We start from the raw sequence: 213,596 nt of genomic DNA on the forward strand, positions 1-213,596 counted from the left end.
TGAGTGTGTGTGTGTGTGTTACTGGGATGCTCACTGACATCTCCCAAAAAACCCATGGACCCCACCACATAGTAAACATACATAATAAAACCTGCCCTGAGTATGCTCATTTATACACATGTTATCTAAACAGTGAAGCAAATAATTTGCGGAATTGTTTGACATAATTTTCAACAATTAGTCATTTGGAAAGCCCATAAGCCTAGTGAGTCATTATGCATTTGGGATGTCACTGAGGAATTGTGTGTTTAAATGAGTGCTCATGAAATATTAATGTCACACTCACATTCATAACTAAGACATTGTTTCATTTATTCTCTCTCTGAAGTCTTCCCGATGAAGACATTGTTTCAGTTATTCTCTCTCTGAAGTCTTCCCGATGTTTGATCTGGTTGTCTGTCAGTGTGCTAAAGTGTTTTGAAGTCTTGTCACATCATTCAGAAGATCAAAGTGTAACTGTGTTTTTAACCACGCCTTTATCTGCATCTTATAATGGTTTACTTTCTTTTCTCTCCTAAACCCCAAAAATTAAAATGGTATCGACATTTACTCAATCACCAAATGACTTTCTATCTCCCATGAGACTGTTTACATGTTCATACAATGAGAGTGAAGTGTGATCATGTCAAACTCTACTCATATTCTTCATTCTATATTTTCTGAAACCATAATAGCTTTGTGTGAGAAACTAAAAATAATTTTTTAAAAGCCTTGGTCACCATTAATGTTCATCATATTGTTCATCGTATAGAATAGCTGCTTTATAGCTGCTTGGCTATAAATAACTTTTCTGTGTCCCACAGAAGAAAGTGAGTTGGTTTCAAACATTTTTTTTAGGGGGGGCACCCTGACATCTTTTAAGCCCTGTTGTACGTCAGATAAATTGGCACTACCCATACATCTCATGTTCTTTATTCTATATGTTCTGAAACCATAATAGCTTTGTGTGAGAAACTAAAAACATTTTTATAAACTTTGGTCACCATTAATGTTCATCGTATAGAATAGAGCTGTTTGGCTATAAATAACTTTTTTGTGTCCTACAGAAGAAAGTGAGTTGGTTTCAAAAAAATCTTTTTAGGGGGGTACCCTTACATCTTTTAAGGCCTGTTGTACATCAGATTAATTGGCACTAGCCACAAATAAACCCTCATGTTTTCCCACTCTCTTTGTTTTTCCCACTTTCTCAAACCTCTCCTCAACCTCCATCAGTCTTTCTCCATGTCTTTCTTTCACGTTCATGTGGTAGTCTAGAGGTATGCTGGCAGTGGGCCCGTGTGATTATGAGTGGTATGTTTGTATGATAAGAAGTATGATGACAGGAGACCTTTACCGAAATATGAAACTGATGGTGCTGATTCGCTGGTAGACAGGTCCTTGCAAGCTATATGCAGACTGAACAGAAAAAAAATTATAGCTTTCCTGTTAACCACATGAGTTACTTAAATTAGTCTATATCATTTGAGGTATGTGTGTTTAAGCATTTAAAGGAAGCTGTTATGACTATGGGTGTGGATGGGTGTGTGTGAACACATTACTGAAATGTTGGTATAGCAACACACATCCTGTGCAAGAAAGGGGGAATTTATCATTTAACGCACGTGCCATCTGCACAACATAAAAGGAAGGAAGAAAACTCTTTAAAAAGTATTGTGGTGGTATGGGACAGTGGCGGTACCACTAAAATCAAGCTTTATTTATAGCAAATTATGGTATGACCTGATCAGCATCATAAAGTTTGTGTTTACATGGAAATCTCATCATACTGCACAATGTAAATATAGTTTTACCATAGTATTATACCACATATGTACAATATCATTGTCTTAAAGTTAACACCATACTATTATAACTGTACAATGTATGGCGTTTTTAACTCTAGTATGGCGTTTATATTTTTGTTAGCCAATAGTGGGTGGACCAGAGTTAAAAAAAATCAGTTTTGAGAATACTTTGAATTAGCTTTCATTTTTATAGTTCATGTTAATTTTGGTTGATTTTAGTCATTTTTAGCAACTTTGTTTTTGTTATTTTATTATTTTATATTTTTATATAAGTTTAATTTATTTTAGTTCAGCTTTTATTTATTTAAATTTAATTATTTTAGTGCCTCATAACTTATTTGGCAACATTTTTAATTTTGTTAGTACTTAATTTTTAATTTTATTTTAATATAGTTTTAGTTTTAGTAAATTATTAACTATAATAACCTTTGGGTGCACCCAAACTATTTTTTAAATCGATACAGCCAAAAAATGTAGAGACACTTTGCAGATGTTTACTTAAAGGTATAGTTCATAGTTCACACAAAACCAATGCATGTCATTCCTGCTGTTGTTAAATTACTAACAACATAGATTCTTTGGGTTAACTTTTCTTTTAAAACCAACAAATACAGCATAGATAGTTGTTTGTAATTTAAGAAAATCACATTTATGGAAAAGGTCCCGTTATCTTTTAGGAAAAATGAAAAATCTATGATATGGTTTAGAAAAATATAATATCTGAGGTTGACCAAACGAGTACTTGTATCATTTTTTACACAATTTTTAAACATTGAAAACTTCTCCCACAGACCATTCAAGCATCAAGTGTTTGTCATCTCATTGAATGCCGGCAATTTGAACACATTTCATTTTCAATGTGTGTCCGCTTTTAGTATTAAGATTTTGTGATTTCTCTCCGAGACTCTTTGTGCATGTGAATTCTAACAGATCTGCTCTACAGTAGCTTTCACTTCTGTTGAATATTTCCCACTCTTGTTGTCGTGTGTATTTGCGGTCTATACTGTTTGTTATGCTAATGTTAGCAGCAGTTCTCCACTCTCCGCCAAAGTCGGTGGTAACTGTGAGTATGTTGTCGGATAACAAAAGGCCCAGGTGCTGTACAGCAGGAAGTGTCAATGCACTCATCAGAGGTGAGGAGACGGGTGTTGTTAAGAAATTTAACATGTTGTTAAGGACATGTCCAAGCAGTCCTTTTATCTAAACTGACACCTAGTTAGGCCTGTGAGGCCGATATGATGCGCGGGCATGTTTATTGCCAGATTAAAGGGGATTAGGATCTTTTATACATATTTTTAGTATTTGTTTATCTACTTAGGCAACATGATCTGCAATTGAGCTTTTCTCAAATGAAGGACCTTGAAATAGTATTTTTTTGCAAGAAATCAATGTGTTTTATTGTCACAGCATTATACAAACAATAAGAAACATACAGAAAAACAAGAATTAGGGGGAAATGTAATATAAATTGCTAAACAAAGGATAAAATGTGACACGTGACAAAGAGAAACTCTGGCATGAGGCTTGAGATTTTCTGAAAGTGTTTTTCTCTCGCCACTTATATCACAGTGAGTTTTGTTGTGTTGTGCTGGTTCTTCTTTTGTTGTGGCAGGACAAAATAACTGTTTCTGTCTCTCTCTATACACCTTTTCACACAGAGATCCTGGAAAATGCACAGAAATTGAGTTCTTTAATATGTCTCGGGGTCGTTAGATTTTGTTCATTCACACTGCCTGTGATTTTCTGGAATCTGTGCGTGCGTTCACTTACATCCCGTTAAGATCCCCGAAAGACACGTGACACGATCTTGACATGTCAGAAAAGAAAGCGGTAGTGTTGACTACAACAGCGTAAGTGTTCAAATGTTGTTGAACAACATGCCAGTTGATCGGACGTTAGATCTTGATATGCAAACTTTGTATATCGAAGTGCCTTCTGGTTTTTAAACCCCCCACTCAAACAGTCGCATGATAGCTACGTCATTGTAATGACGCGTACACCCCTTACGGCATTGCTCCTGCTGTCGGTCACACAGGGGGCTTTCCGGGACTGATCCCATTAATGTTACTTGGTCCCCTTTCCAAAATCATTTTACAGATCTATCCGGGATGCGTTTGCATTCACACAGAAGGCAGTCTGGCACTTTTTGGCAATTTTTACCGGGATCAGCGGGCTGTGTGAATGGTGTCTCTCTCTCTCTCTCTCTCTCTCTCGTTGTCCTTCTGGTTCAGGGGGATACAGTTGACATAGCAGACACCTGACACAAAGAATCCACATCAGGAGAGGACAGGTTGCTGGAGATGAGCAGGGAGGTGTCCCTCACACAGGGGTAACAACAGATCTGGTTAGGGGAAGGGGGAATAGTGGGGCATAATAGAACCTCCCCACAGGGGTCCAATCATTGATCCTTAGGAGGCGTACAAAGTGATGACAGGTACTTGATACATTATCAAGCGATGCAGTATAAAATGTAAAATGAATGGTACAAGAATTCTGTGTGGAAAGGATTTGGCAACCTTAACATTAAATGCACAGTTTAATTCAGATACACTGCTACACAGATGCATGCAGATGTACGGGTGCCACTGTCTAAACCTAATGCTGAACCTAAAATGCTGCATTGTGTCATACAAAAAAATTGGACATGGTACAGAGGTCTTACTAAAGATGCCTTAGGTTTACATTTAACCCGCTCCACACCACTATGGCTGACTTTTGCTATCCAGCAGAGGCCAGTGAAAAGCACATGCTCACACGAGCTCAAACCTTTTCATTGTAATCCACGGAGAGGGCTCCTCTCTGTCTGATAGGCTTCTCTGAGGGGATCAAATCTTTTCACAAAAGATACAATTAAGTATCGAGCAATAGTCCATAATCACGTTGGTGTTGGGTTATTTCAACCTGCTTAGAGGAACAGTTCACCCTTAAGTTGTTCCAAATCTGTATACATTTACTTGTTGCGATGAAGACAGAGAAAGATATTTGGAAGAATGCTTGTAACCAAACAGGTCTTGGCCACCATTGAATATCATTGTAGCGCAAAAAGGCTTTAGAAATTTCTTAGTTCTTTGTTTGAAGATATTCTGATGAATGTAGGCCAACAAACATTTCTGGGGCACTTTTGAGTTCCTTAGTCATTTTTCCTACTATGATAGTCAACGGTGTTCAAGAACTGTTTGGTTACAAGCATTTTTCCAAATACCTTTTGATTGTGTTCATCTGAACAAGGAAATTTATACAGATTTGGAGCAACTCAAGGGGGTCAATGATGACAGTTTTCATGAGTTCATTTTTGGGTGACCTATCCCTTTAAGGAGTAACCACAGTCACACCGAGATACAAATAATTAAACTAATTTAAACAAATAATTAGACAAACTGTTTATAAACTGTTAATAAAGTTCAGGTATGCAATCCCAACTAACCACATTATTGTTTCCTCAATTTGTGTATCAAAACAACAACCAGCATTTACATATTGCACAATTTATGTTTGATCCGTTGTATCTTTGCACATTCGCAATTAGCATTAGGATCATCCAAACTGTTCTTTTACACATGCAGATGCTGTTGTTATTGTCATTTTCTTCGTTGATAAGGGATCACTCTCAAAACAAATGTTTTGTCAGGCTACTCAAGCACTTTTCCCATAAAACTTCCTAGGATTCTCTCGAGATCTTCTGATAGCTCCATTCTTCCACGTTGTTTACCTCACTCACAACAGCGTTAGCATCTCAACAGCCATTGGAAATTCTTTAACCTGCTTCTTTTCCCCCTCCACTTTGACAAAGGATGAGAGATTGTTTTTTTCTCATTGAAATGTAAACACTCAAACATTTTTACTGTATTTGCATTTGCATTTTTGTCTGCATGTCAACACACCGCAGCGGAACAAGGATTTGAGGAGAGAAAACTGAGGAGGGTGGGGGTGCTCTTGTTGGTGTCTGAATCACAATGGCCCACAAAACACACACACACACGCACTGAGGAATGTGCCCAAGGCTTGTACAGTATTGTGTCCTGGAAGCTCAGCAGGACAGTACCACACTCACAAGCGTAAAATAGATTGGGCTCACTTTGCCAGCTTACAACATCTGAGAGTGCTGGGATGTTTACTTCCTTGTTTGGTGGGCACATAACGTTGGCGTACGCTTTGTGGTATGCTCTTGTGTGTTTAAGAAAGTGGCCACTGATTTAAAGGAACAGTTTGTCCCAAAAATAAACATTCTGTCATCATTTTGTAAACACAGATAGAAGAACATGAAATGGTTGGGGTCTGGAGCTTTAAGGCTTCAAAAAGGACATGAAGTAAAAAGTCCATAAAAAAACAGGAATGTTCTGTAATCGGTAAAAATATTGGTAACACTTTATTTTACGGTGCTCTTGTTACATATGTTACATGTATTTACTATAAATTATGCATAATTACATGTAACTTAACCAAACCTAACCCTATAGCAAGCACATGTAGTTCATTTTTATTACTCTTAAATGTATAATTTCAATGCAACATGGGCACTGTAAAATAAAGTGTAACCAAAATCAAATTTTTCCTTCAAAATTATTGTCTATTTCTGTAATTTTATAGTTTTTGACCACATTTAAAAAATAAACTGTAAAAAGGGCTAAAAAACGTAAATTTTCTGGCAGCTGGGGCACCAGAAATAAACTGTAAAATTATATTTTCTTTACACCCGGTCTTTTTCTTGTAAATTTGTGGTCTACAGTAACATTTCAGGGTTTTTGACATTTAAGTGGAAAATCCTGTGTACTGTGTGCCATACAGTTTTTTTTTAAGTGTACCATAAAGCTTTGTTGTGAATTTGTTCTTCACACAAGCTATCATATGCCTTCAGAAACCTTGGAATACAGCAATTTTATGGGGTACTTTAATGATTAAACATTTATTGTTGCCAAAGCTGCATATGAAAAGTGAACAAAAGTCTATACATTTTTGCAGATATATTGTAGGTAACATCTTTTAGGAGCTACTTATATAATCTGTACTGTACATACATAAAAGCATGGGTTAGTTCGCCCAGACTCACTCTCTTAGTTGTTCCAAACCTGTATACATTACTTTGTTTGAACACAGAGAAAGATATTTGGAGGAATGCTTGTAACGAAACAGTTCTTGGCCAACATTGACTACCGTTGTAGGAAAAATGAAAATGGTAATCAAAAGTGCCTCAGAACTTTTTGCTGTCTACATTCTTCAAAATTTCTTTTTTTGTGTTCAACAAAACAAACATATTATATGTTTTCCTACTATGGTAGTCAAAGGTGGTTGATTGGTTATAAACATTATTCCAAACATTTTCTCTGTGTTCCTCAGAACACAGAAATCCATGTTGATTTGGAACAACTCGAAGGGTAAGTGAATGATGACAGAATTTTTATTTTGGGGTGAAAATAAATTATACTTTCATGTCAGAAAAGACACTCCTGCATTTTCATTAAACACACATGCCAGTTATATCTAATATTTGTAGCAATACTGTATATTTCTTATTTTTGTATCCAAAAACTACAAGACGATTTATGTCACTTCATTATTGTTTTAACACATTAGTCGGCAACATGCACCCTCAACATCCTTCAGATAAGATACATTTGCTTCATCACAATGATCTCTTGAATGTACAATGCATTAATGCAGACGCAAAGACATTTTTATACAGGTTTGACTTCATTGGTGTTAAAAGAGAGGTTAATTCAAATTCTGTCCTCTTGTAATTTGAAACCTTTGTGACTTTCTTTCTTCTGCAGAACACATTAAAAAGATATTTTGAAAAATGTTGGTAACAGAAGAGCACCGCCCCCCATTCACTTCTATTGTAACCAATGCAAGTGAATGGGGTAGCGTTAACAGCATTCTTCAAAATGTCTACTTTTGTGTTCTGCATAAGAAAGAAAGTCGTACAGGTTGGAAATTACAAGAGGGTGAGTAAATGATGACAGAATTTTCATTTTGCAGGTGACCCACGCCTTTAAGGTAAAACACACATGGATTCTCAAAACAAAGATATTGACAAAAATGCTTTCTTCCTGTAGTTAGCTGAGTGTTTTATTAGCAACATAAGATTGCAGGTTCGATCCAAGGGAGTGCACATACTTAAAAAATGTATCGCTTGAATCAACTAGTTGCTTAAAATGCGTAAGTTAAATGGCAAACACAAAACAGCAGATATTGAAAACCCTGTTTTCCTCGCTGTTGCTTCCTCAAGGTGTGAGCAAGGATGTTGGATCATTGACGAAGAATGTTTTAAATATTGCTGTGGTTAAACATAAAGTAACATTGTTTTGCCAATTTAAGGAACAAAATACATGATATGCCTCAATTGTTTTCACTCTGACTGCTCTGTTTTGAGAAATTGAGGGGAATGGTCAAAGGTTATCTGTGTGACACACATTAAGATATGATCAGAGACAGTCGGTTGCGGCTACACATTCACGCACGTATACTTCTGGGTCAACAAAGCTATTTATATTGACGTGCTTGACAGCATTTGCAATATTGCCACAGCATAAACACTACCAGTCAAAACAGACAATATCGTAAATGAACATACATGGAATGAAGAAGAATCTAAAAAATATATGATATAAACAAAATCTATACAAAAGTCACTGACTACTGTATGACACGCTGATCTGTGTATCTCTATTTTCCTCTACTGGAATGACTTCATATTTTGTCAGGTGGACAAGTCTTTCTTTCTTTTCTCATTGCTTCAAAATGGCAATATTGGAAAACAAACGCTCAGTATCGAGACTCATATTTGCGTGATGGTCTCTGTCAGACACCCTTGTCATTTAGTTCAGCCCTGAGGAGTCGATCGTCTAGTCTTCTTTTACTGCTCCTGCTGCCGGGAGCCGAAAAGAGAGCGAAAAGGTTGAGACCAGCCAAGAACCTTTAATTGTGGAGGTTTGCAGGTTTCAGGCCTAAATAGATGTGAGAGAAATATGAGAGCCATAAACTGGGGAATGGGTTGAGTGGGCTGTAATGATGGACTGATGTTGAGTACAAGCAGGAAAAAAGCTGAGAGGTATTATAAGCATAGGACGAGTATCAGGACAAATATATTTCATAGAAAAGCTTTCAAAGACAGTCTGTGGCTTGTGAATTATACACATGAGAACGAGACTTTTTGTACCAGTCCTGAGAGTTTGTGTTCTTTATTGTGTTCTGTTGACCGTGTTTTTGTGACTTTAAGTGACAGTTCACACAAAATGATAATTCTGTCATCATTTACTCCCCCTCTTGTCATTTCAAACATGTTTGACCTTATTTTTTCTACAAAACACAAAAGAAGATATTTTGAAGAATGTTGTTAGCTGGCCCCCATTCATTTGTCTACAGACAATAGAAGTGAACAGTACTTACCAACATTTCATCAAGATATCTTCTTTTGTGTTCTGCGGAAGATAGAAAGTCATACATGTTTGAAATGACAAGGGGGGAGTAAACGATGACAGAAGTTACATTTTTGGGTGAACTGTTGCTTTAATCAGTTGAGGACAAATATGTACAGCAAAGTTTTCACTGGGGACTTTTGAATGTCCTCATTTGTAACCCTGGACAACAAAACCAGTCTTATGGGTCAATTTTTCGAAATGACATTTGTACATAATCTGAAAGCTGAATAATTAAGCTTCCTATTGATGTATGAGTTGTGATAGGAAAATATATGGCGGAGATACAGACGATCTGAGGGTGCTAAAAAATAAAAAAAATCACCTTTAAAGTTGTCCATCAGAGGTGCTGTATCAGACCATCCACTCACAAAAATAACGTTTTTAAGTATTTAGGGTAGGAAATTTACAAAATATCTTCATTGAACATGATCTTTACTTAATATCCTAATGATTTTGGGCATAAAGGAAAAAATTCAATTTTGACCCATAGAATGTGTTTTTTGCCTTTTACTAAAAAAGTTCCCGTGCTACTTAAGCCTGTTTTGTGATCCAGGGTCACATTTGTAAAAATAAAAACAACAACATGAAGAATCTTATCATATATTAAAGATATTGTGTGGATTTGAGTTAGTCTTAAGTAACTATAATTTAGTCTATACTATTAGCACACGTATGCATGCGTGAGTGTGTGCGTAATTACACGTCTGTGATATTATTGAGTTATGTTTGCGTATCACATGTTTTCATCTGTACATGTGGATGTATGTTTGACCACATCAGCATAACACTCATTACTGTCTGCTGTGTGCATGAGAGGGTGTCTGGAAGAAGTCAATTTTTCAGACATGAAAGAGACGGTGCAGACACTGTTAGGACTCAGGAGGCCTCCCCTTACTGCGGGACACAAATCAGCCTCAGCACATTATGTTAAAACCGCACAAAAAGAGATGTTAGCTGAAATGCCTGCTGTGGTCATGCATATTTATGATTCATTTGTCACCGTCGGATGTAGGCTTTCCAAGGACAGACATCCTTTGGTGTGTCCTTTTTGCTAATGTAAACGGACTGAAAAGTTAAAAAGTGCAGTGCACTCGGCCACCTCTGGAACATTGTGGTTCACTGTTGAGCTGTGAACACGTTGAGGACGGGATGAACTTTTTCAAAATATATATCTTTAGTATGAAAGAAAAGAGAAATTATTAGGGGGAAATATAATACAATTTTAAGATGTGTATTTGTGATTCGTTTGGAATAATTAGTTGATACAGAATGACGTCTAACTTGTATCATGAAAAAAAATAAGGTGCTTAAAAGGTTCTTCACAGCGATGCCATAGAGGAACCATCGTTTGGTTCCACAAAGAACCTTTCAAAGGTTCTTTCAAGAACCATCTCTTTCTTGCCTTTTTATAATCTGAAGATCCTATTTTTGTGTGTAACAGAATGGTTCTTCGGATGTTAAAGGTTCTTTATGAAACCATCTAGAAACAGGCTTCCATATTCCAAAACCCACCTGAGCTGTATTCTCCAGCAAGGTTAAAATCACAACCATGTTTCAAATCTTAGTCTCAATTTCCACAGGATTGGCTGTAATGAAAGAAAGAGTATTACAGCTACACAAGAAGACCTAACGGTACACTGAAGGTCTCCATTAGTCAATCTGTCTTCTCCGTTTTGCGTAATTGCAGGGCACATCCTTGCCTCCCCCCCTTGGTATTTGTGTTTACTTCTGAGTTACTGAGTCAAATTAAACCCCACTGAGTGTGCTTTCCCAGATCTGTCTCAGCCTGTGTCATTTGCATTTGTCAAGCCTTCCAAGATGTATTGCATCCAACATTTTTTCTTTAACAGTTTAGTCTTCGCATGGGTGACTGATGCTGGAGACAGTTAGATCAGTGATGATGGGCTTTAATGTTTGATGAATTACAAATGATATTAGAAAAGATTTATTGTGGAACAGAAAAGGGACTACGTGCCAAGGATCGAAAAGAGAGGGAGTGGTGCAGATGGTAAAGAGGTGCAGTTCTAGGTGGTCTGTTCAGGGGAAATTCGTTTTTGAAGAGGAGAAATTCTTTATGGCTGTGGTTAGAAGGTACAATCCCTGTTGCGAACTAGGGACATGAGGGTGATGATGTGTATGTGGCAACCTGGGGCTAATTGTCACAAGGTCAACAGGTCTTTTGGGGCATCTTGTCACAAAAGGTCAACAGAGAGTCACAGCTGGGGCACAATCAGTTTGATGCAATTAAGTGATTTTAGTGCAAATGTCAGCGTAATTTTGTTGTAAAAAAATGATATTTTTTGGAGGACTGTCAAGCACATAATCATTGCTATCATTATTTTTAATTGGATTGCACAAAGTCAAAGAGTTTATTAAACTAATCTGAATCACTTACCAATTTCTTTTTTATTTATTCACAGTACTGATACGGTTTCTTTCCAGGGCAGTGTTGTATACCCCAATGATGTTGCGTGTGACGTCTTGATGAGCGATCCATTATTTGAACACTTTGTACTCTTTTGTCCAAGGAAAGACCGATTTCAGAACTCAAATATTGAGAAGCTTGTGTAGGAAGGGGGTTGTCAGACGCAGAAGAGACTCACAGACTTTAGGGATGACTCAGGATTCCGTTTATGTAAGAATTCAGACCAGACAACATCATCTACTGCAGTCACGCTCAATGACTTCTACACATGTGGACCAGACAGACAGTTCTGCAGACAGACGTTCCATTACAATTAAAACAAAGCACACACTGTCCATTCACACACTGTGGACAGGTTTAATAACATGCCACCATCTTTAAGACACACAAATAAATATACTACATGTTTATTGTGAATTTTGTCTGCTGAGAACACATGATAAACTGATTTGTGCATCCTATTCCATGTTATTAATGTTGTTAAAATATGGCATTTGCTCAGCAAAATAATGCAAATTTACAGTGTATTATTTAATTAAAAAAATGGTTCTGAAATGAATATTTTCAGTGCTATGTTGAATGGAAGCATTCTTCAATTAAAACTCTGAGCCATGAACCAAAACTAGTTGAGAAATATTATCATATCAACTCAAAACAAACGAATACAGTTTATGAATGAAGCAGGTAGACATACAGACACATACAACATTTTTGTGCCATCCAGACTTTACTCAATAAATCGTAGCCGTCTCATATTTGAAAAGGCTACTTTAACAATTATTCGCAAACCCTCTTCTATTCAACACAAGGGTGGCACTGACGTCCGTCCACTGCTTGAGGTTTGTGTGTGAGTGTGACTGTCTGGATTCCCAAGGTCATTCTCTGAAAGCAGTTTGCACGTGTATGACGGCGGAAGTGCGGTACGTGTAGGTGTTTAGCAGAAAAGTGCACAGCCCCTGATTCTGAATCACTCCTCCACACACACACACACACACGACTCTGCGATAACGTCATTTGACTTGAGCTGACTGTATTGCAAACATCATCACTAGCATCTTAACAAGGTTGTAATTTCCAAGGGCTTAATGAGGTCATTGTAAATAGAAAATGCAATTGTCTAAAAAGATGTGGTTTTGTATGAATAATCTTCCTGACCTTGTAGCCCAGTTTATGTCATCTTTCTGAAAGTGATAGTTCACACAAAAATTCTGTGATCATTTGCACACCCTCTTGTCATTTCAAACCCTTATGACTTTCTTTCTTCCGCAGAACACAAAAGAAGGTATTTTGAAGAACGTTGGTAACCACACAGCACTGGGATCCATTCACTTCTATTGTATGGACACAAAACCAGTGCAAGTGAATGGCTGCGAGTTAACAACATTCTACAAAATATCTTCTTTTCTGTTGTGAGGTAAAAAAAAGTCATAGGGGTTGATCAGACAGAATGCACTTTCATGTTCGAAAACGTGAGACGCGCCACGCTGCTCTTTTGGTTGATTTCTTTAAAAGAGCAGCGCGCAGCGGTTTTCTTATGTTGCTAGGTGACCACCGAAACATCTGTCCTGTCAGTCAAGGATTATAGCGCATGCTATATATTATTATCAGAAACTTTAAAAAGGTACAAGCAGAGGGTGCATGCTCTGTCCCACGTCAGCCAACACAAGTTTCTCCTTTTAATATTATTATTGCAGTCTCCGGTCGTTTCAAACAATTGTAAAAGTTCTGTCACCACAACGGAAGGCCATGACACAACGTCGAGAGACCGACTGAATGGGAACACTCCCTACCAACTGAATACAATCAAAAGAGGCTCGTGTAACAACAAAATGCGTTCTGTCTGATCGGCCCCATACAGGTTTGAAATGACAAGAGTAAGTAAATAATGACTTTTTAGAAATAATTTTTATTTTAAGTTGAACCATTTTTGAAGATCAGGGTTTTGGGTGAACGTCGAGGTCGACCCATTACACCCCTGCTATCACTATCAGATGCCAAAATGCATGTTTCTCTATTCAAAAGTGCCATTCAGAAGCATTGGACACACAATACTTTATTATGGTGATAAAATACATTTTTGAAAGCCTCTACATGAATAAAAGGGCTGCCAGAATGCCATTTTCGTGCAGAGAAATTAGTCCGATGGCATTCATGGCTCAGGTGACTAGCTCAAAAAACACGTGCCGAGAACTAAGACAGCACTTTGAGACGGGAGCCAAAACAGTTCAAATATTTCCGAAGGGTCAGCCAAGCATTTTCCATTAAGATTAAAAAGAATTCCAGCAGACCTCTATAACCTGTATCCTTTGAAATGTATTACACAGTCAACTGACAATGATTTACAGAAAGAAGTGAACAGGGAGGAAACACGGAGAAATAGAGAATGAAACAGGGAGACTGCACTGTAAAATTGAGTCACTGTCTTTCAAAGCATGGTGTTCCCATAAACCAATTTATCTCGGATGAGGAAAGTGTGTGCGAGAACCGGAAATGGTCGAGCGGACGTCACTCAGATGTTAAAGCTGCTGCTGTTACCTCCACCTCACATTCATTACAAAACCAGCTCTGTGCTCCATCAAAATTTGCTTTATCTATTCAATTGCACATGAGTCATAACTAAAGCATTGAATCTTCCTGTCACTGGATTGAACATCCACCAAGATGAAAAAGACCAACATAAAGGAAAACAATACAACAAACAAGGAAGGGATTCTCCTGTACTGTGAGAGAAAGTGCAGAGATCTCTTGATTGAAATCAATCAAATTCAACATAATAGCAAAAATTGGCTGGTGTAGAAGCAGGAAAATATAGACAGAGAACGGGAATGAGAAGATTGAGGTCAATCCATACAGTAATAAGTGGGTTATGAAAACATGCATTAGATGAGCACAGAATATGAAATCAGTAGGAGAGGGAGATGAATGGAATATGAATGAATTATTTAAAAGATAGGGACAAATAACCAAGGAATTTTAAAATTATCTTTATGATGTGAATGTGACATAAAATGAAGGTATTAAATGTATATTTGGGAGAAGCACACACATCTTATCCTTTCGTCGTTACAGATATTAAACAATTTTTTCTTTGGCCATCCCTTCTTTTCCCAAGTAAAGTGTCCTCGGCAAGACCCCCTATACACTCTTAAAAATAAAGGTGCTTTAAAGGTTCTTCACAAGGATGCCATAGAAGAACCATTTTTGGTTCCACAAAGAACCATTCAGACAAAGGTTCTTTAAAGAACTATCCCTTGCTTACTTTTTATTATCTGAAAAACCTTTTTTTCACCACAAGAACCTTTTGTGAAACTGAAAGGTTCTTCAGATGTTAAAGGCTCTTTATGGAACCAAAAGGTTCTTCCATGGCCTCGAATGCATGCCAAAACACAATTGGATTGGACTCTTAAAATTTTTTCATGGTTCATGTTTTGACAGGTAAAAGTAGGTCACAGGCGAGTATAAAAAGATGAGTATGTAAATGAAATAATAGATTAAGTAAAAAAAGTACATTTTAATTGTTATGCATTTCGGGAGACACTTTTATCCAAAGCAACTTAGTTCATTCAAGAGATTCACAGTTGTTTATTAGTATATGGGTTCAATAGAAATTAAATTCACAATTTTTTAATTTAACTGTACAGTATATTACTAATAAGTTCTTATACAAGCATAACATTATACTGTACTATACTATAACTATATACTGGTTATTGTTGGTTTCTAGTTTTGGTTTACAGAAGCTCTGAGCACTTGTACAAACTACAAGAATAAACATTAAAAGAATAGTTCACCAAATAACACAATTTTTGTCATCATTTATTCACCCTCATGTTGTTTGAAAGCAGTATATGACTATTTTCTTAAGGAACACAAAAATAAATATGTTCAGAAATGTCTGGTTTGTGTCCATATGTATGACAGTGTTGTTGGTTACATTTTTTTTAATATATTAGATTTTTGGGTGAACTATAAATACAAGCAGTTTAAATATTTATTTACATAATGTGCCAATTAAAATTGGTTAAAATCAATCCAATTAATGTTGGTTTATATACTATAATGATAATTATTAAATATTTTTATTTGTAGGTCAGGTCACTGAAACAAAAAAACCTGAAGTAAAAGTGCAGCATGGACGATAACACACAGACCCAGAATTATATTGACATTTACACAACACGACAATGCTACACATTGGACCTCACACTGGAAAACATCCACCAGCTTTATTTTTAACTCTGAAATTGCTGAGGGACCAGCACAGAACCTGTCTCTACCATTTCCTCTATCAACACACACACTGGAATGGTCAGGGTGAACTCCTGTGCCCTTGTACACAGTGCACCCTTTGTTAAATTGTTACTATGGCAACCATCTATGACTCTCAGGTGACTAAATCTTAAGCTGTTCGTATTTGCTTACGATCTGTATTTGATAGGAGATTGTGTGATGTGCACAGATAGAAACCGATGTCTGTATATATGAATACATTAGAATACTGCAAGTGTTCATCTTGTTGCATAAAGCAAACAAGAGCACATGATCTCTTGTACATCCTCCAGTCATAATGCTCACTGCATTAGACCAATGGTTAAAGTCTCAGTGGAATAAAAAAATCACAATGTCTATTATTTCTTGAAATATTGCAGCGTTTATTGTAAACAGTTTATCAATGTGGGTCATTCTCTATTAAAAATTGTGTGCCTCATAATATTTATTTAAAATCTGAAAATGCACTTCCGTCCTGTAGTGACTATCCATCTAAAATGACGTAGGTTAGACGGCTTGGGCGGAGCAACCGTTAACTCCTCCCCTTTTACTGTCAGTCCGCGGCCAGTCCATTTCAAAATCCTACAGCTTTTTTATACATTCAATCAAATCGCAGAGAAAGATGAAAGCCACGGCCACTATTTTTCTCAATCAAAATTCAAATTCACTGTGAAATGAATCAAAATAGGGAAGTAAAAACGATCGCAACTTCACAGGAACTATATTGGATGTCATGAGGTTATAAATTCCCAGAAACACAAAATGACACAGCAGGGCACATGTAGATGAATCCCAGGTCGGGAACATTTTGTCTTCTAACTGATTTACACACACCTCGTCACAAATCACATCTCTGTCTCTCTCTCAGTCTTGCTCTCTCTCTCTCTCTCTCTCTCTCGATCTCAATTAAAGCTATTAAATGGAGAATATATTGAAAGTCAATTTAAAAACTGAAATTATTGACGAGCTTCAAGAACTTAACCTTTACTACTGAAGAGTATTGTCTTTATAATTTCAAGTATTCACAATTTGAACTCCCCTGAAGCAATATACAAAACAAACAATTTTAAAACAATCCTAAATTACATCTGCAAACTAATAATCTCTTCATGTGTCGAACAGTTGTCTCAGACTAGACAGAGCCGTACTGTCATCGGAAGCTTTTAAACATCATGGCATCAAGTAGGCTATAGGTCTGACTGTGCATCACTTGCCGGATTAATGTGCTAGTATGCATCTGTTCAGGCTTTTCAGACGCAGTCAGAGATTGTACAAACACATACAGTATACATACAAAAAAGGTTGTTTAAAGGGATAGATCAGCTCAAAACTCAAATTTGCAGTTTATTCTCTCAACCTCCGGCCATCTGTGATGTAGGTGACATTTTTCTTGAGTAGAGTTTTTGGCTGAACTATCCCGTTAAGATGAACATGTGAATACATATATGATTCTTACATCATATAGATATATTTTCTTCTGTGGAACACAAAAGAAGATATTTAGAGAAATGTCTTGGTGTTTCTTTGTGAATATATAATGCATGTCAATGGGGGGCAAAATATCTTCTTTTGTGTTCTACAGACGAAAACCATTCAGGTTTGGAATGACGGGAGAATGACTAAATGAAGAATTTAAATGTTTGCGTGAACTATCCCTTTAAAGCATAATCATCGGCATAAGGGATACGGGATAAAGAAAAATCTCTTTTAGTTTCGTCTAAGCATTTGTTTAAAAAAATCACAGCCAATAAGTCTTCATTGTTAGCGAATTAGGCTACTCTTTCAAATATTTTCCTGAGAAAATAAACAGTTTAGTCTTTTAGTTCTGTTAAACAAGACTTTTCTGTGTGTGCTAGACAGACATTTCCATTAGTGGTTGGTTTGATTCTTTAAACACCTGTAGACCACCCTGCAGGAATTTCACACTCTGAAATGTTTTTGTTGTCCTTCACGAATAAGGTCAGCTAACGCAACACCAAAAGCCAGTATGTCTGAACATCAAAATGCAAAGGCACTTATTCAGTTCCTGCAAATAGACATATTTGTCATGCCCAAGTTGTTTTCACTGCGCAACACAACAATTGTACTACACTGCTTGTTGGAGACCTACATCTACCGCAAATTTCAGGCACAGTAGCTGTGAACGAATTTTCTTCAAATTACTTCAGTTTTGTGACAGTTGTATACCGTTGTAAACAGTAGACCAAACTGCAGGAGAATACGTAAGTCTAAGCACTCAATGTCCTTTGCCGAACCCCAAACTGTTCATGACTAACTGTGGTTTCCCTTTCAGTCTGCTCCCTTGAACAATCAGCGTCTGTGAGAAGGTACAGAACGTAAAATCGAAACCACATGTCCAACATACACAGAGTCTGTAAGCATCTGTCTGTGATTGACATGCAGGTTACCTTCTGCATGTGCGTTTTTCATTCTGGTAGTGTAATGCTTGAGACACTTGAAAGGAAACTATTTAAAGTTTGCTTTCTTATTTAAGACTGCAATAATTCCCTTTTTTCAGCTACTTAGATTTAGATTTTCTTCTTAACGTTTAATTTGGTTTGATCTTGGTCACATGGACCCTCATGGGACCAACCGTATGCTTAATAGAATAAAATCTATATGTTTGGAAAGGAAATGTGGTTCGGCTCCAACAGACCAGCATGAAAGAACGAAACACAACATGTCAGCAAGAGGAGGTGACGTGCATGCATACTTCTGACTGAGATCCGTTCAGTTAGATACATTTTTATTCAGAATCATACAAGCTCTTTGCTCCATAACACCAGAAGGTCCAACCAAATCTAACTCACCTGATTTATCATGGCAGTGATCACATCCACGTCTAGCATAAGAGATGAATGTTTTAGCATTTATAAAACATTACACTTTGAGGAAGTGCCCCTGCTGAAGAATCACCCACAGCGAGAGTTTATTTATACAGTATGATGGGAGAAAGACCATACTGCTGCACAACTCGGATATAAACATACTTGATGTGATGTAGCTCGGTGAGGGGGTTTATATTTTCACTGCTCTGTGTTATACAAATACTTCTTGTTGTTTCCCTTCATCTGAAAATTATACAAGGGGGCTAAAGCCCCTTTCACTGGAACAATTCTCTCTGACAAAACCATGCTGCTCCACCCGACCACGACCTATCCTGTCCGATCCTGAACCAAACTTCACATCTGGGTCACATCAAAGCGACTGAACATGGAACTGGAAGACAGCCGGCTGGCACTATGTCTATAAACAATCACAGTGTTCCTCAGCTCTTAGCCACAACATCTACCTCATCACTGTTAGACAAGGGTTTTCACAGCACAGGCCAAATATTGAGGACAATTTTATAATGTGGTTGTTTGTTCGTTTTCAATATAGTGTCCAAAGCTTCATGATTAGTTGTATAAAGAACTGGCGATTATATCAGAGGGAAGAAGAGCAGAGTGGGCAAAACAATAATTATGAGCTATGTTTACAAAATTGTTTGAAATCACTGTTCATTTCAATCTAGTTTTACTCAACACACAAGGGCACAGTGTCTTCAGACTTCTTAATGGTTTACCTGTCTAACAAAAGCAATTCATTAAAAGTGAGAGGCTGCCAATCACACAGCATGATAGTTTAGTCTGGAACATTCTGTAACACAGGCCAACACTTAACTCTCTGTGGCAAGAGGAAACCGACCCTTCTGACTTTTTTTATTAAAGAAGCCTTTTCTGACAGAAGATTCATTTTAGAGTGCTCATCGTGATGTTAATGTTTGGGTGCTCTGCCACTTCTGCGCAAATTCTGTGGGTTCTCTCTTTGAGTCATTCTGAAAAATCATTTAACATTTCCACCGCCATAGCGTTTGAGATTTAATTTACACTTCCTGCTGTCTGTTTTAATGTCACAATGAAATTATGTATAATGCTGGAAACTGAAAGGAAGTCATTAATCAGCACTGCACTCGCTTAAATGGCACTTCTTCATGGCATTAAATAACAAAACCAGTGCGTCATTCTGATAAGCAGCTCAGAGCATGCTTTCTAGCATTGCATGTCAGAGCTTACTCTAGTTAATCTACCATAGCTGAATTCAATCTATTTTATAAATGCATTTAACATCAGACTATTAAATGTGAAAACATTTGCGATCAAGAAATGCATTTCGTTGTTTCTACACTTCTATGTGTCAATGATGAGTTTTAAAGAACTGCCAGCCCATTTTTGTAGGTTTGACAAAAATATTCACCGGTTTAGTCTAGCATCCGTATTATTGCGTGTTTTATGTGGCACTGGCCGGAAGAACTTTCCAAAGCAAAAAGAGGGCACATTCAGAAAGGTACAGGCCTATATGGTCATGTGTCAAGAAGGTTTGTAAAGGAGCTTCCATGTGCGCAAACGTGACCAATGGGCCTCGTTCCAGTTGTACCGTTGAGGTATGAGTTCTTCAGATGTCCTCATTTACAGCCTTTTATTTGCAACTGTGATTCAAGTCAAGTTATAAATACTGTTGGATCACATCACAAAAATGGGTCACCTCTGTTCTGATAGGATTATGAACATGAAAAAACAAATGCTGTATTTATTAAGTATATTATGAAAGGTAGGTGTATTCAATTTCTAAAGGGAGAACAGTCCTATTTTTTATTTAAAAACGTAGTACATTTTCCAAAGCCAAAATAGGCAAATTTCACCAGCTTCACAAGTTAATTTTTTAATTGAGATATATTTATGCCATTTCGCTGTATTTCTGAAACCTTGCATCTCTACATTTCATGATTTTTATTTTTGGCAAGAAGTCATTATCAGTCACCCTTTATGTTCGTCACTTGGTCCTACAAATATCAAACCACTGAATAGTATTAAAAAGCTGACAACGTTTTTAATCATTTAATTTTTTTTTTATTAATTTTCAAAAAAAACAGCAAATTTGGACATCCAACGTTTCAGAAGGACAGTGACGACTTCTGTATTAAAAAAAAATCTGTAACCGGTTGGGTCAGCCAAATTTGGATCTCATAGCAAAATCTGTTGACTCATCCATACACACAATGTCACAATTTGGTTTAATGAAAACATAATGACACCGACCATTGCCAGTTCTGCCTTCATCACTACTTGAAATTCAAAGTTAATTTTATATGCAGCTTGATTAATAGTGACTCAATTTATTTGCATTTTACACTTCATCTCTAATCTTGATGACACCAAAGATATACTATTGAACATTAACCTCTGACCATGTAAACTACATTTCGGTTTATATTCTATTAAAATCCCAGAAAGCTGCAGGCTTCTCCACTGATAAATCTAATCAGCCCCTATCATGGCAAACACTGATGAACAAATAATATTCATTGCCTGAAGTAACTTCATTCTTTAAAAGGACTATCACCTCTGACTGTTGTGTTCCAAACAAACAACTACCAAATGTAGGGTCAATTTTTTATTGGTAACAGACAATACACATCATAAATATGATTTAAAATAAAATATTCAACTTATTTTAGAGGGTAACCAAACCTGGAAAAAGCAATTACATCTTGTTGCTGAAACCATGTTCACTAAATGCACGCGTCCCAGAAGTAAGGCCATCAGTAGTAGCTGTTAAAAAACATTCAGGCCAGGTCAATCATTTTGAAAAACGAGCATAGCCTGCATACATTTCTATTCATTTTTTATTGTGTGTGTCTTGCGACAGGATCCAGGCACAGAGAAATTACCTCTGACCCAGGTTTTAGCAAGGGGTCACTATACCCCCCTGTTATAGCCACTAGAGACACTGACAGCCTCCAGTGGGCAAGCATAGGAGGGAATCTCACTGGGAAAGACACTAAACATCTTAAATTATCAACCACTCACCTATAAATTTGACTTGAGTCCTAGTTCTTTCTTAACCTGCACAAAAAAAGACAAATGAGATTAAAGGATATAAAAATGTGAAAAATTAACATGGCTAAATAAAAATGTGTCTCCCGACAGGATCCGAAGCAAGGAATAGTATGCCTGTACTTCAGGTTTTTGAGAGAATTCATCTAACCCCCGTGTTACTCATCTAAGACATAACAGGTCTAACATGGGCGACAAGGGGTCATATGACAAAATTTGAAACCAACTTAATACCACTTACAAGTTAATTGGTTAGAGAATGATTCTACAGCATGAGTGACTCATGAACCACATACATGCGAGTCTAGACTGAAAATAAATAAAATAAAAATATCTTTACCTTTTACTACTTTAAAGGATTAGAGTTTGCAGTCATCCACCAAGGCATCCAAATCACTCAAAGTACATGTCCCGATGGTAAACGCATCAATAGAATCTGTTTAAAAAAAGGGAAGATCTCATTTAGGCAAGGTTACAAGTGATTAAAGTGAGCATAGCCTGAAGAGGTTTCCATCTATATTTCATTCTGTATGTGTGTGTCTTGCGACAGGATCCAGGCGCAGAGAAATTACCTCTGACCCAGGTTTTAGCAAGGGGTCACTATACCCCCCTGTCATGGCCACTAGAGACACTGACAGCCTCCAGTGGGCAAAGCATAGGAGGGATCTTAAATGATCAACAACTCACCTGAACAAGTTACTGCAGTCCTCACTTTTTGTTTACCTGCACAAAAGAATAGACGGGTGAGATTTATGGATCAAAAAATTCCCAACTTAAAACGATTAAATGTGTCTCCCGACAGGATCCGAAGCAAGGAATAGTATGCCTGTACTTCAGGTTTTTGAGAGAATTCATCTAACCCCCGTGTTACTCATCTAAGACATAGCAGGTCCAACATGGGCGATAAGGGGACATCAGACAATATTAGAAACTAACTAAATACCACTTACAAGTTAAATGGTTAGAAAATGATTTTACAGCATGAGTGACTGATGAAGCACATGCGAGTCTAGACTAAAAAAAAAAAAAATTACCTTTTCACAACTTGAAAGTATTACATTTTGCACGGTCATCTGCCAAGGCATCCCGATTACAGAATGTACATGTCCCAATGGTAAACCTGTCAAAATAAAAAAGGAGATCTCATGGAGGCAAGGTTACACAAAATGAACATTGCCTGCATAGGCTTCCATCCATATTTCATTCTGTATATGTGTATCTTGCGACAGGATCCAGGCACAGAGAAATTACCTCTGACCCAGGTTTTAGCAAGGGTCACTATACCCCCCTGTTATAGCCACTAGAGACACTGACAGCCTCCAGTGGGCAAGCATAGGAGGGAATCTCACTGAGATTAGCTGTGATTGAGGACGACAATAAATATCTTAAATTACCAACCACTCACCTAAACAAATGACTGCAGTCCTCAGTTTCACTGCCAGTTGTTACCTGCAAAAGAGGAAAAACAGATGAGAGGACTTTACCGATTACCTTAACAATGTTAAATGATTACAAAGAAAATTATTTCTCCTGACAGGGTCCGAAGCAAGGAATAGTAAGCCAGTACTTCCGGTTTTCGAGATCATTTTACTACCCCCACCATTTTACTCAACGAAGACAGTTTTAAATGGGTGATAAAGGGGCTATTAAAAAATATAAGACTCTTGAAAATCACTTACAAGGTGATGGTCTGAGGATGACTAGACTACAGTTTGACTATGACCTCAAGTCATTAACCACGTGGGAGTCTAAATGTAAACGTAAAAAGATTAATCACACCTACACTTTAAAGCATTTATTACAACTTTTCACAAGGTCGAAGTTTCTTTCTGTGAGGATCTAACAAAAACGATTCACCTTATTTTAAGTTTCAGAGAATGCACATGGTTCTGATATAAACTCATTTAAAATATATATATTAGGTTTCTTACCTTCGTAATAAGGACATTATAGTAAGTGATTCGATTTAGATTAGCCAGGGGGTTCAGATGACCAACCTAAACCAATACAAACAGAAAAGTTTTAAAACATCATACAGGCCGCAGCCTCAACACGTGCAGAAAAGATGGCAAGTTATACAAAGGCCTTTAATTTACACACTACAGCATAAAACACAATTACAGTAACTACAATTATGTTTGATTATGATATAATAATCCAAAGGCAATACCACTTTTTTGACGAGTAAATTACAACTTTTCTGCACTTTCTTGGCATTTAGAGAAATTGTAAACGCTCAATAAACTAGACAGGATATTTACTAAATAGCGTGCAAATATGTACAACATGCTAATTATTACAACCATAACTTAGATATGAAAGTAATTAAATAAACGTGGAAATGTTCTCACTCACCTAAACTCATGCTGATACCGTTCATGCTATCCGCTACAATGCAAGAAAGGGAAGAGAATGAACTGAACACGTGTGCTCGGTAAAAGGAATTCTGGGAAATTTAAAGAGGCAGGTTCCTGCGGTGAAATGAATGAATGACTGATAAAATACCGTGCGAATAATTTCAATAAATAATTAATGTTTTATTTAGTTTACAGACTGCGTTGAAGCTACATCTTATTTTCAGGCAATGCTCGGGAATTTCAGTGATTATTTACAGGGACACATTTTAAATGAACGTGTTTCAATTTCTATTGGTGAGTCGAGCTGTCAATCAACCTGAAAAGCGTTTCGTGTCGTAGGCACCAATCGCACCAATCCCGGCTCAGTGGGCGGGGTTTGACCGCTAATCCAGGATGTAAGTGTGTCGTATAGTACGTTAAACTGGCAAAGATGTTTACAATAAATACATTCGGCATTTTATTTTCAGTTACAGTGACAATGAGCGAAAAGACTAGATGAAAGCCGTAGACGTTTATATCTCGTTTTGATTGCACTGTGCACGAGCATTGGGGATTGAATGGTCATTGATTGCTGTCCTCGGTGGGGATTGCAGCTTGGCCTGTCAGACTTCTCCTATTACAAGCATGTTTATTTCATAAAGATGACAACGAGAGGCACCTCATAAACTAAATGACTGTCAGAAATATCGCCTCCATTTGTAATATGGTGAGTATAAGTCTGAGTAGCGTGCTGGTTAGCTCTTACGTAACGATGATGATGATGATGATGTTGATGTTGATGGTACGATGGGTTCATTTACAGTCAGGTGCATGACCTCATTTATAAGATGCTGTATCTATGAGTCATCTCTATATAATAATACATCTGCAATTACTAGAGTATTTACATGCTAGGCTAAAAAACTGAGCCAACAAAAATGTGCTGTATTAAATGGAGAGACTAGCAATATTAGTGATGCCCCCTTGATGTTCATATCTTGGTTGTAACCTTTGTATGTGGAATCTAAGATGTTACATTTATAAAGGGAAATTTTACAAAGTGGTACAAAGAACTGTGTTTTAAAGGCCTCTTGAGTCTTGATCAGAAATGTTAGTGAGGTGCCTTCTAAAAAGTCAAGATGGTATTGTATATTCCCAAGTATTCTTGAAAAAGCAAGTTTTGGGCTGCTTAAACACAACCACTGTGATCACAGCATAGTACAGTTTAGAAGAAAAAAGAAATCTTAATATATACACATTTCACACTTTTCCGAAATTGTGCATAATCCAGAAAAAAAGGTTTTAACACTTATGTTGGCTAATGACGTAATATCCGTTTGAAGGTTTTGAAATGGCTAATATAAGCATAAGGAGTTCTGCTTGAAGATTTTAGGAATATTTCAATCAATGTCTAAAATCTTAAATCATTATTAATTGTTGACCCCTCAGGTGGTGTGTCAGCACGGACTAGATGTGGTCAGGAATATGTTTAGTGAATTATTGCCGGCATGAGTGGGTTAAGGGCTTAACGTTTGACCGCTGTTTAGTACAAGTTATATAACCAGTGGATAGATAGGGTTCATTTGTTAATATGTGTGTTTTTGAGCCACATTCTGTAGTGGCTCATTGACCACGGGTTCAAGACAAGCTGATGAAATCTGCTCTTTTAAGTCTTACATGTACGGTCATGCTTAAATGACTGCAATAAGTGTGTATTTGGTGTGCACAATTGCAAACCTGCATTAGGCTTTACCTTTACTCTTTTTGAAGAACATGGATCTATGTTCTGCACTTCTGGTTGGGAACATTTGTTCATTATCTGGGCTTCTGTATAACAGCATTCGTCTTTTTCATGTCCTTTTTTGAGAACACGCATCTATTACCTGTGTTTCAGCTTGAGAACATATTCCATATAATTGGGATTCAAGAAATGCATCAGTCTTGCAACTACTGTCCGTCCACTTTCTCTGTGTTTAGTCTTTAGTTCTGTCTGAAATTCATATAGATGATTGAATGTTACTCTGAAGTGTATGTTTGTACTTATGTGAATGCCCATTTAACTGCTCCGGCAGATTTCTAAGCAAAAAATAATTGTCTTTGTGGACAAAGAGAAAATGACCCCTATTTAAAGTCAAACATTACCAAAAGTATCTTGACATTGTTTTGACAACATAATTCCATGCCGTTTTTCAAGTCCTTTGACCTCAGAGCATCTGATAGCTCTCATGAAGGAAAGTGGACCATTACATACCTGTTGTTCATTTTTATGGCCTAAATGTTCAGGTTAAGTCCATCGCACACAAAGCAGTATTTATATTGCAATGGGCAGTACAGGTCTATTAGTGCCAGATATAAAGGATACTGTGGATTCATATTTCCATGAGATAAAAAGCATGCTGTCTTACCTGGGTCAGTAACACTAGACTAGACTTCACAATGCACTGATGCTGATTGCGACTATTTCTGTCTTTCAACTGTCAGTCAAGGTTTTGACTCCTCTGGTTTGCGTCTTTGATCTCCATCTCGCATCTGAAATGATGTAATTGTGGCCTGCTTTTTGTTCATTCTTCAAAGATACTCAAGGTCTTAGGTTCAGATGTAATAGTCAGACATTTACTGGCATTTTACAGTTCCATGACATTCTGGATTGATTTACGTTTTAAAAAGAGAAACATTTCATTAGATGACCTTTTACTTTTTCCTACTATAGACGGTTTCAAAGCAACAACATAAACAAACAAACATTACTGTGTGCATGTACACTTAACCAAACTTAACTTGTGGTGCACATCCGCAAAAAAAGAGTCCCTGTAGATTATTTCTGAAAACAAGCTAAACAATAAAATTAGATAGCAGGTAAAAAGTATGTCAAGTATTATTTTGGGTTACTAGTAGAAGAACCATTACTTGGCTATGCTTAAATGCGACTAAGTTACACAACCTATTCAACAAATTGTTTATTTAATCAAATTGACAAAAATAATTCAACAAATTTAATACAATTATTATGGAATAAAATATGAAAATAATATGATGTTGATATAAATTGGGGAAATTATAAATGGTTATATAATTATATTTTAAGCCACTAGCTAGACCGATCAACAAACACAGATCGTAAGTTAACTTCGGGCCTGCCTTGCGCTTGCATCTGACGAAACCGGCTTTAGGCGCACGATAATTCGTCGCAATGCAACTAAATACTATTAAAAACGATCTGGCTGCGATATGCAGTGTGTCGTTTTTATGCGTAGCTTCTCCGTGTAACACGGCTCTGGGATCAGTATGAGATGCTAGTCGATCTTAAAGCAGTGCGAGTTTGAGTCGTTTACAATGTGCATTTGAAAAAGCAATACCTGTCAAACATGATCATTATAAATATATTTTATTATCATTAAAATACCTGATGAGGCTTGAGTAACAGTGATATAAAGATGTCGATAGTCATTCCTAGATTCTAGAACATGTTATGGTCTTCTTCTGTAGTGCGTATTTGGAGATTCCGCACGAGAGCGGCTTTCAGGTGCAGCAGCATTTTCCCCTACGTCACTCAAAAGCTGTGCATAAATCACGTGATATTTATCATCGGTTTATCGCGACAGCCCTACCATCTATATAAAACTTAACAGCATGTTAGCCGTGTTTATCGTATGTCAAGCACTTCAATAAATTGTGGATAATGTACATCCAGCTGGTTGTTATCACAGAATATACTCGGGGCGGGTCGATCAGGACCTGACATGAAGCAGACTTTTACACGAGTCAGAATAAAGTATTTCATTGACTCGTGTAATAAAATCAGTTGGTTTTCATAGACTGGCATATTTTTAATGTTAAGACTATCAACTAGGATTCAGTAAAATATAAACAGATGGTTCAAAATAATCGTAACAATTTCATTCTCTGAGCAATTTTATGTCACGTCCATAACGCTGGAATTGCCAAGCTGTGTTTGTGCTGGGGCTGTCACGATTATCAAATAATTGTTATAATGGCGATTAATTGTCTATTTTAAGGATTTGACAATATAACTATTAATAACATATATTTTATCCAATGAAGGAAAGATATATTTAAGAACTGTGAAAATTGTGTAAATGAATAATATTATTTACTATAGATTGACCTTAACAGAGAAGACTGTATTGAGCACAAAAATATGAGGGTCTTGCAGTGTAGATTCAACAAGTCTGGAAACTAAAATTAACCAAAACATACAAAGCTAACACAACTCAAAATGATGGAAAAATGTCATTTGAATATAACAGTGGGTGCAGATCAAGGTCAGTGGATGTAAAATGCACTTATTGCAATTATTCACAATAATTGCGGTTGACATAACAGCGATAACGTCAAATTATTGCGATGAGACGATTATTTAATAATTGTGACAGCCCTAATGTGTGTGCAATACGTCTCAAAGGTGAAGTATGGTAATCAGTATTTTATGTAAAATGGCGAAGAATAACTACTCTCTATCTGTCTTTTTCTCTTCACAGGGCACCAATGCCTCTGCTCTGGAGAAAGACATTGGTCCAGAGCAGTTTCCCATTAATGAACACTACTTTGGATTGGTCAATGTAAGTCCATATCATATCGTACCATATCAATTCTTTACTCTTATTGGATGGATGTGCCCATTTTATAATCATTTGTTTTTTATTACTACAAGGAGCCCTTTATTGATACTAACATAATAAACAGATGACGGTTCACGTCTTGTCTTTCCACATTGTTGTGGGAACTAAGTTGTTTATTTATAGTCCTCTGCCAAAATACATTAGCATTTCATTTTTGCTGGAGGGCAGGTCAGCTTGACTAAGCAGATTGTATTGCTGAATCCATTACCTGCAGATGATATGAATAATGAATAGTGTCCTGTTTAGTTTTGCCAGAGGAGCAACCATCACATGCGTAAAACAGAAGCTTAAAATTCACTGAATTGTCTGGAGATTCACAGAAATTAGGTCACGATTATTAATATTTTTATTGCAACTTGTTTTGAGTCGAAGGAGAAATATGCTGAGTGTAATAAGAATTGCAAGAGGGAATCTCACATCACAAAGCAATAAGTTATTTTATGAGTGTTTGTGCTTGGTGTTGGAATGGTGCACTGTGTACATGTGTCAGTCCATCTTTGTGCCATAGTTGTTACTTTTTGAAGATGAAAACATTTATTCTTCTATTAAATCGTGACTGATGAACAGCTGTGCCTAATAAAAAGAGATATTTTCATCTCTCAAATGCAATAAAGCTCCAAAGTCAAAACCAGTGTCAGGATAAATGCTCAGAAAAAGGCCTTTGAAACCAAAACAATGTCCCACTGTCAAGACAACAGCAAGTGCTTTTGTTGTGGCCTGCGTGGGTCACGTTTTTAAAAAGCATTTGATCCCACCATTATTTGATTTCAGCCCTTTGATTTCCTTTTAGCGCTGAGGAGTAAGTCTCTTTGATATTCCTGTACTTCCACATTTGGTCGGGATCTCTGCGTTGGTTTCACCCACGCTCGCTTCTTCACTGGCATGCCTCAAGCATGCGATGTTCCCGATTTTTATCTCTCAATTTCATAAATCAATTTTAATAGCGTCTTTTCCAAGTATCTTATGTTGGTTTACAACTGATCCGCTTAACGGTAAATCTCTCTCCCTTTCTGCAGTTTGGAAACACGTGTTACTGTAACTCAGTGTTGCAGGCCCTGTATTTCTGCCGGCCGTTCAGGGAGAATGTGTTGGCGTATAAAGTCCAGCAGAAGAAGAAGGAAAACCTTCTCACGTGTCTGGCAGACCTCTTCCATAGCATCGCCACGCAGAAGAAAAAGGTTGGGGTGATCCCTCCTAAGAAGTTCATCTCACGTCTGCGGAAGGAAAACGGTGAGGGTACTTGGGGTTCAACTGGTCAGCACTGGCCAGCTAAAGTAGTTTTTTACAGTTAAACGATAGAAACCACACAATTATGCGGGCAATAAAATAAATGTTTTTTTATTGCAAATGTTCTGCGTTTTAAGGGGATAGTTCTTTATAATAAATAATAAAAATAACATTAATAATATTGGGACAAAAATAAATTAATATAGTTTAGCGTCATCAATATTCTACCAAATATTTTTTTTAATATTGACTGAAGTGTTGGTTTAGAATTACAAGTAAATGATAACAAACTTTTAACTTTTGAGTGAACCATCCCTGGAATATTGGGGAATGACATTTTCCATGTTTTGTTGGCTGAACGATTGATACTCTGTTACACAGGAGTAAAACAATATTGAGTTTGTACACGTCAAATGAAAAAATGGCCATTTGTTTCCAACTAACTTGTCAGTCAACACAAAACTGCTAGACTGTCCTCAGCTAAGCTCTGAATGTTACACATATGTGCTGAAAACCTGTGGATAATGTCAAGTCTGTTCTTCATGTATGTAATTGAGCAACTTCATGAAGGCAAAAGTTGATTGATAGTAAAGATTTTATCATGCTAGCATGAGCTCATAGTAATCTGTATGGAATATGTGAAAATGAGACAGTTATCCTCTGTGTCATATGCTGAATGAGAAGCAGGTGTAAGAGATCAGGTGTGTGTGCGTGCTTGTGTGAGGGAGGGATCATATGTAGTATAAAAGGGGATTTGTTTCTCTGTCTCATTCCTGCAATGAATTAACAATACAGACCTCTATAAGAGAGACTTCACTTCATCCCACACTCACACACAACCGAATGTATGATCACACATGCTGTGTGTGACTACAGTTCCAAATAAAATACCTCTAGTAAACAACATTTTCTTCTTTACTTGTCATGATTATGACTCGTATATTCTGCAGAGTCACAAATATAATGGCTTCGGTATCATGTGAGTAGCTAATATTGCACTCTCCCTACAGACCTGTTTGATAACTACATGCAACAGGACGCCCATGAGTTCCTGAACTACCTGCTGAATACGGTGGCTGACATCCTGCAAGAAGAGAAGAAACAGGAGAAACAGAACGGACGGCTGAAGAACAATGGCACTGCCATCTCTGCGGAAACCGAGCCAGAACCGAACAAGGCCGAGCCCACCTGGGTTTACGATATCTTCCAGGGCACGCTGACCAATGAGACACGCTGTCTTAACTGTGAGACGGTATGTGTGTTGTGTTTAATAGCATTTACCTCAAACTCACAGTAAATATCAATTTTGTTGATATATTTCATTTATTCAATATTAGCACTTAAAAATTAAATGATATATTATTTGTTTTAATGAACGCCGTTTATTTCTTATGGTCTTTTTTATTTGACACTGAACCGATCACTTAAAGCCACAATATGCAATAATTTTGTTATGAAATATCCAAAAATCACTTAAACAGTGTGGTATATTTTATGCAGTTGTGTACTTGCCTATCCCAAATGTTCTCAAGAGTGTGCAAATCCAGAGGAATTCCCATTTTAAATAATGGCCGTCCCTTGTCTATCTTGTATTTGTCGCATATCAGTGCCTTGATATCCGCTGCTACGTACTACCCTCAGTTTCAGGTTTTAGAAACTATGGCAACACGCAAACGCGGAAGCAGTTATACATCATCTGTGACGCAGCATCTGTTGTTCTGTTATTATGGATCACAATTACTCTTTGGTGAGAAAAGGAAACCCCAAAATGCGTAAACGTAGTTTACTAGTTTACTAAACGATGACTGTTTTAAACACGTAAAACTGTGTAGCATTACGTTACCAAATCAATTTAGCATTACATTCCACGTTTCTTGCAAGCAAATTCATTACGATGACGTAAAATTAAATTCATTCATTACCTCGTCCATGAGCATGATGGGCGATCTCCATACGCCTCTGGATGGTGAAAACGACATGTCTCGTAATTCCACTCTCCTACACAACGTCATTTAGCTTTGCCTTTTGTTGTTGTTTCGAACGTGCACTATCTAGTGGTCCAAATGTACAGATTGTGGCTTTAAAGGGGCAGTCTACCCCGAAATGATTTTTTTTTATCATTTACTCACCCTCGTGGCATTCCAAACCCGTATAAGGAAGAACACAAAAGAAGATAAACAACATTGGACCCCATTTACTTCCATTGTATGGACACAAAATCACTGATGCATTTCTCAAAACATCTTCTTTTGTGTTCTCCAGAAGAGAGATTTATATACATGTTTTGACCCACATGAGGGTGAATAATTCATTTTCATTTTATGTAAGGTGAACGATCCCATTTAGGTGCAGGCAAGAACAAGGGGGGGGGGGTTGATGAGTTAATGTTTAATGTTTGAACTAACATCTAATAGTTATTTAACAAATTTCCATATAGATTAGCTGAGAAAGAAGCTGAACTAAATCCAAAAAAACATAATCAAACTTATTGAAAGACACAATCATATTTCACACAAGAGGACTTTGGTTTATCCGTAATAACAAGAAGATTGCTTACAGCAGGGGACAAATTTGTTGCAAAGGATTTGATGAGTTACGATTTTTCATTTGTTCATAAAAGCACACAGAACGGTCTTATAAAACCGCATTTAGCCAATCATCTTCCACCTGAGGAAAGAAACCACTGTATCATTTGCCCCACTTTTCAGTTATCTGTTGATTAACCTACTTTTTTCTACATGAACACACAGTCGCTCCCTGCGGTCAGCTACTTGAGTGCTAACACACGCATTACACTCACATGTCCTCACTCACATCTTTGTGTCATTTACTGTAAAAGCCCCGCCAGGACAGAGAAAGTCAGGTCAACAGAGTGCAACCCGTGTCCGTAAGAAGGGGGTCATCTAGACGCCTGATAAACATCTCTGAAGAAATGAGTTCCCGGTAACTCTGACCTTAGAAGACTGACTCTTTAACTAGAATTGCAGGTCTGAAGAGGTTTGAGAACGAGGTGAAGGGTTTGCTGTTTGCACGTCTTACAGGATCTGTCCCGAAATGACCTACGCAGGTTTTCTCGTCTGCATGTGAAAAGCTTGTGAACTCGCATCCCCTTACTTTTTTTTATAGGTCAGTAGCAAAGACGAAGACTTCTTGGATTTGTCTGTAGATGTTGAGCAGAACACTTCAATAACACACTGTCTCAGGTACACACATACGTACACAAACCATACTCCACATTATTAGTCCTTCAGATATGTTTTGTGTGTTTAATATAGTCATTGTGTTTTTGTCTGATGGCTTTTATAGGGACTTCAGTAATACAGAGACCCTGTGCAGTGAGTATAAATACTACTGTGAGATGTGCTGTAGCAAACAAGAGGCACAGAAACGGTCAGTATGAGCAGATCTGTGTTTCATATGCTGTGATACTGCGTAGTTGTATCTAAAATGTAAACTAAAATTTAAGGGGACGCTTCACCCGAAGAATATTCTGTCATCAGTTATTCAAATACTCTATATGACTCTTTTATCTGTGAAAGACAAAAGAAGATATTTTGAGAAATGTCTCGGTGGTTTTGTGTCCATTCAATGGAGTCCCAAATTGTTTAGTTACCAACATTTTTCAGAATAACATCTTCTGTGTTCTTGCATAGGAAAATAAGTACACACAGATTAGGATTTTTTGTATCCCTTCAAGCAAAAACTGAATGTAATTATACATATACGGTTACACATCCATGTGGCAGTGAACATGTGCTTAAGTGTTTTCTTTGACCTGTGTGCTCGTGTGTGTTGCAGCATGCGTGTAAAGAAGCTTCCTATGATTTTGGCGCTACATTTAAAGCGGTTTAAGTACATGGAGCAGCTGCATCGCTACACTAAACTGAGCTATCGGGTGGTGTTTCCGCTGGAGCTCCGCCTCTTCAACACCTCCGTAGATGCCGTCAACCTCGACCGCATGTACGACCTCGTCGCTGTGGTGGTCCACTGTGGCAGGTATGAGAACTTTCAAAGTACAGCATGCCTTGAGGTGCATGTGTTTTATAAATATAAAGTTAAGTGTAAAAGCAGCTTCAGTCTCAACACACTGTGGAGGGATCGATGAATACTACGATCAGGGTTGACAGCTTTTTGTAAAAACTACCTGCGCAATGGCCAATCAAGCTCGCCCAAAAAATAGCTCAAACGCCACAACTCAAAAATCTCCACACTTATACATAAAATATATATTTTACAATCACTGTTATGCACTAGACACTTCAGTCAATGAAAATAATTGTATAGCAATAATCATTGTCATAATATATTTACAAGATATAAGAATACAATTATTTTACCTTGAGATTTACAGCTGATGAACAAAATCCTATAGGAAATGTGCCATCCTTCTTAGAACTATTTGAATGAACTTTTCACTGATTTATTGTCCAATTCAGATTTATTATTTTATTAATTATTTATTATTAATTCAATATACATTTGATGGGGTAAAAACACATTTGGGTTAACTACATTTATAAATATGTCACATTTCAACCAGTAGAATAAGAAAATAAGGCGGAATCGGTTTAAAAGTAACCCGCGGAGGTTGCAACCCTGACTACGGTGTGAATTAATAAGCCTGAGAACACTATGGGAAATAATTATGTTCTTTTTAAAAATAACAATGAATGATATTTTATTTTAACTGCTATACTGAGATTTTTATTTCTGAGCCTGTTAGGAATTAACAAAGATTGGATCATGAAGTTAAACATTGGAATCTATAATATATAAATTTTTTAATTAACATTTGATTTCCATGAAGGAATATTGTTGCTGTGCTTTCAAAACCTTGTATGTCCAGGTTTGATGTTTTTCAGGTAATGTAAAAAAATCTCTTTATTTATTTATTACATACAAAGTAGTTTTTAATTCTTAATTTTGTTAGATGTTTGCAAAACCCAGTGACAAACAAAGGATGACTAATAATAATGATTTATGGCAAAATACAATTCATAAAATATGAAGATGCAAGGTTTCAGAAGGACAGCGGCGAAATATTTCATAACATGTAAAATATAGAATGTTATCTTTAAAAACTAATCTGGCATTTAATGAATGCTGACACTTTTACAGCTCCTGACATTTTGTGACAATGTCTGTATGTGTTTGTAATAGTGGGCCGAACAGAGGGCATTACATCACCATTGTCAAGAGTCATGGCTTCTGGTTGCTGTTTGATGATGACATCGTGGAGGTATGCACCTTAACGTTAGACACGGTCTTAACTGTCCTGCACACAGACAAAATAGTTTCCCTCATCATTTCTTATTCTACCCATCCTAGAAAATTGATGCACAGGCGATAGAAGAGTTCTACGGTTTGACCTCTGACATCTCCAAGAACTCTGAGTCAGGATACATCCTGTTCTATCAATCCAGAGAATGAAGGAACCAAGCGGGAAATCGATTAAAGGAGGAAACGAGAGCATCAAAAGGAAAGGGGCACACATGACAAATTCCTTTCTCATATCCCTTCTCCTTTACTCATTTCACACTCAGGGTCTCCAGTTTATACTGGGTGCCAAAGGCCCTCTGTAATTTGCCAATATGACAATTCCTAGAATTCCCCTTTCCTGTTGCATTCTGGGAAATATACATCTTTGAATCTGACCCCAAGTCAGTCACCTGCATCTGGAAGGCACTTTATAAACAAAAAGAACAATAACACAAAAGTAACACGTAACCACAATATTTAACTACAGTACTCGTCGAAACTTGAAGGAATTAAACGCTACAACAGGAGCAAGGCAAAAGCACTCCTAACAGACTTGGTACAAGAATCACTATTTCAGATCATTCAGTGCCCAGGAAAGTGCCTGTCATCCTGGGTACATGTAACAAAGGAAGATGGTTTATTTCTGGATCCCTTGCTTTGGGCTAGCGATCAGAGACCCGGTTTAGAATCACCATGTTTCTGTACTGTGACGCACACCCTTCGGTTTTCTTAATCCGTGACAGTCTTACAAAGATTCTGAAACACCTTCAGTAGCTGATGCATCTTTATCAGCCTATGGGCTGCATGCACTGTGTGCTTGGTTTGGATTGAAGTATGTTGTGGGAATTGTTGACTGGGAGCGTGTTATGTGATTGAATGTTTAGCGAGTTTATTTGTTTTGCAGAGATTCAAAAGTATGTGTGTGTGAGCGTTTGGACAGTAAACGCAGAATGCTGCTCTCCAATGACTTCACAAAGAAATAGACCGTGCAACCAATTAGAGAGTTTGAAGTGACTGAAGTTGTTTGCCTCACATCTTTTCAAAGAAGAGTCCTATTGATGGCTTGTTCTCTTCCGGTAACAATGAAAAAGCACATTGTTGTCCAAATGCTGCTTCTCTCTCCTACAGGCTTTCATTCTTTCGTTCTTATCTAACACTGTTGTTATCTAACTTCCATTGTAGGTAATGGCCTTACATTGAAGTGTGCTTTAGGAACCCCGCAGTTGGCTTTGGTTGAGGTTTTCTGGTTGAGTCTAGCTCTGTTCTTGTCTTGTGTGCAGAAATCTGCCAATAGCCAAACTGGCTTCCCAGCCTGCTTCTATTGGGTTTAGTTTCAGATGATGTCATTTAGTTGACAACTTCAGTTCAAGTTCATGATCCTTGATAAATAAGAGTACAGTAGAATTAAATTATTATTTTTGTTGAAACCTAGTGTATGTACATTTTTGTGTTGGGTGGCCAGATGTCTGTTCAAATAATTTAATAGAAACAAGGTTCGCTTTTATTTTCACATTACTAATATATTGTACGCATCTCTTTAAAGGAATAGTTCACCCCAAAACAAAACTTTTTAAGTTTAAACTATATTTAAATGCCATATTGTTATCTTAAAAGGTGGTCAAAATAGTCCATCATCTCTCAATCCTTAATAAAATGATGATAAATGAAAATTCTGGCTTCATTAACTTATTCATAAACTTTAAAAAAGTGTTTGTTTTGTTAAACACAAAGAACGATATTTTCAAAAATGTGTAAAGGCTGTATCATTTCTGGGGCACCATTGACTACTATAGTAGCAGTCAATAGTTCCCTAGGACCATTTTGTTATAAATATTCTTCCAAATGTCTTTCTTTGTTTAATCAGAACAGTGACATTTACACAGAATTTTCATTTTTGGGTGAACTATCCCTTTAAAGAAATCCACATAACTCTACTTGGTTAATAAATGTCTTCTGATACGTTTGTAAGAGAAAATAAGGAACGTTTTGTTTAGCGAAATTACAAAATGCAAACAAATATTTCGGCAGGTTTTTCGATCACTGGTCAAGAGCTGGGAGAACCAATGAGATTTAAAGTTACAGTATCAATGTGCTTTGTATTACTATAAAAAAAATTAAGTAAAGAGATTCATTTATATCTGGGATGAAATGAGGGTGAGTAAACAACTATTCTTTGGGGGGGTGAACTATTCTTTCACCTGACATCAGATTTTCTCATTCCTTTATTAGGAGAGACTTGAAATGGAAGAGCAGGAGGCGTGACATTATCGTAATGCAGACAGTAAACCACAGCTTTGGATTTCATCACAGGATACGCTTAAACATGACCGTTGAGATAAGAACGCCCCCAATTATTTAAACATTCTGATAGGGATGGCATTTATTTGAAAGGGCTTTTACCATTTAAGAGTATTTTATTGTCAGGAGGAACTATGAAGAATTTGATGCGGCCTGACAAGAAGGGAAAAGCTCTTTAAGGTGCAATGCAGGGAAACAATGAACATTCCGCACTATGATGGTCTAATTTTAATTGTATTCATTTTTTTTAATACACTAGCAACCAATTTGTATTTGTAGGTATATGTTTGAGGAATTGGAGATATGTACCATTTTTATCTCTAAGAAATAAAACGGTTTACCAGAAACAATCTGTTCACGATACATTCAGCATTCAGATATTTCAGCAGAGTCAAATAAGAGACTGGTTAACCATTTGATGATGAACGGGCATCTGTAGAGCTCATTTTAGATCTGTAGTACCAATGACTTCACACTCATCAAGCACATTATTTATTATATAAAATGTGTAACTTTGTTACTAAACTACTACTTGCAATATAGTGTATGAACACAATGTAAGACTGACTATGCAGTGTAAAAGTTATTGTCCTGAAGCTAAACAGATGCTGACTAAGTTTGGGTGGTAGTTCTTTCATTTGCATTGTTTTGCTTCTTTTTAAAGTGGCCGCGTAGAGGAAGTTTGTGGTTGTGTTTGTGTGTTTTATTGGTTCTACGACCACATTTCAATCCCCTTGCTCATATTTTTGTGAAGTTCTGTTGATATGCAAGTTATCAAAATTAATAATAATATGCCAAAATAATAGTAAACGTCACACTCTCTCCTTCAAACCGGATCACAAAAGAGAGAAATAGTTTTAGTGTACTTATGTGTCATGAAATTGGACATATTTGTTAGGAGGGAATTATATTTTTGAAAAGGTCGATTATTATATATAGAGTAAAGCACCTATTTGCATGGGGAGAAATGAAGAATCATCATGCTTTCATTCGGGTCCATTATGGCGACCTGGGTCGTTTGAAGTTAGTTCTGTAAAGTAGCTTATGAATTCAATGGTTTGTGCTCGCATATGAAATGAGAAGTACTGTAACTGCTTAATACTGTGGATTGAATCCCCACACACATTCATGAACATCTCGAGACGTCGTTTGGAATCTTAACACCGGTATTACAATGACCTTGTATGCAAAACACACCTGTCTGTTTTGTCCCCTTTTAATGTGACTCTTTTTTTAGGTCCAGAAAAGAGATGAAAAATGTATGTGTGTCTAAGTGAGATATACCAGGACTCGAACTCTAATGGAAAGTGTGATAACTGTAAGTGCACTTTATCATAGCAGAACCAAAAAAGGTTTCTCGTAGGAACTGAAATCCTGAGATTCTTTTGGTTTATTTCCTCTCCTTAATAAATAAAATGCAACTTTACCAGCTGTGGCTCATCGGTGCTTTATATTCATTTGTTTGTCCTCTGTGTTCTTTTTAATGATTGTTCTGCTCTTTGTCGAAGCTACGCGTGTTATTATTACCTTTCTCCTCTCTGGCTAACAAGATAAATTGTGGGCATTTTTTTCAAAGACACAAAGGACCTCAGGCAGAGAAATAGAGAGAGAGAGTGAAAAGAGGAAAGAAGCGACTCCTCAAGAGATTAGAATGACGAGAAATAAAGAACCAGATTTACGGGAAGCTCCTTTATGGACCTGAAATGCTTATGCATCAATAGAAACTAGCGTTTCGTAGGCTGTAGCTAGGGAGATGTGTGACTTCCTCTGTATGTTTGACGTCTTCACACTAAAACAGAAGAACTGCACCTGCAACAGTCGGACTTCGAGGCTGTCGTGTTCTTTTAGAAAATCAATGGCTTTTGTTTGTATGTGTGTGAGATCGTAACTAATGTGTGCTCATGTATGCATCACAGTATGTGCGTCACAATCTGATCACCTTAAGGGGCTGTGTGCGCGTGGGTGTGCTTGCAGACAACTCGCTGGTTCTTTTATAATCTGCTTTCCCACTAAACTACTTCCTGTCGTGTTTAGAACAGAACCTGGTCAAAAACAGAAATCCTTATTTATACATTTGTGTGATGTAAGGATGTTCACCATCATCCATCTATGCTTTTGGATTGCCTGCCTCCGTCCACATGAGGAAGACACAACAGCAACACTATATTTTAGAAATCATCTGGATTGATGACTTTGCACACGCTCAGTGAAGTTAAATAACGGAAGTGTGACGGCCATTTTAACACTACCAAAATGTAACTTGTATGGTTAAATACAAAGTAGACTTAACCTTTTTTGTATCGTTTTGTATAATGAAAGTACTCATCAGCTGATCTATAGATTTAAAAGGATAGTCCACTCAAAAACTGACAAAAATTCTGTCATCATTTACTCGCCCTCCAGTTGTTCCAACCAGTATAAATTACTTGTTATGTAAAACATGACTTTCAACATGTTTTAAGACCTCCGGGAGATTTCCAGGCCTCCTCATCGACATCATGGTTATGGTTGTTGTCGAGGTCCAGAAAAGTACTAAAGACATTGTTAAATTGGTCCATCCACTCATAGTGGCTCAATGAATTTTTTTTGAAGCGATGACAATACTTTATGTGTGAAAAACCAACCAAAACAATTATTTTAATCAATAAATTCTCCTTAGGCCTATCATTCTATGGTGCGCGTTCACGTTGGGCAAAAAGGTGCGAATCTTCCTCAGTATCGAAATCATCAGACATTTTGCGAAGATCATCTTATATACAGTGTGCATCTGCTTGTAAACACAGAGTTGCCAGAGTTGTCAGTGCGCCAGTGTCTGCACCCACCGAATGCGCATTCGTAAAATATAACAACATTTATATTTTGAGATGCACTTTCCTTTTAGGACAACACATTTTCACTACATTATAATGGCCCGGTTTTACAAACAAGGCTTGAGGCTAATCCCAGACTAAAATTTTTGTGTGACCTGTGAAATATCTTAATATTAATGAAATGTTATCATCTTGCACTGTTCTCTGCTTTTGATTTGCTTGTATTGGGTCTCAGATGATCTTATTCCTATCATTTATTTGCATTCATAATGACTCTTTCCAGGAACTCATAAAAACAGATTCAGATTCCTATGTGTTTTTTGTGATTGCCCACATTAATAAGATTGCATAGCCTTGTATAACTCCATTCCTTTGCTGGCCGTACATCACAAATGGTTGCATTGATTTGTTTTAAAACAGATTTAAGTCCGCAGACAAAACCCCAAAGACCATTATTGAACAACTATTAAAAGGCTAAAAAAAATCCAGAAGCAAGCCAAACTGTTTCTCAGAAAATAAACATTATGTAATTGCTTCTCAGCAGGAAGCATCTTTAACCGGAAAGCACATTTTTAACATCTGTGAGAATGCCGGCTGAGTCTCTGATGTCTCTCCAATTGTGTGTTATTTGATGAGTAATGTGATGCAGAACAATGCATCAATTTCATCTTGGTAATCACTATTATACCTCATTTTACAAACCTTGAAATTTAAAATCTAAGGCAATAAAAGACTAACTACCAGAAGTGAATTAATAGTGCTATGCATAGTTAAAATAAATAAATAAAAAGGAATAAGCTTAATGTTTCTAGACATTGATTTTAGAGACTGAGTTTCATCATTCATGATGTTTTCCAACATTCTTGTCCAGCTCTTGCCTGGAACTTGTAGACTGTTACATACAGTAGGACGCAGATATGAATCAGAACAGGTTTTTATTGGCCAGTTAGGAGGAATGTGAGGAATTGAGTTGGCACTTGGTGACACTGGAAATATTTCACTAAATAATACATAGAAGAAGTATAAGAAAGAAGAACATAATCAATTTCTAAATATAAATACATTTAAAATATATAGAGATACAGTGTAAGAGTTCTTAAAGTACAACTTATGCTTGATGAAAGGTAATGGGTGATGGAGGAGGTGATGGACAGTTTTTGCAATAGATTTTGTTGAGATTTTGAGTGTGTGTGTGAGAGAGAGAGAGAGAAAGAGAGTTATTTGATCTGAGAGATGATCTGAGTTTTGCTCGAGTACAAATGTTAGAAATGTGTATGTGCACCATTGCTACTTAAGTTACATCCATTATTATAGGGCTTTATAAATCAGATACTAAGGAATATGACTTTTCTTTTTAAACACACATGTTAGATCTAAAATATGATCTCAAATGTTGTCTCAAATAGCCTATTGCGTAAGCTATTTCATATCAATTTTTTTGTATATATACATAAATGCCTGTGTGTGTTATTGCTGTGATGTGTCTAATGTATTTTGATGTTTTGTTGATGTTTAGATGTTTTGCCTATTCGTTTTCTCTCTTTCTTGTTCTCTGCTATCCTCAGTGGGGACGTCCTGCGATCTTTTCTCTCATAGGCAGTAGAAGTGCCATAGTTGCAGCGTCAAGTTGAATCACCACACACATGAATCAGCACAAACAACAGAAAGCCAGGAATGTCATATAATCATCAATGCAAATTTATAATAACGCTTATAAGCAATTAATACTCTAATCTGAACCGTGTGCCAAGCTAAGCATTCAATTAACATTATTGGCATATGTGTTCCTACTTCCCAGAAGCACACAAAAAAGGAATTGGCCACGAAACTTTGCAAAGTGCATTTTTCTGAGGGCTCTGGGGTCCTGAGTATATCAACGCTGCCTAACAACTCTTGAGGGTTACAGAATGCTGGACCTGATTTATAAGGATCCATTTCCACTTTTCATTTCTACTCATTCTACTGGATTTATCTGCTGCTTTTGACATTGTTAACCACCACATCCTCCTGTCGACCATCAAGGGTAAGAGCGTCTCTGGAATGGTGCTACAATGGTTCAAGTCTTACCTCTCAGGTAGGTCATTCAGAGTATCCTGGAGAGGTGAGCTCTCTGAATCACAACATCTCAATACACGGTTCCATCAGGGCTCAGTGCTTGGACCGCTGCTCTTTTCCTCACATGACATGCTTAGGTTCTGCCAATCGGAAACATGGCTTTTTCCTATCACTGCTATGCGAATGATACACAGCTCCACTTGGCATTTCAGACTGCCGATCCAACTGTTTCTGCACTCATTTAACCATGCCTGAGAGACATTTCATTCTTTATGAAGGACCACCTTGCAAAAACAGAACTGCTTGTAATCCCGCTGACTCAAAGGCTCGTCAACCATCGTGCCTTCAGAACGGCCAGATACCTTGGAGTGGTAATCGATGATCAGCTAAACTTCACGGATCATGTGACCAGCACCACTCGGTAATGCAAATTCAACCTCTACAACATTAAACATTTAAGGAAAATTAGACCCTTCTTGTCTGAGCATGCTATGCAAGTCCTAGTCCAGGCTCTTGTCCTGTCTAGACTGTACTGTTGCAATTACTGCCTGGACTCCCAGCTTACACAACCAAACCTCTACAGATGATCCGGAATGGAGCTGCAAGAGTGGTCTTCAATGAACCGAAGCACACCTTACTCCTCTCTTCATTAAGTAACATTGGCTCCCTATAGTCGCTCGCATCAAATTTAAAGCTCAGCTCCTGGCCTACTAGACCACTACTGGTCTTCACTCACTCATACAGATCTATGTACCCACCGGATCCTTACGCTCTGCAAATAATAAATAAATCTCAAGTACCTTCTCTGGATCTGTTTTTTACATTAGTGGAATTATCTACCCGCTGCCACAAGATCCGCAGATTCTGTGGGGATCTTTAAGAATCGGCTGAAATCACATCTCTTCTGTCAACATGTGACCGATTAGTTCTGACTTCTGTTTCTTTTCTAATCCTTTGCTTTGTATACTGTAGGCTATATGAGACCAGTTTTTACGGCACTTATGCTTTTTGTTGTCCATATGTTGTTCCAAATGCTTCTATTGTTTACTTCATTTGTAAGTCGCTTTGGATAAAAGCATCTGCTAAATGACTAAATGTAAATGTCATGTAGTTCATTTATGTGTTCATGCAATGAATCTTAAACACTTAAACCTGGGCCCATGCTCCTAAAAGTAATTTTTATGAACCGAAGATTATATTTTTTTCCTCAATAAAAAAACACAGAAATGAACATAATATAAAGAGACTTGCCAGTAAAATATGTCGTATCATCATTATGATTTCTCATATAGAGAGGTAGGCTAAATTAAAGTATAGATCTCTGGATAGAAACAAAGCCATGTGCTAGGATATCATCACTCTTACATATCTTTATTAGGCTTTTTACACAGTTTTATAACAGATTTCCCGGCAGCAATCAAACTATTCAACGCTACGTAGAGAATCAATTAACACCTTGAAAATGACATTTTTTCTATTTCTACGAACATGCCTTATATTTTACAGTAGCTTATACAGTATACAGGTGTCAACCCTACTGTAGTTATATTTCTAGTGCAGACACTGTTTAATTCCTAATGTCTAATAAAATACTGTTTATGATATTTGTCTTGTATTTCTGTTGTCCCTTTGTAAGCACAGAAATGTCCAGTCCTCCTCTATACAGTATTTATATTTTATCTAAATTTTTTTGAGCATGAAAACACCTCAAAGGTTTTGCATCTGTGAGAGCAGGTATGTGACACTAATAAGCTGCCGTGTGTCTGAACATCTAATGAACAGAAATTTCTCGTCTGCTATAATGAAACTGTGGGCACCAGGGCTGCAGAATTTTATCTTTATTACTCAGGACAAGAAAAAGCAGGACCTATCGGAGACACTTTGTTTGACTGACGCTTAAAAGCATGACCGGGTTTAAAAGGCCAGATCACAAATAGGGGTGGGACTTATCTTTTTGATACATAGATTAAGTTAGATGCATCTCCAAAAATGAGAATAAACATTTGTGAAACTGCTACAAAGAAAACAGTTTCAGATTATATATAGATATATTTAAAGCTTTGGCTGTGATGTTCAAACAATTGAAGCTTTGCTTCGAGATTTAATTTTTGTTTGTTCATTTGACTTTGACATACACTCTCAAAAACAGGTAGGTGAGCCTTCAAAGTGCCTTTTGCACCATTTCGTACCTCATAATGTATACATATCCGCAGACAAATGGTACACATTTGGATCTATTTAAATGATACCGACCCAGTCACAGCTGTTGCGCTTTTTTTCCAGAAAACGTTGTTTACTGCTTGTTGCAGGTTTGGCCGAGTTGAGTGTTATATAAATATGTCCCCTAACCGAAGGCACACGGAAGACACATTAGGGATTGAACCTACGTAATATTAGCCTATTCATATTAGTATATTCATATAATTCTATGTAGTATGTAGTTGTCAGCCATATACATATAAATGCATCCTAGTACTTTAATAAATGTGATACAGCAGTTCTACCTGTGGCCCATCAGCTGGTGTTTCTGATATGTCGTCATGCTTAGAAACTGAGTCAAATAAGTGATCACTTATGATTTGTTATTAACATATTTAGTTATTAGTCATGTGTTCAAGGTCAGTGAATCATTGCAGAACACATTCCCGTCAAATACACCTCTACACTGCACAAGGGCTTTTTTGAGGCGGTGTGCTGATCTTGTAACACACTCATTGCTGGATTCATATCGCTTATCTTCCTGCCTATTATGGAATGCAGTGCTCCATCAGGCAGGTTTCAGTCCTGACTCATGCCTATTTCTGTGCCACTCTCACATATACAAACATAACCCAGGTCTCTGCAGTTATGTTGGAAGCAAGGTTATATATACCTCATCAGCTCATAGTGGCTGGCCAGAAATTCCTCTGAACTTCCTCTGAACACACAATGTTAAGAATGTTTACTTCACATTTCCGATTGTCTTTACTCATCGAAGTGACACTTGGTTTCTGTTGAGGACGCGCCATCTAGTGGATAAACTATGTACTTAAAGGGACAGTTCATCCTAAGGTTGCTCTAAACCTGTATAAATTTGTGTTCTACTGAACGCAGAGGAAGATATTTGGAAGAAGGTCAGTACGGAACAGATCTCATCCCCCATTGACTACCATAGTAGGAAAAATTGCTTTATAAATTTAATTGTTCTGTTGAACACAAAAGAAGATATTTTGAAGAATGTAAATAAACTTACAGTTTTGACCACCATTGTTATTTTCCTTTTTATTTATACAGATATGGAACAACTCGAGGGTGAGTGAATGATGACAGAATTTTTATTTTTGAGTGAAAGCAGAGGCAGATGGAGGGGAAAACATACGCAGATGCACTTAAATTCATTAAACAGCAGCATAAGGACAACAGAAAAGAGCACTGTCTAAAATAATATTATTTTATAGTTATTTACTCATTATTTTACTTTTTATACATAAACTATGAACTATTACTAGAGATGGACGAATTTCATCAAACTGATTTGAATGCTAATGGATGTACTTGGCCTCTTTTCGTACCTGAGGACGATGCCCTTTCTGACCGCCGGCTTACCCGCTCTCCTCTGCTGGAATCCGTGTGTTGTCTTTGGTTGATATTAATTAATTCCTTTCGACAAATAAAATATCCTAAACTTGAAGCCTGAAAACTAATCTGCATGCACATGGGACTGTTTAACATGGTGCTGTAAATTGACTTGCACCCTAATGTGGTTGCTAATGTCGCTAATGTGATATAATCACCTCAGAGGTCACGATCGATGGTTTTATTTTTTAACTTAACTAATATTTGTATGTTTTGTTACACTTATTGATTAAATACGCTATTTCTAATTTAAAAAAAATATTTCTCGAAATGATATTGTGACCCTGGGCTCTTGTCATTGCGACCCCTACTTTGGGAACCCCTGAACTACAGAATAGTTTTTATCCAGAGCTCACGTATTTACTAAAGATACATTGTGGTGGTTTTCATAACTTAATGGGAATGTTAGCAAATGTTCTTAAAACATACCAGCCCTGGAGTTTCAGACTCAAAATATATATCACCTGGAATGATATTCACATGGTTATTTTGAAAGAAGAAAAGTCTAGATGACAGAGTAGTACAAAACTGAAGGAATATAGTGTCCCAGACGCAGCGAAACAGAGAGACTTTTGGCAGAATCATCCATTATTTCATCTTGAGTCACAGGAAATGGATGTGACCCCAAAGCAGGTCAAAGAAATACACAGAGGCCCATAAAAGTGCACTTGTTATTAAGGAAAGAATTTATTCATTGCTGGCACTGTCACTTTTAACTGTGTGTGTGTGTGTGTGTGTGTGTGTGTGTGTGTGTGTGTGTGTGTGTGTGTGTGTGTGTGTGTGTGCCTGTGTGTGTGTGCATGTGTGTGTGTGTGTGGAACATAAAACTCCAATGTGAAGTCTTTCCTGTGATACTTGATATTTAACAAAAACATGCACAGATTGCATGAATTGGTTTTAACTGCTTCATAATTGCTAGAATCAGGGCTGGTGGGTTGTCATAGCAACACCGGATCCTTGCAGGTGTTTTGTGTTGTTCTGAACTCTGGTTCTGTCTTTCTTTACACTGAGCCAGAGACAACAGGACTCAATCATGAGTGTGTTTTTGTGGCACAGAGCCTGCTGGCGCACTGAAGCCCAAGGTCATCATCTGATCTGGGATCAGATCCAGTCCAATTAACTTTAAAAGCCCCTGACAGACATAACATGATGCGTTCATTTAACTGGAATGCAAAAATACTTTGACACATCCGCAACATTACTGTGTGCATCTTGAAACAAAAAAATTGTACTGATATATCTTTAGATATTTCAGTGTAAATTGTCCGGGAAACCGCCCCTGTATGTTCATTATATTCATAGAAAAAAATATTCTGTGGGCCATGAAAGCTAGGTGAAAATTATCAAAAATGTTTGGGCTGGCTGCAACTTTATAAAAAAAAGGGAAAGAGTTAATAGAGACGCTCATATATCAGCCACTAATGTTTATCAGCTTGTTTTGATCCAATACAAACCATTAACAAATCGACTATAGGATAAAAAAGGCTGTAATAACAAACTATTGCAATTTTATAGTTTATACTTTACTGCAGAACAGCAGCCAATCGTTTTCTGAAGTATGTATACCTAATATAGAAAGCAAGAGCCCTTTAATAAAAAATAGTAAAATTTGTAATTAATAATATATTTAATGTTCTATAATAAGATGTTAATTTTAAGATAAAGCGGAACAAAAATAACCTCTGAAAGTTATTTAGATGTGCCTCTCTTATAATGTTGGCCTGTTAAATGTTAAATGAGGGAGATGCACCCAGACAAGATAAAATGACAAATACTTAAAATCTCATTTGCTATTTAAAAAAATTATAATGAGACGAGAGCAAATATCTACCTACATGCATTTAAACACCAATTGCCTCACCTTTAAGTGAAACAAACATATGGTCATATGCACTAATGTGCACCCACGTGTTCCCTCAACAGGCTATTAATCCTGGTGACATGCGCACACACAGTCTACAGCTATAAAAACACAGGCAGCATGTCCTCCTGTGTCTGCATTTGCAGTCGTTTTTGTGTTTTGAAATTCTTATAAACAGAAGAATTTTATGAATTTCCATCTTGATTTCTAGTGAAGCCAACCCAAATACTGCCCAAACCCGATGCTAAACACATCATCCTTCAACCTTAACAGGTCCTAAATAAACACAGACATACCGATACCCTCATACATTATTATTGATTACTTATGAGGGAATATGTATTTTGGGAATCTGGATATTTGATATCTGGTTTCACAGATCACATAGCTATTTTTGTTGTTTTTATATAAAAATAAAGCATGTTGAACTCAAAAACAGTTCTCCGTCCAGATGTATCTATCGTACTTTGGGTTCCCTGTCAAAGACCATCCTGATTTAGACAAACCCTTTGAGCCCTGACCTTGACCACTGACCAAGAGCTCCTAGTGTGGAGACCTTCAGCGGAAGCTCTGCTAACAGAAACATTCGTCTTTTGTTAAAGCCATTTGCAGTCTTCCTTTGGGGGGCGCTGGACCCCCTGAGCATCCCACAAATGATCTTTATCACTGGCCCACATCTAACAGCCTCCACTTTTTGAGTTATATTCCCAGCAATGGAGCTCTCGTGCATTGTTTGTCACATGAGTAACTTTGAAGCAGCAGTGCCTTATTCAGCTCCTAAGTGAGCCAAAAACAATCCCGCTCTGAGGTTGTAAGGGCGCACAAGACTGTACTTAAAGCCTCGAAACATTCATTAAGGTGTCACAGCAGGCCTCCGTTGAAAATACATTTCTTTCATTTCATCTAAAGCTATATTTTGAGCTAGGACTGTATATTTTTTCCAGAACCTTATTTAGGTATATGATCTGGTACTCGTGGTTGTACGTGCAGGTGAGGCATGTGAATTGACAATGATTTAAGACTAGTGTTAATGATCTTATTTATATGAAAAGCATGAAAACGGATCTTGGTTGAGCATTTTTTCTCATCTTGCTGATATTGCAGATGGTACAGAGATCAAAAGTTCATGTTAATGAGCTTTCGTTTAGTTTTAGTGTAGAAATACACATGTGTCACACACTTCAGACAACCTCTTGAACCTCTGAAATTAGTTTAACAGGGGTTTACGGGTGGGGGGGAAGCGAGGGAACGTTTCAGGGGATTTGGGAAAACACAAGGATTATGTATAACTCTGTTATGACTGCAGATGTCAGGTGATGTTTGTGTTGTGTTTGAGGGACATTAGCTATTCCTTATGTCATCCTTGTGGCTAACATAGTGACTTTATGTTGTTAAGACCTGTTGTATTGTGTATCCTTATTAAATGGCGTCACAGGACACAGTGCGGTTTGTAAAAGAACATGACAGCATGTATTATTGTTGGAGTGCACACTACATTCTAAAGAGGTTTTAATCTCTGACGAGCCATTTTTCAGACATGGATTACATCTAATCCTAACAATTTTTCCATTGAAAATAAATGTTAGACCATAGCCATGTTTGGAAAGTAGGCATTAGTTTTGACCTAATTTTTTACTGGCTCGTGAGTGTTGTCATGAATGCCAATATGTTACCATCACTTCAGCTCTTTCAGATGTAGACCAATTACCATTGAGGAATAGATTTTATAAATTGAATATAAATAAAAATACCCTTTCTGTGTACTTCACACACGTTTCCGGTTTCTGTATTGTCTGGTGCATCAGTTTTGTTCTGTTATTGAATGTGACGGGAATAACAGCCGAAATGTGGTTTAGACTAATACATCCGCTTGCTATTCATCAGTAGTTAACTAGGTTGAATAGTGGTGAATAAAAGAACGCCGGTGGATATCCGGTTGCACTCTATAAAGATCTTGTTTGTACTCCAGAGGTGACAGCTCAGGTTTTCTTGTGTCAGGTAATACATACAACATAAGAATTGGCTTTTCCTATTTAGATTTTAAAAGCCAATGGTTGGAGTTATGCTGCCGTCAGGAGGCGGCTCCAGGTACTGCAACTCTTTTCTGCGGCCTAGGCAAAATAAACGAAGAGGAAACATTTAATGTTCCTCAAACAGCCCGCTCATGCTCCGATGTGGACGTGAATAACCTCACAGATGAGCTCCCAGTCTTTCTGTAAGGGAATGCCTTTAGTTTCATTCTGCTCCGAAAAATCATGTCTGAATGTATTAAAGTGAACTTTACTAACTGAACTGAAGTGAACTGAACTAGTTTTGGGAAAGAGCAGAAATACTTGTCTGATCCTGTTTGCTAGACTAGCTAGTTAAGCATTCTTTACCTTCAATGTGCATTTTAAGCTACTTGAAACATCTGTTAATTAAATATAAAATATTTAATATAAAAGTTTGTTTTTTTAAACACTGCTGTCAAGATTAGATAAACGTTGAGACTTTTTTTATCATTTGATTCCTCAATTGGTAATATCCTTGTCATCATGTAATTGAAAAGGCTAATTTACAGCTTTCAGACAAGTTCCATCAATCTGATATATTGAAAAGGCCTACTTGTCTTACTTCTTAATGATTTCCTTTCCTATTTCACTCCGACTCTCCCCCTTTCTCATGACCTACGTCTTTGTTGTGGTCAATAAAAACTGAAAGCTCGTAATCTCTAACCAATAACAACCAAAACCGAAACAAATTAAATCATTCTCACGGATGGTGGGAAAATAGTGTCGAGACTGAAACAAACCTCAACCCCTTAAATTAGCAGAACAACATGCACTTTATCCGTGGTACCCAAATTTAAGAGATGTTTGTCGTGAGTTCATTAAGCTTTCAAGTGCTCAGAACTATCATTTGTTTAACATGTTTAACCAATATCTGTGTGGTTTGCTGTGACTATTGTATGAGCTACCATTAAGATCAGATGATTCTTTCATGTGGATGACCAAAGTAAAACCAAATACATATAAATAAAAAGACCTTCTGCAAAAGACTCGCTAACCATCACTCTTTTGTGCTGTTGTATAGCTGAATTGTCATGTGGTTTCAGTATGATATTTGCACAAATATGTTCCCTCAGTGTAGCACTTCAGATACAGTACGTAATGTACGTAATGTACTTAATTTTTATACATTTATTTTGAATTGTACTTCAATGAACTTGAATGAGCTCATTGACTGAAAAGCCATTTTGCTTTAGAATGACAAAAACATTTTAAAGGGAGACTTTACTTTATGTTTACATTGGAGACTGAAGACATACTGTACAAATATTTATCAAAGATAAAGCATTTAAGCATGTTTTTCCGTAGTCAGGTAAGTGCAACTTTCAAACTTGTCACATTCATAATGGTCCAAATTTCTCATAAACTGGTACATGCAGAGCAATCCTTTCTCCATTAGTTGTGCATTTAATCAAGGAAAATCCTGCAAAGTATGTCACCTCTCAGAAATGGTGTCCTTTTTGTCACATTCATAATGCGCGTTTATTTTCCTTTTCTAAAAAAGAAAACACACGCATAGACCGATTTATAGTTTCTATAAAAAAACATAAACAGATGGTTCAATATTGGTAATAAATACTGTCTCTGACAGTTTCTGTTTCAAGTTTTGTCTGAAAATGTCACATCCACAATGCTGGATTTTTTAATAAATGCTTTCGCAGCTGGGTCTTTAAAATCTTGTTGCTATAACTCTGTCAGTGGCTTCTGACTGCGGTCGTATAACTTAGTAAATTGATTTGAATGTGATGGAGTTTGTTATGTCTGCACCTTTACTCCCTCGCCACATTCACTACCTCTTCTCGTTCCTTGTCTTATATTTGCTTATCTTCATTCCATCCAAGTTATTACCACCTGCTGTGATTGTGTAGCCCATTAGCCAAAACCAAATCTTTTAACCGAATCTCTTCTATGCTGCTTTTACTCCCATTCCCTGTGTTCATGTGTAAGTGCTGTTTGACATCAAGTTGGGGTGTTTTTACAAAGCCTGCTTTCCGTGCAAAAATCAAATTAGCCTGTTCAGTAAAATCTCTTGAGTGCTGTAAGCAGAGAGACTCACCTATACTCACCCTCCTCACACCTCTGTTTTCTCCATCAGCAGAATTGTCCAGATGTTTCTTATAAGGGTAATGGTGTGGGTCCAACACTAACTGATATCAAATGCAACAGGTTGTGTTTGATGCCTGAGGATGGCAGAATATAACATCATGAGATGCATATCATTTCTGATTTCAACTTAATATCCTCTTTTTCCAAATTAATGTTACAACTTATTCAATTTCTTTATAAAGAGACAATGTTTCGACAATGTTCAATGTTTTATTTTCTACATAAAAGAGGTCCAAGAATCAGAAGTTCAACCAAGTGAAACAACTTCTGTGTTTTTGGTGCAGTTTGTGTGTTCATTGCAGAGAATGTGTAGCCTTCTCACTGAACCACATGAGGTCCGGTCGCTATATTTTTTTTCATCTGTGTTACGACACATTACCACTATACTATTTACTATTTTTGCAAACAACAGGTTTGGAAGAAAAACAGTCCCTTCCACAGTGACCTGAACTGCAAAATTGAGCAAAATTTTTACATAAAAAAGATTTACTTTTGTTTTTCTCAAGATCTAAATATTTATATGAATACATCTATTATTTATTTAGTTATTCTTTTAACTTTTTTTGCAAAGATTTACACATTTTTCAAAGCCAAGCCATTTAGCTCAACCGCATCCACCTCTTTTAAGCTGCCATGAGGTGTGACAAATAGAAAGAAGAAACATTCCTATAAAAGTCTCGGCTGAGTGACAAAGTATTTTTTCCTAGTTACGGCCCTTTTTCCAGTTTATAGAAACCATGCAAGAGCTTCAAAGCATTTGAACTCATAGGCAACTGAACAGGGGCATTTCCAGTGGGATAAAGCTGACCATATGAACGCTACATTCCTGTGAAAACTAGCAGATGTGACATGAGATGCTTTACTAAAAAAGTGTGACCGAAGAGCTCTTTGAGACATTGACCTTTACAGAGAGGAAGAAGGAGAATGATGATGAGTGTTAATCGCCATCGCAGTGGAGAAGTTAGACCTTGAGTTAGACCTTGACCATGCTGGACCGGACCCTTGTCGTGTCACGGTTAATTGGGATTTTGCTTGCTGGAACTCACATAATTCTGTCAGTTTAGGCATCTTAGATGATATTTTATATAAATGCAATCTTGAGAGCAGCAGAAGAAATGAGAACAAAATGCATTCTGTTTCTATACAGATGCTGTCAGCTCTCCTGTTGGTTATAAAATCTAGCCAAGCGGTCTCTAGAATTTGGCACCAGATGGATTTAATAAGCGTAGAAGGAGCTGGAGAGACTTTGTTCTGTAAAAGTGTCTTTGTGTTTAAGTATGTGCCTAGACATTCAAAATTAAAAATCAGCTTTTTATAACATCTGTTCTTTTATGTTGTAAGTGTGAAAAGGAAATGTGTTTTTTTGTGGTTCTACAAATCTTATCAAAGTTATTCAATAACACGTATTCAACACACCAACCATAATAGTTTATGACTAAGATCACAGTCATTTAACTGGATTTTACAGCTACCAAAGCTGTAAGTATAATATTGGTTTACACTACATACTTTAATCATTCTGGTACACATTAAAAGAAAAAAAGCAACTCTTTTTATGGCTTGTTATCTACATTTTTTGTTGTTGCCACAATTGTCAATTATCGTGGCAATAGTTTGTTCCTTAAATTTACAGAACTTTGAGCTGCATAAAAATGTTTGATGCAACCAGTCTCTATACATTTTTGATTTGGAGAGGTCTGATTTTTTACAGTAATCTTAGACCTGTTTCTAAAGAAGAAGTATTTCCAGACCCACACATTTTTTGTTCGTTCTTCAGCTGACTTTCTATGACACAATTACTGATTTAAATCAGGAAAAAAATAAAAATAAAACATTTGATTTCTACTTTCCATCATCTCAGACATCCTTATTGACCAGTGTAATGTGCTCTTGTCCTATTTTTGTTTCCCGACATCATTCTAACCTCGTCCCTCTCCCCCTTCATGGTTCTTAATCACATTTGATTTATAAAATGAGGCGCAGTCCCCCGTAACCCTGTCTGTGTGTGCAGTGATATATAGATGTGTTAATACTGGACTTTGGGGTTCATCCCAGTTTTCTCCCATCTGGAGAGTCCCAAAAACCCAATGACACAGAGAGATTGAGGGAGTGTGAGATAAAGAGAAATGGAGGAAGTTTGGTAATGCTCATAAAAGTTTTTGGGGCTAAATAAAACACTGGAGGATTTCAAGATGTGCTCACAAAGGACAGAAAGTAATATTAAAATTAAAGAGGATTTAGAGTTAAACAATGCCCAGAATATACACAACGTTTATCAATGACATCATATAATACTTCCTACAGGCCATAGAGTTCTCATCACCGGGTTGAAGCGTTTTTGTTCAAAGCTAGAAGAAAGAATGTGTGTGTGGAGGGGTGTCTAAAAAGGTAAAATGTTTTGGTTGTGGAGAGCACTTTGAAGGCAGGAAATGTGCCTCAAGTGGCCATTAGTTGTGTTTATGGGAGCTGACTGCAGAACTTTAAGGCTTTGATGGTCTGAATGCTGCAATTGGCCTCAGGAATTGGTTTGTCACAATTTGACTTCAAAATTTCAGCCTCTCAGGTTCAGACTTGGTCCATGTTACATCGTAGGTAACGGTTTTACTGATACCTATACTGGTACACGGTTAAACACAATAATACAATAATTTATTCCCCTCAGAAAGCAATGAGTTACAGGCCCCTGTAGAGCTCTCCACCAGTGAACAAGCAGGAGGTCTCTGCGGTTACTTTCTCTAGGCTGTCAAACCACACCACAACTGAGAGAACATTCCTCTGGAAATATATCAGACTTTGATGAATTGTCCAGATCTGATCGGACCGACACATCTGAGATGACCTACAGCCAACCACACAAGCCTTCCAATCCATCCCCTGTTAAAGCGATTCACGCCATGCTTAGCAGACAACGTTTGGGTGTGTAAATACAAGGCTGCTGTTTCCATCACTGAAATCCAAAACGTGCATCCAAGAAGGATTTTTCTATGGACCCCCAGGGAAAATGGCAGATGTGAATCGAAATAAGGGACAGTTTGGATGAAGATAGGTGACACAGGTTGAATGTGATAACCTCACCCAAAGAGAATGCAAGGAAAATAATTTCTTTAACAAAACACATGTATTGTGGCATTTAACTGTTAAAAATGTTTAACCTTTCCAGAATAAACTGTGATTTGGAGCAACAGACACATTTCCCTATGAACCATTTTTGGGTTTGTGTCAGGGGACATATTTGGTTTCATACTTCTTGTAGAATTATTTAGCCAAAAAACATGATACAGTACATGGCCTCCAAAAAAACCTGGCCAAGCTAAACAACATAACTTAAAAGCAATTCCTGCATGTATTATGGTGCAAAGTCCTAGTTGATGTAATTACTTTTACAGCAATAAGTTAAAAGGACTCCACATAATTCACTTGTAAGAGTGATGAATCTGGCCATGCTTCAAGATGTAAGCATCAATCCGAGGATGAACACAAGGGTTTGAGATTAATTAAGACCTCAGCTTTTTTGATCTTAACATACTGAGTTCAAAACCTTTTTTGCTACTTCAACGCAAAGTAAAAATAGCCTCCATTATGTGGATGCTTTCCAATAAACTCCTGTAATCAGAGTTTGAAACACAATTGTTTCTGTATAGTTCAAATGGTTGAGCATTGCATTAGCACTAGGGTCCTGGCGACACATGCACAATACATTCTTGTAGGTCTTTACCTTAAAATGCTCTGTGATTAGAATAAAAGTGCATGCATTGTAAACACTGTAAAAAGTTTTTTGATTTTTTTATACAGTAAACAATTTTCAAATGACAGAAAAAGACTGCAAACATACAAGAAAAACTCAATTTTATGGGAAAAGCTTTCTTCTTTTCGGGATTTTTCATAAAGTCTATATTTTTAATATGATAAAGTAAAACATTAAATTTCAGAAAAAGACCAGAAATTGGCAGGAAAAACATGACATTTTAAAGAAAAGAAAAGTTATTTTACGGTATGTTTCTGGTGCCCCAGCTGCCTGAAATTTTATTTTGATTTGATAATGATCTATATTGCAAATAGAGCAAGCAGAGTTATTCTTAGCTTTTACATCACAAAGTACGGTTTGTCTTCTGACACTAAATTTAGTGACTCCAAACAAGTTATTTCTGCAGATCGTTTTTTTAATTATTATTTTTATCATCTCCATAATCCTCTAAACTCATGTTTTGCTTATTAAGTTGACATCAGGTCCTCTTGTAAACTTATATAAATTAAAACTTTTATAAAAGTATTAAAAAGTGGTCATACAATAATTTTGTAAAATAAAAGAGCATGAGGATTCACTTGTGTCCGCAGTAAACATTTGTTCTGTGCCCTTTCATTCACCCAGATATCCTAATGAAGCTTTTGTCCATCCATCCTTATTTATTCTCTAAAGTCTTTCTGTGAGCAAAAGCCCTGGAAATTATTTCGCTCACTGAACACTTCTGCTCATTAGCATGTGTAAATGCTGATGTTAATTAGCAGTTGTGATCACTGTTTCCAGACTCATGTTGGCATCACCATCAGGCTTTAATGAACTTGGGGCATCATGATGAAAGTTGTCCTGCCTCCTGAACATATTCAGATGCACTACTCTGAAAGACTGCACTTTAAACATAATTTATACAATTGTCTTTGTTTATTTCTGTTGTCTTTCCTTTAACATCTCATACGTTTCTCTTATTGTCTGAATGTAAATAAACATTTATCTGTAGCTGACTGGCAGACCTTGAACGTGGCAAGTCAATAAGAAAACTGAAAATTTAATTTCCTTCATTAATCATAATAATAAAGTTAAAACTTTCTGCTGTCAAACTGTTTGTGAAATACTTCATATCCCATCGGTGAAAACATGCTGTCATTGCTGTTCTTGTATTTTAGTTAGTTTTATCGTCATTAGAAACACAAATGACAGAAATTAGTCACTTTTATCGCACACACGGTAAATGTTTAAAAAGATTTAAGTTCAATGTAACAAAATTAAATCTGGAGTAGTAAATTAAACTTCACAATGCAAAAAAGCATCATAAAATGGGCAGTTCCAGCGTTATGGACGTGACATTTTGCATTATGGACGTGACATAAAAACGCTCAAGGGAATTTGTTACGAATATATTGAACCATCTGTTTATATTTTACTGAACCCTTGTTGATAGAGTCTTAACATAATAAAATGCCAGTCTATGAACAAATTTTCTATTTTAAAAAATGGAAATAAACATGCGGTATGGATTTGACCAAAAAAGGATGCGTTTTTTGGGAGACGATAAACTTTGTAGGATTTCTATTATATAAAATGCACAATCCTGAAGCAATAGAATGGAGAAGGGATGGGATAAAGGGGGATGCCTCTTTAAAGCACATAAAATTGTTACTTTATTTTCGATTTGTGAGGAATATGTAGCGCTTTGGACGGACAATCCTGAAAATGACAATTACCTGACTATGAAAAATCATGCAATAAAATAAAACAAATGCTTTACAAATTTGAAAAGAGATCTCACATAGGCATTTGAACCACCATATATTAATATCTGTGCTGTTACCAGTAAAAAATACATTTTTCCGAGGTTAGGTGGACATTTTCACGGAATTGCCCAAATGGCCTGTGTAACGCAAAATTGTTTTTTTTCACTGAGCTTTTGTTGTAAAACCTTGTTTACTCGAAAATGCACGTTTGGCTTTATTAAACCCGATCTTCTCTCAGATCTAGATCAAGTCGAGAAACCCGTCAGAGGAAGGTTCAGGTCAGACAGAAACTGTGCTCAAAATAACTCCTGCTTGAGGTATTTCCAGGACATGGAAGCAAAATACAGCATGTGTTTATTTCAGGAACATTATAAGTAGCCCTTGAGGATGTGTTTATCCTGCAAGTGACTGTATTACCGGTCCTTGCTTTATAATTTGCCAGTATGACTTGGCCTTGAAGTCATTCGGCTATTACTCTGCTCATCATTTTCTCTTCCTGGCTCACCGCATGAAAGCAGGAGATTATCCAACACCATAGCAACTATATAATACTGCGTTCAGTTGGAGTCTGAAACGGATGTCTCTTGACCAGCATTGTCTCCGTGGTGAATGTGTGTGTGACTGAGAATTTTCTCCTCTATGCATGTGTCTTCCTAACAATTTATCTTATTTAAGGGTTTCACCATAAAATCATTCTTGTTTGTCTTTGTTCCTCTAACTAGCTTTATATATGGTATAAATATATAATATTTGTGATTAAAAATGATAGTTGGATATTTTAGACCTTACTATACAGATTATATATTTGTCTCCTCCTTTCCTGAAGTCTTTTCACACAAATTGATTCTGCACCAAAAGAAAGTGCACAAATTTATTAAGGTTTTAAAGTATTCCCGTGTTTGGACAAAGAGATTTCAGTTGTTGTTTTTTTGGCTGGATGTTTAAACAAACAATTAATAGTGTTTTGGGGTAGTTTACAAAGTTAAAAGTTTGGGTTTTAAGTAAACAATTTTCTCTTTAAAAACTGTGAAAACATATTCAGTTATGTACATTAATGTACATAAAGTAATAGTAAAAAGTAATAGAATACTTTTAAGTGCCTTTTTTGGACCATCTTTAGATGGGAAGTGAGTGCCCCCTGGCGGTGAAACAAATTGTTTACAGACGGTTTTTCTCACAGTTTTTAATTTTTTCACAGACAAAATCATATGTTAATAAAGTAATTTTTTTGACAAAGCCATTGATTTTTAGTAACAGATTCAGGAGTGTAGACTGAGCACCTTTAAACCATACTGAAAAATTGAGGTTTTGTATAGACTGTGTTACCCATTGCAGATAGATACACAGTTTAGTATGGAGTAAACTTTTTTAGCACCACTATTAAGAACAAAAAGGGCTGATGGCTTTCTGAAAAACATCAATGAATACAATACACAAACACTTCACACTGGGAAAATATACTCCAAGTGATGAAGATTCTATTTCAGTGTCTATATTTTAATAGTTGTTATAACTTTTAATGAAATAAAAATACTAAGATATAATGATTAAGAAGATTCAATCACTTGACCCACAGCACTGATATTCAGAGTAATAACAGAAATACAGATTTGAATACAAATCAGTCACTTGTTTCATTTCTGCGGCATATCCGAATGACAAAAGTGCTGATATGCAGGCAACATAATTTCTCTTTAAACACTATTTCTATTATAGAGGAAATATCCAAATCAAGTGTCTAAATATATGAAAACATAAAGAATTTAATACAAAAACAAACAGAAAGTATAGCACCTTAAATGATTTGTTCAATAATCACACAGACGAACAGAGCACCTTAACAAGTCATTTTTGTAATCTTTTTGATCTTGTAACCAGTGTGAAGAGTGTTGAGGTCAGGTGTTAGAGTTTACAGTCGACTACTAGAGAGACGTCCAGGGGAGGGACTGCGACTATGACTGGCCATCTGACAGACAGAGAGAGAGAGAGAGAGAGAGAGAGACGGACAGGTCACACAGTTAGAATTTATTTTTTTATATAAAATAATATAAAGGCACACTCCATGAACAGAGTTTAAACTATTGCTTTTTTGTTAAGTGAAAGGAAATTCAACTTCATAACCAATTTTAACCAACTAAAGGTGGTAAGACTAAACATGCATTTTAATTTCTATACATTTCAACATTTTAAGTCCAGTAGGGCTACATTTCTGAATACATTTATTTCTATTTATTTTTACTTTTCAGACAATTTAGGAGGGGTTGAGTACAGACATCAAATATGTTTAAAGTTATTTTACATGCTATGTCTATTGTAGGGTTTCTAATATGTAATTGTTCCAAAAAAACTTGGGATTGGTACCCAACCTAACATAAAGTGCAACATATTTATGAAACATGCCAAAAAGATTTTCACATAAAATGTAATTTGAGAAGAAGTCACACTAACCCTCAGACTCAATGAGGAAGCATGTGCAAGAGAGGTATGAAAAAACTTAACACTTAAACTAAGAAACATAGATATGATTGATTATATACAGTACAGTATATATGGTGAATTGAAGAGTTTTCAGTCATCACAGAAACTCACAAATGTGCGTGTGGGGCTTCCTGAGCGAGATTGGGAGCGAACAGGACTGGAGCTACGACTCCTGCTTCTCCACTAGATAAAAACACAATGATCCTCATTGATCCATCTGTTTAAATTCTTGATTTACTACCAAAAGAATAGGTTAAAGGGATACTTCACTCAAAACTGAAAATTATTTCAACATTTTTCACCATCGATTTGTTCCAAGTCTGTATAAATGTCTTTGTTCTGATGAACACAGAGAAAGATATTTGGAAGAATGCTTACAAACAGACAGATTTTACCCCCCATTGCCTTTCCATATTAAGAAAAAATAAAATGGTGTAGTCAAAAGTTCCCCAGAAATGTTTGTTTTCCTACATTCTTCAAAATGTCTTCTTTTGTGTTCAACAGAACAAACATTATCAAGTAACATTTCCCCACCATGGGAGTCAAATCGGGGCAAGATCTGTTTGTTTAAAAGTATTTTTCTCCAAATATCTTTCTCTGTGTTCATCAGAACAAAGACATTTATACAGATTTCAAAGGTATAAGTAAATGATAACAGAATTTTCATTTTTGAGTGAAGTATCCCTTCCTCCACAGAAAATTCCTTTTAAGAATAGGCCTATAGTTTATTCACATCTGAGTATTTTTTGATTGATTTTCTCTGAATGTCTTTGACATACCAGCGCTCCTCTTTTGGTGACTGCCTCTCCTTTTAGTATGACAGTATCTCCCTCCACCAGCGCCGGCCACACGTGATATGCCACCAGAGGAGCTGTGAACTCTGAATCAAAACTGCGTCTGTACCTGAGAAGAAGAGAGAGTGTGTGTCTGCAAAAGCCACAAGTTTCATTTTGTGCATCTCAGTTTGTTTTGATCTTGAAAAAGTATCAGTATAAACACACATCTTGTTTTAATTAGTGTTGAGTAAGTAACGTGTATGGGTTTGATTTTTTTGAGCTCTACTGACTTCACATCGCTGTAGAGTTCTCCGTCTGAGCTGAAGGCCAGATCCAGTGGTGGATCCAGAGTCTGCATGGCGAAAGCTATTCGGCACGCTTCCCTGATAAAGCTGCTGATCAGAACAAAGTCGACCTCCGGAGGGAAGGAGATACGAGGGTTTACGTTCATCGCGTTTATGATGTCCTGAATAGATGGAAATTGAATAATTGATTACTTTCAGATGAAGAAATTAAAGAAATCAACACAGAATGTTTCTAAAGAAAACGGTCTAGGACACCATAGAACCCGATTATGTTGACAAACACATTTGTTATGAGGATTGTTTCAGTCTGGAACTGCTGAACATACATTAACGCTGGTTTGCACGTCATACAGGTCCAGATTTCTCACAATGTAATCCACCACTGCATCCTCTAGACTCTCATGACCAATGTGTGTGGAGGAAAGTGTCTTCTTCACACGTATCTTGAACTGCCGATAGGCCAGTTTAGCAGCCTGGAAAGATTCCTTCGGACAATACAAATAACTCAATGATTACTCAAAAATTATTATAAATTTTATTGTTTTTTGACCTGAACTATTGTTACTTTCATACACTAACAGTTGTAAGTCATGATGGGTGGTAATAAATAACCAAAGGTCTTCTCACCACAACAGCAATGAAAATGATCCCTTGGACTGTGTCCAGGTCGTCAATGTATCTGCGCAGGAGACTCTGGGACTCCAGCCTCTCAGTGGCATACAGGTCTGAGAAACGAGAGACCAGCCGGGCGTGACGTGAGGAGCTGGTGAGCTGGGCACGTGTGGGAGACTCGCCCCTCACAGGGCTGACCGAGCGACTCCGGCGAGGAAGAGGACTAGGTGAACGGCTCCTGATCAGTCTGAAAGTGAGGTTTACTCACCATGCCAATCCAAACTTGTGTAAATATTTTTTAAGCGTGATTAAACATACCTGTCCTGCAGAACAGATTTCTCCGCTGTGAGGAAAGAGACCTCATCTTTTAGGATTCTGACCTGCCTCTCGTGGTCATCCAGAACATCCAACTTTCTCTTATATGAAGAAACCTGGTCTTGAGCCGCTCGCAATCTAACACAAACCAGTATTTCCATAACTTATGAAAATTTTAAATAATGAAAAACATTTCCTCTACAATTCACAAATATCATGAAGACCCCAGCTAACAAAATATACTCGTAACATTTCTATCATGTTCCACTAACGTTGCAAAAACAACAACTTTATATTAATGCTTTTATAACATTTTAAAATCATTTAGAAATTACAAATAACAAAATTATCTTTTAATGTTACTGATAACTTTTTTGAAAACATTGAGAGAAATTTAAGAGACAACTTTTAGAGAATGTTGGCAAAAGTTGTGAGAAGGTTATTTTCACATCAAATGCTCATTACGAAATTTGCACAAGTAAATTACATAAAGTCAATGCAAGGACGCGAACAGATGGGAACTCGCGCCAGGCGATGCGATTCAGGCGATGCGATTGCATAATGCTGTGTTCACACTAAACACGAACAATCACTTTCCTCTCTTAATGTGAGTGTTGTAAACTGGTGAGATGGTGGTCTAGTGGGTTAAACCACTGAACTGGTAAATGAAAGGTTGCTGGTTCAATCCCAGCAGCCACCACCAGTGTGTCCTTGAGCAAGACACTTTACTCCATGTTGCTCCAGGGGGATTGTCCGTGTAATAAGTGCACTGTAAGACGCTTTGGATAAAAGCGTCTGCCAAATGACTAAATGTAAATTTAAATGTAAACTGACTCAATGAGCTCTTTGCGTGAATTTCTCGCTCGAGTTGACATTCTTCAGCTTGCGTGGATGACGCGAGTAGTGCTACCTGATCCGCTTCATTCGAGTCGCCTTGAGCAAGTTCGCAACTATTCGCGACTTTGTATGTAATTTACCCACGCAAATCACATAATTCCATTTGGTGTGAACACAACATAAACCCAAGTGAACACTCAACATTGTGAAAAATCATGAATTATTAAAAAAAGTTTTTTACTAACGCTGCCTTTAGATGTAGTATTTCATCCTCTGTGGCCAAAAGTGTGGTTGCTGATTTATTCTTTGTAGAATCCAGTTCAATCTGAATGTCAGCCAGTCTGAAATCAAATAATTGCACAGAAAATTCTTTCTGATTTATTTATATGGTGTATGAAATAGTTGAACACTGACTTTAAGAGCTTGTCAAGTTTTCTGTTTAAATATTAATGTATAACAATGACAAAAAAGCAGATATTTTTTATTTAAAAATAGCAATGTACTTTAGTTTTGTTATTAAAATTGTTACTGACTCCTGCTTAACTGAGTTTAACTCCAAACGTGTAGAACACAGCTGATCTTCTATTTTCTGCATGTCACTCTCATGAGCAGAGGACATTTCACGAATCTTACGCTCTTTCTCCGCAGATTCCTAATCAGCATATATAGGAGTACACAAGCACAAATGATATACACATACAGCTGTATGACAAAATCATTTGTTTCACACACGAACCCAATGAAACACAAATACAGCGCAAGTAGAACAAAACTTGAAAGGGATTCTGGGATATCTCACTGACCTGCATGAGACTGAGGCTGGTATCCGTGGAGATGGAGGAAGCTGGAATAGTGAAGCAGGAGCCAAGCCACGGTAAGAAACGAGACTTCAGAGTGTCAATCCCTGCATAATGTCCCCCTGAAGCAAGAGAAAGTCAAGAGAATGTGATTTTAAGAATAATAAAAGTTATAGTTGAACTTGAAGGAGAATTGTTTGGAGTGAAATGAAGAACAAGATGTTGAATACTGATTAAACAACTGTATTTATTGCATCATGCAGAACAATAAAAGTGGAAAAATTTTTTCTTATTGCACACATAGATGCCCTGTCATTTAAATTCATGGGGCTTTATGAATTTATTATAAGTTGCCCTCTTGCTCTGGGCACATTATATTGGCTATATCAGAGAACCTTAGAGGGGACACAGGACAACAGCTGCATGAAGTGTACGGAAGTGTGATGAAAAACCTGAAGAGTCAGAGAGAAGAAATATACAGCATCTAGAAGAAATAGGTAGGGACAGGGAATTCAGACATGCTAAAGGAGACATGATATAAGCGGACAGAAAGGAGAAGAAGAGTTTGTTACCCTCTTGTGCTGTAAGGTTGAGTATGGTGAACAATTGACCCTGAATTTTAGAGTTGAGCTCCACCAGCTCACAGCACCGGTTCAGATTCTGGTCACAAGAAAACACCTGAGAGAAAACACCACCAAACACTGTTGTGAAACCGCGAGTTAATATGTAACTTGCAGTTGAAGTGTTTAAAACTAAAGAAATTAAAAGTTAGGATCAGATCTGCAGCAATGTGATATTCCGTAACTTTACCGTATACGAGAAGTGACTATGTTTATGTATGTTAATTAACTCAATTATTTGTTTATCATTGACAATCAATAGGCTACACCAAAACAGTTAACTAACGTTTAGATGTTTGCATTTAGCAGACGCTTTTATCCAAAGCCACTTACATTGCTTTATCCTATACATTTGTACTTAGGTATGAGCAATCTCCTGGGATCGAGCCCACAACCTTACCACTGAGCTACAGGAAAGATTTAGTTATATTTCACACTGATTTGAGACGTTAATAAAACGACTTTTAAAGAAGACGTCAATAAAGTTTTTACGGGACATTGAAAAGCTAGCTTGACGGGAGCGCGCACGCTGCGTCAGGCTGTCAGGTCTGTCAAGGAATGCCAGCGCCGTTGTCCTGACAACGAGCGTCCATAGTAACCAAACTTTGCGTAAAATCAATGCAATGAGGCTATATTCCAATATAGAACGATTGTTAGAATATAAATTCAGGAACAATTTGACGTAATGACGTAAAAAGGGTAACCCACTGCAAATATATGTGAACTGTTATTGCATTTTGATGCGTGCAAAACTGAAGTCACAAACCCAAATCATTTCTATATAAAGAAACACAATCCCAACAAGAATGTTCATTTACCAAATTCGTGTTTACAAATAACCACACATAATACAAACCACAGGCTTGTTGTAGACCTACAGTTTAGTAAGTGGTTGATAAAGCCTGTTTGAATTATTGATTACTTACGTGGTAGTCTTTGTACAAGGCTTCAAGTTTATCCTGCAAAACACTGTAGGGGGAAGCGTTCACCAGTCTTCGCAAATTGTCAGCCATGGCTAGTTTGTAATGCTTTAATCCTGCTTCGGGATGCCCCGGTGCCGCTGCGGGACTTATCTAGCAGCGCGAGTGCGCGCCTTGTATTTATACTGGTTGTAAAAGGCCACCATACGCGCAAAACCTTCCCTTGTACTTCATTGAAACTATGGACGCGCTTTTAGTTGTAGCAACGATGCTGGCTTTCTGCACCTTTCATCTTAAGGAAATATAGTTCTTTATTTAGTGAGCGGATGCTCGGACGGACAAACGGAACCTGTTTTTTTAACACGGACAATATTATGTTACTACAGTCTATGTGTGAATGTGTCTGAAGGTGAAGCTCAGTTAACTTCTCTGTGATGAAATCTCACACTGTCAAACGACACAGGTTGGTGTCAGATGTCAAGTGCAGGAAGATCTTTATTTACACTCACTCACTAAAAGAAGTGTAGACAGTGTTATGCGTTCATTGATTTCATTCATACCGTCACTGATCACAAATTCAATAATGATTTTTTTTAATCCAGTGACGCAAAATGTAAAATAGTTTAAAAATTAAAAACATAAACATAAATGAAAATAATGTAAAAAAAGTGTATTTGTTTTAAAAACTCTCAGTTTCTGAACGTGAGTGTTTCTTTATTTGTACTTTCCTTATATGGCAAGTCCATTTGATTGCTCTTTATAGCGAAGGATCAAACCATCTGACAGTTATACTAAATTGTTGTCTGTTCTAATAACTCACCTTCATCTTGAACAGTGTCCTTGTATAATTCAGAGTATAAAATAATTCCGCACGCAGAGATAATATGACAAGACAAAATATATTCTTCATTCGTGAGTATTGTGGGATAACGGTTTTCTCTCAATGGTTTGCTCCTCAGGCTGCGCGAGGCTGTCAGACGCAGTAACAGTGATCTGGGAGAGGGAGGTTAAACATGGCGTCCGAGCAGGTCTGTTTTTAATGTTTTCTGCACCGCATTCCTTCACTGCAAGCTATTATTTGCGTTAAAGCGCGTTGAATGAAACAATGTCATATAGCAACTTTGTGTCGATGTCTACGGGATGTCTGTTAAATCGGTAATGATCATCTGCGCTATTTATGGCCAGGCGCGTTAATGGAAAAAATGACTTGTTATTGAAGGGTTCCATGTGTGCCTATGTTTGTTGTTGTTGTTTAGAGTAAAACATGGATTCAATTATGTTTCTTTTTTAAATAAAATGTATTTTCTGTGTTAATGCGAATGTTCATATTTATTGCACGGCAAGGAGTGCGTGTCATTTATTTTTAGGCATACATGCAGACAGGAGTCGTATACTGCATTCCTGACACAGTACCACCGAGTTTCTTATTTAGAAATCACTGTAATGCTGTGTGAATGTGTGTGTATTGTTAATTTATTTTAATAGAAGAGCCATTTGAATAAATAATGAATTGTTATTAGATGAGACCGAGACATGTGGCACTCAATAGACATTAAGTTCCTATAGTTTTATTGGTCACATACACAACTATGCACAGTTTGACATGTAACGATAGTGAAATGCTTGGTACAACTCTCAGCACAGGATAAATATATATATGGAAATTTAAATTAGAAAATTATTCAATTTTTGAGTTTAGAATTTAAGTAAGATTCTAAGATAGTTATATCATTCCAAAGAATTAAAATATAAGACAACGAAATAAGAAAGATTAAATATAATAGTGGATGCAAATATGCAAATGAATATATGACAATGGTTAAACACCAATGTAGATGTTGTAGCAGCGTTGGCATCACTGACAATATTGTGCCAATGTGGCATTGTGCATTATAGCAGTAATACTGGCATGCAACAGGTTGATGTTATAGATGTGTGGTGTATAATAATACAGTGTAAAGTTGCTTTTATTTGAATAGTGTGATGTTGAATAATAAACACAAGTATTTGTGGTCCTTCATAATACAATGGAATATACACTCCTATACACTTACTAAAAATATACACTTACTGAAAGTAATTCAGTAAATGGGAGGAACTGCATTTAGTATTCATAGTTACTCTGCTAGAACACCTTTATGAACGTGAAGACCTTTGAGTCCACACATAAAAATATGTGATCTATAACAATTCAAATCTGTTCTAAATTAAATGTTCTATTGGCTGAATTTAGTCTTAACATTTCTGGAGTGTTAAAAAACTGAAATAGGACGTGCATCTGGACCAGTGTTGTTTAGGTTAAGCAAAAGGGTCTATAGATGTTGGTGGCGTGATGGACTACTGCAAAATTCAGTCATTGTAATCTTCCTATTTCCATGTTCTAATAGGAAATCTCAAACGCCCCAGTGAAGAAGTCCATGAGGGAGAAGGCTATAGAGCGCAGAACAGTAAATAAAGAACACAACAGTAATTTTAAGGCTGGCTATATTCCTATTGAAGAGGAGAGGCTTCATAAGACTGGACTGAGGGGTCGCAAGGGCATCATTGCCATTGCCATTATTATTCTACTTTTTCTGCTTGCGCTCATCAACCTTATTGTGAGTTTTTTGTCTGTTTTTATGTCTGTGATATGAATATATCTTGATGCACTTTTAAATGATTTTATTATGCATGATTTCCACATTAAATTTTAAATCCATTCTGTCTGTTTTACACTGTTCGTATTCTACTACAGTTGTGTCTAATATCAATCCTTGTGATTTGATGTATTTTATTTTTTACATGTAGTTATGATTGTAATTAAATATTTATTGGAATTATTAATGAATGTCATTAAATCTAAGTTCAAAAACCAAACATCATTCCACAACATGAGTATGAGTGCTGTGTTTGTTTTACAGATAACTCTGGTGATATGGACAGTTATACGTATCGGTCCTGGAGGTTGTCAAAGTATGGAGTTTCACAACAGTGGACTGCTACGCTTCAAACAGAAGGCTGATATGGGTGTGGTTCACCCACTGCATAAGAGCACAGTGGGTGGTAGGAAGGACCAAGATCTTATCATCACAGGCAACAATAACCCCGTCAGTCAAGACACTGTCTTTATCTGTTTTATCTGTGTTATCTGTGTTAAACATTACTGAAAAAGGGAAAATGTATCGACCGATTGAAATTTGTGTTACAGGTGGTTTTCAAGCAGGGCAACACTAGGCTAAGCGTAGAAGAAGAAAAGATGTCGATCGTCAGCGACTTAGGCGTCTCATTCACCGACCCCCGCACTCAGAATACTTTCTTCAGCACAGATTTTGATACCCATGAGTTCCACCTACCCAAAGATGTTAAAGTTCTCAACGTGAAGAAAGCCTCTACTGAGAGAGTAAGTACATTTAATAATCTTTATTTAGAGTTTCATTTCTCGCTAACATATCAAACATGACTTTCTCTACGTTGTTAAGTTATACTTTATCCACTAAAAATGTTTGCATTGTGTTCAAATGGAAAGAGACATTAAAAAAGCGTCACGATCGACCAATCAGAATCCAAAGATCTGTGTATTAATCATTTCTCACAATAAAGTGGACTAGTTGCATAGTGAATCATTGCATTCCTTTGGCAGATCACCAGTAATGCGTCCTCTGACCTCACTATCAAAGGAGATGGAAAAGTCATTATTCGTGGCAATGAGGGAGTGTACATCATGGGCAAAACTGTGGAGTTCAACATGGGTGGGGGCATTGAGCTAAAAGCGGTAAGTACAACAGGTTAATTATGAAGTCTTTGAAATGCATTTCTTCGCTTGATATCCTGTATTTTTATATTGATTGAATATTAAATGTACTTTTATTCCATTTGGACATTTTGTGGACAGGAAAACAACATCATACTAAACGGTTCGGTGATGCTCAGTCCATCACATATACCCAACTCATCTCTAGGGGCAGATCTGTACTTTAACGAGGGGCAGGAGAGGTATAAACTGTGCATGTGTGCCGACGGGACCCTCTTCAGAGTTCAGGTTAAATACTCCAACATGGGCTGCCAAACCTCCGACAACCCCTGTGGAGCAGCACACTAATGCCAGAGAGAAGAACCACTGGAAAACAAAAACATGCTACTTAATTATGTCTTCATATGCGCATTTTTAATGAATTGACAAAGAGACAAAGAGTGAAGAGTATTATAATATTAGTGTATACAAGCAATACACGAAAAACAAACACTGTCCACCCTCACACTTCCTCCCACAAGGACAGTTTTTTCTACACACCTACGTACTTTATTGGAGGTCTCAGACACATGGTGTTCTCCTATGGTAATAATCACTCCCTTAAAACCATAAACCTGGCACAGCATAGGCAATCCTGTTTTCTTTTATGTAATTGCCTTCCCGAGAGTTCTCTGTTATCTTTGGCTCGTATCAGTGTTTTATAGCCATTAAGCTGCCAACTTTCAGCCTTCACTGCATGTGCTTTTATATTGTAATATAGTGGAATAATTGATCCTATTGTTTTTTGAGCAGTAGTATTACAGTACATACTTTAATATTGCCATCTGTCATCAAATGAAAACATAAAAACATGTTAATTACATGATGCAGTGGTTTGTACAGTAGCATTCACTAGCGCTTAACATTGGAATATTCAAACCACCTTTGTTTCATTTTAGTTTTATATGTACAGTTCATAATACAAAGGCAGGGTATAAGACCAATGTAGATCTTGAGCTACACTTTTTCGTGATCTGTACATTATTGGCAATGAGATTACCAATGTTGTGTTCTAATTCAAATATATAGGTTAATGACAGCTCTGGATAATGTGGTCTTAGCAGACATTTGGTCAGTATTGTATAGCAGCTCAGATGTCATTAATATCATATCGTTTTTTTAACATCACGTTTACTATGTCGGATTTTTGATTTTGGTCAAATTTGGTCTTGTTTTGTATGAAACAAGATCAACATATATAAGTAACAATATCAGTGCGAAACCTCATGAAGTGACAAGTGGCACATATTGAAATGTTTTTTATAACAGTGCCCAGTTACTTTTAACTTTCTCAGATTGCTATGAACTAAAAATAAATTATTTTATGTCCATTGATATGTTTGGAGTTGTGCATCAATGCATTATCTTTTGATAAGATAAAAACAGGAAATGTCTATGATATACGTGTTGTTGGAGTGTGATATTTTGTGCAATATAACCTTAACCTTAATGTTTTGGTCTTGTCCATCTAGGCACATGGGTGGTATTTATTTGAGGTGTTTTTTTGTTTCTCAGATATGTATTATTGTGATGCCTAAACCGTTTCTTAACTAACAGTCATCCTTGCTTACAGTAAGAGACTGTAACTTAATTTTTTTTTTTGAAGAATCAAAAAAATTGCATTAAATCATTTATTATCAAATCATATGTTTAAAAACTGTATGGTGAAAAGCATTTGTCATATTTAAATGAAACAAAAAATAAATCCTGGCTTTTATATTGCAGTGTTATTGTTAATTTATTTGAAATGCAATATGTGCAATGTGAGTGCTTGGACTGTTACGAAAAAAAAAAGAATACGTAATTTTATGCCGGGACATTATCCATAATTCTTTTGGACATTTTTGTTACCTTGACCACAACACACAGTCCAAGAGACCAAATTCTGGTAAAAAATATATAAGCGTAGTACACTGTGCCCTATTTACATAGAGTTTTTTACAGTGTATGAAAAATATGCTGATCTTAAAGATAACAAATATTAGACATGGTTTTGCTATTGATTATCATATCATATGTGACCACTGAGTTAAGATATTAATGTACTTGTCAATGATTAATGTTAATAAATTATTCGTTGACAAAAGAACAAACTTCTATTGCAATGCATAATACATTACTACAAAAATGCTACTTGTTCTCATCGACCTTTTACATTAAAAACATATTTTGAAAACTGCATTATGGTTGGGATGAAGCAATCCCAGGTAAGACATTAACTTACTCGAGTGAGTGATTGAACATTTGTTTTGTGTGAGTGTCAGGTGCCATAACAATATTCAGACTTTGATCTTAGGGAAGTTGGAGTTAAAGTCAAGGAATTTCTCAGTCGCTCTCAGTGGTTTGTTTCCAATTACACAGAGCTACAGACACAAGATTACCTGAACCGAGCAGAGCATTGTTACAATCGAAAGGTACGATTTTAACATATTCATATTATTCTATATAACATGTCTTCATTCTTTTTAACTTTTACTTGTGTTTCTGCAAACAAAGGATTGGTAGGTAATGGCTAAGAGTTGGCATTCCTCCATATCAATGAAGTTTTGTATGCTTATTCTGTGGTACAGTCAGAGTAGGGGATCTGTGTTCAATAAAAAGATGTTTAATAGTCTTTTATTGTCTATTGTTGTAACAATGCTATAATATACCGTGTTTAGAGCATGGCGCTAACAACGCCAAGGTCATGGGTTCGAATCCCAGGCATTGCACATAATCATAAACAAATGTATAGTATGCAATGTAAGTCGCTTTGAATAAAATCGTCTGCCAAATGCGTAAATGTATTGCATTAATATTGCCATTTTAAAACATCCACCATTTGTTCTGTTTAGGGCTGACTATAATGTCAGCGTACAGCTCCGTTCTTGGTGTGGTTGTGTTGCTCCTCCACTTCTGGACGACACACTCCTTCCCCGCCTCTCTTGCCTGTGCTGTTCCCTGCCTGTGTCAGCGAGGTCCTCTCCTCAACTGCTCTTCTTTGGGTCTGACCAAGACTCCTGTACGCATTCCAGCAACTGCTGTTTCCTTGAACATATCCCATAATGCACTGTATTCTCTGGCACCTCTCAGTTCAGGTCATGTGAAATTGAAGGGACTATTGCACCTCTGGGTGGGAGGCAATTCTTTGGTGCGTCTTGATCTGGATATAAAGAAAAATGGGTCTGGCACTAGGACCCACTCAAGTGGAGCGCAGGAATGTAATGCTTGGGCACCTGACCTTCAGTTGCTGTCTGCTGAAAGAAACCATCTAAAACATCTACCAAGGGGTATGTGCAGCAGAAGAATATCAATGTTTGTACATACTAATACCTAAAGTAATACTTTACCACACGGCATTAGTTATTTATCTTTGTTTCACTGTAATAGCAATAGTTATGAAAAACACTATTTGTAACTATTTTACAAGATGGCTAAATTCGAAGAATTTGTACAATCTCATTCGTACTTTTAAGTACGATTTGCTTTCGCTCCAGTCCCTCTAGTTTGAGGGATGTGGTTAAGGGATGGGCTTCAGCATTTTTTCGAGTTACGATTCACACGAATTAGCAATCTCGTAAAATAGTCATGCATTCCCATGAGATCAGCCTGGAAAGTGGCTTTGTTAGATGTCACACAGTTTAACTTGTGACATTCATATATTTACAGTTTATTAACTATTCAATATTATAATTGATAAATATTCACATGATGGCTCCAGCTAATACACCCAAAAAAGAAACTAAACTAAAATATCCAGTTCTCTAGAATCAGAGCCTGGGTCAACAATGTCAAAGACAGTTCAAAAGTGGGAATTTCTCCTTGATTGACATACTGATATTGTTTATTGTTCATTGTTAAAGGAACAGATAACCCAAAAATTAAGATTCTATCATGAATTACTAACCCTCAAGTCAATGATGTCGCAGAACAGAAAACTACTAAAATTCTTCCAAATATCTTCCTTTGTGTTCAATAGAACAAAGTAATTTATAAAGTTCTGGAACAGATTAAGTAAATGATGACAGAATTTCATTTTTGGGTGAACTATCCCTTTAAAAATGCATTCTGTACGGACAGCTTTTAGTGTGTTATGATCTCCTGCATTGGGTTTGTGTGTAAAGACAAGTAACAGCAGTCATTCTTCATAGCTGAGAATTTTAGAATTAAATACATACATGATGTGTGGGTTTAGTTATAAAACTCTAAAAGTATTGCTTTTGTCCAAAGGCCTCTCCCACTCTCTCTGTCTCTTGTCTTGCACACACACATTTCCAACCCCATGTTAAATTACTGCATCACCAGGAGAACTTTGCTCAGTGCGATTAGGAGTTCTTAAGATTCCTTTTAAACTGTGGATCCACCTTCAGGTTAAAAATCACCTGTGATTTAGTCATATGGGATGGGCACTGGCATTCCTGTACCTTATAACAGGTTGTAAAGGGGTTATAATGATCGAAGTCACATTCCAGAGTCATGTTTATAATGCCCTTGTATTCTGACCAACCCTTTCACATGGGTTTCTAGTGTCCAAAGGTGTATTGCAGTATAGTGTGGTATTGTCAGTCATAAGCCTTCGCCTAAATTATAATGTGACAACTGCCTAATGTTTAATCAATGTTCCTCTTTTGTTCGAATTTTAAAAGAAAAACTCAGTAAAGTTACAAATGATTAGATTGTTGAACATTCCGCAGTTTGAACAGTCAAAATGAAGCGCGTCCCAATCAGGGGCTTCAGTTTTTGCGGTCCCCCGGAAACACTTCCGTTGTTGTCCATGCAGCTTGCAGCGCGTTTCTGTGTTTGTTTGTGTTGCGAGTATTTGCAGGGCATGTGTCGCCAAACTAATGAAGAAGCTTTCTGAATTTGATTGTGTTTTTTGTGTTAGCGTGTGTTTTCTTCTGTTGCAGCGCAGTGACACCTAGTGGCCATCGTTTGTAACCAACTGCTACCTCAGAAACTAGTTTGAACTATTAGCATAGCCCAGTAGTATAACCCACGGCAGCCAAAAGAGTGATTTCCATGCACAGTTTATGAAGTGACATGATGTAACAGTGGTTTCTGCCTATATTCACGTGTATTGCGCTGCCAACATGGAAGTTTATACAGCGGCAATATTTACGACATAACAGACAAGAGTGCTTATCAACCACATGGGGTACCATACACCAAGACGGCTCGTTCTTGCTTTAAAGTGTTTTATATAGTTTTTGTTTAAGTATTTTGTGTATTTGTCATAAGGATGCACTATAAGCTGCAATGCTTAACATTAACTGCAAAACCTGAATTTCATAAACAGGGTTACACTTTAACTGTGCAGCATCATGTGAGGTATTGCCAGGCCTCAGATATTGGCGCAACATGGTGTTTGTGTTTTATGGGGTTAATGGCAGGGAAGGCTGAACAAATACAACTATAATGTTAATCTTGGGTACTGAAGAACTGTTGACTTGTGTGGGACATCCATTACCCAGTTGCTTCTTAAAAGCTAAATATGTTTACTACACTAGACATTTTACTATAACGTTTATATGGTTGTTATTCCTTATGTCATATGCTACGGTTATTTCTCCTCAAAGGATTGCGCTGCCTGAAGTCCCTGCAGATTCTTCACCTGTCTTATAACCAGATATCTGCAATAGGACCTTATGACCTGACCAACTCTACTAGTCTGAAAGAGCTCCATGTCCAACATAACTGCATCAGAAGCATTCACTCACATGCCTTTATTGACCTGAAACAGCTGGAGGTAACATTTCACAACTATTACACAATTTCACCTGTTTGGAAGTGTGTGCCACCTAGTGGGAACTTACAATTAAACCAATATCCTGATGTCATTTGGATTTGATGTTTCTATACTTCTAAAGCATTAGTACAATGAATAATTAAAAATTAGCTATTTTACTCACCACCAGGCCATCCAAGATTTGTATGACACTGTTCCTTCAGTAGAACAGCAGATTTAAAAAATGGTATTTGATTAAATTCAAGTCCACATGTGCCTTGTCTGTAACACTCAAAAAAGCAGATAGAAGCAACACAAAAGTAATCCTCGCATCTCCTGATGATATGAAGCAAAACATTCACCTGTGCAAGAAACTTAACATTCATTATGTTTTGATCATTCCAGGTCCTGGATCTGAGCTATAACCAGCTGGCCACTATACCCGTTCCTGCCTACCAGTCTTTACGGGGCCTGAATACTTTGGTGAATGTCTCCTTCAATAGATGGATGTGTGACTGCAGCTTGAAGACCTTGAGAAGATGGATAAGTTTTGATAACGAAGTGGGTGATGATTCCTGGAAAGTAGTGTGTGATTCTCCAACGCAGCATGCTGGGAAAGATCTGCTTCATCTGAAGGACTCAGATCTCACCTGTCCAACACATGAATACAGCACGTCTGGTCGCTATCATAACATGCTTGTGGATGAAGGGGCGCAGCTATTAATTTCCTGCCGCAATGACAGTCAAGGTGTTGATTTTACTTTTGTTATTTCGGAAATTTGCTCTTATTTATTAACTTCTTAAACCAGTGCAAATATAATATCTAATTACATTTGTTAAAAATTAGCTGTTGTTGTTTGTAGATTCCATGCAAGTTCATTGGTGGACTCCACATGGCCAAGTCACAGAACCCCAACCACAGCTTGTAATAAAGGACATCACAGAGCAGCATGAAGGGCTTTATATATGTGTTTCAGGTCTCAAAGGGGAGCACATATCTGTTTTTGATCTACAAGTTTACACAAAACCCAGTGACCACAGACCACGGCGAGAAGCACCAATTACCCAGGATGAACGTGTTGAGAATGACAATACAAATGTGACCAGGAATAACCCTTTGGTACGACAAGGAACAAAGACCCAATCAGAATTTGTAACTGCTGTCTGCCTCTCGGTCTTCATCACATTCATTGTGGCTTTTATTCTTGGTGTTCTTTTGCGACCACTTTTAGACAAATTATGGAGGAGAATACGATCGAAGAAACAATCCAGTCAATCACCAACAACATCTAGAGCTTCTTCCACAGAGCCTCAGCCATATGTTAATGAAGGGTATTCTGATGCAGGTGAACAAGGACGAGTTGTAAGAGCGGGATCAAGAGTTACATTTGGTGAAATCACAGAAGTGGGGGATCAAGGAAGTAACGTGCCTTACTATGTAACCGTAGAGGATGTCCATTCAGATGGCTCCTCTGAGAGCAACACAGAGGTTGAGAATGTATATGAACATATAGAGAAAAATAAACAGTCTGAATGGAGAGAGCAGGCCCCTGAGATGGATCATCACAGAGGAAGAGCAAACAGCATAAGCAGCAGCTCAACACAGGAAGGCGAGGTAAATGTTTTGGTTACAAACAATAAAACACTGGCACCCAACTCAAACACAGCTCTGGAATTTGGGCCAATTCCTGATGGTGCCGTTTACCAACAAAGCAGACGGAGCAGTAAATCATCATCTTCTTCATCATCATCATCTCACTCAAGACAAATTCAGATTGAAAACTTTTCAGGTGAAGTTGGGGAATTCATTGAACAAAGCGTTGACCCTGCTGCTGTCACTGTATCTGTCACTAATACAACAACAGAGGATCCATTTATAGGATTTATTAAAGAGTCAGGGTGGCCAGAGAGTTTGACAGAACAGAATGTTGATGATTTGGACACAGAATTATGGAATGACAGTGGAGAGAGTTTTTCTTTCAACGAAGAGTCTGAAAAATATCTCTCCAGCTTTGCTTTAGGGCACCCGGTAGATGACGAAGACACATGGAGGCAAGGCAACATGGAATCACCCACCTACAAATTAAACTTTAATTCACATGTGACTGGGGTTGACATACCATTTGGTAAAGAAGTTTCTGTTGATGATGTAAAGAAGCGTGACACATTAAGCTCCTTTCGTTCAAGTAAAAGTGATGATAGTGATGGACTTAACAGTTATACTGTAAATCCAGAGTTACAGGAGCAATCTGAGATCTTAAAGGAATCATACAGGAAAACCGATTCAGACTGGACTCCTGAAGACGCCACTATCGATGACAAGTCACAACCTGGGGCTGGTGTTTTTATCAGACAAGAGACCATCACCTTGGACCCATCAGACATACATTTGACTTTTACTCGTGAAGAAAGCGTTGATGAGGGTAGGCATATTGATGACACTCCGAAGATAAGTGAAGGTGTATTTGGTAGCTGGGCAAGTGTGTCTGTCGATGCCGTTCCAAAGGTTAAGCGATATGTTCAATTTAAACAGTCCAAACCTCAATCCTCATCACTGCCATCATTGTCTCCTTCTTCAACAAAAAAGAATGTCGCATCTGAGATAAAGGTGAAAACAGAAGCTAAAGTTGACTCATCCCCTGGAGAACCTAGCTACTTAACACATGTCAAGGTATCTGTTGAAGAAATTCCAAAAGTAAAAAGGTACATTCATTTTAAGCAATCTGAACCTCATTTTCCAACTCTTTCAACATCACCTTCCTCAATCAGTAAAGATGTTAGGGTGGAGGAAAGAAGATCTAGCACATCATCATCTGAGGATGAAGGAAAACTGACCTTTGAAGATAAATTCTTTGGGAAAAGAGAAGTGGCCTCTGATGGACTTCCAAAAGTAAAAAGATACATTACATTTAAGCAAGTTGAACCTTCATCTCCAAATCTGACAGTTTCCAGTCCTTCGCCTAAAATTGAGGCCACAACAAAGGTTGATATATCGGGACAAATACCTCTGACTAATCAGAGAAATCCATCAAATTTCAGTCCTGAGGGACTGCCACTATACCATGTGCATCCTACCTATAGGATAAATCAAAGTACACTAAACAGAGACCGTGACACTGATCGATCAAGTAGTGAGAGTTCCAGTGAGGATGAAGATAATTTTTTAGCATACCCAAGAAAACTAGAGTTCAAAACAGAACCTGAGATTAAAAGAGAACTCACCACTTCAGATACAGTGCTCAACATTCCCTTTGATAACTCCTCCAGCAGCACAGATGTACTTGAGAAGAAACAACTTAAAGGTCTAGCAAGACTAAAACTGTTAGGTACTAGATTCTTTAACAGACATGAAAATGACTCTGGGCCAACTGGAGAAGTTCTTGATCTGACTTACAAAACACACTCCAAGTTAACTGAGGACACGGTCCAACAAACCACCAACGAGGACAGTTTCTTTGCCGATATTGGATTGTCTTTTGATCAGTTAAAAAGACCTACAAAATCACTTGCGTTTACTATCTCCGATCCACAATCACCAGATCAATTATCATCTCGTCCTGCAGATAAAATAGGAAACACAAATGAGGAAAGGGCAGAATTCAAATCCAGAAAATCCAGCTCAAGTTCCTCATCTGAGGGAGGCAGTATCAGTTCTCAGCATGAAGAGCACACTATCTTGAGAAAGAGTTTATCACTTGATCACCTACCTAAAGTCAAGAGATACCTTCAGTTTTCTCATTCTGCTCCTCATTATAAAGCCCGACTGCCATCTCCTCCTTCAACCCCTGCGGTTGTCACAGCTGACTTGATAGCAAAGACTGAGTCAAGGAGATTTAGTTCCTCATCTGAGGATGATGTCAAATCTACTGAAGGTGAAAACTTCAGACTTCCTAAAGTAAAAAGATACATTGAATTCTCACGCACTGAACCATCTTCAAAGACACATCAAGTGAGCAAACAAAGCATCCCACCAAAAGTAGTGGCACCACCTGTTACCAGGAGGTCAAGTTCATCATCATCCGAAGAAGAAGTGGTGGAAAAAAGTTCAAGCACACCTGTCAAGTCAAATGTCAAATCTGATCCTGAAGTAGACAATTTCTTAGGGCAAATAGGTGTGTATCTTGATACAGTACCAAAGGTTAATCAGTATATTGAATTTAAACAATTCAAATCTCCTTCCTCAAATCGCCCATCATTGTCTCAATCCTCAACAAAAAAAAATGTCACACCTGAGATGGAGGTGAAAAAAGAAGCTAAAGTTGACGCATCCCCTGGGGAAGCCAGTTACTTAACACATGCCAAGGTATCTGTTGAAAAAATTCCAAAAGTAAAAAGATTCATTAATTTTAAGCAGTCTGAACCTCTTTATCAAACTCTAACACCATCGCTTTCCTCAATCAATAAAAACATTATGGTGGAAGCAAGAAGATCAATCACATCATCATCTGAGGATGAAGGAAAACTGACACCTGTGGAAGAACAGAAAATAGGTGCATCTTCTAAGGGAGTTTCAAAGGTGAAGAGATATATTGCATTTAAACAGTCGGAACCTACTTCCCCAACTCTGTCAGTATCCAGTCCTTCTACAAAAACTGAGGCCACAACTGGAGCAGTGATACAATCTTCGCAGTCCAGCAGCTTATCTGAAGTTGAAGTCAATCCTACAGCAAAGGAAAAGGAATTATTTGGTCAAACAGGCGTTTCTTTAGAAAGACTACCACAAGTGAAGAGAAATCTTCTATTTAAACAAAACGTGCCTTATCTCTCAGTTGTACCTACCAATCCTACCTTGAATACATTACATGTCACAACTGAAAATAAAACAAAAGTAGAATCAATGAGACGGAACACTTCATCTGAAGATGACTATGTACTAACTGCTCAAGAACACAATTTCTTTGGCCAAACGGGAGCACCTCTTGATAGAATACCAAAAGTTAAGAGATATATTCATTTCACACAGCCTGAAAATCAGTTCCCTGCTCCATCAACAACTTCTCAAAGAGTCAACAAATCTGTTGTAGTTCATGAAACAAGAAAATCAAGCACTTCATCTGAGGATGAAGTTGATGTCCAACTATCTACTAATGATGATAATATGATTAGAAAAACAGGTGAATCCTTTGTACAAATTCCAAAAGTAAAGAGATACGTTAAATTCACACAATCTGAAGATTCCCTGGGTCTGCCACCTGCAAAATCCATAAAGGTGACAGAAACCAAATCAGCTAAGATTGATGTTCAACCAGCCACCAGTGTGAAGACAACAGAATCAAGGAGACAGAGCACTTCATCTGAGGACAATATCACATTAACTGCTACGGAAGACAATTTTAGAGGGCAAACTGGAAGATATCTTGATAGAATACCAAAGGTTAGAAGATATATTTATTTTACACAGCCAGAACAACATTTCCCATCTCCGTCATCCACTTCTCAAAGTGTTGGAATGTCTAGGAAAATTCAAGAAATAAGAAAGTCAAGTACTTCATCTGAGGAAGATATTAAACCATCTACAAATGATGGTAATACGTCATACAGACAAATTGGGGCCTCTTTTAGTCAGCTACCAAAGGTAAAAAGATACATAGAGTTCGAACAACATGACCCCTCTTTCCCTGACAACTCCTCAGTTGAGGATGTCAAACTCAACACAGCACTCAACAAGTTATCTATGAAATCAATAAAAACATACTCTACACCTAAAGCAAAGGCAGATGTAGAAACAAGATGGTCCAGTTCATCATCTGAGGCATCACCTCCTGGCTCACTGAAAAAAGGATCTGCTTTGGTAATAAAGACTGGATCTGATTCACTGATGTCTGAATTCCATTACAAACACAACATCAGAACAAAACAGTATGTAGTAGAACAGACTGGCCTAAAACCAGAATTGAAGAAGTCAGGGTACTTCTCCAGCACCACCAGAGATTTAGTTGGACATGTGGTTATGGATCTACCACCCCCACAAAACAACCCACCATCACTTACACAAATACCCCCACCTTCCTACCAAGAACAAGAGAATGCCAGAGAGTATCTAAGAGAAAATTCTGAGATGCGTCAAAGGCAAGAACGAAGGCGATTAGTTCAGCAAAGAAGAAAGGCAATGGAAGAGTTTGGCATTACCTCTCCGTCCTCCATCACACAAGAGGGTATCAAGCAGGATGGTGGCTCACAGGTGGATTATGACAGTGCATCTACAGCAAATACAGTCACACACAGACGCTCAGAGGTAGTTGAAGTCCCGGTTTTGCAGGGTCTTAAAACTAAGAATATCTCAGGACACAGATCCAAGTCACCGGTAGACTCTGTAAATACAAAATATAAGGAATTTTTAATTTAGATTTAAGAATGCAATGTAAATTAATCCTTAAAATGCAGGTTTTGTATAACTCAGTGTTGGAGTGGGACTGTATTGTAAATACACTTGATGTAGTTTATCTATTATGCTAAACTGAATTTAATATGTTCTGTATACTCTGTATTGTTTTGTGCTTCACAATGGCACAGAATAACCATTTTTGAATGTACGGTTCCATAAGGAACCTTTTACATCCAAAGAACCTTTCTGTTCTCTGTTGTAGTAAAAATCGGGTTCTGTAGATTATAAAAAAGTAAGGACGTTATTGTTCGTTGGGCAAACATAAATGGTTCTATGGCATTAAGAGCATATTTAGTATTAAGAAAAGAGTATTAACTTACATAAGAATGAGTTTTGCAAGAATGATAATAATTATTAACACATTTTGTCAATTTTTGTAGTAAAGATTAAAATAAATTTATAAATCTGGGTATAAGGGTATAAATTTGTGGTCAACATTTGTCAAAAAAATCTAAATCTGTCGACCACTTAACAGATAACGAATTAATGGGATAGTTCATCCAAAAATGAAAATTCCGTCATCATTTACTCACCTGCAGAAGAAAGAAGTCCATACAGGTTTTAATTGACAATAGGGTTAGTTATTCATGACAGAATTTTCTTTTTTTAGTGAATTATCGCCAATTGGACACTTCCAAATAGCGTAATTGTGTAATTTCTTTCCGTCACAAAATGTAATTTCAGAACAGGTTAAAATTACTACTACATGTTTCGTTAATAAACCCCTTTATATATATAGTGAATGTAGAGAGGTTGAAACAGACACATGTACACACATCCATACATATATACAATCAGATGAGAATGCTCAACCCTCTGCATTACATACTCCCCCAACAAATGCAACAGTCATAACCACATACAGAAACTCTGATAAGTTCAAATTCAGCATAAATCTCCCTCAGGCACAAACAGGTGCAAATGAATGGGACTGTGGTGTGTGTCCAAAGATACTATCCAGATTGATAGTGACCAGCATGCACAGCATGCACAGCATACATAGACTGCTAATTCCTCAGATACCGTGTGGATGAACTTTGCACTTAAAAAAATAATTGAAGACGAGCAACCTCTAACATTCGAAAAACGAATTAAACAAACATCTTGTCTTTGTGGGCAACAGTTGTTTCCTGGTTACATTTAAATAAAGGTTGACAATTATTTAAATGTATGTACTTCATTTTTTTTATTACATGTACCTTCAAACAAACTAAAAAGTCATGGATTTGTAGATTCTGGAGTTAGATGGTAGTTTAGCGATTGGTGGAGATGGTGGAGAGGGTGGAATAGGCAATGCAGAGTGGAACATCTCAACATATGAGGTTACAGGTGTGTTTAAGCTCTAAATACCATCACACAATCATGTTTCTCATAAAGTGTTAGGACTGCCTGACTGCAGATAACAAAATTAAGCACAAAAAAGTACACGTCTACAAATACCTGTACAAAAAAAAAGAAAAACAAGCAGAAAAAGTATATACAGAAGGAAAATCTCATTCATTCACAAAAACAGCTCTAATTGCAGAATGCATGCATGCCTTTTTCTTGTTCGGGTAACAAGTAAGCTTCACGCCACAGCCATAGACAAAATTTAACAGTTTTACAAACATAACTAGAACGTTAAATAGTTAGCTAGGTATTTGTCACTATGGGTTAAGGTGATCACATTTGTCCACAAGATCTGTGGAAGAGGGTGTGTCCAGAGACCCGTCTGCGCTTGGAGGCGGGATATCTATGCAAGTATTGTGACAATTTATCACAGAAATCAAAAGTGCACTTTAACCGCTTTCTTGCTTCCTATCTTTCTTGTTTCCTAACTTTTATTTTTACTTTGACGTGTCCAGTGTAGTTACATTGCTAAAAGTGTGATCATGGACCAATGAAATGTAACCCGATGCACGATCAAGTGACACAGTGAATATAGACAGCAGTCCCTTTAAGAATCTGCTTGCACTCTTTGGCAAAACGGCCATATCTACCTATGTGTACATGTTGTTTGGGAAGAAAATTAACACTGGCCTCTACGTACAGTAGATTTTAAAAGGGAAGACATACACTCACTTTGTGACTAAACCTTAGCACCTGACCACATTCCCATAGCACATTTTAACACGCTTCCAATGCTCTTTCAGATCAAAGATCGCAGGTAAGGAGCACAGATGACAGATTGGTCTAGAACAAGTGGGTGAAGTTTACACATTTTTTTGCTCCTTTTGCAATGGTACCGTTCCATTTCATATCTGTACGCCATACACTGTCCATTGATATTTCATGCCTAGTTCATAACTGTCCTGTAGTGTTACAGGATATTTTGGTATACTCTTAATACATGTAGACAAGGCTGTTTAAAGTAAGGAATACGTATAGCCTTCATTATTTCACATGTGACCAGTAAAGCTCTTCTCTTTGATCTTTTAATGGGTATTAAGAAAAGAAACTGGTGTTGTGATACTGATACAAAAAACAAAATTAAGTGCTTCTTCATAGTAGAAAAATGTCATCTACACGCTTACCTGTGGTGCGTTTATTAAGCGACAACAAAATCCGGTAAGAATGGCAAAGGACACTATATAGCTATGGTAGCATGTTCTGACTGTCCACATCTTCCAACATGCCAACCATAGTAAACAGTGTTTGGACCACATCAGCAGAGCGACACTCTCAAAGGTTACTTTAGTAAACAGTCAAGCAGATGTTCTTACTTTTTCCTTCCTTTCTTAAGACCTCAGACAATATGGGAGTTTTATCTATCCTGCCTAATGCATCCTCCGCACAAGAGCCTATGGAAACATTCACAGCAATATGAAACATCACAGTGGGGTGGGAAGGCGGCCCAAAAGCTGGCCGTGTGCTTGCCCACAATGCAATGTGGGCTAGAGGGGCTAGGTGAAGTTGGTGGAATGTTGTTTCTCCAACACACAACCACCAGTGACCCTCCTATGGCCCAGGCTAAAAGGGCAACATACAAACATGTGCATTAATTACATTCTATGCAAACACTCATACGCTTGGCCCTCACTGCCAGGGGCCACCAACAGTCTCCCAAACACTTCGGTTTTCATTTGTACTTTGTTTTCTAGATGTTTGTTTCAAAGCCGTTTCTGTCGTCATTGTCGTGGTGATTGTTGGCGATTGATTTCTAGTTGTTGATGGAGGTGAACGAGGAAGTCGTCGCTACGACATTTCTCTGTCTTTATACCATTCCACAAATTCATCCAACAGCACTGGCCCTGAACAGAGACAATCGCATGAATGTTAGTCAAGCCAATTTTCCCAAAGCTAGAATGTGCAAAGCTATTTGATAATGTTACTGTATCTATAGGTATAAAGACATGTTTAAGTGTGTGTGTGCTTATACTTACAAGCCCCATCCTCGTCATAGTTACTGAGGTCAAGGTTGATAGTCCTACTGAATTCTAGAACATTGCACCATTGATCTTTATTTATAACCTTATACTTGGATTGCTGTGGGAGGAAAAGGAAAAAGGATGTCAGTAAGAAATACATGACAGTAAAAATTAGAAAAAAAAAACACGTACTTATGACCTAAAACATGTCTTTTACATGTGCAAATATTTGTGCATGTAACCAGTCAAAGATTGGACACTCCTGACTAAATTAGCGTCGCATGGTTTAAAAAACATTTGGATTGACTGATTTATGGATGAGTTGCAATGGAAAAAAAACTGATAACGGTCCAACCTTACATTTACTCATTAAACAGACACTTTTATTCAGTGTCTTGGAAATGAGGGAGCAATGTAATATTTTTCCTTAAGAAATATTACGCACAATACACAAAACCTTATTTCCAAGTATTATTAGTGTTAAAGCGATGAAAGTTTTTTATAAAATTTGTTGGTTGTGCGATTCAGTATTCTGTCCTAATCTAGCCAAGTGTTGAGGCTTGGAGGTGGCTAAAATATATTTGATTTGTATAACATTTTCATTGGTCACTATAAAATAATACACACAGAAAGAAAATAATATAATTTCCATCACAACTTGATCACAGTTAATATTAGAAAAGAATGAATAAGTGTGTTCAAACTTTTGGCTGGTAGGGTAGAAGGATTCAAATGAATTAATATTTACTTCTAGAAACTGGTTAAACACTGGAAACAGTGGCCAGGTCTTCCCGAGCAGAAGTCCCAGCATGCACTTGGCAGTATTCAAGTCTAAACTCCTCTGATCCTTCTCCTGCAAGGGGGGAGAAATTATTATAACAAAACATTCATAGTAATGCCAATAAAAATATTGGTGGAGGGGAATTGATCTGTAAACAAACTGGAAAGCCAAAGAAATTCTATATGTTTCCTCATAGAAGACTCTATGCTTACAGAGACGATGGTCATCACCTGGTGTTTTATATGTAGTATTGGTGAGTGTTTAACATTTCAAATTTCTCTGTCTTTGACTCACATGCCTTACAGTACAGCACATTAATCCTGCAAGACATTAACAGCACTGGTCAAGATTCAGTGTCAAGGTTTTAAAAGAAAAGGTAACCAGAATATTAAACTGGATTTCCAATCTCAAAACCTTTTGCACAGCGACCATGAAATGCAGCAGCATTAATGATGATGAAGATTGGGTTTAAATGGTCAATACAGGATGAGCCCAGATATTAACAACTCTGTTTTATCTATAAACGTAACATTATCCATTCAAGGTTGCCACAAGCTATTTATTTGTCTCCTCCACTTTATTGGCCCTATCGAATGGCTCCAGTAAAAGGCTCGCTCAGCAAAGTTCCCAACTCATTCCAAGACAACAGAAAAATGACAAATCAACTATCAGAACAAGAAAAGCTTCGGCTGAGCAGACAAAGAGACGGAGAAACACAAAATAGCAGCTTCTCCCAACAATCTTGAGCTTTTCCACAGCACATGAAAACCAATGAAACAAAACAGACCCAGATGTACACCCACAGGCAACCATTAAACCAAACACAGTGATGTTCGTAGTACAGCGGAGGATAATTGGTGTTCATCAATCATCTGTCCTAATGCACACACGCTTACCCTGGCAAAGTCGAAGGCATATCGGTAAATGAGCTTGAAACTGGTGGCGTCGTTGAGGACAGACCTCAGGTAGTCTAAGGAGTTCCTGAGTTTTTCAGTAGAGTCACACCTGCACAAAGAAGGAAGAGAAGGAAAAGTGAAGGTTGGGAGTGTAGCAAAACAAAAAAATTGAATGTTCTCAAAATCGTGTTTTATTGTAATGTGACAATATGCTCGATTGTTGCAACAGAATTAAAATGGTTTAATTTATTACAATATACGACAAAAAAATCATAATAAGCACAGGTATATTTTGCAATAAGCACAAATATGTATGGGTCAAAATTGTTGATTTTTCTTTTATTCTAAAAATCATTAAGATTTTAATTCAAGATCATCTTCCATTTATATAGTTTGCAACCGTACGTATATCAAAACTTTCTTTTGTGAGTGGATGCAGCAAAATCACTGAACAAAAAGCCCGCTGCTGCTCGCTCTTTGAGAATTACTTAGAATTTCTGCTTTTGGGTTCATTTATTCTCCACAACGTCATTACAGCAGTAAGCCAAAAGTGACCATTAAAACAAACCTGTTTCTTCTTAGCAATGGCCTGCTATATCGCTTCTGATTAACAACGTCGAAGGCCATTTTCTCAATATTTGTATCTTTTGCACCCCCAGATTCCAAAGTTGTAATTAGTTATATCTCAACCAAATGTTGTCTTATCCTGACAAACCATTAATAGAACGCTTATTTATTCAGCTTTCAGATGATGTAAAAATCCCAATTTCTAAAAATTGAGCCTTAAGACTGGTTTTGTTGTACAGGGTCACATAAAAATGTTCAATTTAATGCCATCGCCTTCTTTTTTATGTTTCATGTCTGATAATCACCCAATGCATTTAGCAACACAGCATTAAAAAAACTACATGTGTGTTACACAGAAGAATGGATGTTGTGTTCATATTTAGGCAAACATACTGCAATGAGCCCATTCCCTTGAGCCACTCCTGTAAAGTGAAGTAACCCATACTCTGTGCATCAAGCTTCCATGCCAATACCAGCATCACCACCTGTATACAAACATTACAGTACAATTACCACTGATGGAAAAGAAAGTAAGATAAAAATACAAATAAAAATCAGATGAGCTTCTTACATTTTCAGGTTCCACTCCAATGTCTTCACAGAATTTCTCCATCCCCTCTGGTCCCACCACATCATCACAACCTGAAACACACATATTTTGTGTATTATCACATTTTTATGACATAAAAAATGATTAATTAAATTTTAAAATCGTATTTCAGAATAGCTTGGTAAAATCTGTCAATCAACTATTTTATGAACTTACTGCACCCTAATTACAATCTTTCCAATAAGTATTTTTCTGAAAAGTAATAATCTTTGAACCACTACCTTTCTTTCATATCCATGATATGATGTTAAAAAATTTAGCCCTGTACCTGCATATTCATAGAACCACTCCAGACATCTCTTGCTAGAGAAAGCCTCTGCCTCCTGGATTTGTAATGTCTCCTGCTTTCTGTAAACACTATAAAGAAATGTGCAAAGGCCATAAATACAAACAAACACACACGCATACAAGTTATAGACACCTACTCACTAGACAAAGCTCCAATATATGCTTTTGAGGGCGTGGAAAGAGCCATGTCAGTATGAATTCAAGAGGAAATAAAACAAATTAGCTCTCTGTCAGCACCAGTGGTCCCGGTTCTTTAAAACTGCACTGCAATTTATTATTATTATTTTTTTAAATTACTATTACTAAAAGTGCCTCAGTATATAAACAAAAAAAAGTGATTATCATAAAACTGATCTGCAAAATGAAACCCATTTAGCATTTTTGCTGTTTTGATATCATGGCTAAAAATGTTACTCGAGTGAAAATGATTTAAGGTCCTTCTTGTACACATTGTGCTTGCTGTACACTTGACAATGAATCCAACTTTTAAAACCACCAAAGCAAGATTTGTACAATAAATAAATACTAGCAAAAAATCTAAAGTTAAAAATGTTTCTAAAGCACCATCCCAGAGCTGTTCAGACAAGTTCTACAGCTTTCCCATATTATAAACAACTCATTGCATGATAACATGCGGAGTATATAATTTGTTACAGCTTATCATAATTTCTGTTAAATTTGAATTAAATGTGCAGCTTTATTTAGCCTTGAATCAAATTCTATGTAGATGATGGCAGTACATCATGAGTGTGTGAAAGAATACGTGAATGAGAGGAAGGTCAAGAGACAGACAGAAGGGAAAATTGAGGATGAGAATTGAACTCTAGAAAGATGAATGAATGGTTTATGAACAGGCTTTTAGACATACTTGTCCTGTCGGCTCTTCTTGGCAGATAAGTCATCTCCGGCAGTGGGTCTTCTCTTTTTCCTGGGGGGCATGGCTCTGGAGCAGCAGGCTGGAGAAAGAGAAAATACCAAGATGACAAAAGTTCCTCTTATGTAGTAAACATCCGTCGTGGTGTTGTGGTTGCAGCAGGCTACGGTGGCAGCGAAACAAATTATTATTGCTACAGAGAATTTGCATAGTATAATTAGATTACAATACTGGAAAGATGAAGGCCATGCCAGTTGGATGTGAGGTCACTACCTGAGCCCTGGGTCTCTGGGCCGACGTCTTCTGTCAGGTTCTACAGAGAGAAAGAAACTGCTTTCAACACACTCGCTCATCTCTCTCACTCAAACAACACGGTGCAGCAGAACAGTTTTATTTTACCAAGCGTGTAACCTTTACAGATGCTGTGGGAGCAGCTTTCTCACAGATAAGTCGTTCTGGAGGAGGGTTCTGGAAATAAGCTCACGGAGAGCACAATTCGGTCAGAATGAAGGTAGTTATTTAAGTAAATGACTGTTTTGATCAAACCGGCAGTACATGATTGACCACCTGAATCTCTAGTCGAGCCAAATTTCCCTATCACACAATGTCATTCAATGCTAGACCGTTGTGTACAACATGTCAGCTCTTGCATCTTAATATAAGATGAACAATATCTGACGCCTAACAACGGAATGGCTGGAATAGGGAACTCTTATCTCAAAATAACCACAACAACGCCATCAGCCGTCTTCACATTTGCAAATCACATCAATTTGACATTATCATAGAAGGTAAGTAAATCAAACAAGGGTGATGTCATCTACTAACTTTTCCAATTGTGCCAATCATTCCTTTCTTAAATTAGGTGTTTTACTTCTCTTTGGAGGCCGAGCATCACATGCACATGTCTTTATTCAATACATTTTTACTGCATACTTTCTTTTACTTTCTGCATACTTTACTTTTCTTCTTTCTTTTAGGAACAACCCTCTTTGTGTTTCCATCAACTTAATGACTTTATTAACATAATAAAATACATGTGACACATTAAACATCAGTAAACTTTTGTAAGGACTGAAAGGCACATATGTTGATCAGTGAACTCTCTGTTGACTTTCCTGTTGTACCTGAATCACGTTGATATGATAGAATCAACTATCAATTCTCTGCTCACATCGAATAGCAAAACACAGACATTTGGACGGCACGAGCCCTCTATGTATACATGCTCCTTGTTTAGATCTTGCATTTAACTCTGCCCTGATGATAATGTGCAAGCACATGGATGTCATATTCACCAGCCTGTGCAGGGTGTGGTAGATCTTGTGGATACTGGCCAGTGTGGACAAATGGGAGTTCAGCTGGAAATCTGAGGAAGATATAAAAACGCATGTCTGTTACTCCTGACAGTCATATGTAGATATGTAAGATAATAATTAGTATGTATATGGCCTCTTAGAAGTTTAACATGTGTGTATTGTTTTACACATTATTACATTAATTAGTCTGTATGTCAAGTTATGAAAAGGGAACATAAGCATCTGCTCAGTCAGCTTTCAGATTGATGGAAACACGAGAGTACATCCGAGATCATAAAGCGTGTATTATAAAAATATACACGCCTACAGGATACTTCAAATGTTCGGTTTGTGTTTTACAAGAGAATTTTTTTTCTTAGACTATACAATATGGTTTCGCCTATAAGATGGAGGTAAACTATGTATTTTGTGCATGAAAATTAGTTTTCATCTCATCAACAGTATAATGCATTTGTAAGAGAAAAACGGAAAGAAACAGCAATGATTCACAATAGAGACATGACGTATGCATAGGATATATAACGCACAAAATACTATTCCATAATGCATGATCGTTAATCCGGGTTAAAAAATAAAGTATCGTGGTAGAGGCCTTTATATATGAGCAATGTTCGAGCAGAGAATAGAGATATGATCAAAGGTATGTATCAAATAGTGTCAGTAATCTATTTAAGTGCATTACATTTAACCAAACTCGATATAAAACGTGACTATTTGTGAACCTGTGACGCAGTTATCCGAAATACCAGCAGATAAAACACAACAAACATTTAGGAAACCGAATTACACGAATTTACACCTACACATTTCAACCATTCGCAGCTCTATGTTGATTTCCCTCTATATTAATTTTTTCATAACGGATCTGCCACATATGTAACATAAAACTATATACACGCACAACTTGAAACGACTTTACAAAGTATCGAGTCTACACGACTTCTGGGGGACGTAGTCTAATTGACATTCAACGCCTGCGTTTGCCAATAAAATGGTACGGCTGAACGGACCACATTTCCCAGAATTCCCCAAACCGTAATTTCAATCGGTACTCTCCTGACACTCACCCCAACTGATGAACGCGACCCAAATTATGAAAAAAAGACACATTTTCTTATTATAATATTACATTTGCCAAGTCAAGATATAGTTGGAATGTCGGACAGGCGTACAGTAATGCGCAAAAACACACACGACATGTTTGCAAAGCACTAAAATTTTACACAACTGCGTCACGATTTTCAGCCCCTGTATTTTTTCTCCGCATTTCCTCGAAAAACTGACCCGTTTAAAACATTTACCTTTGACATGCTTTTCGATGGGTTTGCATTGCTCACTCCACTTATGAAGAGATGGTTCCCCTCAGATTATTTGAGTATTAAAAGGTAATTAGTGTATATGTGCATTGTGTATATAGAATCAGATACCTCTCAGATTGCTTTCACGAAGTGTCTAAATACTAGTGCAAAGAAGTATAAAATGCAACGCCTGCGATAATACTTGCAAGGTCGCTGTCGCTTGTAAGCACCAAAGACATCGGAGTACAAACACAAAGAGAGAGAGCTAGCAAGCTCAGAGTCAATCTAATGATTTGTATGCTCCCTCCGGTAACGGCTACTTTACTCATAAATGCGTCAATAAAGCGAACCGTGCGCGTAACAAAATGTCACGTAGACCTGTCAGGGTGCAGTACGTTCTTAAATTTCAACAGTGGTCGCCAGCATACGAATAGCTTTGAAAATTTACTGTTGTACTTACTTGACGCATCTGAGTGCATTTTTATGAAACACACAACTGTATTTGTGCGAGTCTGCAGACCGGCCAGTGGGCGGGACACGTCAATATTATACACGCCCACAAATGATTTAGCTGGACGAGGATCGTAGTCACCACGCCCATATCCGCGAACGATTGGTCGATAGGCGTGTCAAATAACGTGCGCGGAGAGGATTGTGTTTTTCCCGTCTATATATGGACAGGATTGGTTAATGCTTGTTTGTACTCCCTCCTCTCAGAGCATATTAGTGGCCGAAAAGTATATCCTATCCCATCAGTGATGATAGTTTCCTCGTGCTAAGAAGAAAGCCAACCCACGATGACATCCTATTGGCTAAGAACACACTTGAACTTACTAAACAATGTTAAGAGCACAATACAACATTATCAGACGAGAGAGCCAACTTTACTTGCAACTAGTTCATGAGTGCCGTATGCATTATTGTGCTCCTAAACATCTCTGTGAAAACTTTAAATCATAAATAATAAATCGCACGCGAAACCCCAGTTGTGCAAGTCATGATGTATATATTGAGGAAAGGACAACAGATGTTTAAGTATTATTGAATTGTATGTGATGATGTAGGCTCTTGATTTACACTGATGTAAAGATGGATTTGAATTGTTTATTATCCTCTTAACCACAGCTGTAAACCAAAGCCTTCGCCTCATTCTGGAGACCATTCGCCGTCGAGGCTCCTAGAGATCACAGTATTATCAATAGTTACACTCAGGCTGGTATCGAAATGTTTGAAGCCCCCTCCAGACTCATAAAAATCGATTGATTTGGCTGTCCGGTAGAGGGGGGAACAATCAGGGGGGTACACTGGAGGGTCTTCCAGATAGGATGGTTGGATTGAGAAATGAAAAATACGGAAGGGAACCTAGAAACACAAAACACTGTAAGTGCTGTTTCTGCAAACATTTTAGCACCTAGCAGTAGAATAATAGTAGAAATAGTAGAACATAAACTGACAATAAAGAGCATTGTTGTCTTTGCATGTTGCCTTAAATTGCATGACTTCTAACTACTGTTATCACCAGTGTGCCAAATGACAAACATTTTTGACAGGTGCTGCAACAACCATCAAAACCATCCGGCTTTAATAAGCAATACAAGAACTCCAGTTTTATCTCATGGAATCCACAGATACTTAACACACGTAGAAAAATAAGTTTCCCATCTCTCCCGATGAACTTGTGGACTCCTATCAACGTTTGAAGGCAACGTTTACTATTGTCCATCTGTACCATCTTTTCAACAATCACATCCTCACATCTAAATCACCACCGTTTTAAATAAGGAATATAAGAACTCTAGATCCTGCTCATTAGATGTGAACTGATGAATTTAAGACATGTTTATATTTATATTTTACAGACGCAAAGCCACTTACATTGCATGATACTATACAGTTGTTTCTGAGGATATGCAATCCCTTGAAATCGTGCCCCTGACCTTGGCGTTGATATCCCCATGCACTAACCACTGAGTTACAGGAAAGCTGTTCATGCATTTTCTTATGAAACCCACAGATACCTCACAGAAAAATAAGCTCCTGATATCTCTCGATAAACTTGTGGACAACTATCAACTTGAGCTGACATGTGCCAAAGTTTGATGTTGTACATCTGGACCATCTCTTACATAATGGTCAGCCTCAATTCTTGACGTGTCTCCTCTGACATTTCAGCAACTTGACGAGCTTACTCTCTATTTTGTTTCTATCTGGTCTTACTGGAAAATGAAAGAGTAAAATGCAAGTAAAATTAAACAATTGAAGACTTGGAAGTTCTTGTCCAAGTCAATTGAGTAAGGATTGACCGGAAAGACCATTCGCCATCACAGCCTCCTTGAGATCACAATTTCATCAATAAAGATCTATTGCACACTCCAGCTGGAACATTTGTTTTTCTTTGTGAGGATACAAAATTCTACACTCACTAGATAGCATATTTTAAGGTGACACTAGCTGACAGAATAGTGTATTACGTTTACTATGCCGTCATAATCGTTCAGAACAATTCTTATTAAGTCCTGTTTTATGCTTCGCTTTCTTATTTTGTCCTGTTCTCTTTTACAAAAAAAGGATGCCTGTACGAAATAAGCAAACAAATAAAACAGCATCCACTCCGAAGCACTAAACTGGCTGAGGTGCTGATTATTTAAATTAGCCATTATGTATATTGTTTTGGATTTCTGAATATAGATCATCCAAAAAATTACAAACTGGACCCTTCAGTAAAAAAACAAATAGACACATCCCAGATGTGTTAAACATATTAAATGTTAAACATTTACACATTAGAACTGAATTTGCTGTAGTGCTTTTCATTTACGTTTTAATAAATGAGTATGTGTTCGGTGGATAACTCTTTTCATTACGATGTCGTTGGTTTTAAATCTAGCAATTCTAGAAATCTTTTAAACGTATCCCTATCTCTTCGGATGCAATATCTTTTTAGGGAAATAAACATTTAAGAATACATCATTAATTTAAATCTAACTAAGAAATAAAGAGAACATTGCTGCAAACTAGTTTAAACACTGGGTAGCAATGTAACATTAGTTTTATATTAGCATAGACATGGCACAAATCCATTATCTAAGGAACAATGATAAAGTGCAGGGCAAATAAGGATCAGCGATCAGACCCGATTCTTCCTAAAGGCAAACTATACTCAAGTTGCGTGGGGCCCCTGCACCACCAGGGGGCCTCCTTGAGTACCGAATCAAAAACACTTTAATGAAACAAGAGTGTTAATAATTCTCTCGTAATTGTCTTTCTTCTGCAAAACACAAAAGAAGACATTTAGATAAATGTTGGTATAAGAAAACCATTGCTCCCCATTAAATTGCAATGGTTTTGTACCATATAATTTATTATGTGCTTTTTTCTTAATAACGTATATTCTTTCTGAATCTTTCTAAACATGTTGTCGATCATAAAAGCACGAAGTTGGAGAACATTTTAAGAGATGGTGATTGATTGTGTGCATAACGTTAATTAAAGAAAGAACGCGTTTAATTGTATATAAGGTGCTTGATTCCTCATCGTTTTTAGGTTGTAAGGGGACACATTTTTCGCGTTTATAAATAATTCTTACAATGATGTTACGTCTCAGCCAGATCTGATTAAAAAATGATCAAAAGCTATTAAACATTTTAATTCATTGGAGTTACGTAGTTGGTTGGTCTTCTTCCGCATGGCATGTGTTTAAACACATTGATGATACAAAAGCAAACTAAAAGTGACAGAAATCAACATTTATCTTCTGCTCTTTGATTTCGTGTGAAGAGCAGCGATAAATAGCTAAAAAAAAACTGATGGGGGAGAGTTTTAAAGACAACCACGTGACTACCGAAGACGTGCAGTTTTGAGCTCCCATGATGCATTGCACCCTGAACTTTACTATCATCAGTATTATATAGTGTTTTATTTTTATTATTTAAATATAAATCCCGACCGCTTTTAACGTTACATGTGTGTTGTATTAAGCTGGTTTAGTTAACTTAACTTGAGAACGGATTGTTAGTTACCGTCAATGAAGTTTGTGTTTTTGTTGGTGTGATTCAGTCACTCTACCCTTAAATATTCAATACACTCATGTTTCGCCTCATATCGCATAAATCTTTCGCCTTTTACTAAAGATTTCCGTGGGGAGGAACACAATGAGTATCAATTAATTTTTGTTAGCCCCACCTTGACGTGGGGTTCCTTTTGCAGTTAAAAAATAGAATTATATCAGGTTATGAAATTACGATAAAGAGGCATATTGTCGTAACAAAAATGGATATCACGATAATGTGTATTTATGAAACCGAAATGTAGCATGCGGAGGAGACTATGTGTGGGAGCTAGCAGGTCTACAGCAATTTAAAAATAGTTACTTCCTTCCGTTTTAAACATGTGGTTTCTACATTTTTAAACAAACAAGTTTTTAAACGTCAGCACTCGTTTCAGTTCACATGTGATGAAATCACTACGTCACTGACTACAGAGCATTCGTATTATCTGGTTGTTCAATAGTATGTTTTTCTTACGTTCTTAAATGCAGGTCTGTATTCGTATTTATTTCTTCAAAAAGTCGAAACACAAAGGCTTCATGTTTTTTTATAAACCATCAACTGGAAAAGCACAGAAGTACAAAGTGATTGGATTTCATCATACTCCTCAAGCTTCTTACCTGCAGTTTTTTATGTCACATCAGCATGGTAAGGGTTGTATGATAAAGTTTATCAGAGAAGGTAGAAAATGTCGGACAAAGGTGAGCTCAGATTCATTTGGCGAATAAAATACATTAACACACACTAATAGACTGGAAATGAACACACTGTGTTTTCATAACATATAATAGTTACTGTGGTAAAAGATGCAAGTGTTAGAAGTGGAAAAAACATCCATCAAAATGTTGTCATGGTAAATGGTGGAGGATTTAATCCAGCTATATTTCTTTTTTCTCTTTATATCATGTTCAATCCATTCATCACTAATAAACACGTTTCCCACTCAAATATAAAAAATTATATTTCTTTAGTTGTGTGCTTGTATGCCTGTAATATGCTGGGCAAGCATGACATTGCATTTTCCATTGTGTTAGAATCACAAGGTAATTGGTTGTGGCTAGATACAGCAACGGACGGAAGTGATGCAAAATCGCCATAAAATTACAATAAATTACATTAGCTAATGCATACACCAACCCCACCCTAAACCTCACCTTACAATAAAAAAGTAAGTTACTCTCGTAAGCGTGACAAAAAAGAAGTGGTATTGAAGTGCGCATGCCCATGGAGGAAGCTCTATACTTTCTAATCTAAACCAAGCTGAACTCAACCCCTAGTACTACAGACCTATGCTACAGACCATCATGAGACTGCCCCTGATGGGAGGAGCATGTACAGAGCTAAAGACAGTAGGGTGGAGCTCCATTAAGTTTAAAGACAAACATCAAACCGAGCGAAGTTTTTCTAAAAAGGAAGCAGACAAGAGATTAAAAAATGAATGAAAAAGATCCAACCACAGAAGGAAATCAGAGTTCTGGAAGTGGACGTGTGGATGGAAAATGCAGCAAAGAGGATTGGATGGTAAGAACATGGTTTGGAAATTCTTGGGAGAAATACAAGCAATGCAATGGTCCATCTGTTTTGGAGTGGGGGCCTCAAAAATTGTTAAATTTGATAAAGCAGGTATCGAAATGAAAGAAGGTGGCTTGTTCTCTGAGATTTAAATGTTTGTTCATCGAAAGGTACATCTGCTAGCTAGTAACCTTATGTTGACTTGTTTCCTGTGATACCGAGTAGATGAGTTTACTCATGCTTGTATCAACTTTATGGTCAGCGTGTTTACATATAACCTTTATTTGACTCATTAACTGTTTTGACGGTATGATCTGTTGTATATTTAAGATGTTTGATGCATGGGTCTGGGTTTGAAGCAGCACATGGTTATTGTTTAACTTCTAGAATCGGCACGCTGGTTCAAACAGGATGTCTGTTAGAAGATTATTCTGATGTTTTCTGACCTGCTTGTGGTTGCAGAAATTTCAGTGTCCCTTATCTGACCCAAAATTTTCCAAAGATGACTTTAAGAAGACATGGAAGGAATGTCAGAACGAGAGCTTCTGGTATAGAGGTAAAAACACACAGACACATACTGAACACTTCTGCAAACAGGGTTCACTACCTCTGTATGAACATATACCCGACTGATGTTTTGTGTTCTGTTTAAAAGGTGTGCTGGGCTTTAACAGATCATATTTAGAGTAGTTGGCTTGTGTGTTTTAACCCTTCCCCCTTAGATGAATGAATGCTCAAGAATGTTTTCCAGAAAAGGGATAATGAAGGAAGAATGAGGGCCCCTTTTTGCTCCGTGCTTATGTTTAAACTGGTATTTGGTTTAGCATTTGCACTTTGTTTGTGTAGGACACATGAGGTCTGTCTGGTAGTTATCAGCAGCTGCTAGTGATCTGTTCAGAGCTAGTGTCTGTAAGGCTCCTATAGTGCCCTAAACTTAGCAGCCCCTGCATTCACAGCTCAACTTAGTACATCACATCTGAAACAATTTATTTAGTTAAAGTTTCTTTAGGTAAGGAGTTAATTTTTTCCAGTGTTTGTCCTTGTGGTATGTCTCCACAGCTCTTCCTCTGTCTGTCGCCAGTATGACTGTGACTGGTGGCCTTATGTACAACGGTAAGACTTTGATGCGAAGCCTCATTTAAAGCTCATATGCAGTAAATGAATTTTTGTAATATGATTGATGTTTAACAATACTCTGTTTGAACAAAACAAGTGCGCTTTAAATGAAGGGAAACGTTTCATAACACAAACCCCTTTGTAATTTGCGATTTTATGCTTGTCTTTTTAACAGGTGTGTGGAATAAGTCAAAGCGATTTGGGTATTTCCCTAAACTGATTTGTAAGTTCAAGCGCTTGATAACTTGAATGTATCACTTCATATCATGCATGGTCTTTTATTATTCCTATACTCAACAATTTTTTGTTGAAATACGATTCATAAACTGTTCACTTAAAAAGTGATAGTTCAACCAAAAACGAAAATTCTTGTGTCATTCACTCACCCTCTTGTCATTTCAAACCTGTTTGACTTCTCCAGAACACAAAATAATATATTTTAAAGATGAAAATGTTGGTAACTGAACAATGGCGGTACCCATTCGCTTCTATTGTGCAGTGACAAAACCAAAGAATCTAAAACTAAACTAAAACTAAAATCATTTATTCCTCAAAATATCTTCTTTTGTGTTCTGCATAAGAAAATTATACAGGTTTAAAATGACAAGGATGAGTAAATAATGTCAGAATATTTAGGTGAACTATCCCTTTACATTTCTACTTTTTCTGCAGTGGCGGGTATTGTAGGTTATGCAGTAGGCAAAGCCTCTTATATCCCGACTTACAGAGAGAAGTTCAAAAAACTGGGGTTTGGTCCAGGGTTTGGACCTCCTGGATTTAGAGCTGGTGGCTTTGGACCTGGTGGCTTTGGACCTGGACACAAGTAAGGCATTGTGCATGCGTTCGAGCAGCTCAACGTGTGTGTGGATTTTTTGCTTGCAGGGTACCAAAATTACTTTCGTTAATATTATCCTGTAAACAGGCATTGCATCCATGTGTGTGAAAAATGCAAGCAACAGGGTGCGGAGGCCTCCACAACTGCACTTGATGCGCCCACTCAGAGCTGAGGTAAAACAACACGACACGCCTAAGCACACCCTTAGTTACACAATAACCTAGAAACACCTATGGATCAACACACTAACCCCCCCCCCTTATGTGTATATGGCTGAACCCTATACCCACTGACACCTGTTGGCCTACATACTAAACCACATGTTGTCCAAGCTGTAGGTAAATCTCTTCATTTTTGTGTTGCAGGGTCATTCGAATCAGGAGGACACGGTTCTTTACTTAATATTTATACAATGTGTTTTTTAAATAAATAAAAATTTGCTTTAAAAATATGATGCAACAGGTTTTTTTGGTACGGCTCAAATGGTAAAACATTGCACTAGCAACACCAAAGGTACTGGGTTTGATAAGGTAGAAAAATACATACTGAAAAGTTTATCTTGATGCAACTTTGAGGGTGGTTTTCCGGACAGGGCTTAAGACTAGTCCCAGATTAATTTAAATGTTTAAGGTGTCTTGATCAAAAACAACTTACAATGACATATCTCAAAAAAAGATCATTGCAATCGTTTTGTCTTGACATACACAACAGTAATGTTTTTTTGTAAAGTATGTTTTTTAAACCACCTTAAATATCCCAGTTAAAATAAGGCCTAGTCCTGGTGTAAGCCTAACCCTCTATGGGAAACCGACCCATAATGGCCTAATGTTAGTATTTAAAACAATTTCATATGGCCACCAGGGGGCGCCAAGACACCACAATAGAGTTTCTTCACCATGCAGGTACCCAAGACGAAAGGATGCGCCCAAATACCCCCACTTGCGGTCTTGGCAACTTGCATAAGTTCGTAGTAAAACGTAGTGTTTCATATATTATTGGTGAAAACTCCAGAATTATGTTTTTTTGTAAAACCTCTTTTTATCTCATAATTAGAAACACTATATTAATTAACGTTATATGTTTGCACTTGCTAAGTGTGTCCCATCGGGTAAGAAATACTACACGCTCACTTAGGATCTTCACGCCAACTAGAACACTAGGGCCAAAAACAAGAAATATGTCATGAAAGTAGTCAAGTGGTCAAGTGCAAAGACCGCAAGTGGGGGTATTTGGACGCAGCCAAAGACAGGGGGCACAACCAAGTACCAAGGGAGCCTCAAAATTACTTTAATAATTTAAAAAGCTTTACAGAAAACTAAATTTTAAGATATTTCTTAGGGTTTGTTTATTTGTATTATGCCAGGGTCACTATAGGGTATAAATTGTGAGGGGGGTCCTTGAAATATTGTTAGCAAACTGTGGGGGCCTTGAGGTCAAAAAGGTTGCAGCTGTTGCCAAACTACACAATGTTCATTGATTCAAATAAAATGCCTTCAATACATTAATGATGGAACCATATATGCCTCAGACAACAGTGATGGTTAAGCAGTAATAGATGGACTTGAAGAAACACACTTCCATTATCCTTTTTGACAAATTAAATTAATTATAGACAAAAAGTGATAGTTTACCCCAAAATAAAAATATCTGATTAATTCACCCTAGACTTTTAACAAACCTGTATTATAAAAGCGGGTTAACCGATTTCCGAATTACGCTTTAGACAACTGAGTCAGGCCGAGTACCAAAACAACCTTGAAGCCAATCAGCACTAAGGTGGACTAAGGTGCACATGATGGACATTAGCCGAGCCGAGTGCTGACGAAAGCGAAAGCTGGGTGTAAGGGTGTGTTTGTTTCGGTGATTTGAAAATCAACAACGGAGAGAAATCGAACACTCTGCCTTTAATCTGCAAAAGTGCCCCAAATTGATTGCTTTCGTACATTATTCAAATACCTTCTTTTGTTTTGAACAGAACAAAGCCATTTTTCCTACTATGGTATCAATTGTGGCCAAGAATTGTTTGGTTACAAGCATTCTTCCAAATATCTTTCTGTGTTTATTTGGAACACGTCGAGAGGGAGTAAATGATGACAGAATTTTTATTTAGGGGAGAACTGTTCCTTTAATTGTATTTTACCTTTACACACAAAAAGAATCAAATAAAGCATGACAATAAATGTCTATAATTTCATGTCTAAGTTCAAAAGTTCAATGAATTCTAGCCATAAATAAACAAGCACTTTATCTATGATCAAGGCCAAGACACTGTAATATTTGTAACATCATAGATGTTGATGATACCATTGGTCCAAGTCCATTTTTTTTCATAAGATAACTGGTTATCTGAACTGCTTATTTAGGGAAGATTATTTAAGCCACATTTCCATTAGAGAAACAAACTTTATTTCTGGGTTTATGGTAAATAATCCAAAATGATTTTCAAATATGTATTTGGTACTGTTGACAGAATTTTGTTATTAATAAAAACATATGCCTGTTAAAAGGATTAACCTCAAATCAGCTTACAGCAAAGAAGCATGTTTGTTGTATGCAATCAATGCCAAATAGGGTAAAGAGTTTTATTCCAACAAATTTGCATTTACTTTCAAAACCGAGACTTGCTTCTAAAAGTACATTAATCTCCAGTGTGAATTGGATTGAAGCTTTGGGCCTGATCTGGCAGAATGAGGCATGAATCCACAAAAGTCCCTTCATCTCGATGTTGTCAACTCATTGAAATCCTTCAAAAAGTGCATCAACCTCATTCATCCCAGGTATCTCCGTACTTGGTCTTTTTTACTGGTGGGGAAAGAAAGGACACAAAAAAACAAACATTATGACTCTGGGGTGAGGATATAAATAGTTTTTAAATAACTAAGTTTGTATATAAATATGAAATCAACTTTTTTACTATAAATTTATCAACTAATGTTACCAACTCAGAAACTTGATTACATAAAAACAGCCCTAGTCGTATCACTTTACACCAAGTGAAAACATTACTTAAAACATTACATACTATAGAACAACTTTGAACATGGCTTATGTTGAGATAGGTGACCAAGGGCAGTCTAGGGAGGATCCAGGTTCTATAAGGGCCATAAAGTTACTTTGATCCACCCAGTTGTCCTATCATCTCTGAGCTTGTCATATAACTAGTTATATATATAAAAATGTAATGGTCTTTTTTTATTTTTTTTCCACCACTGTATAGATGACTGGTGTGGATGTCTTTATAGAGTTCATAAAAAAATCCCTTCAAATATACAGATTGTAGAATCTCACCTTCCCTCTTAGGTGATGCTACCCCGGCTTGTGGTTTTAGCAGTGTTTCAGCTTTTTGCGTGAGAGTGACCTCATAATTCTCTCTGTTCTTACTGCGCAAATCCTCATACAACACGGCCTTCTTCTTGGGCACATCGTCATCTGGGTAGAGCGGAGCTTCAGGACAGGTTTAAATTAATAACCAATCAGATGATATTTCAATAACAAATTTATGTGTTTAACAGAAATGCATATCACATTATATGGTGAAATTACATGTAACTGTACGCAAATATATAGTAATACACAGTAGTTGAGGTTAAGGTCGCAGAACTTGAATTTGTAGTTCATAAAAGTGGCGGTACCTTGAAGAGGATCGTCATCTCCGATGCCCACAGGACCAGAATCACTAAAGCCAGAACTGGGGGTGTCGTAGGATTGGGAGGGGGTGCTGTAGGTATAATCGCTGGTGTAATTGCTGTATGTCTCAGTCCCAGAGCTGAGATCTGACTGGATCACTGACTTAGAACCAGGCGGTTGAGATTCCGATGGATTTGCATCTTCGAAGTCTGATTGGTTTAAACTTAAAAAAAGAAAAAAACATAGCAGGCACAAAAATGTTATGTTGAAAATTAAACAATGAACACATATATATGCAAGAAAAGTGTCTTAAATGCAATGTCCAAAAAAGAAAATGTTCATACTCAGAAGGCACTTGATGCAGACGTCCCTGTCGCAGCGCCTCTCCAAGAGGGGAGTTTCCCAATTTCATAAACTTTTCTTGACAGACCCTCATGTATGACATTTTTCCACTTATGTATCCAAATATGCCAGCAACTGCAAACAAAAATCACATACATCCTGAGGCTCTTGGGAAAATATTGCATTTGAAGTACTCCACCTTCTGATTTAAGTTGCTTTTATATTAGTGACTGATGTTCAAAATACTTACTCGCAACTTTGGGAAGTGAGCCAAATCTAGGCGATGGAGCAACAACTCCTGGGGACAAATAATAGTAGAAACACATTTCAGGGTTGAAACTGGGCCATTACATAAGCCAAAGGTAGGCCAGAGTTATCAATGAAGAACAAAATTAGGAAAAAATGAGTGCGATGACAACAGATGAAACAAATAAATAGAATATTGAGTATTGTAAACTGATTGACATCTGGTATAGCCCCAGTAGTGGTCTCATCACATCCTAAATGACACAGTTACAAAAATAAAATAAATATTATATAGAGAAACGCACCTCTAGATACTAATACCTGAGCGACTGCCATAGCAACTGCAGAAAAAGGCAAAGCTACGAATAACAAGAGAGATGATGCGTTACACAAGTTCTCATACTAGGCATACAAATTTGACAGAATAGATTTAAAGAGATTATAACTTGTCATTAAATTGTAGAGCACCTACATCTGTACCAGAAGCTTTCAGAATTACACTCTCTGAAGACACGCCTCTCTTCGTCATTAGGAATATAAGCCGCCCCTGCAGGACCCTGCAAAGACAAAATTGTGTGACAAAGCATATAAGAACAAAGTAAAATGAAAATAAATAAAATTACATAAGGGTGATTTTTGGGTGAACTATCCCTTTAAGAATAAGCCGTAAACTAACGTTAGACTTTACCTTCCCAGATCCATGTGGGATTTGAGCAGGCGGAGTAAATCCAGATGATGCTTGCGACATGACTAGCGTTAAGGTGTACAGTGCGATTAGAACCTCACCAATAAATTTGCAGAATACATTAGATTACGCATTAGTATTTACTATTCAATAGACATGACCTCCAGTCGACTCTTTTTCAGAAAACAAACACTTAACCCGGAAGTTGAGTCGCTTAAACGGAAGTACAAGTCGCCCGAGAAGGGCTCTGCGAAGCACCAATGAAAAGTCCTCCAACGAGCTTGGATGAGAATTTGTTTTTTATACACGTATGCTTTCTGCGTTTGTATGTGATTTTATTCATATTTGTATATTCGTATTTATTAATTCTCCGTAAGAAAAACTTAAGGCAGTTAAAAGTCCCGTGCTAGGCATTTAACCAAATACCAACCAAAGAAAATAACAACTTATCACACGTTCATGGACACATTAACGACAAAATAAAATCTATTTATATATTGACTTATTATTTATTGGTTGTGTCGCTATTTTTATATTAAATTATTTGCAATTGTACAACGTGCGAATGCCTGTGTGCATTTCCCCACACATTTACCAACCAGTATGATAATTGATTTGCTTCTATGAAGTGCACATTGAAAAATGAAACCTCAAAACAACATGGTTTTACAAATATATTTATTTTAAATGATATACTTTAATACAACGGCAAACAACCACAGAACAACCTCATCCAATCCAGTAGCCGTCTGTGTTGACTGATAGCAAAATCAGCCAATAGAATGGTGCGCGTGCGTGAGACAGGCGGGGTTTAGCTCCGCAATCTTGACACTCCAACTCCCCTATCAGAGGAACGGATTGTCAAAGCCGTTAGGCAGCGCTGCTCCAATCTGATGGACAGGGAGGTGGGCACGTTGTCATTCGTCGAGTTTTTAGGTGTTTTGCGAAAAACACCGAGAAGATAACGTTTAAGATCGCGAATGCACAGACAGCCCGATGAACAGTAGAAATCAACGGATGTAAGAGTTGTAAAGCTCGCGCCGTCTCATCTTTTGGAGAGAATAGTCAACGGGGGTTTCAGCGTTAGCGCGAGCAGGCTAACGTTAACTGACGAGGAAAAGCGCAGCTGCTCTATAAAAGGTAAGAGAGGCCGATTTCTGTTTATTACACCTCAAATCACGGACGTTTTGGTGTAAGATTGAGAGAGCAAGGTTTCACTTCTAACGCTTATCGGTTGTCTTATCAGATGTACCTTTCCTTTTAGGTTATTAGTAAGCAGTTGTGTTGTGTTGACCTGCATTTGAAGATGAGCGCAGTTTAGTGGCTGTGTCACAAAATCTAAACGGCTGTTTGGCGAGACAGCATAACTTGATCGTACTTTGCAATAATGATCATGTGTAATATGTGATCTTTAAAACGTTTACTACTTAACCAAGCTCAAGTCTACACGCATAAGCCATTATGTAACTTTTTTATTGTGGGATGAGAGTTTGTACGGTATGAAACCTGAAATAAACATTTTAGGGAACATACTTGGGGGGGGGGATAACGTTACAGTTGCAAAGTTATAATTTAGAAACATTACTTATTACATTAATGGACATATACTGTATCAATTGCAGGTAGGGTGTAACCAAAATGTGTTTTAAAACCACCTTGATTCTCTGTGTTTGGAGGATATCATAGCTGTCCTCTTCCTGGAAGTCGAGTGATTTTGTAAATGTACTTCTCACGATTTATTTCCTTCTTGTGAGAAGTGTTAGTGGTTGAATTATTAATCCGCAGACGTTGGTGACTGTTGATCCAGACACCTCTTTTTTTTCCTACGTGCCTAATAAAATCACTTGAAAGGTCCACTATTGTTTAATAGGTGTCTTATGCAAACATGCACATGAGTCATAAATGATGCTAACAGCCTCTCAGCATTTGGTGCCAGCGACAGCAGTATGTTGAACAGTGTACAGAGAAGAGTTCACACTCCTGATTTGAGCTTTGAGGGGAGTGTGAACATTCTGGTCTTTGAGTGCAACGTACTGTGTTTGCCGTAAACAGAGACGGATGCTGGGGATCATTGCACTGATGTTCAAATTTGTGAACCTTATTCTCTGTAGGTGGGATTTAACCCAACATTTCAACAGGATGAAATACACTACAAGACTTTTTTGCACCAAATGTTCAGTCTGGACTTGTTGCAGAAAGTCTGTGCCAGTCTGCAGATTTGATCAGTTATTCAGTGTTTCTATCTGAAACTTTCAAAAGATCTGCAAGTGTGTGATGTCTAGTTAAAAGAAATCTGTTCAGATTTAAAAAGTCTTGTAGTGTATTCTAGCCATAAGAATAAAGCAAGAATAATAATGAAACAACCCCATCACACCAATAATTGGGTAAAATTGTGTACAGACATGATTGTTTTGTGTTGTTACTTTTATGAACGATTAAACTTCGGGGTCTGTTGACTTTGGTCAGTAGGTCACCCGGAACAACTTAGCAACCACACACCAATGTGCTAAACAACAGTCAGAATTTTGTAATGACAACCCACCTTACCTACCACTTAGCTGCACTTCTTCAGAAAGTGTGTTAAAATATATACTTTTTTATTTAAGATACTCACAATGAAAATATAGTAGGCTATAGATTATTCTGTCTTCCAGTGAAATCAGTCATCAAAGTGTTTGATATATTTTATTATCTGCCCTGATATTATTACTCCCTTATATCAGAATAAAATGATCCTTTTTGCTTTTTGGATCGATAGCCTTGTAAATAGTCCCATTTAATATTTGTTCTCTGTAATTGCCTCTACGCGGGAACTAATGCCTCGTGGTAATTAGTCCTCCATAAAGCAATATGGTCGTAATCCAGGGGAATCAGTTTGTCATTTATGGGGCGGGGGAAGGGATGTTTTGTCATCACTTGTCTAATGATGCATTATAATTTATATCTAAATTTGCCTGAGGTTCATGTGTTTTACACCCTCTTCTTATTTAAAACATTATTAAGGGAATCACAACATAAACTCTTGCGCAACTTCAAGTTTATATGGTATGCAGTATGCATTACATGTGTGTGGCTCTCTCATTTTTCCCTTCGAGAACCTCTTAACTTTTCATGAAGGAATGAAAAAACACAAAATTATGAGGGCTTTCTTTTGTTGATAAAGCTGGATGAAGGCGCTTGTAGGGAGCGGGGCCGGTCAGTCTGGTGTAGGTGGCATATTAATGCTCATGTGGGCATTTTGGAACTCGGGCCATACAGAGCTTTTTTTTTACTAGAAATAAAGGGGACTTTTAAACTTTTTTTACCAGATCTGACATAATGTTGCCATTGGCTCCCTGTGCCCTTTAGGGATTTTGCGTAAGTGCGCATTTGAGTGAATCAGAGTCATGTATGCGGTGAACTGCGAGGCCTGCGGATGATGGTCCAGACCAGATTTCCCATACGCCTATTTTGATGATGTTTGTTGTTATGATCTTATGGGTCTGCCGTCAGCTGGCTCTCTTAGGTTGCCACTAAAATTTACCCAAGATTCCTCTAGATAAAGGACTCTTATAGAATGGCTGTTGAAAAAGAAACGAGTCTTTATTCCCTGCAGGAATACATATAGAGAAATTGATATTGTGTGTTGTGGACATGCACATTACCATGTTATTATGTGGGTGTGTTTTTGTGCGTCTGAATATACTTTGCATGCATGTTTTTGTGTGTGTTGCTTGTTTTTGTGTCATTGTGTGTGTTAAAATCTTGAGGGATACAGTGGCGTCAGGATCTGTGTGCTTTACATTTGTGTGGAAGTTTCCTGGTTGTGAATTATGGTTGAGATAAGGGCAAAACACTTTAGAGCATAAAATACAACATATGAACAAAAAAAAACGTTCTATTGTTTCCCTGTAAACAAGAAAACTATACAGCATTGTGCGTTGTCCAGTGTAATTTTTTTTTTTTTTTAATTGCTTGAACCAAACACAGGAGTATGTTGTGAATCATGAAGTCAACACAACTCACTTCCTCACAGAATCAACTGTGAGCATCACTCATTTCCTCATTAAACCGCAGGTTATTTTTTATGTTTGACTCAAGCCCGGAAGCATTACTGTGCTTTATATACCATTTCCCCCCAAAAATGTAAACTTATTGAACGTTTCTGTGCAAAGTGAGTCATTTTTTTATCAGTCTTATGTAATAAAACAGAGTCTGCAGGAAACACTGGTGCAGGAGGCTGGGACTGCTGGTGTGAAGGACTGCAGCAAGGGAAACTCTATCGGTTTGCTTGGTGATCAGAGCATATATGCTCAGCTGTCCGACCCTAACCCGTCAGCTTCTGTCCAATACCCAACACGGCAGGTGTTGTTCCCCCAATATTTATCACTGTGGCTCAGGTTTTCATCTCACGCATGCCTGCATGATTTCTCTTCGGTTGGTTCTCTCTCACAGCTAGTAAAGATGAGGGATTACCCTTAACTCCTGTCAACATGCGAGAGAGAGAATGAAAAAGATTTATAGAGGTCAGATAATAGCAGTAAGGATAGTTTCTCTTATTCATAAAGTCAGTAGCTGCTGTCAATCTATAATGTCACTGCTGATTTTATTCTATAGTGTTTATTGGAGCTCTAGAACACCTAAATAGGTACTCTTCTTAAGAGAAACTGTTCAATCTGGATGCAGATTCAGGGTCAAGGTTCAGAGTGGTGATCTAGTTGTCCCGTTTATTTCCTCGGTCAGTATGACTTCAGGGAACATAGTCTTGTGTTTTGCATGTAGGTGTCCACCCATTTTCTTATCAGCTCTTTTGTGAGCATGATGTCAGTGTTTTATGTTCCCTCAAACTATTTTACATAGTTGTTAAATATGGTATGTGGAAGGATTACTGATGTTATGATGTATGAGCTCATTTCTGTGACCAACTTTTCAGAAAACAAACTCTTATGGATGTGTTATGTCATAATAATAAAGATACAGTGCATTTATTTTGCTGATTGCCACATGCCAGCAATTTATGGTGGTACAGGGTGAGAAAAATATGGTGGAACGCAAGTGTCTCCTTAATTGTTTGTCACGCTTTGTGTCTGTTTAAAAACCAAAGGCCCGAATTAAAACAATTGTGATTACTGGTGTAACGCGTTAGGAAATAAGGGAAATGCCTAGTATTCTGGTTTGATTCGCTCATGAGACCTTGCTCTTCCCCATTCTTCTACATGTATGGGCGGGAGTTCAGTGAAGAGATTTCCCCTTTAGGCAGTTTAGATCTGATGTCCATATCAGTCAGTGGAACTCTTGGCATTCCTCATACTCGCCTGTAACCACAGCTTCAGTTACCGACTTCCATGAGTTTGTACATCAAATCATAATTATTTTACACGGGTGCACTGTCAATCTAAATAAATCCATATTCGTATGTGCATATCTTATTAGTATTTAGTCGTATTCAGCAAGTGTGAACAGGAAAACGTGTGAGATCTAATTACAAAAAAAAGTGTAAGATTTAATAACTCACATTTCTGGATATCTGTTTCAGGCTCAGATCTTCAGATCAGATTTTGCGAAGATTTTTCGCTTGTATTCTCATATAAAACGTAAACATGTCAGTTGTTGTTTTACAAACAAGGCTGCACATGCCAGCCTTCTGCGTTTCTAACACTGCTTCATTAGATGTAATAATCCATAGCCATGGCTATACATAACACCACTGCCATAATGTAGATATTTGGCAAAATGAAAAATGTCCATCGTGAGACACAAATTGTAGGGTTTAGGTAGACATAGTGGACATTAGATCATTTAGATTTGAATCCAATACACAAAAAATTACTTTTGGACTGAAAGTGTGACTTCTGTGATGTTCTCTGTTCTGTTTGACCAATCTCCAAGTATAATTTTTCCTTTTGGACTGAATTGCTGAAAATTCGTATACGTATTCTCAATACGTATCGAAACCATCTCTGATGACCCATTTTTGCAACTAAGACTAATATTCAAGAATAATATTATCCTTTCAGAAACAGCCAGCATTTTTTAGATTATTTCTGACTTTACAGAATTATTTAACAGATATATAAGTCAATCATTTAGATGCCTAGAGTTACGTAAAGTGTGGATGTGGGTGACTTATTTTCTGTCTTTGTACACTGTACATTTTTTATTTCTTAAACAGTTGATCTAGGGCTGTGAACCGTGTGTGTGTGTTCTAAGCTCAGCTCCGGACAGACGCTTTTCCCTCTTGTTACTGCTTGGCTTCAGCATCCAGCCCTTGGCCTTGCCAAAGAAAACAAGCCCCTCCTTGTCCTGGGAAAGTAGCTCTTTGTGTGTGTTCTACTGTATTTTTTTTATCACTTGTGAAGACATTGTCTAAGAAAACTCTAGGTGAGAGACTGTGAATGTTGTTGTGTGAGAATGTTCAGGGGTCCCAGACGTAAGGCGCTATGTAAATGTGACCATTTATGAAAGATTGACAGCTGTGAGTGTGAGAAATATTTTTTGAAGGTGAAGCTCGGTGAGTGACTAGTTCTTTTTTGTGGCTGTTAACAGGATGTTACTTAGAGGGAAGGCTGCTTCTGAATGTGTAATTTAACTCAAGCAACAGTTGCTGCTGCAGACTAACTTCTCTGAACTTTCTGTATCGTCTGCGTTATGTATAGGCATTTCAAGTTATTTTATAGTAGTTAACTTTAACAAAAAAAGAATATCAGATGACTGTGTTAAAAATGACAATTAAATGACAATTGTCTGTTAAAATATGACATTTTATTCACATTACATCACTTGTAACGAATTCACAAAAAGCTAACTTCTGCTTCTCTGTTGGGGAAAAGTACAATGTGCAATAATAAAAGTATCCAGATTATACAATAAACATTTACATTTAACAAGAGAAATTAATTTGAAAGTAAACCACTGAAAAATGTCCTTTGATCATAGTCAAAAGTCATTTATTGACTTGTACTATGCACAAGTAGTACCGAGCACAAAGTACAACTCAACTTTTTGGTTGTTTTTTTCATAGACTATGGAAGGACAGAATACAACAGACAGCACTGCTAGGTCCACAAAATATACACAAATGGAGAGATTTACTGTGTTTTATTAACATGATCTTAAAAAAAACATGAAGGCCAATAGGTCATTGATTCAACCAAGAGATGTTTGTGAGAATTATGGAGCGTATGGAGAGTTCAGGAAGCATTAAGTGACATGTCATACAGGAGCAATAGGTGCTAATTCAAATTTAATGTAGAGAAAGTTGGTGTTTTTTTACTTTCATTTTTCTGTCAAGTATTCACAGAAGAGATGGCTTTTAAGTAGTTTTTTGAAAGTTGTGACTGTGAGAGATGTGGTTGACCGGACTGAGTTAGGAAGAATGTTCCACCAGGAAGTTACACTTGATGTTCACACCGTGACAACACCGGACATGACAGGCGCAAGCGACATGACAACCTGCTTGTTTTTGATGGGTTTGTCGCGTCTTGCCACGCCGCATCCAGTGTGGACAAGTTATATAAAATTATAATGGGTTCTAATGCTTTTCTAATGTCTTCTGTTGTGTCGCATCGCGCCGGTCACGTCCGGTAGAGACACGGTGTAAGTGTAAAAATGTTCTGCCCCTGTGATTAAACCACAGTGTCATTGGAGCCCAGTGGAAGCCTTGAGTAGTAATTTTGGCTAATGAGACGCTGGTAGTCTGCCTAACACTTAACACTCCTATAAATAAGGATTTGGCAGCATGTTGTGTTTTAGCTGCATCCGCTCTCTGTGCTTGTGTGTGAGGTACAGCATAAAACCAAGTTTATGTAACCTCGTCTCAGTCAAATGGATGGATGACCGGTGGAGGGAGGGAGGCGGTAATCTCTAGCTTACTGCCCATGGAGAGTACTGTAATCCTGGCTCAGGTTCAGTCAGAGGCAACTTGCCTCAGACGGCACGCCCATAGTTTGTTAACAGACATTCAGATGCATATTGCATAGGATACTAGTAAGCATTTTCTCCATCTGGCAAGCTATAATCTGATTGGTTGATATTATGCGACTGCCATGAGAGAGAGTACATGTTTTTATGTGTTACCTTGATGAAGGTTTACCAGGTTTATATAATGTTTGATTTGATGTAAATGAACTAGAGACTAATTTGTCGAATTAAATATTTTTATGTTTCAGATAATATGATTCCAATAGGGAGCCGCAGAGATGACGTGTTTTTGTAGGCCAAGCTGGAAGTTAGAGCGGCAATGGTTCCCTCAACCGAAAGTCTTTGCATTTTCCCCATAGACTTTTGGAAGATCGCAAACAATTAGCTCTGTGATTAACAAAGGTTTATGATGTTTACACGTTTTGGCTATCATAATCATCTTTACAAATTAACACAACATTTGTTACTTTTGAAACCAAAATACAATTGCCAGAAGTAAAAAGCTAACATGATGCTCTAAACGTACACTATGGTTGGGCAATATCAAAGTCACCACCACCAAGCCTCCGACAACTCTTTCAAACTTTATAAAAAATGGGTTCCCTGTTTAAGTAATTACTCTGTGAGTGAATCCACATCTACGTTTTCAGAGCTTTGTGCCCATGTTGCATTGTTTGTAAGATTTATATGCCTAAATGTCTTTGTGCAAAAAAACTTGCATTTACACATGTATAAGATGGCTGAAATAACTGGACTTTTCACTTTCATGTTGATTTTTATGAGGGAGTTTTTGCTTTTATACTGTTTGAATGATTTACTTGCTAATTGATGGATCTCTATGATTTGCTACCTAATGAACTTACCTATTTCTTTTTTTTCTCTCCACCAGATTGACGTGACCCGACCTTGCTCGCCTGAAGCTCATTTTGACACAACCCCCCCTCCCTAAGCTCTATGGCCCTCGGGTATGTCTGCCACATCTCTTACATTTACGCATTTGGCAGGTGCTTTTTCAAAGCACCTTACATAGCATTGCATTATACCATTCATTGGTTTCTAATTGTATGTTATCCCTTGGATCGACATGGTGTGGCTAACACCATGCTCTAAACACTGAGCCACAGGAAACCTCTTGTTGTGCCAGTGGCTGCTTTAATGTCTGTTTATAGTAGAGGTGCACCGATTGACCGGCAAGAGATCAAATTTGCATGATCGGCTAGGACCAGTGATCAGCCGGTCAGTCTTACGTATTGCCGAGTCCAAGCCGATCTTCTGTTGCCCCCACGATGCAGGCAATAACGCCACATCCGTCAGTACACTCAAAGACGCAAGTCTTTTGTCTTGTCTACACTCCATGCACAATAACGTAAAAACAAAAAACAGATTCGTAACTTAGAACTTAGCAAATTCATAAAAAATTCAAAACTATATTAAGTACATTGCATAAGTATTCATACCCTCAACTAAGGGTTGATGATATTGGCCGATGTTCACTTTAAATAGCTTAATCGACATCTCTTTAACGGCCGATTAAAAGACCTGATTTAATGACACAAAACGTGTAGACCGTAGGTGTGTTCGACTGCCACGCTGTGCAGACCGAGCGGTTAATAAGGTCTGAACCGTTCAGCCAGGTAACTCAGTCAGCTTTCGGTGGCCTGTAATACCTTTTTGTTGCAGTCTGAAGTAAACTGATACACGTACATAGTTCATACTACAGATAAATTTGGTTCACCAGAGATTATATTGAATTAACCCCCGAAAAATGCAGAAAGTGACGACAGCAGTTACATAACAAGTTGTGAATAAAATGAAGGGGATGTATACCATAACAAAACATGGCACAGCACAGCATCCACAGCAGAGTTTGAATGCCATGCGCTGTTGACCGACCCCCACGCTGGGGGGTTTTGTGGATGCTGAGATGCTGACTTGAGTGGTGCAGAATCATGTTGTTTAAAGTCAGAATTGCTCTGTGAACAAGGTCCAGTGTTGTGTAAAGGGCTGGAACGTGTTCCTTTGCATGGTCTACATGTTTGGTCTCAAATTGCAGAGGTTCTGTAGACGTCAGGTACGTGAAAGTCTAGTATTGATGGATGTAGCCTGAAGGTTGAGGCTTTCGTTGCACTTGGTTTTGAACCCGGGTAGTGGTGACCCATGAACCGGAGAGGTAAAAAGATCCAGAAATGAATAACTTTATAGCAAGCAATAACAGGTGTTTCTTGCCAACTGTCTTTGTTGGTTTACTATGTCTAGATTGTGTGGGTTTGGTGATTAATAAGATGAAGTGTTATAAAGCAACATAACATAATAATGAAGTATATTAATAAAGGCTTTTATGCACTTTCCACTTTCTATACTTTTTAGTTTTCACATTTCCATTGTTTGGATACACAGCTTGTCCAGCCATCAACACTATTGGTTCAAGCCAATGTTCAAGCAAAATTTGCATCACGTCATTTGAATAATACGTTATTAATTATAAAGTTAGCGATTATGTGACATGATGCAAAATATGTATTTGTATAAAATGAGTAGCCTCTAATATCACTTCCGTTCCATTCACAATAGCAGCTGGTGCAAGTTTAAATGTAAGACCTCCTGTGATAGTTCCACAGAAACTGTTGTGAGAGTTTTCGGTAGTCTCGAAACCGTGTGGGATGTTTTAACAACAAATCAGCTCTGAGTCAGCCAGTGAGGTGAATAAGTTGAGTTTGTTTAGAGTGTTGACTAAAGACCCTGTGAAGAGGAACGCATTGTGTGGGAAAAGCGTGTGGACGTTTGCTTTTGAATGGGCATCTTTTTTTTCTTCATGTTTCCTGTTCATTTCAGGAACATTTTATATTTGTACTTTTCCAATTTCTGTAATCAAGATTCAAAATGTCATTTAACCTGAAAATAAATGACCTTTGAACTGCATTATATGTGTTAATCATAAATCACATTCAATCAAACTTAGGGGATGTACCAGTTGAACAAGTTCAGCCCTTGACCTCATATACAGTATTTATGGGTTTCTCAACTAATGACAACTCTGTCCCTGGAGAAAATGTGTAAATCAATCCTAACACCAATAGTACAGTGAACAGCATTCTATCTATGACAGGGCACATCGCTAATACACAAAAAATGAAGAAGATCTTTAGATAGGGTTGTGAGCATTTCTGACTGCTAAACACAACATCCTGTGAAAAACCAGTGCTATGCAAGACAGGAAGCAGTAACGAACCAGTATTTGAGCAAAATACCGTTTCCTTAGAAAATAGATGCCGAGCGGAGATGTGTGACGATACAATGGTAGAACTCAATATTGTAGACAGCATCATTGTTCTGTTGAAGGCCCGATCCTGAATCATTCAGTGTTTTGATATGCAAGCATTGTTGCCCCTTAATGATGTAAAAGTGCTGATTTAGGACCAGTTTCGTTCCCTGTTTGCAATGTGAGCTGGTTTTCCTGTTTTGCCCATGCAGGTCTTTGTGTTGCTGTACGAAAGCAGTGTTAAGCATTGTTCCTTTTGCTTCCCCTCTGACATTCCTATGCTGATTTCAGTCAGGGGCTTTACATTTCTCACTATCCATTTCTTCTTCTCTCACTCTCTTTTATGGGCTTTGAGTGCTCTTTAGACGGTTTCATTGGCAACAACAATAACGTTATGTGGCCCAAAAGTAATTTCCTGTAGACCTCCGACAAAGAATCAATAACTGTTGTTGATTAGTTTATTTTAATTTAATACAGTTAATATCAGCCTGTCCTCCAAGTAAAATCGACTCAAAATGTTGTTTGTGGACGTAACTTATTAAGACAACAGGTAACATTTTTAATTTAAGCGCCCTCTAGTGATTGTTATGAAAACAACCGCATATGCCGTTTTGTGCAGTCAGATAAAGACGCATTTTGTTTTTGCATTTTTAAAAGTATTAATGGTTTAATAAATGTTTATGGATTCAAAAATATTTTAAGAGGACCTAACCCCAATCCCACCCTTTACCCTAAACCTAACCACTTGTCAACAATTAAAAACAACACACGAGTAAAGTACACTCACATGTATTTATTCCATAAAATTATCAAAATCGTCACCAGTGTTGGGTAAGTTACTCTGAAAAAGTAATTAATTACTAGTTACTCATTACATATTCAATAGTGTAATTAGATTACTGTCCAAATTACTCTGTCCAAAAAGTATTTAGTTACTCATTACTAATTACTTTCTATATCCTACATCAACCTTGATTAGTTAAGTGATTCAAGAATATACATGAAACGGCTTATTGAATTCATTCAAATAATATTATTAACTGACCAAAGTATTACAAATGTGAGAATTATACATTAAAGCACAGATTTTAAAGTAAGACTTTGAATTTTGAAGTCAATTACACTATTGCACACGCATATATTTAACAAAGTATTTAGTTTAATTACATCAAAAGTAACTGTATTTAAATTACAGAAAACATACGAGTAATCCCTTACTTTACTTTTTCAAGGGAAAAGTAATTAAATTACAGTAACTAATTACTTAGTAACTTGTTACACCCAACACTGGTCGTCACATTGTAAAACAAGTCACGTTGCAAACCTTCTGAACTGAAGCCTCACGATAACATTATACGTGGAACTCCTGGAATGGATATCAGCACATCTTTAAACAAACCGAAACATTTAAATGACGTACACTGTGTTGGCTTTGCAGACAATTTTCTTCGTTAAACAGCGCTAGCTGCGCAGACATGCGTCGTCTTTATACTATGCGGGCTGCGCAGACACGCGTTTTCTTTATACAACGTGGGCTGCGCGGACACGTGTCTTTATACAGTGCGAGCTTCACAGTTATAAAGTCAGGCCAGTGCTTGAAATATACCTTTAATGTTCTCTTTTCTTGCCAGTGCAGTCTTTGCTATAATAAAGAAGTGTTTTTTATATGCAGGGAAGTAAAAAAAAATTATGATAGATTATGCAATATAATAATAATACAATGGCTCTTTCTCATGCAACACGTTCTTTCTGCTTTCCAAAATACAGAAATGATCAAAACAAACATACTGGATACGAATGAAAAATTACAAAATGTGACGCCAAATATACTTGATTGGCATTAATATACCTGGGTGGACCGCCCAAGTAAATGCATGTATGGGAAACGCTTCAGTTCCTTTGCTTATTCTTTTAAATGTTCTGTTTTTAAATCACACACAGACCTTTAAGTTGCTTTTACTTGGAAACTAGAAGCTAAATGTAGGTTAGTGTTGAGGTCAACGGTTTTGCTTTGTGCTGTTTTAGATCATCATATAGAAAAAAGTCAGCTGTGTGTGTGTGTCTGACAGATTCTAACCAGTCAATAAATTTCCAGAGAAATGTTCCATTCTCTCATCATGTCACTAATGGCCATTTCGTTATCTGTGATAAGTTCAGCCGTGTTGGTTTACATTCTGCCATTACATAATGTTGTAATAAACATTTTTTCCAACATTCTTGCAGTATACCATACATGTTTATGTGTAATATAACTTTTTACCTGTGTATTTGCTGGGGTAGATCGGGGATGATTGTCTTCCATTGTGCACCTTGTGGTGTGACACCTTGTCCTGTAGTTTGTAGGCATTGCTTTTGGGCACCCCTAGGGGGCAGGCTTGTAAAGAGATTTAAAGTATTTAAATAAACACACACACACACACACACACACACATACACACACGCACTAAAACACCCTGTTGTCTCAGTCTGAACTTATTTTTCTCATTTGCCTGTTACTTAAGACTTATTTAATGTACTTTGTTGGAGACTAAATCAAATTTCAATATAATTGTCTTATGATGGTAATAAGTAGCACGTTGGAGATAATTTTGGACCACTTATTGCAAGCTACGTAGTACACATATTTTGTCTTCTCACACTTGTGGAACTGAAACTCTATCATGGTTGGTCTGACATGTTCACACAGCGCTTAAGGGTGTGAGCGTTTCCTGTGAATCACTTGCTCAATTTTCTACTCGGTTGCTCTACGGAATGTTCTTCTGGGCCTTGAATGAAGTTATGTTGGGCCACAGTGGAAACTGTTCTGTCTGTGTGTTGCTGAGGTCATTTTCCTCTTCCTGGATCTGACCTCCAGGTGGTGCTGTGGAAGCCAAATTGTCCTAAAGCAATTAAAACTGCCCAGCTGTCCTGCTGTGCTTCTTCTGCAGAACACAAACGATATTTTGAAGAATCTTGGTAACCAAACAACATTCCCCCCTATTGAATTCCAGGGTATGGACACAAAAGCACATCTTCTGAACAACATGAAGGTGAAAAAATGATTACTGTTTTTACATCTTAAGGTTTCATATGGGTAGAGCTTATTACATTTTTTGCAAGGGTTGCAATTGTAAAAGCTGCTGTTGGGAAGTTTTATCAATGGTAACCACAAATTAATCATAGTTCCATTATAGTAACCCTGATGTAGTTAAACTATGGTGATACAAATCGCAATAAATCAGACAAAACATGCGTATATATACACAAAACAGTGCTCATAAATATATATATATTTTCCATATCAGTTCATAAGCGGGTTAAATTACTATTGATAGGTGTATAGGGCTGGGTTATGAGACCATTTTGCCGATTCGATTCAAATTTATTTGGTTTCAATTCGATGAATTTTCTATTCAATATCTATTAGTTGTCAGTATTTCATTTTAAATATCAGTTTAGCAGACATGGAATCCATATTTAAAGAGTAAATATTCCTTGATTTTTAATATCCTATTTTGATTTGAGTAGTGTCCAACAGCCAGTTGACTTGCATACAAAGTGTAAAAACACTATTATTTTGTTATAATAGGCAGTTTTTCTTACCTTTTGCTTGACTGACTCTCAAATGTTTAGTTTGGCGAATCATCCATCTAATCTCCTCCTGTCTGCCAGCCTACTCTGATCTGATTGGTCAGATGGTCTGGTCTGCTGTGATTGGTCTACCGCGAATGAGGCTCACGAGCTACAGTGTTTGGGGGAGAAGAGTGAAGTTTTTGCGGGCAGTCCTAGCAAAATGTAGGTTGGGACTATATGTAGTGACGTAAATCCAGTTCGCGAATCGGTCTAGGGCACGACTCGTTTGCGTGATTCAGAGTGTACTCTTTTTTTCCAATCCAATAACTTTATTCATTCACCTTCGTCTTTACAACTTGGCATACTGCATGAAATGTCATTTACATGATCTCATAATATGTACTCTTTAAATATATATGGTGATAACTGAAACCCCCCTACTCTGCTAAATAAATGAAATACACATTCATGTTAATAGCAGCGCCCCAGCACACACAATTATTTTGAATTACGTTTTACTTTTAACTTGAGCAATCAAACCTCATAAATCATAAGCAACTTGAAATACATGAACAACGTGAAACGTTAAAGAAATAAATTCAAAATTTCAAAATTAAACTCATATAATGGCACCATCCTCTGGACGGGATCTAAAGGCACGTGCATTAAGAATCTTCAATTCAAAGATAAAATATCGATCCGGGAGATCATCGAATCGATATTGTTTCTTTGAATAGAAGATCGATTAAAATCGAACAATCAATATTTTATACGTAGCCCTATAGGTTAATCTCTAAATGATTTATTTCAACTGTGGAATCGAAACTGGGAATCGATAAGAATCGAAATCGATCAAATTCAAACGATACCCAACCCTAATGGTAACGCAGTATACTGAATGGAGGTTCAGAGAGTTTGTGCCATTATTTCAATGTCCAGTCTCAGCGAACGCAGCCGCTTCATTTGAATATGTATCAGCGAGTCAGCACAGAAAGACCTGCTTCATGCAAAACGCAGAACATTTCCATCAGTTTACTCGGAACACCTTTTAATTTTTTCCAGATCCCTAGAAAACATAACTATTTTTATATATTTAATTTATTAATCTGCTGTAACCTTATCCATGTGGCAATATATTCTTTGTTAGTGTATTTTTGTATGCACTGTAAAGTTTGATGCGGTATTGTTGATTTAGTGAGCTGTCAAACAGGACAAACATGCCATAAGCTAATTCTCCCACCGCTTTACTGGAAAGTGGAAGTGAAACCAGAACTTTAGTCTGCTTAGATATGAGACATGTTTTTCTTTAAATAGTCTGTTTGACAAGATTACGTTATTCGGCCTTTTTGAAGGAAAATATGGAGGGGAAGTGAGAGTTCATATTTTGTGTGTGTCAATTGCATGCAATGTTGTGTGTGTGGTGGGAAGAGTGTGAGGAGTAGCTCTAGTTTATTGCCTGATAAAACTTATCAGAGCGTGGCAGCATGCTGAAGACGACACGCCTTCTTACTTTTTGTTATACACTCCCTCGCCATCACTGATGGAAGAGCCTTTCTCCCTCCCTCTTTTCTAAGAGCATGAAAGTCTGGGTGTCGTTGCTGGCAGCTGTGTTCTGATTGGACGCTCTCTGGTGCGTTAGTAATCTCTTGTTGGACGCCTCCAAGTTCTGCCCCGATAACGCTTGGCACTCAACCTGAAAAGCTCCGCCCACTGTCTTCAAATCATCCCATCTTGCATGAACAGACAGGTAGTACGTTGGTGTCTTGTCGTGGTTAAAGCTTAACAACATTCGGATACGTTTCTGAGTAGCATGTGGAAAACAGACAGGTGGAATTGTACTCTGAGAACTCTGGATCTACAGGTGCTTGCTTGTACTTCATTCCTTCAGACTTGAACGGCAGCATTCATCTCCTCGGATCTTAAAGGCGACATTAGCGCACCACAACTGAAGAGCTCACTGAACTTCATCTTTTTTATTCTTGTTACGCTGTATACATAGACCGTTCTACTAATAACTCTGACACAACAAAGAGGAACTTGTGGCCGTGGTTTTGCCTGGGTGGAGGAGCCGCTCTGCGGTCGTCTGTCCGGCTACAGACGAGCCTGATTCCTGAGAGGTGATGGTGGGTGGCGGAACGGTCACTGTGCGCCCGCACAGGCGCCTGGACTGAAAGTCACAGTGCAAACATGGAATTTCTCAAGAGCCTCGTTCCCACGGCCATCTCGGGGGACGGCGGCATGCCGGCGACGGATGCGGGGGGTGTGTGGTTGCGGGATACGGGCCCTCGCTTGCTGAGGATGAAACGTTTGGGGATGCAGTCTGTCCCACCGGTCAATGAAGAGGAGCAAGATGCAACCACCCCGACCGGGCGTCCGGTCGTACGGCTTCAACGACACCGTGGCAAAGGTACTGACAGCAGACGGATTGAAAATTAAACATCTTGTGATGAATAGTGCAGAGAGGGCTGTTTGTTTAGGAGGTGTGTGTGTTTAAGGTGTGTGTTGGCACTTAGTAGCTGGGCACTGATGTAAGGCGAGGGAAAAGAAACATATGTTTTATGAGAGTGTTATCTAACATCAGTCAGCAGATGTACTGAAGCTCAAGTCTGTGACCTATCAAAAAGCTAAAACTGTCTGAACTGAAGAACAGAGGCAAATGAAGTCTTGTTTTCATCTAAATATTTACAGATAACCTAAGGAGATGCTCTCGAGATGCTGGTGTTGAATTCTCACTGCCTTTGATAATGGGGTTGACTCAGAAACGCACTTGTTAACTTTAGTGATTTGTGGGCAAAATCTCATATCACAATCTGAGCAGAAGTTTCAGTGGGTGATTTTATGTAGAGATGCATATCCACCGGTCATTTGTTTTGCAATTTGTAACACCTTCTTTTGTGTTCTGCTTTGTGTGAACTATAACTTTAAATCAATGCAAAAGAACGGCACAGTCTGTTTGAATAAGTAAGGATTTTCTGGGAATAATCTGGGTTAAACTACAATGTATACAGAAAGCACATCATATCATCATTAACAAGCTTCAAATGTTTTGCAAATGCAATCTTGTATTTGTATTTTCGCGTTCATGAAGAGCTGTTGTAGGGAATTATGGGTAGTTACATGTTTTTAGTAGGTTTTAAGTTATTACTCAATTTTATGACTCATCCTTTATTGGCGCACAACCAAGATGTTTTTGTTGAACATCTAATTTGTTGAACAACTCCTATTAGAGAACACATTTCCTTTTATATCAATGGGTGTTTTTGGGCCCGTCCTTTGTTGTCTGATGAACATTATAAACAGAGATCTTTATTATGCTGCTGCCCCTTTAAGAGCTCGCTTAATATACTGGAACACACATGTGTTTTGTTTCCAACTGTTTGGTCACGAAACTAAATACCTTTTCAAGGTTTATTTTTATTATGGGAATTTTGACATTATCTTGTGTTTATATGTCCGTTTCAGAGAGAGAACTCCATTTAATTTTGTGCTTCGACTCTCTGGGAGCGCACATATCTCAAACAACCCACGAGACCTGAAGGCTTTTAGTGATTATTCTTGATGAAAGCTGCATTGATACACATTTGGCTTCTATCAATAGCGACTTAAAAAAAAATAGTATTTAGTGTGATGTATAACGTCTTGTGTGCTTTGCAGTATTGTTAGAGAGCTTTGTACAATAGATCAGTGCCTTAAGTTTAAACGCATGATCCTGCATTAGTTTCACATGCATACAATACTTGCAAACACATTTCGTTATGTTTGCTATTTTGTACCTTAGTTGGGAAATTCTTGTATTTTGCATATTTGTTTATTTTGCAAGATTGAGCGCTAAACTCGTCTGTTCTTTCGGTCCTTCGCCTCTTACCTGCGAATTACGTCTTTGGGGAAGAGGACACTGATAGATAAGTGAAGGAGGGGAGACGAAAATGAGTGACTGAATGTACCGCTTACGCAATATAACATTTCTGCGCATTAATTTTTATAATACGCAAAAATTATAAACGCTATTGATCAGTTTGGCAGTCACATTGGTGCGACCATTAAGAAAAAAGTGTCGCAATGGCAGGAAAAACAGTCGCAAAATGCAACTATTTAGTCGCAGTCTAGAGCCAAAACGGATGGACACACTGCAAAAAACTTTTGTGGCCCTAAAATGTAAGTACCATCAAATTGGCTTTCCTCTACATAAATGATTTACTTCATAAAATTAATTAAACTGTGTTCTTTGTTTAAAGGAATTTGATATATTTGTTACTTTTAATTTGGGCCTTAACCAACAGTCCCCGTTTAAGTCCACTACATGGACTAGAATCCTGGAAAGCTTTCCTCAAAAGCCTCAATTTGTTTTTGACAGAAGAAATAAACACACAGATGACTTGTATGACATGTGAATTATCATGAAATTTAAATTTTAAAGTGAACTATTATAAATTGAATTGAAGTATTCCTTTTACTCCAACTTGTTCTATTAGGTCCAGCAGATCGCCATTGATCAAAATTTTAAATAATTAGTTGAAATGCCTTGTAAAACCAGTTTTATTTTACTTAAAATATAAAGGTCAGCCAAAAAATTACAGTGGAAGGTATTAACATATCATGCAGACCAGTATGGATTGGATGCCAAATTGTACACATGATAACTAGAGACAAAAATTTCCCATTTCTCAGGGACATGCTGTCTGCTGTTTGTTGACAAGCTCCTGAGTCATACGGGAAATGTGATGCAGGGTCATATGGGGAAACATTTGCACTTTTGTGCGTAATGTTGGGGTGATGAAGCTACAACCATTCTTTGTTTTCCTGTTAGTAACAAGCAGACATGCAGTCTAGGGTGTGATCCCCTGAATGTGTTTTCATTTAAAATGCAAATTGACCACCACACATTCAAATGTGACGGAAAGCAAATCCAGACGAGAGGAGTATTTTATCCGTAGAGTTCTTTATCCTTCGAAGATTCAAGCCAAACTATGTTTGTGGGTAATTAAACTGCACCAGGACCACGCCTCGCTCGCTCCAAATTGATGAGTCTTGTGTGTCAGTGATTCGGGTTTTTAATGTACCTGCCAGGACACGCTCATTCCGTGTGTGTGTAAACTTCCAATCTCCCAGTGTTGGCCATGCCACTCAAAAATGTATCTAGAATGTCTACGACATGAGACAAATAAGCAAATCTAACATTCGATGTTCTCTTCAAGTAGCTAGATACACTCCAAGTTCATTTGCAAAGCTGCTGGACACTGCCTGACACTATGTTCTCTTCACTTCAGAATATTGTTTTTGAAATATCGTCAAAGTATTGTAATTATTGGAAGAGCTATTTTTCCCCTTGAAGTAAGCAAGTAAAAGATGTTCAAAAGACCAACGACTCCTTGATTTTTATTGTCGACTTTGTTATAATTCCCTGGAGCTCAGGAGTCATATATCTAGTTATTTGCTTTGATTTGTTTCTGAATGGATATTGACCCAGTGTTGACATTTATTTTTCTATGGTTTGGCAGGAACGTTTTTATGTTTTGTTGGGTAGCGCCCGTCCCCAGCTCAACCTGTTTCTTCAGCTGCAAGGCAGATTTACAGACAATCAGAGAGACCTACCCTGCTCGCCGTGTTACATAGTGATGTTCTGATGAGCTCTCGGATCACTCGTTTTAGTTGATATCAATGGTGTTTTGAAGGGTGTTATGTCAGTTGTGTTTTGCTCTAGATGTTGCTGAGCGCAGAACACACCGCATTCAGGAAGAGGAAGGATATGGCTACTGTACTGCGTGTTATGGTGTCTAATAATATTTGTCCCCTTGAGGGGTTTCCAGGGTTGCTGATCTGGAAACAGTGATCACACTCAAACAGACACAGTAGCAGCCCAGCCACACCCTCTCTTCCTCTTTTTCTTATGGCTGTAGTCATTGCGATCCAAGAGTTCATTAAAGTTAAATGAAAGTTTTTCTTGAGGAAAATGCATGCGTGTGCATGTGATGTTTTCTGTCGGGCAGTTTGTGGTTCATAACTATTGGAAGAGTAGAAATGCAGGTTTAGGATATGCCACACAAGTTAAGATCGTACAGTTAAACACTCTCTTTGTCACAGCTGTCAAAACCATGTACAACAGTCTATCGGTAGTGGATTGTTACTTCACTCTAGCAAAAGTAAAGCCCTTTTATGTTCCCCAAATGTCATTTTAATTTTCTCCCAAATTAATTTTTATTTTCATATTTTTACTATGTGACCCTGGACCACAGGAACATTTTTAGTAATAGCCAAAAGTACTGTACATTGTGTGGGTCAAAATGATCGATTGTTCATTTAGGCCCAAAATCTTTAGGGTATTAAGTAAAGATAATGTTCCATGAACTTATTTACGAAATTTCCTATGGTTAAAATATCCAAACATAATTTTTGTGGGTAATATATGATGGGATCTAGGAAAACTATACACACTCTGAAAATTAACATATTACAGTTTTTGATGCCCAATGAAAACCCTTTCCAAAGCTGGTTTTATTTCACTCATACCTTGTATGTATGCTTAAGTCACGCTATCTGAAGTCGGCTGAGCGCTATGATTTTCAGGAACGGAATTTAGTGACAGGTATAGGTGACGAAAATAAAATCACAGCAGTCAAGTATCACAAGTAAAAGTCACTTTACAGTGGTACAAGACTAATAACAATTTAATAAAAAAACCTTTCCTAGTGTAGAAGTGTATAAAAACACTGTATAAAACGTTTGAATAAAGCGAAAGTAAGGAAAATTGTGCTGGGCACACTTAAAGAACGAGCGCTCTGTCAGGATTCAAAGAGCACTGCATCACAACACATGGACACTAGCAAACATTACGGACAACAACTAGTAAGTAGTGAAGCAAGATTTAGATGGTTTATCATGGGCATAGTATCTTAACTTTTGATCATCCTTCCAGACGGTGAGCTCCGCCATCTTTCGATTACCTTGCATTGAAAACTTTGCATGCTGTATTTTACACCAGACTGGCGGTAAATGTGCATTGATTCTCCTTCATTCTTCATGTTATTTGGTTTACTTTGATAGGTGAACTGTCTTTGTAGTGTAAAGTTATGAGTGATTATTTTGCAGCTCTGCTGGCATGTCCTTAAACATCATCTAGCACATCATCTGAACATTTTCCAAGATCGCATCACATATGCTATGCTAAGGACTTCATCTGGACAACTTTAAAGGCGATTTTCTCAATATTTCGATTTTTTTTTATTATTATTTTCAGTTGCATCTCGGCCAAATATCATCCTATCCTCACAAACAATTTAACAATGGGAAGCTTTAGGATGAGATAAAAATCTAAGTGTCAAAAATTGACCCTTAAGACTGGTTTTGTTGTACAGGGTCACATAAAAGTACAATGTTTACAGTAGCAGTGTAGTTTGTAGTGTTTACTGTAAACTATCAACTGCAGTATTTACTATAGTCAAATTCCTAGATGTTGCAGTGTTTTTGAACCTTACTCTAGTACTACAGTATCAGTTTATGGTAGTAAATAGTACAAAATGCAATATTATGGGTATGGTATAATTTGTTTAGGTAAATTTGACTTTTATTTTGCTGAGTTGTAGCTAAGACCTTTGAATATTATTCTGTGTATGATAGTAGTCTTTCTCAATTGAAGCAGCAAAATTTTTTAACTCTTAGAGCAGCTATTAAGATGAAGTAAATGTGTTTGCATTAGAGACGCAGAGAGTGAAAACTACTCGAGGGTGACAAGTGCAGTACACAAAACCGTGTCACTTATTTACTCCGAGACATACAGAACAAGTGGTAACATATTAAGCGGATGTAGAATTATTGACGCTAGTGGTGGTCATATCATGATTTGAAATAGGGATGCACAATAAATAATCAGCCATGTCTGTGTCGTCCGATAAATAGTCATTTTTAATAACAATTATGCCAACATATTAAAACCGAGAAATGTTAAATCATTTCCTATGGTTAAACTACTTCATCCGCAAGCAGCTCACAGTTAAAATACAGTACAGTACTGTCTTTCTGTCGTGATCATACACCTACTGCTATTATCAAAACATTGCTGTTATAGGTACAGTATGTAGATGCAGTATTTATGAATGTGTGAATTATAGGAACAAAAGCATATTGTTTGAATCAGACTGCTGTTTGAATGCTTCCTGCCTTGAGACCTGTTAGACATGTGGGTATTGAAAAAAATATCTGGAAGAACATCTATGATTTGTTTATTAAATATACCAGAAAAGTTTGAAAGTTAAAGAATCGTTAAATAGTGTAAAGTAGGCTTGATACATGATTTTCAGGGGAAAAATAGAACTAATGGTTACCTTGTTTTACGCAGTGAATGTTTTCAAATAAACTCAGTTGTCCAATTTTTGCCTTTTATTTCAGTCTTAAGAATTTTATATGAATATTTCGATACTGTATATCGGACAATATTTCGGTTGTCGGTTTCCAACATTAAAGAATTATCGGTTATTGTTATTGGCCAAAATTGACATATCGGTGCATCCCTAATATGAATGTAATTAGCTGTTAAATGCTTCTTTCTTTATCATAAAAAAATGTGAGTTTCTCGATTTGTCATGGATATCAAAGGACCTTACTATAGTAAAATGTGTTTTATAAAAAAAAAGATATTGTCGTTCTTTCCCTCTTTCTTTTGTGTTTCTGTCTGTTCTCCCTCTCGTTAATGACGCAGCTTACTGTACTCTGCAGTATTTGGTCAGTTGGAGATGATGTGTACTGTACCAGCGTCTGTGCTGACTTAAGCAGTTCAGTGGAAATGTTAGGCTAGCACGCCCACTGTCCCTCTCTTCGCAACACACTGGGTTTCACCACTTTTTAAAAGTGTCTCTTTCTCTCTCTGCAGAGCGTGTGTTTGTTGCATGGTGCTAAAAGAGGCTTGTTCAAATCAAGGTGTTCAGCATCCCAGTTTACACCGTGTCTGACGCAGTGTTATGGTTTAGCTGAAATGTTTCAGCATGGGACTGACTTTCTGACATCCAAAGAACTTAATGTTAGTTGTTCATTCATAGAATTACTGGGACAGTTCATCTCAAATGAAATTTGGGCATTGTTTGCTCACCCTCATGTGGTTTCTAAACTTGCTTGCTTACTGTACACAAAAGTAGATAACATAATATAACTCAAGTTTCAGATAAAGATAAAGTCAAACCGGTTTGGAATCGCATGATGGCGAGTAAATGATGACCACATGAACGCCACACAATTGGTTGTATTATTTCACCACGGTGCTCTTTGATTCTCTTGTTTGCACTTTTGTAGCTTTGAATTATGGGAGTTGCAGTTTTAATGTTGCTTGCACAGGGGAACCTGCTTTGCTAAAACCTTCATCCAATTGCACAACCTCTGATAAAATTACTTATCGATTTGTCTCTTTTTCTCTCCCTTTCCTATTTCTTTCTCTCTCCTTCGCTCTCCACTCTCATCCGTGTTTCTTTTTTGGCTCTCCTTTTCCCTTTGCTTGGTGCTGTAATGCACAAAACAGGAAATGCACTCTCACCGTGGCCTCCTGGGATTGCAGGGCCTTCAACAGACTGCCTGTCTGTCGGTCTCTATTCCCTGCTCACTGTCCAAAAGCACTTACAGTCTGTCTTCTCCTGCGACATCAGCAGCCGAGCTTGTTTCATCGTTTTGCCAGATTTTTTTTTAGGTTTGAATGCGTTTTCTAATGTGGATCAGAATCTGGTTTAGTTGCTCTAAAATGGGATGGGGGTTGAGTTTGTATTTTTTTAGCTTACTCGGGATCTGGTTTAGTTGCTAAAAGAAGGGGTGGGGGTTGAATTTAATCTTTATTAGAATCAGGTTTGAAGTAGATTGGGGTTGAGTTTGTGCTTTGTATCTAACCAAATTCGGATCCAGATCCAGTGGATTGGGAGTTGAGTTTGTGTTGTTTTTTTGTATCAGTAACTGATTTATTTAGTAAAGCTGGAAAAGAGGGTTGTTTTTTTTTGCTGTACATTAGATAACTTCTTTAAATTGGGAATGGGGGTTGAGTAAATCTTAGAAGAGTGGTTGAGTTTGTGTTTTTGATCTGGATCAGAATCTGGTTTCATTGCTGTCAATTGGGAATAACGGTTGACTTTGTGTGTTTTTAATCTGGATCAAAATTTGGTTGCGTTACTGTAAATCTGGAATTGAGTTTAACTGGATGCTGCTTCTGTATATTTATGTACATTGTTACCGTGTTGAAAATAGAGCAACATTCCTGTTGTAATGAACAGGATCCCACTGTTTACCCCAAACTGTGTGCTTTTGAGTGCTTGTGTGTGAGCGATGGGGAGATGGCAGTCTTTAGACCATCATGTGATTGTGGAGTGACTTTATTTTTATGGGTGTGGTGCATGCAGGAACAGCCAGTTCTCAGCCCTGGTTTTGTTTTTAGCTCTATATTGCAGAAGTACAAAAATTGGCCTTTTGAGGTCACAGTAAATCATTCTTCCTTCATTCACCTGTAACCTTATTTCAGTACAATGAAGTCCGATGTCATTCACAGGAAGTTTAAAGTAACATTTCAGTGAGTTTTGACTGACAAAGCTATCATTATCAAGCTTGACAGAATATTTTCCGAATATATTCATAAATGTATTTTGATTGCGTATTGATTATTTGGCCATGAATGCTCAACCAGCAGCTCGAAGTACTGTATACACAAATGTGTAACAAGCTCCAGTCCATATAATGTGTTTGTTTGTGCATGTGCGTATATTTATGTTTATGTGTGAGTGTGGGAGTGGAAGCCCCGTGCTGCCATTCTCACAATACGGGCTTTTGTACCCAGTGTTTGTTTACAATGCTGCCTTTGCGCTTTGCATAACTCCAGCAGGGAGGGACAGTCAAGTGATGGAAAGAGAGAGAAAGAGAGACGAGAGGAGGGAAAGAGAGAAAGAGAGATTGTGAGTGGTATCGGTGGAATCTGTTTGTGTGCACTCTTTTATCTGGTCTCGGGGCTCTGGTCAGATGATGTCAGGCACTAATGTCTGTGATTGGAGGTGGCAGGACACTGAAGATGGTGGAAGGTTATTTCTAGGGTCTGTTATTGTGGATTACCGTGTGCGCAGAGTGTGTTATGGTTCAATGAATTGGCGTGCATTATGATTGGATGTTGATTTAAAAAGTGCTAAACGTGTTGTTGAGCCAGCATGTATTTATTCTATTTCACACATTTGCTTCTATGTTGTCCTGTATGGCACATCATAGGAACGGATTTGACTGCACTGAAAACATAATTGTTTATTTTTCAAGTTCTTTATTCAATTAAAACAATTGGATTGAGTTTTCAATAACTTCTCAATAAAACTTGTTGTTATGTTGTATATTTAAGCATATTCCCAGTAGTATGCTTGGAATTGGCCAAAATATAAAAAAAATTGTCATTGGTATGGCATGATTAGCTCATACTGTGTTTTTTCAAATGATATGTCAGATCAGGGGCGTGTGTCATTTTCTCTGATCTCACTGCCTTGTTTTTTCATTCTTCTGTTAATAACCCAGACTGCCGCACCCTCTTCTGCAAGCAGGCATTGGTTACCTCATAGGTCAAGCATCACTTACACCAGCTGTGTGTGTGGACTTCAGTGCGTCAATGTAAATTTGCAAGGGTATGACTTTTCCAAACAGTCGCCGCTTGTACAATGTGTACGTTGCCAACTTGGGGAAAATGTTGGTATTTTTAGAAACATGGTTTCTTTTTTGGACTGGAACCAAGTGAAATGTGGGTTTATGTGTTCAAGGGAATAGTGCAGCCAGAAATAAAATTTCATTCATGTTATTCCAAGCTGAATGGCTTACACATAATGAAAGTGATTGAAGGTGTATCAAAGTAAATGTTAAGGGGTATAGTTCACCTTATAATAAAAATTCTCTCAACACTCCCACACATACCATCCCAAATGTATTTGACTTCAGCCTTTTAACTGAACTCAATTACAAAAAAATCATATGTATATCTTGAAATATTTTATATTTTTTACCTTATTAACCTCATTTACTCCATTCGTTTGAATGTAAAATAACATATTTTTTATGTTTTTTGTATAAATTGCAAGATTCAATGGCTGCACTGGTTGCATAGGCTGAAACTATAAACTAATGTTGTAACACACTTAACATCTTAAGTTCTAGATTTTATCACAAGTTAAACATGTAGAATTTAAAAAAAAAATAGAGGTTTGCTTGCAAATGCTTACAATACATTTGACCATCCCATAAGAAAGAGAGAAAGTGTATGTGTACATGTGTATGATTTGTTGTATGTTTATTGGACAAATAAAAATAATTAGTTTTCCTATGGGTGCCCACAAATGGGCCTTAACAGCTCATTATTGAGTTTTTTATTTTCACCAATTTAGCATTGTGGAATAAAGTCCAAAATTATTTTTGGGGTGTGTTTAAGTGGAAAACTAACCGAAAAGTAACCGAGATGTGTTTCGATCAGATTAAGAGAAAAAAGCAATTAGGAAAAAACTAAATCATTTTTTACTCACATTTGTCTCCAACATCACTTCAGGGTTTATGATCTGCTGTATGGATATAGTATTTATGTTCATAATTTAAGTTTAAGTTAATTATACTGACATCCCTTGTCTCCTAGATTCCACTCTGTTTTATACTCTCTCTCTTTCTCGAACAATTTACTGCAGTTGCTGGTGACACATCAGTTTTGGTACAGGAAGTGTGCGTAGTGCCCAGCCTCTAAAGTGAGGAATAGATAAAGTGAGGAGAGAGTGAAAACAGCGAAGCGGGAGCTGAAATGACATGTATTTGAAGCACTGGAGAGAAGCCAGAGGAGGCTAGCAGCGTGTTGATGACATCACTCTCCCCTCCTATTCTGCCATTGAAACAAACGCTCTCTTCACAGAATGAGAGAGGGTGGGCACGAGAGAACAAGTCCAACCAACCCATACCGAGTGAATGGGAGTACAGGAGGGGATAAGTGTGTTAGAGTTGCATGTGGGGTGGGTTTTAGGACCCAGCGCAGACGAGTTTCGCGAGCAAGAGCGCTGCCCGCTCTCAGCTGGGAGTCCATCCTCACTCAGACGCTCACACATTCCCGGAACAAAGTTTCCCTGCACGCTTCGAGAGCGGCATTCTGGGCTGGATGACCTGGATAATACTCCCGCATGCCTTTGGAATTCCCATCTGAGGACACAGCATACTCTTTTCTTTGTTGATTTTCTTGTCTCGGTTCTTATTTTACTCTCTCGCTCCATATGGGCCTCTCAGAGCACCGCAGCTGATCTGAGAGAGCGTGAGAGTAGGTACGCGTGACAACACACGTGCATTTGTGTGCGTTCTGCAGCATGCGCTTCATCACAAGCCCGGGACAGAGGCTGAAACTTTGCCCTTCTGACCAGACGGGATGAGCGGGTGAGCAAACGCTTGGAGTACAGGAGCCAGCCAGACTGGCCAGAGGATCCAGTGCCTTCTTTTTACCCACAGTCCTCTGCTGGCGTCATGCTGAGTCTGCAGGATTCGGTGTTCTTTGAGATCAGCATTAAGTCTCTGCTCAAGTCCTGGAGTGGGAATTGTGAGTAACTCTCGGTGTCAAGCATCAGCTTTATGAAGATGAAACGCCTAGCTCGGATTCAGCTTTCACAAATTTATTACAGCTCGGGAATCATTGCCAGGGTGCTATGACAGCCTTGCATACACGCCACTGTCTCTGCATAGCAAAGCTAGTACTGTTTGATGTCTAGTTGAATTAATATAGCATGTTTGTGTCTGTTAGGGGGTGTGTGATCAGAGCGTGGCGTGTTCTTTATACACATACACTGTCAGAGGCACATGTGTACAACAACATGACAAGCCAAAGGGGTCTTTATTTGGGACAGGGTAACAAAACACTTGCATGAACTTTCTTTTGAACAGTTCCACATGGTAATATTGTTCACATTATCTCTGAAGTTTCACGGCTATTTTTGCAGTTCAGTTGTCTGCTGGATCATCTGACTGCTGGATTTGATACATCTCCTAGCTCTGCAGTGTCTCTCTTATCTCATCTGCTACTCAGTATAACTAGCTTTATTCTCTGTCCTCCTTCCGCCTGATGTCCTCTTTGCAGGTCTTGGGTTTCTCATGATGTTTGTCTGATATAGGAAGTGGTGTGCGTATGATAATGGTGGATGGGCCAGTGAAGAGGCCGATCAATGAAAGGATACATTAGCAATCCCGGTGGAAAAAAAGAGCAAAATGATAGTATATCGCACACACATATAGATACAGTACGTGCACTCACACACACACAGCATGTACTTTTGTTCTAGGACATGTGTATTAAATTACTGTCAGTGTGTGATTTTTGGAATCCTGCAGTGATTCACACACTCAGCTCCATCAGGGTTATGGGATATACGTGTAATACTTGTAGAATTACAAGGATTGAAAATTGCATGTGAAAACACTGGTTAAGTTAATTTATTCGGATGTACTGTTTTTTGCATAAAATGATTCTACATAATATTCTTTCAAAATATGATCTGGATTTATTTTATATTAACTCAGTAAGGCAATGTCAAAGATTGAAATAATTGTAAAAATTATGATTATCATTTTAAGATTGTGAAACTGTTTTACAAGCAGTGTCACATGTTGAGTTGCATCAACTTGTTTCGATATAATATGACACTTACCTGCAATTTCAAAGGTCACAAAACAGTTCAAACATGTTTTTCAACATCTCACACAGTCACCTGCGCAATCCTAGTCTTCTTGCATGAAATGGAAATTTCGCCCCAAAATAAAATTCTATCTTTATTTATCCTCGACTTGTTCCAAATCTGTATAAATGTCTTCGCTCGATGAACACAGAGAAAGACATTTGGAAGAATGCTTGTAACCAAACAGTGTTTGGCCACCATTGAATAACATGGTAGGAAAAATTACAATGGTAGTCAAAAATGCCCCAGAACGGTTTGCTCTCCTACATTTTTCAAAATATATTTTTTGTTCAACAGAACCAAGTAATTTTTCCTTTCAGATATTTGGTAGAAGGCTTTTAACCAAACAGTTCTTGGCTTTTTCTGTGTTCATCGTAATATAAAAATGTATACAGACTGAAATTTTCATTTTTGTGTGAACTGTTTCTTAAGCACAAAGAATAGTGGCTGTTTGAAGAATTTTTGATCACATATTTATTGAGCAAGAATCATATCTCGGGCCCAGCTGTAAGTCTTTTTAACCTGAAGCACTCGTGTTAACTTTCTGAAAGTCACTGCTGTAATTGTAGACATACTTACGCACAAGCTTTTTTAGAGAAAGAAGAACAAAACCAGATTTATAGATCAGTGTTCAATGACCTTCCCATTAGGCCTTGCCGACTAAAAGATGTTCTCTGCATGAAAAGGAGTTGGTCTTTGGATAGCTTCCCAGGAATGTTGCTAAAAGTGTGGTTTCCTCAGAATGCACACCTGCATTTGAATGGCTTTCAATTGAAAATATGCTTTTTACCTCCAGATAGAACAGTTACAATACAACACCTACCGGAGCTGGAGCTATCTGGATCCAATCTAGTTTTTGGATTGGGCATATTTGGTGATTTTAGTTGAAAATGAAGGAGCCCACAGTGACTGTTGACCAACTGTCCCATCAACAGCCTGTAACATCCAGTGCAGTCACTCTGGGAGAAATGTCACTTGCGGTTGGCATGCAATACTAGGTTTCTCCCGCTTTTTCTCCTTCCTTTCTCCAATCTGGTGTGTTGGTGCCAATTCTCTTGCGTTGGGCCTCTCCATTCAAACAATGAGGAGTGAGACCTAGTTTCAAGAGCTGGCAACATTCAACCTAGCCGGTAGATTCTCTTTCCTCCACTATCTTCCCACTGTGGTCGAAGGTCAAAGGTATAACTTTACTGAATGTGAAGTGAAGCTGTGTAACTGAGATGAATCAGATAAGTGTGTGTATCTGTGAATTGCTTTTGGAGGGAGATTCGCGGTGGAATCTGGGCATGTTGAGACACCGCTGATATAATGTTTACACTTTATTAGGGCCATAGTAGATTAATCTCTCTTTCAAACACACAAACACACTCCATCATGAATGAAGCAGGTGGAAGCCCACCACAGAGAATTGTTTGAAACAGCTGTAATTTTTTTAAGATAACAAAGGTGGTTATTATTTATTCATGGTGGTATTCACTAAGGGTTGGCCACTTCATATGCTTGTACTGATCGGATAGTAATGTAATGCACTGTTGAATTCTGGAAAGTGCCACAAAGGATTTCTGCATGGGGTATGATTAGCAGGCATTATTTTCTTTAAGATCAACTTTTTTTTTTTTTTGAGCTACCTATACCTATTTGAGCTACCTCAATAACACATCTGGTTAAAGGGATAGTTCACCCAAAAATAGAAAATCTGTCGTTATTTATTCACTCACATGTAATTTATGTACTGTATATGTGGAACACAAAAGGAGATATTTTGAGAAATGTCTAAATTGATTTGTGCCAATACAATTAAAGTCAATGGGGGCCAATGTTGTTTGGCTACCAACATTCTTTAAAGTCTTCTTTTTTGTATTCTGCGGAACAAAGTCATTCAGGTATGGAATGACATAAAAAAAAACACACTTAAGTTTTGATCTGGTTCAGTCTGTGTATATGTTGTTGTTGTTTAGGGTAATCTGGATTTGAAAGTGAGTATTTATTGTATGAACAGATTTGGGTGAGATGTCAGACCCACCCTGAAGCTGCTGTGATCAGGAAAACATTAAGATGATCGCCACTGTGTGTGTTGGGCTTTAAATAGCTACGATAATGTAGATGACGATGAGGTCATTTACGTTATTTGATCTCTGTGTGTGATCGGCCTGTGTTCTCCTGAGACAAACCACATCCACATCGCTCAGTAGCGGAAGTCATCCTTTATGCACTAGGGGTGTAACGGTTCAAATGACTCACGGTTCGGTTGTGTCACGGTTTTAGGGTCACTGTTCGGTTTGTGCTATGTTCAGGGAAAAGTGACTACTGACAAATAATCAAGCTACAAATGACAGCACCAATAAAACAACAGAGCAAAGTAAGATTAAATAAGATACTATATATATAACTTTTAAGGTATAGAAATGAATTAAAATAATCAAATAAAACATAACATTGCATATGTACAAAATAAATCAAGATGGATCCTTATTGAAGTAACAGAAGCTATTGAGTCACATGCAGATAGTGATTTCCTTTACTTTTAACAGATAGCAGGAATATGTGGTGTCGCTTTAAGAGGAATGCAACAGATCAAGTACACTGATACTTTACACATGCGTTGTTTTTCATCTGTTTCGTCCGTTCACTTAAGACATAACCTACTATGTTTTTTAAAGGTACAGTTTGTGAGAATTTTGCAGTAAAATATCCCAAAACCACTAGGCCAATGTTATCTATTAAATCCTGAGAAAATCGGCATTATAAACAGTGCACCGGGGCCGTTTAGTCACCTGCCAATGGCGTCATATCCGCCTTGCCCCTTGATACCGTCTTTATTGACGTAGCAACCGCGTGACACTGTCGTAGACAGATGCCGAAGTCGTTCGTACCGTCGGTCCATCTAGCATTACTGCAAATGATGTGGGTACGTTCAAAATAACTTGATTAATTTAAACACTAAAACTGCGCAGTTATCACACCATCGAATTGGACAAGTACTGTAACATCTATGACTAACAGTTTAGTTTTAAAACCGTACATTACTCGGGTCTAATTCATTATAATGAAACAAAATGATTTCATCAAACATAACAATTATAAAACTTTATTACTTTACCTCTTCCGCTAACATAATTTCTTAAACAGAAGACTTCTTATAAATTACCAACAGTTTAGGATAATGTTGTTATTTATGAACGGTTGTCTCATATTTGTACTGTTGTGTTCCTTCTTGAAAAAAACAACAACGTTTGTTAGTGTGAATAATTTAGATTTTATTTGGGGGTGTTGCTTTATTTATATTTACAGCAGGTGACCGCGAGAAAGGACACAGAGCCCAGCTGTGCGAGTTCACTTTCAGTCAGCGAATCAGATTTTGGGACCATGTGGTGAAGTTCAGGGTATCATGGTGTCTTAGAGAATACTGTTTCCAAACAGCCTCGGCGTTAATGGCCGCTGTGTTGTGACTTCATTTCATGTGACTCTCTGCCTCACTCTTTGGCACAAATGCGTGCTATGGGGTTAGAAATGCAGCCCAGTGTGTCACAAATTATACGGCAGAAAGAGGAATGGAAGGAGGATGAATAGATTGAGAGACAGAGAGGGATTCCACACATTTTTCCTCAGCGTGTTTTTTGCTCACTCCTTCTGCCTCATTGAGTGGAAAAGTACAAACAACGTTAGAATGCTCATTAGTAGACCTGTCGGCCAATCAGAAGCAGGCCAGGGACCCTGTTAGGATGCTGGCCAATGAGTCGTCTGTCACATCATAGGGACTAGGAGGCGATGCTTAACAGGGAACAAAGTATGAGCGTTCTTACATAGACAAACACACAAACAGCTTCTAGGATGGAGTCTTACACGTGTGCATCTTTTTGTAGCCTCGGAGTGGGTGAATGTTTATGTTTCAGTATTGTGATGTGGGGGAGTTGCTAGGTGCGACCCTGCATTCTCCTCTGAAAAACTCATTAAATTTTACAAGGACTTTTTTTGTTCATCCTCCTATTATTGTTTGAGCTTCCCCGGCATCATCGTGGTATCCTCGGCAACCTGTGAGAGACAAGGGTTGGGATTTCCTGAGTGAGGGCAGACATGTGATATGTACAGTTTTTCCAGTATTTCTGCATTAAGGACTGAATCGAAAGTGTGTTATTATTTTACATGCGATATCTTAATCAGATTTATTATAGTTTTATTTAGTTTTACTTATATTCAAAATTTAATTAGATTTAGCAATTATAAAAAAGAATAATTAATTTTTATTTTAGTTTTATTTTAGTTTTTGTGTTTTATTATTTTAGTGCTTTCAACTTATTTCAATTTATTTTTGAGGCAACATTTCAATTTTTTCTATAATTAAGTTTCTCCCAATTATTTGTTGGTCAATATTTGATTTGATTTCAAAGTTTCCAAAGTTTTAATTTTAGTAAACTAATATAACCTTGATCTTAATGTGTGATTTTGGGAAAGAATGCATTAGGTGATGGTTTTCTCTTGTAAAATATAGAAAAAGTGGATGATGTAGGTAGCAGGTCAGTATTTACTTGTGATACAGCATCTAAAAACTGTCAACAATGTTAAGATTGGATAGTTGAGCCTTGTAAGCACAATGTCCCTGACATCATATATATGCTTTTGTAGTTTTACAGCTGTCATGTCACTCTTGGTCTTGCAAGCTGAGGCATTTCAGCTGCAGGCACAGTTCTGATACGAGAGCTCATACGAAGGCAGACTTAAAGTGATTTGTTAACCCTCTTGTCATTCAAAACGTGTATGTGACCCTTTCTTCTGTGGAACACAAAATAAGTTATTTTGAGGAATATCTCTGTGATTTTGTGTCCATGTCAATGGTGACCATGTTTGGTGACCAGTGTTCTTTGAGAAATCATCTTCTGTGTTCTGCAGACGAAGTCATACAGGTTAGGAATGACATGGGTGTGAGTAAATGATGAAAGAATTTTCATTTTGGGTGAAGTCATTCTTTGAGTATTCTGAGAATTTAGTTTTGACCCAGTTTTAAAGCCTTGTTGCATGTTTCCTTTGTGGAGAATGCGGTCCCAGAACACGTAGTGCTCGACATGGAAATTAACCCAACATTGAATACCAAGCTTGAGAAATATTTGGTACATTTAAATCTCTCTATTACTAAAAAAAGTAGTAGGCATAAAGATTAGGAGTATTTTACGTATACCTCATAATTTAATGTTATATCTTCAGACTTTATTGACAGATGATTGAAATTTCATTTTCAATGGCAAACATGACCGATGAGATGGCATTTGATTTATCACATGATACATGAAAGCCGTTTATTTAGCATACTGAGGCATTTTCATTGGCTTCCGTTGAAGCAGAACAGCCTGTGCTCTCTGTTGGGTTCCAGCCGTGTTATGCATATTTGAGCTAACCTTTGCCCTAACCCATATTTGAGCTTTGAAGAGGAGTTTCTTTTCCCCCGTTCCCATAGAAACAAACAAGTTAGCGCAACGCACAAATCAAATGAATGCATTGGCAGTTTGAGAACTTTTCGTGCCCAGGCAAAACTTCTGTTTGGTGCAAACATTTTGTATCAACACACAGATAATCGTTCTCAGTTTTAAACATATTTGTCTTTACCTGTTCTACAAGTGAAACCATGTGATTTCCCCCCCCCCCCTTCATTTGATAGTAGACAATTTGATGTTGTCTTTGCTGTGTCTCATGTTCTTGTTATTTCAGCTCATTTGCACCAATCCATATAACTGATACTTGACTTGAACTTGTGTTCAGAGATGTTGTGTGCTTCATAAGCATTCATAAAGCATAATGCTGTCCCTCTCTCTTTTTCTCTCTCTTAATAGCCTCTGTCCCTGTAAGCAACAGCAGTGTGAGTAGGCGAGGAACTTCCCCCTCGGCCCCCCCAAGCTGGGAGAAGCGTTGCAACCAACCCGCCACCATGTCCAGCATCACCATCGACCCCGAGCTCAAGCCCGGGGAATTCGTCATCAAGAGCCTTTTCGCAGAGTTCGCTGTGCTTGCCGAAAAGAAGATCGAGGTGGTCATGGCCGAACCGCTGGTCAGTATAATCCAGCTGTGTGTGTTTGCAGGATTGTTTGGTGTCCAATGTGGTCATGCTAACTTGAGGTTGCAAAAGGGTTATTCGGACATTATCATGGTGTTGATGTCACAAATGAGTGTGTTGTCCCAGATATATAATGAATAGGATTGATGAATCTGAAGAGAAGATCCAGTAATGCTGCAGTGGTGACCAATGTCTATAGAGCATACTTGTGCAATAATACTTTTGTTTAAAAAAACAACATTAAAAGCAATTAGGATATCATTTAAAACGTTAATTTGTTTTCTATTACACTGCATTGAACATAAAACAGTGTTTCTGTGGCTCGGTTGATGGACTTTGTAGAGAGCATTTGAGTTGCAGGTTTGATTTTTGCCTTGAATGAATGTGTTTGCTGTATGCAGAAAAGTATTTTGTGTTGAGTTTTCTGTTAGCCGTCACCTGAGGTCAATGTTCAGACAGTGTGCTGCGAGGCCATGTTGACTTATTTAGGGAAAAAGAGGTGATTGTGAAGGTTCTTTAACACGCACACATAAATCAGGTGTATTCCCAGAAACAGAAGCAGAGGTTTGCATTCTTGAAATGCTCTCTTCTGTTCAATTCTTCTCGCCTCGCAGAAGAGTACTCGCACATTTTCTGCAGATTTGCCCTTAAACGCTTCCTCTCAATGTTACTTCTCTCTCTCTTTGTGTTTACACAGAGGTACACTGAGCACCCTCTCAGTTTACACAGCAACTGAAACTTGTAATGTCTGCATCAGGGGGCTGCAGAGAAGAGCTGCTTTATAAAACCATGTCTCTTTAAGTGTGTTCTCAGCTCTTTTGCTCTTCTTACTCATTGTAAAGTGTTTGGTTCCACTGTAATAACTATTTATATTCTTCTTCAAAATAGAAACAAGGAGTCATTAGCTTTATTTGAGTTTCCTTTGTTAGTTTCTCTCTTTGTCCTGCAGCTGAGCAGCTCAGACCGCATTAGCTGCATTACATATCCTCAGCAATGGATGCAGAGATGCGATACATGGGTGTGTCGATTATTATTTTATTTTTTATTATTAAATTAATCAGATTATTTCAAATCTCCTATTTGAATTGAAATGTATTATCTACATATGGTTGAAAACATCTTGATACTGTCATATAGTGAAGCCAGTATTGCGTATTGTAGAATCGTGAGCTAAGTGTATTACACCCCTAGTGATCTACAGTAGTTCTGCCCGGTGTGTTAGCAAAGAAGCATTCTGTTCTGCTGCTCATTTTGCATGCAATTGTTTTTCTTAAAGGTGCAGCGGGTGCTCTGTAAACTGCTAATGAAAGATTCAAATATAACTCTTTCATGCCAAAAGGTTTCATAAATAAAAAGAACCTCAAGGGAAAATATGACACCTTTCCGTGACATGATCTCTGTCATATAAACGGGTTTGTGGATTGTTGGAGTAATGATGGAAGTGTGTTTGTGTTTTTACAGGAGAAGCCCCTGTCCCGCTCACTGCAAAGAGGAGAAGATGCACAATTTGATCAGGTTGGTTGTGTGTGTATGCAGGTTTTAGAGGGCAACGTTTTTGAATAGGCTCACAAACAAAGTAAAACATCTTGTGAAAGTCATCAGCTTTTTGCTTTAATGATTTATCAGTTATACTAGAAGTATAAAAGAGTCAACATATCCATCCAGGCCTATATATTTGTATGTATAAAGAAACATGTTAGATAAATAAATGTGATGTTCTAAAAGCAAAATACCGTTATTAATGTTGAATGTATTACCCGAAAGAGAAACATTTTCAGTTCAAATTTATTTTACTTTATGATAAATTTATAAAGAAAAATCTGAATATGCATGAAGAAGAACCTTTTTATATTGCAAAGTAATAATGTTCAGTAGACTATGGCAGTGTCTTTTTTCTCTGAAACTTTCTGGGGACCCCTTAGAAACTTCTGGAGGCCCCCTGGGGACCCCGGACACCATTTTAAAAGTCCCTGATCTGAATACATGTGTCTTTGTATGAATATATTAATCAGAGTAGATTTTCTGCTGTTGTATACTCTATAGGTAAACATTTTCCACCTTCATCCAGCTCTCTCGCTCACGCACTCATTTCTGATTGGTGCAGAACTTTTAACAGTAGAGTTGCAGCAAAATGCCTCGTTTAGCAAAACCCAAAGCAAATGAGACATCATCCTGCAATGGATCCAGCCAGCACTATTAGACCTCTGTGTGTCAGAAAGAATGAGCCAATGGGAATGTGCGCTGTATGCAGAAATCCACAGCAAATGTGTCTGTGTGCTCTATGCTTTAGAGTTTTTGGTGTGCGTGTGTGCGCTAATGTAGCCAAAAGCAGATTCGCTGTGTCATCCGCAGCAGTAGATCAGCACATGCTGCCGGGTATGTGTGTGTGAATATATAACTTCAGGGTGTTGGAGCGTGTTAGCCAAGTGGCATAAGGGCAGGGGGAGCAGTTACATAACTCTCCTTATCAACATATATCATCCTGTCCAACACACATATATACTTTCCCTTGTCTTACCTGAACCTTTACAAAAGCAGTGGGCTTCATAGTATGACACCACATTGAATATCTGAGAAAGTCGAGTTTTAAAGTCCACGTGAACCGGAAGTTGCGATTGTTTTTACTTCCGTATTTTGACACATTTTTCCAAGTGAAATGGACTTTGAATTCGTAAAATCGTGGTTGTGATCTTTCTCTGCGATTTGATTGGTTGTAATAAAACAGCAGTTGCATTTTGAAATGGATCTGTCAGCAGATCGATGGTCGTAGGGGTGGAGTCTCACCTATGTCATTAAAGACGGATAGTCATTACAGGACGGAAGTGCATTTTCAGATTTTAAAGTCTATGAGGGCACACAAGTTTTAAAAAGAGAATGACATTGATAAACTATTTACAATAAACGCTGCAATATTTCACGAAAAAATTGCCTTTATCGTATTTTTATTTCACTGGGACTTTAACCTAGAATGTTTTGAGAAAATTCTAACAAAGGAACAATGACATCATATGAACTATTTTGTAAATCACTAATCAAATTTAAGCAAATTTTTCACATTTGCCTTGTTAACAAAAGGTACAAAAACACACATTTTACTCTTCGCATTACTAACACACCTGTGCAGCGTCTGGAAGTGTTAAATAAGTGATATGTGTAGTGACTGCGGAGCGATGAGCTGTGTTGAACCAAACAGTCGGCTTACACACATCTCCTCCAATGCCACCGCTCATAGATACTGCGTTTGTGACTGCTGGTGCCAGGTTACTGCAGTAAAAGGTTGAGTAGCCAATGGACACATTATCCTACACCCATCCTGCCCTTACTACAGAACAGATCAATACCTGAATGCGCTCAAAGATGCTGCATGCTCTCCTTATTTCTTTCTGCATCGCTCTTTTGGATATCAAATGAGGTTCAGTGCATTCACAGTGCATTTAAAGGAATAGTTTATTGAAAAAGAAAAATTCCTTTCTTCCTAGATCTATGTGACTTTCTTTCTAAAGCTGAACACAATTGGAGCTATATTAAATAAAAGCCTGGCTATGTAATGACTTGGGTCCAGAGTTTTGACGATTCAAGAATTGCATCCATCCAAGTAATCTATACAACTCCAGGGGGTTAATAACTGTCTTTTGAAGATGACAACAATGTGCTTTCGTGAAAGTTGTTTCTTCTGTGTTTAGTATTATAAGCCACATTATTAAGCAGTATTGCCGTGTTTGTATTACAGTTAATAAGCTCTATGAGCTCCATAGCAGAACACTGTTTGCCTTCGCTGTTGCGGACGTTGTTTGACTGGTACAGAAGACAGAGCGGAACAGAAGATGAGTCGTACGAGTACAGGCCTCGCTCCAGCACCAAGTCTAAAGGGTGAGGAAAGACGCACAGGTTCTCTGTAGCATCTCTAGCTGTCTTGTGCTCATGAAACACTCGTTGCGTCAGCTCATGCCCTAGTGTCTTGCTTTCTCTGTTTTATCTTGTTTTCAAAACTTTACAGACAGGATTGGGATGCTAAATGAAATTTGAGTAACATTTACTAACCATATTTTTTTACAATCTTCAACAAAGGTCGACATTAATGGGAAGTAACATATAACCACAGACATTCCTGTCAAGACGGGATTTGATTTGATTCTCAGCCGGAGTTTTAAAACGGGAGGCAAATTGCTCTGTAATTTTTACTAGATTTGTTTAAGTAAAACACATGTTTGCTTTGTACAAGATCAAGATCACATTTGCAAATTTGCCCAGCTTTTTCAGGTTATACTAGTTCCATCCAAATCTACGCAGACTACCTTTTAATAAATTAAAACAATGTATTCATGTATTAATAATTTGGATTGCTACAAATGTGTTGTCATTCTAACTTGTGTATTCCTGTACTAATTTAAAATCTCTCTCTTTAGAGATGAACAACATCGGGACAAAGACTTTCTCCTGGAACGAAGGGACTTAGCCATAGACTTCATTTTTTGTTTAGTTTCAGTGGAAGTTTTGAAACAGGTGAGGTTTGGGTGTGTGTGTGTGTGTGTGTATATATATATATATATGCGTGTGTGCTTTATAGCCTAGGTGTGGTGTTTTTAAAGTTACGAGAGAGAGCTGTGTTGTGACAAACATGCTTAGACTTGCTAACACAATATCCTGGTTCGTGAAGTGAAACGTTGACCTTCACATTACAGATGTGCTAATGATATAGAAACGTTTTCTTATAGATTCCACTTCATCCAGTGCCAGACACCTTAGTACAAGAAGTCCTTAACCTGGCATTCAAGCACTTTAAACACAAAGAGGGGTGAGTGCATGTACACTAACACACACCTTTTTATGGAAAATATACTGTACATGGCTGCATAAATGCAAACCCAATGACAGACGGGCGCGCATGCACCTGATTCCTGAAACTCCCTATAAACAACCTATAACTTGAGTTTTATCACCTACAAGTTTATGAGCTGTCCAAGTCTTACCCAGCCCTTCTTATTGCAAACACTGCAGACTTGTGTCAGTTACATCTGATTCAGAGGACTGTGCCACACAAACGCAGTCATAAGTATGTTTTCATCAGGTGTGTTACTTTCTGGATAATGTGTATTATTGTGTTATTAATCTTGGATATCGCTGTTTGCCTGACAGGTACTCGGGCCCCAACACTGGTAATGTGCATATCATTGCTGATCTGTACGCTGAGGTCATCGGAGTCCTCGCCCAGTCAAAGTGAGTTCCTCTTACCGGCTCACTTTAGTCATGCATACTATTTGCACATTTTAGAAAGGTTTACTTTTTCAAATCTATTTAATAACTTTATCTAAATACAAATGGCAGATATTTTTTAAATAAATATGTATTCCACATAGGAATAGGTTTCTTATGAAGATTGCTATTTTAAGGTCACATGACCATTTTTGCTATTTAATGTAGTTAAAAACTGATTTCAAACAAGTGAAATGTAAATAAATGATCTGCTATGACGATCAATGATCAGTTATGACATGATGTGTGTAATAATGACTCAAGTTATTTATTTAAAATGTTATTTAGTGTCTCCATTACATGTAGCCACAGGGAATAGAAATAAAGACACTTGTCTTTGTTTATTGCAAACCAAACAGCAGAAGGTTGAAGTAGAGTCTAGCCCATCCATTGAGGTCTTTAGTAAAAGCACAGTCAGATATATTATTACCCTTTCAGAATTCACAAAGCCATCGAACCCTTCTCCTTCTGTCACACTGGCTCGCCTCAAGCTGTATACAGAGCTCTGAATGATTTGTACGGGCTTTGAACACGTTTACTGTTTCTGTAATTCTCCCCACGCCACACGCTAAGACTCCCTCACTGCTACATGAAGCTGTCTGTTTAAGCTGTAATGTAATTTAGCTCTTCGCTGTAGTAGTGACGGCCTGAAATTGATTTACCACAGTGCTCAACAGTGCTCATGATTTCCTGTGCTGAGCTAGTTTACCTAAGGATTGTATTTGAAGAGCCATTTTACATAATGTGATAAAAACATGACGCATTGAGGTTCTTGTTTGAATTCAGATGGTTTTCATTACTGTAACAAGGGTTCATAGATAGATTTAATTTGGTTTGGTGACTGTGACAAACAAGACATTCTAAAGACTATGATATTTAGTGACTTGTTTTGACCTGTTATGAGTCACTGAAGTATGTGTGTTGCTGTAGTGTTAAGAGTGTAAAAACTGGGTTTTGTGTGTTCTGTGTGCAGGTTCCAGGCGGTGCGCAAGAAGTTCATCACTGAGCTGAAGGAACTGAGGCTGAAGGAACAAAGTCCTCACGTGGTGCAGAGCATCATCACTCTCATCATGGGCATGAAGTTCTTCAGGGTAAAGATGTACCCCGTCGAGGACTTTGAAGCTTCTTTCCAGTTCATGCAGGTCAGCATCCATGCATACCAATACACTCTACACGTCTCCATTGTGCACCTAATTCGCTCATCATTAACTCACCCTTGAGTTGTTCCAAATCTTTGAAAAACATTGTTCTGATAAACACAGAGAGAGATATTTGGAAGAATGCTTGTAACAAAACATTTCTTGGCAACCATTGACTACCATAGTACGGAAAAAATATAATAGTAGTTGAAGGTCCCCCAGAACTGTTTGCTTTCCCACATTCTTCAAAATATCTTCTTTTGTGTACAACAGAACAAAGAAATGTATAAAGCAATTTTCCTATTATGGTAGTCAATCGTGGCCAAGAATCTGTTTGCTTACAAGCATTCTTCCAAATATCTGCTCTGTATTCATCAGAACCAAGACATTTATACAGATGTGGAACAACTTGAGGGTGGTGGCAGATTTTTTATTTGGGGGGGGGGTGAACTGTTCCTTGTGTTGCATCATCACTGTGTAGAGATGTGCAAAACTCTCTCAAAGCTTATTGGTTGTCTCTGAATGAATAATCGGCTAGTCAGACTAAAACCACTGCCACTAATATTATTATTAGGATTTTTACATTTACACATTTAGCAGATGCTCTTATCCAAAGCGACTTGCATTGCGTTATACAATAAAAAAAGTATATGCAATCCCTGGAATCGAACCCATGACCTTGGCTTTGGAATGCAATGCTCTAGCCACTGAGCCATAGGAAAGCTTTTGTTTCCTGTAGCTTTTGTTTTATTTGGAAGCTCATAAAATCTCTTGAGTAACAATGTTTCGGGGTGGCGAGTCGACCTTTGCCAGCAAGAGTGTGTGAAGCAATATCTTTACATTAAACCTGTTACAGGCTGTTAAATCCTACACTCAAATGTTGTGTTTAACAAGCATCGTAACCCGGCGATGTTTTTATTGAGCCAGCCGCAGCACAGAGATGCTGTATTTTGTGGGCACTCATATTCGTCGTACCAAGTGCTTAATATCGGCATATGTTTTTTAGTTTAGTTACTGATATTATACATTTACAAGATTAGTTAGTACTGAGATTTGAATTTAATTGATTATTGTTTTGTGTGTTTGTGAGACAGGAATGTGCTCAGTATTTCCTTGAGGTGAAGGATAAAGATATCAAACATGCACTGGCTGGCCTGTTTGTGGAGATTCTCATCCCTGTAGCTGCTGTAAGTATCATGAAGAGCTCCGTTTCTACTAGTATACCATCATTTATACTTTATGCAGATGCGCACTGCAGAAACATAATGTGCATTCAGGATAAAATACATTATTAATATATTTTCAACTCAATTCTGGTTCTCAATATGTTGAATAACAACGCAGAGCACTGCAACTTTTCATTAGTTTCAAATAAGAGCATGTAAGTGGAGTAAAGTCACTCGAAGTGCTTTATTGCAAAATTCATGTCATTGAAAAGTTCTGCCTGGCAAAAATGTTATATATACATAAATTATAATTGAACAAAAGGTTGTGTCGCTATTGAAATTCAATTTAGCCTGTTAGGACTGTTCTTCAGTTTACATGACTGCACATGTTTTAAGAGATCTGATGTGGTACGCAATTGAAACAGAATTAGTATTTAAGACAAGATGAAGCACAGCTATATAGCTTTAAGTCATTTGTGAGATGTGTATCTCAGCAAAATGACTCATGTGTCCGAGCTTGTGTGTGTTCGGTAGGCGGTGAAGAATGAAGTGAATGTGCCGTGCCTGAAGAACTTTGTTGAGATGCTCTACCAGACGACCTTTGACCTCAGCTCAAGAAAGAAGCACTCGCTGGTACTTTGCACTTTCCCCAAATCCTTTGCTGTCTACATCATTCTCAGACTCAACATGCATCTCTTTGCCTGTATGTAAAGAAATAGGTCACCCAAAGATTCTGTCATAATTAAGTCATTGCATTCCAATCTCCTATAACTTTGTTTCTTGGGTGGAACACAAACAGAGATGTCTGCTGTATTTTCATGTAATTACAATGAATGTTGGCTTGCGCTGTATTTCTGATCTTCTGAAGTCATAACTTGATATTTGGTTCAGCTTTTCTTTTATTGACTTTATGATATTTCTCTTCTGCTTTTGTCTCTCCAGGCGTTGTACCCCTTGGTGACGTGTCTGCTGTGTGTTAGTCAGAAGCAGTTCTTCCTCAATAACTGGCACATCTTCCTTCAGAACTGCCTTTCACACCTAAAGGTACGTGTGCTCACAGTCGAGTGAACTGAACAGAATGAGTGCCTCAGCAATGTGACTTCCCGTGAGAAATCCACTGGAGATGTTAGTTTCACTGCATTAAATCATTTTGCTGTATACTTAATTCTCTTTGGTCTTGCTAAAGGTTTACAATATAAGAAAAAACTCTTCATGCCAGTTTTCCGAAGACTTGTTTATATTATGATGGGATATGAGAAAGTGTTTTAAAGTTCAACTTTATGTGCATGACCTTTAGGTACTATGATATAATACATTTCTATCAAATTCAGTTAGTCTTGCTTTAAAGAGATTCTAGTGCCAGGAGGCATGTTGGGTGGTTCATATTTAAGAATAAATGCCTTGGGTCTGTTACATCATATTGGTGAAGGGTGTGTTGGCACAAACTCCCTTTGTCTTAAAAATATCTCATGCTAATAGTATTTAATTCATTATTCCTGTGTCAACCAGTTTTTAAATCAAACTCAGAAACCTATGTGTGTTTGTGTGTGTCTTTTTCATTGTCAGTGGTTCAACTCCCAAGATGATTGTTGATTCTTTATGGTCTATTCCGAAGTGATTGATTTTTTTCCCCTTCAACCTACCATACTGTATATTGTCCAATCTGATCATGTGAATCTTGCTGATATGTCAGTGATGCTTTTGGGATAGATTCCTAATGATTTGTTGATTGCTTTTTGTGATTATGTCCTTAATTACTGTTAATCCAGATCAGAATTCTGACTGTAGTGTGAATCCACTTCAGACTGGTTCTTTGCACTTTAATCAGTTGAGCTATTCAGGAGCAACAGGGAAGTTATCCCCTGCGGTCCCGTGTAGCCCATTTAGCCGATGTTTATGGGATTTATGCTGTAGGCTCTGTGGTGGATAATTCCTCTCCTAATTGATTGATCAATGGTCTTGCTTCACAGTCCTGCTTGTCATTCTGCTTTCCTTTCTGCTCTGTTCTAACCCTGCTTCTGTTTGTCCTTTCTGACCAACAGAAAGTCATAGTAGATGCCATATCTGTCATTTAGATTTTTTTACGTAAACTTGCCTCTCCAATATTTTGAATTAGATTACGATACCAAGTTAAACCGCTAGATATTACTGTCCAGTACGGTTTATTCAAATCCGACAAAGTTACACAACACATTATACAAATTGTTTAGTTAATAAAATTAACATACAATGAAATTTTAAAAAGTTTTTATTCAACACAATGATTATACAATTAAATAATAATTTAAGTTAATATAAATTAAATATTTATATTATTAGCCACTAGCCAGACCAATAAATAAACATAAGTTGTGTCCCATTTCGGGGGCTGCAACCTTCTTAAAAACGAGGACTTGTTCTTTAAAGCACGCAACCTCAATAGTCTGAAAAAAAATTTGGACATAGCTATAGACCAGAAGTTAACTTTATGGCCAGTGCATCCGATGAAACCAGACTTTTCATTTGCGTAAAGTAAAAAATGGCATTTATTCTGAATAAAGTCTTTATAATCACAAACATTTGCTTATAATCATCCCTTAATCCTTCTTCCTGTTTAATCATTAATATTTAGAGATGAAAAAAAATTAAAGTGTTGGTACCAATGTTTTTATGCCAAGCTATTAATTTATAGACGTTTTGACATTCATATTTTGGAAGAGGAGAATTTACTATTTAAATTCACAGTTTAGCGAAGTATAAAACTCTTGGATCAAATTTACTATACATTTAGCATAAACAAGTTGTTATATTATAACATTCATCTGACATTGATATCATATTGTATCGCTAGGTCCCTGCTGATTTTTTATTTCACTTAATGAAATGTTATTTATTTTCCTAGATGTATTTGACTTAAAGCATATAATACAGTACTTCCCTAGAAGTGTTTGTCTTGTAGGACATTTTAATTAGTCTTAATAGAGTTTTTTTATAAATGTTTGAATACTTCAATAATTCTCTAGTGAATCTGACACTGAAAGTTCTATGTCCCTTACACCCTGCACTTTGTTTTGCATGTTGTAGCACAAGTTTTGTTTTAAGTTTGTCTCTTGTTCTTTTTCTAACCCGCATGTCTTCCCCATCACCATCACCCTGTCTTTTGTCATCTTTCTTTTTCTTGCACGTTATTGGCTCCAGATGCCGTCAAACAACAGCATCCGTAAGCAGATTGAGACCTTACAGGTGAGTTACAGCGGTTAGTTTAAGGGAAGTAGCCCTGGTCACGTGATTGACCCGTATTCACAGGGGAGACGTTTTGCTGATCTCCACTTCCTGAATCAACTCAGATGATGTTATTGTATTTGCAAACTATGCTGTGATATCGCCCCCTGTGGTTAGTGTTGGTCATTACATCCTTCACTGCTTCGTGCTCTTTGGTGCAGTCTTTTTGTGTGTTTGAGAGAGAGGTAAGTGACAAGTGCTTAGTCAATGAATGGAGTTGTACACGCTGTGATGAGTTCATCTCGGATTCATTAGCAGGGTTATTAGAACCCCCGTTTGCTAAATTGAACAGATTTATGAGTCATCTCTCTGTGCATCAATGCAGTTAAAGCACAAATTATGGCTCATATTGATTTTTAAACAGAGTTTGGTGCGTCATACTGCTCATTTGCTTCGTTCTGAACAGCCAGTGAACTATTGATCACTTATGATGAAGCAGCAGATTTTTGTGAATGAAGCAAGCACATTTTACAGTATTCACAGGCCCACCTCCCACTCACAAAACTCAAAATTTCCACCCAGTAAAATATGTTAGAGATTAACATATAAACTGAACTTGAAAGTAAATGTATTTCAATGCTCATTTTGTCTCATTTTAAAATATTAGTCATCTTGAGCCCTTCTTGAAAGTCAGCTGGGGTCCCCTTCTGTACCACGGACCCCTGTTTGAGAACCAATGTATTAAGTACAACTAATGGGTTTCTGTTGTTTGAAGATTGCTTGTATGTTTCCTGAACTGTTTTGTGCCCTTTCTTCCAGAACAAAGACCCCAAAATGTCTCGTGTAGCACTGGAGTCTCTGTACAGGCTGCTTTGGGTTTACATCATCAGGATCAAATGCGAGAGCAACACAGCCACACACAGGTACACCCCCCCCCCCCCCCCCCCCATTACACACACAGCAAAAGTAAAATCCAGTCGTGCAGACAAAAGTGTAAACACATAAACCACAGACATATTAAAATACTCACATTATTATTTCGCACATGTTTTCTTGTAAAGGTCAACATCACACATCTATACATGTCTCTCACTTGACATCATGTCTTTTTCTCTCCCAGTCGTCTCCTCAGTATTGTAACAGCACTTTTCCCGAAGGGCTCTCGCAGCGTGGTGCCCAGGGACACACCCCTCAACATCTTTGTTAAGATCATTCAGTTTATTGCTCAGGTAAACCACACAGTTCAGAACAGCTTGCCTCGTCTGTTAACGTTCATATAACACTTGCACAAGGTTATTTCCGTGCATTTAGAATTGTAATGAATCGAAAAGAAAAAAAATATGAGTTTCCAAAAACTTTGGTCTACCACTGTTTGTGCAAACACAAAGCCCGAATCCCAAATTATGGAAGTATACAAAAATAACCAGTTGTGTTTTTTAAATATTATGTTTTGAAAGATCAAATAATATTGAACTTTGGCAGACACATATGAAAATGCTGTATGCTTATGGGGCAGGGTCAATGGGGCAAAGAGAGCATACATTAAAAGCAAACTTGATTTTCGGCTTATTGCTCTTTTAGTAATAACAATAATTATTAATAGTGTTTACAATAATTTTTTGGATTTAACTAAATAACTCCTTGTGCCATGTTTCTTTCTGAAGGAACGGCTTGACTTTGCCATGAAAGAGATCATCTATGACCTGCTGTGTGTGGGCAAATCCCATAAGACATTCACCATCAATCCAGAGGTAAGTAAACACACACATACACGCACAGCCATGAATATTTTCCTTTCTTCTACATTGCATTGCACGGTCTTGTTCTCTACAATGTGAACTGAAGCGTCCAGAATTATCTGTGTAGTGAAAGACATGCATTAGTACCAAAGAATACAGATGAACGTGTGAATAATGCATATAATGACCTTGTTGATGGATTAATGAAAAGATAAACTTAGAAACAAATTATCTCTCACTTTCTCTCTTTTACGCACGCTCTCTCAGAGGATGAATATTGGTCTGCGGGCCTTCCTGGTGATAGCCGACAGCCTGCAGCAGAAAGACGGCGAGCCGCCCATGCCAACCACAGGAGTCATCTTACCCTCCGGAAACACGCTGAGGGTCAAAAAGATCTTCCTCAACACCACACTCACAGACGAGGAAGCCAAGGGCATAGGTACGTACCCTTAAGCCTGAGGCATTTTTTTGCTTGAATGCACAGTATTGCAAAGTATACTGCTTTGTGCATTGTGACATATTGCAATACCTCTCCGGGCCTACAGGGGTCAGGTTTTCTTCTCCTACCTTGAATCGATGCTCCCAGTACGTGTCGCCACTTGGTGGTTAAACTAATTACTACAAGAAATGGAATGTGCAGGCACGGAAGTACGCGTGTACTATTCTGATGAAAATTTGCGTCATGTGCACTGTGCACTGTCCCACACGTACATGTAAAAAGGGAAATATACCAAAGCCTTTACAATTCTCACTCAGCTCTCCTGAGGATATTCTTTATTAAAGCCCATATAGCCGTTCTAAGTTTTGCGTCTTGATTTTGATTTTTGCGTTCACTGCTTTGTGTTTGTTTTCCATGTGCGACTTTTAAGCATTGTCAGTTTTAACTCATTCCCCGCAGGCCTCTTTAAAAAAAAGTTGCCAGCCTACGCCAGCGTTTTTTTACATTTTCACCCAACTTCAATGGCTCACAGTAAATTTTCTGTAAAGAATATATGAACAAACTATATGTCAAATGAAAGAACAGAGTCTCAGCTTTTAAACAAAAAAAAACGTATTCTTCTATCTTCATATGTTCGTTTTTTATCACTCCGTAGATGTGCGTAGCTTTCTTAAAAAATGGCTCGTTTTGATTAAAGAGCTGAGATAATTAACGTTTTTGTCACAGATTGCTCCCAGATTACACTCAGAACAATCATTAAAAAACTATAAAACATATACGTTCTAGGTTCTGGGATTCTTTACTTTTTCCCAAAGGTGTGTAATAGCGCCACCTGCTGTACAACAGTAAAAACACTGATTGCCGTAAAAACTCGTCTTTGGCGAGGAAGCGTTTTTTTTAATTGGTGAGATAACTCGTCAATGGCGGTGAAAGAGTTAAGCAAATTGTTTAAATTTTTGATTAAAAACATATACTCAGTGTAGCAAATTTTTGTCTATTTATACTTCTTGTAAAATTTTGAGGTGCTAATTATTGTGGTAATAATTATTTCAAAATAGTATCTATGTTTTAGTGTATATATAGATCAAGTAAATGTTGAGCTTATATCATAAATTACGGTACGTCGATTTATTGCAAATAAAAAAAAAACATTTTCACATATTTTTTTAAATGATTTCCAATCGTCACCATCAGAAAATTCGCGAAATTTCTGGGAATTTTCTGGGAATGAGGAATGAAGCGATGATGTGTCACTATGTCTGGAAATTGGTTCGTGAGGACAGTTTTAGTCATATGTACAAATACAAAAACGAACAAATGTACACTTTTGAAGTTTTGGACGACTCATTTAGCAATTGTTATTATAAACTATTGTTTTGAGAACAGTGTTATGCCAGTACCTTGTCTTTTCTGCGTACGAGTAAATATACCGAAATGTATAAATGTGTGAAAATATATATTTTTTTTGTGAGTACCGTAAAAAACAATTCATGTGGTTTTGATATTCAGCATGTTAAACTTCATAAAGAAAAAGCAAAAATTTAAGCGAAACACAACTTAAACTATTTTATTACTATTTAATTGTGTTATCAACTGGCATCATTGTGGTTGAGCTCTGTATGTAAACCGATATCAAATATTAAGCTATGCTCTCTGTGTGCTTTTCTGTGTAGGCATGTCACTGTATTACCCTCAGGTCAGGAAAGCTCTGGACAACATCCTCAGACACCTGGATAAAGAAGTGGGGAGGTCTATGAGCATGACCAGTGTTCAGATGTCTAACAAAGAACCAGAGGACATGATCACGTAAGTCTCATCACAGTTCATTGACATCAGCACATTGAATTTAAAGGGACCGTTAACTCAAATTCTTTCATCATTTACTTCCCATCATGTCATTCAAAGCCTATAACTTGTCTCTTCTGCAGTGCAGAATATTTTGAATAATGTTGGTAACCAAACAGCATTGACCCACATTCAGCTTTATGACATAAACACAAAACCACAGAGACATTTATCAAAATATCTTTTTTAGTGTTCGCCAAATTTTTACATTATATTATACCTTTTACACTCTTTCTGATCATACTAGTCTGTGTGTGAAAAATGAATCAAGTTACATGTAAAGATTTCGTCATCATATGTGTTCCATTATGTATGAATTACATGTCTATGTTTGTTTACCACTAGTGGGGAGCGAAAACCGAAGATCGACCTGTTTCGGACATGTGTAGCTGCCATTCCCAGACTGATTCCAGACGGCATGAGCAGACAGGATCTCATTGAGCTACTGGCCAAGTAATGAACTCTGACCCTCAATCCATCACCTGAACAAAGCCCAGATTTACTAGTCCTGCTGTAGTAAGCAGATGCTTACAACTACACTCATTTACCATTCAACAGAGACATCTAGATTAATGTTAGAGATTAAGATTGACTCACTAAATTCCGTACGTTTGCCACCTCCCGTGCAATAACCACCATCTGAGTCAAACTTCCTGTGAAGTCTTAATGGCACACTGTCAGACTTCCAAAACACTTAAAAGGTCTCTTGACCTCTCTGCGGTTATCACTGACATTTATTTGCTTTATAAACAATGACTCTCCACTCTTCCAGACTGACCATCCATATGGACGAAGAGCTACGTGGTCTGGCGTTCACCACTCTGCAGGCTCTGATGGTGGACTTCCCAGACTGGAGAGAGGACGTGCTGTCTGGCTTTGTGTATTTCATTGTGAGGGAGGTGACTGATGTTCATCCCACTCTACTGGACAATGCTGTCAAGATGCTTCTGCAGCTCATCGTACAATGGAGGCAGGCAGTGCAGAGCAACCGCAGTCATGATTCACAGGTGCGTGTGTATGTGTCATCCCGCAGGAGTTTGTCATGTTGCGTGTGTGATATTTGCCTGTTTTTACTCAGGCCCTTGTATTATATTGTAAAGTTGTTTGGTTTGCTGTGTGTGCTCAAAAACATCCTATAATAGCTGAAAAGTATAGTTTTCGTGTTGACATTACGTGTTGAAACAGGAAGTTGGAACATATAGAGGGGCCTTGTTTACGTATTTATTTATGAAAGCTTTAAAAGGCTTTTAAAAGGATTTGCAATTTTGCTAGTGAGTTGTAGGTCGCTTCAGGGGGAGGGGCATTCTCGATCACAGAGCCAAAGTTTGATTGGACAAAATCTGTAAAGTTCAGGATGAGTCATCAGTACTTTTGTTTCCTTTTTCTGAAAGGAGAAAGTTGTAAATCTGATAAAAGTTTTTAGTGTATGTCAAGATTGAGAAACAAATATAAAACACACATGGACACCACAACAAAATCCAATTCTTTGGTGTATAACTTTTGTTTAAAAAATGTTTTGTATGGCTAAATAGATGCAATTTTATTTAAGTATGTTTGACATGTTTTGTTCCTCTTGCTGTCAGGGTCCATGTTTGCCGCTAGAGAGATCTCCTCTCTGGACAGTTTTACATGTGGTGGAGGGTCTGGCTCTGGTCGTTCTGTGTAGCTGTCGACCTGCAACACGGAGGCTTGCTGTCAATGTCCTTAAAGAGGTCCGATCACTGCACGCAGCCCTTGGCATCGCAAAGGTAACCATCCCCTTCAAGCGTCTTTCATATTCGACTACATGTAATCACCCTCTTTATCAATGAACTCCACATACTCATCGGTTTCTCTTGATGCTTTCTCTCTATCAGGGAGATGAGGAGTTGGCGATAGATGTGATGGACAGATTGAGCGCTTCAGTTCTCGAAAGCTTTATCCACCTTACTGGGGCCGATCAGGTAAGAAAATGTTCTTATGATGCTCCTATTTATAACATCCTGATTACAGTTGTTCACCAGCATTAAAAAATCGTGCTTGTCCTTTCTGTAGTCAAATCTGCTATACTGCCCCAGTGGAATAGATCTTCAGACTTTGGCCGAGTGGAGCTCCTCCCCTATCAGCCACCAGTTTGATGTGGTAAGCCCCTCACACATTTGGGTCTTTGCACATGTGACGCAAGGTCAGGACCCCTGGGTGATCAGCCTGTCCAGTTACCTGCGGCAGGAGCACCTGCCCAAACACTGTCCGTCGGCACTGAGCTACGCTTGGGTCTTTGCCTCCACACGCCTCCAGCTGCTCTCACCACAAGTCGACATCAAGTATGTTTTCTAATTCCGTGTATTTAGCTTCTGTTCCGGTAGAATTATCCATTATATCTATTTATAATCTAATGTATAATTTGTAACATGTGCTGTCTTTGACCTTGCAGCAGCCCCATCAATGCTAAGAAGGTGAACAACATGAGCAGTAGCAGTGACTCTTATGTAGGGCTTTGGAGGAACTATCTGATCCTTTGCTGCAGTTCTGCCACTTCTTCATCTTCCTCATCATCATCCTCATCGGCCCCCGGCTCTGTTCGCTGCTCCCCGCCCGAGACCCTGGCGTCCACGCCAGACAGCGGATATAGTTATGATTCAAAGGTCAGATCATTACACTGTTGAGCTGGCTAATACATAAGTATTATTTTTGATTCTGTGTATTAGCAACTTTTATGCTGGGAATATAAAAATGTAACAAAACTGTGAATAGCGGAGCGGATTAGTGCATTTTTCACATCATCCTTTCTTTACTGAGTGTGTTAGATTTGTATTGTCGCATGATTAAAAAAGTAAAAGTGTCTCTGATTTACACTCAAGAAGAAAACTTTGTTAGACTGTTGGTTACTATTGGTTACTATGTTGGTTACTATTAACTACAATGCAGTTAACTTTTGACGTCATCGGTTCAAAATGCTCACTTCCTGCCCATGACCTTTTTTATTTTGTTTCCTAAGTAAAAATTTTACTATTTTGTTTCAAGTAAATTTTTTAATTTGCATGAAACATCTTAAAGCCAGAGACTATTGTTCCTCTGAACACTTAAATCATTTTCCAATACCTAAAAATATGTGTTTGTAACTACTGCTTAGCCCTATCACCATCTACTGTATAATGTTGAGTTTAATAATTAACATTATTACATTATGCTCCATAACATCTTAACCAGCAATTCAAGTGAAGTATCATGGCAGGCCAGATTTGAGAGCACATGTTTTATATAACTGAACTTAAAGACCCGTGAACCGGAAGTTGCGATAGTTTTTACTTCTGTATTCTGACACATTTCCGATTGAAAAGGAATTTCAAAGTAGAAAATGAGTGGGTGTGGCTTGCGTTTTTCACTGCGAATTGATTGGTTGTGTAAAAACAGCTGTTGATTTTGAAATGAAGGTGGCAGCAGACTGACAGTTGAAGGGGAAGAGTTAACGGATGCTCCGGCCAAGCAGTCTAATTTACGCCATTTCTGACCCTGGATAACAAAACCAGTCTTAAGTAGCACAGGAACAGTTGTATCAGATAAAAAATAAGAACTGGCACTTTTTGTTTCACTGGGACATTAAAGGCGAAACATTTAATGAGATAAACGTGTGTGTGTGTGTGTACATGTGTGTTTGTGCAGATCATTAGCGTTCCGTCCCCTTCCTCCTTGTTCAAGCATGTGGTTCCTATGATGCGTTCTGAGAGCATGGACATCACTGAGTCTCTTGTCCTGGGGCTTGGCAGGACCAACCCCATTGCCTTCAGGTGCGTCTGCGTGTGTCTCTTCACCTATTGTCTTTATGAACCCATTTATTCTCAGATGTAGTTAGCATCAATGCTTCTGTGTGATGAAGCTATAACCCAGTGGTATATGTTACAGAGAGCTGTTGGATGAGTTAAATCCCATCATTAAAGAGGCGCTTGAAAGAAGGCCAGAGGTGAGTTGACCCCTGACTCCAAACATGAAACTATATTCTAAGATATTCTTTCTTACTCACAATCAATTTTTGCAGAGCACCGAAGCTGTTATGTCCACCAAGAATGTGTCTAATAAATTAAGAAATCAATCAATTTATGAATCAATCAATATTAAATCAATTTTTATGCAGAACATGAAGCGACGACGTCGTCGTGATGTTCTCAGAGTCCAGCTGGTCCGGATTTTTGAGCTACTGGCCGATTCTGGGGTCATCAGTCAGACGTAAGTCAAACACATCTCTCCTCACTATCTCAAACCTTAAAGGAACCTTTCAAACCCATCTGTAGATCAAAAGCATTTCAAACATTATGAAAAACTGGTGACTTATCAGTGATTTTATCCAATATGTCACTAAGATTTTTCTCATCTTAATGCTTGTGAATTGTGTGCGTAGTGCGAGCAGTGGTCTGGATGGGGAGTCTCACTCTTTGAACAGCACGCTGCTGGAGTACGTGGATCTGACCCGGCAGCTTCTGGAAGCCGAGAATGACAAAGACTCGGACATGTTAAGAGACATCCGCTGTCACTTCAGCGCCCTGGTGGCCAACATCATTCAGAATGTACCAGGTACACACACGGCTCTGGCATGCTTTTTATACTATACAGTTGCACTATATATAGTTTTGAATGAAGGAAAGCTGTTTTTCTGAACACATCATCTTACACAGATTGACCAAAAATATAGTTATGCCCCTTTACTGTTGCTTGAGCCAATGTTGATTGTCAGGATGACTTTCTTTCTTCCAAAGAACACAAAAGGAGATATTTTGATGAATGCATTGGCTTTGTATCCATACAATTGAGGTGAATGGGTGCCAGTGCTGTTTGGTAACCAACTTTCTTTAAAATATCATCTTTTGTGTTCTGCGGAAGAAAAAAAGTCATGCAGGTTTGAAATGACAAGAGGGTGAGTAATTATAGGTGAATTAATATTTGTCAATTTAGCTTGGCGAGCAATCAGACAAACTTTTTTATCTCTCAAAACAAAACCAATTGTGTGCTCCCTCAGTGCATCAGAGGAGGAGCATCTTCCCACAGCAGTCTCTGAGACACAGTCTATTCATGCTCTTCAGTCATTGGGCGGGACCCTTCAGCATCATGTTCACACCGCTGGACCGATACAGCGACCGTAACATGCAGATCAACAGACACCAGTACTGTGCGCTGAAGGTACGAGAATGCTATTGTGGCTCACTTAAACACACACCCCTATAAAGTGTGCGGATGTTTGACGTTTCCGAGTTTTGTTGCCGTAGGCCATGTCTGCAGTGCTGTGTTGTGGTCCGGTGGCCGATAATGTTGGTCTGTCTTCTGACGGATACCTTTACAAGTGGCTGGACAACATTCTAGACTCCCAAGACCGCAAGGTAACCGCACACACAACATAATCGCTTTTTTTTGACCGTGCTTCGTTTATCGTGACCTGTATGTATTTGTGGGTTTAGGTGCATCAGTTGGGATGTGAGGCAGTCATGCTGTTGTTAGAACTGAACCCAGATCAGAGCAATCTGATGTTCTGGGCGGTGGATCGCTGCTACACGGGGTCCCGCAGGGTCGCCGCGGGCTGCTTCAGGGCCATCGCTAATGTATTTCACAACAGGTGCACACCAAAACGTCGCTGTGATGAATGTCTACAAACCAACAAGCGACTGAATTCAGCTGAATCTATTTCCTTTGTGTTTTCCTGCAGGGATTACCAGTTTGACACTGTGGTTCTGCTGAATCTCATCCTCTTTAAGGCCGCAGACTCTTCCAGAGATATCTACGAGGTCGCCATGCAGCTGCTACAGGTGACCTGTTCAGCTTTTTACACATTTTTCACATTTCTGCATGTCATGTTCCACCCACATATACAGTTCAAATGAGTTTTGAGGCGAAGACTAAGCAAATGAAGCCCAGTAACTTTTGTTTTGTTTACGTGTTAGATACTGGAGCCAAAACTCTTCCGTTATGCCCATAAACTGGAGATCCAGCGTGCTGATGGCGTGTTATCTCCAGCCTCCCCCCTTCCTCACCTGTACTCTGTGTCCTACTACCAACTCAGCGAAGAACTTGCTAGAACGTACCCCGAGCTCACCCTGCCCATCTTCTCAGGTACCTGTGCGCGTAAACACACCCATATGTGAATTTTCGGGACTTCAGATTGAAATTCAGACTGACGCCGAGTTTTATTCCAGAGGTGAGTCAGAGAATCCAAACAGCGCACCCTGGTGGTCGGCAGGTGATGCTGCATTACCTTCTACCCTGGATGAACAACGTGGAGCTGGTGGACTTCAAGCCTTCAACTCGGCGTCAAGAGGAGCCGTCGACAACGGAGGATGAGGAGGATGCCCACGAGAGAGACATGATGATGGTGAACAGCCGTCGCTGGCTGAGAGGAGAGGGCTGGGGGTCACCGCATGCTACCACCATGATCCTGAATAACCTCATGTTCATGACTGCCAAGGTAAAACATGGATCTTAAAATGATTTTAAACATATTCGTAATCATAAATTATTGGGTAGAGTACTACAAATTAATTTGTTGAAATCACGCATTCTTTTCAACCCTTCTTAATTTCCTAAATGTTCATGTTTTCTGTCTCTCCAGTATGGAGATGAGTTCGCATGGTCAGAGATTGAGAACGTCTGGACTACTTTAGCTGACAGCTGGCCCAAAAATCTAAAGATCATCCTGCACTTCCTCATCAGCATGTCTGGAGTCAACAGCGAACCGAGTCTTCTGCCTTACGTGAGTGTGACCTCTCTCAACCAATCAGATGGCAGATTCTTACAACCTGAGCAAAACCTGCTTATTCTTCTGACCCTCAGTACTGTTACTTATCTCAAACTTTTGTTGTTTATCAATATCATCGTTTCTAATGTTTCTCATGATGCTGTGCAGGTGAAGCGTGTGGTTGTGTATCTGGGCAGGGATAAGACCATGCAGTTGCTTGAAGAGTTAATGAATGAGCTGGAGTTGACAGAGCCTGTGTGCTCAGCTGTCACTCACATGGATAACCCGCCTTACTATCGCATCACTTCCTCTTACAAAATCCCCTCGGTTACATCAGGTATACACAACTCAGACGTCATTTATTTAGTTTCTGGTAATGTTCAGGAAACTCATTGATCAGAGTAATCTGTGATGCTGAAGTGTTTTTTGTAAACCAACACTAGCTCGTATTAGATGAGGACACAAAAGGTGAAGCTGATATTTCGGGCTCATAGTATCGTCACTTTTTTCAGGAACAACATCCAGTAGCAACACCATGGTACCTGGACCTGATGGACACCACGACAGCAAACTAAAAGATTCCAACATGGAGGACAAGTACGCGCACCTCTTTTAACACTTCCATGAAATGTTATCATCAAACACGGTAATAAATGGACGATTTCTGTCTGTCTGTGCAGTTACACTCATCTGGACATCTACAGCGGTCTTAACAGTAATCTGAACAGACAACATCATCGGCTGGAGTCCCGTTACAGCAGCAGCTCAGGAGGATCGTATGAGGAAGAGAAAAGTGAGAACCTTCACATAAACAAATCAAGTGAACATTTGAAGACCCCATGAAATCATGTATATGGACTAAAAGGAATGTGATAAAATATTTTGTTCTGTAGGTGACACTATGCCTGTTTACGCGAACTGGCGTCTGAAGGTGATGGATCATAACCGGCCCGAGCCCCTCCCATTTCCCCCTACCGGCGGCTGCTGGTCACCTCTGATCGATTACCTGCCCGAGACCACCACGCCTGGAGTCTCCCTGCACAGGTGATGAACATACACTCACCCTGTGAATCAACATTCTCCTTGACCGCTTGAAGCTCAACACTGTACTCTTTCCAGGTGTAACATTGCCGTGATCTTACTCACCGACCTCATTGTAGACCACGGCGTCAAAGTGGAATGGAGCTCGTACCTTCACCTGCTTCTGCACTCCATCTTCATAGGTAACACACACACTGCAATAGAATTCATCTCCATTTTCTGTTCCCTCATTGTTTTAAAGGCGTCATATGGCACGAATACATGTTTTTCTGTGTCTTTGGTGTGTTATAAGTTGCCCATGCATGTATTTGACACGGAAATTTGCAAAAATGTAAGTGTCTGAAACAAAATAGGCATTATAACTAAGTAAATGCTCACCAGACCTGCCTGAGACACCTCGTGTAACCAAACCCCTACAAATCTACGTCAGATCGCGGTATGATTTGACTAAGACCGCCCAAATGTATACATAAGTGAGGTGGGTGTGCCTGTCAGTAGAATTGCTTTGGAACCTGATGTTGCAATTGGACCAATTGCGTTTTTGAACCTTAAATCGTGTATACACATTGCATTACATCTGAAACAAACGCTTATATTCGTTTCAGCTGTGTCATATGACCCCTTTAATGCTCTGTGAATATTTGTGTGTAGGCTTCGACCACCAGCACCCAGAAGTCTATGAGCACTGCAAGCGCTTATTGCTCCACCTGCTGGTCGTCCAGGGAACCAACAGCAGCGTCCAGTCGCTGGCCTCCGTGCTGCTGCGGAACAGAGAGCTTAATGAGCCCAGAGTCCTGACAGTCAAACCAGCGCTTCAGGAGTTCAACCTCACAGGTGCATTGAAGAATATGCTTCTGTCTCTTTGTGCAAGGGCCTCAAAATAACAATTTAATAGGTTTTTACTCTGCACTCTTTCTTTGAAACGATCCGGGTGTGAGACTAATTAAACTTTTTTTTGCACCAAAGCAGTAGTTTTAGCACTTCTTCAATGGAGTTGCTTTTAGAGTGTTTATTTAACACAGTTACTGTGTGAGTGCTAAAACTATTAATAATTTAAAGACCCTCTTGTAGTGTTAAGATTAATGTAAATGTCTCTCTCTCACTCAGGCACCACAGAGCTAATGCCTGAATACCAGCCGTCTCCGACGACAGATTCTGGCCTGAGCTCCAGCTCTACGTCGTCCAGTATCAGTCTGGGCTGCTCGGTCCTGCCTCACCTCACCCCCACTCTTCTTAATGAAGTGGACCTGTCTGCAGAACAGGACGAGAAGGTCAAAAACCTCATCGAGTTCATCAGCTCAAGGTGAAAGCCTTGAAAAATCAGATTTTTCCTTTCAGGACTTACATTGTCAATTCATGGGGTTTCGTTTTTGCTGATGAGGATTTGGCCAAATATTCATGTATTATTTGCTTAATGTAGCATAATGGTAACAAATCCAACCGGCAGGTTGGTTGATAAAACCCTGAAAGGGCGAAGAAGAAGTCGTCATTCTCATTTCACCTATTTTCATTATATGTTCTTTTGTTATCATTCTCAAAGTTTAAATAATAGAATAGTTTATGCAATGTTTTGGATCCTTCAATAACAATGTGCACATTTGAGTTTGTTACGCGTTTTAATCCGTCTAGACTTCTTGGAAACATTTCGAAAGTGTATTTATTTTTGTGTTATGTTATTGTATTTTTTCCTCTGCCTGCAGCCACGTGTAACAGAAGAGGGTATTGTTGCCTTGCATGTGTGTGCGTGTGTGTTCACTCGGTCTCATTTCTGTGTGATTCTGAGTGTGTTCATACATAGTTATTTTAATCAACAATGGGAGCCTGTGAGCCTGCTGTACCTTTGTTCTATGTTTGACGTCTGCTTTTGTGTCTCTTCCTGTCTCTCACTCTACTCTTATTGGTTTGTCTGTAGGAAACGAGGTCCACTGTGGAACCACGAAGACGTCTCTCCTAAAAACCCCAATATCAAGAGCGCTGAACAACTTAGCGTTTTCCTACGCCATGTTGTCAATGTTTTTAAGCAGACGCCGTCCGGTAAGACACAACAAATGGTATTACAGTATTTTCTGCTCTCGAAGCAAATCAACTTTATTGTAACACTACAAAACCAACAGAGGTTTTGTGAAAACCGAAGTTGTTGGTGAAAATCTTTGATCTGTACCGAATATACATACAAAATACAAACAATATACAAAAAATTCACACTACAACATTTACACAAATTGAATGTACAAAATACTGTATATAAACACATACAAATAGTGCACGATTTGAAACAATGGGCCTGTTCTCTGTGACCACCCACTATTCTCAAGCTGCTTTTGTTTCATGCAAAAAATTGTATGATACAAGGTTTTATCGGGTTTTTAAGGATGCATGTTTATGTGTTTTATCAGGTTTTCAGCTGGAACAGAAGTTGAGTGAAGTTGCTTTGCAGACCGCTCTGTCCTGCTCTTCACGGCACTACGCCGGTCGCTCTTTCCAGATCTTCAGAGCGCTGAAACAGCCCCTCACAGCCTCCACGCTGTCAGATGTGCTATCTCGTCTGGTTGAGACTGTGGGAGATCCAGGAGAAGAGGCTCAGGTATGCTAGAAGTGTCCCGTGGATGCAGAAGTACTGATATGACAATAACAACAGTGTTTAAGTAGAAGGATTTTTCTGTAAATTTGGACTATTAGTTTAAAAAAATGAAATGAAATGTTCTGTCATCATTTACTTACTGTCTTGTCATTTCAAACCTGTTTGAATTTCTATCTTCTGCCGATCACAAAAGACGATATTTTGAAGAATGTTGCTAACCGAACGGGCGGTACCCATTGACTTGGTTTGTTTTTGTGTCTATAAAGTAGAAGTGAATGGGCACCACTATTGTTTGGTTATTGACATTCTTCAAAATATCTTCTTTTGTGTTCTGCAGACGAAAGTAAGTCGTACAGGTTTGAAATGTGAACTATTAACCGTTAGTTTTACCAAAAACACACTTTTGGTGGAAATAGTGGTAGGAATGGGTAGATTTCTTTAAAGATTCTTCTAAGAGTATCAGTCAAAGTGTTCATAAAGTTATCTAATATTTTAAGATTTGCACAATTCAATACACTTCTCTCTGTTTTAGGGTTTTGTTATTGAGTTGCTTTTGACTCTAGAGGCTGGTATAGACACACTGGCTGAAACCATGAAAAATTACGACTTGCTTACTGCACTCTCACAGTAAGACACATTACGGCACTATACAGTATTGACCTCTTTTGTACATAGCATTTTACTCCCCTAAACTTGCTTGCTGACACGCTGTGTACATCTCCTGCAGGGCCTCCCATGATCCTCTGCATGGCACCAAGTTTGCCAATAACAGGAAGAGTACCGGCCAGCTGAATCTCAGCAGCGGAAGTTTCTTGCACGGCAACTACAGCCACACTCGCAGCAACTCTCTCCGGGCCTCGGAACGCCTCGGAGACCGGCGCCGTAGCAACACCCTTGATGTGGCCGACCGTCTGGGCGGCAGCCACGGCAACCTAGCCCGTACGCGGAGCTTATCGTCGTTAAGAGAGGATGGGGGGCGTGGAGCTGGAGGAGGTGGTGGAGCCGGGTCTGGTGAGGTGGTGCCACCCACCGACCCCACCAACCTGCTGGCGACGGTGTTCTGGATCGCCACGTCGCTTTTGGAGTCCGATTATGAGTTTGAGTACCTGCTGGCTCTCAAGCTGTTAAACCGACTCCTGGCCCAGATGCCCCTGGAGAAGGCCGACAGCAGGGAGAAGCTAGAGAGGGTTCAGGCCAAGCTGAAGTGGTACAACTTCCCCGGGCTGCTCACGCTTTTCCTGAAGGGCTTTACTTCAGCTGCAACACAGGAGCTCACTATTCATCTCCTCAGTAAACTCATAACGGTGTCTCGACACACGCTTATAGACCCTGCACAGGTAGCAGGTAAGCTAGCTCGGGAATCGGAACTATACATTTTAATTTAATAACTAACATTTTATTTGTTCATGATCGTTGTTGTATTGGGTTTCAAGAGAATATTTTGATGTCCTCTAAGGTTTTCCTCTGAATATCTTGTGCCTGCTGCCACACCTGGTCCAGCACTTTGACAACCCCACAGTGTTCTGTAAGGAGACCGCCGACCGCATCGCCAAAGTGTGCGCCGAGGAAAAGTCGGCGACGCTGGCCAACCTGGCACACATGATGAGCCTATACTCCACGCACAGCTACTCACGAGACAGCACCAACTGGATCAACGTGGTGTGCCGCTACCTGCACGACTCGTTCTCTGAAATCACTTTTAACCTGGTTACTTACCTCGCTGAGGTGAGATACATTTGGTTCAAGTTTAGTTCCGTTACACGCTTTAGCAGTTTAATAAAATATAATATTTTGACCTTTGACCTCTTGTTTTGTAGTTGCTGGAGAAGGGTCTCAACAGCATGCAGCAGTCTTTACTGCAGATCATCTACAGTCTGCTTAGTCACATCGATCTGTCTGCAGCACCGGTCAAACAGTTCAACCTGGAAATCATGAAGATTATAGGCAAATATGTTCAGGTGTGTGAAGGTTGTCAATAGTGTTTAGTTTAATGCTTTTTACTATTTATTTTGCCGGCCTGTCTTTAGGGTCCAATATTAATCTTCGCCACATAGTTGTATTCACTCGTTTTCTGTGGAACACATAAGAAGATATTTTGAGAAATGTCTCTGTGGTTTCGTGTCCATACAATGCAAGTCAATGGGGGCGAATGTTGTTCAGGTACAAACATTTTTCAGTACGTCTTTTGTGTTCTGCAGAAGAAAGAAAGTCATATAGGTTTGAAATGACATGAGGGGGAATAAACAATGAACATTGTTTGAGAAATTACTACATTTCTTATCCGATAGCCGATTATTCAGAGTCATATCTGCCGATACCGATTCTGAAGATAAAAGTTAATATTTCTTAACTTTATGAATGATAATAATTCATATAAAGATTATTAATATTGAACTGGGGATGTTTCTTTACATTTTTTATATACAGAGGAGAAATTAATTGGGTATTATCAATTCGATACAGATTATTGTCAGATAATCTCTTTTTATTACACAGTTATTGTATAACACTAGATAAAATGCTATCAATTTTTTGCCTGTTTTCTACCTCCCTTGAAATTGTGTTTTGTGTTATTTATTTAAAAAAAAGCTTTTTTCATTTTGTCCAATTAAAGTGCAGCTTATAGTGTTATTCAGTATAAGCAGATCTTCATCTAAGAAACTGTCACAAAAATGTAAAGACTTTGTCATTTAATTTCTCATGAAAAATAGTTTTTCCTGCCGATGCTTTTTTTTGTTTACCATCTCTTTTCAAGAGGATGTGTGTGTTCACACAGAATATTGTGTGTGTTCAAATTTCTTCATCCATTTCCATGCCTTTGGCTGTGCGTGCATTGATGTTTGTTTGTTTGTTTATATAAAAGGCTGCGGGCCGGCCGCTTTGAAGAGGCACTTTTGAGAAAGCGTGACCTAAATTCTTTCTTTCTCTTTGGTCTTTATTAAAGCTTTTTGTCTTTTAAGCCCCTCGGTTAATTGACAAAAATGCTCAAGTGTTTTGTTGTTTGTCCGTGTTTACAGAGCCCGAATTGGAAAGAGGCCCAGAACATTCTGAAATTGGTCGTGTCTCGATCAGCCAGTCTGGTGGTTCCAGATGAAGTGCAGCGCTCCTATAGCACCGAGTCGACTGGCTCGCCGGAGATCGCGTTCACTCGCATTTTTAACAATGCATCTAAAGAGCTGCCAGGAAAAACGCTGGACTTCCACTTTGACATCTCAGAGGTGCTTCCTTTTTCCATCTAATAATTCATCTTCAGACTCTTCTGTTTTTTTCTTTATACTTAAATCGTTGCTTCTGTCTGGCTAATGTCTCTTTTAACAGTTTAATACATTATATTCGCTCATATTACGTATTTGTTTTGACCCACAGACACCTATCATAGGTCACAAGTATGGCGACCAGCGAACTGCAGCAGGGCGTAATGGGAAACCGCAGGTCATTGCTGTGACAAGAAGCACCTCTTCGACTTCCTCGGGGTCCAACTCCAACGGCCTTGTGCCAGTCAGCTGGAAGAGACCTCAGCTTTCACAAGTATTGCTGACTATTGTTCACAGTTTGCTTTTATTGTGTAACTATCGCATTGTTCCAAAACAAAAATGCTTGTGATGCAATTGAATATTACTAGGTTTGTGTCAGTCAGTATGTTCATTTCTGATGATCATACCTCTGCTTGCAGAGGAGAACCCGTGAGAAACTGATGAATGTCTTGTCTCTGTGCGGCCCTGACACCGGCTTGCCCAAAAACCCCTCTGTATGTTTTTTCCAAATAGAAATAATATTTTTAAATGGTTTCATACTCTTGGCGATAGCTAATCACATTTATTTTCTATAGGTGATATTCTCCTCAAACGAGGATTTGGATGCAGGTGACCAGCAGACCAGCCTGATCCCCACTGTAGAGGAAGTGACACGGGAGGAGGAGGCACAAGCGGAAGATGCAGGAAGTGAACAGCAGTTTGGTGTCTTTAAGGACTTTGACTTCTTGGATGTGGAGTTGGAGGATACGGAGGTGAGAGCTGATGCTTTAGGCATTTTACAGTAACATAATTAAACGTGTGAGGTTGTGTTTCATAAAAAGCTAGCGATGGCTCTAATGTTATTTCTGTGGTAACAAACACGCCACGACATTCAATTACATCATTTATTGACTGTGTGTGTGTTTTTCTCTGAGCGTACATCACCTGTGTGTCTGTGTACTTCCACATTATTTCAGTGTCTTAACTTTTCCTAACACTGTATTGTCTTTTTTCCTTCTTTTGCCTCCAGGAGCTTCAGGTAAGTTTTTCAAGCAGAATTTAGGCTCAGTAAGCGCTGTGAAGCTTAACTTATGAACGTTTTATTTCTCAACAAAAGATTGAGCACTCGTCGTTCATCTGAAATGTTTTCCTTTTAGCCAATCAAGCGAGTCCTTTAATATTTACAGCTAAAGCAAGGATGCATATAATTCAGTGCATTTGTATAAAAATAAGATAAATGTGTATATAGTCACTTTCTCTGATGGGCCATTAACACAACACTGTTTTGTTTTAATAGGGTACTAAGTTACTCGGAAAAATACAGTGCTTACTGTTTACTGATGCACTGGGTCTATGTTACATTGGCCCTAGCTGTAATTGTTGGTTCCTGTATACTTTAAAGGGGTCATATGGCGCGAATATTTGTTTTTCTGTGTCTTTAGTGTGTTATAAGTTGCCCATGCATGTATTTGACACGTAAAATTGCCAAAATTTATGTCTTGGAACAAAAGATGCATTCTGTCTAAAAGCAAATGCTCACCCCCTCAAATCAACATCAGTTCGTGGTATGATTTGACTATGATGATTTGATATGATTTGGTTGAAGACCAACCAAATGTTAATGCTAGTAAGGTGGGCGTACCTGTCAGTACAATTGCTTTGGAACCTGATGTTCCAAATATGGTAAGAAGCGTAACATTTCGGTCACACGCTTGCAGTATTGGACCCCTCACTAAGCACTGATTCACTTGACCAATCATAGCACACCTTGCTTTTCCGAGCTATGATTTATTTTTTTAATTCCACACGTTTCAGAGAAGCGGGGGGCAAAGACGAGTTACAAACATGCAATGTATGTGGAAAATACCGTGTTTTTTAACCTCAAATCGTTTACACACATTGCATTACATCTAAAACAAACGATAATATACGACCCCTTTAAAAGCAGATGAAAAGTACATTAGGCTTATAATGTTTACTGTATGATCAGGACATTTTCTCAAAGTTGAACATAAAGCATCTTTTTCATACATTTGTTTAGTCATTTTTGTCTCGTTCTCCATCACTTTATTGTGATCTGTGCTTGTGCGTATTTGTGAAGTAAAATCTTTTTCTTTTCCTTGTCTATAATTTTATTCACAAATAACATATCAAAGCTCAGTGTTGCTCACTGTTTTCCACCACTCATGTTGCATATCTCCCATTTCACCTGCAGGGGGAGAGCATGGACAACTTTAACTGGGGTGTGCGACGCCGTTCTCTGGAAAGCATTGATAAAGGTGACACCCCATCGCTGCAGGACTGTCAGTACTCCGGCAGCACGCCCAGCCTCATCCAACCAGAGGACACAGATGAATCATCAGAGGAGGAGGTACTGAGCGCTAGCCAGATTCTCAACCGCTCCAATCTCGTAAGTCCCCTCTCCTCCGGGCCCCTCCTCGCGGGGGCCCCGGCATGGTGTGACTGTGTGGCAGATTGGGCTTAGACGCTGCCGCGGCATACCTAGGCGGGGTTAGACGCTTGCTTTCTGCTCATAACCCGCACTTTCAATGTCTTAGACACTCCTCCTTGAAGCCATATAAGCTGTTGATTTTTTTAACCCTATAGAGCCGCCCTCTGTCACTTTTTTCATTTTTTTCATCCGTGGTAAGTATGGTGATGGGGACTCGTCCTTTTTATTACTATATTTTGGTGGAGTGGAGTTTTTTTATCAATTAGTCAGAGTAAAGGGATCAGCTCACTAGCATTATTTTCAATTCAAGTCCAATTTTTATGTAAGTTCTTGACCGCATGATCTCATTACCAGGCCCTTGCAGAATCTACACGGAAAGTTTCCCAGATTTCCGCAGAATTGAAATGACAATCATTTGTAAACTTCTACACAAGCCCTGCATCTTTTTTATAAATCTTTATTCTTTAAAAGGATAGTTCACCAAAAAATTCAAATTATGTCATCTTTTCTTAGCAATAAGTTGTTACAAAACTGTATACAATTCTTTGCTTCTGTTAAACACAAACAAAGATATTTTTAAAAAATGTGGGAAACCAAACAGTTCTGGGGCACTATTGACTACCATAGTATTTTTGTTCTATACTATTGAAGTCAATAGTGCCCCAGAACCTGTTGTAACAAACATTCTTCCAAATAGCTTTCCTAGTGTTTAGCATAACAACAAATTTAACACAAGTTTGGAACAACTTGGAACCCACCTTTATTAAAATAAATGTAATGTACGTAGAATGTAGCACTCTCAGCTCTATTAAATACACTTTGACGTGTTTAAATGTGATCCTCATCATTTTAAAATTAGTTTTCCTCCGAAAGACATGGTAAAATCATCTGTAGACTCCACTTGGGCCTGCTCTTTCCTAAAACTGCTCTTTACTTTCAATGCATGAATGTTTCAACCCTTAACAGTGTTTTAACTCCTAACCTCAAATAATGTGTCAAACCCTTTCGCTTGCTATGAGGCATGAGCTACTTAGCAGAGCTTAAAAAACTGATCGTTTAGATGCTGTTGAGTGAGTCATCTTCCTTGTTCTGTTTTTGTTCTCTCTTTTTCTACTTTGTACCCTGTATGAATAAGACCGAGGTATCAACAGAAAGTTGAACGATATTGGTCATCATTCTGCTGGCATGTCGCATGATATCATGAAGGAAATAAATATTAAAGTAGAGACATCACAAACTAAAATTCCGTAATCAGTTCTGTGTGCATGTGATTGAACATATGTGGTTTCTGTTTAGAATTTATCTTTTTTAACAGATGCCGCAAGAGGATTTCTTATGTTACTCTTTCTAAATGCCCATTTGTTATCTTCACACAGCTGAACAGCGACTCTGCTACCGATGACGCCATATCCAATCACATGGACTCCCTACTGCAGTCCCAAGAGTCTTCCAATTGTGTCCTGACAGAAGAGGCCACACCCACTCTGCCACTACCCCGCTCAGACAGCCCCACCCCTGAGACCGCCCACTCTGACAGCAATAGCAGCCAGCTGCCTGAGGTGGGATCAATCAGGAGTCTTAACAAATTATGGTGCACGGGTGCTTTTTAGCCATTGCTTTACGCTGTTCGCTCTCATATCGAGTTATCTGGTACTGGTTTTCTGTCTGTCAAATTCTCTGTCGTTCAGCTGTGTACAGCTGTTGTGGCTTTTTAAAAGCACACTAAATGCTGCTGTTGTGTTTTTGAATAGCAGGCGCTATTATGCCCCTTTGTCCTCCCATCGTTTCCTGTGGCGAAAAACCAGCACATGTTCTTTTCTTTTTTCCTTGCACTGGGTGTTGCTTTTCAGATGCCTGCCGTCATTGCCATTAGATAATTGACTGGTTTGTGGGCGGGGTTTGCTTGCTTGCTTGTGTGATTGAGGGAGATATTATCATCAGGAGAAAATATACACCTCAGGCCTGCTGTGCTAAAACTACCACAAATTCGGTCCCAGAAATGTTAAAAAGATGTTAACATTCCTTAAGCTTTGGACCTGCAAACTTGCTGTCGACGGATCTTGAAATTATTGTGAGTATTAGTTAAAACTATCCCACCACAGGGTTGCACATGGTTCAAACCTCTCAAACCTGCACATTTTTTGGCTATCGTTAATGATGGTTTTTACATTGACTGATAGCTGCAATTGGTATTAAATTATGGAATTAGACACAAATTTTGGCAGCTGTCGGTTTAACTTCAAGCAGTATTGTTAATGACAACTAAAAATGTCAAATCGGGTGAGGTTGAACTCAGTTTGCTACCCGAAGATATGAATTAGTATAAACTTCTCATTTCAAATGCCTATATAAAAGAAATAATAGTCATTATTTATTTCTAATCCCCCTAAAAAATGTGGAGGAATGTTCTCATTGCTTTATTCCGTGTGCAGTGACCAATGGTTACTAAGCTCCAGAAGCACTATAAAAGTAGCCCGTATGACATTTTAGTGCCACTTTAACATTATGGAGTAGTTTCACCGACAGGGTTTAGGCTAGTCCCAGACTAAAATACATTTTAGAGCTGTTTTAACTATAAAATGCTCGCACTAACAGATCTTAAAATATATCAGTGTCACTGTTTTAATAATATCATAATTTAACTAAGGCCTAGTCCTGGTTTAACATAATCCCTGTCTGGAAACCGCACCTATGAGGTCCACTCAGGTAGACAACTGAAAATCTCTTTGAAAAATATTTGTAAAAGAAAAAGGTAAAACAATGTTTTACATTTGAACAAAATCCAGAAATACAATCAACATACAAAAATCATGCAGTTTTTTAAGTATAGTTAACTTTAGTCAAGTCTTACACAATCTTTATTATTATTAAAAAATATAAAGCATGTTATTGTAACAAACATGTTTTCTAGTAATAGCGATTTATTTGTGTTCGTAATAGTGTTTTTCCTAACTTTATTTCTGCAATATTAAGTATTATTTTATCTTTAATTTTTTACTTTTTTTAATTTTGGGTGTACGATCCTTTTGCATAGCCTGATTGAGATGGCTTTAACCAGCTTTAACATGCTACTAACATTGTAACCTTACTATATGTATGCATGTTTATCATTACTATATGATATCGTCACAATTTGTTTTATTCCACATCATATGATTGATATTTAAATGCCAAACACTGGACTACCTTGAACATGTATCAGCTACAGTATAGTTTTTAATGCCGTTTCCACAGGTCAGCCCTCAAACATTATTACTCCAATGATTGGAAGTAAAAGCGACGCCTGTTTCCCAGTCCCCATTCATAGCACAACACCCCTCACAAAGATATCAATGAACGAATAACTTTTGATAAATGCTTTCTCAGTCCAGCCGAGACCAGTTTAGTCCAGTCCTGTCATACCTCAATGGCAGCTCAAGGGCATCTTCTCTGTCATTCTCCAGCTCTTAGCGTAATGAGTCCAGATAAAACCATCGATAGTCTCACTCATCTGCTCGACCACCTCAGCCAAGAATGCCTAAAAGCTTTCTGTAATTCCGCCTCTACTTTGGCTCCGCGCCACTTTCCCTTCTTCTGTTAATGCATTAGACTCATAAATAGAAAGCTGGAGCAGAAAAATCAAGTTCGTCCAATTAGATGTGTTGTTTTCTTTTTTTTCTTGCTCGTCTCCCAGAGTAGGTTTGAATAAAACATGAGGCTAAGACAGAACAGTGCGTACTCAGAAATGTTTTATCGACAAATCGTTCTTTAGGTTCTTTAGTTTTGTAGTCCGTGTTTGACATTGAGTTTCGTTGTCAAAACTGTTGCATCCTAAATTGTGTAAATATAAAAGACAGCGGCATAAATTATAGCTTTGTTTTTAAACGATATTAAACATTGCGTTATGAAACGTAGCGTAAAAATGATTTATTTTATAGCCAGTCGCCGTCTAATTCTGTGCTCTCATGTGATTTATGAATGGTGATGTAGTGGTTCATTTAATATAGTTCCCCTGATGTTACGGGTTTATCCATCTGCGGGTCACATTTGCATCATCAAGTGAATGGTGAAGGATTAGCCTTTTGCCATTATTGATTTTTTTTTTTTGAAGCATTGAGCACGTACACTGTCGAGGGGTCAATGTGAGAGTGGCGATGTTTAAGGGTCCCTTACTGATGTTCAGTGCGCAAGTTTTTTTACAGCTTAGGTACCCAAAACAGTTCCTGGTTCCGTTAAATATGATGTTTCGAAGCCAAAGAGTCTATTTGTGCAATTCAATTGAACAGCCATATAGTTCGAATTTCGTTGTCATAATAAAAGTATATTATTAAAAAAATACATCTTTTACTTTTGCCCAATTTCCTGAGCACCATCTACCATGTTTCCATTTGCAGGATGCCAGTGTAACTGCCGTCGATGAAATAAGCAGCAGTGTCAGCGAGGATACGGGGTTTGGGAGTGCCCCTCCCTTGCCCTCGGACCCCTCTGAGTTTTGTGACTTACCTGACTCTCAGGACCCCACCGACGACCTGGATCCTGCCCCCCCTCCGCCGCCAGCAGAGGACAGCCCGCCTGGATCCCTCTTTGAGGAAGAGCCGGCACTGCCGCCACCTGTCATAGACTCTGCACTGGGGTCCATGTGCGATGATGAGACAAGCCTTGTGCTGCCCGATCAGGACTCGGCCCTGGTTTTGGTATGTGAGGAGGATGTGACGCTGGCTTTGAAAGAGCTTGATGAACGATGTAAGGAAGAAGAAGCGGATTTTTCCAGCATGTCCAGGTTGGTTTGTGATTTGGTTTTGCACCTGTTAGCCCTCCTCTTTTAAGGGGTAGCTGTTGGTGATCATCCAGATGTTATGACACGGGTCCTGTCCAAAATTTATGAATGTGCCTTACTTCCTAATGCTGTGGTTTTCAAACGTTTTGTCAGCCGAACCCCTTTGATCCCTGAAGAAGTAGATATTTCAATAATTTAATGTTTAACTTCCAAAACATTATCTGTTTTGAGGTTTTGATTAGATGTATTTTTATTGGCAATGATTTGCTGGCTGCAGTTTACTTAATGGCCACCGGTGTCGCTAATAACAAGCATTTTTTAATTCTAACTACAGCCCCTTTACTTACATGTCATACTTTCTTGAATAAGACGACGTACGCTAATGTACATAAAAGAGTCTTCTCCTTACTCCCTCTGGGATGAATATCTTTACTGAGCAGTGCATTGTGGGAAAACAACATGATAGAATACATGTGCCATGCGAGTTGTCCAAAATCCTAGAATTCAGCCTCATTCTTGATACTAGGTTTTGAACAGTTATGGAGATTATAAACAATAATGTTTTGGCAATAATATTATGTAGATCATCTTTGTAAGCTTGCAAATATGTTTCCCTCATTAATAGCTAAAATGTATGAGCTGCTTTTTCACAAGATTATTTAGACAATTTGTACTCCTTTATATAAGCTGAGGGCCGTTCCAGACTCAGGTAGCAATTTTCAGATCCGTTATTTCCGAAATATCTGTCAGGTACCTGGCAGGACATGTTGCTGATGTTCTGCTGTGAATAAGGTCGAGGTGGATTAGAGCACTGTTTGGTGATATCATATTTGGCTTCAGTAATACTTATGCCCTGGGACGAGATCATTGCCATAAATGATGTAACATTGATGAAGTGCAGACACTTCGACTGCAGGGTTGTTGATCATCCGTAAGTCTGGCCGTCCTATGATCGATTAATACCAATTTAAAGACGTGCTTCAACCGAGTGGCTTTAATTTGATTTTGCTCATGCACAGCTCACAGAGGGCCTTCCCTTTCTTTCGCTGGACACTTCTTGCAGCGAGGATCCATTTAACAGTGAGAGAGCCTGCAACCTGGGAGACGCTCTCATACTGTATCACCCAGCTTTGCAGCGAGTGGGGGAGGGCAGGAGAGAGAAAAACATAGCGCGTCACGCGCACAGCGGGAGAATTTAGGCTAGCACGTGAGACGGAGAGCTCAGACGGGAACAAAGCGTCAGAGCAGGAAAACATTGAAGGGGAGAATTCAAGCGAGGATGAAGATAAAGGCCATGTCCTCTCCGTCCTTCAGCAGCACTAGTCTCAGATTCTTCTACTCTGTGTGCTTTGTCAAGCTATTCGGCCCTACAGGCCTGTAAGTGTTTGTTTATGTTCGTGTTAATGCTGGAGTTGTTTTTATGCGCCGCTGCAGTGGATTAAGACTGTAGCAAAACTGCAAGGTGGGGGATCTGCAGTGGGAGAGGGAGAGAAGAGCATGTTTATGTTTACGTTTGTCCTTCCCGGATGATGTAACGCTGTGTGCGGATCCTCGTCTCTCTGCGTGTGGCTGAGCTGTACTCTTTCCTTCTGTTTACAGTCAAGATGAGGCTGATGCCGATGGTTTTCCTGAACTCCAGGCCTCTCCACCTCCATCGCCCTTTCTCTCGGCTATTCTGGCTGCGTTCCAGCCCGTAGCTTATGACGATGAGGAGGACGCTTGGCGTTGCCATGTCAACCAGATGTTGTCAGACTCGGATGGGTCTAGTGCTGTGTACACGTTCCACGTGTTCTCACGACTCTTCAAGGTGAGTGTAAATGAGAGATGGGGTGTTTGTGTTTATTCGCATATTGCATCAATATTGTGTTTGTCATTTTTAACAAATGGCTCAATGACAAAATATGATTCAAAAAATGCATTTTAAAATGGAGGTAATGCATATTTTTGAGGCTCAAACTTGTTTAGACAAGCAATAACATGTCTTGCATTTAAATGGGTTTTATTTCAGAGTTTTTTTTACTTCCCCCTAATATGAATGTAATGTAATTTACCCAAATATAATAAGAAAAAATTAATTAAGATCATTTCAAATTTTTATTAAATCAGAATTTCTTGATTTCTTGTGGTCAGTCAAACCTCAGGGTGACTTGATTTCATCCAACAGCAATTTGAAAGACTGAAAGCATGTTAAGACACGTGAAAACTGTAATAAAAATCGAGGTTATCGCAGATTTTTTTACTTTTTCTAAATATACGTATGTACACATATTACGGTTGTATTGCTTAAATGTGAATATGAAATTGCATTCTTTGCTGTATTTTAGGCCTGAAAAAATACAGAGCATCTTGTTATTTTGACCTGTTTCTCCAGTTTTCATTTGCTGCATAAATTCATAAAATATAAAAAATATTGGTAGTAGTTCACAAATTGATAATTTAACCTAAACACATCCCTATAAATAGTAAATTCATAAAAACTTAATAGATTAATAATAAAAAAAAAAAAAATTCTGAGGTCATTAATGGTCTATGCTTTTTATAACCATTACATTGCAACCCCTAGTGTATTCAGTTCCTAAATGCACTAAAATGTCAATGGAGATTGCATTTTCACAGTGCATTCATTTATTGTAATTTTTCTGTGAATTGGTCGTCTGTCGCAAAAGTTGCAATAATGTTGCTCTGTTATAGCTTTCAGAAAGCATAGGTGGTAAACAGAATTTTATTTTACAGGCATGTTTGTGTTCATTTTCTATCGATCAAGGAAGCAGTTATTCAGACACATTTCACATGATGTAAATTAGAACTCATTCAGGTGGTAGCAAAAAGTAATTTTCTAGATTTTAAGTGTGAACCATCGTCATGGTATCTCCAGATTGTTGCGGGTAACCGTCCTTGTAATAGTGTACTGTAAGTTACTGTGTGGATAATGTTTCATAATTACAGTTTAGCAGTGCTGACTTTATTCTCTCTTTCTCTTTAGCACATCCAGAGCAAATTTGACTCGATTACACACACCTCGGTGCGCTTCCTCGGTGAGGGACTCCAGAGAATGGGAAACCAGTTTCTGAGCTCTCTAGAGGTCATGACCTCTTGCTCCCAGTGCCCTACAGTTCTATTGGATGCTGAAACTGTGAGTTCTGAATTAACACTTGTGCATCGCACATCTGACTACTTGCTTTAAAACAGAGATCCTCAAGGATTAAACTTCCTTTAAGATGTTTAGTTTAGCTCTTATTTGTCTGTTTAACTTCAAGGCTCACATCATGTCAAAATATGTATCTGTGTGAATGCTTATTCTAGTAATTATAATAATATTCTAATAATTAAAAAGTTGGTTTGGTTTAAAATATAACAACTTATCAATGTATATAGTACTGTAAAATTGTTTATATACTGTTTGTGTTGTAGCTGGTTTCCTGTGGGCTTTTGGAAACACTGAAGTTCAGTGTGTTGGAGTTACAGGAGCATCTCGACACCTACAACAGCAAGAGAGAAGCAGCTGAACAGGTGCGGTCACTGTCTTGACCTGTCACACCAAAATGTTGTCAACGTGTTATGTTTAAATATGCAGATATGAATAAGGGTATGAGGATGGTCTCATTTACATTTTGCAAACAACAGGTTTGAGTTTGTTTAATTAAAACAACAGGTCATCAGGCTACAAAAACGTAAGAACTGCTCTCCACAGGCTTTCTTCAAACACCCCCTCGTGTTCTTGGGATGGGGTTAAACAGAATACGCTGACAGCGCAGGCTCATAAACTGCTCTTTGACGTCTCTGTGCTGTTATTATTATGGTTAGCTATTAAATCATATCAGGACATGAGCTGATTTTGCCTGCGTTACAGCCTGTCTACAATCTACAGCAGCCAATTTCCGTCCATGCACAATCACTAAGAATAGTCTCACAGAGGCCTTAAATCATTTAGCTGGGTGGACATGCTACAGGAGTGGAGCTGAGGGGATATTGGCAGATGGGATAGTGGATCACTAGAGGACAGTAATTGGATGAGACACAGGCGCTGCCTCCAAAGCATTATGTCACGACCCAACAACCCCCCCCGTACTTAAGGATACCCTCTTTAATTTGCTAAATAGCACCCTTATTAAATTTATTTCACGCAAGCATGCACTCACTATTTGTCCAATTACGTTTCACACTTCACTTTTATCCATAACGGCAACCTTTACAGAGGAAATTTCCCATCTGGCTCACCACCTGTCATGCAACACACAAACAAGCGCACACATAAGCACAGAGATGATAATTCTCTGCTATTATGGTTCAATGGTTTGCTTAAGTGTATCTGCTCTTTTTTTCCCTGCAGTGGTTGAATAACTGCAGAAAGACGTTTGGTGATAAAGACAGCGAGCAGCGACCCAACAGTCAAGCTCAGGTACAAAACACTCTATTCCCCACACACACAAACACACATCGCTTCTTTCTGTTGAGCTAATAAAAAGCTTTAGGCTATTGAAGGAATAGTTCACACAAAAATACAATTCTGTGTTCATTTACTCAAGTTGTTCCAAATCTGATAAATGTCTTTGTTATGATGAACAAACTACCTACCGTGGTAGTCAAGAACTGTTGGGTTACAAAAATCTTTCTCTGTGTTCATCAGAACAAAGACATTTATACAGATTTGGAACAACGTGAGTGTGAGTAAATGATGATAATTTTGGGTAAACTGTCCCTTCTAAATATTTTAAAGCTAAAACATCGCTTTATATGTGAACAAATTGTTCCTTTGAGTGTATAGAAATGATTTTGTAACGATAAATGAGAAGTAAGGTAATCCAGAATCTTTCCATTCACACTTGAGAGGTTCTCTCTCTCTCTCGCTCTCTCTTTCTTTCTTTCTTTCTTTCTTTCTTTCTTTCTATCTCTCTTTCTTTCTCTCTCTCTCTCTCTCTCTGTCTCTCTCTTTCTTTCTCTCTCTCTCTCTCTCTCTCTCTTTCTCTCTTTCTTTTCTTTCTTTTCCTCTCTCTCTCTCTCTCTTTCTTTTCTTTCTTTCTCTCTCTCTCTCTCTCTCTTTTTTTCTCTCTCTCTCTTTCTTTCTCTCTCTCTTTCTCTCTCTCTCTCTTTCTCTCTCTTTCTCTCTTTTTTTCTCTCTCTCTCTCTCTCTCTCTCTCTCTTTAGTTCATATTTTAGTTACTGCTGCGCCTTGTGGAGCACTTAAGGTTTCCCAAAAATGTATCTTTAATGTCACAGTGAATCTGAAGTCCGAAGACTTTGGGAAAGAAGTTAGGATTTAAAGATTGCACAAAGTCTCACCTTTTGCTTCATTCACCTGTCATACAAGGGATATTTCCTTCCCTGCATTTATCTCTTGCTAAACTGTCATGTATTTCTGCCTGTCTCTCACACTCTGCCAGGTTTTATTTTTGTAAAAACAAATGCGTTACACGCGTTTGAATGTAGTTTCACTTTTATTTAGATTCTTTTGCCAGAATGCATTGCATGAGACTGCTATCTCCGTTTCATTGTGTATTATCGATGCACTGCAGTATTTCTCTCTTTATGGTGCTCTTGGGGTGTTATGAGCTCACTAATTTTGGTCTTTCTCATTTCCTTTTGTTTCCTCTCTGTTGTGGCCTGCTGTTCTTCTTGCTTAGCACATGGAAATGCTAGCAGTAAGTGGTTTATCATATTTGAGTGCCTATTCGCCATCCTTTCCATTCAGCCACACACATTTTCATTGCGATTTCATTCATTTTGCACCAAATTTTCTAGTCAGTTATTTTTAGACCAATCAGAATTCAGAACCCCCTGCCTTTTGTCTCTTAACACTACTAAAAGCGTATGATAATCCAAGATCACAATATTTCTTGAATGCTTAATTAACGCTTGTGGTTTCAATGAGTATGCTTATGATTTTAACATGTCTACCCAAGTGCTAATATGCTAAAGGTTTGTTGGATGAGATAAATGCCTTGCATAATTTTGTTCAGATTAGGGAACCATTCATGGTCCACACTGTATCACCTGTGCCATATAGAAGTACACAACAGAATTTTGAGTCTAACTATCCTAGCTCTTCTCTCCATGCCAGGACATTTATCCATTCTTTCCTCCTTCCATTTACGCATTCTTCCGTTTATCTAATCATGCTGTTTTGCTGCTAAATGTGCAGATGATTAGAGACTCAGGTTATTTAGAAGATGGTATAATTCTCTCTCTCTCTCTCTATATATCTCTGTCTCTCTATATCTCTCTCTCTCTCTAGGAACTGGAGTTGTGTAGAAGATTGTATAAGCTTCACTTCCAGCTCCTGCTGCTCTTTCAGGCCTACTGTAAACTCATCAGCAAGGTGGACACCATGAAGAGAGAGGCCGAAGTCAGTCTGCTTTTATAGTACATACATTACATCACAATGAGTGTATATACATGTCACATGTGCCCGACAATAGTTTTATCCATAAAGGGATAATTTATCCAAAAATAATTACAATTCTGTCATTTATTCACCCTCATGTCATTCAAACACGAAACACAGAAGCTATTTTGAGAAATGTTTAATTTGTGTTTAAACAATGGAAGTCAACAGGGCCTGTGTTGTTTGGTTTCCAAAATACTGTTGTGTGTGTGTGTGTGTGTGTGTGTGTGTGTATACATGTTTTTAAATCCCGGTGGGGACCTAAACATGAACGCACACCAACACATGGGGACTTGTGTCACTGTGGGGACTACAATTGAGGTTCCCATGGGTATAAAAGCTTATAAATGGTACAGAACAAAATGCAAAAGGTTTTCTACAATCTTTAGATTTAGGGGATAAAATATACAGTTTGTACAGTATAAAAAACATTACGCCTATGGACTGTCCCCACAGAGATAGTAAAACAGACATGTGTGAGCGTGTGTGCATTTGTGCATGAGTGCGTGTGTGTGTCAGAAAGGATGCACAGAAAGGTTTGTCAAGGGGCGTAATGCCTTTAGTGCAGTGTAACTTCATTATGCTCACTGAGAGAGACTGATGCTGAACACAGACCAGAGCAAAGCCATTCGGCCTATCATCTATCAATACTAACTCACTTTTACTCTATAGACTGCACACACTCAGAGCTGTATGCTCTAAAAAAACACATGTGTTCAAATATAATACTGGTTTAAATATATTCCGAATTGATACGGTTGCGCTATTATATTTGTATATTGTTGATTATATTTGTTGTATTGTCGATTTGGTTTTGCGTAATATGCAACAAAATAATACTAAATTTATGATGCCTTAATGGTTTTCAGGTGACTAACATGTCAGACGAGCTGGCCATATTAGAAAGCTGTCTGAAGGAGGCGGAGTCGGTCGGTGATGGACTGGGGGTAGTGGCAGAGTTTGAATGCGACCAATCAAGCACAGAGACAGCAATCCACTCACTCATTGAAAGTCTTAGAGCTCGTGAATTTAGCACAGCCATCGCCCAAGTTAAAGCTTTCAGGTAAACATACACACATCTCTATTGACAGATCAACAGTACATCATGTCGCTTTGACATTCACTGGTAGCCCCGCCCACAGGGAAATTTCAATGGCCCAAGCTCTTGCACTAAGCATTCTCATTAGCCGTCTTCAGATCTCTTTAGCCTAACTCTGATGTTTATCATTCGTAATTTTCAGGTGCCTGTGGCCCAATGACATATTCGGCAGTGAGAAGGATGATGCCGTGCAGACCCTGCTTCACATTTACTTCAGGCACCAGACTCTGGGTCAGACGGGCTGTTTGGCCTTGGTGGGACCCAGCAGGGATCTTTCTCAGGCCAGCGCACGCCTCATGGAGCTCAACCTTCAGATCCGCGAAGCTCTCTGCCAAGCTCAGACGCACCCACAACAGACACACATTCTCTCCCCGACTCCCGCACTACACATCCAGACACAAATCGACACGCAGGACACGGTCCTCAGTACCGGACTGTGAGAGTTTCAACAGGTCCATACTGGGAGCTGGAGAGCAAGAAGTGAACTCTCTTCCTTGGCTCAGAAAGCGAAGGGCGCTAAAGGTGTGTGAGGAGTTTGGAGATTCATTTAGACTTCACCTCAAAGGGCTAAAGAATGTGTGGATATTAGTTACCCAAAACTTTATGAACACGCACGTCCCTCATTTTCCACTCACTCCCATCCCCTTAAGTCTCCAAAATAATTTAAATTCTCCAAATGTATGCTGCAGTCACGTGAAAAGGATGGATTGGACGAGAACCATATGAGGGACACCGGGCGATAATGATGCTAAATTTGAAGCGGTTTGGCGGAATGACCTATGACCTCTGGGCGGTGGTTTCCTTGGAACGATCAGCATCCATCTGCCTCACTTTGCACTGGGGCAGATATGGAGTTTGTTGACTGGGAAAGTTTGTGTATAGTCCGAGTATCGTGGCGGATCGGCGATGATTCATCTCCCTGTGCTCATTGTCCGTCACGAAGACAACGTTTTCAAAAGCATGCTTGAAAGAGAAAAGCCTGCAGCAAATATTTTTTTGAGAAATGTATTTTTTAACAGTCTTAGGTTGTAAATGTTAGAATATTTAACATGTAAGCTGGGAAGGGGTGGGTCTGTACCTTCTGTATAAAGAGAGGTTTATCTGTTTAACTTTATTGATCTGCGTTTGGGAGAACTTTCAGCTTTCACCGGGTCGCTCTTACAAAACCCTTAATCTATAACCAAATAAGTAGCTGCCTGTAGAAAACCATAGACTCTTGTGTAAGTGTGTGAGCAGAAGCGTGGGTGTGTGTGCGAGTGTGTGCCATGGACTGATATTTGCACACCCGTTCTCTCATAAATGCACGTTAACAATTCGTTGAAGTGCAAACTGGCTGCAACTCATGGAAATATCAATAACTTATTTTACTCTGTATATATTTTAGAAAAATGTATAGTGTAAAAGCAGTATTTTTCCCTTGTACATTTGTGTAATGCACTGTTCAATCAGAGAGAGAGCTCATTAGAGGGCAAAAACTAATGCAAAAAAAAAGAAAGCTGAATAGCCGTTGGATGTAAGTCTCAGACTTTATAGTAATAATATATGCCACCTTAACCTTCAATATTTCCCAATGAATGAGCATGGCTGAGGTCAGAGGTCGGTCATCTGTTCTTACCTGTCTGACGGTTTCCTTTGCGCTCAGCCGAGCTTTTCCATATGCATTCCTTAAAACCCACTGTGATCTCCGTGTTGGCTTTAAGTCCCCCGCCGTGGGTAAACTGGGGCCGGTGTTTGTCCATGTTGGCTCTGTCTTATCCCTAGACTCAGGGCTGCACTGAGGGTTTGTGAGTCGGAGCAACGTTAAACGCAAACGTGGGGGGGGTCATTTAATTTGTCGTGGCACATTGAGAAATAAAACATTCACTGTATTCATTCCTCTCAGAGAGCTCTTCCGTCGCTTGTTTGGTACATTTTGAATGCTGTTCTTAATTATTTAATGGATATCTTATTTACCTAGAAAAAATATTTTATTTTTATCTAGAAGTGCATTCTCTTTTTCCCCTTTCCCTCTTTTTTCCCCCGTTTCTTTTTGGTTTGTCTGTCATCTGATTTGCCTGCTTTTTCCCTGTGCTGTTAAATAAAAACCTGATAAGCAACACGATGGTTTCTTTTATTTCATTTATTTGTAGAAATGCATCAGCTGTAGGACAACTTTAACCCATTATTTTTGGAAACCCCTAAATAAAATGTTTGAGACAAACTTAATTTAAAACTTTGTTGGATATCAAGTACAGCTGAAAAAATGAGACCATTCTAGATCAATTTCTGGATGTATTGAGGCCATTTCAGTTGGGTTTGTCCCATTTTAATAAAATCAAACCAACAGTAATGTGAAAGTGACAAGACTCATGAAAACTGGTCAAATCTAGGGAAGGACAATTTGTTTTTATAACTTTTCCTAAATGTTGTATTGCTTAAAATTGAATATGAAGTGTTTTCTTTGCAGTATTTGATTTTCGTTGACAAATCATTTTGTTATGACCTCCAGTTTTCATTTTCTGCAAATAAAAACTTAGTTTATGCAAAAAAAGTCTGAACTAATTTTAAAATCTGAGAATTGTCCCTGAAATTTAAACAACCCCCTCAGGACTAATCCAAAATGACAAAGATGGTCTAAACCGCAATAAACCGTTTCATCTGCTCTGGCTTGGAATATAAGATTTCTGAATACTTTAACTGCCCCCCAAATAAAAGTCTATAGTGCATAGGCCTACTCCAAAATAACAAGACAATTCAATTGATCAAGAAAACTCCCATTTACATGACGTCAAAATAACCAAGGAGAGCCAAATTCAATGCAAAGCTTCCACATCAGTGCGGTTAACCTACAACAACTGGCTTTATTGAATCGAGTCATCTGTGACGATTTGAACCCACTCAGAAAAGCCAAGCACTTCCATCAACCACACATACATATTCTTTCACCTACACATCTTTTGAAAGAAGGCTTCAGGTGTGCTTTTGTAATTGCCACTTTTATTTTCCAGATTTGGTACCTACAGTTACTTCAAGTGCACATTTTAACGCAAAACAAACGTAAAGAAAACTGTGGTGACAGTGAGCATCTCCCCAGTTCTGCTTTTAGGCAGACGAGGTGCAGAAAGGCTCAAGTGGACAATCTCAACAGCCAGGTAAAGGTGTGCTAGATGATGTATTTGAAGCTGAAGGTGCTGTCGCAGGAGAGCCGCTTGCCTTTGCAGCGCCCGCACAGATCCTGCCGGTGAGGCCTCTTCGGATCCACGTGGCGTGACGTTAAAGTGCACGTGCAGCGGGTCTTCTTACAAGTCTGCAAAATATGTTTCACGATTAGTCGCGCCACAGAAAGTCACGATTAGAAAGTCCGCGACGCAAACTATCGTTCTCGCGTTACTTTGACGCAAGAAGTCAACATGTCTGCGCAGCACAGTGAAGTAGGACAGGTAGTTTACCTTACAGGTGATGTCCTCCACACGGTAGGGATTGAATGACTTTTGACATGTTCTGCAAAACTGCTTGAAGTACACCTTTAAAAGAGAAAGATTGTTTGACGGTCGCATGTGCAAGTCGTTTCCTGTTAAATTTGTGTCGGAGTACCTTGTTTGTGCCTTGGACGCACCACACGTAGGCGCTTTCCCAGCGCATGTTGCAGTCTTTGCAGTGATAGAAGCCGTACTTCTGCTCCAAAAACTACATTAAATAAGAGATGAAGTTAACAAAAATGACATCAGTACATTGGTTTTAAATGTCAGAAAACAAAGACTTCAAGTAGGTTCTAGAATCATTTGTATAGAACCAAAGAACGTAATTTTAATTTACCTGAAATCTCACTCGAGCTTTTGACTTTGGTTCGTCGTGCTCGGTTGTCGCCGACTCGCCTCGGCTTTCCTCGTTTTCATCTGCCCGTTTAGTCTCATCTTTCTCGGGACTAAGCGTTTTACTGGATTTGTCCGCGCTCTTGCTGCGCGAACCGTCTTTGGGTTCGTTTCTTTCAGGACTTTCGACGCAGTCCACCTTCTCCTGGGTATCCGGCTCAGACTCCGTGTCCTCCTTATCCTCCTTCAGGAAGGACACTAATCTCCTGGATGCGACCGGAGAATATACTGCTTGGGTGCGTGGAAACCGGACGCCGCAGCTGATGGGGCTCCCGGGAGTCTGGACCTCCTGCCGCCTCCTGCGCAGAGCATCGCGCTTCTGGGCTAGAAGAGTGCGAGGGCCCAAAGAGCACTGGATGGACGCGTCGGTCTTCGGGCTAACCTGAACCCCGATGTCTTTAGTGTTGGCTTTTCTCAGACGCGGGGTGAGGTTCGGGTTGATCTGAGACAGAATGGATTTCAGCTGCGCTCGGTGGTAATTGTCAAAGTAGGCCTCCCCATCGCCGTAATTGGCAAAGTATGCCTTCTGTCTCCAGCTCTTGTATTTAGGATACTTGTAGGAATAAGGGTTGTACGTAGAATAAATATAGTTGTCTGTCTCGTTACCATACGTAGCCATTTTTTCGCTTAGCCGGTTATGGAAATCGACTGTAGGAGTTTAAGTAGACGCTGTGACGCATTGAGGTCAGGTGCGTAATTGGGCCCAATTAAGAGTAAATGTAAAGAAAACAAAACATCACTCGTGTTCATAGTTGTGTGGGTTTTTGGCCATCATAAGCGCCTAGAATGTCAATACTGGGTTTCGTAACAATCTCAGTGTGCCAAAATGTTTTAATACTGTTGAAGAATATAACACAAATATATATCAGATGCTTGTCGTAAACATTTATTAATCTCACAGGCGTATTTTGATAAACAGACAATATTTTCATTTAGATTACAGAGAAGTATGCGTATTTGTTACCAAATCAGATTTTCATTTTTCTCTTTATTGCACCTTATCATATTTGTTCTGATCTGACACTGACATGCTTTGTAGACTTAGAAGGCAATATTAAACTCCAGCACAGTCCTCTCGGTTTTAAACCGATAAAGAGATTGACAGTGAGTTTGTAATACTCTCTGTGTGGGATATGAATCAGTCCTCTCATACTCTGTTTGCACAATATGTGATAGAATAAATTACTTAAATTTAACAGTTTCAAAATAATCATTTAAATCTTTTGTAATTGTCCAGGAGGTGCAAAATAATAGTGATGATTTGGTGGTTCTGTGACACTTTGAAAGTGTCTTCACTGTAATTTATTGGAATGAATGCACATAGAATTAACTTAAGAGGTAAACATGGGTACACGTTCTTGCATCTTTATGGCACTTGTAGTAATAGCTTGCAATGTCCCTCATCATCACTTTGGATGCAAGTTTCTTCTTTAGTTTCCATTTTCACAATAATCACAAAATCAATAACGTTTGGCACTTATTAGTTAAAATGCTTTGCGTGAATAGTTCAACTGTGACTGAAGACATAAATACATTCTAAAGTATAGACGCACAGTATTACACAGGTCCCTTGTTCATGGTGAATACCAAGTCAGTTGTTTTTCTCTTATACAGGTGTTGGGCTTCCTACAACATCTCGTGACTCCAGCATGATGACATTGGGATCACTCGCCGTTACCGCTCCATAAATCGAATCGAATGGCACATCTTCCTCCTTCATTCTTTTGTAGCTTACGTTAGTGTCGTCATCATCCTCCATGAGGTCCTGTTTTTGCAACACCTCTCTCCTGTACACGCGGTAACCCAGAATGAAGAGACCTGCTTCTGCTGCTTGGAAGAGCGCGTACAGCAGAGGAAACATATACATGCCTCCCATCAGCTGCGGGGGGAAGGCGAGCTTTAGGATGGCTGTGCACAGCTGCACGTTCTGACAGCCCGTCTCTAAAGACACAGTCCTTCGGCTGTTTGGGGGAAGATCAAAGAGTGCCGCCAGGCCGTATCCCGCAGCATAGCCGGCCATGGGCATGAGGACGGCCACCAGGTACACGGAGGCAGGGATGGTGGCCAGCAGCTCCGGGCCCAGCATCGTTCCAGTCATGATGAAGAGCATCAACAGAGTGACAAAGATAGACCATAAGGAAACCTGGAACAGGAGCACAGGTGAACAAAACAATCTTCTAAATATTGCCAGGGTCACATTTTATATTATATTGATCAGTTTAGTCTATTGTCACATGCTATAAGTACACACATGCATGATTAGAAATGTTTAATAAACAAACACACATTAGTAAGAAAATGTGCAGAGCAGAATTCTGCATGCACAGATTGAGTGCTCGCTTATTGGCACACATGTTCCCAAACCCAGTTATGATGGATGTAATATATTAATCTATGGCCTGAGAAATAAATTCTGATAGTGGCTCTGAATTAAACTGTGTCCTATGCTAAAGGAGATGAAGTGCAGGTCATACCAGTGACAATTCAGTCCACTTTTATCCACTCCACTTTACTAACCCCTCCAGCTTCATTTAATGTCGCTATAAGCTCCTCCTTTATCGCTTTCTGTCCACCCCACACCCCTCCCCACCTCCTCTATCGCACAGTCTCCACTGTGTCTTGTTCTCAGATAAGCTTAACTGAAAGACCCATGCGCGCGGATGACATTATTTTATTTTGCGGTCTGGTTTTTATTTAACGGCAATATTGTAGACAACGCACCATATGCACCGCAACCAGTGATATTATAATTAAAAATAAATGTTGTATTGGCCTATTAGTGACTTCACATAAAAAGCAACTCAAATGTGTGTTTTCATTCTTAAATACTAGACTTTTAACAAAGTATCAACACATATTAAAACACTTATTTAAAGTATAAGTTTTGAGTTTTTCGAGTCACCTTAAGGATGATGTCAGCCACTCGGGGGTATCGGTGTCTTATCCAGACCCCAATCCCGATGGGAATGAGCGTGCTGCACAGGGTGAGAATGATCGCGCCGAAGGGCAACAGGTTCACCACGGGCGTGTTGATCCACGCGCGACTGTACATCCAAAGACACAGCGGCATGAGCACGAGCGCAAGGATAGTGGAGGAGATGGTCATGACTATGCTGCATGACAAACATACAAAAAATATTACCAAAGAAATTCAAGCTAGATGTATACAGATTTCTTGTTACGCATATTTTCTGTTTCTATTCACTTTATTTGTAATTTTAAGCACAAGCTACATATTAACATTTGATGACCTGTCTTACATATTTGTCATTATGTCAAAATAACGAAAATAGTAATAAAAATGATAATGCGCAATTTCAAAAGTGTAGGCTAAGTATTAAAAATATGTAGCTAGTAAATGTTAAAATGCAACATGTTTAACAAATTTAAAATTAAACATTTATGGGAAACCTCTAGCTGAATATAGACAGCATCCGATAGTTACCTGAGGTTCATATCCCCGTTGACCAGAAATGATAGGATGTTGGAGAGGTTGCCCCCCGGGCAACACCCGCACAGGAGCACTGCTATAGCGGCGACATCATTAAGAGAGAAAGCCAGAGCCAGAAGGAAAGCTATCAGAGGCATAACCACAAACTGGCACACCACTGCCAAAAGAACTCCTATGGGCTTGCGAATGTGCTCGCCCAGTTGATTGATCTCCACCGTGCATCCAAGCCCCATCATGGTGAAGCACAAGACAAATCCAACAAACACGTTAATTCCGTGACTCAGGGGTGAATCCCAGAACGCCACTATAATGTGAGTGGGCTCTTCAGATGGGGAAAACGGATCGGCCAAGAGCCCCGCAGGAGTCAATGCAGTCCTGAAAGTGCTGAGCACAATGGACAACGGCTCTTCGGTTGCGCGCAACCCTGCCATGGACGGGTTCTCGTCCTCGGATACGTTGAGAGCATCCACTGTGAAGTTAAGAAGTCCGGTGAGCGCGCTTGAAGGAGCGTCGGTGTTTGGCACGCTGGAGGTCTCCATCACGTCTCCAGGTTACTGGAGCTCTCCAAATGTCCTTCTTTTCAGCTGGTGTCCCCTCCTTGAAATGAGGAGAAAGGCGTGCTGCTGCACGGTCCCCTAGCGGCGTAAGATCGTTGTTTTCTGTCACCAGTGACTGCAGTGGACTGAAGGTTTCAGCGCTCTGAGCGCACGGTGGCACCGGGAGGGGTTTGCCAAAGCGCGTATCAGCAGAGGCGCCATCCACACTTATTTGCTTAAAATATGAGAAGAACGATAATTACTACTTTGTGTCACATATGGGTAGTGTGTTGGTTATTTAGTAGACAACGTCTATTAACGTTTTAGTCAACATTAGGTTAGGGTAGTATCTGAATGTTTGAGAGGAAGTGTATACGTTGGGTCTTGTTAATGGTAAAATATCTTGTTTTGTCGATTTTAGTCTCTTGAGCTCCTAAAAAGGGTGTATAATAATTATTCAAGAATTATTAAGCAAAAGTTTAGAAATAGCCTATCGAGAGGCTTGAACTTTCATGAACTCTTCATATAGCACTACATATGTTCAACACACATCTCATTTTCTGGCGCATCTTTTCTGTTCAACAATGCATAACGACTCTCCACGCTTTCTTTATATATTTCGTATATGTTGCATGTTGTGCTCACATGTTTGCACTAATGGATTTAAATTATGTTGGTAACCCGTAAGCTTCGAAGAAACGGTTAAAAACAACACAATGTCATAGAGCAAAACTCAGATGAGCAATACTAAATTTCATATTAAGCCTATCCGAAACTGTCACACGTTGTTTTTTACGTATTAAAAGCTCTTTAACGTGTACATTTGTTGCGCAAGTTATGCATTGCGCAAGACTGATATGGCGCAGCCAAACCATAAATCATTGACATGTATTGATCCAATACTAGTTTGTTATGAAGCGTTCGTCATAAATATTTGCTCGTTTTACATGCATATATGATGTTTTTGCCCAAGATACATCGTTTATCCAATTTGCTCAAAAATTCAACAACCAGTTTTCTTCTACACACGAAAGTTGTTACAAATAGTTTTATTTTAGGAAAAGTCTTTTGTACTTTCGCCCTCGGTCATGTCCACAGACGTGATGTGCTCTTAATATTTGCACAAGTTTCTGCTTTCCTCTGACTGTCCCACTTTCCTGTAAAGAGTGCTGGAGTCAGACACGGTTAGTCACTGTCAGGATATATGAGCACACTTTGGGAATAATTGGAAATCTAAGAATCCGATATATTTGAAGGTAAGGTGTATTTATTAGCATCATTTAGGGATAGACAAAGTTTCTTTTCTAAAACTACAAGGTGGACTTTCCATTTCATAAAAGACAAATTGTATTAGTTTAATTCTCACTTTATCGTGTCAAAGACGTTAAAGAGGCTAAGATCAAAATTCAAGATTAAACTATTCAAGATATAGTTAAAATTTCAAATTAAACTCAAACTTTTTCGAAAGCTCTCAAAGATGAATTCCTGGCTTATACGCGTGCTCCTGCTGATGGTCTTTTGTTGCCATGACGCCCTCTCGTGTCCGAAGCGATGCACGTGCCACTTCAGCACCAAAACCACCGAGGTCGTGTGCCCTGATGCTGGCCTCTCTCACTTTCCTGGAAATGGACTGCCAGGCAACACCACCTCCCTAACCATCCAATTCACCAACCTGAGCGTGCTGACCTCTCAAGATCTGAAAGCCATCCCGCTCCTAGAGGAGCTGCATCTGCCTGGCAACAAACTGAGCAGCTTACTAGCAGATCTTTTGAAGGATGTTCCCAACCTACACACCATAGACCTCACAGGTGAGTTTAAATAAACCCATTCATTTGGGTTTCAGTGTGATACGTAAGAAGTGTGTTTTCTGACTTTCCTCATTTGCTCAGATAATGAATTGCAAGAGCTTCCTTCACAAGTCTTCCATCACGCTCCACTTCTTAACCTGGTGCTCAAAGACAACCGCATCTCCAGCATCCACCCAGACTGGATACCCATCGACAGCAATCTCACATGGTTGGACTTGTCGGGAAACCATCTTACAAAATTTCCAATGGCTCAACTCCAAAAATTGAATCACCTTAAGGTTCTGCACCTCTCGCAGAACAAACTCGAGGAACTACCGGTTGGGTGCCTAGATGCTCATCCTGCTCTAGAGAGACTTCATTTGGAACAAAACAAAATCGAAAAACTGGATGTAAAGGCGTTCAGCCACACCGCAAACCTGACTCACATTTTCTTGCAGAAGAACAGACTGGAGATGGTGCCTCCCACAGTTTTTCAAGGGCTCGACCGCTTGGAGTTTGTAGATCTCCACGAAAACAGGCTGAAGTTTCTGTCCCCCGGCACATTAGATATTAACACCAGTTGGGTAGAGTTAACCTTTAACCCCTGGCACTGTGATGATACAATTGAGTACCTATGGAGGAAACTAACCACAGAGTCACTGCAATCTGAGCCAAAATGTGCGTCGCCGGAGAACCTGAAAGATCGCGCTGTTGCTACACTTACTCTCAAAGAAATGGGTCTACCAGAGGAAGCAAAACAAGATTAGAAGATAATCATAAAAAGAGAAGACCATAATGGGTGCTTTATGGTTCAAAAGACAATGCAAACATTTGTTTTAGTATTATACACTGCTAATATGAAATTTTCTCTCTATATTCAGAAAAGCGTTAAGAAAATTGTCATGAAGATTTCTTCTAAAATATAGAAATTGTTATCATAAATGTTTAAATTTATTACAATAGTCTGTCAATGTGTTATAAGCATAAGTGAAATACTAAATGTGTTTTGACACGTCAATAAATTCTGGACAATGAAAGACAACACACATTTTTCATCTTTTATTTGAAATGATTTATCGCAAGGGAAACCGAGCATTATGTTTGTGGAGATATAAAAATCTTTACCAAAAACAATCCACAAAATGGCATGTCATGTTTTCATGACCATACTAGACTCGAGCATTCATCTAACTGTATGTCAGCACACAGAGGCATTGCATCATTTAATAAATAAGCCTCTTATCAGAGCATAGTATTAGTCATAAATATCAAGGGGCTTTTATAACATCCTTCTGTTACAAAAAGCAAATATAAATGTAATCAAAGCAAATACAAAAACCCAAACGCTAAAGAAATGCAAAGAACCCTGAAGTAAATAATGTTGGCAAAATAAAAGCCATTGGCACATACTAAAATCAAAGAATTTCATAAATTATAGGCACTCATTTGAAAACAAATTTGCGCAGTTTCGATAGTATGCTCACGTGCAGGATGATGTAATCACAGATGTTGATGTAGTGTGTGTAATGTGCGGTCATCACCAATGTTGGTCTAATGTCAACCATTCTCTGGTGAGCACAATTTCATTCACTGGCAATATCAGTTTCACTCTGAAAGAATGACAGCGAATTACATGATCAGGATTTTCATCTAAATTAATAGTACAAAACCACTACACTTCACCCACACGACATCATTTCATGACCCCTGCCACTGAGACAATAACACTTGGATATCAACTGATGAACAAGGTTTGACGAAACAACATTTTACCCAATTAAATAGTCTCCGTTCCTCTGCCCCTTCCAATGAGGAAATCCAAAAACAAATCAGGAAATTTGCCCTGACTTACCGTCCCTTCTAAATCATCAAAAAAAATCATCGAACACGCTGTCTATCTGAGGGCTCGGACTAAATGCAGTTGCTTACAAACTCTGAAAATGCATCCGGTATCGTTCAGACATAAAAATGCTTTGGAAACGTAGCTTTGCAGTTGAGGTTTAACATTCAGAAGAAAAAAGCAAAGAGAAAATGATGATATTTAAACAGACATATTTATAAGACCAAATACTGTTTGGATACTCTTTTAAAAAGAAATATTTTAAATAATGATTTCAAATAAATAATATACCACATAGATATGAAAGACATTCGGACTGAATGCGATTGCCACGGCGTTGACTCTGTCACCATAAAAAACATCTCAACATGATTTTCCGAAGCCAAAGATTGAACTTGATTTGCAATATCACTAACAAGGGTTTACCACTAATGTTATCACAGATATAATAAGCTTTTCATCGGCTCGATTCATCTGTGGTGGTCAGGGGCGCTAAGGGACGTAAAAGCAGGATTGTGTATTCTGTTTGCTAGGTGAGTGCGCCCCCAAGTGGCTAAATCACAGTCTGATTCTTTGGCATTCTGTGATGTCCAGCCTGCCTTCCACATTAACTCAAAGTGGACATGATAAATTGTATTGAAGAATGAGTCTTTTATTAGCGGGGATTAAAGATGTATTTCTATAAAGTGCCAGGTTGTATTGTTTGTGCTGCTGGTTCTGGGCATGCTCAGTAGCAGCCCTCTCTCCAGCTTTCATCTCTGATACCACTGTATGTCCTTGGAGCTGGCAGAGACCTGTAAAGCAAAGAAGACACTAAGTATATACACGTCACATCTCAAACGTTGACATCATAATGAAGTGTGTAGATTATCGGTACCTGCGCACAGGCTGGACCAGTTTGCTGCGAGGAGCGGGTATACCCCCACCAGTGTTAGCGCTGGGCCGTGGCAGGCCGCTGCGGGGCGGGACTATAGAGCGGGTGGGCGTTGCTGTGCCTGAACCATGGTTAGACATGACCTTCATAGGCTGCCGGAGAGCCAGAGGAGATGGGGCTGCGGGAGTCCTCAACTTACTAGAAGATGGCACTGCAGAGCAGAGAAAATTCACAAGATGAGAAGGAACGACAAAGGGAAAATGTAGTTTGAGAATAAAGAAAATACGGATGCTGATATTTTTAAATGGTAGTGATGTATGTTATGGACTGAATAAATAACCCATGAGTGCTTTTATTCAGTAGATTTGCTTCTGTCTGTATCTGACACACGCTGTTTAAATTGTTTATGTAAATATAAAAGTCTAAAACCTGAAAAACAAGTCATTCCATCAAGTCCAATTCGTGCGCATTTTATAAATCTACACTTTAAACAAAACGAAACAAAATGAAATAGACACACAAAGAGAAAGGTTTACAGAAGAAAACATTCACTTGCGATGATGACAATCAACACAACGTTGATTTAAAGAATCACAGAAAACACAATAACTGGTTAGTATATAAATGAATGAAGAATAAATGGATGGATGGATGGATTAAAACAGCCTTGATTAACTTGTCTTGTTCACAGATATTTTCCACAATAGTCAAGTCAAATAAGGACGCCTGAATTTCGGAAAATATAAGAGTCACAATACAAACAAATCGGCTATCACACATACACCAGCACAACATGTACTGTATTATGACAGCAGTGAGAAAGCTGCATCAGTGGATACTCACTAAAATCTGCTTCCTCTCCAAAGCAACACGAGAGAGGAACTGGGTGAGAGATGGAAAAGAGAGGTTGGGTTTGCATGCGCTCTTTGTTTGTGACTCACAGAGTTATTTAAAGAAATAGTGCAGCTGAAAATGTCAACTTCAGGAAAATAAAGTATTTTTCAAGCTTGTATTTTCAATACAGCAACAGTTCTGAGGATCCACATTGATTGAGCTGCATGAAGTGCTGATAATGGGTCATATACGGCTTCTCTTTTTTAACTCGTTTGGTCAAAATGAACTGCTGTTATATGAAATAGTTCTCCTTAAACATTCTCCTTAACGTTCCTTTGAAAAAATAAAAACATGCAGGTTCAGAACGAGGATGAGTAAAAAGATGTCGTTTTTTATATTAAATGCAATCACAGTTTAAGTGAGAAGTAATGCTTATTTGCTTGTTGACACGAATCTGTTTGGACTTGATAGACATGTTTTACATGTTGTTACCAGAAGGGGGCAATCTAAATCTTCTCTGTCATTGCATCACTCATTTTAGTGGTGCTTCTTAACCCTGAACAAATCAGCCAGTCATAAAAAACATCACATAATGTAAATAAGTAACAGAATAAGAATAACTCCATCTTGACAGATAAAACCTTAAAGGGATAGTTCAGCCAAAAGCTCTCAGTTTGCAGTTCAGGCTGCACATTATGGCTTTATCATTAAAATAACGTTCAGTTTTATGAAAATATTGAGCGAGTCACTTCACGAAACGTCAACATGTCGCCAGGAGCCGTTTTTTGGAAGTTTGTGCTTTAGGAACTCTTGGAATGGCGGACCCCATATACTCCCATTATATGAAGCAGAGAGGGCTGCGGATTTACCAAACAATCTTCATTATTGTTCAACTCAAGAAAAAATGTCACCTACATCTCGGATGGCCTGAGGGTGAGTAAATAAATGGCAAATTGAAGTTTTTGGCTGAACTATCCCTTTAACATTCCCAGGTAAGGAAATACGGAAGGAACTCTTGTTCCAATATACAATATAATGCCTTTTAAACATTCTTAAAGAATCTTTAAAGGATTTAAGGTCCAAACAAGAGTTTTCACTCCTCCCCATGTTCCTATAGAGTCCATCTGTTAGCACTTGTGGCAGCTCTGGAGTACATTTGTCAGAAATCCATGTTATACTGTTTTTCCCCAGTGTTTCTGTCACTTAGGTTTAACTGTGAATACTGGTACAGAATGGCCCTTGTCTGTCTACTGCAGATGTGTCACAAGAGTTGTGATGAACACGTTTTTGCTCACAAAGACATTAACAAAATAACAAAACTCTCCTCCTGTTTAAGTGATGTATATATTTTTTTTTGCCTTTTAGCCTTTATATGGATAGGACTATGAAGAGTGTGACAGGAAATTATGGGATGAGAGAGAGGGAATCATAAGCCGGGAAAGGACCCGGGAGTTTTCGTCACTGTCATTTTCCGGAGAAACAAGCATCAGGTTCACGTGCAGTTGGAAGCTAGACATATTCAACTGAAAAACGGATACAACTGGGCATGAAAGGTAACCTTCTGTTCAAACACAAATTCTCAAACAGACCAAACTGTGACGTCTCCCCTGAGTTGAGAAAACAGCTTTCAAACAAACCAAACTACAACAAATGGTCCCAACAAAGTGACCCTAAAATGCTTTGAGAAACGTGTTGTATTATCTTCCATTTATTCTTGTCTTTCTCAAGGCCATGGAGGCTTTTAAATGCGTTGGCTGTGACTGGCTGTGTCCGGGTGACCCAATCAGTAAATTACCTCTTAGGGACGATGGGCTCTGAAGTCTCTCTTTTGGTTTTGGAGAGGAGTGAGTAGGTGTGGAGAACCTTTGGGGTGACGCTGAGATGAAACAAGCAGAAATTATGTTTTGATTTGGGTAAATAGGATCTCTCTGTCCAGTGCCCACCTCCACCTGCAGACCACCAGCACCTAACTTTCAACCATAACTGATCCAGAATCAGCATTAACTTCAGGAATGCCGGGAAAAGACAGCCAGCCAGGGTCGGGGTTTAATTAAAGGCAGTGATTCATTCAGGAAGCTCACCATGCATGGGAAAGACAGAACAATGCTTGTAACCAGCAGCCACCAGGGGGAGCCATATCCAAGAGAAAAAATAGATGCCAGTGTATAGGGAAAGGGAGGATGGCAGCACTAAGAACAGAATAATCTAAATTCTGAACATCCACACAACCAGCACCACAGCCAAAGACGCAGGGTGTGTGAAAGACAGGAGGAGACAAAGCATGCTGAGCAGGAAAGACCCGTTATCAAGGAGAGGAGAGAAGCATGTTTCTTTAAAATCTCTGACATGATGATCTAAACTCTAAAATCACTGAAGCTAATGCAGATTCGCTTTGTGCACTGTTTAAGAGATAAATGCTGTTTACTCTTGGCCACGGAATAATTTATTATATTGAAACACAAAAAAAATAACTGAAAAAATAAGTCCGCCCTCTACAGTTTTTTGTTTTATGTGCATGGACTTCCAGTTTCAAATCGATATTGAATCATCAAAATTGCATCTGCACTTTTGTGAGTGTATGGCAGGAGTGTGCTTGCGGTATTTGCATTTTGTTTTTGCATTTAAGGGCAGTGTTTAAGAAAGTCAGGCTTTTAGATGCAATGCTAAGATGCTGATGAAACAGTGAATAAAGGCTGTGGAAAGATTAAAGATCCCCATCCAGCAAGCCAAGACACCGAAGGTGAAGTTAGAGTCAAACGTGTGTACAGAAAGCACAAAATCTAAAACCAGATCACTATCTGAACAGTCAGAAACAGATGTGTCTCATCACATGTCAACATTTTGGACAAAATAACTTTTAAAACAAATATTGCAGGAATTAACCAAACTCTCTTTGTGTTTATTTAAATAGATAGTTCGCCCAAAATGTCATTTTTTCACCATTTACTCAGCTTTATGTCACATCAAACCTTTATTATTTTCTTTCTACTGCAGAACGCAAATAAACTATATTTTGAAGAATATTGGTAACCAAACAAGTTTGGCAAATTTAGACAATTCTCATAATATTTTTTTCTGTGTTTCAAAGAAGTCGTATACCGGTTTTGAACAACATGATGATGACAAAAATATGACAGAAGTTTCATTTTTGGGTGAACTATCCCTTTAAGAGAAAGAAGGGACAAAGTCTGAGATTGTAAAAAACTAAAATATGCGTGTTTGTGTGGATGTTGATTGGTTGATGATGAATGCATTTATGTACGTGATTGAGAATACTCACTGATGAACTGACTGGTGTGTGTGTTTGTACACTCACTAGCAGACTGACTCTGGTGTCTGGGTGACCCTCCATTTGGCACTTGCAGGTTTGATTCACAGCTCCTGCTGTTTTTGACCGGCTCTGCAGTCGGTCCAGAGCTGGATCGTGTGAGGTTGGGAAGACTCCGCCTCAATTTTTCTGCATGTGCACACACACACACACACACACACACACAAGGACACAGAAATCTAAGATTTTGTCTCATACATTATGGCAAAGCTTATCTGAATCTAATTGGACAAACAGCTACCTTCATTCTTAATGGTGTTGGTCTGGGTGTCATGGCCTTGCAGAGAGTGGCGAGGCTGCTGAAGGCGACTGATGATTGGTTGAGGCGACGCACGGCTGTACTCTAACGACCGGGCAGGCGAGCGGGAACGGGGCGAGTTTCTGGGAGAGGCGCGGGGTGAGTGTCGAGGGGAGGGGCTGAAGCGGTTGATGGGCGTGTGGTATGAATGGTGGACCGCCTCCTCGTCATCTTCCAGGCTCAGTGCGTCAAGCTCTTGGTCACTCAGGGTTCCGCGCCGTAACGACTGACATGACGAGCCGGAGCTGCGACGAGAAGCTGTTGCAGCGTATTCTTGCCTCAAACCTAATGAGAAAAAAATAGATCTAGGCTATAATGGCATTCTATAAGAAAGCCTCTTCTCTATTCTCCAAAATCACAAAACATCACTCACTCTCCTCCTGCATGCGGGCGAGTATCTGCACGTCTGTGACATCATTGAGTTTGTACGTGGTTGACGAACCGACGGAGTCTTCATCCATCTCTGATGTGCTTAACTCACTGTCTACTGAGGACTGTGGGCTTACGGCCTGTGTGTTTCTGTCTGACGATCCACGCTGGTGACCTACACACACATACACATACAAACAAACATGCCACAGACGAAATTGTAGCGCCTTAACACGATGAATAATGAAACAAATGAATAAAAATGTTGACAGGAAGTTAAAGGTCCAATATGTACATTTTTGGAGGATCTATTGACGGAAATGCAATATAATATACATAATTATGTCTTCAGAGGTGTATAAAGACCTAACATTATAAGGTGTTATGTTTTTTTAGCTTAGAATGAGCTATTTCTATCTACATACACCACAGGTCCCCTTACATAAATTCGGCATGTTGTGTTTCTACAGTAGCCCAAAACTAATAAACTGTTTCATGTTTCGTAAATACGTTATCTGCTTCAGCAGAGAAGTGAAAACATGACGACATCTTGGCCCTGTCAGCCTCCCTAGTGCTTCGAAAGGGAGGGTTGGAGTGAGTCGTTGGTTGCAATTCGCAACCTCACCACTAGATGTCGCTAAATTTCATACACTGTAAATTTGAATGCCATCTCATTTTAAGTTGCTTTGGATAAGCGTGTCTGCCAAATAAAATAATGTAAATTTAAAAAGACATAGATCTTTGAGATCTTTAGGAGGAGTTTACCTGCGCTTCCAGGCAGAACAAGCTGTTTGACGATAGGCACTCTGGATGGCGTTGAGGAGGGGGAGTTAAAGCCACTGCTGTATGGACTGTTTGCCGCGTTGGTGCTATACGGGCTTCCGTAGTTCATTTGCGGACTGTAGGAACTGTTGTACAGACTCCTCCGCTTATTTGCTGTTGAAGAGAGAACCAACGTGAGCAAGTGTTTTAAGGTCTCTTGATGAAACTTTAGACCCAATTCCTTAAAATGCAACAAATGATTGACAAGACCAGTTCTGTACATGACAACATAATACAATATAGAGAGGATCACAAACCCCATTTGGCGCACTAACACCACCACAGATACATTTTTAAACATTATTTTTTTTAGACAATAAGGTTTAATCAGAGTATAAGCATACGGCATTGGTGTCCCTAATACAAAGCATCATTCTAAAGCCTGGTGAAGTCCAATCTATTGGAGACAATACAGTCTATTCAGACTAAGATTACAAAGCTCCACACACACAACAGCTTTACTCAAGTCATTTAAGTGGATGGCAATGTCATTAACTTCCAGTCATTCCTCTCACACATAAGACTCAATGCAGCCATTGAGTCTCTATTGCAGCATGAGGCTGCATACGTTTATGATGCAGTCATACAGTCAGGCTGCAGTTAAAGGGATAGTACACCCAAACATTTTAATTCCTTTATCATTTAGTCACCCTCATGTCAATTCAAACTTGTATGAGTTTTTTCACGGCACAACACAAAAGAACATATTTGACGAATGTCACATATATATATATATATATACGCAGTATATGCTTTGAAATAATATGGCACGTGGATTTAAAAATTATTTTAAGTAACTTAAACAACAACAACAAAAAAATACAATTATTTTATAACAGTTTTATATTGCCAGCTAAATACTGCAATTTTCAATTCATCACCCTTCCTAGACAGTGCCGCTGGATACTCAAGTGGTCATTACAGCACATATCCCCAGGACTCCTACTCTTCCTTCCATTTTTCCATGTATACACCCCCCAACCTCTCTATTTCAAGCACAACAACAACAACAACCTCATGCCCTCTGCCCTCACTTCCTTACAGATCAACCACTGAACTGCTTAACTCGACACCATCAGCTGTGCTTACACAAATCCATGCACAATGAGAGCTCAGATGCAAAGACAGCCATAAAAATGTGTGCAGACAGCTGTATGACTTCACAGGAGGGCTCCAACAAGAGATCATTTTTATTTTCGACTAATCTAAAGATTATTCTTTAAACGTTGAAAAAGACAGGATTTTTAATGTACTAAAGTACTGCATAAAAGGAAAAAACAAATGTGTTTATGAAATACTAGACCATGACATATGCTTTACAATGTAAGGAAAACTGTCTCATGAGTAAAAGTAAAAGTACTACTTTCTATATGTCACACGAACCCAGAGATGAGGGTAGAGGAAGGTCAAACTTAGCGATACGTTTATTTATGAACACAGACAAGTATCAACATTCAACCGAACACGACACTAGACAAGACCATGAACAAGGGAACAGGCTGAGTATTTATAGTGTCCAGTGATGAGGCTGATGAAGGCCAGGTGCGTTGATTACAAACGAGGGACTGGTGAGGGAACGTGGAGGATCATGGGAAATAGAGTCCTTGGGGGAAACACAGGAGAAACAGGAATGGGAACAGAACAGGACTGTCAAACCGGCTCCATCCGAAATGGCATACTTCCCTACTTTATAGTAGGCAAAATGCAGCAGGCGAACGAATAGTGTGTCCGAATCGTCAGTATTCATAAAAGAGTAGGCGAGAAATTCCCGGATGGTTTACTGGTTTCGCCCAGATTTAGAAGTACTCAGTGATGGATACTTGAGATGCTTCTATATCCAATGAGCCCATGGGACAGAATACCACACACAGCCTGCAAAACAGTCTCAGCTGATTTTTCATGTAAGGAATCCACTTTTTATAACAGAAAAATAATCATTGACTGTAAACTGTTGCTAATTAATCTTTTGTCTGTGTTTTGCCTATTGGTTGATGTCTCTCACGTGGATATACCCTTCTTGCTGTAATATGCATTCTGTTGTAGTATTAGAAACAACCTGAGAACATTTTTTGATGTGCCAAGTATGTTTTAACATGGATGTTATCCAAAAGTTATCCGACCACGCTCTCGTTTTACTTTCACTTTCTCTTCTGTTCTTTCCTTGTCCATAAAACTACAACATTTTAGTGTCTCTTCATTTTTCGTTGGATAAAGAAGTCATTAAATTTTGGTAATTCATTGGTTTTAAGTGTATCCATTAAAACCACCTGATTAAAATGATCTTGTGAATAATAATTATCATGCATTTTGTTATATCTGAGAGTTAAAAAAACATTTAAGTAATATATAATATTGTAAAGGGCAAATATACATATAAAACGTAAATAAACTGCTGAAAATTAGCTTAATATTAAATATTAAGCTTAGTATTCAAATTCTATGAATTAAAACTATGCACAATATAAAATATGGTCAGTTTAATAACAAAGCAAGGTCAATGTTAATGTTACATCAGCTTACAATAATTAACAACATGTTTAATTGTACATGAATGTCGGCTGACACTGTTTTTGCGGGCTCTGTGTGGTATTCTGTCCCGTGGGCTCATGGGATACAGAAGCATCTCAAATATCCATCGCTGAGTGCATCAAAATCTTGGCGTAACCAGTGAGCCATGCGGGAATTTCTCGCCTGTTCCTTATGAATTCTGACAATTCGGACATACTACTCTGTTCAAGTACTGTTTTCTCTTACTACATAGTAGGTAAGTAGGCATATTCGGATGCAACATTAGTATACTCAAGTCCAAATCTCGTGAGAAATAGTCCACCACCCAGGTTTTTCTCGCCGACTCTTTTATGAATACTGGTGATTCTGACATAGTATTCGATCACCTACTGCTTTTGCCAACTATATGTGACCCTGGATCACAAAACCAGTCTTAAGTAGCACAGACATTTTTAGTAAAAGACAAAAATACATTGTATGGGTCAAAATTATCTATTTTTTATTTTATGTCAAAATCATAAGATCTTAATGTTAAATTAAGATCATGTTCAATGAAGATATTTTCTAAATTTCCTACCTTAAATATATAAAAACTTCATAGGCGAATTTCTCAATATTTTCATTTGTTTACTCTTAGAATCCAGAGTTTTAAACTGTTGTAGTTATTCTAACCTTACTTCTTGACTGACTCTCAAATGGTTTGTTGCGCGATTCATCTGTCGAATCCCCTCCTTTCCGCTAGCCTAGACTGATGTGATTGATCAGATGATCTAGTCTGGTGTGACTGGTCAGATGGTCTGCTGTGATTGGTCTACCGCGAATGAGACTCACGGGCTACAGTGTTTGGGGGAGAAGAGTGAAGTTTTCTCGGCAGTCCAAGCAAAACGTAGGCGGGGACTATATGTAGTGACGTGCATCCGCGGCAGTTTGCGAAACGGAATAGTTACGAGTCGTTTGTGTAATTCAGAATAACTTTATTATTCATTCACCTTCAGATTTACAACTTGGCAGACTGCTTACATTCAAACACAGCAACACTACACATCTCATGTTATGAACTCTTTAAAGTCTACATCTACGTGTCCCTCTCTGATCTATGGTATTCTATGGCACACAAAGACAATGAGTAAGAGTTCTGATGTGAGATCAGCTCTTTCATATCATTACAAATACACTATAAAGAAAGAAACTGATCAAAGCGACACTTGTGATGCAGAGCTCTTCAGATCTAAAGTTCTAAATCATTGATACAAAAGATAAAAAGAAAGGCATACAACACAATGGAGATGAATCATCAAATGATGAAAATGATATTCTTGTATTACTTTATGCAGTTGTCTGTTGATCAGCCAACAACAGTTATTTCCAAGAATCAAATTCTGTTCACTAACTGGATCTGAAGATTTCATTTTACATGTCAACAACATTTCCTTCACTTTCCAAGTAAACAACTCACTGCACGAGATGAACTTTGACCTTCAGCTGAAAGACAATTCTGTGCATGTGTTAAAAGAGATGCCAAGGGAGAGTTCTGTCCTCATCCAGTAGGGGCTAAACCAAATCAGGATTGACACAAAGTGCCCGGATCAGTTATGTTTAGATGGCTTTAGGCCCCTGACACCAGGACATCATCATCAAGAACATTTACCATCATACAGTCAACAAAGGACAAATAAATATATGACTAACTTCACCCAGACTAGATGTATGATCATAAAATAATCACTAAATAACTCATATTTTACTTAAAACTGATGCGTAGTGTGTCATGTGAGTGGTTTGAAGTACTTTCGAGCAGACAAAAATAGACCTTCTAGCCATCTAGCCTGAGACAACCTAGTCTTGTAAGTGTGCTTCCAGTCTAGTACACACGACAGCTAATCTAGACAAAACTTTGGACAGAAAGACACTTTTAGTTTGAAAATAAAAAGTGAACAACAACGTTCTGCTTTAATAGTTTAGAAATTGTTGATACGATATTATTAGACCCACAGTGGTAGCTTGATAACACCAACGAAATAAGTAGAAAATGTCTTGAAAATGTGCTCAAAAACATCTATTTTCTAATGCCTCAAACTACACCTAAAGGAACAGATATTTGGAAGAATGCTTGTTATCAAACAGTTATTGGCCACCATTGACTACCATAGCAGGAAAACTGACAATGGTAGTCAAAAGTGACCCAGAACTGTTTGATTTCCTACATTCTTCAAAATATCTTCTTTTGTGTTCAACAGAACAAAGAAATTTACAATGCAAATGTTCCTACTATGATAGTCAATGGTGGCCAAGAACTGTTTGGTTACAACAAGCATTTTTCCAAATATCTCTTTCTCTCTCTGTTCATCAGAACAAAGACATTTATACAGATATGGAACAGCCCGAGAGCAAGTAAATGATGACGGAATTTGTATTTTTGGGTGAACTGTACCTTTATGACTTTTAAAGATTTTATTCGATTAAACTTTGCTTTAGAACAACGAAAAGTTGATGGATTTGATACAAACAGATGCATATGAGATAAATCTGATATAGTTACCTATTGAATAAACTGTGTATCTGTCTTGTATCCTTTTTTAACTGCATAACAAACCAATATCCATTGTAGCAAACGACACATCAAAATAGAATCAATCTCATGCAGCAATATTTATCGCATATTGATATTAGTGATCAACAGTATGACCGCTTGTAGACGTCCAGGAACAAATCACTGTATATGTGTCAAAGAGGCTGGTTTCCTTAAAGAACATGAAAACTAAAAATACTGCAAAGGTCATTTCAATAAGCATACTATTTTTTGCATGGACAATAATAAGACAGCGGGGCTCATTACAAGATAAGGATAGCTGGGATGTCCGCTAACCTCTGTCCGTCATTCACAACCCATTTTCTTCAGCATAATGAACACATGAGGCTGTGCGACTTCCCGTATGAAAGATGTTTTATGGGGGCAATTAAAGGTCACCAGAGCAACACGAGCTGTTTGAGACAAACACAAAATGCAAACTCACAGTAGTGCAATAAATGAAGAGAAATGCTCATGAATAACATCAACAGCTGAGAGCATTAGGAGCCATAGATGCAGACAGTAAAGCTACTGAGGGTGGGTGGAAGAGAAAGAGCGCCATGAAGAGTAACGTTTAAAGTGAACAGGATACGACTTATCTGCAGAGGAGTGAACACTGAGACAGAAGGAAGGAAAGTACAGTTGACGTTGGAGAGAAAGAGAGTACACTTTAAGCTCCTTTATACATGCCCAAAATGTCATTTCAATTTTGAGATAAAGAATAAAACAGGAAAGGATGATATGAGATGATTGTTACATCACACTTGAATGTTGAACTATCTTTTCAAATGTTTGATCCTATTTATGAAAAAATGTGATACGGTCAGCAAAACACATCACTAATATCCAAACATTTGATGCATTCTCTGAATTTCATCATAAACTGAAAATATTTCAACAGTACATGTTAAACAAAATTCATGTTTTAACAGTAGGCAGAAAACTAGAATTGTATAAAACAAGCAGTGGAACATCTGATGCAGAGGAAATCTCTCTCCTGTGAGATATGTCACCATGGTTATGACCGTAACTTCATGGAATTGTTTGCATTTCTGAATGAAGTGTGAAGCCCCAGGATGGGTTGCCAAGGCTAGACAAACAGACACACCAAACACCAGACTACACCAGCAGATCTGTCGTCCAAAAGTTTTACAGAGCACCTAGTTTGCTAGGTCAAATTCTTCGAAACTTTCCTTGACTTTAAACACTTTGTCCTGGTTTCACAGACAAGGCTTAAGACTAGTCCCAGACAAAAATGAATTTTGAACTGTCTCAACTGAAAATAACTTGCCCTGACATATCTTAAAATATGCCTGTGCCATTGTTTTTTTATAAATAAAGTATATTAAATAAAAAGATTTTCCACACATTTGCTATTTGAGAAGGTGCCATAATACTACTAAAAAAAGTCTTCACTTTAGTAGCTGTCGGTTTTGAAAGGCTTAAAATGTGTTCTACATAGGCAGCATACTAGGTTTTGCCCCATAGCCTGTATTAGTCAACAACAACACCGTAACAATAACTGAACCTTTCTTTGAACACTTTCTTTGAGAAAGCCTCGTGGCATTCAGATGATCTTCAGAGACACATTTCACAGTAATACTTTTACACAAAGATTTACTGTATTATGTGCTTTGTATGGTGGCTTTAGAAGTCACTTTCTGACTAAAAGTACAATTTAGACTCTGTATTGAAACGCTATGATTGCCGAATCAGACTATAAGTATAACTGTCTTTTATTTGGAACCACTGATCTGTGCAAACATGTTTTCTCCTCTTTTACTTTCACACAGCCGTACCCATGCACTCCACAACAGTTTTGAAGACTCCAAATAAGAAGCATGAAGAAAAGGAAATAATCAAGTAATAAAGACCTGAAAGGTGTGGACACTCAGAAAAAAACTTTCCATGCGTGCCACATGACTGAACTTGCTCTCATCACACCTCACAAAGGCCCTAGGGAACTAGAGAGGACTTAGGTAACCTGGAAACAGCGCCACACACCCTGCACAGTCGGCATGAGGTTTATACCCACCAGCAATGGATTTGTAAGCTTTACACAGTCAGAAGTGAGTCAGTTAATTTACCGAGTAATCTCTGTCTGCTTTATCCATTCAACAGAACAATGATCATTTATCAAAAGAATAAAGTTATAGATTTCTCCAGTGCCTTCAAGTGAGCGTCTTAATAAATATAATGTGACTATCGTATATGAGAAATAATAATATCTTAAACAAAACAGCTTTTCCCCTTCATGTTACATGGATAACATTCTACCGTCTGCTCCATGATGATATTACGAGCCCATTTTCAACAATGACATCATACACTTGTCTGTCTCACACAATGTAGAGTGATTCACACTTGGAGCCGTTCCAAATGTTAACCAAAGGCTGATGCTGCAGTTTGGAACTTAAATGGAAACCTGTGATCTATGAGCTGGAACGACTCTGTTGTTGCCCAAATTGATGCCAGTTTGAAGGTGCACTGAACTATATCGGCCAGAAGTTGTCTTTGTTAAAAAGTAAGACACAAAAGCAAGGAAAATGCAAAATCTGGAGTGGAATATAATATAATCAGCTCTAATCTTTGTGTAAAAATGAGCTAATGGACCCGATTGTATTTAAAAACCAATATTATGACTTGGTTTATAGAAGTTGTATATAAAATCACTATTACAGTCACTGTTGTGATATCCACATTATTGTAATAACCTAATGACAATACGGCTTCAATGTCATTGTGTGTTGTGAAAGCCTCAGTAAGTCACATTTTAGTATATTGGCCTGTAGACACTCAGTCCCCCATTATAAAGAGCTGCTCAATTTAAACCATGTCACATAGGCATTCCTGACTAAAAACAGCAATGACTGACTACAATTAATCCTAAAGTGAAAGCTGTCAGAGCTCTTCTCTGACTATAATAAGAGGAGAGGCGGGCTGATGGACGTGCAGACGAATGCACTTTCAAGATCAAGTTGAACCGGAAGCCAACTGTTGAAACCACATATGCACGTGCTGCTGACAGACTGATCACAGCATGAAGTGGGGATGAAAGAAAATCAGAGCCAAAATGGGGCTTAGCGAATGGTTAAAGGCCAAGAGTGGAAATTGAGAGCACATAAAGAACAGAGAGTGAAAAAAGGAAGCAGTATGTCTTAAAATCAACATGAAAAGTTTCATACATGTTCAGATGTATCTTTTCTCCGCTGGTAAAAGCAGACTCAGAATAAGCCAAAGCATATAGTTTTACTTTCTGACAAGCAATGCAAAGACTGGAACAGAGTATGCGAGTGGAGTGAGACGACAAGGTTCGGAATCACTCAAGCTCCACTCCTGGTTTTTATTTACGACTCCAGAAACTCTGTTCGGGACTCATCCTAGAGCGACTAAACACAGATGCTCTGACTTTGCCAAGAACCTGTTCCTTAATCCCAGAAAAACTACACAATGTCATTCCCCACCGCTCACAAACTCTGGTGTGAAATGTCGCAAACACAGACAAGTAACAAAAAAAGGGAAACATCCAAGTGGTGTTATACGAAATATCAGAACTCCTTAACAGCTATTTGCCTATTAAATTGACAACAGTTTCAAATGAAAACGATGTGTGTGTACTACCTGACATGGTTAGGTCAAGTCTGTGTAAGATAGAACGTTTGGCAGACTCCATATCAGGACTGGGGTTATCCAAAGCTTGTCTGCACCACACGACGGGGCTCAAGGCTTTCTGCAGAGGACTGTTCAACTTCGCCTCATACAACCTGTGGAAACACAATCCAGAGGTCAATCACATGACACAAACATGTTCTCATAGCATATCCTGCGCATGAAAGTTCAATGAGGAGACATGCTGAGTGAGGAAGTTTGAAGATGCTTCCATTAACAGTGGCCCATTCGCTTAAAATAAAAACGGGCCTGCTGCCAAATGACCCAATAAAAGTTTCTCGCATATTCAGGGTGAGGTGTAAACAGGATTGTGCACCCAGCACTTTAACATTGTGCAAGCCAAAGCAGCTTTGCTTGGTCATTGAGACTTAAAATACGGCTATATGGCTTAATATGGCCTGACACAGTTTTGTGTGAGGAGATTGTTTGCTTGTTAATTATATAGTTAATATGGCCAGAGAGAACATTTGTTAGTAATGTTGTCACTCCGTCAGGTGGTGGAATTTGAAGTTTGTTGTGTGTTTTGCATAAATAACTTCACATGCAGAATTGGCCATCTTGACTGGCATGACAGTTAACATTAACAAATGGAAAGCCTGACACAAACACCTTTTAATGTTTCAAATTTAAAAAGCCTGAATTGGCAAATGGTGGATAAGAAGGGAGAAATGAAGGAGAAACATAAGAGAGAGAGAGATTATAAGAAGAGGGAATTGAGAGAATATCAGATATTGGTCTGGATCGCCTCATGAAGTCATCCGAAACATCTCAATAAAGGAATCGGTATTGTCTTGTTAGTCTTAACCTCGAGGCCAAACAAACATCGAACAGATATTTGGGCGACTCTAAATTGCATTCAGTAAATAACCCTATTCAAACATTTCATGGGTGAGTGATTTGAAAACAATATGAATTCTGCACCAAAACAAGTTGATGACTGTGATTTAATCATTGGTTGACGCAAACCATTTGCTCAGCAAAACTGGAGTAAGGTATGGCACAGAACCAGAAATCCTTTTTAATCAGGACGGCGATGCAAAGTTGGTGACTGAAACTGGCACTCGAGATAATCCCTGATAGTGAGAGAGGGATTTCTCATGCAAGCAGTTCTCATGTGAAGTGAATGTTATCGAGTTGATCTCCTCCTGCTATGAAAGCAGCTTTCACACACACACAACCGATTTTGCGGGACGCTTCGAGCCTATTCTCCTCATGTCACAGGCTCATCGATTCGACACAATTATAAACACATTATCTTCTTATCTTGTTAAAGGATTTGTGTGACTTTAAATAACAGCAAGTCCATACAAAAGCCAAACAAAACAGGATCTTATCCTTCCATCGCCATGACTAAAGTGATTAAATCAATTACAGTATTCTGATCGGTTCGGTTTCATGAGAACATTTTCTGTCCTATCAACCCCGAAGTAAATCTGAAGATATATAAACGATATAACAGGTATTTATCAGCTCAGTTTAGCTTTATTTGCCTGGACTCAAGCTGTCGCAGGGATATCCCAGCATTCTAAGCAGATGTGTCCGGATTTATTACACAGACTGTTATTAAAGCGACCACAAACAATGGATTACACACTGACACTAATCCAGACAAACTGATAAAATGAAGACAATGAAGTGTAAGCAGAAAGATAGAGATCATGATCAAGACAAGCACGTACAGTATGTAAAGATTTCTATCAGCTCAGGTAAGTATTTAAAGCAATAGAAGTGAACTGCTCTGTCATACATGAGGCCTACACAGAGACACAAAACGTGTGACTTTAATGACATCATTGTCTTTCATCAGAGCACTTATTGACCAAAATCGTGAACATTTGGTGATGAAGAAAATACAATCTGTTGCTTTCTGGAAGACCGGCTCAGAAATGATGACGAACGGTACCTATAGGCAAGCCAGCTCATTAGATTTTGGGACACAGCCATAGACAGAATGACATAAGGCAGTAAGCACAGATGACAGCCGGGTGAACATCACTGACAGGCATGCAGTCAGTGGTTTAAACTAATACGATTCACAGGGACAGTGGGACTCGCATTTAACGCAAAAATGCATCACGCGCATTCCTCTGTACGCTCGTCATTTACTGCGGCGTCAACACACAGCTGCGCGCGCCTGTCAAACAGTTTAACACATGAAGGGTGTGTGTGAATGTTATTCCTCTGATGGGGCTTAACCACCTCTCTCCCATAGACGCCCAGTTGTACTCACCAGCTGTCTTCCTCTTCATTGAGGCAATCCATGTCCTCCAAATCGAGGATCTCCACCTCGTCCAATACCGAAGTTTCCCCGTCCTCGATAAAATCCAACGAGTCATAATAAAACGTGTCGCTCGTGTTGGAAGTAGTACAAGAACCGATGTCACTGTCGTACCCCCCTCCGTAACTACTGCCGTGATATGATCGTCTGGGGCTCAGTCTCGAATTCTCCAAAACACCGCTATAACCCCTCGATCCGCCGAACCCCACCCCAGTGAACCCGGCGAGCCCCGCCGCCGCACCCGGAGACTCGTACCCGGCGCTCACAGGTCTGGTGTTTCCACCGGACGGGGAGGAAGACAGCAGACTGGATCGGCTCCGGAGCTGCTCGTTCTGCTGCTCGAGTTTCTTCACCAAGTCTTGGAGCTTCCGCACCTCCAAGTCCGCGTTTATGTTTGAGTTGATATCCTCCATGGTTAAACGTCCGTGGCCGGTTGCGTGCGTCGGGTTCGATAAACTAGCACCAAAGTCAACAAGTTAGCGGCGCTTTGTCTAAAGGTCGTTAAAGGAAGCGCTGTCAACACCGCGATTTCAAAGTTACTAATCTTATCGTCGTCATCTTCTCCGAGCGTTAGTACACACTACGAGCACCGTCGCCATCTTTAACGTCCGCTAGTCGCTAACTGGGAAATCTTTGAGAAACTAGAGGTGTAAGACGTCATGACGTGCCTTTAGCGTGGACGAGCACGTTTTGGGAGCGACCCTTCCCATGAACGCGCACCGTTACGATAACCGTTCAGTTAATACGGGCGAGCATGTTGTTGTTGGTGTTGCTTAGTGAGAACATATTTTAAAGAACTTTGTAATGACTTAAATCAATCATACAAGCTTGGTATAAAGACAATGTTATAGTTTTAGCCTAAAAATGTTTATACTAAAAGTGTAGTTTTGTTGTTGGATTGCTTGAATCGTTTTATTCATGTAAAAGTCATCTTGGAATTAGAATTTTCTATCCATATCTTTTAGTTATTCACATTCTGTGACAACTTATTAACATTATCATAAATCAGGACTATGCATTATTAATTTAAGCTATTTAAGTCACTTTTATTAAAATACCTTAGAAACAATATAACCGATGTGCATCTTGAGACAAAACAATGGGAGTGAGATGTTTTAAGATATGTCAGGGCAAGATATTTTCAGATAAGACAGCTCAAAATTCCTTTTAGTCTGTGGACTATGTGATGGTTTTCTTTCAGATGTGTATTATTTGGGAGTTTTTTTGAAAACAGAAAGGTTCTATTTGGTCAAACCCTAACTTGGTTTCTAAGAGGGCCAGGATCAGCTTTCTTAGATCACCTTTTTAATCATTTTTCTTTTTGGAAAGCTCAACTCTCAACTTTATTTATATAGCGCTTTTTACCATTTTCATTGTTACAAAGCAGCTGTATATGAGACACATTGGATACAAGACAAACAACTAAAGGCATATACCTGTAAAAACAAGAAAAAGGTGAAAACAAGAAAAGACAGACATACAAATGCTCCACACACACAATATGTAACATGCTTACACACATTGACATAGACGCACTCACACAAACACACTCGCACACACGCACAGTGAAAGCAGACATAGGATAGAGAACCACAGGTCAAATATTAAACGGACTATGAATTCTTATATGCAATATTAATTATGTCTAAATTCTAAAGCAGACCCCCCCCGGCCAGGCAAATAGTGCAAAACAATATGCAAACGGTGGCGAGGATCCCAAAACTCCAATCGAGAAAAAAAAACCTCAGGAGAACCCAGGCCCAACCAAAAAAACCCTCAGGAGAACCTAGGCCCAACCAGGGATTCCAGTTCCCCTCTGGCAAAAGCTGCTGCCTCTGCACAAGCTCAACAGTGCTTGCACAACAAGGCTAAATAAAAAATAAATAAACTTACTAATAAGGTAAATTATAGATGTAAGATTATCATTAACAATCTAATAGCATTTGAAGTGTATAAAGGTCATAAAGGTAATTGAAAGCCATAAAGGTCCAACATCTAATTGGGTCTTAAGTGCAACAATAAACATTAGGGTGTCATTTCAGCCATACTTATCTGGAGAATTTTTATCTGGCCCTTGCACTTCCGGTGGAATAATGTCCAGACTCACACCTTAAATGAACCTCTGCACCAGACAAATATGTACACCAGACAAAAAATGTATCACTGCCTAAAAGTTATCGTCCTAAAATATGAACGGGATGTCATTGAAAGCATTAAATGTAACTTTTCCATACACGTCAACATAATGTTTTAAAACGCATTGCTTCAATTAATGATTTGCAAGCTAGAAAGCAGAACCTTTTTTTCAGAATTAGAAGATGTTATCTGCTTTTGACCGGTTCCAAAAATCCACACATCAAAGGATTTTGCATGAGTTCATGTAAAAAAGAGATTGGTTTCCCATATCATTTATACTCAAAAATGTTGAAGCTCAATGTCTCAAAACTGCTCAGAATGCTGATAAAGCCTTTTCGTGACCAAATGTCATGTACTACGGTGAGAAAAATGTACATTTGTGGCAATGAACAAAGTTTGCATCTACAGGTTAACTTGTCTGTTTTTAATACTATTACAATACACAGATATTACAGTATATACCTATATAGTGTTTTTATATACATATTGTTTACCACTCTCGAAATAACACTAATCTTATATACTGTACTATTGGCTGGAGGCTGGTAAAGATAAATTCTCATACAGTACATCT

At 38.3% G+C, this 213,596-nt stretch overlaps 12 protein-coding genes, 1 long non-coding RNA gene and 6 other non-coding genes across 38 annotated transcripts; 7 read left to right on the forward strand and 12 right to left on the reverse strand.

The window, feature by feature from the left end:
• Nucleotides 1-21,316: 21,316 nt before the first annotated feature.
• LOC130434422 (uncharacterized) lies at nucleotides 21,317-24,200 on the reverse strand. Its single transcript, XR_008908676.1, has 9 exons — nucleotides 24,128-24,200; nucleotides 23,704-23,769; nucleotides 23,452-23,520; nucleotides 23,178-23,221; nucleotides 22,807-22,892; nucleotides 22,460-22,495; nucleotides 22,113-22,208; nucleotides 21,746-21,781; nucleotides 21,317-21,487 (listed from the first exon to the last, which is right to left on the reverse strand). It is a non-coding gene; the product is annotated as an uncharacterized LOC130434422 (long non-coding RNA).
• On the reverse strand, nucleotides 21,567-21,686 carry LOC130434995 (small nucleolar RNA SNORA26). Its single transcript, XR_008908764.1, has one exon. It is a non-coding gene; the product is annotated as a small nucleolar RNA SNORA26 (small nucleolar RNA).
• Nucleotides 21,848-21,967, reverse strand: LOC130434993 (small nucleolar RNA SNORA26). The gene has a single exon (XR_008908762.1). It is a non-coding gene; the product is annotated as a small nucleolar RNA SNORA26 (small nucleolar RNA).
• LOC130434996 (small nucleolar RNA SNORA26) lies at nucleotides 22,305-22,424 on the reverse strand. Its single transcript, XR_008908765.1, has one exon. It is a non-coding gene; the product is annotated as a small nucleolar RNA SNORA26 (small nucleolar RNA).
• LOC130434997 (small nucleolar RNA SNORA26) lies at nucleotides 22,557-22,676 on the reverse strand. The gene has a single exon (XR_008908766.1). It is a non-coding gene; the product is annotated as a small nucleolar RNA SNORA26 (small nucleolar RNA).
• Nucleotides 22,984-23,102, reverse strand: LOC130434992 (small nucleolar RNA SNORA26). Its single transcript, XR_008908761.1, has one exon. It is a non-coding gene; the product is annotated as a small nucleolar RNA SNORA26 (small nucleolar RNA).
• A 315-nt stretch (nucleotides 24,201-24,515) lies between the features above and the next one.
• usp46 (ubiquitin specific peptidase 46) lies at nucleotides 24,516-36,661 on the forward strand. The gene is made up of 9 exons (XM_056765093.1): nucleotides 24,516-24,835; nucleotides 28,608-28,688; nucleotides 29,765-29,978; nucleotides 30,986-31,227; nucleotides 33,102-33,178; nucleotides 33,282-33,365; nucleotides 33,774-33,971; nucleotides 35,136-35,214; nucleotides 35,304-36,661. The coding sequence occupies exons 1-9, from the start codon at nucleotides 24,800-24,802 to the stop codon at nucleotides 35,403-35,405; spliced, it is 1,113 nt and encodes a 370-aa protein (XP_056621071.1). The 5' UTR covers nucleotides 24,516-24,799; the 3' UTR covers nucleotides 35,406-36,661.
• Nucleotides 36,662-58,818: 22,157 nt separating this feature from the next.
• Nucleotides 58,819-65,593, reverse strand: spata18 (spermatogenesis associated 18). Its single transcript, XM_056765311.1, has 12 exons — nucleotides 65,184-65,593; nucleotides 64,210-64,315; nucleotides 63,644-63,759; nucleotides 63,374-63,492; nucleotides 63,086-63,181; nucleotides 62,007-62,141; nucleotides 61,704-61,935; nucleotides 61,403-61,561; nucleotides 61,062-61,237; nucleotides 60,775-60,898; nucleotides 60,107-60,178; nucleotides 58,819-59,483 (listed from the first exon to the last, which is right to left on the reverse strand). The coding sequence occupies exons 1-12, from the start codon at nucleotides 65,268-65,270 to the stop codon at nucleotides 59,427-59,429; spliced, it is 1,479 nt and encodes a 492-aa protein (XP_056621289.1). The 5' UTR covers nucleotides 65,271-65,593; the 3' UTR covers nucleotides 58,819-59,426.
• A 530-nt stretch (nucleotides 65,594-66,123) lies between these two features.
• sgcb (sarcoglycan, beta (dystrophin-associated glycoprotein)) lies at nucleotides 66,124-70,663 on the forward strand. The gene is made up of 6 exons (XM_056765312.1): nucleotides 66,124-66,205; nucleotides 67,565-67,774; nucleotides 68,078-68,263; nucleotides 68,365-68,556; nucleotides 68,797-68,928; nucleotides 69,049-70,663. Exons 1-6 carry the CDS (start codon nucleotides 66,191-66,193, stop codon nucleotides 69,253-69,255), a joined length of 942 nt encoding a protein of 313 aa, XP_056621290.1. The 5' UTR covers nucleotides 66,124-66,190; the 3' UTR covers nucleotides 69,256-70,663.
• A 502-nt stretch (nucleotides 70,664-71,165) lies between these two features.
• On the forward strand, nucleotides 71,166-82,202 carry LOC130434111 (uncharacterized). The gene is made up of 5 exons (XM_056764029.1): nucleotides 71,166-71,360; nucleotides 71,781-72,215; nucleotides 74,502-74,671; nucleotides 75,056-75,398; nucleotides 75,514-82,202. The coding sequence occupies exons 2-5, from the start codon at nucleotides 71,792-71,794 to the stop codon at nucleotides 80,994-80,996; spliced, it is 6,420 nt and encodes a 2,139-aa protein (XP_056620007.1). The 5' UTR covers nucleotides 71,166-71,360; nucleotides 71,781-71,791; the 3' UTR covers nucleotides 80,997-82,202.
• A 1,233-nt stretch (nucleotides 82,203-83,435) lies between these two features.
• Nucleotides 83,436-91,561, reverse strand: dcun1d4 (DCN1, defective in cullin neddylation 1, domain containing 4 (S. cerevisiae)). 4 transcript variants are annotated; one of them, XM_056764033.1, is made up of 11 exons: nucleotides 91,476-91,561; nucleotides 89,697-89,767; nucleotides 88,672-88,711; nucleotides 88,393-88,480; nucleotides 87,505-87,593; nucleotides 87,198-87,268; nucleotides 87,020-87,111; nucleotides 86,060-86,168; nucleotides 85,131-85,235; nucleotides 84,398-84,500; nucleotides 83,436-84,265 (listed from the first exon to the last, which is right to left on the reverse strand). In XM_056764033.1, exons 1-11 carry the CDS (start codon nucleotides 91,492-91,494, stop codon nucleotides 84,210-84,212), a joined length of 843 nt encoding a protein of 280 aa, XP_056620011.1. In that variant the 5' UTR covers nucleotides 91,495-91,561; the 3' UTR covers nucleotides 83,436-84,209. The 4 variants fall into 4 exon arrangements, with proteins under 4 accessions (XP_056620011.1, XP_056620009.1, XP_056620008.1 ...); XM_056764031.1 differs by lacking the exon at nucleotides 91,476-91,561 and adding an exon at nucleotides 91,145-91,389; XM_056764030.1 differs by lacking the exon at nucleotides 91,476-91,561 and adding an exon at nucleotides 90,521-90,652.
• Nucleotides 91,562-95,095: 3,534 nt separating this feature from the next.
• Nucleotides 95,096-95,211, forward strand: LOC130434999 (U5 spliceosomal RNA). Its single transcript, XR_008908768.1, has one exon. It is a non-coding gene; the product is annotated as a U5 spliceosomal RNA (small nuclear RNA).
• Nucleotides 95,212-96,250: 1,039 nt separating this feature from the next.
• ociad2 (OCIA domain containing 2) lies at nucleotides 96,251-98,975 on the forward strand. Its single transcript, XM_056764822.1, has 7 exons — nucleotides 96,251-96,582; nucleotides 97,036-97,129; nucleotides 97,633-97,686; nucleotides 97,865-97,912; nucleotides 98,362-98,512; nucleotides 98,612-98,697; nucleotides 98,890-98,975. The coding sequence occupies exons 1-6, from the start codon at nucleotides 96,496-96,498 to the stop codon at nucleotides 98,694-98,696; spliced, it is 519 nt and encodes a 172-aa protein (XP_056620800.1). The 5' UTR covers nucleotides 96,251-96,495; the 3' UTR covers nucleotide 98,697; nucleotides 98,890-98,975.
• Nucleotides 98,976-100,911: 1,936 nt separating this feature from the next.
• On the reverse strand, nucleotides 100,912-103,632 carry ociad1 (OCIA domain containing 1). The gene is made up of 8 exons (XM_056764542.1): nucleotides 103,428-103,632; nucleotides 103,212-103,296; nucleotides 103,045-103,098; nucleotides 102,744-102,791; nucleotides 102,496-102,628; nucleotides 102,157-102,374; nucleotides 101,813-101,968; nucleotides 100,912-101,326 (listed from the first exon to the last, which is right to left on the reverse strand). Exons 1-8 carry the CDS (start codon nucleotides 103,485-103,487, stop codon nucleotides 101,289-101,291), a joined length of 792 nt encoding a protein of 263 aa, XP_056620520.1. The 5' UTR covers nucleotides 103,488-103,632; the 3' UTR covers nucleotides 100,912-101,288.
• Nucleotides 103,633-104,292: 660 nt separating this feature from the next.
• On the forward strand, nucleotides 104,293-183,970 carry fryl (furry homolog, like). 10 transcript variants are annotated; one of them, XM_056764840.1, is made up of 63 exons: nucleotides 104,293-104,564; nucleotides 112,213-112,288; nucleotides 138,629-138,843; nucleotides 140,311-140,364; nucleotides 142,580-142,719; nucleotides 143,256-143,352; nucleotides 143,565-143,644; nucleotides 143,986-144,066; nucleotides 145,076-145,244; nucleotides 146,336-146,428; nucleotides 146,942-147,040; nucleotides 147,350-147,451; nucleotides 149,585-149,629; nucleotides 150,428-150,531; nucleotides 150,729-150,837; nucleotides 151,273-151,359; nucleotides 151,615-151,786; nucleotides 153,460-153,592; nucleotides 153,977-154,084; nucleotides 154,404-154,638; nucleotides 155,215-155,379; nucleotides 155,488-155,574; nucleotides 155,666-155,934; nucleotides 156,045-156,255; nucleotides 157,274-157,398; nucleotides 157,514-157,571; nucleotides 157,743-157,834; nucleotides 158,007-158,179; nucleotides 158,622-158,782; nucleotides 158,869-158,979; nucleotides 159,058-159,212; nucleotides 159,303-159,402; nucleotides 159,538-159,706; nucleotides 159,790-160,058; nucleotides 160,203-160,343; nucleotides 160,497-160,665; nucleotides 160,841-160,925; nucleotides 161,009-161,121; nucleotides 161,222-161,372; nucleotides 161,448-161,551; nucleotides 162,021-162,203; nucleotides 162,477-162,672; nucleotides 163,282-163,403; nucleotides 163,766-163,953; nucleotides 164,483-164,577; nucleotides 164,678-165,294; nucleotides 165,407-165,675; nucleotides 165,768-165,908; nucleotides 166,968-167,168; nucleotides 167,317-167,478; nucleotides 167,624-167,698; nucleotides 167,780-167,956; nucleotides 169,399-169,593; nucleotides 171,012-171,194; nucleotides 174,009-174,394; nucleotides 175,991-176,198; nucleotides 177,375-177,524; nucleotides 177,803-177,901; nucleotides 178,722-178,790; nucleotides 180,013-180,030; nucleotides 180,624-180,734; nucleotides 181,643-181,836; nucleotides 182,015-183,970. In XM_056764840.1, the coding sequence occupies exons 3-63, from the start codon at nucleotides 138,724-138,726 to the stop codon at nucleotides 182,310-182,312; spliced, it is 9,273 nt and encodes a 3,090-aa protein (XP_056620818.1). In that variant the 5' UTR covers nucleotides 104,293-104,564; nucleotides 112,213-112,288; nucleotides 138,629-138,723; the 3' UTR covers nucleotides 182,313-183,970. The 10 variants fall into 10 exon arrangements, 9 of the variants coding, with proteins under 9 accessions (XP_056620818.1, XP_056620819.1, XP_056620814.1 ...); XM_056764841.1 differs by lacking the exon at nucleotides 104,293-104,564 and adding an exon at nucleotides 109,856-109,914; XM_056764836.1 differs by lacking the exons at nucleotides 104,293-104,564; nucleotides 112,213-112,288 and adding an exon at nucleotides 119,887-120,541 and having other exon boundaries at nucleotides 169,399-169,554.
• Nucleotides 183,971-184,891: 921 nt separating this feature from the next.
• On the reverse strand, nucleotides 184,892-186,342 carry zar1 (zygote arrest 1). The gene is made up of 4 exons (XM_056764844.1): nucleotides 185,668-186,342; nucleotides 185,446-185,538; nucleotides 185,301-185,375; nucleotides 184,892-185,158 (listed from the first exon to the last, which is right to left on the reverse strand). The coding sequence occupies exons 1-4, from the start codon at nucleotides 186,340-186,342 to the stop codon at nucleotides 185,015-185,017; spliced, it is 987 nt and encodes a 328-aa protein (XP_056620822.1). The 3' UTR covers nucleotides 184,892-185,014.
• A 730-nt stretch (nucleotides 186,343-187,072) lies between these two features.
• slc10a4 (solute carrier family 10 member 4) lies at nucleotides 187,073-190,357 on the reverse strand. The gene is made up of 3 exons (XM_056764843.1): nucleotides 189,169-190,357; nucleotides 188,626-188,836; nucleotides 187,073-187,866 (listed from the first exon to the last, which is right to left on the reverse strand). Exons 1-3 carry the CDS (start codon nucleotides 189,711-189,713, stop codon nucleotides 187,330-187,332), a joined length of 1,293 nt encoding a protein of 430 aa, XP_056620821.1. The 5' UTR covers nucleotides 189,714-190,357; the 3' UTR covers nucleotides 187,073-187,329.
• Nucleotides 190,358-190,807: 450 nt separating this feature from the next.
• Nucleotides 190,808-192,539, forward strand: si:dkey-90m5.4 (leucine-rich alpha-2-glycoprotein). Its single transcript, XM_056764264.1, has 3 exons — nucleotides 190,808-190,966; nucleotides 191,179-191,518; nucleotides 191,600-192,539. Exons 2-3 carry the CDS (start codon nucleotides 191,188-191,190, stop codon nucleotides 192,262-192,264), a joined length of 996 nt encoding a protein of 331 aa, XP_056620242.1. The 5' UTR covers nucleotides 190,808-190,966; nucleotides 191,179-191,187; the 3' UTR covers nucleotides 192,265-192,539.
• Nucleotides 192,540-192,543: 4 nt separating this feature from the next.
• On the reverse strand, nucleotides 192,544-211,627 carry slain2 (SLAIN motif family, member 2). Of its 8 annotated transcripts, none has more exons than XM_056764256.1 (10): nucleotides 210,839-211,627; nucleotides 208,561-208,703; nucleotides 199,806-199,976; nucleotides 199,045-199,215; nucleotides 198,615-198,956; nucleotides 198,362-198,502; nucleotides 196,841-196,921; nucleotides 195,055-195,093; nucleotides 194,215-194,422; nucleotides 192,544-194,131 (listed from the first exon to the last, which is right to left on the reverse strand). In XM_056764256.1, exons 1-10 carry the CDS (start codon nucleotides 211,297-211,299, stop codon nucleotides 194,065-194,067), a joined length of 1,824 nt encoding a protein of 607 aa, XP_056620234.1. In that variant the 5' UTR covers nucleotides 211,300-211,627; the 3' UTR covers nucleotides 192,544-194,064. The 8 variants fall into 8 exon arrangements, with proteins under 8 accessions (XP_056620234.1, XP_056620233.1, XP_056620239.1 ...); XM_056764255.1 differs by having other exon boundaries at nucleotides 198,326-198,502; XM_056764261.1 differs by lacking the exon at nucleotides 196,841-196,921 and having other exon boundaries at nucleotides 210,839-211,626.
• Nucleotides 211,628-213,596: the final 1,969 nt, after the last annotated feature.

The sequence above is a fragment of the Triplophysa dalaica genome, chromosome 13, assembly GCF_015846415.1.
Source record: "Triplophysa dalaica isolate WHDGS20190420 chromosome 13, ASM1584641v1, whole genome shotgun sequence".
Taxonomy (NCBI): Eukaryota; Metazoa; Chordata; class Actinopteri; order Cypriniformes; family Nemacheilidae; genus Triplophysa; species Triplophysa dalaica.

Bases quoted from the DNA above. Each gene is read 5' to 3' on its own strand.
- usp46 (XM_056765093.1), top strand. From the start codon at position 24,800: ATGACTGTCAGAAATATCGCCTCCATTTGTAATATG. The intron at 28,689-29,764 runs GTAAGTCCATAT...CCCTTTCTGCAG, and splicing joins ACTACTTTGGATTGGTCAAT to TTTGGAAACACGTGTTACTG. The intron at 33,366-33,773 runs GTCAGTATGAGC...TGTGTGTTGCAG, and splicing joins AAACAAGAGGCACAGAAACG to CATGCGTGTAAAGAAGCTTC.
- spata18 (XM_056765311.1), bottom strand. From the start codon at position 65,270: ATGGCTGACAATTTGCGAAGACTGGTGAACGCTTCCCCCTACAGTGTT. The intron at 63,182-63,373 runs GTCAGTAACAAT...ATTTGATTTCAG, and splicing joins TTAAACTCAGTTAAGCAGGA to ACTGGCTGACATTCAGATTG. The intron at 60,179-60,774 runs GTATGTCAAAGA...GTTTTTATCTAG, and splicing joins TCACCAAAAGAGGAGCGCTG to TGGAGAAGCAGGAGTCGTAG.
- sgcb (XM_056765312.1), top strand. The intron at 68,264-68,364 runs GTCAGTCAAGAC...TTTGTGTTACAG, and splicing joins TCACAGGCAACAATAACCCC to GTGGTTTTCAAGCAGGGCAA. The intron at 68,557-68,796 runs GTAAGTACATTT...TTCCTTTGGCAG, and splicing joins AGAAAGCCTCTACTGAGAGA to ATCACCAGTAATGCGTCCTC.
- LOC130434111 (XM_056764029.1), top strand. From the start codon at position 71,792: ATGTCAGCGTACAGCTCCGTTCTTGGTGTGGTTGTGTTGCTCCTCCAC. The intron at 72,216-74,501 runs GTATGTGCAGCA...TTCTCCTCAAAG, and splicing joins TCTAAAACATCTACCAAGGG to GATTGCGCTGCCTGAAGTCC. The intron at 75,399-75,513 runs GTGTTGATTTTA...TGTTGTTTGTAG, and splicing joins CTGCCGCAATGACAGTCAAG to ATTCCATGCAAGTTCATTGG.
- dcun1d4 (XM_056764033.1), bottom strand. The intron at 88,481-88,671 runs GTAGTGACCTCA...CTCTTTCTCCAG, and splicing joins CCCAGAGACCCAGGGCTCAG to CCTGCTGCTCCAGAGCCATG. The intron at 87,269-87,504 runs GTACAGGGCTAA...TGTGTGTTTCAG, and splicing joins GTGGTTCTATGAATATGCAG to GTTGTGATGATGTGGTGGGA.
- ociad2 (XM_056764822.1), top strand. From the start codon at position 96,496: ATGAATGAAAAAGATCCAACCACAGAAGGAAATCAGAGTTCTGGAAGT. The intron at 97,130-97,632 runs GTAAAAACACAC...ATGTCTCCACAG, and splicing joins CGAGAGCTTCTGGTATAGAG to CTCTTCCTCTGTCTGTCGCC. The intron at 98,513-98,611 runs GTAAGGCATTGT...TCCTGTAAACAG, and splicing joins GGCTTTGGACCTGGACACAA to GCATTGCATCCATGTGTGTG.
- ociad1 (XM_056764542.1), bottom strand. From the start codon at position 103,487: ATGTCGCAAGCATCATCTGGATTTACTCCGCCTGCTCAAATCCCACAT. The intron at 102,629-102,743 runs GTAAGTATTTTG...TTTTGTTTGCAG, and splicing joins CTCACTTCCCAAAGTTGCGA to TTGCTGGCATATTTGGATAC. The intron at 101,327-101,812 runs GTGAGATTCTAC...TTTCCCCACCAG, and splicing joins AGCATCACCTAAGAGGGAAG to TAAAAAAGACCAAGTACGGA.
- fryl (XM_056764834.1), top strand. From the start codon at position 120,322: ATGGAATTTCTCAAGAGCCTCGTTCCCACGGCCATCTCGGGGGACGGC. The intron at 157,572-157,742 runs GTGAGTTGACCC...ATTTTTATGCAG, and splicing joins CGCTTGAAAGAAGGCCAGAG to AACATGAAGCGACGACGTCG. The intron at 167,699-167,779 runs GTATGTTTTTTC...TATTTTCTATAG, and splicing joins GCTTGCCCAAAAACCCCTCT to GTGATATTCTCCTCAAACGA.
- zar1 (XM_056764844.1), bottom strand. From the start codon at position 186,342: ATGGCTACGTATGGTAACGAGACAGACAACTATATTTATTCTACGTAC. The intron at 185,376-185,445 runs GTACTCCGACAC...TCTCTTTTAAAG, and splicing joins GCGTCCAAGGCACAAACAAG to GTGTACTTCAAGCAGTTTTG. The intron at 185,159-185,300 runs GTAAACTACCTG...CATATTTTGCAG, and splicing joins TGGAGGACATCACCTGTAAG to ACTTGTAAGAAGACCCGCTG.
- slc10a4 (XM_056764843.1), bottom strand. From the start codon at position 189,713: ATGGAGACCTCCAGCGTGCCAAACACCGACGCTCCTTCAAGCGCGCTC. The intron at 188,837-189,168 runs GTAACTATCGGA...TTTGTCATGCAG, and splicing joins AACGGGGATATGAACCTCAG to CATAGTCATGACCATCTCCT. The intron at 187,867-188,625 runs GTGACTCGAAAA...CTCCTGTTCCAG, and splicing joins TGGCTGACATCATCCTTAAG to GTTTCCTTATGGTCTATCTT.
- si:dkey-90m5.4 (XM_056764264.1), top strand. From the start codon at position 191,188: ATGAATTCCTGGCTTATACGCGTGCTCCTGCTGATGGTCTTTTGTTGC. The intron at 191,519-191,599 runs GTGAGTTTAAAT...TCATTTGCTCAG, and splicing joins ACACACCATAGACCTCACAG to ATAATGAATTGCAAGAGCTT.
- slain2 (XM_056764255.1), bottom strand. From the start codon at position 211,299: ATGGAGGATATCAACTCAAACATAAACGCGGACTTGGAGGTGCGGAAG. The intron at 198,503-198,614 runs GTAGCTGTTTGT...GTGCACATGCAG, and splicing joins CAACACCATTAAGAATGAAG to AAAAATTGAGGCGGAGTCTT. The intron at 194,423-195,054 runs GTGAGTATCCAC...TCTGCTCTGCAG, and splicing joins TGGAGAGGAAGCAGATTTTA to TGCCATCTTCTAGTAAGTTG.